The 260,566-nt window shown below is 40.4% G+C and overlaps 7 protein-coding genes and 2 long non-coding RNA genes across 57 annotated transcripts; 2 read left to right on the plus strand and 7 right to left on the minus strand.

Moving 5' to 3' along the window:
- Positions 1–246: 246 nt before the first annotated feature.
- FBXL22 (F-box and leucine rich repeat protein 22) lies at positions 247–4,456 on the minus strand. Its single transcript, XM_075100052.1, has 2 exons — positions 3,849–4,456; positions 247–1,000 (listed from the first exon to the last, which is right to left on the minus strand). The coding sequence occupies exons 1-2, from the start codon at positions 4,181–4,183 to the stop codon at positions 655–657; spliced, it is 681 nt and encodes a 226-aa protein (XP_074956153.1). The 5' UTR covers positions 4,184–4,456; the 3' UTR covers positions 247–654.
- Positions 4,457–7,932: 3,476 nt separating this feature from the next.
- USP3 (ubiquitin specific peptidase 3) lies at positions 7,933–84,341 on the minus strand. Of its 10 annotated transcripts, XM_075100046.1 has the most exons (16): positions 49,765–50,019; positions 47,788–47,826; positions 35,789–35,849; positions 33,319–33,450; positions 26,060–26,143; positions 24,367–24,448; positions 21,678–21,760; positions 20,680–20,793; positions 19,896–20,009; positions 15,518–15,664; positions 13,464–13,570; positions 13,217–13,297; positions 12,151–12,269; positions 11,863–11,976; positions 11,680–11,747; positions 7,933–10,096 (listed from the first exon to the last, which is right to left on the minus strand). In XM_075100046.1, exons 4-16 carry the CDS (start codon positions 33,399–33,401, stop codon positions 9,931–9,933), a joined length of 1,362 nt encoding a protein of 453 aa, XP_074956147.1. In that variant the 5' UTR covers positions 33,402–33,450; positions 35,789–35,849; positions 47,788–47,826; positions 49,765–50,019; the 3' UTR covers positions 7,933–9,930. The 10 variants fall into 10 exon arrangements, with proteins under 10 accessions (XP_074956147.1, XP_074956146.1, XP_074956139.1 ...); XM_075100045.1 differs by lacking the exons at positions 47,788–47,826; positions 49,765–50,019 and adding an exon at positions 84,189–84,341; XM_075100038.1 differs by lacking the exons at positions 47,788–47,826; positions 49,765–50,019 and adding an exon at positions 52,659–52,990.
- On the plus strand, positions 77,510–103,380 carry CA12 (carbonic anhydrase 12). Its single transcript, XM_075098379.1, has 11 exons — positions 77,510–77,539; positions 77,773–77,912; positions 80,685–80,710; positions 87,375–87,554; positions 91,580–91,722; positions 92,557–92,652; positions 94,362–94,425; positions 94,887–95,044; positions 96,151–96,277; positions 102,142–102,226; positions 103,211–103,380. The coding sequence occupies exons 1-11, from the start codon at positions 77,510–77,512 to the stop codon at positions 103,290–103,292; spliced, it is 1,131 nt and encodes a 376-aa protein (XP_074954480.1). The 3' UTR covers positions 103,293–103,380.
- Positions 103,381–115,681: 12,301 nt separating this feature from the next.
- LOC142060223 (uncharacterized) lies at positions 115,682–118,014 on the minus strand. Its single transcript, XR_012661662.1, has 2 exons — positions 117,924–118,014; positions 115,682–115,865 (listed from the first exon to the last, which is right to left on the minus strand). It is a non-coding gene; the product is annotated as an uncharacterized LOC142060223 (long non-coding RNA).
- A 189-nt stretch (positions 118,015–118,203) lies between these two features.
- On the minus strand, positions 118,204–153,591 carry RAB8B (RAB8B, member RAS oncogene family). The gene is made up of 8 exons (XM_075100049.1): positions 153,435–153,591; positions 129,869–129,929; positions 128,628–128,688; positions 127,198–127,275; positions 126,009–126,098; positions 125,177–125,242; positions 122,889–122,939; positions 118,204–122,395 (listed from the first exon to the last, which is right to left on the minus strand). Exons 1-8 carry the CDS (start codon positions 153,556–153,558, stop codon positions 122,303–122,305), a joined length of 624 nt encoding a protein of 207 aa, XP_074956150.1. The 5' UTR covers positions 153,559–153,591; the 3' UTR covers positions 118,204–122,302.
- A 6,651-nt stretch (positions 153,592–160,242) lies between these two features.
- On the plus strand, positions 160,243–164,671 carry RPS27L (ribosomal protein S27 like). 4 transcript variants are annotated; one of them, XM_075100051.1, is made up of 4 exons: positions 160,243–160,332; positions 160,918–161,026; positions 163,010–163,120; positions 164,167–164,671. In XM_075100051.1, the coding sequence occupies exons 1-4, from the start codon at positions 160,327–160,329 to the stop codon at positions 164,193–164,195; spliced, it is 255 nt and encodes an 84-aa protein (XP_074956152.1). In that variant the 5' UTR covers positions 160,243–160,326; the 3' UTR covers positions 164,196–164,671. The 4 variants fall into 4 exon arrangements, 2 of the variants coding, with proteins under 2 accessions (XP_074956152.1, XP_074956151.1); XR_012661660.1 differs by lacking the exon at positions 160,243–160,332 and adding an exon at positions 161,663–161,797 and having other exon boundaries at positions 160,600–161,026; XR_012661661.1 differs by lacking the exon at positions 160,243–160,332 and adding an exon at positions 161,663–161,797 and having other exon boundaries at positions 160,600–161,026; positions 163,067–163,120.
- Positions 164,672–165,216: 545 nt separating this feature from the next.
- On the minus strand, positions 165,217–175,946 carry LACTB (lactamase beta). The gene is made up of 6 exons (XM_075100037.1): positions 175,666–175,946; positions 174,798–174,864; positions 172,379–172,569; positions 171,667–172,012; positions 169,885–170,050; positions 165,217–168,657 (listed from the first exon to the last, which is right to left on the minus strand). Exons 1-6 carry the CDS (start codon positions 175,921–175,923, stop codon positions 168,114–168,116), a joined length of 1,572 nt encoding a protein of 523 aa, XP_074956138.1. The 5' UTR covers positions 175,924–175,946; the 3' UTR covers positions 165,217–168,113.
- Positions 175,947–183,751: 7,805 nt separating this feature from the next.
- Positions 183,752–186,046, minus strand: LOC142060224 (uncharacterized). The gene is made up of 3 exons (XR_012661663.1): positions 185,967–186,046; positions 185,489–185,567; positions 183,752–185,287 (listed from the first exon to the last, which is right to left on the minus strand). It is a non-coding gene; the product is annotated as an uncharacterized LOC142060224 (long non-coding RNA).
- Positions 186,047–192,933: 6,887 nt separating this feature from the next.
- Positions 192,934–213,526, minus strand: TPM1 (tropomyosin 1). 37 transcript variants are annotated; one of them, XM_075100060.1, is made up of 11 exons: positions 212,941–213,411; positions 211,866–211,991; positions 205,468–205,601; positions 204,086–204,203; positions 203,581–203,651; positions 203,254–203,329; positions 202,084–202,146; positions 201,759–201,828; positions 200,429–200,507; positions 200,263–200,337; positions 198,747–198,956 (listed from the first exon to the last, which is right to left on the minus strand). In XM_075100060.1, the coding sequence occupies exons 1-11, from the start codon at positions 213,052–213,054 to the stop codon at positions 198,953–198,955; spliced, it is 930 nt and encodes a 309-aa protein (XP_074956161.1). In that variant the 5' UTR covers positions 213,055–213,411; the 3' UTR covers positions 198,747–198,952. The 37 variants fall into 37 exon arrangements, with proteins under 37 accessions (XP_074956163.1, XP_074956167.1, XP_074956165.1 ...); XM_075100061.1 differs by lacking the exon at positions 203,254–203,329 and adding an exon at positions 202,690–202,765 and having other exon boundaries at positions 212,941–213,374; XM_075100067.1 differs by lacking the exons at positions 200,263–200,337; positions 203,254–203,329 and adding an exon at positions 202,690–202,765 and having other exon boundaries at positions 212,941–213,526.
- Positions 213,527–260,566: the final 47,040 nt, after the last annotated feature.

Here is a 260,566-nt window from a genome sequence, read left to right on the forward strand (position 1 = left end):
GTCAGAGACTAAGACTGGATCCAGCCGCCCCTACTCCATCGTTCCATACAAAGTTTAGAAAGCAAGGGGGTCCACTCTGAACCTCGTGACTCAATGGGACGGTCTTCCTTACTCTTTGCAGCTCCGGCCTATGTGTGAATCATTCTAGCTCAATTCTAACTCGATTTTCCTTTGTGTGTTTCTTCCATGCAGTAATTAATAAGGTGAACATTGCCATCAAATATACTGAACTTTGTCAACCCACTGTTAAACTTTGTTAAAAAATCCATCGAATTTATTGAACTGTCAAGTTATTTTACTGCCATAAAACATGGTGCTGCTTCTCTCTTCTGAGTGAGGTGCAGTCCACTCATCCATGACAAGAGGGTATAAAAATTGAAGTTTTCAGCCTTAATCAGTCAGGCTTAGCATTTTGTGACAGCAATGCAGGGTTTTCCAGTTTCAAGGAACAACCGACAGCAAACAGGTTTTTCTCCTTAAGAGAAATGCATGCCTTTTCCCAGTGCAGCCTTTACAAAACATAGCAACCATTTGTTTGGACTTAAACCAGAACGCATGAAAGTAGCCATGATTCACTGAAGCAATGCTACGCAGGAGGAGAGTGGAAGTAAAGTAAAACACCCATATTGACTGAGTTTATACAATTCATTGCACTTAAAGGTGACCCAATTTCCTTGATGCTTTTTCAAGCATCAACTTTTTTCCTGGTTTATTGTCTGGAATCATGTTAGCACTTCTCTCTGCTCTCAGCACTACCGAAGGACATTTTTCCCTGACTCTCTCTAGACCAGTTTGTGTTATGTTCCGGCAGAAATCCACGTGGAGCGTTTGCAGTGATCCTCCGTAGAGGGTCACTGCTTCTAGTGTCTGGTCAGTGATCCGCACACAGTTTTCCAGCTTAAGTGTCTTTAGCTTTGGGCAGTTCTTGAGAAGAAGCAAGATGCAATCATCTGTAACATGGCCGCATCCCGAGAGGGTCAGCGATAGCAGGTTTGGACATCTGAAAACATGATCATTACAGGTGAGATGAGGGGAAAAATAACAGAGCTTAGAGAAGCTAGTATTGTTAAGACTAAATATGAAAGTTAGGGAAATATCTATCTCCCCTTCCATCAGGAGGGCTAATTAAAAATGAGTAGGTGGGGGGTTATGTAGATCTTAATGCTCAGCTTTGCTAATTGCAAAACTTACCTTTTTTGCTTTTTCTATTGGTAGCAACATCTATAGCTCAGTTGGCATAGTGGAGAAGGGGACACAGATGTCTATTTAAGCTGCAGCTACATTGTTTTTCTTAAGGAGCTGCAAGGTGCTGCACTTCTCCAACCGCAGTGAATGAAGACCCAGTAGAGAAGAGATTTCAAGCCAGGATGAATCTGAGGGCAATTGAGTGAATAGGCTGCTGTGTAGACATGCTGAGCATGGGCGAGCAAGACACTTCCACCCTTGATTTTATGGGGATTAATGGGTGTATTTCAGCTCCTGGATTTACTGAATAGGTGCCCCCTACTACCTAAGCGTGTTCATGTTTGAACCCCACGCAACTCTTAAACCTTCCTACAAATCATTGAAACTGGTAAGAACTCTAATATTAAACAATGATGAAGCAAATTTTAAAAAGCTTTTGTTTTTGTTGCTTGGGTAGACCTGGGAAAGTACAGAAAAGGCCTGTTCTAAGTCAGTGTGTTGATGACTCATCCTAACTGTCCTTGCACAGAAAACTGGAGGAGACCAGCTATTACAAGCTGTTGTGCTGACCAGGCATGTTTGCAAGGACCCTTGTGCACCAACCTGCAAAGCTTTTCATAGAAAGTGATGGGCTTCTGGCTTATGCCTCTCCAAGGTGCACCAGTTCAGCTAGCTATTTAGCTAAATGCAGCTTCATGTTTCTCATGAGCACCAGCGTTCTTTAGGCTCTGTTGTTGCAGGGAAAAATAGTTACAGCAATGCCACTGTTGAGCTTGTGACACCTTTGGGCAGAACTATTAACTTGCCTCCATCCCATAAGAACTGCAAGGTGTCCATAAGCACTTCCATGTAAAGATTCGTGCTTACAGCCTGTATCAGCATTTTAGGTGTACAACAGCAGTGGAGGCAAACAAGGGGCACTGCCATGACTGCAGCATTTTCTTTTGTCCTTAAAAACTGGTACCCAGTAGACTCCTCTTTCTCTACACCCCACTCCATCCCCCTGCAGCTGCTGCTTGACTTCACCTTTTGAGCAGAGGTAATAAAGTGAGAGCATGTCAGCTACATGATCCTTTTTTCTACTCTTTTCCTTTACATATATGACCAGTTAGGAAACCAAATGTTTTAAAGCAGGCCTGGTCAAGAAGGGCTCCAACCTGCCATCTCTTACGCCTTCATTAACAGATTAAAAGTACTCTAAACTCGGGGAGAAAAGCTGTGTATCTGTTTAATTTGCATTTCATTTTGCACAGTATGCTAGGAATTTTGTTTGGATGGAAATGCTTTCAATGGCTTGCTGCAAAAAAAAAAAGGCAGGAACTTGTCTTAGGAAGGCTAAAATGGATGAAGTGCAGGGGAGGTAGCAATAAAAACTGTCATTTTTTTTGAGAGGTCAGTTGAACTTGTGGAAACAAATCCATGTAAGGCTGAATTTTTATGGACTTTGCAATTGCTTACTACCCAGGCTTTGCTTTGAATTTTGTCCAGCAACCAGTTTGATGTTACGGATTCTGCAGAGGAGAAAGGCACATAAACCATTTCTGCACAGCTGTGTCCTCTTTCGGAATCCTAATTTGTGATGGCAAAAAAAAATGGAAACAAGTGTGGCTTCATAGTAGACAGTCCAGTGCCAAAATGAGAGAATATTTCCTCCTGTGCCTTCCGTTGTAGGCACAGATGTGCCTCCTAATGATACTTTGCTAATTAATCCAAATTTTTATCAGTTGTTCTAAGAGTTACTTCTGAAATTTTGTACTTGCAACTTAATGTCCTGTTCCAAACCTACATTTCAGGCCTTTTTTTGAGGTTGCATTGTTGCTGGTTCTCAGCAAGACACTGTGTCCTGTCAGCATCCTGTAATTTCCTGGGTTTTTTAAATTGTTACTTCCAAAGAGAACTTTCTGCCTTCCATGTTGTGGCACAAAGCTGAGGGCTGGCTGCAGCACAAAGGTGTACCATTTCAGGATAGACACTGACTTGCCCCTTTCAGCTCTAATCTAGGACACCGCAGCCATCCTTGGTGTTACTAAAACAGTAGGCTTGGCTCTACCCCCTTTGCTATTAACTTTTTTTTTCTCTTAGAGCTGCTTTGCTTTGTAGCAGTGAAGCTGTTACAAGAAATGGTAACAGACCTGCTTTTCCATAGTGGTATTTCTTTTCCTTTACTGTAGTTTATGAAAAAGCTTTGATAAATTTCCGTATGAAAACAATACTTATTTCTTAGAATGAAACAAAGGTGGTGTTTAGTAACATGTTTAATGAACTTGGTTTTGTTATGACATATGGTCACTATTTGAAAGCACGTCTTTCCTCTAGCCCCTCCCCCCCCCCACCCCCTGACAATGCTTTGTACTGCCAGAAGGGTACATGTCAGTTAAGCAGCACCTCAGGAGGCAGCATTGCACTTTCCTCTCTTAATTATTAATTTAAATAATTTAAAAAAAAAAAAGACAGACATAGTCGTAAGGAACGTCAATATGAAGCATACACTATTGCCACTATAAAACCAACTTAACATGGTAGTAAAACTGTAGAGGCAAAACACTCACATACTTAATGCTCCATTTCAGGTAGGCTGGATGGAGTAAATAGCTCTCAATTGTCTCATTTCAAGGCATTTAACCTTTCCAGTCCCTGTAAAGTTTCACACCCAAAGAACATACCTGTTGCAAACGCCTAGTAAAAAATCATTGACAGTGTTTTCATGCCTGTTACAGAAGTCTTTCTGGAAATTGTTTTTCATCCAGTCCTCAATGTTACACACCTTCACTCTCTCTGAATACCAGCAGATGGATAAGTATTTTAAAGCAGGTCCCAGGAGAAAATTATCCTTCTTTAGTTCCGCTGGAGAATGAAAGTTCAACAAAGACCACAGTAAAGGATCCTGAAACACTTCTAGCAGCTTGTGACATGTTCTTGCTAGATTTTTCCTGCTATTTTTGTCCAGAAAAGAAAACAGATGTAAAAGACATTCCTGATTCAGCTGGGTTATATGCATTGTATGTCAGAGTGTGTCAGAAAGAAGACAGGCTCCTGGCCTTGTGGGGTAACAGCAGTCCTGGAGAGGGCTCAGAAGCACCAGAAGGCTGTTACACATATATGGTTGTGGAATGGTGTTTATTTTTGGCGACCAACTGGGGCAGAAGCTAAGAACAGGGAAAGGAAAAGAAACAGCTGTACATGAAACTTTTGTTGTTTCTACAAGGGAATGGAATGGGACTGTAGAATAGCAGCACTGGACTGTCACAAAACACTGCCTTAAAAGGGATTTCTTTCCTTTTAGTCACTTGTGAAGTTTAGCAAAGTTCTTGTGACACGTTGGGGGGGGGGGGGGGGGGCGGGTGCGGAGCAGGGCATAGTTACGGCTGCACAGAATAGTTTTGCCAGCTTCTCAAGTTCAGAGGATTTGGCTTGCTGAGCAGAAGTTTGCTTTTGCAGTATATCACAATTTTAGCCTTGATTTGGTCTTTGGGTTTTTTTTTTCCTAAGGTTGCACTCTTGCTTCATGTTGAAGGACTGGATAATGAACATTCACAACCAGCTTGTAAAATGAGTTTGGAAATTCCCTGGGCGCTTAGTGTTAGCGCATTTTGAAGTCTGCAGCTTCAATTTACAAGCCTCAGGCTTACGGGCAGTTTCCTGCACACTGTTATTTGACTAAACACTGCTAGCTGTTTCCCCACATATTGCATGAGGAACGTAATGATAAGCAGGAAGAGCCAGTCTACAGTTGGCGGCCTGTAGGCTTGTGCTTTTACTAGATGTTTTCTATTAGCTGATGTTTTACAAGTTTTCTTGTGGTGTTTAAATTTTTGTAGGTCTAGTTGTTACTGTAGATTTGGCACTCTTGGTAGGAAAATGAGATACAGAAGTGGTTTTAGGAATAAGTGTGTGTGTTTTCCAGTAATAAGAGAAACTTTAGCAAAACTTCTCTCCTAAAAGAAAAAATAAAGCTACAGCAAATGACAGGTTGGAAGTAAAAGCCACAATGAACAGCCCTGTAACTGATGCCGTGAAAAGACTCTCAGGTTTGTGAAATACAAATGCTTGACAGTAGTGTAATTCGTGCCTATCTTCTGGCTGGTGTTAATACAGGAAAATAATACATTTAACTAATGAGTAGATATTAACAGGAAAAAAGCCCTGCAGTAATTTCTGAAGTAGCTTGCACATTTTTACTAGCTGGGAGATTTTATGTACCTATGCATTTTATTTGGGTTTGTTTCAATATGTGATAAGGTTGAAAAGAACCAAAGTTCATCTTTTCCTTCTTACCCTGCGAATGTAGTTTGAAATGCAACTCTGAAAAATAAGATTTGAAACTCATTTGCAGTCTGCAACAATTATTTTAGCTTCTTATCTGTGCTTGAGTAACGTGCATGTCTACACAGAGTGACTCAAAAAAATGGCAAATGCAGATCTGTTTAATTCTTTAGAGTTAGCAATTTTCTATCATACACAGTAAACTGTGCTTAACAGTTGCCAGGCTTTTGGGTTTCATATCCTTGTCATTTAATATTTTCCTTGAAATGAGGAGATCTCTGCTCCCTACCCCTGCTCAGAAACAGGCTATGGACTATGGCATGAGTGCTTTCTGAAGCCATGAAAGGGATGAAAAGAATAGATGAATTCACATACCAGGTAAGGCAGTCACTGGAAAACAGCTTAAATGGTGTGCCAGCAGTGGTTGTTCTTCATTCTCAGACTAACATTTGCAACACCCGCTCTGTCCCTTCCTCTTTTTCAGATTTTACCTTCATTTTTGAGCAGGTTTAAATAGTCAAGACTGCTCAGACTTGTAATAAACACAGGAGTATTATTTACAAAAAAACCCAAACAACAAGCAAACTTGAATGACAAGGTTGGTTACCATTTTGAGGAGAGACACTAACCACACACAGGACACACACCACAATCTGACCTAAAAATTAACAGCTGTTGGGTGACAAAGCCCTTTAGAACTGAACAGCAGGGCCTCTTTGGGTTTAGATGCTGTTTTGGTAGAGGTGTTAAATAGTGGGAACACTTCAATTTCCTTTATTTTCTCCAGAACAAGCTAAAATACTCTGCCATCCATGTTCATAATATTTACACTAGTGATATTCTGCAAGCCTGTAGAAGGACAAGAGGAATTTCATTTTCTAAGGAAAGGAGACACTTTAATGGCACATTTTCCATAAGCACACTGTGTGAATGAGATATAATTCACATTCAACCTGGAAATGCTCCAGAAACACATAAGATGAGCACAGTCAGTAATCCTCACTGATAATTACACACTAGATTTTAATGGTAAAACAATTACAACTATGGCACTACAGTACTTGAGGTTATCCTAAAGCACACTGGAATCAGTTTTCAAGGTGCTGATGACCTCATCAGTAAGACACAGACATATCAGTAATGGAACGCTGTGGAAACCTTTGACCAGCACGTTATGCTTGCCATTGATTTAGCAAAATCCTTAGAATTGGCCTCCTGCTTTTGCTACAAGTCCACTGTCCCTGCCTGCCTGGAAGTTTTCAGCTCTCAGGCAGACACCTGTCACCACCTGGCAAGCACCTTCATAGAAGGAGCTCTCTTTGTCAGCGCCTTAGGGTTTTGCATAATGAGCACTTAACAGCTCCCTATACAACACACTAAAGCAGAAGTAGTCAGAGAGCTGGACGTCTTGCAGTTTTTTTTCTACATAGATCTCATCTCTAGTTGTATACCTGGCTAAACAATTACTAGCAAAAGGACAACCTTTGATCAGACAAATTTTGGTGAAAAATATGCAAGTCTCTTGAACTGTAGAGAGCAGTTGTTGCTTGCAGTGCAGTCACAAGCAAGAAAAAAAATTCTTGCCAGTTCATGTGTACTATGATCAGCAGTCAGTAGAAACGAAACATTTGGCTTAAATGAAATCAGATATTCCACACACACCCACACCCCCCCAAGCTAGTAGATAAATATAGGATATACAAGTAAGGTTAAAAATGTAATGCTAGACCAGGTGCAGTATATGTTACTGGTTCAGTGCTCAGTTTCTTTTTTTTTTTTTTTTTTTTTTTTGACACCACACTGACTAGAATACAGTGGATAAGCAAAGTTCTCCACCAGGAAGAGAAATACTTGTGTTGCCACAACAAACTGGCAGTTTTGGGTTTGCAGTTGGAGAAAGTTAAATTAGGAAAGGATTTACAATGTACTTGTTCCAGCAAAGCATATGGCTGAGTCCTTACCACCACCTGCTGCAAGAACAAGACTGACATGATTGCATTGTGATCCCATGGCCATGTCTCAAAGGGACCATGCTGGATACCATTGCCCAAGACCTTAATGTTACAGAGCGAATGCTACTGAAAGGAAATTGAGAAGTAGAAGCTGCTTGAAGTAAGCGAATGTTGCTGAAGATTACAAATTTAAGTTTCCAAAAAATACAAAAAGGCACATTTACATCACTGGTTTGCAAGAACACTGCGTGCACCTGACTAAGTTAAACTGCTTCTGGCCCATAGCTAGTTGCATATTTCAAGCTTTGTAGTCTCAAAAACTAAAATTCTAAAGCAATCCAATTCAAGTAGCATGCAGATGAAACGCAGCTAACCCGACCAACTGAGCAGGGTAAGATACTTGACCTGCCCCGCACACCAATGAAGTCTGTCAAATACCTTTTTCTGCCTGTGGAAATGATAAAAGTTACCTATTTGGATTGGAAAAAAGGCTCTCGCTGTGAGAAACAGAAATGGTAGGTGACAAACTATCTGCAAATCAAAGCAATGAATAGTTCTGTTTATTGTTCAACTTAAGTGAAAGAAGACATCCTTATATATGTTGCTTAATGTATCAAATAACAGTATCTTAACTAGTGTACAGTTTACATATTCATACACCATTAGCAATGCTGAATGCTTTCTGCAGTTTTATATTAAGCCAATTTCTGTCTTTCCTGGTTTAAGATGCTGTGAGAAAAGCTATGAAGAGTGACATTTTAAAAAACATCTGATTGTGATTTCTGTTTATACTTGTCAGCATACAGCTAACAGGTAACCCAGAGCAAAGAAACTGATGCGTACTCCATATGCGTCAGATTGAGCTATGGTACAATCCGTAGGGAAAATTTTTACTGTGTGGTACAATGTCTTTCAGAAGCATTAACTGAAACGAGTAATCACACCTTACTTGAGTTCTTGTGTGTTTTCAGACTCCTGTATTTTACTGTTATCACAACTTAAAAGGCCATGTTTGATTGTGTGACTCTACATGAAGCAAATTCTACTCTTACTGCCATGCTTTTGAGTCTTTAGGTGTGTGCAGTTCCTTGCTAGACACATGGGGCTAGGCAGAAAGGATTGGCTGGGGGAAGAGAACTGCAATGTAGCATTTGTCAAATTTGAGATTTTTTGGGGGACTCCTGGCTTCTGCAGTAGTGGTTTTCCTGTCCACCTTTTTTAAATCTCACTAGCTGAATTCCACTCTCCAGAACAGCAGTACAGCTAGAATTCAACTTTTTTTTTTTTTTTTTAACAGATTACATAGCCAAGTTTTAGAAATTGTGCCATACCTCCAGTATTAGTCTAGAGACCATAAATAAAGCTCCCCCACTGGCCAATGCGTAAATCTTACAACTACCCGAGTCTACTCCAGTCAACAAGCAGCCTTGGCTCATCAACTCCTATTGGGCAGGCTATGCTGTGAGACTGAGCATCCTCCCTTTAGTTCGCATCTGAACTGGTAAAAAAATTATCATGCGGAGCAACTGGAACACCAGTTCAGTTTTAAGTGAACTGCAGGCATTTAGTGGACAAAAGCTATATTTAGACCTACGACTCTTCTCACAAACCCCAAGCCTCAGGGCTGTACTCCCAATTCCCACCAGGAAGGAGGGCTGGGGTCCCACTGCCAGGAAATCTACAAGTTTTAAAGCAAGTAAGTGTTCATGATCAAATTTCAGGATGACTGTCTAAAACAAGAGATGTCTAAGGCAATTTGGGTTTGGTTAGAAAAACAAAATCTCAACACAATTTAGACAGGTATATATTGTAAAATATTTTTGAAAAAAAAAAAAATTGAAGGGGGAGGGCAGAGCATTGAGGAATACTTTAATTCAACTGCAGTATAGATACAATTGAACCAACCGTTTATTTACAATGATTCCTGAAAGTCAGCAGCCTGAACACACACTAATATAGCAGCAATTACCTGGTCTATTTAATGATGTCACATCTCCTGTCTTCTGCAGACAAGGAATGATTGTTCAGAGGTCACTGTTTAGGTTCTTGCACGAGGGAAAACAGCACGTGCGAACAATTCCTTGATTTAAAGAGATTAAATCATATCTACATAAGAGCTGTAAGAACAGCATGAAGTTGTATTGCTCTTCATAATCAGAAGCACATTTATCTTGCTTGTAAGGGTGACAGAAAGCTTCTCTGATGTAAATGTGCCTTTAGAAAGTGAGAACTGGAAACATTAATATAAAAAAGTCATATAAGTATTTCATGAAACTATATATATAAAAATTGAGTTATCACAACTAAAGCAGCAAATCAAAATCTGCTGAGGTTTTCTGGTATAACTAAAAAAAGTTAGTTTGTGTCCAAGTTCAATAAGTCAAATGCTACCATCGACACAACAAAACTAAAACCCACAAGAGGAAATTGGAAAGTGCACAATGAAATTAATAGTCTTGGATCAAGTATTTATGGAAAAATGGAAATGTTCTGTCTAGTGAACTTGATAAGTGAGAATTAAAAGGAGGTATTAAAGTTTATCTGATCCAGATTTGGCTTGCCGTTCCACATAGAAGAGGATATAGGCCTTGGCCTTTACCACAGTCTCCTCGTCGGTCAAAGTTACAGTACTGTCGTTGAAATGGAACCAACGGCCTTCGTGAGCTGCATAGGCGGTGTAATGTCCAGAGCCGACGCTGTCAGCAGGGGGAGACGAGGGAAAGAAAGGACAATCAGAAGACAACAGAGCACCTTGCTCTCTGATGCATTTTCTATTAGTGCTAAGAGACTGCCAGGAACCAGAGGGAGAAAGGAATTGAGCCTTCCACGACAGTTTGTAAGATGCTTCCCTTCTTAATCTGTGGGGCTCAAACGTTTATGTTAAGTAAAATATTCGCTTACTGGGGATGAGTCAAAAGACTTTTCTCTATGAACTTACTAGCATTCCATAGCTTTTGTGCAAGCAAGGCTTCTTGCAACACTGAACTTCCATTTGCCTACGTAAATATCATGCCTATTACCTCTTATTATTCAAGCAGTAGCATAAAAATTTATCTATGCTTTTCAGAGATCTTCCCCCTTTAGGTCTAGAGAGAGACTCACATAGTCTAAACACAATCAAAAGCACTCACAGAAAAACTAATCCCAGAATACCAAGAAGAAAATTTTTCAAGTTCATCTTAAACAGATCCACATCTTGGAGCCATATTTCTTTAATCTAACATACCAGAACTACACGCCCATCCACGTTCCTTACCCTGTCACCCCAAGATAAGGCCTGCTTTTGCTTGCTTACGTGTTATAACACACACTACATGTTTCCAACCATCTAATTCCATTCTAATCATGACAGGCTTTCCTTTGCTGTCCATACATTTTTCCTATGACTTTGAAGCACCAGTCAGATGGACTGTTGTGCTGCAAGGTCTACCTTTAGTAGTCAAATCTTTCTAAGAGTCCGGACTACTCCTCGAGAGAAAGCAAAAGGAGGGGCTTTCCAGACAGAACTCTTTTGGTTTGTGTCTTTGAATTAAATTCAGGTATCAGCAAGGTTTTGATTAAGAAAACTCCTTTCACTGTTCACACCCAGAGAGTGATTCCCTAAACAACAATACCAGGTTCCTCTCAGGATAAACAGTTGTCTCGTCCCTACTACTGTTACTCTCAACAGACTGTCCAGGGCTGGGGAAAGGAAAAAGCAAAACCACACCCAGCAACTTTACTTCACAATACCAACAGGAGCTAGCCTTGTGACATGCCTGTTAGCATTCACTTTGAAGTTCACTCCTGTAGGAAAGAAGTTAAATACAGGGTAATTACTTTCACTATGCCCATCTTAACACTACACTTGTTCCAAACAGGCACACGGTGCTCTTTTGGCATAAATGCACATGTGCCTTTCAAAGTGAATAAAAGGAAAAAAAAAAACCACTTTGGCTTTGTACTAAAAGTTTCAAAACAAGGCATTAACTTTGGGAAGGCCCCTTGATTCACTCTTGGCTTAGGGATTTCCATTCCTAGGAAACTGTACAGTTTTCATTCCGTCTCACACTCCTAGGCATTACCCCCAAAGACTGCCAGTCGGCATTCACAGGAATAACTGTATGGATCTATCTGAAGTTAATTCAGCTTTCTTCCACGTAAGCTTATAAGTTACTGCTTATTTCCATCAGTAAAAACACAGACATTCACTAGGGACTGAAAAACCTTAATTAACCCTGCATGTCCTTCAGTGGGGAGAAGGTGCCTGCTAAGAAGCAGGCTCGGTCCGGGTACTCACCCTGAACCATGATGCACAACAACAGCTGCAAGGTCATACAGGCAGCTTTCTGGGCCACTGTTTTCAGGCTGTGGGTAAAAAGATAGAAAACGCTTCAGATCCCAATAGCACCTACTACAATTTGTAACACAGACATATGTCATGGAACACATTTCTACAGAAAGTAGCAGTCAGTGTTCATACCTCTAACAAGTAGCATTTCATGTCTAGGCCTCGTAAGGGAAACTCAACATATGTATCAACCTTGTTTCTCAGATACGCTGTCCAGTGAAATCGTTTCAAGTGTAAGCATAGCACCTACCGGTTTTGAAAAAAAAAAAATAAAAATAAGATTTATTAGAGGAAAAGCTTGAACTTCATGCTAAACACCTGCAATAGCCTATGGGAGGGTTAAGTGTTAGTCTACTAATGGTGGCATCGTTACTTCCTTTGATATAGTGTCACCCTGTTACTTTTCATGCTTACACGAACCTTTGGTAGTTTCTGAATCCAGAATTTTTTGGTGGACTTCTGTTTCTTTTTGCATTTGTGACACATATACAGCTCTGTCTCATCAAGTTCTTCCAGGTCTGTAAAACTGCGAAGACAATCTAAAAAAGCAAAAGATAAAAAACCCAAAACACCCACACAAAGAAACCTGATTCAAGATGACATTGAGTGATTTTTATAACACGAAGTACAGCCATATAGAGAATGTGTGCACATCTGCTGCAGACGTTCTAGTGACTAAATACATTTGTGCAAAACACTGTGTAATAATGTTTTAATACAGTAACACTTGTAACATGCAGCATTCCCTGTTCCTGAAAACACAGCTATAAGCAGTTCAAGAAAAAAAAAGCATTCACAAAATTTCCATTTTTCAAACAAGATTCTGTCCAACATTCAACACAACTGTTTTCAACAGAAACTAAATGGCTTTCTGACATAGCATATTCAACTTTTAAAGGTGATTTGGTTTTAGGCGCAAAGAAAACAGGAAATAATGGGGTTTTGATTAGCATTTCATAATCTGCAGCAAGTATATGCATAAATCTCTAAGAATTAAAATCCTTTAAAACAAGGTCAACAACAGTACTACTACCCAACTGTGCAGGATGGATTTATGTTGTTTAAAAAGCAGAACCCCCAAGAGTCATCCTTACTCTGCACAAGGGGGTATCCTAGGCACAGAGCCTTAGCAAATGCCAGTAGGCACCACTACAGATCAGTGATGGTTGGAAAGACTGTAATACATTAGAAATACTCTGACCATGAAGTAAAACCTCTGCTGGAATCCTCGTTCATATTTAGCTGACAACCTGAAGCACTTCTCAGCCCCAGTTTATCATAGAGGCATGTGAATACACAGTGACTGGGGTAAAACCTGCGTAGAAAAATATTTTGGTGCTGCCTTCTACCACAGAATCCCATAGAATTAGGTGGCATGTGGTACCAAGTCACACCCTAGGTGAAAGCTTGGCTCCTCTGAAATAGCTACCCTGGAAAGTATATACTCCTAGTTCCAGCAATTATTTCATTATCCAAGCACTCTTACCTCGTAGTGTGCACATTGGTCCATTTTCTTGATTTTTAGTACGTTTATTTCTGAACTGACTTGGAATATCTAGTGAAAGGTCTAGAAAAAGAAAGATGATTTTTTTTAAAGTTAGGGCTGAATAAAACAATGCCTCATTATTTCACGCTAAAATGCTGGTTCAGTCATGTAACATCAATATATCAAGCTTCAGATTTATTTTTCTGCCTTAAGTCACCCAGTGTTCTGAAAGCAAGAGGCACCTTACCGAGGAATGGGTCAAACTTTCTAGATTCAGTCCCACATATTAGGCAGTTGACTTCATTTTGAAGAATGCCTCCAAAAATTGCTGTGACAACAGTAGATGCTCCATTTCTAGACAAACCACATCAGAAAGGTAAAGTCAGCCAGAATGTCTGAGCTTAACTTTCAATACCTGTTACATGTGTACTGCTACTAGGCAGAGTAGTTTTGTCCATGTGTAACAGTGACTGAGGTCAGCCACTGGGCATTCCATTCACCCCAGAACTGTACAGTGCATTTGTTCAGCTGCTATAATTCTTTTGCTTTATTTTGTACCTGAAGAAAGCGTGAACTGCATATGCTCTAAGCAGATGCTCAAAATTTTGGCACTGAAAGTATTCCACTCAACTGCATTTCTGTAGTGGAAAGCTGATGCTCACAGGGGTACAGTACTTTAACCCTGCAATTAAGGCTCTTCATGAAACAAAAAAATTCTTCCCTCTTAGGTAGGGTAAGCATTTTTTTTATTCTATACCCTTTGTTACAAGTAATTTTAATTTCATGTGTATTTCTGTGCTTCACTTCCAAAGACAGCTTAAGTTGCATTAAGATATAATAAACAATATGCATTGCCATCATCATTCCCTATGCTTTCGTTACTCTCAATCTTTTCAGCAGGTTATGTAATGGACTTACTTCTCATAGTCCAATTAAAAACCAAAAACCACCAACATTTTTAAGTTATAATACAACTTCTAAACTTGCTCATTTGTGCTTGCAGATCTGACACAAGTCTGCAGAAACCTGCGCTCCTTATCTGCACTCCACCTACATCTTTACAGTTAACTTGAATGCTTCTTGTTGAGCGGAAGGAAACGGCTACCCAATAAACCAGTGCTCAAGAAGAGAGCATTCACAGTGTATCTATTACTTTGCTGTAGGCAGTTAAGTGTACATGACCTTAATCTGCCCTTGACAGAAGGCTTACTCTACCTCACCATGCACTCGAACAGCCATTCTAAAACCCAATTTACTGTAGATATGTGAACAAAGTTTAAATGTTCCTTGGGCTTCAACAACCAAAACATTGACAAAACAAAAATTGTTTAGTTTTGAAATACATTTTAATTCTAAGAACATTTTAGTATTCTTTTGTGAGATTTTTTTAAGCATCAGCAAATCAACATAAATGTGGTAAGGAGCACATAAACTCTAGGCTTTCCCTAATGAAGCATCTATAAAATCCTGCACCTTTCAAGACCTGCTTACTATGTCCTAATTGGTACAGGATGGGAAAATTCACTCGACTCACACAGAGAATCCAAGGACTTACAGACCAAATGTGCAGGCTGAACTGCCTTAACATTCCTTCATGAAGCAAATGAAAATGTTTTCTCTCCGTGACAGTTTCAATCTGAGAGAAAACACACCTGGCACAGAATTCAGGAACAAAAGTATTTTGAGAAGTAAAGAAAGAAGAGTGAAACGCATGGATTTCCTCTGTTTCAAGACACACAGCAACATGGAAATTAAAATTACCAGCGAAAGAAAAAAGCAACAGCTTTAACTGTGTCAAGTGATATGCAGATATAGCAAGATCACTGGCAGGTAACTTGATTTCAAACTGTAACTGCATTGCTTACTCATTAATCCATAAGACCTGCTGACAATTGAAACCTACAAATACCCAGCTACCTTTTTTGCTCCTGTATGATTCAGGTCATCTGTCACCCTAAGACAATGCAATTGTCTGAACAAAGAATTCTATGTGGGTACAGGATAGAAAATAGAAGTTTGATCTTTTTATTTCTCAAATATTTATGAATTAAAATGTGTTTACAATTTTGCCTAGATGCTCACTCACCTATGAAAGATGTCCATCCTTTTGAAAGGAAGTATGTCCTATAGGATGCTAATCCTTTATAACCTGCAGCTTTGTAATTCCTAACATTACAGAGGCACTAAAGAGAACTTAAACAAGGAACCACGAATTTGAAATTTCAGATCCACCACACACAAAACAATACAAAGGCACCAAGGTTTTGAAAAAAATTAAAACAAAAAAACCCCACTTCTTACATGCAACATTTGTTGCTTGCAGACAGACTAGAATTTTCTTGCAAAATTACTGAACGTGAAACACCATTGAAGCCACCCTGGAGTTCCAGGTGTAGATGGTCCAAAAGGTAACGCATGAACTCGTGGGCATCCTGTTGCTGGTATCCCCTTAAGAGAAAAGGAAACAACAGCAACAAAATCACCAACTATACAGGTTGCTTTAGTGCCGACACACAGAGAGCACCAGGGTCACATGAAAGAACCTCTGCTTGTTTAATAATACTAAACAGACTTTACTGAGACATACATATTTGGTACCAAAAAAATTTGCCAAGTAGCCTTTGGAAACATACAGCTATGTCGAGACAAACTAAGCGACTTTGGTCCTTCACAGCTTGCACTGTCCCCTCTCTGTGTCTCTCTTATTGGGGGTGGAGAAATATTTAGGAATGCACATTTGGATAGGAAGAGACCTTTCAGAAAACAAAAGGGAGCAGCAGAGACGTAACATTTGCTCATGTACTTGGGTAATGTTAATTGGCCTCACCAAACTCAAGTCTGTGCTAGTAACATCCTAGGACTCACATACATGTTAAAAATACACAGTGGTAGCAGTGACTGCCCCTCACTCACACAAAGCATTTCTTTTTTGTTGTTGTTGACTATATTTGGTTAGTACTTCTGCAGAATTGTTAGGAATCAGATTCAGGCGGCACACTATTCATCCCTACTTTGAAACTACTATAAGTTATGGCCAATATATTGACATCTGAAACCTGGTAAGATTCAAAAGAAAGACACTGCAAAATGTATTGTTCACATGGGGTTCAGAGTCAGTATTTCCGAGTGGTTTTCATTCAGCTGCTGATCCCACTCACTTTGGCAGTTCCAGGCATTTGCTTGCCTGTTTGTTCCCCTCCCCACCAAAGCCAGGAATTTGATCTTTAGGTTTGTTTTCCACGCGGATCTTTCAGCAACAATATGAAGTGTGAAATAATTAGGATAAAAGAGAGATTTCTTTCCTCTTCTGGGATGAGAGCTATAGCCATGCTCAGAATGGCACGCCTCCCCTTCGTAACCAACACACCATTTGTTGGGAGAGGGAGGTAATGGTGGGGTATCTAGAGCACCTCTTGAGCATTTGGATTGGGCAGGATAGGGCTCCAGTCACAGATGTGTCACACCATCAGCAGCAATACTGCTCTAAGAGTCATCGTTATTATTTCACCACTAACAAACCTGATCAAAGGGCACAGTGAAGCCAACAGGGTAAAACATGCCTTTAAAGTTATTTAAACTAAATCATGCATCAAACTGAACAAACAACTGCTATTCACTTGCCATAAGATGTATACTGAGAAGTCGGAAAGCATATATAGTGAAACAGTGAAAGCTTTATACAACACTGACATAATTACCTGCAAGTCTTTGTAGGCCTAGTTACAAAAATCCCTACATAGCAGAGTTGGCTTTCACTCTTCCTCTTGTCCGTTCTTTTAAGCTGCTCTATCATGCCTCCCCTGCCCCTTTTCCTCCTCACTATTCCACCTAAGTATTGGCAGTAACTGTCACAGAGGAACAGCTGTCAAAGAATAACAGAGGTGTTTTTTACACTACTGCTCAGGGGAGGGAAAACATTTGTAAGGCTTACAGCACAGTACCAAGAGCTGGAGAGAAATGAGAACAGACTCGTGCAAAGGAAGTATGCAAGGTGAGGCTGATCTGCTTAGTGAAGAACATAGGTTCATCCTACAAAAGTATTGCTAGGAAGTAACAAAATAAAAAGGAAATAAAACCTTTTCATCTTGTAGAATTACAGTACTGGTTTCTTCCAAACTAGCAGCTTGAAAAGCAATCACCAAGTTTGTGTGTAGATCTTACAGCACTACCTACCTTTTACAACAGAAAAACTGGCACACAGAAACACTGCTGTGCTTCAAGAGGCCAGAGTCCTGTACAGCCGAAACTAGGATGACTTCTCCCAAAGTTGCAAAATATTATACATTAGTATGAAACATGGAAATATTATACATTAACATGGTAGGAAAACCTTCAAATGAAAAGGAAAAGCTTCAAAGCTTCATGTTAACTGTACACACTGTAGGATAATTTTGAAGTTGCTGAGATAACACAGGATTTGCTTCGTTTACTGAATATAGGTATCTTCAATTTAATAAACATATAGGCAATCATAATAAACAGCAGAAGATGAAATTTATGGAAAGTCTTTGCTTCAGACACGTTTTCAACATTAAATTCCTAATAAAAGAGCTCTAGAGTATATGGTACCCTTGCTCTGCAATAAATTTGATGAAATGACCTTTGGAATCATTCCACATTGTTGGTTGTGTTCCTGGTGCATGTGTTTATACTTGCATATAAATATGTTAATTATCAATGGAAGATTCTTTGGATTTGTTAAAAAGCCTAAGCATAGATACAGATCTTTAGAAGAACATGGTGATCTGGATGACACACTGTTTAAAATAAACTATGATCTAAAAGCCTGTCAGCAAAAAGCATAGTTTCTCTGATAGTCCGCTTGTGTAATAAAACTCATCTCCATCCACCTGAAGCAATTCAGTTCAAGCCTGCCTCTGACATTCCTTTTCCTACTGGCAACAAGAAAGGATACAAACAGGAACAATTACTAGGAAAACAAAGCATACTATTCATACAGCATTAAATCAGCAAAATACACATCTTGCAACTCAGCATGAGGCTACAGAACTATCTCGGCACGCAGCGGAACAGCAGCAGCAGACTATCCAACAGTCAAGGAGCAAGGCTTCCAGAGCAGCACTGGAGCTCAGAGGCACTCCAGCTGTGCTCACAGTAACTATAAATTATATTCTCTACTCCCTGCGTGCAATATGAGACAGAGGGCCACAGAGTGCATCTATAACCTTCTGTTAGAAGAGCACTTGGAGTCATTGGAGGCAGGCATGACATGCCTTTAACAACTAAAATCTCTTTGGGCTGAACCAATTAAACCATGTTCCCAACCATGAACATCACTTCAGGCTTCACAGCACAAGCCAAAGTGGATAGTTTGCTGTTAACATGCTACTAGCTCCAGCTTTCTTTCACCTGTATGTCCATCTACCTCCTCCCAGTTTCACAAGAAGCACACAAGGCAGAACTAGATTTGTAGCATCATTAGCTTCTACAGGGTACAATTAAGCACTGAACAAATTCAAATTTTCTTCCTGGATCACATGGGAGCAGGGATCTACTGAGCAGCTGACTCTATTCTCCATGCGATTTAATGAGTTCTCTTATCAATTAATCATAGACATGTCCCCAGCTAACAACAAAAAGGGGAGGAGGAAAACCCCAACAAACAGCACTTTTTCTTTTGAAAGCTGTGATAAGACCCACAGTGCTGAAAATTTGCTTGAGAAACTTTCATGAACTGGTTTCTTACTTAGTCTAACAAGATTTATAGGGAAGACTATAATAGGAAGACTGGTCAAGGACATTATGGACTATGTTCATTTGCCTATAATGTTTTGGTTGCTGCTTGCAACTACTGGTATTAAACTTCCTTGATTCTCATAATCCAAGTGAAACGTAGTTGGCAGTGTGAAGAACAGAATAAATAGATTTGTGTTATTCAGGTTACTCGTTAAGCGGGTGTGTTCACAGCATCTTTTCAGCACTGCTGGAAATGTAACAGATAACTTACTACCTGATAACATGGAGCAACTTACCTTCATCACAATAAATCCTAACAGGTTTCAGTGCTCCTTTGAAAGAGGTTCAGGGGCCAGGACAGGGAGACCTTGGAGAGGAATGATACTTCGATTTACTCGGGTAACCTTCTTTTCCTTTTCTTTTTATTGTCTTATTTGTCAGTATGGGCACAAACTGCCTATTATGTGCAGGATTTTTTTTCTTATAGCCCTTATTTCATGTCCAGCTGGTGACTACACTATTTTGAGAGAATCAAGGAAGTTTCAGCCAGTATGTTTGCATTTAGGACTGTAGGTGCTTAGGTGCTCCACCTTTTTTAATCTGACTACATCACTTTCTCATTGCAGCCAAGCTTGGGTTCTGTCAACACCACACACTTGGCACTTACCTACTAGTCATCACCTTGATTCTTCTGCCCTTTGGAGCACTGGCTCAAAGGTACAACTACTACTATTTTAGTATGTGAGATGTTTGTCCTCTCCAACAATGCTACATGTAGCATGTGGTAGAAGGGTGGGGAAAGAAAAGTACTACTCATGAACACAAAGCCGTCAATCAAAGCAAAGATCCTTTTCAAAGCATATCTGTGGGCATATGGGAAAGCTGCAGAGAGCACATCCGGCAGATTCAGCATGTTTTAGAGTAGGACACCAGCAACACAAGGTTGCAATCAAGAAGATTGTTCTTATTCTACAAAACTTACCTAAAATTTGGCATGATTTTCCAAACAACGTAAAATAAAGACTCTGGACTAAATGCAGTTTGGCTTCCTTGCCATAAAGCACAGAGTGTCTTTCTGAATTCTTCCACCAATGAACTGAAAAGAAAGTAAAAGCTGGTGATTAACGTGGGTTTGTGTTACAGCCCTTACAAGCTTACTAGCTCAGTGGTACAAATATCAGGCATTACTCTGATTAAGATTCTAATGATCGGGTAAATATCCTTTCCAGTACCTCAAAGATTTTTATGTCCAAAAATCTACCCTTAATGCTGGAGACACACAGGTTAGGAAAATTACATTTCAGATGTTGAGGACTCACCTGCAAATCTATCCACCTGCTGCCATTTTATGAAGACTCTGCTAACATCATCCCTTTAACACTTGCTCAAACAAGTGAATCGCTTACTCTGATATTTTTTTTTAATACATTCACTTACAGACATGGCCCCATGACCATATTTTAGCTGTAATTAAGTAACAAAGTCTGTAGTACATGTAACTAGCACTTCTTAACCTTACTTTAAATGCAGTTACACTCCAGTGCTTTCTGAGGTATCTGACTGCTTCCCCCTGCAGCACCAGGCCTATAAGCGAACTGCAAGTGATACAAGTTTCTTTTTTTGTATAGCCAATTGTTTTTCTATGACTTTTTCCTCCCCAAATCATTTTTCTATGATTTAACAACACTGAAAGCTTATAGTGGCTCTACTACCCAAACATTTGCTGTTTTCCGTAAAGATCAGTGCTAAAGGAACGTGCCGCTTACACATTGTTATCCCCCTGGCTCCTGGTATGGTAAGTTCGCCGGCCTGCCGTCTTCCCATTCCTCAGCTCCACAGCAGGCAACTCTTTGAAGTAACAACAAAACTGTTGAATGTTACTATGGAAAAAGGAAAAATGAATGAAGTCCTTAAAGGGCAAAGAACAAAGAGCCTGTTCTTTGAAATGCAAACACAACTTCATGCAGTGATAGAGGATGGCAATCATGAACAGTTCAAGATACAAAAAATACTGTAGCAAATACTCCTCTTCTGTAAACGACTGAGTAGATCTGTAAATACCAGCATCACCCCAGATACCTGAAATATAATTACGTTTTGACTCTGCTTTGACTAAGAGATACCATGACAGGCAGAGGTATCAGAAGGCATTCTCTAACAAATCAGACTGCATCTGCTGAGGAAGTTAACTCTGTCTGCTGCCACCTAGCAATCCTAACCTCCGCTACCACAGTCCCAGTAATGGAACGTAAGAAACATGTGCCTCAACTCCTGCCAGTGAACCCTGAACAATGGAGAAGAAAACTGAGACCTATTAGTCCTGCTATAAACTGACTCAGTATCCTCCCAGTGAAGCAGGCAAATTCAGAAATGCAAAAGGAAAACTACAGAGCAGTGGTGGTCTTGGCAGCAATGAAATGAGGTCTAACATCTCAGCACTGCAGAAACTGTTCTCCTACCCACTTCCACGAGACCCCATCCCTCAAAGCGCTGCCTCTGCTTTCACAGCGACCACAAGCATCAACATGTTTCTACATCCTTGGCAATGGAAGGGCTGTCTCCTTTTCCACTGAGGATACAGCAGCCTTCCTCTGGAATGCTGCATCACAGCAAGTCCCTCACGATGCAAAACACAACTTTACGGTACCTGCACACACCCATTCCTGCGAATCCCAATATGCTTCCTTACAGTGGTAAATTCCCTTGCCTAATGCTACCGCACACAACCACTCTCGCAGTGGCATGGGGAAAGCTTCAGAGGTACCTGAGCGACTGAAGGATTGCGTTCATGAAACATGTATTCCCCAGGTTCCGCAGGCCTGTGGCACAAAGGGCAGTGGTGCTTCCCTGGAAATGAGAATGGTTAAGTTAAAGACTTGCTCCCCCGCTTTCTCCCTACAGAGCTGCTACTGTTATATCAGCGTAGGCTTAAACAATAATATCTGTGCTGTTTGAGAAGTGCAGTTTCAAAGCCAAAGCAACCACCTCACCAGCACAAACTGCCTTAAAGCTCCATCATGTCATGAAACCTGTTTCTTACTCATTCCTGTCAACAGAAAACTATACAACACCTTTTCCTGTGCAAATAAATCTAGAATAGGCCAACCCAGAATTAATCACAGGCTTTTATTGCAAAGTATCTGTGTGTATGTATATATGTTAAATAGTCACACTCCAATAAAGGTCAGCGAAAACCAGACTGCAATTTCCCTAAAGTGCCTTCAAAAAATGAAAATACCAATCCTTATCCATCTGGTCCCATGTCTAACATGCACAGTGCGGCAGCCTGCAGGTTGATTTTAAGTCACCAGCAGTAGCCCGCTGTCTTGGTGGGGTTCTGTGATGGCCAGGAGGGTTTTTGAAAGACAGTCAACAGCATTTATTTGGGAAAGAAACAGTCAAGTTAGGCTGCGCAAAGAAAAAGCAATGTGTTGAATGAAGAGAAGCAAAATATACACCATTTATAGTCTAGGAGTTTCAACAGGTTAGAGCATGTTACCCACAGATTAGCTTCCTTTTTGCCAAATAATCTTCAGGGTGGGCCATAAGGACAGGGAAGAAAAATGTGGACAGTGCTGCATTTATGATTTCTGGAATCCGCAACACTTGCACACATTCCGTTGCCTACAAAATATCACACTGAGGGCTCATCAAATTTTGGGACATTCTTCATTGTTCTAACAGAATTTAAAAACTAGACTATCTTTTAGTAATAGTATCTCAAAATGAACATATTACATGAAAGACTGCATGCAAATCCAGGTTACCAAATACCTATTCAGAGTGTTCCAATAAAACTTTTTATCCTCCCCAAATCTACCACAAACATCATCTCTGTGAAGAACTAATGACAGCAGGATATTTGTGTATATGTTGTTAAAAAAAAGTATTATTTACATAAGCAATTTACCGACTCAGTAAGATTTGTTTAAAGAGAGACCTGTTTTCCAGTAAAGGAAGAAAACTTTTAAGTACAAACACCACAGTGTCCTTAGCGTATTCTTTTCCCACTCTTGCCCAGGGTGAGACAGCAGGGTATTAAGGCAAACAGCAGTGCCCTGTCTTCCAGATAAGGATCCAATGCACCAAAAATAAAAAGATCCTCTATTGCCATGGGCAATATTCAAGTATTAATAAAACTGAGAAAACAGCACAGACTAAGAAGAATAAAAGCAGCATTAAGTTCATGCTTTCTAATTCTATAATTCTGTCTTCTCTGTATCTAAATGCTGCCTAGTATTTTCCTTCTGGCTTCTACTGGCTTTGAGTTTTCCAGACAACGATGCTGTGTGTTGCCATAAAAACAAAAAACCAACCACCCACCCAAAACCTACTGTTTCTCCCAGACTTCCTCAATCACCCCAAGATTGGGACAGTACAGGAAGCATACACAGCACATTCAGAGGACCCTAAATTGACTGTAGGTAGTGCATTTTTAAAGTAACTAAACTCCTACAGGCTTCACAGAACAGCAACTGACTGCTTTGCTCTCACCCCACCCTCCGATTTCCATTCATACTCCTCTCAAGAACCTCTCTTCATAATCAGGTAATTGTTCCTCACAGTTGAAGACAGCCATTACTTCAGCTCCCCTTGACTACTACGCTGCTGTCCTGCAGCCCCAAGGTCTGAGGAGGAATAGCTCTGCTCTACCACTGCTCCTGGGCAGGGGTGGAAATGAAGCAGTTGCATACAGCTGGATCAGTATCTCCCCTCTCTCACCCTCCTTACAATCTGGGAGAAATTATGAAGATAAACTCCCTCAACCCAAACTGTGGAAAACAGAGACGTTTTGTTTGGGGCATTCTTTGTCTGGAAGAAACTATGTACCCCTTCAGCTATGTAGCAAGGGCCAGATCATCCTCTCCTGGGTGCTATTCTGTAGACGTGAACTTAAAATAGGAAGAAGATGAGAGTGAGAAAAGCTTTCAGAATAGTCCACAGTTCCTTTTGAAAGCAAGTTTCCCAAGCTGTTTTAAAACTTAAAATTTTTTTACTTTTTCTTGACAAATACTCTTATACCCCTAGAAAAAGACCACACATCTGCTTCTCTGTCTTCTCCACTGTTAAAAGATGAAAAAAAAGGACAAAAACCCCTTGTCTGCTTGGAAAAGTAGAGTCCTATGTCTACCCATGTTTTGATCCCAATAGGTACTAGCTCCTTCTGATTTCACTGATCCCACAAAGCTTAAAGTGCCCTAACGCTCCATCTTGACACAAAACCCTTCTTAAGCACAGGGAGGCTCAAAGTCTAGGTCAACAGCAACACAGCAGAGTATCAAACATTCTTTTGTGAGAAGGGGCTCAGCATGTGTGGTCAGCAGAGTACAAAGACAAAGCACACCAAGCCAAATTTGGGTAACTGAAAGTTATTTCACATCTAGGCCAACTGTAAGCTTCAACAGGTTTAGAAAGACCCCTTAAACTCACTGTACCAGATCCGTCATACTTACATTTACTTTTAATAACTTGCTGTTCAAAGATGAGTTTTCCAATAGTTTTCGTTTCCTATGTCTGTCTGATGTAAAGGCTGAACTGTTGGAAAGTAATTAAAAGAGGTTTCTTACTATAAAAACAAAATATTGTGTGAAACGGACAATAGATAATAATCCTAATGTTTAACATGGTGATTACATGTGCCATCAGTTGTCATTAAGACAGCAAAGAGCTTCCTGACTGCAACATACACTTTCCATAGTCTTAAAACAGACTGCATCTCCCCTATTTTCAACACTAATGTCCGAGTTAATTGCATTAAGTTATGCATGCTACCGTATGCGCCCGGAAGAGTGGGCCTTATTAGCATGCTACTTTTCATCTAAAGTATTGCTCTTTTTCCTTAATCAAAGGAATATTTAATACAGAATTTCCCATCCAGTACTTCTGTCAGAAGACTCACCTAAGCCTTTAGAAAGACAACTTCAAAAAAAGTCAGGACAAAGTAAAGTTGCCAAAAATGAAAAATATCTAAAGTGCTAGCACTTTAGTCTTACAGCTGACTTCTTATTTTGTGTAACACTACAAAGTTACAAGAACAATTGTTCTTTTCCACATCACTGGAAATTACTGGCCCCTCAATTCTACCAGTTTATAACTTCTTTCTAATCTAACAGCAAAACCATAACTTGTTCCAGATTTTAGGACTGGGTTGTTGGTTGGGGTTTTTTTTTTCCATTTTATTAATTAAAAAGCCCTCCAAACATTCAAAACCTATCATTACACACAACAGAAGCCTCCACAGTATCATTTACCTCCCAAAAAGCTAAATCTCCTGATATGCCCAAAATACTCATGTACTTCTCATGCTTAAACATCTTTACATCTCATTACATACCTGAGAAGCCCATCAAAAAGAGAAAACAATGAAAATGTTAACATTACCAGAGTGACACACTTAACTCAGGGAAGACTGACAGACGTCCCAAAATCACAACAATTTCTTAGCAGGGGTCCTATTTGAACCTGGGGCATTCAAATGTCTTTGGAAGCACTGTATGCACATGTACTTCTACTTAGTATTATACAAGATTTCCAAGCAAACTGTGAAAAGACTCTTTGCTACCCAGTACTGACCACAGCATCCGCATCACAAAGACTGTAATATCTATTTTTCAGTGGAACAGTGCCAGATAAAGGCAGAGGAAAAACATGTCTCTTCTGTACAATTCCAAGTTCAGAAGCCTTCTTTTTCTTTTTGTTTGGAAACCAAACTATGCATTAACACGAAGACTACTTGCACCTGCATTATTACTTCCCTTTCTCTTGTCCAGAAACTTATGCCAGCTTTGACAAAACTGTGATTCTGTTCTGAAAATTCTCTCCCATATATATGGAAAAAGGACATAATTATTGGCTAGGTAGCAAGACAGTTAATCGGTATCTAAAATCCTGTAACACCATACATACCTGCTTCTACAAGACTCACTGTATAAGAAACAAAACATACAAGATCAGCCAAATCCGTCCACTCTGCACCTCTGCTTCTCAGTGATGAAAAGGATATTTAAACATACACAGTATCACACACACAGATAGACTAAAATATAGATATTAAATACATATATACATATAAACCAGAAATACCGCTTAAATGATGCGATATTACAAGTCCACCCAAAGCAGTCTGGAAGTAAACAAGCTACTTACTTTTCCAAGTTCTGTAGGTGCTCTCTGACCTTCTGTACCAGGCCCAGCTTGGTATCATTGACTACAAAATCATCACAGCGATAACTGCAAGAAAAACATTTATCAGAACATGCAAAGGATTTCAATGAAGTACTCCAAAAGTCATGCAAGCCTACGTGCAGGAAGCACTGAAGTGATTCAGTGGAAGATTACGAGGGGAACAAGGGAGCAGAACACCTACACAGTGAGCTTGGTTCCCCCTGAAAACTACCCTATAAACAAGAGAAGGTACAGGCACTGTCTTATTACATGTTTTTCTTCTAGCTCAGTTTTGTTAGAAATCAGAAACATGATGTACTGCTTGCCTCAATGCAGAATCCCAGTTCAACAAAAATTCAAACATATGGTGTAACCAAAAGCAGCGTTAGTAGATAATCCACAGAATATTTATCAGAAAAGATCAACTGACATCAGATAGAGAATACAGAGGTTTTATTAATGTACAGCATAAATCTATTTGTTTTAATACTGTAAAGCTGTCATTAAAACCTGAGGTGCCAGACACACACATAATGTAAAAGTTTCTGCTATGAAAAAAGATAAACTAAGAGATTGTGATTTCTCCAAAGTCACACCAGAAGTCTGTGGCAACTCATATCTTGTGCTTTAACCACAAATATCCCTCAATCTCTCTGTATATATAAAAACTGTATGAAACTCTTATAATACTTAAGCTAGTATTTTGAGCTTTTTCAGGATAGGGTGCAAAAGTGAGCTGAAAAAGAGACAGCAGCTGATCCTCCCCCTGCCTCAAAGCAAATGTAAAGCCAGATCAAAATGGCCTCTCAGCAGAAGCAAAGGTTACGAAAGTCTACAATCCTATAACATTCTACAAAGATCTCACATTTCCCAAGAAGCAAAGATGTTCACTATAATTTAATATTCAAACTGTGGGCTTACAGTGCGCAAAGCCAAAGGTTACAGACCATTTCTAAAGGGGGGGGAGGGGAAGGGTCGTTTAGTGAATGCTGGGGAAAAAAAAACCAAACCCACACCTTGTTTCACTGTTTTCCTAAGCTCGTGTAAATCCACAGTGCACATGTCGATTTGAGGAAATGGAAGAGTTGCAAAGAAAGCTGTCACAAGGAGAACACCGTTGCAAGATGGCATTAGGTCTGCAGCTTTGCTGTATTTTAAGTCCCTTACATGTCTTGCCCTCACAAAAAGGGGAAATAGAGGTCCCAGATTGATGCGGACCCTCTTATTCACGCTCTTTTCTTCTGTTTGTGAAGGCAAGATGATGTCTGTATACAGGGGTGAGGTAGTGGAAAGGGGAGGGGAAGGAAGGACAAAAATCCCTTAAAACTAAGAAGTAGAAATGCTGCAGCCCCACAGAATCCACACCTGCACATCGGTAAACCAAGAACTCTGTGCAACCTCCTCAAGTCTCTCTCAGAGGAGGCAGTCAGCAGAGCAGCACCGTTACTGCTGTGCACAGGAGCTGCAGGTGACATTTCACAGTACTCTCACAGGGTTAGCCAAGAGCTAGCTCAAGAAATAGATAACCCATATTCTGGGCATGAGAAACAGGAAGGTAAGAAAAGACTTAACACCACTTGCACCAGGCCTTTTGAGAGCACTGCGACAGAAAGGGAGCAGAGACTTGTCACAACTTCCTGTCCCCCACATCCCTCAAAGGTAACTCATCTCTGAGCAGCATTTGTCAGTCCTGTGCTTACTGTGAAGCATCAGATTGCAGCTTTGAATTCTGGCAGGCAACTGAACACTTCCCATGAAGAAAATTAACTTACTTTGGGTATGTTTAATATCAGAACTGTAGCTATTTCTCTGCTTTTCCTTTGGCACAGGACTGACTCAAATGCAAAATACATCCTCATCGTCTCAAGTTACTCCTCTGTTGGAATAGATTCATACTTTGTAAGTTAATGAAGGTACCGACTTCAGGCAAATCTGGAATTTACAACATTCTTTATTGTGTAACTCTGAGATGTAGTTCAAAGGCAACAGTATTGCTAGTGTTAATTCAAACACTGAATGCTCGAAGAGACTACAGAGTTGAAAAAGCAAAAGCCCTGCTACTGAAAGGAGTCTGTAAGACCAGTCTGTCCAGGACCTCTGTTAATTTTTGGCTCTGAGAAATTAATACGACTCAAGGTTTCCAAACACTGAATACAGCTGAATACAGATACTCACACAAGGTCTAGAAAAGATAGCTATTGCAAGTGATAGATTTTTTTTTTTTAAAGGTTGCCACAGTCCTAGTTAGTTTGGAGGGGGAAGAAGTCTGTAAATGTGCTTATTTTTCAGCCATGTTTTAAGTAGTCCTGCTCAGCTTTATCAGCCACCTACAATTACCTAATGAAGTGTTCCTGCACTTGCCACTCTCACAGGACACCACACCTCAAGGACAGCCATCAGAGCAAACTACCCAGGTGAGCTTTGGTGTGAGGTAAATATGGTGCAGGTGGATACAGTAAACTCAGACTCCTCAATACCACTTGTGTCCGCACCCCCAGGTATACTAGCACAATTACACTGCTACCCCAGTTGTGTAGTTACTAACATTTATAAATGGGGAATGAAAGTGGATGCAAGCTCAATGAAAGCCTCTAAGCAATTTATTGCTGAAAGATGATTTAATCCTTGCTCCCATGCCCTAAAGATCATGTTAACCTTATTTTCAGCTTAATATCACACACCAGTTACATCTTTACATAAAATTGCAAGCTTGCACTTTCCCCAAGATGAAAGAATAAAACCAAATATATCATTAAATGTCAGGGTCCTTGCAACAGTGGAAAAGTTTTTAAGATTCACTTAAAAACAAGAGGAGCTGCTTCTGTTTCTCTTTTTAATGGGCAGGTTTCTTAAACCACCTCCCTTGCAACAGAGGATTCAGCACTACTACCAATCTATTTTGGATAAATGAAGTAAACAGAATAGGAAATAGTTTATGCTTTAATAGCTTAAAATTTGCTAAGCCCCCACACTGTAAAGGTAAACTGCTGAGACATTACTTCCTGTATGTGAAGCTGACATTCAAAACAGATTTTTAATTCCTGACCCTCAGGGTTATCACAAATGAACAATAAACCTTATTACATACAACAGTTCTACAGTGTGCTTTTAACAGCAATCATACAGAACAAATTCTGTACTGTGGGGAGGGTCCCTTATGTGGATTAGCATAATATTTTCCTCTCTTTACACTTACTATTTTCAGCACCTCTGCCACCTCCAAGGCCCTGTCTTTTCTGGCCTCCTTTGCTGTTAAAATGCCAGCAAGCCAGTGAATATATGCACTGCTCCGGGGAACACTTACGCTTAGCACTGGCTGTTTCTGTAGGCTGCAAAATTTCGTGCCATGTTTAAAAGCCCTGATTGGATTTGAAGAATTACAGGACAAGCAAAATTTTAAAAAATCCCAATCCAAGTTTCCTTAGTTGTGCTAACACTTTAAATGAGTAAACTAAGAACTCTAATTTTACTGTCTGGATAAAAGGCATCATAATGTTCCTAAGCAACCTCTTTTTTGTATGTACATGCACTAGCACAGTAAGTCTGTTTTTTAAACAGAACCACCAGCACAAAAAGAAAGACTAAGAATTTTTTTTTAAGTCCCTGGCACTTATTTATTTTTACATCAGCCCAGGGAGGGCAGCTGGGGGTGGACATGACAACATTAGCACAACCATTTCTCTAACAGATAACAAGGAGGCTAATGGGCCAGAAATCTGACCTGCAAATTGTGCCTGAGATTAAATGAACACGGGAAACATATTATGCAAATACATAAACAGGACAGCCTTTCTTCTTCTGTGCTAACAAACTGTCTGCGCACTAGCCCAGAGAAAACAAATTTTCAAGAGCCCTCTTTCCGGAAATGGTACTTCAGAAAGCAGGCTTCTTAAACAGATCATTTTACTTCTCGAGCACAGAAAAACAACCAGCAGAAGAAAGCATCGCATGATAGTTTGGCAAGAAAAAAAGAGATCTGTAGTTCTTGTAAACTCTTTGTGCTTAGTATTTTAGAACTAACTGAAAGGCTGATTACCTCCAAAAAGTGGAATTCAGGAGTCTGTTTTTCTCAGTGATTTAGTATTGCATCTACTGTCTCAAAAGCAACCAAAGAATCAAGAAGAGAGTCATACTCTCATAACAAATAAAAGATTAACACTCTCTCAACTTTTTCACTGTGAAGAGTGAACAGATGATAGGAGGACATAGAAGAAAGATCAAAACCCTCTGGAAAGCAAATCCCTGGCTGCCCAATACTTAATGATAACTCAAGCATGCCTGTATTTTTCAAAACATTACCAAACTCAAATACAATAAAAACCTCATCTCATAATTCAAAAAAAAAAAAACCACAACCACCGTCCCACCAGAACTGAAACATTTTCCTTTCAAAGCTACATTGAAAGCTTGTGATCACTTAAAAGAAAACATACACACCTGAAATGCAATTACAGGAGCCTGCTTGATCTGATTCTGGTTTACAGCAAGATTGCATGTGAACTAGAAATAAAATTCAATAAGCCATGGTAGCTTCAACAGTCACATAGTAGTTCTTCCCCTTGGACTGACAAGAATAGCTAAGGCAAACCCTGGTCTGGGCTCTCATGACTGCATGAAAGTTTACGTCACGGCCAAAGAAAAGCAAAGGATTAAATGCCTTCTGCTTAGAAAAGAGCCCATACAGGCCTGTTCACTGCTATTATGCAAGCTAAGCAACACGGTAAATTAGGATCCATAGAATAAATATGGAACAAGAGTTTTCTACTCAACTCTGTAGTAAACAAAACTGCAAATATAAAAGCCAGCACTGCATCAAAATATCTCCATTATTTTTACAATAGAAGTAGAATTCAATTAAGTCCTAGGATGGTATTTTAATCACTTTCGAATTATTGGTCACCCACATTGCTAGCATAAAATATTAACCTTTAAATAAATGTTCACTTAAAAGAAACATTATAGCATAAACATAGCACCGTCTACTGGATTCATGTCTACACTGAAGAAGCTAACAAATAACATTTCAAAAGTCTATCTCCACTGTAACTAGTTATGACTAATTCACCCAACTATTTGCTTTAACTGGCAAGCACTATTCAATAGCAGCCCCTACAGTACCTTCTGAAATAAAGGGGCAGAATTGGGTCTTTACACCTCTAATGCTTTTTGCTGCATCTTTACACATCTAAAATCATTTCCACTGGAAAAAAAAAGGGTGCAATAACAAATCCAGGTATCTTTTTCTGATTATCAGGTAGGAAAAACCTGAAATATCCTAAGTGACAGCAAAGATACACTGCTTTTGAAACTTGTTCAGCTTCACATTAGCACAGGATAGTTATAATTTGCTAGTGAATTATACACAACAGGAACACCCCAAGGCAAAGCTCTCTACCATTAGTTCCAATTCATCCATAGATGACTCAGCCTTCTACTTTGATTACAGCAAAGACATCACATGCTAAACTGCTTCTCATCTGTCCTACTACAAATACAAAGCTCACTGGTGTTTCACAGCATAAGTGCATGCCTTCCTGCTCCTCATAAGCATAGTTTCAGAAATAGAGCCCCCAGTCCTCAGTTTGGCTGTTGTCATTTTGCAATGCCCATATTGCATTTGGGATAAGGTCAGCAGGGTGCTCTGACTTGCCAGTATTACTCATCAAGCCTCAGCAAGTTGGGCACACTATTTGTCATAGTAAATGGAGATATAATCAAGACTTCAAATAAGCTGCTAGAATTCCTCCACACATTATTACCTTCAAAGTGACTAGAAGACAGGTCATACTTCAAACAAAACAAAAAGCCACAATGTAGAACTCAGTTGTTAACAGCATTAATTGGCAAAGTGGAATTAGCTTCCCACAGCTGTTCCAATGCTGGTAACCTGTGCATATGCATCACTTAGAAAAATTGTATGTCTTCACATAGAGGCAGATAAAAATGCTGGTTATTTAAATAAAACATAAATAGATGCAAAATCCCCATACATCACAAAGCTACTCAAACCTTTCTTCTACACTTAACATACGTACAGTTTTTGTCATTGCTGCACACGCCATCTGAATAATTTGAGTTCCTCCAAACAAAATTTCTTCAGGTGAGACCACTTAACTGTGATTTTACTAGCAGGGGATAAAACTGTTTGCTACAGAAGTATTCCTCATAAAACTGGATACCCAGACTTCAGAAAACAGCTTTTTCCCTGATGATGTATGCAAAAGAGATCCAATTATTTGACCAAAATACCCATCAGTGGAGCTATATACTCAGTAATTTTACAAGACTATAACACGCATTTCCCTGAGATTTGCACTGTTCAAATTCTGCACTGCCACACCACACAAGTAATGACACACATGGGAAACCATGAAGCTAACAGGAAATGGGGAAGCAGCTGTGAATAATTTTGCTTAGGGGTGAAGAGGACGGAAGATGCTGGACACACAAACATGTTGCTTTCAGCAGACTTCCAGTCTTAGCTCTCTGAGCAACAAGGAAGATCGGGAACCTGACATTATCAGCATAACTATTAAATCTCCCTAAACGATGCTCATATGTCACTCTAAGAGCCTGATAGAATAAATCAGCCCAGGCCACTCTTCTGTTAAAAGAATCACTTCTGTGATTCTGCTAATTAATCATGCCAGAGTGTTGATGCTGCTTCCTGACAGGATCCATCACTTTCCCAAACAGGTTGCCCCAAATCTCCAAAAGAAAGAAGCCTTTCTTTCAGTGTGAAGAAAACAATTAATGTTGGAAAAGAACCCAAACAAAATACACATACACACCTCAAGTTCTCATCTCTTGGGCAGGATCTATAGCATATTACTTTATTTTATATATTTATATATTTATATTCTGACAAATAAAGGATATGTGAAAGGCTCACCAATTTGATGGAAGGAGTAACTACAACCAAACAGCAGCTTTTGCAATTAAAAGGTTAGGTTCTCAAAATAACCCAAAGCAAACAGAAGCAACTCTAAACCACATAAATAGCATTTATTTCAAAAAGTTTCCTCTCAGCCATTTGAAATGCAGCAGTTTAGCTGCAATCAGTGCTACAATACACATGCAAAGGCAAGAGCGTTATTTCATTACTGTTTTTAAACAGCCAAGTCTGGAAATCAAGCGATAAAGTGCTCAGAAATGTGTGTAATATAATGCTTCACAAGAGTCTGAAGTTTTCACCTTCTAGTATATAAGGCGTTGTCAAATTACAGCATTTAAACCCTTACCAGTATGTACTGTAACTACTGCAATCCATACACACAGTATGCTGAACTTTCTCTTGTTTTTCTGTTTTCTTATGATTGGTCATAGGAATCTGTGCATCTTCATAATGCTTTTTTGCATGGCCATTCACATATCTAAAATAAATGAAAAAAAATTTTAAAAAAGTCTTACACTTTTGAACAGTTAATCTAACCAACATTCCCTGAAAATAAAAAGTAAAAAGGCAGCCTAATATGCATCCACTATTTATACAGGCATTAAAATAGGAAGTTCACCTGTGTGAAAACATTGGTTAAACTGTCTAACTTTTAACCCTTTTATTCTCTTACATTGTCCAAATTAATCTCTCCATATCCTTCACAGCAACCACAAACTGACATCCTTGTACCAAACCCCTGGATCTGGCACCTGAATAGGCCAATCCACCTTTGCAACTGAGAAAATCATTAGCTTCCTTTCTCCATACCTGTAATGTATATGGGAAAGCAATATGGAGAACTAACCACATTTTTTATAGCTCTATGTTTTTCTCCACCCAGCGCTCATCATGTTTGTTATTACTTTAACAGTGTGCTGACCCCCATATGAAAGCACATTCATTCTGCAGCACCATTTAATATTAGAGCATTCTACATTTTATGAATTTCATGAATTTGAGAGGCTCTAGGGCTTGGGGTCACACAACTTAAGAAGAAATCCAAAATCCTACAGCTCTTTTGCTGACACAATGAGCATTTTCACACTCAAAATTTAAGATCTAGAAAAGTAAGCACCTTTAATTAAAAAAAGTGTCATTACAAATGGAAGAACTCTTAAGTATGAGCTGAAAGTCATTAACACTTAGAACTGTGTGGCCAGACCTCAGGTGAATTATCTCCCCCCTTATTTCCTGCTTGTTGAATTCAGTAATGCTAACCAATGGGAACTCTGCACATGCTCACATGAACACTTGCTCTCACAAGCAGGTGTAAACAATTCTGATAACGTGGCTGTGCTAGTTAAGGCACTGTAGCCACACAGTTCCTGACATTGCTGTACTGGCAGAATCCTACAGCAATTACATCATAATACAAACAAGACTGTTGTTCTTGCAGGAGTTGACTTTCTGCTTAACAGTGCAAATGACAGGTTTATAAAGCCTTGCTCCCCCCCAGAAATGCTCTAGTCCTACAACGTGGTCAGTATGTTCCCAATGACTCTAACCTGTACATCCATACTTCAAGTGAAAATCTGAAAAGCTTTATTTCTCTTCCTTTAATTTCAAACATTATCTGAACAGAAGAATATGCTGTATGCTTTCGTGATCAAAAGTGCTCCCATTACAAGGTATATTACATTCTTCTCATTGTTGTTATTTTCCATTCTAAGGATGGGAACAGTTTGAAAAGTCAAAACAAACTGCATAAATAACCAACTCAATGGCTACTAACTGCCCACAAGAAAGGTCCTATGTGGACAGTAGTATTTTTTTAAATTGATAACAAAAATTCCAAACTATTTATTTCACACCATCACATAACATGAATTAGCTCCCCCTCTCCTAGCTCTCGGCAAGTATAAATTTATAAAATTAATGAAGAGAAAAAGGGGTTTGTGCTGAAAACTGACAGAGACATAATTAAAATTGTGGCACATACTGCTACACAGATTTAAGAAACAAAACCTAGAGTTTATTGAACCCACTTTAAAAGAGAAAGTCACTAAGTTTAATAATGCTTTTCCAGAACAAAACCATGCCAGCACAGCTGTTACCCTACAGATGAAAACATGTTCACATCTCAGATACAGTCTAAATGGCAATGCTAACTGCATTCTCATTAATACATGCATCTCAAACATTTATGTAGCAGTGAATTTTCCACAATTGTCCTGACATATAAATAACAGCACTGATTGTGTCATAGCTCTACAAATTATTTTGGTGTACTTCAACTAACACAGACAAAAACAAGGTGTACTCTGGAGGAATTGTGATGGTAGCTAGTCCTTCTACGTTACAGCAGTAACTTTGTTCCAAAACTATACTACAGTATACTTAAGGTATTTTCTGTCTAAGCTGGACAGTTGCTGTTTTCCCTCAAAATAAGCTGTGCCAACTTTGCATTTGTGGGTTTCCAAGAATTCTTATTGGTTTAATCTTATTATGATAAAAACATCTTTTACAGAATGGAACTTTACAATAATCCACTGATTTAGCAGTTCTCCAGGCACTTTTTGAGCTGAGCAATCACATTCGCGGTACACTTTTCTTTGAGAGAAAAAAAAGTTGAGTATAATCTATGGACTCTCATAAGGTAGCAAAGAAGTGTGTTCAGTATAAACATACAATGCTAAATGAGATCATGAAAGGTTTATTTCAGGGAATTATAAGGCATTCAGGAAAATTTTGAATGCACTGCCCCAGAGTTGAGCAACAAGAGAAAAAGACAAAGGTCTGATTAAAAAATTTGCGCACTAATGCTTTTTACCCACCTTCCACAATGGACACTTGAGCACGTCAGACAGACCCATGGACTTTTATTTGACCGGCACACTATAAAAGATTAAAAAAACAAAAACAAAAAAGCATCAAATGAATTGGCTCTAATATTACAGTTGTATAACACATCCTGAGCACTAGCAATAGCTCTGATGACTCCACCTTAGCAGCACAGTTATATGGTCATGTTCATTAACCTATATTAGGGACTAAACTAAGACTGAGGACCTACTTACACTAAAGCACATTAGCCGCCTTCTGGCTTGGGTTTTAGTTGCAGGCTACACATTTATGTGTTACTTTCCATGAATAATTTTTTTTTAATTACATCCACATGAGGTCTACTTGATTTTGAAATATAATACAGAAATAACAGAAGCACAAGTAGCAAACACACTGGTAAAGTTTAAAACCTTTTCTTTTGGCTTTTAGTAAGAAGTCCACCAAACACAGGAAAAAAAGCCACAGCACTTCACTTCTGTTTCGTAAAACTAGTTATACAGGAAGCCATTTTAAAGAAGATATTGCAAGAAAGCCTGGCAATCTGATAAGAAGTACACAGAATAGATTACTGTGCAATGCATGATACGCACCATCTATACAATACATATTTCTATGCTGCAGTGCTGGTAAAGGCTTTATCCATATAGATTTTACACTTTTAGTCATGCCCAAGAAGCTGAAAGGTTAAAATGTAACACAGTGCTGTGCTTCACAATCTATTCAAGACGCCAGAAGATGTTAGCTAATTCTTTAGCTGTCTTCTAAGTCTAGAAAACTTAACTTAAATAAACATGGATGTTTTTAAGCTACAGGGCTTAAAGGGATAAAACAGCAGATACTGGAAAATGATGAAACACCATCCCAGGGTAGAGTCATAGAAACAGGATATTCCAACTCCTACCCCAACCCAGTAACAAACTCTGCAAATTCAGATCAGAAACAAAATCTCAATAAATACCCCATGTAGACAGAATACAGTAAAACAGGCAAGCAGAGCAAAATTTCCATTAGTCAAGTCAAGAAAAAGTATATGCATCTTTATAAAGAATAGGAATTTTGGAACTACAACTAAATTGTTACTGAACCCTCAAATTTTGTGAGGAATTCCCATTTGGATCATGTCATTGAAGAAGGGATGCTGAGATATACAACACAAATTTGAACGAAGTAAAATTGTAAACAACTATCCGTTACCACAGTATTTACAGAAATAGGATCACACTTTCAAATACCCAAATAATGTCATGAGAAAAGAAAAATTAAATGCTAAGTGCACTTCTGCAAGGGCAGAAAACAATAAGACAGTGACTTCAATTATCCCAAAAACACAAAAGGCTATGATGCCACCTAATTTTTGTATGTGCTATAAATAACTGCTTCTTGGCGCAGCCAGTTAAGAGTAACAGAGGAAAAATAAAACATCAGAAACACAAGGGTTTGTGAGGCCAGAGGGAAGAAGGGACAAAGAGAAGAGGATTAAACCCTAGCATACATGTAAATCATTTATATTGCTGTTTATTGTGGAAAGCTTAAGAACAGCCTTCTCTATCTGGAGTCACACCTTAGAGAAAGGAACTGGGAAAAATAAAGCATGTGCAGAAGCTGCTCCAGGACTGGATCACCTGAGCAGGCTAATTCAGGACTTCTAGCAAAACTCAAAAATACATTCACCAAGCTACAAACCATGGTACATATCAAACTGTTAAGATCAGAGGATACCAGGAAAAACTAAGCTAACAATAATAAAAGAAGTTTCTTTACCAAATTAAAGGCTAATTAAAAAGAAAAAGCAAGGAGGGGGTCAATTTTTAACCAGGGTAAAAAAGCAACTAGCTTACCTGTATAATAGCTCTTTCAAACTTTTCCACCATTAGAATTTGCCTTTTTTATTTAAATCAGATGGAAAATTAAGCTAGCTAACACTGCTTCTTAAAGAATTCTTTTCTGGATTTGAATTCATTATTACAAATAGCTGTTGTATTTCAATTCACAGGCCCAACCCAAGGAATGTTTAACACTAGGAATTTTACTATGTTCACCAGGAAAAAAAGCACATTCCACAGAAATATTATTTGAAGTAACTACTTTAAACTCTTTAGTAAAGACTCCAGAATTGTTTTCTTCAGCTGCTGCAATTATTGCTTCACTTGAGAAACACATTTTCTCACATGATTCAGTTTTCTGGTTTTGGTTTTCCAAAACCAAATTTTCCTATTTCTAAAGTTGATAGGTTACCACAACTGTGATTGTAATCTTGCAATAGTCAAATGATAGCCAGGTAGAGCTGTTTTGGCCCTACATTTCTAGTTAGAAAAGTGGAAGAAGTTTGTCTCATTTGACCAAAATGTTAGTGAGAAAACCAATGCTTGGCACTGGCAAACAGAAGAGAAAGGGAAGACCTTAAATAGCCATCAGTTAAAAACAGGCTAAATGGACCACCAGTTTAACCTAATACAATTTTATTTTCCTGTATTACACAAACTGAAAGGTAAAAAATTAACCAGAAGGAAACAGAAGCCAAAACCATTCATGCGCTTAAACACAGATTAAGTGCTGCATGAACAAACTACTACCCTACACTTCCCTTGCCAGGAACATGTAACCACCTTCGTAGAATTAAAATCCCAGCAAAAATCTCCCACTTTGAAATAGCATTTTTTCCTTTCAATATGTTATCGTCTGTGTACAGAACTGGTTCTCAACCAGTAGGTCAAAGCATTACAATGTAAACTCTTATTTTTACCTTCCACCATGTACCATACAATTACAGTTTCACATTCAGGTGTTTTAAATGCCAGCACTACTTGCTTCTCAAGTGTTAAATTACACTGAAGCAGTGCTCACTCTGCAGAGTTCACACAAGGTTTAAGTGTTCTGCACAAAGCCAGCAAATGAGTCCACTAATTGCACAATGCCAAAAAGTTAGTGTCCACTAAAATGTTCCATCTCTCACATCAGGGAATAGGAAAAGATGGCTCATTTGTTTGCTTTAGCTTTTAGGAAGATTTTTGCTCCTATTGCATCACATTAGAAATGTGTAGTTTATATCTTCTGCACAAACATCTCCTCCCACAAAGAACTTGAATAACATGGAAGTGACTCCCACTAAGATTAAACACAGAAGCCAGTATTAAATTTGTGACCTGCAGCTGTTCTGTTCTGAGAGGATTACACAATTGATTTTTTTAAAGGTTGCTAAAGATTGCATTCTGTATTTCTCTGAGGTTGGCTCAGTAGATACCTGTATTAAAGCTTGGCTCTCTACGTATTCCTCAATTCAGATCTTGAAGCAGTTACCATCTGTTACTTGCTATTAATAAATTAGATTAGGCCAGGAGCTTCAGGCATTAGTCAGGACTCTAACAGAGGCAGGCACCATGGAGTGCACAGCGAAAGCAGAGTCACTGCCCTGAACTGCTGATAATTTAAGTTAAAGGTAGACACTTTGGCTTCATCTGTAAAGAAAGTCCACATTATTCCTTTCAGATGTGGTACTGACATGAAGGCACTAGGCTTAAAAGTAGACCAGAAACAAGAGAGACAGATCCACAGCAAATCCCTTCTCAATTCAAAGCACATTACACAGCCCTGGAACTTGGTCCTTAAAACAGACCTGGGCTTTCAGGTCTTTCAGGTCAGACAGTTACACAGAATCATGAGGAAAGACTCTCAAATCCATTTGTACAGGTACGTATGTCTTCCCTCAATAATCAGTATTCCAATTGGGATTTGGTGGGGTTTTTTAGTGATATTTAAAAAAAAAAAAAGGAGGAAGGGCGTACTTCCTACTTTGGAATAAAGTTATATTCAACAAACATCTTAACCATATTAAAAAATCTGAATTATCTGTGTTTGTTACACTTTATTTAGTGGTATACAGGCTAAGAAACACTGGCTGCTTTCTCAGCTTGAACTAAAGTGGCTACTGCAATGGTTACCAACTGCCTCATTTTGCTATACTTTTAGAATCACTTGAAGCAGTTAGGCAAAAATGATACTAGCATGGTCAAAAGAAAAGGGAAAGCAAATCTGCAATGCCACAGTGTTGCCTGAAACAGTAAGTCAATTGCCATTTTACATCAGTATCAGCTTATTCAGAAGCTTATAAACTTATTTTTTCATTATGTAACAGGAAGGAGGAATACAATCTTTTACAGAACTACTTCCCTAAGTGAAATCTGAATACTCCTTTGTTATACAGCCTACAAAGCCCTCTGTAAAGGAAGAGAAGTATCAATCCATTCCCAAGAGAACAAACAACCAAACACCACTATATACAGACTCGTACATAACTATGGGAACTTTCTGAGACAACCCTCTCCCCTCCAGGCTCCACTCGCTGTAAATCATCCTGATAAATAATTTTCATCGAGTTATGCCAAGAAGAATCAGTAAGATATGGCTAAGCAGTTTGGCACTCTCATCACATGGCCCTCACCCCATCTTACTGTCACAATCGCCGAGATGTGTACTACTTAATCTTGACTTTATTTTGCGTATTGAAAAGTGACTCCAAGTGCAGTCTTGTGAAGCATGAAAATGCCTGGCAAACACTGCATTCCTTACAGAACAAAACTTCAGATTTCCACTGTAGGAAAGTTACAACTATGTAAAAGTATACAGACAACCGCTGAAACAAATAGTTCTGTTTAAATAGCACACTGCATAATTTAGAAACTGGCAAAAGAAAAAAGAAGCAGGAAGAGGAGGAGACCAACAGGAAGCAGCTTCTGTAAGGCAGCCAAGTTAAGAAACCTGCAAGATATAGTGTCCACCAGATATCTGGCTGTAGCAAGCCATGTGATCAATGCAAAGCGGTGGCTTTGCCACTCACGGGAGCACTAGTGACCTGAGGCCATAGCTACTACAGAACTGTGCTTAAATCCAAGAGTTAAAATAGTCCTTTACTACATCGCTAAAGAAAAGTCCACAAAATATCAGCACAATAAGAGCAATACTTGGGTCCTTCTGTTAAGAGCACACTGAATGGAAACAAGATTAGGGTCATTAAAGTATTTCCAATCCTCTCCACAGCCTTTACACTTTGGACTTTGTTCTCAAAAGGAGCTGTACCAACACTACTATCTTACTTGTATAATTATATGGTTAAACTACAATAACATAATGACCTGCCCAGAAACACCCTTGGACTAAGTTACTTTATTCCAGTTCAGTTTATGTTGACATAGAAGGTCAGCTACACTGATACAAGCTAAACTGAAAAAGGCCGCTGTTACTCCACACAGCATCTGCACAAGGAACAATATTTATATAGTTGTGGCTCCACTGGTATACTGATGCTGCGCTGAGCAAGCTGTCCCACAAATGTAAGCACTTGGTGACAGAACACATATAAGTGCTACATATGTATAGCATACTGTATGTGCAGCATGTATACACATGCTATGTGTGTGTACACACACACACACAAGTGTATCAAAAAAAAAAGCAAGAATATCATTAAAGTATTCTAGAGAAATAGATTTACTTTTCCTTTCTCATACCTTTAACTTCATTTTGCCTAACAATCCCTCCATGCCCTGTTTAATTAAGATTTGGTAGCAGGGCAATGTTACTCTACAGTTTGCTCCTAAAAGAACCTGACAAATACAGCAAAAAAAAAAAAGAGCTGGGCAGTCTCCACTAACAACATTTGAAGAGAAAAGCAGCAACAAGCAGCATACCAAAATGTGAAACCCCTGCTTTGTGAAGCACAATTCTTCTGTCTGTGACACACCAGGCCTAAGGAATCAGACTGAAAGCTGCCTCCTCCAAAGACCTGGGAGTAAAGGTGAGAGAAACTTGCATGCAAAAAATTCTGGGAAATTATCACAAGTGGTAGGAATACAAAACTCTAAACATCTAAGCAAAATCATGCAAACCCCTTTAGTAGCAACATCTCAAATTCAGTTTTTCAGTCACAGGATTCAGAGCATTTCTCAGAGATCCGACTCCCATTTTACAGACTGACAAATGGAGAATGAGAGATCAAATAATTTACCAAAAGAATTTTATCAGCATAGACCAGAATCAAGCTTACTAGCCGTAATACCTTAGTCCTTTATGTCATTTTACTTGCAGGTAAGGATAAGGCACCCCAAAACTCTACACAAAACTTAAGGTCACTTGCCAAAACAGCTCTAAATTAAACACCTAGAAGTTCCCATATACAATATACAAGAAGTATCAGGCATCTGAGAGAGTCATCTATCAAAGCCAGTACTCTAAGTATGGAATTGCTCACATCATTAGCTTATGAGAAATACCAAGACGACAAACATGTTGCATGTTGTCGCTCCTCTGGGCTTACGTGTTGGGGTTGCAAAAAGGCTCTGCCCACCAGGGGAATTTACAGCTCTGGAACTCCCTCTGGATGCAGGCACAATGTCTTTTCAAAGCCTGAATAAATCAGCTGAAGAGCTTTCTCCATGCAATACCATTCATTCAAGACGTGAATGCCTCAGGTTTAATACGCACACCTCGTACCCTTGGAAGGCCTTCCTTCCAGACTACTACTAAATGCTGAGGGAGGACTGACAGTTCGCTTTTGTTAAAGATGGCACTTCCCATGAATAAATAGTTACTCAGGGCAACAGTGAGACAAAGCAAGAGAGTACAACTTTCACCACACCTAGCATTTACAGCTTTTACCTAGGCTGCAGTTTCTGCAGCAATGAATATCCATGCGTTCTATATTCAAAATCCACAAAACATTCAGTCATTAGAATTGAGACTGGAACGAAGGATTTTCCACTTACAATGAACTAGCCAAATCACAATATTACAGAGCCATGTGTACTCATTCCTTCTGGCCCATAAACTCAGTTAGAAACCCACACATACAATAAAACAGCTTCTCAGGGCAAAAACCAAGAAGTCTTTCTCATCACAAAACTTCAGTCAAGACTGCAGAACGTCTGGATATGTGCAGAATCTGACACTCTGGCACTGAAAAAAACCACTTTATTAGCAGAATCTAAGAAGCCTAAAAAAACATAGATGTCCTCCAAGGTAAGTCAGCATTTTTACAGGCATCATGTAAAAATTCATAACAGGCAACAAAAGTTACTTAATACTAAGTACACATGTATTAACACAACTGATCATGTTCCCAGTTTTTGACTTTGCATTCTTTCATGTATTTAGAACAGGCAGTTACTACAAGCATACATGCAGGCTTTATTATTTGACTCTATTGACTGTTTACATTCAGGAGAAATACAAAATACTGAAATTAGTATCTCAGCTAAACATATTGGTAAAAATCATAAGTCAGGGCAGGCATTAACATTCACAGAAGTGCACTAAGTCCAAGCAGAATGCTAACATTATTTTATAATCTAGAAGTAGGCTCCAGAACTCAAACACTGAGTTAAAAGTCTATGTTTGTTGATTATAGGGGGTTTTTTGTTTGGGGTTGAGTTTTTTGGGGGGGCTGGGGAATGGTGTGTTTAAACTGTATATGCATCTGCTAAAAGGATCTGCTCTACATTTTAAGAACTTAAGGCTAGTCAATTCCAGATGGGTAACTGTAATGAAAACCAGGTGACTGAAAAAGGAAGTAAATGTTAACAAGAGTGTTTTTTAAACCTTTGCACAGTTAGCCCCATTCTGGACAAAGAATGCAGGAGAAAGGAATGTTACAGGCTCTGAAAACTAGAGACTATGTTCTATACCTTACAAGCCAGCTGTTTTACTGTTTAGGTTTTAAAGAGTATTCCCATTTGTTTTCTAACTTTATTTCACATAAAGCACTTCTTTCTATATCCTATCGTCGGCCCCATTACAAGTGCATAAATGGACCGAATTTGTTCTAAACTGTCTGGTATTAGAAAAATATTCTATTTAACAATATTTTACATAAGTGTTTTTTGGTAGACATCTTTATTGCCCATTTTAGAAAAACAGCATTCTAGTAAAAATGAAACCAGACAGAAGGGGAAATGGTTTTTAATTATATTATTTAAAATGTTTTGTTTTTTTAAAAAAATGAGCTAACACCCACGTACTAGAGGAAAAGATACAAAAAGATGAAATTTAAATTACATTTAAACCAAAGCAAGAGAATTTACAAGGAAGTAAGTTTCTTGGTAAGCATTACTAACACCACAAAAATTTTAATCATTCTTTTGGTGTTTCATACCCTCATAACAGAGAGATGCACAAGGAACAGAAGTCTCAACAGCATCAAGTCTTAGCCTAACTCAAATCACATTCAAATGTAAGAGAATTCAAACAGACTCTGAAGAACATTTAAAGAAAGAAACAAACCCTCACCTTATAGCTATGGAAAAAAAAGCCAAACAGTTATTTTTTCTGCTATTATCTTTCAACCAAAACCAGAAAGATTAAGTTTTTTTTGTGAGAAAACAATGTCATTTTGTGATATTGAATAAACTTATGAAATCAAGTAATATTTGTGCTCATGTGTAACAGTGCATGTGGTTTCCTCCTTTTTGTCACTAAATAAAAGCATTGCTCAGTCTCACGTAAAAAATTTCACAGATGGTTACAGTGAACCACTCCATTGCAATGGAAAACCATATATAATTCAGACATACTGAACAACTGAGTAAGAATATAGAACACAGGTACGTGAACAATTTCTCATAGAATAAATAGGTCATCGAAGTCCCCAACACATTCCAAACACTGAAAAATATTTGTCAGAGAACAATGTGATTAGCTTCATCTGCATGTAATTCACCAACCACATTGGCTTACAGTTCAGTATTTTGATTATGCAATCAGAATTCCACACTGAAAAACTTGGAAGTTAAAAAATGCATGCTTTTTTGTCTGCCTATATTCTTAATTCAGTAGTGGAAAAAGCAGACAGATAGGTAAGAAACACTTCCTTCAACCAGTGTAAAGACATGTCAGTTCCCGAGGAAGTGGTTAAACAAACTGGGGGGAGGTGAGAGAGGGAAGAAAAAAAAGAGGAGGAAGAAAAAAAAGAAGGTGCAAAACCCAAGACAGATCACCTCTAGCAACAACATACAAACACACACAGCAGCAGCACAGCGTACTCTTTCGTTATGGTAAAGAAATACGGTCACTTAGCACTACCAATCACACACAGAGATGCTCAGCTCTCAGGCTACAGTAGTGCTATATTTTTTGATAATTTAGTCTTTATGTGTCAAGTCAAACTTTAGGTCAAGAAATGTACATGGGAAGATTAACTGCTGACACCACATAAATCACATCCTACCTGAAAGCAACAGTGAGAAAACATACATTATTTAGAAGGAAGAAAAAAAAAAAGGCAGTAACACATCAGGAACAGGCTTATTTTATGAATAATCACAGCCAAAAGCATTTGCTAAAAAATTATTGCCTCCATTTCTCCTTTACATTCTAAGAACAATTTCTAGTGGTTTGGCTACTTTGATAACTAGTTAGTATCTAAATTTAAATACATACATACACACACACTTCTATATTCTAAAATTAAATGCTTTCTAGCCCTCACTGATATTGTTCCTCATTCCAGTCGTAGCATGCCAAGAAAAAAAAAAATTATTCAATCTCTGTTAGAGCAAGACATAAATATTCATTTTCAGACAGCAGCCAGAAAAAGCACAGCAAAGCCAACAGTGTAACATAATTTCTAAACCCTTAAGGAAAGGAATCTTCTTGAGTCAGTTAGCAATCAATCTCCGGTCAAAAGAGTCAAGCTAGAAATAGGAGGGAGAAGAAAGCAAGAAGGATTCTTGCCTTCTTTATATAACCTAGTCATTAATTTACTTTTTGTAGTCCCCACTATTTCATTCCTACTTCCCCAATACTAGCAAAAGACACATTACTAACTATCCCTGTCAACAAAAAAAATAAAGAAATTAAATGCTCTGTGGACAAAAACATTACCAAATGAAAAACTTATGAACCAAATGTTAAAAAAAAAAGTTTTTAAAAGGGTTGTGGCTATCTTGAGAAAATGCACCTGTATTTTGACATGGACAAGCAGATGCCCACTGTCACACAGAATACTAAATGATGTTCTCATGAGTCAGCCCGTTTGGTATTGGTAAGGACCTCCAACCCCCACCCCCAAGCCTGAGTGTACCATGTGACTTTAAAGTTATAAAGCTGTCTGCCTGCAATATTTGGGAGGGGGGCTAACTTCCAGAAGAATCACCTTATTTTGCCAGGTTGCCTTTGGGTATTGCAATTAGATTCAAATGGGTAATCAAATCTGTCAATGAAATTTCATAGCTACATTTACAAGATATTCCAAAGGGGGGGGGAACCCCAACTACTAGAGGATTGCTTTCACATACCACTTAAGACTGCTGAAAGGTAAGTGTATTTATCACATCATGTACAGTTTACAACACCCTCTGATAATCAAGGAAATTAATCATTAAGGACACAAAATCTTACACTGCTCCCATAACAAGGACACCATAAAGCAATGAATATTTTCATCAGCTATTATTCTAATTCACTCTACAATAGAAACTGCTTCCTCCAATAACCTCAACGTAAAAGTCAGAAAAGCCTTAAATATTTTTCAGATCTAAACTTCTGATTAAGCTGCACTTTCTAACCTCCATGGATTATTTTAATTAATGGCCTTTAACCACTTTTCACCTAGTTAATGAATGTTTGTTAAAACAGAAAGGGAAGCATAAGCAGGTTACTAAATGAAGTGAATGGCAATGATCAAATGAGAAATGGCTCAAAGCTTAATTCCTTTCCAAACGTCAGGTATGAAACTTTCACTCTATGAACCTCAGACACAGATGCAACAAAAAAAATTAACTAGTCTCACTCTGTTGGCCTTAACACCTTGCAACAATTAGAAAAACAGAGTAGGAATAATGCAATGATCTTGTTTAACACCTGCACATCTTGAAGGGCTTGGGAAAGGTGGGTGAAAGTTATTATCCTGCTTACATTTAAACCAGCTATAATGTGACTTGCACTAATCTGTGGATAAATCAAGAGTCTCTCTCCTACACAGTTGTGTGTGGCTTATATATCCCACTTCCACAATGCCTCAGACTATCCTGTCTCCTTACCATATGGTACACTTCAAAGAGTCATTCCAAAACATTTTTTTTAATTAGACTATAAAATACTTCAAAACAGTGAGTAGTAAAATCTGTCCTTCAAAATTTATCTTCAAAATCATCATGAACATTAGATCTAGTTTCTAAGCAAAGGCTATGTATTGAATGTCTGACAACTACTTTCTGCTGAAGTAGTCTTTCTTCAGCTAACCTTCAAGTTTTGCGACAGCATGTGATCTGTTGAGTAAAGAGTATAAACAAATACTGGGAAAGAGAATCTAGAAAATATTAATCACCAGCAATTTATGTTTACTGACTTTTAAAAGATCTAAGTATTTGAAAAAAAAAAGACTCCCCTTTTCTGTAATTAAAAAGAAAATTAGGTCTAGCTTATGATACCAAAATTGAGACCCTCACCCCACCTCAGTAAACATGCACCTTCTAATAGAATCAGTTCCGAAGCACTACACTCTATCACACAGGCAAAGGTAACTACTGCCCCCATGGCTGGCTCATACATCAGTAACTGATTCAAATGGGGAAAAAAAATATTAACCGTTTTAAGGAAAACAAGACTGAGTCTAAAAACACGCCAAGTCTAACAAGCTTTAAATTCACTCCCTGGCTGTCTTTTTAAGTAAAGAGGTATAACAACCTATCAAGTCTGTAGAGTTACTAACAAGCATTCCTGCATTGCAGTGTCCCAGAGAAACAGCTGAAAGACTACCCAGCTTTGAAATTAAATTTAGGTGACTGAATAAAAAAGGTAAAAATTTTTACCTACTTATTTTGTGGTTTAAGATTCAGAATAAATATGGTAATTTCCAGGCAAAATGCATTTTCCAGATGTAGGGTGACAAATAGCCCTCCCACATACAGAACATTAGGCCCACACACTGTTTATGAGCTTACCCTGAGTCTACATGCAGCTGACTGAAAAGAATTTTTCACGGGAAGAAGGTCCTACCTACCCCTCTCCAGTTTCAGTGAGTTCCCGCTCCTCCTACAATCTAGTAAGAACAGAAGGAAAGAGGAAATGAGGACTCATAGTAATAAAAAGGAAAAAGCAAAAGGAGAGACAAATACTCACTGAGGTGGAAAAGAAACGCTAATAAGGAGCTAAGATGGTTAAAGTCTGTGTACCTGAGCTTTCACAGTGTATTTGTTTTGGCACTGACTGCAACAGTCCAAGGCCAAAAAACAGTGTGGCAGAATGCTGTTACCTACCCCATGAAAAGACAACAGTGTAACTCATTTAACTGAGAAAAAAATGGATGGGAGGGCAGGGAGGGGAGCAAACAAAACATCAAAAGCAGTGTAACCTAGTATAGTCATGTTCTTGAAAGTTCTGCTGGGCCCAAAACATTTGCTGTCACATATAAATAAAGCATTCAGTGATATTTGGGGTTAGTCTGAACTAACTGAATTTACCAAGTAATTTAGAAAATTACTTCAAACCCAGAAAAAATGTCGGAAATCCATATGCTGAATTAATATCATAATCATCATTCACTAGGTCTTAAACAGCTTCCTCATGCTAGCTCTCCTCTGTACTTTTCATGGTCCCAGGGTCATTTGCAAATGCCACAATGTATGTTTCTGGCCAACTGTGAAATTACAGCTCTTATTCAACAGAAGTCAGAATGCAAGAAACAGATGCTACACAAATATATTTCGCTTTTGCAGGAAATACCAGTCTACAGTCAGAATTGCTCTTCAATATCTAACAAAATTACATTATTTACGAAAAATATTTAGCCAACTGACAGCGAACTGAAAAGCAACAGTTTTAAGCATACTTCAGAAGTACAATTCCCCTTTAAAAAAAAAAATCACTAAATCCCCATTTTGGCAGGTACAGTCCTGTCTACAGGTGTTCTTCTAAAGAACGAACTTCAGATTCTACATTGAACCACCAATGAGTCCAGTGAGAACTAATGAAACCTCAACCATGCAGAAGAAAGAGTTGTAAAAACTCTTCAGACTTGCACAGGTATGCTTAGAAGATTGCAATCTCACTTAGGTGAGGCATGGCTCCCTGTGGTCTCATGAGTCTATGAAAAGTTGTGGATAAATACCACATCTGAGCAGTTCCAGAGTACTTTTCATAATTACAGGATTTGCACAACAGTGCTGAAGGTGCGGCACATCATACAAATTCAACTGATTCAGTCTGTGACACTGCCGTCTTGCCAACGCCTGTAACTACTCTGCTTCCAAATTCAGCAGAGGTTTCAGAAATTAAAGTGCATGGAAAGACTGCACTCTAATTGGAATTAGCAGACATCTGCGTGTAGTATTTCACATGGCAGCACTGATTAAAAGCCACTTTCGGTTTCTGTACAATTCCTACTCCTTATATTCATCTCGTCTCCTCTTAAATGCCCAATTACAACAACAAACTGCCTCTGGATCTGCAAAAAGGCATTCTGTGCTCTCTTTTCATAGTCTTAAAGCCCCTCAAAGCAAATGTGTGCTGCTTTCTGCATCGCTTACTGTACAGAGCACGCTTGACTAGATTAAATACTCTGGGAAAGCATACCATCTTCTAAACAGGAGTGCTTAAACTCTCAGACTTCCAAACTACACAACAGTGACATAACAGACATTCTAGAGACACTTAAAAACGAACATACACCATTACTCTTTAATTTGGAGCAAAAATATTCGTACCTGAGTCAACACATTTGTTGTCAATACTTCCTCTTACTGCTTTTTAAGAGTATTCCTTCATCACAAGACCTCTATAACAACTCTGTCAGGTAGCCTCAAGGGGAAGAGAATTAGTCCAAAAAAGCAATTCAGGCTGGTGCACATGCTCTCCTAATCAATTCCTGACCTCAGTAAAGCAACTTTCAAATATCAGTGTCAAATGCAACACCCCTCCATTATACACTGACACAACATTCAGTATCAAATAACAATATTCGAAAGTGCCTCCATATTACCTTGTGAAGTTATTGCTGCAGTCAGGAGTTTTTGCAGAGAGGCGAGGAAAAGGTACTTAACCAATATGGATCACTCAGTCATCGTGACAATTCCAGCTCCTCAAATAGCAGAAATGCAAGATAATGATGAAAATAGCCACTGGCAGGCTGAACTAAGAACTTGCTCTCCAACCTATTCTGCAGTGTTTTGCTACCACTGGCAGGTCACATGGCTGCCAGAAAGCTTCCTTTATCAGTATCTTACTCTCCTTTTCTGGAAAGGTCAGCAGCAACTCAGCACAGGACTGATGACAAGTTCTGAGTGATTTTAAGACAACATGCTTGATGAGAGATGCCTCGTTATTACAGACTGCAGATTGCCTTCTAAATATTTTTCTCCAACTGAGGCACCACCACCACCAAAAAGAACTGAGCTCACAGAACCTCAGCAAAGAGCATCAAAAGCAATAGAAAGTGCATTACATTTTGACAACATATTAATTTATATATGGCATGTTCTCATTTTAATTTTATATTACCAAGTTGCAGTAAAACCAGCAAATAAGAAACAGTATTTATTATGAATTGACAGAAACCAGTATCCCATCTCTTTAAAAAATTTATCTCACTAAAATGAGCACAAACAAGAAAAAGACAGTACTCTACATACCATTAGGGAGTTAATGTAACAATAATCACATATTACTAATACTGGAACTGAAAAGGGAGACACATTTTCCCATACTAGTAGGAATGCAAACTCCTTTTTAAAAAGAACAATTTTCATTTGCTTTAAATTAACAAGAGCCTGATTGTTGGAATGTTTTAAGTTCAATGTACATACTTTTTTCTCTAGCCACTTGTTAAGAATCCAATAGTTATCTATGTGAGTACTGTGTGTCTTATTACTTTAATTTTCTTAAAAAGCATAGCAAACAGAGACACTCCCCTAGACACAGTATCTTCAACAATCTATTGAAGTTCCTCAAAGTGTCCTGCACCTTCTTCCTGCCTCTCAGCTGTAATAAATCAGTTGATTGCCCAGAAAATGGCTCTCCCTGTAAGTGCTGGTTTGGGACAAACACCTCTGAACAACAAAGAAAAATTGGTTCTAATTGCTGAACTTCTTTATGGAGAAACAGCAGACCTAACAGGGTCCTGTAGCTGTACACCGGCTAATTTTTTGAGAAGTTACCTTAATATTTGAGCATATATTTTTAGTTTTGGCAATTTTATCTTTCTAAACGGTGGTTCCCTACTGCCGTATGCTTCTGGTTGACAACTTTGCTTACCCTTGATACTCTGAAGATAACAGCTGGACCTACAGAGTTAGACTTCTTGTCATTAATTTTTTTTTCAGCACAGAAACATTAGGGACAACAGATTTTCACGTACTCCTCCTTCCCTCTAATCATTCTCCACATTATTCCACTGTAAAGTGTACCCCCTCTAAAATCAAAAGCATTACAGAGTAAAATAACTGGTTTTGCCAAAGGAAGCAACAGCACTACCACACCTTGGCTCCAGGAAATTGCAATCAGGGAAGAACTCAAGTAAGCAGCAGCCTTCCCACACGAAAGCACAAATACTGCGAGACAAAGGACAATCATTTTCCCTTTAAAAAAAGGAACACCTTAAAAATGTATCTAGCGTTTCAGTGCTCCCTGATAGCCTCATTCAGGAAAGACCTTTCTCCAGTGCCCACGGGCATAAAAGTCACGCTGCTGCTCTAAGTGGAGCCTACTTCCTACTTTAAATGTACTTGGTTGCTTCTACTTTCAAACCGAGCATAACTAAACACATTACAGTTATAGCAAATAAAAACACGTACCAAAAATGACAGCAATCATTGGAGATTATCTGTGTAGAAGCATGCAATGATCTATTCAGAAGCTAAATTTAAAACACCTTGGGCACAGCACCTTTAAAGGGAAAGCCCCCCTGAACACGCAAAATCCTGCAAGGGACAGTACTGAAGACAGGATACGTTTCAAAGACAGTGATTTACATTATTAAATCGGTGAGCAAGTACTAAAAAAAGATGACCTCTACACTCCTACCGACCCACACAGCAGAGTGGGTGAGCGGGATTCCCAGACACCCCACAGACCGTTGCACGCAGCTGCTCCTTGGGTTTAAGAGGGGGCCCCAAGCGTCGCCTTTAGCCTCAGCAATCCAATTAAAACTCCATTCTCTAAAGTCCTTTCAAAAATGCACATTAAAAAAAATGTAATCTCAAACTGATTTAAAGAACACGCTGACACTGCAGCAGCCACCGGGTCCTCTCAGCCCCGGTCCCCGCGGCCAGGCTTCCCCTGGGCAGGGCTCAGCACGCCGCTCCTCCGGCAGACAAAAGGAGCAAGGAGCCGCGATCCCGCATTCCTTCGCGCCCGGCGGGGCTTGGGGAGCCGGCGCCCGACCGAGACAAAGTCTGCTGCCCGGCCCGGCCGGCAGCGCTCCCCCGCTGGACAAGGCTGCGCAGGCAAAACCGGGGCAGCGGCAGGAGTAGGGGCGGCCCCACGTCCCCCTCCCCGTCCCCCCCCCGCCTCCCAGACATGTGGCGGCCGCTCCGCGGCAAGCTGAGGGGGTGGAAGAAGCAGCGACACAGCACTGCCTGCCCGCCCCCTCCCCCCGCCCCGCTCCCCCGTGCCCCCGGAGCGGGGTCCCGCGGGGCGGCCCCCGGCGGGGTGGGGGACCGGAGCAGCCCCCCTTCCTCCCCCGTGCCCTCCCCCAGCCGTAGGGCGCCCTCCCGCCAAGGGGCTGCAACGCCCCGCGAAGCCGCGGCGGCCGCGGGGAACAAAGGAGCGGCCGGCGGCGGCGAGTAGCGGCCGCCCGCCGCGGGAGGGCCGCGGGTCGGCCGGGCCCCCTCAAGCCGGGCAGGCCGGCGCAGCCTAGGCCGCGCCGGGCGCACTCACCGCTGCAGCACCAGGAGGAGGGCGAGCCCTGCGGGAACTTGGCCGAGTCGGGTGCGATGCAGACGCTGGAGCCGAGGTGTGGGCACTCCATGGCGGGCGAAGTGGCGGATCGCGGGGCGGGCAGCTCCTCGCGGCACTACAGCAACGGCGCCCCGCGCACAACAGCCATCTTAGGGCCAACCGCGCGATCCGCCCGCCGGGTTTTGCAGGCAGCCGCCCTTCCCGTCCGCGCCCAACGACTCCCTCACCCCGCCTCCTGCCGGGCTTTCCGAGGAGCCGGCTTCCCGTCCAACGCCCCGCATGCCGGGCTTTCCGAGGAGCCGCTTTCCGTCGGGGCGGGGTGGTACCGCGCCGCGCCTTACGGCGGGGGCGCTTGGCTCCCCGCGGCACCGCCCCGGTCACCGCCTTAATGGGTAGGGCGGGCGCGAGAGGCCCTGCTCCGGCAAGGCCCGCCTGCCGCCGCGGGGACGGGCAGGTTGGAAGGGGCTGCAGGGCTGTTTATCGTCGTGGCAAAGGCCAGCGCTGTCCCCCCCATCTCCTCCTCCGAAGTGTTTCACACAGCTCTCTGCCGCAGGTTTCCGGTCCGACGTGCGGTGTCAGACCCAAATTCTGTCCTAGTTAGTCGGGGCGTGAATGGCAGGCCAGAGCTGCTGGATCTGCCTGCGACAGGCCTGTGCCACCCACCCGCGGGCAGCACCCACGGCCGCACGGGTCCCCTGCGCGCAAAACCGCCACAGCTCTCTGCATGTGAAGGGAGTCCAAGTGAAACTGGTATGTGGTCAGGCAGATGCTCTGTTCAAGCAATCTCTTCCGTAAGATGCACAGCCTACGACGCACACTTACTTCCCGAGCTCTGTCTTTAAAAGCTCCCTGGTTTAACTTCTCCCTACAGACGATGGGAAGCCATAGTAATCTCGTGTCTCTGCTGATTATTTGCACACTTTTTTAAAAGAGTTACCTGGCCTCAAATTTAGCTTGTTACTGAATTTCCTACTCTATGACTGTAACCTTTAAGTTAAGGGGTAATATAAGTACAGATGTTGTATTACATCTTTTCCAGACAACACAGAATATCAATCTTATGGCTCAGCAATTCACGTGCTTATGCTGATCAATACAAAGGTTCTGTTGAAAATACTCAGTTCCCTTTCAAATGTAGCAAATAAAGTCCACCACCATAATATCTGAAAAAGTGGGGATTTTTTAAATCTAAGGAACTGTGACTCCTGCATGTTAGGAGTTTTAGACCTTTTCTCTTGCTATAACTAATGTGACAAATACAGTTTTGCCACTGGTTTTGCCTGTCGTATGACCTGCATACAACATGAGAAGCATCTATCTCAATGTATTTTACATGGCACACCACTATTTGGTGGAAGATTATTTTATAAACTGACAGTTCTGTATGGATTTTCAGATTAGATACTTTAAATATTCATATCGCAGATGTCTTGGTGGTTACAAATCTCCTTCGCAGAACACTGTTCTTTACCTCCTTTGTTCTTTTTCACCCTGTTTACACTTGGGGATAAAACTCAGAGCAAGAAAGATCCAATTTTCCACAGCATCAGAAAGTACTTCGACTACAGTCAGTGTGGAGTTAGTTTGTATTTCTAGCTGCGTAGTTAGAAGCAGAAGTAGTTCATAGATACCAAACTGTGAATTAAATGGCTGCAAATGTTATCTTGACACAAAACCGTGGAGCTATCTCACATATCCTCCATCCTTCAAAACTGTCACATTTGACTGATCAAGTAACATTCCCAACATATATTTTACAGGTTCTACAGAAAGCATGTATTTATATAGTTTTCTAACAAATACTGTATAAATAGAGCAAAAACTAATTGCGAAGACAGAATTTCAAAAATTGTTTCATGCAACACAACTTGGATATACATGTAAGAATTACTCGTACAAGTTTAAGGAGCAAAAAGGTGGTCCTGTTAGCGTGTTTATATATTAGCCAAGGGGTCCTTTTGTTTCTTCACCCTCTGCCCTCCACCCTCTGCCGCAATGTATAATGAAGACATACATTAAATTAAAGCAGCAGTTTGACTGCAGTTGCCTTCTGTCTTTTCTAACCAATGCGTATGTTTAATTCTTTTGTTGTACCCCACCCATCCTTACACAAACAATGAGAAAGAAACCTCAGTTGGATCTGCCCTTCTCATTTTTCCCTCCATAGTGTTGTCACTCTGCCTTCTTACAGTAGCATTTTGCAACCAGAGCTTAACTAAAACAGCCCGTTGTTATCTCACTGTGTGGATTATTTTAGCAGTGTATTTATTCTTTCAGAAGTAAAGAACTGGTTAACAAGGATTAAATATGGTAAAATAAACATGTTTAAATACTGTTGTTTATCTACTTTCATTTTAGCACTCCGATTCATGACTTTACAGTTGATACCTGGAGAGGAGAACTGATTCCTAAGTAAACAAAACCAGGGTCTGTCTCAGTATGGCCTTGCACAGTCACTGAACTAAACCCCTGCCAATATGAACTATTACACCTCTACTAAAGGCAATGTACTTAAATCAGGAAAGCTACTATACTTTATATTAGAACAGTTTTTATAAGCATAGCGATGTTGGAAGAGTATCTCCTGGCAAGATACCAACAGATCCAAGTATAAGGTAAGAGTCAACAGGAGGCGGGCATCTTGTTTCCTCACACCCCTCATGGACTTAACAGAGTAACAGTCAGAACCGGGTAGCAGATGGGAATGAGTGTTACTATTTTGGGCAGTAGGGTGGCAGGGGATGTAGAAGGCTAGTCATATTTTTAAGAGAAGATGAAGATGAAAAGGCATGATCAATTGCAGCAAAACTGTAATGAACATAGCAGACTATGAAAGACATCCTCAGAAATGTCTAGAGATACAAGGCCTATGTACTGCTTTCTCTTAGAGTTCCTCTTTTTAGTCCGGAAGGCTGCAAACTTGCAGACTTCTCAGAGAAAAAATCCCATTACTTTGGTTTAATTTAAGAGGCCTTTGACCATCATCTATTACTTTTATTTTAAGATGCAACTATTCAACTTGCACTATTACACACAAAGAAAAATGTCCTCTCTCTATTGCTGTGGAGTTATTAAGATCCCCATAACAAAAGAACAAATGGTGCTTGGAACAGCAAGGAGGCTGGGAGAAACTGTGTAACTCTGCTAAGCACAGCACTTCCTACAATGACAGACACCAGCTATAACTTCTCTGAGCAGCATTTAGCTGTGAAAAACTACTAAATAAAAATGTGTCACCTTACCAAGATAGGCCCTTCATCTTCTATCCCTGATGTTTCCTGTTAGGAGCCAAAACCATCCACACTATGACACCTTGTTCCTTTGCAAGATAATAATGCTGTTTTATTCCTCCTTTCATTTGCAGGTTGACAGCCGTTCAGGGAAACTCTTTACAGTGTAATTTTGCCCAAATAGTTGCATGTTTCTTCATTTTAGTTGCCATGCCCACAGCAAATGTGGTAGCCTTCACATTTTTTATCTCTGGTTGCCAAGGTAAATACCTAAGTAAGGATGATTCAATCTGTTAGGGAGTCATGATACATAGCAGTTATCCCATATTTGAGGATGTATAAGGACAATTTAGAAGAGCCGTAAATGTATCCGTAATGCAGCCTCTTTGCCTACTGAAAAATAATTGATCAATAATGCAATTCTGTGAGCACTTGGATCGCAAAAGCACTACTACAACAAGGGTAGTTTTAAGTGGCTTGCAGTGAGGTATACATGTTGAATGCAGAGCAAAACTGGAGTAGAAGCTCTGGGTATAACCTTCAGTTTGCTTTTTCAGTAAGATTTCTTGAGTACTAATCACTTGATTTGGAACTGGAGTCCTACCTCTTGCTCCCATCCTTCCTCAGATCAGAATAATTTAGGTAAGACCTAAGAGAAATCCTAAGGCATGCTCATAATGGGTGCAGTCAGTCCCGAACAGAAGCCTGTGAATTAGCATTATAAATTAGAAATTTCTATGTAATACAGCACATCATTGTCTCTACTACAACAGAGAGATTCCACACAACACCCTCTTGTGGGACATATGTAGTCATCCACCTATGCTATAGGCTCCATCTGAGAGTATCTGAGCTTAGAATTTGGCCCTGAACTGGTATTTTGCATATATATTAACAATTGACAGAGGGGGAGTTTGCCTGGAGGGTTCTGCAGTTCTGCTGTATTTCTCAGAAATAAAATCTGTGGTCTTAAGTACTTGAAAACATTAACTTGCCTCCCTTTTTTATGTATTATGATATGGTCTAATGACACAGTAGCAGAATTTTCCATGGCTTCCTTCAAAATCACTAGATGAACATCACTCAGTGGATCAAGTGAAGCAGACTGATGCCTTAGATAACTTCCTTATTTGCTGTGGAAATTGGAGAGCTTGGAATGAAGAAGGGACGCTGGAGGAGTGGCATGAATGCTAACCTGAAGAACTAATTCGGTCTTTGCCAGACAATTCTTGCATGCCATCTGGCAAGTTATTTAAACCAATTTCTTTACTAAGTAGACCTCCTTCTCAACCACAGATGAGTAAAAGAGGCCAGCTCTGCTCAGAGCACACATTAGAGTCTTCCTGTCTCATGTTATATTATCTCTGTGCATAAAGATAGAAGGAATATTGTCTCCCACGGCACGTTTCTTCTTTTTAAGTGGTAAACTCAGAATGTGTGGAATGAGATTGGGAGATGCCCTGAATACTCAACTGAAAAGGATAAGCAAGCCTTTTGCTCTAAACCCATAAAGCAGTAAACACGCTGAAGACACTATGTGCCAATCCAGACCTAGTAGAAACTTGATAGGTTGGGCTTTAACCTCTTATTTCCCAAAGATGTAGAAGTGAAACATTTAGATACGATGGCGATAGCAATGGAGACTACACAGAAACCCACCACAAGGAAATTAGTTCTTTACTCAGTGCAGATGCAACTCTGAGGCAGACAACTGGCATAGAAAATATCAACAGAAAGCATCAGAATATAGGTAAGTTCTAATACAGGGTCTCGGCTTAATAAAACCTTTACTAGGGGCTGGCCAGCTTTGTGAGTTATATGCCATCTCTGCAGCTGACAGAAGCTTAGATGCACGCATCTGTGTATGAAAGTACGCTACAGCACATTAAATACCACAAGCACATTTCTGGCAGCACGTTGTCTCATTAACAAATCTATTTCCATTTCCTGCACATCCTATGAAAATAAAGGTCACACACTTTTTCAGTGTTTGATCATAACACCACAAGCAACTCCCTTTACAAGGTTCAAGATTCTTCTCTAAAAGGCAAGATGCCAAAGATGAAGGACAAAAATTTAAACTAGGCAAATGCCCAGAGCAAGCATCTGTGACAGTATTTAGAATGTAAGATTAAAGCATGTAAATAGGCATGACTCCCTTCAAAGCATGTCCACGACACTTCTGTACACATACCTTGAGGGGGCGGTGTGACACAAAGTATTGTGCAAAGGTACCGGGTAGTGCCAAAGAACAGAAGTGTTCTTCATTCTGCCCCTGCTTACACATCACTGTAAGAAATTACCTGAAATTCTGCTTCCATAGGATTAATGGCTTTCTCCAGTGCTAAGGAGGGGTCCCTCATTTCTTAATGGGTGCCTTCTTGTGGGGAATAATGTTGACTACAGCAGTACAATTGTATTAGGCTGACACAGATTCCATCAGAACAGAAGATTACTCTTTTTTCTTTTTAAGTCTAATTCAAGTATGTATCTGAGATATACAGAGCAGCTGTGTTCCCTAAAACACACAGAAAAGAAGGAAACTGGCCAAAGAAATTGTATGCTATCAATAGGATCCATGTGGGCTGGATTGTGTGCAAGCATGCACACACACACAGAGTTTTTCTTTGCCTTGTGTATTTCTCTGTGTGTGTGTGTATATGTTTCTCTAGAAGGATGTTCCTTCACAGCATCAGAACTATGGGTCAGATACCCCACGTGGTATACACTGGAATTGTTCTATTAACTTGAGTTCAGACTAGCTGAGAAGCTGCCTTTGTGTGTTTCTTTCAAATGAAATCAACAGGTTGTTTCACTCTCCTTTAAGCCCATGAGTCAGAATGGGCCAAAGGCACAATTTTTTAATTTGCTACGGTCAAAAAAGAACATGCAATTTTCCACAGTTTATGTTTGCCCAAAGAGATGGAGCATTTTCTGGGCCTTGACAACAACTTGGTATTCCATGAAGTCTGTTTTAACAGATTTGATTTTCCCATTGCTGAGCATGCCTCAAAATGGAAAATCCATTCAAATGAAAAAATCCAGTTCCTAGAAGTGGACACTTTGGAGAGGGTCCTTTAAGGTGATGCAGCCCTCTAGACTGGATACTCCTCTGCAGAAACCTAAGAGTACTTTAGTATTAAAAGCTGTCCAAAATAATCTTGTCATTTGCAACACAGTGTTAAGAGTGCTAAGTAGGAATGCAAAAAGTGGGAAATCTGCTGCAGCTTGATCTCCCAGATGAGTGGGTTGAAAACCTGAGGACATGGCTCTAGTTCACTGTATTCTGAGAGCTGTAGCTGGGGAAAAGAGAGCAGTAGTAGAACGAAGAGAGTAGTGCAACAGAGAAGCAAAGAGCTGTAGTTTTTTTACCAGCATTCCCATGATCTTCTAGTGCTTTGATTTCTGAGAGCCTATGCTAATTTTACATCACTTTTCCAAGGATTCCAGAAGCATCTTACTGAACAAAAGCAACGGGCAATGCTTTAATTCTCATCCAAACTTTGCCTTGTCTGCACTATCACAGCTTGGTTACAGTGCAAGATATAAATAAAGGTGCATGTGACTATTCTGTGTGGTTGGTTTTTTGAACAAACCAAGGGAGATGTGAAAAATTATACAAATAAAGTGCATGCTTTTTAAATTCTCCCCATTGTCTTCTTAAGGTATTATTTGTACAGACAAAGGCTTATTTTTAATTCATGCTTTAAACAAATGCCTGAAAGTTCTCTTATATCTGGCAGCTTTCAACACTAGCTTCATCAGTTGTGTCCTCCAGAGTCTGTCCAATAATGCAAGTGCATCAGGGCGACATCAAGCAGCATGATTTCATGTCACTGGCATTTAGCTTCTACTGTAATCAATTATGTAAATTTTGTATTCTGTTTTTTCCAAATGCAGTCTTGAAAATATAATAATGATTCTGTACTTGTGCTTAAGATACTTTTAAGATCAGCAGGCTTTATTTCATCCTATCTTAATCAAAATATAACATTTTATAGCCAACAAAACTAATTTCTCTTTACCACAACTGAACAAGGCTTACTTACTAATTTTTGACAAACAAGGGAACGGCAGGCATATCTTAAAAAAAAATAATAGGCAGATCAGTTTACATACTGTATCAGAGCACAGAGAAGAACCCCCAAGCATCCTGTTGAAAGAAAACATAGTAATACCTATTTGCCTGGAAAATGTGATAGCTGGCACCAGCCTATCCGCCTATCTGTTTGATCAAGGAAGGGAAAACTGCTCAAAAGCACTTGAGCAATTCCAGAACCTAAAACTCACCAGTACTATTTCTTATGTCACACAGGGCAAAACCATAGATGTTTTTAAGCCACAAACACTGCACGTTTAAATGACATGCAGGTTTTAAATTTCACCACTATGATTAGCTTATTAACAAATCTGAGGAAAATAGACAATAATCCAGCCACAAAAATTAAAAGAAGAATTGCTCTGATGCAAAAATTAAAAGAAGAATTGCTCTGATGATAGTCTGTGAGGATTGGGAAGAGAATGAGATGGTGCAGAATGATACTATTTCAGATAAAAATCAGGAATGAGAATGTGAAATCTATTTGCCTGTGTAAAGAACATGTAAAGAAAATATTGTAGAAGAAGTGTTTAAGTTAATTCCTAAAGCCCCATTTCAAACACTTAAAAATGGTATGATGGGAAAGTCCCAGGATGAACTGGATGAACTAATATGACCTTTTTCACCTCTAACATCTGTAATTTCTATGTAGAATATTACCACAGTAAAAGTATCATATGAATCTGTGAACTGTAACTGCACACAAACTATATCACTTTTCCCTCTACATTAAACAAGACTGTTGATAGACAAAATACCCTACAAGCTATTTTTGCTTCTTTGTTTGCTGTAAGCTACAAAGGCATCCCACCTGTCTCTCTGCTGCACGTACTTGCTTCTAGTTTTGTACAAAGAATTTTGTACTGTACTGTACACATATTCTATCCTGATCCTACTTTACTGACCCAAAGAACATAAATATTAACACAAAAGGTGGCAATGTCTCAGAGCATTTTGATTCTGAAGTGTTTTGACTACAAAGCAACGTATCCCTGGGAAAAACTTGCCATTGTACATGAAGACAGTATATACACTTCACTGATAACTGAGTTGAATGAGACTTGTGTTAGCACATAAACGACAGCATTTTATCCTGTTTGGAGATCAGCTCATTACCAGAGAAGCAGGAGTTCCTTGCCGTGTCACTAGGATTGTATTATTTGTTATTATGTTATTCTTCAGGCTCAGTTATTCACAATGTTGAGTAGCAATCTGAATTTGAAAACGCAGACCATTGGTTCAGATTTTTTTTCCTCACTCACTTTGTTTAACATCTGCTAATTCAAGGACTGAACAAGGCCAGCTGAAATTTTTCTGCTCTAGCTAAAACTTGAAACTGAGATGGCAAAATACAGTGAGAGAGAAAGATTCAGCTTATTCTGAAATAAGAAGCCACCAGGACACCCTATGAGTAGTACCAGATCTTTCAAAGCAGTGTTGCTAAGCTCCAAACACCAACTGATATACATATTATAGCAAAAGGTAAATGTGCCAACAGCTATTCAGTGCCATAATCAAAGAGCTTCCATGAACTGCTGACACATGTAGCCCTGAATTTTGAAGAACAGAGACGTAGCTGAGTTTTCTGGGATTTTTACTTGCTTCACACTAAAGGTCAGCACTCAAATATATCTTTAATCATTTAAATGCATGGCATTTTGTAGATGGGGAGGGTCAGGAAGTTAGTACGTAGTGTGATACAATTCACATTCAGGAAAACTATCTGAAAACCTTTTATAGAATTTTAAATATGCGATGCCTATTATTTCTTTCACTCAAGAGCCTTGTACAATTAGACTAAATACACCTAAGGCAACTATTTGAAAATATCTACAGGTCTACATTGCTACTGCTCTACCTGCTAGATTCTAGAATTTACCCAGGCTGATTTCTGTAATGCCTGTGTGGCCAGGAATTTATGGTGCACCACAAAAAATGATTTATTTGCACTCCCTCAGGAAGTGCAAAGTAACTCATCCACGCTCACGTAATGCAACCAGCCCCAATTCACTGTGACACTGTACCATGTTAACATGGACTTCTGTATGTTCTGAGATCTGTGTGTCTAAAAGAATCTAAGGTGACACGTAACTGCAGTAAAACCTTTCATTACTATGATTCCGTTTTGTTAAAAATGTGCTTTAATAGCAGGGACCAGAATAGATGTTCCAGTCAGTAAATGAGTAAGCTTGATAAGACCCGCTGCATTTTGTGGTCCCTCTCCTTGGCCCATCACTAGTCACTTAAAGATAGTTAAGCAGCAGCTGCATAACTATATTCTGATGTCTTTACTGATTCACATATCCTTACCAACATCATTCCATATTTCATTTGACCTACTTCCCATTGTTAAAACATGCAAGCAATGTAAAATAGGCTAAAACCAGTTGACTAATCACCATCTATCCCTACTGCATGTTAACACACTTTTGTAAAGTAGCGAGCAGCTGGAGAAATTATGCAGGGATCTCATCATAGTGATCCTTTCATTAAATTATTATTGTTTCAGTAGATCACACTGAATATTCTATCATGTCCTAAAAATTACTGAAACCTAAGCAATGTGAGACTTCATTCTGTACTGTCTCTACCCAAAGCATGGTATTCAAAGTAGGTAGAGACACACAGGCCTGCATTTAGAGCATAATGAGATTTCACTCTTGTAAACATGACCGAGTATCCAAGCCCAACAGATTATTAAACTTGTGTGGCATGTACTGTAGTTTAAAAAAAGGGCTTTTAATACAGGACACCCAGTTCTCATTTGTCTCACTTAATGCCACTTCATGCAAGCCCAAGGGAAAATGGCAGGCTGAACATCTTTCAGGTACACAAGGGCCAAAACTTTGAAGTACAGGTTAACCAAGACATGCTTGCCAAACTTAGGATAATTTTCTTTTGACGGGTAAATGTAACAGGTGCAGTCGATCAAAAGGTATAAAGGATAATAGCCAGAGCATTTAGGTACTCATCAGCATGGCATGTAAACATGAATCTTGCTCTCAGATTCAGGGCTTAAGCTGTACACCATTGCTATCAGTATTTCTGCATGAAGGTAAGCTTCTCATTACAGTCTTTCTCCAAGTAAACAGAGGTTAACAAGCCTGACTTCTCATTACAGCTTCTCAACCACATAGACAACACTGAATTTTGCCATTCTTAGCATAAAAGGCTGGGACGGAGCCACTCCCGCCATGAAGACAGGAAGGAAAGAAAACAACCTGAAAACAGCAACTTCAGTGGCTGGGCTGCTGATCAGTCTGACTCCAAATTTTGCCATCCTGTCTCCTTCTGCCTAAACACCCACCATAGCCGCAATCAGACTGGTTGTCTAGGGTTGTGGCATAGGCATTTCAGCATTTCTGCTGCCAGGAGGCTGCTATTCCAGGCAGCTATTTTGCTAAGGTCTACAGTCAACCCTGGCTGTTAGCTACAGAAAGAGAACTGGTACATCACCTTGTCATGTGGGAAAATGAGCAGATATTGTTGATAAACTGTAAACCCATTAGCAATATGAAACCACAATGTATGTACAAGGAAGGTATGACTTAGGACTATCTTCAGGCTTTACTTCTTCCTGCAACTATATGCATTGTGTACTCTTTGTATGTGTTGTTGGCACATGCTGCTTATATTGTTTGCAAATTATTCTGTTCTCAGAGAGACCTTCAAGCATGTCAAAGTTTTAGCAGCTTGAGGTTGTATTTACTTAGCTGGCTGCAAGTGGTCAGGGATTGTGAAGATGCATCACTAAGGGCTGAAATTAAGGGCTGAAATTAAAAAAACATCTGATTTACCATCATCTGGACAGATTTGTGCAGCTAATGTGGGAAAACTTTTCATGCATTGCCTGTCAGTGAGGAAGTCATTCCCATTCCCAGCAGCACCTCTATAAGCAAATGGTTTGAAGCAGTACACAGTTCTGTAATAGGAGAGGTCATTCAGAAATGCTTACATCTACAGTGACAGTGCTAGGTTATGCTGGTCCCCTTTTACCCTATTTGCTATGATAATGTGGTTATCGCTATGTATGAAATATCACATTGCAGCTCTGGACACAAGACTGCTGCAGTAGACAAGCTGGTGGAAGAACTCCAACAGCCCCATGTTCCATGGGCTGCATGAAAAATCCCCTTGTGGGGAGGTTTCAAGCCAGCAGCTGCACCACCGGTGCACTGCCCTCCCAAAGGGAGTACAGGCCAGGAGATGTGGACTCCCTGTGTTCCTGGATAACAGTTAATATTTTTAAAGATTTTTGGAACTTATTATTAAAATATAAGCAGAATACATTCCATTTTAAAAAAAAACATCTTTCATGCTTTCATGCAAAGAACTGGCACCCATTTCCCTCTCCTTCCCCCGCCCCTAACTCCCTGGCTTTTGTGGTCACTATTAAGAGATTTACAATTTTGGAAAACTACAACACTGAATTCTTTCACATTGGCTTTTAAAGCCAACATATGACTGGCAAAGTGTTTACCAGCAAGACAAGCTAATAAAATACTGCTTGGAGCACAGCTTGCCTTGAGTTTCTACATAAGCAGAGCTCATTCTGCAAGCCCAACATGAGGAGATGGCTATTTTAATCATCCTGTAGTTGCTTAAGCATAGGTTCTTCTGTTGATTTAGAACAGTGTCAAGCCAGAACACTAAGCCATAAATACATCTGGAGCTGAGGCTGAAGAAGAGTTAATATTCATCTCTCTAGTTTTATTTTAAAATATACCTTTAGCTCTCTTGATGTGTAGCAGACATCAGTGAGTCACTCCAGACAGCTTAAAGATATTTTGGAAAAAGCTGTAAAGTGAGTTTTTGAGTTTGTTTTTCTTTTTTGTTTTTTTTTTTGCCCCCCCCCAGTCACAAGCAGACTTGGCTTAGTTATTTGGGTTTGTTTTGTAACAGAAGGAGAACTAGAGTTGCAAAGAAGGTAATGAGCACATAACGTGCCTCAGCCACATAGACACTCCAAGAGAAACAAAAGGACTCCTAGTATGACTCTAGCCAGCTATCCTGCGTTGATGAAGCTAGTTGAGTGGTGACAAGGGGCCTTTGCATTCATCCTCTGTGCAGCAGCAGCATCCACTGTAGTGAACTTCTATGCTCAGAGCAAAGAGCACAACTCCACCAGTGGAAGGAGGAAACAGAGCAGTGAGGCCATTTTTCCAGACTTCCCCAGTTCATACTGCTTTATGGGTCTGGCTGGCTGCCATGTGGAAAGTATGCAGCATCTAGAGATAATTTACAAAGGTTTAGAGACAGAAATTAAGCAGAAGGAGGTCAGCCACAGTCAGAAACTGAAATCCAGACTGGGGACTCCTGGTACCCTCTCTAGATCACTCCCTTCTATCCTGCCAGCTTAGAACCTACACAAGGCCAGAACTGAAAATGTAAGCATCTGAATGTGTCTTCCCTATAGCAAGACTTTTGTCTGGCTACTCTTTCAGTGTCTCACATTTAAGGTCTTGAGTCAACACCATGACCATGTGTGGTGAATGAAGCAGACAGAGCAGAGGCCAGCAACAAAAATGATCCTGTTATTCTGAGGTGTATTTCTGGTAGGATCCAGGAGTGCAAAGAAATGAGGAGAAAGCTGTGTTCCATCTTTAGCAGAATGCCTCACTTTTCTGTACTCTGCTTCTTGACTTGTTTGCTTGAGTCTTTTTTTAACCACACTTTTGGGCTTCCCAGTGTGTGGAGACAGGACAAATATAGCGCCCCAAGTGTATACCTATCATTTAGTTGTTATATAAAGCCCACCTGAGAGCACTATTAATTCACATTTTAGGTTTGCTGGAAACTTTTGGTGGAAATTTGTTCTGGTCTGGTGCCACCTTGCAGGGGTCCCTTCTCATCCACTCCCACAAGCAAATCCTCAACATGTTTTTAAGGAAGTACAGAGAAACCCTGTTAGCCACAGCAGTGACCACAGAAAAGGTTTTGCCTTTAAGATTCTTTTGTTATTTCATACATCTTTACTAGGTAACCTTTCATAACATAGGATACCATTTGTGCTTTTCATGTGGTGGCAGGGGTCACCATCCAGGCAGGTGACAAGAAAATTTATTGGAGCCTATTTTAGATACCAATTCTTGTTGCACATCATTCACATAGTCATAATTCTCCTCCATTCCCCCATTCAGTGACTTAGGTCCTCAGCTCCACTCTAATGACAGGGAAAGATCTGAGTTCCTGATAAAGTGGAACCTAAGACAGGCTGATAAATGAAAGATTGTAATGAAAAGAAGCAACTGATCTTTCTCTAGAGGTGTAATGCTGTTATTTGGATAAACACAACAGATGAAGAGAGCTAACATTTAATGTTTCTCCTCTTTTTGCCTTACAAACCCCATTTTAACATGCTTCAGAACATAATCACAGTGCAATATTCTCAGCTTTATGCCCCATCATTATTGCTTAATCAGTACCGCAATACAGCACCTCAGAAGAGACAGTGCTCTGAGCCAAAGTCCAAATTCATGCATCTCCATGCATCAGGCTGGAAAAGCAGAGAGGTACCGTTGAGTGAGCTCCCCTCCCTTCTGCCCCCAGCCATGAGGTAAAGACAAGTTGCATAATATAAAAAGAACATCTCTGCTTTTTTTCCAAAAAGGAAACTAAATGGTCATGCCCAGCACTCCTCCCAGAATTTTCACATTAGTTTCTGGAAATTCTGCAAAGAACCTGGTGTCCTACTGAGGCATGCTGGGGAGGGGGAAAGGGCACCCTGGAGAATGCACTGATGCAGAAAATGGGAAGCAGGAAGGTGGGCACATGGTACCCCAGGCCTTAAGTTACCAACAGTTGGGATTGTAATGACTGGCTCAAGCTCATTAAAGGAGCTTATTGTTGAATCACTGGCAGTGAAGCAGGAAAACGCTCTGATGTGCAGAGTGTTGATTCCCTGGCCATGTCTTCAAAGCCCAGGATCCTCACCAGGCTGTCTGCCTTATTAGAGATGGGCTGCTTTTGGTTTAAGCTGACCAGTTCTGTCCTCAGTGTTCCCCACCTACATCTAGGCCTTCTGCAAATCTCAGGTCTTCCTGTTTTCTTTGCCAAACCCTAAAAAGGCAAACATTGCAACACTGCAGTGATGTAGCACAATATTAAAACATAGATTTCAATAGTAATGACTTAGGCTTAATGGCCTGTCTGCAGAGCTCATTTTTCTCCTGCCAGCTCCCTCTACCCCTGCAGTTCGCAGTTCCTAGAAGGCTGAATGGGTTTAGGAGCCAACAGTATATTTATAAAGGAATACTTTGACTACAAAAGGCTAGAGAGGCTATTATAATTATTTTCTCTTTTCAAGCAAAAGCCAATCCCAAATATTGTTTACTGAAGATAGTTTTCTACAATCTTTGGGAAACTTTCCACAGGCCCACTGCAGAATGTTGCTGTTCTAGGGAATGACACACCTAGGACCAGTGTCAGTCACTCCCCTGAAAGGTTCTGGAAACTCACTTGCATACAAGGTAATCCTAATGTCTGAAGGGTGATATAAAAGAAGCCATGCCCTTACAGAGCACGCAGCAACCATGGCCAGTCCCTACACCTACAGTTTATTATATATTCCCCACATGCAACTAAGTAGATACTTGACAGGTATTTTTCTCAGAAACTGAATGTAATGCCTTGAAATTAAGTGGCAATATATTTGGACTTTTGACTTGCATGCCAAGATTAGAAATACTTCTAACTGGTTATAGTTACAGCCACTGTAAATACAGCATTCAGTCTGCTTCTCTTATGGGTGCTGCTTAACCTATTCTAAGCATCACAGTTTAGTCTGCTTGTATTTACAAGTTGAGTTTTCCAACAGCTGGGACCTGAGGCCAAGCTGCTTTGCCATCATGTTTTACTGTAATAGATTAAATTCTACCCAGCACTTCAAGAGAAATGAATCCTTCTGAAAACAGTCTGAACAAACCAATATATGCACTTGGAGGGAGTTCCAGTTCTGTGCCTGATGTGATCTTACATGCTCCTGTAAATCTGTTTGAGAGCTGACTTCAGGGAAGACTAGTTTGAACAGAAAAAAAGGTTGGGGAAATTGATTTGAATTTGTACAAGTGGCCACACACAGTAGTGCCTGGCCTTCTCATATAGGAAATACTGGAGTGCTGCTCTGCTTAGTGTGCCAGTTCCCAGCCCATTTAGCATATACTTCAGAATATGCAAGAACCCTTGAATCTGGCTTCATTGGGATATTCTGCCATAGCAGAAATTTCTTCCATATAATACTTCTGGGAGGGCAGATGGAAAATCATTAACATAAAGGCAATTTCAGAGAGGTAGAATATAATTTAGAGGACACAGCATCGGATTTATGAATTCCTGCCCTAACTCTGTGGCTTGTAATGACCAGTGATCAGTATCTTGGTTTTGTGCGTCATCCCCAAGATGAAGGATTTTTTAAAAAGTAGTTCTTACCTTTCAAACTTGCTGATGTAATGAAAATGAGGCAAGAACAAATGAAAACACAGCAGAAAAATAATCTACCACTACACATTGTGCCTCAGGATGCACATTCAGTGCCTTTACCAAGAAAGAGGTTATCTACTATCCCCACAGTTTATCTCATAAAGCAAGGTTCACTTCAAAGCCTGATCTCTGCCAATAAGGAGCTAACATGCATTTATCTTTATTAGCTAGCTACCTAGTAATGATTTTACCTTGATGTAACCTTTTAAAAAATTAAATTAATATGTCCATCTCCTCCTACTTGTTTTATTACATATTTATTATAGATTCTTACTCTGAGACACCCAAAATATTATTAGCAGGTTGTTTTTTTAAGGGCTCCCTCTCATATACAAGTTTTCTGGGATCTCTTCATCCTCATCTATTGATTCCTAAGGTGAGAGGCCTAGTTCTACAGCCAAGAAGACTAAATACTAATTTCCAGGGATGAAATTACAGCTATCCCTAGTTCCCATTTTCCAAATGCCTTTTGAAGAGCCATCTGATGCCAGCAAGACCTAAGTTTTGGAAAAGAACAAAACAAGACATCTGCTGTTTCTGCAGGCTAATGGCTTGTCACTGGAAAACAAATGCAAGACTCAAAATGAATTTCTGGAACTTCCACTAAAATTCCTTTTTGTCCCCACTGGAGTGCTTCTGGGTTCATTTTTAAGTAAGAGTCACACTGAACTGCATATGCATGCCTGAACTGGAACATACATGCCTGCCTGAACTGGAACTGGACATACGCATGCCTGTGTGACGCTGAGCCATAGGATTAAAGCCACAAAAGTCCAACAGTAGAAACTATGGCACTTAAGTTTAGGAGGCAGAAAACAGACCTATGATCTAATCAGAGTAAGCTGTGGATTTCCAAGAAAGCTAACCCATGGCTGCTCCTGTGTCTCCAGTTCCTTCCTGCCTGGCTGGTTGTGCCACACCAACCAAGACCAGGATTCAGCTCCTGAAATTGAGATATGTAGATCCAGGGCTTTGGGTTAATATCTCCTGAATCTAATGGACCATAAGCCCCTTGAGCTCTCTTAGATATGCTCCTATGGCCAAACATAAGTGCGGTTCAGGTCTTCACACTGGAAGGCAGGCAGAACTGGGATGGCCATACGTGACAATTGACAGTGTACAGTCCAGAATTTCCATCTATTATTGTATCTACCAATTCTGCTGCTCTCCCTCCCCTCACTCTTTGGTAACCCTAAGCATATTAATTTGTACATCTAAACTGCTCACTAAAGAGTAACAAGTGGTTCAGCAGCTGTCTATGTTTCCATAAAGAAGAACTTGGCTATCACAAATTGCTTCTGCCAAACCTGTAGGAAGCACTTGTAACAATCCCAGTGACTGGAGCAAACTGGTGCCAGATAGTCCCATGGTTTTCACCTTGCCTGTGCACAACATTGTGAAGAAGGCATTCCTAGAACTAAGGTTTAGCTGTGAAAGGCAGACAGGCAATACCTAGTAGGGTTAACTATTCTCAGCTTCATCTGCTTGTCAAACAACTAACTGAAAGTATGTAACCTTTCAGTAAGGTAGAGATACAAGCAGAGGTACTGAACAGTTTACTGCATTGCATAGTAATTTACAGATGCAGTTCTGAGAGACTGAAAGGCCTGAAGGAAGATCATGTCAAGGAAACAAGGAACTTGCCTGAGATAAAAATATCACTCATCAAATCCCATAACATGGAAATAGCCAGTTTAACAATAGAGTGTCCTTTCTACGGGAGCTAGTGTCAAAAAGAAGACAACAAATATTAGAGCTCTGAACAACCTGTTTTATCTGTACAACTAGAGACTCCAAGAAGATGGACTTAATAATGGCAGTGTGCACTAACATGTCAAACAGAGACATCAAGGTTTATATTCCAGCATAGCTCAAGCATGAAAACAGGACTCAGTTTAAAGACTGCTGTCTTGGGTCAGTGATGCAAACTGCCTGACAGCCAAGACTCCTCAAGCATTATTAGGGTTTCTGAGACAACTAGACTACATCTGTCTGTCAGTGCTGTGCCCTTGGTCTCCAAAATTTCTCAGACAGTCCTGGGGTTAGGACTTTTGCTTACACACAGCAGGTTACCAGTAAACCAGCATGGGTTTGTATCATTTGTGCCACAGCAGGCTGCAACGGAGCCTTGCACCCACCCCCTCTCCCTGGGCCTCATTGCCAGTGATCACGCCAACACATGCCAGCCTCACAAACACGGTGGGGGCGGATGGGTGAGACCCCACTGAATGGCACTACAACCCAGACTGATTTTAGTTATTGCAGACATTGACTTAATTTCTTATTTTGGATCCAGCTGACCTTGTTTTCTTTCTGTTTAAAGTATGCATGATACTCCACAAAGAGTCTGTTTGTTCTGGCCACTTATCCATATGTCTGCTCAAATGTTTTTTAAAGAAAAGTACCCATGCAGTATCAGCACCTCCCCTGACCTTTGACGCTGCTCACATGAAAGCCTTCTTTTCCATTTCATTTCAGCTTCATCTTTGAAGCTAAACACAACAGGAAGAGCGAGCCAGGGTGGTCAGTCAAATAATGACAAAATTTGCAAGTGAAAACTCCAAATGTACTCCCTTATGAGAAGGCCTCATCTCATCCATTTAATGGGCAGGGAGTATCAAATATTTAATAGCATAACTTGTGCATACTGACTGATCAGCCTCCAGGCTTGCAATAAAATAGACAAAAAAACCATTCCCATTAACATTGCAGAGAGCTCTCATAGGCACTAGAAGTTAACTCTTATATACCTGCTCATCAACTCATGTGTTGACACTCCTTGAAGAACATCTCAAAGCCCACATTCCCAATCTGATTTCTTGCTAGAATAGATGACTTTTCATTTGATTCCTGCATAACTGGGATGTTACGGCCCTCTTCCATGCTCTAGCATGGGAAACACTTAAGGAATTAATTTGCAAAAAAAAAAAAAAAATCCAGAAGACATAACAAGGTCTATACAGTAATGGCCATACAGCATTTACTCTGCAGGAAAAACAAAATAGGGCAAAGCACAATGAAGACAGGAAAAACACAAAAGACATTTCAGCTGAGCATATGTCGGATGATGCTGACAAAACTGTGCAAGCAATGCCAAAGCAATCATAAAGATACAGGGAGTACTTCTAATTTCTTGCAATCTGGAATTGCTGGAAGTGTATCAGCTTTATTTCCTTTTTCCAAAACTCTTGAGTCCACCATTGTGAAATGTATCTGTTTGACAACAGCAGAATTTGATTTAGTAAATAAATTTGGCAAGTTGCATGTCAGAAATACAGATATTCCTGGCAGCCTTGAACCTCAAATGCAGAGCTACTTTGACTTTTTTCCATATAGTTTGGAAATATGGCTGTTCTGGCTCATTTATAATATGAACAGCTTTCATTAAAAGACCTACACAACATTTCATATATTGTGTAGTCATTAAAGGTCTATTGACATATTGCAAATGGTGACAGCATACTTGTTATCTACATTTTTCATTTCTTCTTCCTGTGTCTCATTCTTATACCTACTGTGATCATAGTAAAGGGCATTGCCATGATGAAGTAGTTCTTGCAATAACAAATACAAACAGACCATTTATTAATCCAGAAATGAAGGACAAATTAGAACACATGAGCTAAGAGGAAGTAGTTTCCCCGATATGGGAGCCAAGTGTCATTGTTATGCTTGTCAATCCATACCTGGAGTTTGGAGTTTGTTCTGCATGTGGTGTGTTACAGGCTGGACAAAATGAATAGATGGGAATGGGCTAATTTTGAGGAAAGGCCAGTGGGAACCCCAGAAGTCTTTGGGTTTGTAATCAGGTTAGCAGAACTCAAATGTAAGTGCAATAGAGCAGAATTTCCTCTGCTGATGAATCGCACAACATGTGCTGGACAACTAAATGTGCATAGCCCTTTTCAAAACAAGGATATTTACACATGAAGATGTTTACCCCTGTCTGTCTACTTGCAATACTCAGCCTGTGTGTCTACTACAACTGCTACCATACCGAAAGTACAAACATGAGCAAGGAGCTGCTCTTTCTAGCATACTTAAGCCTGAGCGCTGCACAAAGCAGCGGTAATAATCTTGGCTGGTGGTCATAACAGTCTCAGTGTACTACATTCAACAGAGCTCATGTACATATCTCCTGAAGGACAGCACATGTTCAGATGTATCATGGAAACAACAAAAGAGTAAATCTTCAAACTAAATTAGTATTTTCTTAATCTAAGTTACTCAGTAAGATGGTCCGCAGTGAGATTGCTTCATATCTCCTGAGGCACAGAAGAAACACATAGCTCTTGAACCAGATATATTAGAGGGCTGACTTGGTTATGGACTTGGTTATAGCACTGCCCAGCTCTAATCATAAATCTCTCCACGCAAGTGTGTTCTTTTCTAATTTTCCTTACCTAATGGCCATTTACCCTATTAATGTCTCATTTCTATAGCACTGTGCCCTGGGAAGCAATGTCCTGCCTTTTTTTCTGTTCCCAGTTCTACACAGAGAGACTGGGAAGAAAAGTCAGCACAGGAGAATTTGACTGAAAGTAACTGTGCTGATAACAATGCATCTTCTGCCCTTTGAAATATACCTCAGTAGAGGGAATTATCTGTTTTTAAAGCAGTTCTGTTCATACCCTGTGAGACTGAGGTAGTGTTTAATACTTCATTGTGTTTGTCATGTTGAGGTCCCATAGAAGCCAAAGTTGCAGTGTAATGCAGAGAAAATCAGCCTGTACAGCAAACTCCTGGTTAGCTAGATCACAGTTGGATGGTGATAATAATTTTGTACCACTGCTACAGGGAACTCTTGTAGCATAAGCCAGCCAAGCTCCACCTTCTCAGCTGTGAACAGCAGAACTTAGTTTTGCAATTAACTGCTCTAGACAAAAACAGGTAAAAAACCTGAGAAGCAGTAATAATGGAACTACTGAGCAAATCTATATTCAGGCCAGACAGCACCCTGCACTTGATCCTGCTTTTAAAAAGGATTCATGATCCTTAATCACATCAGGTGGGGAGTGCTGCCTGCTAACTGGGGCAGGGCATCAAACTCTGGGGACTGTATGCTCCATTTTTCTCCAACATTGGGACATTAGGCAACCTATCATTCATCCCTTGCATTCTTTTGTCCCAGCTTTAAAATGGGAAATCATGACTAGGAAAAAACAGGATATGGAATAATCTTATATTACAGTATAATTGCACTTCTGCAGTTCCATTCAGAAGGGACTCTCATAGCAACACTGAGTCTCTTCTGAAGCCCATGGTCCTGCTGGGTGGTCGTGTTTTGGTTTTTTTTCTCCATTATCCACATCATCTTTCACCTTCCCTGTTCTTAGCTCTATTTACTGCATACTGCATTGTAAACATGTATTTTAATATGGGAAACATCCACATTGAGGGAAGACATTTTTCAGCAATGAGTTGCCTTAAACTTGTCCTACGCACTTTCCAGGATGACTGTCACATTAGTCTGTATGTTACTGCTGCCTTGGTACCATAAACACCACTAAAGTTAAGAGATGGTGCAAGTTAAAGATTGATAAACCCACACAACAGAATTTCAACCTGACACTGAAACTGACACCACTTCCCCATTCACACTGGGCATCCACATCTACTACTTCTCATGAGCCCCACCAATCCATGAAAATCCTGCTCTGTCTCCACCTTGGACTGATGCTGACATGAAAACCAACCTAAAATTTCTTGAAGATAAAATAAAATGGCAAGGCCTGTGTGGTTTGTGCAGAATACAGGCAGGTAACTGCCACGGAGCTTTTTTTCTTCCTTTTTCTGTGGGTTGTGTTTTGCAAGCAAAGAAGATTCTATCCAGCTAGCATTGAAAGCACAAGCACTCCCACGGATGTGAAGCAAAACTATAGCAGAAACTGGGGAAGGAGAAGTGTAGACTGTGAAAATGCAAGAAAGAGCTGAGGGAGATTCTAAGAATCAGAGCATACTTCAGCCTTGTTAGGTTTTCAAGAACACTGGCATTAAAAAGGAGGGAAAAAGATATGAAAAAACAGTTTGGCAGATAGCTCAGTCCACACCCTCTTACACAACGGGGCCTTTTTGTAGAGGAGGTAATTTTCAACTGTATCTGGTACCAGCCTTAGCAGCTTGTCAGACAGGTTGCCAGTGATGTGAAGGCTGATGACAAAATAATTTCTTCTACAGAAACCTATAAAATTGTATTTCCAAATTTCTGGCACGTTAGGAAAACTCCTGTGTGCAGCAACAACTGTGTGCTGATAGCCTGCATCCTTCAACACACTCAGCATGCCCCTCTGTACAAACATGGTAGACAGCTTCCCTCTTTTTCAGACAATGGCACTTAAAAAGCCATGTTAAAAACATTTTCACTATAGCTCACATCCTCTCCCTCTAGATTACATCTGGCTGAACTAAAACAAGCAGAATGACAATCTAGGTTTACAAAATACTAAGAAGTATGAGAGAGGAACTGTACTCAACAACAACTGCTTTCTAAAAGGCTATAAGACATTAATTAGCTTCATTAGTTATTAATTAATTAGCTACTGCTCTCTGCAGCCTGCCACTGCGTAGCTTGGGAGGATAGGGCTACAGATGAACAGCAGCAAGAGGCCAGAATGTTGTTCTACAGCAGGTCTCTGGAATCCTCTGGCATATAGACAGAAGTGAGCCATGCTCCAGCCAATTTTCCTTTCCCTTTATCAGCCTCATAAATGATGGTAGGAAAAAGTTAGCATGTCTAGTAACACTGAGCAATTAAATAGCAGTTGATAAATAAAGATGCTGAAAATAAAGTTCGACCAATCAAAACTAATACATGCTACAAAGCTGCTACTGAGATGTAGTAAGCAGTTAATAACAATTATAAATAATAACGTACTCAACTAAAATAGCCTCTCCAATCCTGCCCTTCACTCCACAGCTATCCATAGTGCCCTCAGTTTAAGAGGTTATTCCTCAATAACTTTCAGAAGAGGGCATTAACTTATACCCTGTGCTCCTCTTTATGCCACTCCATACATGTCCTGAAAGTAATATTAGACTCTGGGTCTGTTTCTTCATTAATTTTCACTCCTTCCTGCTTCATGTGTTCTCCCAGTTCCAAGAGCTTTCAGCTTAAAAAAAAATCCTCTCCTGACAAGTTGAACAGTTTTCATGGCAAGTGTCCATGGTCCCTCTGAGTTATTAACAGTCACACACACAGCCTCACTTCCCTTCCCTCCAGTCCTCACAGTGGTCCATTATGCTAAATCACACTGATCCAAAAATGGGAGTTGAGGGAGACACTCTGAAATAGGCTAGAAAAACTCTACTGTGGTATGGCCCATAAGAGGACAGCTTTTTTAAGTGTTTGTCTCTCTACTAAATAATTGCGGAATTTCCACATTTAAATTCCCTCCCTAAGTGCTGGAGCCTGCCCTGTGAGGAGCTCACTAAAACTGAGGTAATGAAGGATATGATCAGTTTTCTGAGGGTGCTGTGACCTAGAGGCAGGTCTGATTACATCATTTGTTTAGGGTTGAGTCTCAGGAGCTTTATAAAAAGCAGTCCTAAAAGGAAGGAGAGCGCCAAGGGGACAGAAGGGCAGTAACTCATTAGCAGAAGCTCTATATGTGTGCATTCTGCTATTTGCCACATATCTACACAGGAGTTTCTTCAGAGTGCAGAGAAATCTGTGAACTGTCGGAATATTATAAGTCTTTCCTTGAGATGTCAGCCAAGAGCTTCAGTGTAGTCACAGTCGCTACTGTGCTTATTTTCTTCCTAAAGATACAACTCTCAATGCAAGCGCCGTTGAATGGTAAAGTCTTTCAGCTTTCTATTTTATTGTCATATGTAACTTAGGGCAGCTAATGTATGCAGAAAACTGGCATCTTTTATTTATTACTGTTTCAGTAGCATGCTCAAAGTTGTATATTTTTGCAGTCTGCTGTTTGGAGTTAGTATCCCTATTTCAATTTCTCAGAATAGATAACCTGATATATACAGAAAAAAAGAAATTTGTCCTCTGATTTAGTTTGTGTTACAGACTTCTTGCATGCTTAGTATGCCTCGCTTTGTGATGTTTTTGTTTCTCATAGAACGAAGCAGAAACTGGCTCTTCTCAGAGTCAGTAGAAGCATCACACCTTTCCCTCTGCCCTGTTTATTTTTAAACCAGAGGAAAAGAATACCTTCCCTGTGAAGTGCCCCATATACTAGACCTCATTCTCTTATATTTAAACATGACCAGTTTCAGGACATCAGTGCTCCTCACCCTCTTTTTAGCAGTTGATGTTCATCTGTTCAAGCTGATTATAACCAATTTTCATCCATTCAAGCTAATCATAATCATAATCCATCTACTGTGATTATAGGATATGAGGGAGAATCACTGTAAAGCGAGATGAATTACTCAGCACATATATTCATGGGATGAAAATCCTGAAGGCTCAAGCATAATCCAGAGCAGTCAGCTTCATATAGAGCTCTGCCAAGACAAGCATTTTACTCTATTTTTTGCATGAGCTACATAAGCGGTGGAATTCAAACTTTTAAGGTCACCACCTCATTTCAGGCATATATACTATGAAAAATGGCTATATTCTCTAACAGAATCTGCCACCTGAAGGGCAGAGGTTCCTAGAACTTGGTGCTTTCCCCAATAACAGAATAAAGCTTGGTGCTTTCCACATGCTTCCTCTGACAACACAGAAGGTTTGAAATTGAAAGGATGTGTTGAAAAGATATGTCTTACAATATGTCCTGAAGGGAATGCTGGAGAATTACTGTCTTAGAATTAGACACCCAGTACCAAGAAATGGCAAAAGCTACAGCATCTGCCTCTCACTGACACCTCCCAAGTCAGAGACACAACTAACATAGATTACCACAACTAAAACCATTCCCGCTTCCCCAGCTCCCAAGTGACACTGGAAACATACTTGTTCCCTGGATATCAATTTGTGAAACACAGGTACACTAGCTCTAGGAACCTCCTCTGCCATGCATGGGCATGTACCTGTGTTACTCATCAGCACTCATCCCAACATGAACAAAGAGGCAGGAGAGGGCTCACAGGTATGGAGCTGTTGATAGTTCCCTTCTAGATGTGAATCAGACACTGCATTGACCCTCCTCCAATTTTGGGAGACTGTGTGACAGTCTACCTCATCCTCACTTCATTATCATAGAATCATTAAGGTTGGAAAAGACCCTTAAGATCGAGTCCAACCACTAACCTATCACTGCCAAGCCCACCACTAAACCATATCCTCAAGCACCACGTCTACCCTTCTTTTAAATACCTCCAGGGATGGAGACTCAACCACTTCCCTGGGCAGCCTGTTCCAATGTTTGACAGCCCTTTCAGTTGCCCCTGGCGCAGCTTGAGGCCATTTCCTCTCGTCCTATTGATTGTTACTAGGGAGAAGAGACTGACCCCCGCCTTGCTACAACCTCCTTTCAGGTAGGGGCCAAGTACAGGGGCACGATCACCTCCCTGCTCCTGCTGGCCACACTATCCCTGACACATGCCAGGATGCCGTTGGCCTGGGCACACTGCTGGTTCATGTTCAGCTGGCTGTCGACCAACACCCCCAGGTCCTTTTCCTCCAGGCAGCTCTCCAGCCACTCCTCCCCAAGCCTGTAGCGTTGCATGGGGTTGTTGTGACCAAAGTGCAGCACCCAGCACTTGGCCTTGTTGAATCTCTTACCGTTGGCTCTGGCCCTACGATCCAGCCTGTCCAGGTCCCTCTGTAGGGCCTGCCTGCCCTCCAGCAGATCGACACTTCCACCCAGCTTGGTGTCATCTGCAAACTTACTGAGGGTGCACTCAAGCCCCTCATCCAGATCGTCAATGAAGATATTGAACAGGACCAGCCCCAGCACTGAGCCCTGAGGAACACCACTTGTGACCGGCCACCAACTGGATTTGACTCCATTCACACCACTCTCTGGGCTTGGCCGTCCAGCCAGTTTTTAACCCAGTGCAGAGTGCACTTGTCCAAGCCGTGAGCAGCCAGCTTCTTCAGAAGAATGCTGTGGGAGACAGTGTCAAAGGCCTTACTAAAGTCCAAGTAGACAACATCCACAGCCCTCCCCTCATCCACTAAGTGGGTCACCTTATCATAGAAGGAGACCAAGTTAGTGAGACAGGACCTCCCTTTCATAAACCCATGCTGGCTGAGCCCGATCCCCTGGTTGTCCCGCATGTGCTGCATAATAGCATTCAAGATAATCTGCTCCATGACCTTTCTCAGCACTGAGGTCAGGCTGACAGGCCTGTAGTTCCCCAGACCCTACTTCCAACCCTTCTTGTAGAGGGGCATCACATTCGCCCCTCTACAAGAGGGCACCACATTGTCAAGCAGATAAAGGGTAATAGCAACCTGTTCACAGTCTGAGGATGGCAGCAAATCACTTTTGCAGCTCCGTATGTTCATTCAGACAAAATCAAGAAGATTCTGCCATCTGGTCATCTATTCATCTCCTGATCTAAGTTAGATAAAATAAGTGTTAAATGTGCCTCAGCCCTGCCTACACAAGTTGCTCTTACTGTGCTCATCAGTAAAGTCAGAACGGTAGTGAATTGCAGATCATCGAAATGCTCACAGGCTAAGGAAGATTTCACTTGGCAAAAGACTTTAAGCTTTCATTTATTTTTGTTTCAATTGGAATAAATACCAAAAATTTTGAAAGTCTTTGACATTGGCTCTTTTAAGGTTGTTCTACATTATAAAAATCATAGTTTTGCCACTTCATACACATTTTAATGGGCATGAACAGAGAGTAGCTATTATAGTTAAGCCAATATTTCTTCAAACTCTGTTCAGATGAAGATGTGTTGATTTCTAAAACTTGTTGACAGTCACTCACTATCTTGATGCAAGTTCTACCTACGGAATGTGCTGACCAGAGGACACAAGCACCTCCAAAAAAAACTCAGTAAGAGATAATCCCCTGCAGAGAGAAGGAGAGAGGAGAATGATGTTTCTCATCTTGAGATCTAAGACAGTGCATGAATTCTTCTACATGAGGAACCTGGGGACTTCAGCCAGGGTGATTCCACAGACCTTGTTTTGAAAACTCCAGTGTAAAAGAACAAGGCACACTGGTCCCAGTGAACTGAGAGCAGAGCGCTTAGTGTTCCCAGCACACATCAATACAAAAGAGCTAAGTGCAGCTGTTTTGCACATCCCTACAAATTAATCCCAAACATTTCATTTGACATTCTTTGGAGGAGAGCTGTATCTGTGACCACGCTTCAGAGTACAGAAATGCAGCCAAGAATCATGTACTGAACAGACATGTGCATGTAAGGACAAATATTTGCCTGCATGAATGCATTCATACCCAGGCACACTGATTGTTTGCAAGACTTGTAATTCACTACTGTTTTCTAAGCAGAAATAAAATTAAATTTGTGGAGAGTAAAGATCTGCATTAGCCCCATAACCAAAACTCTTCAGGTCTGTCAGGACAAGCATCTCTAACTACAGAGCAAGCTGAATGACTGTAAGTAGGTTTCAGGACAAAAAAACCCCAAACTTAAAAAGAGCATTTAATAAGTAAAGACATTTCCAAAGACATGCAGAGACACTGTGCCCAGTTCAGTTCCTTAAGCAATGGATGAATATTGATCATTTTAACACTCACTCAACCCCCCAGGATTCCCTGAGTTATATGGGTTTGTGTATCATACTCCCTTTTTTTCAAAGTCCATCTATTCCCACCTGTTTCAGTTGGAAAAACCCAGAGCCACTGTACAGAAATGATTGTCCATCATTTCTCAGCATAGCAACTGGCAATCAACCAATGTTTTTCAAACTCCTCAACTAGGCATGAGGGGGTTCATTATAGCTATACCCCATTTATATTCCTTAGTTTCCTAACCAGAAAAAAATCAGGGATGCCCCTACGTACAAAGTCTGTGGCTATTCCACAAAAAAAAAAAAAAAGACAGACTGACAAAAGTTTCACTTCAGGATTTAAGTGACCACAAAAAAGTCAAGCCCTACGGGCAGGATCACAGGTATAATTATAGTTATAACCTAGGTGAGAAGGGATCATAATATTTGAAAGCATCTATGTTTTGCTCAACATCTGGGTTTAGAAACACAGGTAAAATTATTGCAAAATCCAGTACATGGGTTTAAGTGGCAATTTGTTTCTTTACAGAGGAGGATCAATTTCAAATATTCACAGTAATTTTCCTTTGTCTTTAAACAGGGTCAAAATGGTCTTATATTGGTAAGTACTAACTAATTTGTACATACTAAGTTGTGGCTTTGTTCTGTATTTTAAGGACAACATGCCAAATGTATTCTGGTGAGAACCTGCTGGGTTCACTATCTTTACCCAGGTTTGGATCTGGCCCACCATCATTGAAATCTGTTATTCATCTATCAGGTTTCATATCTGGGTGATTGAGAGTCAGTTATTGGGTTCTAAATTGCCTTGCAGAATTACAGGAACTTCAGCAGACTAAGATGGGCCCTACAACTGCAGAGATTCCCCAAAGCCCTCTGTTTCCTCACCAGTCATGTTTCAGCCTAGTTCTGCAAAGGGCGTACCTCTCCCTACCCACATGGGTCTTCATTTTTAAGTAGAGTCAGAGTTCAGCAAGTCACCCGTATCATGTTACTGGAGACTCAGCTCCCTGAAAATCCCAGCACTGACAAGGTAGAATAAATCATATTCAGGTAAGCAGTGTTATTTTGTACACTAGTCCTTTAAGTCAGCTATTAAATCTGATGGTTGCTCAGGAAGAATAATTATCTAGAGATTTTCTTGTAATTGATCAAATCTTCTGGCCAGTTATTTCCTCACTGAGTAGTGTTTTATATGCTACATGCCTACAGAGAAGCAGGCAGTACTGAGAATCTCAGCAAAAAATGCTTGTTCTTAAGCTTTTGGTGCTGCTCCAAGACAACACAAAGAATCTCTGAGATTGAACTTGCTGCTAGTAACTACTCCCTTTGGCTGTGCTCCAGTTTACCTGATTTGGTTCACAAAAGCAAACAGAAACTGTCAGCTGCATGTCTATAGGTATTAATCTAATTGCCAGTATGTGAACCTATACTTCACATTCTCATTAAGAAAAAAAGCACCGTTTGAATAACAAAAGCCTGGGTTTTCCACCTTGACAGAAGCCATCAGATGAACCTAACCCTGCTGGGAAGTAAGGAAAGCAAGACTTCTTTTACTACCATCGAAGAAGAAGTTTTGCCTTCCTTCCCAGGGTAATTCTTGTTTAGCTACTTCTCCCTTTCCGGGAATTTGGGTACCAGTGTTTATTTCAGGGTATGTTATTCTCAGTGCCCAACTTCATGAGTTCCTGTCAAGTGTTGCCATACTGCAGTCGATTTCAAACATGTACTGGAAGATAGAGGGAAGGTTCACAAAACAGATTCTTATTTTTTTCCTTCAACTACTGATTTTCAAATATATCTAGAAAAACATATAAAAGCAACTTCAAAAATTAAAGAGGCAACTGAACTTGTACAGAATAGTTCTTTTCATATACCTGGAAAAAAGCAGAGGTACAACACTGGTGTACACAGAGGAAAAACAGCAATTAGAGAGACTGCCATCAGCCAGAAAAGAGCCTCTCCATACTCTCCTACTGATCCTGGTTCCTTATAGCAGCCTACACCTTCCACCATTTACCTTTATCCCTGCAACACTTTGCAATATCTCCCACTAAAATTAAGTCAACGGGAAAGGAAAGGAAATTAAGCCATACGCTGCAGACTGATGTCAAGATGAACGTCAACGTAAAAGATTAAGGGTGGAGGAGAAATCCAGGTACGGATTCTCAATCAGAGTTTTATTTGTTCAGTATGACAACATGTAAAACCAAACGTTGGTATAGCACTAGCAGCTCAGGGCATGGTGGCAAAGCAAGATGACACTGCATGTGATCAGGCCTTGTTTTCAGCATAAGTTTTCCAAAGAAATGAGCATTTGGCTTGGCTATAATAGAAATGACTGCATTAGATATAATAAATAAAAAGGCTAAACCTCTCCTTTATTTGCCTCTTCCTTAGCCAAACTGCAGCAGTGGTATTTGTTCTTCCTGATCTTACTACTCTTGTATATAGCCCAAGAAAAGTGCCTGGAAGAAACAGCAGAGGCCAGTAAGCTGGGGCATGAGCCTTCAGACCCCTCTGACACAGGCTTGCTTTGTGTCCTCTGATGGGCTGCTCTACCTTCTGTAAAATGGACGAAGTACATTAAGTATATAATGAGAAAAGTGTTTTCAGTAAAAGAACTAGAAGAATTTTTCCGATGCCCATAGCTCATGACTGCACTTGCATGCAGCTTTTGGCCATGTTGCTCTGTGGGTGGAAGGTGGAAACCTGAAGTCCTCTGCCCCAGAAGAGAACTGGTAGAATTGGAGAGCTGGGCTTCAATTCTTTGGATTCTGGCTTTCTGCTTCTGTAATGTAAGAGGGCTGGAATGAAATCAAAGAACCAGAATCACACCTTGAGAGTGGACAAGCAGCTACAACAGAGAAAACCCGCTTTAGAGCCAAGTATAAAGTAATAGTGCCAACGGAATTATTAGTGTGCTTTAGCATGTGAGGAGATAACTTCATGTTACATAGACACAAGAACTGTTGTGCCTAATGTCTAACGCTAATTGAACTTGCAAACTCTTTCGTTTTACTGTTGCCAAATGCTCTATTTCATTTTAGTGAGGTGCTAACTACTTGTGCTAAGACCCCTCCACTTCCCCTTAGGAAATGCCAGCTTGAGTGAACACACTAGAACTTGCCCAAAATTTCTCATACAGCACTTGAATGGAGTAGCAGGGGAGCTACAGCCCTTGGCAATTCCTCTATGTTACAAGCTTCCCTCTAGACACATATGTGGAAGATGCACACATATTGGATATGTGTACACAGAATGGTATTACTGAGTTCTGCCTGTGCTCTGAGCCAAATGGAAACCATGTAGTCATGTTACTGCGGCCGGGAGCCTGGACTCTCAGCCTTCACTGCTAACTCAGCCCTGGGCTAACGGCAGCTGTGCCGCTTCCAGCTGGCTGAAAACAGGACAGAGCGCTGCCTGGCTGCAAAAACACTGCACATATTCCCTGTTACTGACCCAATGCATTTTACTACGTTAGTTTACTTCAGATCAAAAGAACTTGGATACCCTGTGAGAAGCTCAAGCAACATGAATATTAATTGGTCATCAGAGCAAAAGTCTGTTAGTAACACTGGTGTATCATAGGCCTGTTTTCTTCTTTTTTTAAGTCAGCAAATGTACATATCCTGGGAGCAGACACCACTGTTATTTCTAAAGAAACATCTGTCCTGCATCACCCAGCCACACCAGGGCTGTGGGCTGGCTGAAGGCTTAGGCATGGAAAGCTAAAAGCTGTCAAAGGATGTGACACAATGGACACATGCAGCTGTGGTGCTCAGGGTATTTTGCTCAGCTGACTGTGCAGCAGGGCAGCAACACTATCCAAAGAATTATTACTACTTTATTTACAGGCATCTCTTATAAAATAGCCATGAGGGCACAGCCAGGCTCAGGGTTATTTACAGTGTGGTAGGGGAACATGGCCCTGGAAACTCATGTAAAAGAAGGCAGCCCACCAGCTGGATATGAGCAACCTGAGTTTGTGCTCCCTACAGCAGGAAGTGTTCATGGCTGCACTGGGAGAGGTGGTAGCAGGAGGGGTCATGCTTCCATCCATAGCAACAGCTCCATACCTTAATTAGCTCACTCCAACAGCTGAGTAGTACTGTTCAGTGGGTAGGACAGGCCCATGGCACAATTATTGCTCTGCTGACAGAGTCCTGATGAGGTCCTCATAGCAGCAAACATCATCTGAGATGCCTGGGTCTTGCCCCTTGTCACAAAATCTGTCACAAAAGCAGAAAATTAACTACTAAGATATTTTTGCAATACTTCTTAAGTTAATACCTTTTGGGTCTTGTAGTACAGGCCAATCTTCATATATCCACATGCTATTCTTTATTCAGTAGGTATCAGAGAGAACCTTTGTAAACACAATGTGATTTCCACTGAATTTATCTGAATGTGCTGGCACAGAAAAAGGAAAATCTGGTTCACAATCAATCACTCATTTTCAACAGAGCTAGCTGAGAAATGCCTTCCAGCTGTGTGGTTTATCTACTGTGGAAATCTCAATTTCACATATGCAAACCCAAGATGCAGTGCAGGAGTTTTGAGGCACTGAAATTAGGAAGACTACGTGGCAGAATTTCTAGAAAAAACAGTTTTGTACCAAAAAAAGGTTTTTTGTTTGGTTGGGATTCTTTTAATTAAGCAGGAGTAAGACACAAGTGAAAGCTGCTGTAGCTTAGAGGCCTGTGAGTGGGGTTGCAGATTTATGTCAAGGAAAGAATAACTGCTAGTAAAGATCAAGGTACATAAAGGCTGCAGTAACTACAGCATTTTACAGAAAAAACAAAAACTTCCCTTCTGAAATGCTGATGTTGGGGTGGAGGTTCCCATACTCTGTGCCAACTCTTAAGGGCATTCAATTCATCCAAACATAGTACTGAAAGAGTGAGTGGTACTTCATGACATGGTTTCCACTGGCCGCGACTAGACTTCTATTTTATGCATCAATTAAAAATCACCTATTTAATTACCAAGTCTCCAAACCTATGATATGTAATATATTAAAGTCTTCTTGCAAATTCACTATCTTATCAGTGCACAGAAACCCCAAACCTTTTAAAATTACTGAAGTCTTTTTACAATAAAGGCTTCCTACCAATTTTTCTGACACTGCTGTAGTCTTGCTCCCTGGAAAGTGTTAAATTTCAGTGTCATTGTCTTGCACATCAAGTTCAACCTTGGGAAACTATCATGTCCTGGTATATCCTGATATATATTTTCCTGGGAAATATTTTTGTGTATGTATATCCCACAGTATGGAAATTATGCTCTTTCGGGTGGATTTATTATTTGCCAAAAAGATAGGTAAAGGGTAGTATACAGTCTTCCATAATGTCAGCATAACATTTATTAGCTTTTAAAAACAATTTCAATAACTTTAAGATAGTACCAGGAAGATCTAAGAGGAGAGAAATTAATGTGATTGGCAGTGAACTGGAGTCAACAATGTAAATTACAGCAACATCTATCTATAGATAGATATCTATCTATATCTATCTATAGATAGATAGATATCTATCTATCTATAGATAGATAGGCCTATCTATACTGAAAAGCACTGATCGAGCCTGAGTATCCACACTCCAAACAATGTCACGTCCTAACCTGTGTCTTGAATAATCTTAAAGAACTTTAACAAGGAAGTAAGGCTGTCTTTGGGCACTAGAATTGAACTTGACATTCTGTGACATGCACTATGTTTAAGTCAGACTCACCTTCACTATCCGTATCCTTAGAAACTGTCTTTCACATAAGTGAGCCTCTAATAATATTCTCCTGACTGTTAATTTTCCTTCAGAAAAGATCTGAACTTGCTTTGCCACTGATGACCCGATCTAACATTAGATTCTGGCATTCATGATTCACGGAAGATGTAAGCATACTGGAAAGACTTCAGAGAAACCACAAGGAATATTATAGGTTTGGAAAAGATGCTTTCTAACCAAAGGCTCAAAGAACGCAATCTATTTAGTTTAAGAGAAGTGAGAAACTATGTCCTTTATGTTACAAGTACTTCAGTGAGGAACAGAGGTATGCTAACAGGAGGCTCAATTTCTACACAAAGGATTAAAAGCAATCACTATCTAAAGGAAGCCAAAGCTAAACAAACTCACAGTGAAAAGAAAGTTGCCAAGGAGAGTAATTATCCATTCAGCACTGATGAAATATCTTTTACCTGCAGTGCTTAAAGGAAGAGTAGAAGTTTCTTCCCTTGTGAAAGATATGGCCTCTTTAGAGGTAGAAATTAATCCAGGGAGGTCCAATGGCCTGTGTGATACAGATCAGACTGGGTGATCCCAAAAGACCTTCCTGCCTTAGAAAGAATCATGATGAATCTTCAGAGTCAAGGAGAAACAAGTTTCAAGTACCTCTTTTGGTATTTAAATCCAAATTATCTCATCTTACAGCTTGTGGACATCTGTTAGATATTAATGTGTAATTAAATCAAAGACACAATTAAAAATCTCTTGATATTATCTATTCTTTGTAGATCCGACCTAGGGCAAATTACTTTGATGGCCTACCTAGGGCAAATGACTGTGATGAAGAAAAGTTTCACCAGAGTTTGAGCAAGTTATTACAGGTCAAATTATCATAACATCTTCCAATTTTGCAAGTTAGCTTTTCACTGTAAGTTATGCAATATTGCTAGATAGAACCAGATAGTTTGTATGACAACAAATAGTTTATAAGGGTCTGGCTTTCTGTGTACTGAAAAGTATGGAAGCTTTTCTCTGCCTACATGAAGTCACTTCTTTCAGCAATTCTCTTCAGAAGGCTAGAATAGCTGCATTGCTGTGCATATGCCTATTACTTCCATAAGGAAAAGTAATTCATGTTAGTAAATAATCCAAATACCGTTACAGATCCAAACTCTAGTTGTCACACTTGTGGGCTCTGAAGAGAGACAATACCATCACAAGAGGGTCAGAGGCAATGTGGCCGGCTGTGGTGCTGCTGCCTGCAGGCCTAACCTGGTGAGCTACCAGGCCTGCAGTGATTATAAAAAAATCAAGGGGTGGTAAAGTGTCTGTCTGTGAGATTTTTGTTGGCATTTGGCCCTTTTCCATCTAATGGCACACTGGAAAGATGAAATAAAGTTAAAAGAAAAAAAAAGTCTTAAAATTTCAGAAAAGGCTCCTTTCCCCTCCTTTTCCAAATTTTGGGTCAAGGCTGAAACAGGGGAGTTTTTATAATAATTGCAGAGTTAAGGCTTGACAAATGTGTGTCTCTGTTAATTTACACAGGTCCTGATGGAGAGAAGGCCTGGCCAAAGAAGTACCCATTTTGTGGAGGAGTATTCCAATCGCCAATAGATTTGCACAAAGATATTCTCCAGTATGATTCTAATCTCTTGCCTTTAGAATTCATAGGCTATAACGTGCCCTCCACTGACCAGTTTACATTAACCAATAATGGTCATTCAGGTAAGGGAGCTCAATAACAGCACGGGATTGTGAAGGAAATGGTTGCTGGAGCTTGTGATTTTTTTCATGAGTAAACTACTTTGGTTATCAGATAAAATTAAGCTGTGATGATGAAGTCTTCACATCAGCATACCTACATCTAGAGAACAGGCTAGGGAAACTTGGGAATGTACTAAGTACAAACAGACTCACGGTAAGCCAAATTGACTGTGGTTTTTAAATAAACTCTAGGCGTGTCAGAATTAATTCCTGAGCTTTTCTTATTACTTTGGTTGGAGTGCTCTGAAACAGAAACAGACTTTGTGATTCTGTTAAAAAGAGATAAATTGATAAAATATGGGTGCAATGGGTCTCTGACATTCCAGTCTAATCACAACAGCTCAGCTGAATTATTTGAGGGAAGAGGGGAAATAAAATAAAAAAAGATAGGAGCACCATTCTGTTCCTTTGGCTTGAGATAGAAACCTCTTCAGTGTATGACAAGACAGGTAGAGGAAAAGACAGAAAAATTAGAAATAGCATACAAACATGCCCTCCACTGTAGTACTAAATCAATGTGTCAGTACAGTAGGTAAAAGCAGAGAAGATGCAGTCTCATAAAGGTCTACTATATTGACACAGTATACAATACCAGTACACTAGTCCCACCATGTTTTGTTCCTTCCTGAAACATTTGACGACATAGAAATAAGAACAGCCCTCCTTCTTTGTATCCTGCCCTATTGCATAAGCATCAAAAGAACCTGTGTTATAAAATGGCCTCTGCTATTTTCTGGCATGCTTGGTTAAAAGATGCCCAACATGCAAACACCTCTTTTTTTCCTCACTCTTTCAGTGGGGTAAACCTGCTCTGTAGAACATCATAAGCCTATTCTTCAGAAAGGGCCAACCTCTGGCATGGTTCCTGGTTTTCCTCTTGACCAATTCCTCCATCAAAACCAGGCTGATTCCTTGTGAACCTTCTTTTCCTAAGAGCCTTTCTTGGTCCTGAGTGAAAGATTGTACTGTCACACTTGAATGCATTAGGCTGATGTAAGTGACAGGCAATTGGCAGAGAAGGAAACATTGTCATTGCGGACTTTACAGTGCCAGAGGGCAGGTGGAGACAATAGAACAACATTGAAAGCCTGTCCCTCACATAATAATCACACAGGTAAAAGCAAATTTGTGATAGAGCCTACATCATTAACATTGCCAGATCTTGGCCCTGAAACAAGAAGTTAAATGACTTCCTAATGAAAGCCAAGACAAAAACATACACACACCCCCCCAGTAAAAATGGGAATTCACTGCTAAGGTCAGTGCCCTCCTAGGAAGCAGAGGACATGAGACCCACTCTAGAAACCTCACTCAGATACAAACCTTAATTGCTCTGGGTAATGAAAAATTAGCCTCTGTTAGAATGATCATTACACCACTTGCTGCAATATTCTCTAATGGCTAGAGAGGAAATCAGTAGGATGCTTAGTATTGTGGTATGAGTCTTTCCTACATATAATTAATGTGCTTCACCGGCCAGTTAATCCAGATACAATTACCTACTTCAGCTAGACTGAAAACAGTAGAGCTCACAAAAAGCTTTTTAGCACTGGCATAAAATACCTAGGTTTACAGCTGTTCCTTCATTAAGGTTTTGAGCCTTCTTTCCCCTGCAAAACATGTCTGGGACACTCCAGAAACAAATTGTATTCACAGTGGAAAATAATAAATTGCAAAGGAATTTCTCTGTTCTTTACATAACCCATTGCTTTATGAAGTACCAAACTTCTCAAGTGAACAACTCAGTTTCGGCTGAGTTGAGAATTATTACTGTAATTTCTACACAAATAAAATAACCCAGACTCTCTTCCACACTGGAGAGTGTTAGTGAGCAAAAGGGAGGATAATGCATACGAAGGTCTCCCTCCAGCATGTCAGGAGAGGAAACACTAGTTCTTAAGGCCTGTGATTATCTTGCTGCTTGACAACAATGCTCTGGGTTTTGGGGGAGTAGGGAGAAGGGGAAGTTTGTTTGGTTTTCCCATATGCTCCTAAGAGAAGATTAAGAGGCAGAGAAGTTCAATATAACAAGAGTTTAAAAATACTGTGAAAAATATTACTTTATTAAGCCATTTTCAACCATTATAAGGGGATTGAAAGAAGGCACATGCACCTAATCACAGAATCACAGGTTGGAAGGGACCTCAGGGATCATCTAGTCCAACCTTTCTAGTAACAGCAGAGTCTAGACAAGATGGCCCAGCACCCTGTCCAGACAACTCTTAAAGGTGTCCAATGTGGCCAAGTCAACCACTTCCCTGGGGAGATTTTTCCAGTGGTTGACTGTCCTCACTGTGAAAAATTTTCCTCTCATGTCCAATCGGAATCTCCCCAAGGGCAACTTGTGTCCATTCCCCCTTGTCCTCTCCATGTGACTCCGTGTAAAAAGGGAGTCTCCATCTTCTTTGTAGCTACCCCTTAAGTACTGGTACATGGTGATGAGATCCCTTCTAAGCGTCCTTTTCTCAAGGCTGAACAAACCCACTTCTCCCAGCCTATCCTTGTACGGCAGGCTTCCCAGTCCTTTGATCATCTTCGTGGCCCTTCTCTGGACCCCTTCCAGCCTGTCCACATCCTTTTTGTATAGTGGGGACCAGAACTGTGCACAGTACTCCAGGTGTGGCCTGACAAGCACCGAGTAGAGTGGGATAATGACTTCTTTGTCTCTGCTGGCGATGCCCTTTTCGATGCAACCCAGCATCCTGTTGGCCTGTTCATTCACGTTGAGCTTTCTGTCCACCAGGACCCCCAGGTCCCTTTCCACAGAGCTGCTCTCCAGCCAGGTGGATCCCAGTCTGTGCTGCACTCCCAGATTATGTTTTCCCAGGTGCATGACCATACACTTCTCCTTGCTGAACCTCATAAGATTCTTGCTGGCCTACTCTTCCAGCCTATCCAGGTCTCCCTGCAGAGCAGCTCTCCCTTCTGGAGTGTCTACTTCCCCATTCAACTTGGTGTCATCAGCACACTTCATCAGGCTACACTTGATCCTGTTACCCAGATCACTTATAAAGATATTGAATAACATTGGGCCCAATATTGATCCCTGGGGACTCCACTAGTGACAGGTTGCCACTTGGAAAAGGAGCTATTTATCACCACCCTTTGGGTGAGGCCTGTCAGCCAGTTCCCCACCCACTGCACAGACCACTTGTCCAGGCCATAACACAATAATTTCTCCAGGAGGGTGTGGGGGACCATATCAAAGGCCTTGGAGAAGTCCAGGTAGACAATGTCCACCGCCCGCCCCATGTCAACCAGGCAAGTCACTTTGTCGTAGAAGGCCACGAGGTTTGTCAAGCACAATCTGCCTTTAGTGAAGCCATGCTGGCTTTTCCCAATCACATGCTTCATTTGACTCGTAGTGGGCGACTCTGTGTTGAAGGGTACTGGGGCACCCATCTGCCAACCTGACAGGGAGTCACAAGAGTTATGCTGCCTTCCAGGAGCCAAGGTCCAAGACATTGCTGAGAGGGTGCCACAACTCATCAGGAGAACAGACTACTATCCACTACTACTATTTCATGTAGGCATGAATGACACTGAGAGCCATAACCTGGGTAAAATCAGGAAGACTTTCGAGCCCTGGGGGAGCAAATAAAAAACATTTTGCGCCCAAGTGATCTTCTCTTCCATTTTGCCTAAGTTTTGCTTCAACACATCAATACCGTCTTGTCAATCAGACTGAGATAATTTTGCATTTTTCAGGGAGAAGAAAGATTTCCATTAGCAATAATTTTCACATTAAATATCTTTAGTTTAAGAAAAAAAGAAAAAGGATATATTCTAAATTCTCCTGAATTGTCTAGAATGGGTTAAAGACAACTAAGGTGTTTATCTCCCTCCACAGACTGACATGGATTTGAGTTAAGAATTTGCTTTGTTCATTCTCCACACATAATATACTTAGACACAATAGCTTTATTTGCCCTGTGCTTGAAAGCTGTGGTATCGTTTGCTCCCATCTGGTTTTGGTCTGCTTACAGTGAAAATGTATCTGTTGCCTACTATGTACATCAGAAACCTCCCATTTGAATACACTGCATCTCAACTTCACCTTCACTGGGGAAACAGAAACAAGTCAGAAGGCTCAGAACACACCGTCAGTGGGAAGCATTTTGCAGCAGAGGTAAGACAAGCTCAGATTCAGGAAAGAAACAAAGAAGGTTCGGCAGGTCCCATTGTTTCAAAGGGGGATCTTTACCTTGGGTACATGACTGTAAAAGGCTGCAGGGTTCTAACCCAAGTATTTATGATCTGAGTATACACTAAAAAAATGCATTATGCATGGCAGAAGGGATGGACTTGGATGTACTTTCAAGAATATGCCACAAGTCAGGGAGTTAGAATTTAGGTTCTAAACTCAGGGCTGGCACTGAGTCACTTGAGTAATTTCAAGCAAATTGCTAGGTATTTGACACCTTGGTTCTTCTCTGTAAAACAGGTATATCTCTTAGCTGCACAGCATTGCTTCTCTGTCTACCTTTACTCACCTTCCTCTATCCAGTAAAGAACTATTTGTTATCTTTGAAAAGCACTACCAATCAGATATTTACCCCAAAATGATTACAAAATAAATCAGTCAGAATAATTTGCTTGCATAACAGCACTTTAGGAATACATTTCTTCTCCGTTACATTCAACAGTGGGTTTTGCATTCTAAATATCAGAGAGCCCCAAGAGTGGTGAAATGTTACTTTTTTAAAAAAAAAATTTACTAGTACTACATTCAAGATGCCTTCAAGCTGAAGTGATCGATCCTCTTTTCCCCCCCGTTATGGAGACGAGGGGAAGTAACTCAGCTACAGCAGGGCTAGGAGTGGGAGTTCCAAGACCTTTTGCTTTTCTCTAAAAAGAATCTTGACCTTAGCCTGAGGTGGCTGAACTGGTCCTTTTTAGCTGTCAACAAGAAATGTGAGCATGCCCCAGATGTTACCATAACATAATATCTTCTTCTTTGTAGCTGCATATTGTACATTATAACTCTGAGAAATATCCAGATATAACAGCAGCAATGGACAAAGCGGATGGGCTGGCGGTTTTGGCTATTCTTCTTGAGGTAGGATGCAGTACGGGTTTTTTTTTTTGTTTAGAATATGGTTTCAATCATTAAGTCATCAGAGACCTTTAACGGACAAAATTACCTAGGTTATTTAACGATGCTGTGACTGAATAAAGGTTCTTCCTCTTCTCTTTCACAAAAAAGGGCCAGATTCCAGGAGCAAATACATAAACAGGCACAAAGTTTAAGAAAAGAGGAATTCTGAATATTTCCTCATGTTTTTCAGTAAATTAACTTAAGCTACGTTAAATCAATTTTTGCATTCACTTACTAACTAAGGATTGGTAGACTTTATCAAATAACAAGACAACAGTGAATTTCAAGATTAAAAGCTGCCTATTGGAGCATGAAGCAGTTTTAACATAGCAGAGAGGCATAGGAAAACACAACCCCGGCTTTGGCTGCTATATGAAATTGGGATTTGTACACAGTCTTCAGGTCACAAACTTCCTAGATTCTTTGAGTCACAGATTACAGTAAAGTAAATTCAGTGCCCTTTTTAAGATGACAGAAGGTCAGCTTTCCAATTTTCCCTTTAAAACATTACATACAAGCAATCAAAGATAATAATGATGTGAAAGAAAAATTTTTAGAAGCTTGTACATATAAAACTCTCCTTTTCTTGAAGATTAAAACTCCTCGATATGATAACTATAAAGATTACTTTTAAATGTGAGGATTTTCTGCAGCATAAGAAAACACAAACACCCACATTTTCACATTTCCATCAAAAAAGTGAAAATGTTCTAGTTTGCAGACAAAGCTCTAATTCTCATTACTATTATCCAACTTCACTTTGTAGCAGCTCTAAGACTTTGACAATAATTTTATATTAAATTTCAGTTCATTTGGAAGTTGCAGCTATGAAAAGTGTCAGAATATTGTATATTATGCTGGGGAACAAATCTGGGATTACAGTTATTTCTAAGCAATGGTGTTTAAAAATCAAATAAGGGAACAATGGAGGTTAGGTCTTTGAAAAACATTCAGCCAGCTGGTGGCTATTACAGTTGATCTAAGGACACCAGTTTACTATGTCTAGTTGTCAGAGGAGTTGCTAAGCACCAACTCTAAACAACTCATTAAAAAGGCACTGATTATTAGACTGAAAAGCTGCTTGTAGCAGTTGAAAAACATGGTCTTGTTTGATAGTTGAGTTATAGCCCTTGCCAGATAGTTGAGTTATAGCCCTTGGCAGTGGTCCTGTGGTACCCAATAGTGTCATTTTTTTCTTCCTGGACTGGGAGGAGCGGTAGGCCAAAAAATGTTTGTGGGTAGAAAAATGTGGCTTTGACTAGAAACCAGCAGATGATCTGAGAAGCCTGTCAGTTGAGAACTTATGCCTGCAATGTTCTCGGAGGAACTGGTTTATCTTCATTTGCATAGCACGCTGAACAGGCAAGGGCAATAAAGTCTTTCAAGTGAACACACGAGGTCTACACTGCAGTTTGTTAAGATAGCATTATGACAAAGCAGCTCTGATAGCTCTGGAGAGAGTAAGAGCATTACTGAGGTTCTGAGGAGAGAGTTAAATGTTTTGAGTAAAAAGAGTACTTATGCCATTCTAGTATATGAATATTTGGCCAATGAAGACACTCGTCTTATGACAGAGGCCATCAAATACTGCTGTCTGCTGTGTGCAGAAGCAAAGATTCATATTAAGACTGTGGTGATTTGCACAGCTGTTAATAGTATGCTCATTACAGATCGGGCCCTTCAACCCATCCTATGAAAAGATCTTCAGGCACTTCAAGAATGTGAAATACAAGGGTGAGTGGCTATAAGCCTACAGTGGATTCAGAATGGCTATGAGTATCAGATGTCACCCTGAGAGGGATTGAACCGGCTGAAGAAGCAGTCCAGAAATCCCAGACAAACCCATCACAAACTGTAAAAGGCTTACAAAGGCAGTGCATTTCTGTGAAGAGCGTATGGCTAGCACACACCACATGTTTCTGACTGGGCCTTCTTTCTTACACATAGTGTTTTTTGGTTAATATGGCCACAGCTTATCTTAAAGAATTCTGATTTGGTATCTAAGACAAGATTTGTACATAGGAAACCTAAAAAGCTGTATTCCTTATTAAACTGGGATCATCTCTGTTAAAATGTATTTTTCTTTTCCTAGTGATACGACTGAAAGCATCCTACTTACTGAAAAGAAAATTCACTTCACTGATAGGCTACCTGTGTAGTAATGATGCAGCATCTAACACGATATCCTATTTTAGATGAGATGGTCCAAGTCCCTGGTTTCAATATTCAAGAACTGCTTCCTGACAGACTGGATGAGTATTATCGCTATGAAGGATCACTGACAACTCCTCCTTGCTACCCCAGTGTTCTCTGGACAGTTTTCCGACACCCTGTTAAAATTTCACAAGAGCAGGCAAGTTTAAATACAGCATGTTTTCCTGATTGCTGTCTGCCAAAGAACAGTAAACACATATTCTCATTTCCCGGATTTCTGTTATGTTCCCGTAAAACTGAAAGATGACCATTGCTAAAATCCTTTAAGTGGGAAGAACAGCTCAGAACTGACATAAATCAATATCCTATTCTGTTTGTAGTTAGCACGTTTTCAGCTGACTAGAGTAAATAAAGGACAGACAACTGCATACGAATTGGTTTAGTATCAGTTTGAAAAATCACAGTCAAGTGAGATTAATTTCTGTTTTCACTATGAATTTATTCCCTGCTTTGAGACTTTCAGTAACCCACTTCCAGATCATTTTTGTTCAGGCTTCATGACTGAACCCTATTCACTGATTATTTTAGTGCTACTTTGATCCTGACTTACTTAGGTATGATAGATTGGGTAGATGTTAAGTTTCTGAAAAGCATGTAATGTGTTATTGGTAAATCTTGAATCCCCTGGCTTTTCTCCAACTTATATTTTTTTGTGCGCGACTAATCAACATTTTTTTGTTCTTAGGTGGCCACTTACATAGACTATAAACTCCCAATTACTATCTTCTGATTCACCTAATCATAAACACAGGGGGAAAATGTTATTAGCAAAATCCCTGATCAAATTACTGCATGCTCCTTCTCATGAAAGTCCATTCTTAACTTTGTCCGCTCTCCCAGACCATGCCTTTACAAAAGTAGAGAGTTCTTTCATAAAGCTGGAAAAGGAACATGTATAAATTTATATATGTTTGAAAAACAGCTTTTAGTACTTCTTAGAGGACTGTGCTAGGGAGAACACACTGCAAAGGGCCACCATGTTTCCTCCCATCTAGTTTTCCTGGTGGATAATTGATTAATTTTATCAGGGTGTAAAAAAATACAGGTATGGGTTTGGAGATGTCACACTGCACATTATTATGTATTTGGGCTCATAGGCCACACAAGACTTAAGTAATACTTAAGTAATATGTACACTCTTCCCTTTGACTACCCCTTTGATTTCTAAAACATGTTCTCAATGATCATACACTGGCATTGGTTTTTCTGTATTCTGGGAGTTGAACAGGGTGCCTCCCTTTATAGTTACTGGCACTGGAAACAGCCATGTACTGCACAGAGAGTGATGACCCAGAACCCCTGGAAATGGTCAATAACTTCCGAAATGTTCAGGAATTTCATGAAAGACTGGTTTTTATCTCCTTCCATGAAGGTAAGTTGTATGAATGCTTCTATGCAATGAAACAGTGCACAGTGATTTGTGTAAACTTGAAATACTGAAGTGGCACTGTACCACTACAAAAATACAGCAATCTCACTTTCCTGCAGTTCCCTTTGTTCCCTTTTCTTCTCTTACTGCATTGTTGCATGGGCAACTGTATGAGAATAAGGTATTCAGACAGCATATAACAAGGTTTTTTTCCACAATGGGTATCAGGCATGGCCCACAACCCTTCTGATCAAAGGCAAGGAGATAAAAGAAGGAAGACATGTTTGGCCTTGTCATGCCAGGCAGAAATATTTGCTGCCACTCCAAGCAATAAGCAGTTCTCTACAGCTGAGCTGTTTCAGTCAGCATAAGTGCTTGAGCTGGCCTTGTCTCCCTAGGGACATTTGCTGGTTCTCAGCAATATCAGGATTGGTTTTTATGCAGACCACACATTTAAAGGGAATCACAGCTTTGCCTTTCAGGGAGACTGTTTATGGGATATTACATAGAATCAGAAGAGGTCGCTGAAGAATTCAAACTTGACAAATAAATTCGTAACACTGGATTGTATGATCCAGTGTCACAAATGAAAAAAAAGGTAAAAATTGCCATCTTACGAGGAAGAACTGATTTAAAAGCTTGATTATGCAGCATTACACAATGACAGTGCATAGGGTTGGGGGGGGGGCCGGACGTTGCACAAAAACCTGCATCTGTGGTAAGAAGCTTAGCTGAGCCCCAAAGTAAGGAATTTGAGTATATTTTTTTGTGCAAAATGTATTGTTCCAATTTCTGTGTTCTCTTGCAAACAAATACTCAAGCATTTGTGAAGCTGGTACATACACTGAAGGCAGATGAATCTAGGCAAGCCACTATACTATTTGAAATCAGGAGTGAAAGTTTTTTAAAGAAAAAGCAGACTTCACAAAAAAACATTGGCCAAGCAGTAAACTTTCAAATTAATAAAACATGTCAGCACATCATTTCAACTTTGCCTGCTAGCTTCTCCACTGTTTAGATAAAAGAATGAATAACACAGAAGTCTATATTGGGAAATTTCACACAATAGTCACTGCAGGGAACAGTTCTCCCTGCTGGCATACTGCAGTAGCTGTTCTTGCCATTCCCTTCTGCAGACAGCCCCTTTCATAATAAATCTCTTCTAATATAAATCTATAAAGGAGAAAAGTAAAAATTAGCAATCAGCCAAAACAAATGCCAGGCAAAACACTTCTCTGAAATCAGAGATGGTTTAAATTTGTAACCAAAAGTTGGCTGGTCTCTTTGTCAGATTAGCTGTGCCAAAACTCCCAACCAGAGCAGCGTGGAGCATCAGCAGCATTTGGCTCTTACTTGAAGCAAATCTCCATCCTTAAGACAATTTCAGAAGTCATTCTGTGGCTGGGGACCATTTCAGTTCTCACAGAAACATTTTTAAATTGTTCTAAAAATTCCCACAAGAGGAACATAATTCTACCACAAAGTTTCTTTTGAGTGCCTTCTCTGGAATTATTGCACATAGCTTAGTAATTATTTAAGTAAGTATGTTGATGCTACAGTCCTTGCTACTTAAGGACATTTCTCTCATTGAGTTCTAATGATTTAGATATTAATTTATCTGCATTTTTATTGGAGTGAAAAATATTTAACAGTTCAAGCTGACCAACTATATGGCTTGACCCACAAGCCATGACTTCCCATTCTCCAGCTCTGCATTACATCTCTACATTTCATAAGCTCCAAAGCTCAAGGCTACATCTCCTTAACTGCTGCATCTCTTGTCTTTTTTTTTATTAACCATTCTATCTGCAGTTAACGTAGTGGATCCTCAGGAGAAGCCTTATGGACCAGGTGTATAAGGGCAAACTGTATAAGAAGGGCAAGGTGTAGAAGGGCAAAGTGTATAAGAAGGGCAATAGTTCTTTCCAGTCAAGTGGCTGAAGCACTTTTCTGCTTTCATTGTCATTTCTCCATTTATCTCCTTACTTATGTGCTGCCAAAGGTATCCTATTGTCTTTCCCATTACTAGCAGCAGAGCACTAAATATTTAAGTCTAAACTAGTTTAGTTTAGTTATATCTTTCTTCTATTTAAAGCTGCCATTTTCGGTCTTGAATTACTGCTGGGAGAAGTACTCTGATCAATTGCCTTTTTTCACATTTTAATTTGTTTATAGTTTGGAGCCCAGTTTCAAGATCTGACTGAAACAAAATACTGAGTACCACTGGCTACCAAAATTTTGCATCAGTCTGCACCAGCTGACATGTTAACAAAAAATAAGATTTTTCCCTTTTTGAAAGATCATTAATACCTTTCTGTTATGCATGATGAAGAGTCTCTGCAACCTCTGCTTATGTGTAGTTCTCTGCAGTAAGCAATAACCTTAATCTTAGTGCTTCAGAGTCAAGAGTAAGTAACAAAACAACCTCCCTATCAATTTATCAGCTAAGAAAACTGATTTGTTCGTATTATGTTGGTAACAAGTGGAAACCTTGACTGTAATATGACTCTGCTTTAGACAAAAGTTATTCCTGTGACTACATACAATTCACATACAGGGCATACACAAGTCACATTTGGGATTTTGCTGGTTCTGTTCCTTGATTTCTCATTGTATACTGTACAAAGCCATAGTCATAATATTCTATCTTCATGCTTCTTATCAAGTCGCGATGACACCACTTGCAGAGTATAATGGTTATAGAACAACACCTCAATTTAATCTAATTTTAAAATGAGAATTACACTAGTAGTTCTCTTGTTGCTAGATTCTACCAAAACGTATAAGAAAATTACAAGTTTACCAAATCATCAACAGTCCTTAATAGCCCCATGATTAATGTACAAACTGGTTATTAGTTGCACAAACAATATTTTGAGTAAACTAAAAGATGGCTAAATAGTGAAGAAGGAAAAGAACTAGAGTATGTCAGTCCTTCTGCTTTTGTGGATTAGCCAACTAGAAATATCCCTCTCCTCCACAGCATTCTTACATGACCAGGAAGAGGGTTAAAACTTTCTTCCCAAACCTCTAATCTCAAACACTGGCTGCCAACTAGAGAACTAGTTGGGTCTAGAATGGCTATTTTAGTAATCCCCTTCAAATTTCTGCTCAAGTCAGATTATGTATAATGATTTTAAACAACAGAATCAGGATTTGTAATACAGCTGCCAAGTTCCTGAGACTGTAAGGCTTCCTCTGCAGGTTCTGTCTTAAATCCATGCACAAACAATCTACTGTAGCAATGCCACTGCAGAAACACTTACTGAAGTAACAGAAGTTCTAGAGTGAGCAGCTACCTTACGTTTAAGACTGGTTCACTGTGGAATCCTAGAGATTGAACTTTTACTTTTTCTACCCTCTCAATTCATCAAGATTCAATACCTGGTGGACTTGGTGAGGGTATGCTGCTCATTGCTAGCCGCATCTTGAGCCAGTGATTTTCTGAGTCAGACTGGTCAGTCAGAAATTAGAAATGCAGTTTTCTGTCTGTTTCTAAAGCTGACCATTCGCACCTGAGTAGCTTCTCTCTGTAAATCACATTCAGTACTTACAAGTAGAAGGCAGAGAGTTACAATCCATGATCCCAGCAACTGAAAATCAGATACTATGCTTTTCATCCAGGAATCTCTAAACACTTCACAGAAATAGTGTAAGCATTATTATTTCCATCTATGGGGGAAAATTTGACCCAGATGTGACTTCCTCAAAATTGTTGCTGTGAACCAGTGCCAAACCCAAGAATAACATTTGGCTGTCCCTCTGCTAAGCCACATTATTTGGCTCCCATGCAGAGGTGACACGAGCTATAAATGCATTTTCAATGTATCTTTAAAGTTGGCATGACTTACCAGAGTTGAATTTTATGGGTTATTGCCCATCCTGCTGTTCTTACCCAAGAACTGGTCTCTATGGCTACGAAAGGCATTGCTCAGTGCTACTTTAATAGAACCCCCATTCAGCCTAAGTACATTTAATTACAAAAGCTCATTGACTTTATCAGTGAACCACAGAAAAATGTTCTACCCCTTTCAAAAAAGGTATTCATCACCACTGTAATCTCATATTCCAACTACTACAGTCACAAAGGCCCCCTCACAGGTGCAGCCTCTCACTTCAAGAAAGGGAAGAAAAAAAAAAAAGGAAGGAGAAGAAATAAAAAGGTTCCTGTCAAGCACAATTAAAATGCACCTGGCTGCTGGCTGCAATTGCCCAGCCTGATGAAGCCAACTGTACTGCAGGTAGGAACAGAGCACACTTATTAAGAAGGAAGAAGAGGCCATACACAGAATCATGGCTCGGGCCGGGTGACCAGAGATTTCTGAAAGAAATTCTGTTGTACATACCCTAGACCCCTACTAAAGCAGTTTTTCAGGGCAACTTTTCTGCCTTTTCAGAGTTAAGACAGAGGGCTGCTGTGTTCACCTGAGCACACATGCCACAAGATGGGTCTATTGAGCTATGTGTTGTATCAAAAATCCAAATGACTGATGTGTTTGGTCATCCACATTCTGATGCCAATAATTAAAATCTAAATTGATGCTCACTGTTAAGAAGTGCTACATTTCAAAATGTCTCTAATTTTAAAGGATTATTCCTCAAAAACCAAACATATTTATAACATATTTTGCCTGTGAGCAATCTATTCCAATAAAAACAGCTTCACATACATGCAGCTGAAATTTATTATGATGTTCAAACCTCCTACTGCCCACAAGTTAAATGGGAACTGGTGTCTAGTTTTTATTATAGCACCATGCTGAAATACTATCTAACTAAATTGTGCAAGGTCTTATCTTCAAACAGATATGCCCCTTACCCTTCCTCTTCAAAATACAAGCTTTTTCTACAATTATCTATTTGGTATTATATTTTGTTGTCCATTTGATGCACCTTTACTATAACAAAATATTTTTGTTATAGTAAGCATAAAGTAACATTTTGTTATATGTAAAAAATTTTTTAAAATACAGTTTTTCTTCAACTGCATGGATTGTAAGCTTCTTCTAGTCAGTTGGACTTAAAATTAATAAGGCATCTAATGGGTTAAATGGGATAAGGTTAAACCCCGAATTTTACATTTCTGCTTTCTCAACAGCTGATTTAATAAGAGAAAATATTTAGACAGAATACATGGAACCTGTCAGCTTCACTCTGGAAGGGTTCTGATGTTGCTTAGAGAGAATAATTTGATAAAATATAAAAAACAATATGTAAATTAATTATGAAAATGCAGTTAAGAAAAGAGTGCTCATCTTCATGATCTCTGGAAGGCCAAAATAAAATATTTTCATTGCCAAAAATATGTATGAATGTCATTATCAAAGGTGGCATTATAATGACAATGCTTAACAACTCAATGCAAACATGAGATCACTTAGTTCTTCATACTAATATCCTCAATTCATTCTTACTTTCTTAGATGCCTTTAAGCAATGTTTTCAGCAGCAAAGCTTATCAGTCCAGCTGTCCACATTTAGTGGTCGTTTTCTGCCTTGAAAAAACAAAAGGCATCAAATTTAACATCCTTAGTTGCCTGGGTTGAGTTCTTAAGTTTTGCTTATGCTCTCTTACACATTATGGCACTGAAATCCAGAGTTTCTGATCTGCTACGCCTGTGCCTGCATGTTGGCTTTGTGACTTCAGTAGGGTCTAAATTCACAGGATTGTGAACTGTGGATCCAGCTGTGGGATTAGGACCTTCCAGTATACTATGCAAAGTTATCCATTCCAAAATTGCAAAAGGGTATAAGCAGGCTGTAGGAAAGTTGCAGATGCAGAATGCAAACATTATGACAGATTAGAGACTAACCTTCTCTCAAGTAAATGAAATTAACTGGTTTGTACATTTTCCCCTCTTCTCCTAGGTTTTGTTGTTTCTGTTGTGATAGCCTGCATTGTGGGAGTTCTCATCATTCTTGCAGTAGCCTTCTGGCTACTGAAGAGGAAAAGGTAAGATTCTGGCTGTCACGTCACAGGAAAAGAAGTCAAACTAAATTTTTCTTCTGACACAAAGAAGTGCTTTTGTGTCCAAAACCTTGCGCATTTTTTGTAGCGGTAATGTTTGATCTGTTATAAGATACGATCTCTTCCTACAAGCTTTGATTAATCACTGTAGATGTTATTTTTCCTGTATCATATACTCCAAAGTTATTCTATTTTATTGCTAGCAAAATATGTTTATATGGCTAAAATGTCTCTACTTACTGTGACTTTGTGCCACAGTGGCCACCATTGTGCCACTGTAACCATATAAGGTTGTTTTTCCACAAAATAATAATTACTGGAACAGTGTGCTCATATAAACCCTTAAAAGATACAAGGACAGGAAATAGGGAATTTTATGTGAGTACCTGGGAGAACACAAACCCACTTTCCACTCTAGGTACTGACTGCTCCCACAAGCAGTAAGGAAATGAGACTCCTTTTCCAGACTAAGCAGGACAAGCAGGCTGGACTGATAACAGACTTATCCAGTTTTTCTCTTTCTCAGTTGTCATATGTTCTTTTTCTTGTTCTTTTTGCTAGCTTTACTCCTCCTAATTGTTTTTCGAATCCTTTAAATTTTTTTCATAGAACAGTAAGTGGAACAAGAGGGGAATGGAGTTTTAGAAAAAAACTCTCCCAGAGGTCACATAATTTAAGGGGAAGAAATCTATAGTTACAAGAGATCATTTAGCCAGACTGTTTGCCACCAAAGCCAAATTCCGGAAAAAGATTACAAACTTTCCTACAGGCTGACCCCTTTGCAATCAGCATTGACTCTGCAACACAGAACGTGCTCTCCTGAAATATTTGTAACAATAAGCTACTGTGACATTTGCACTGGTATGGAGAAAAATCATGTCATGCATGCATAATGAATAATTTTAAGTAACCAACGGTACTTTTCCTTCATTGGAATTACAATTATTTAATATATTTGTTTTATTTCAGCTGCAAAAAGGGAGGCGAAGACAAGAGGGGAGTCATCTACAAACCAGGCACGTACAAGGAAGAAAACATCTCCAAACTTTGACGCCTTGCTATGTCACAAAAGCCTCTTTTCACTCATAGCACTGATTTATTTTGCATTGGTGGAACATACCTCTTGTTCTTGGGTAATGATAAGCCTCAAGAGTGTTCTAAAAATGTACCAGCCAAGTTTTCTGTAGTCATTGTTCTCTTGTTTTCCAGGGAGATATGATCAGTGAATACTCCTGAGCTAAATTCCTCCCCACATTCTTTTACTGCTTGCTGCTTACTGAGTCTGGGTCTTTTAATTGATTTTACAGTTAATCCTAACTCCAATTTTATGGTTTGTTTAGCACAGATTTTCCCACAGGTACTCAAACCTGAAGACACTCATCAAGCTACAAGCACTCTTCCCTGCTAAATCAATTTATTGGTTTTAGCATCATGAATATAAATAAGATAAAGGGCAATGTGTATTTGAGATCAGAATTTGAACTAGGTTGCTCAGTTGATACAGTTTTTAAAATCACAGAAAATAATGCTAGTACATTCACCAGTGGCTCTGTAACAGAAATACTAGCAGAAAAGACAAGCGTAAACGCAACGAGCGCCACATGAATTGTTAATGGGGTTCAGAGCCAAGAACTCAGTGCTGAAATAACACCACTGCTAGAGGAACGTCTCACTTTCCAGTTATTACAGTGTCTCACGAATCTGTTATGGAGGTCAAGCTCTGTCTGTTATTTGAATTAGAGAAGCATCTTGTCTTATTATCCTGCTGTTATTTATAGTGTGTGTATGGATGATGTGAAGATAATGCAGTTGCTGCCGCTTTTAAGTGGACTTGCCATTTAATTATGAAATCTTGATTGATTTTACTGTATATATTACAACTGCAATTATACAGTAGATGTTTCACTGATTTAGTTCTCTGAATTTAGTAATTTAATTATTAGAAAGTAATCAAAATTATATTTTCAAATCTCATAAGCCAGATGCTCTTGAGTCTCATTATACATTTTTGAAAGTGAGAAGCATAAACCTAACTCTGTTTCCACTGAAGACAATGTGAAAAGTCATTGACTTCAGCAAGAACAAGGTTTAGCCAGCCTAGCCCCAGATGTGTACAGAATCCCTCTTGAATTTGATATCTAAAGTGAAGCTCTGAAATACTTACACTTCAGTATAGAGGCAGAAAGTGATTGAGCACAGGCTTCTACCTAAATAACTTCAGGTCTGAATGCTGCTAAACACTACTGGGGAAACTCCAGTCTGAACTTTACACTTAGATCCATTTTACATTCAGTAGCACCACCACCACATTTGTGATTTTAAATAAATAAGTTATTTTATGTGTTTTCGCCTTTAAAGATGGCAGATGCATACTTATTTTTTAGATTCTTCCCCTTCTACCCCCCAAGAAAATTGATGTCAAAAGCAAGCTTCTGAGTGAAAGGAGAAACAACTTATTAGTACTGACTGTACATTAAATTCAGGAGCATAATCTTACACCTAAGTACATGGCATTTGTCAGGATTTTTCTCTCACATAAACAAGCACAGAAAGATTACTTGCTGAAATGCTTGAAATTACTTAAAAAGCAGCATTTGTGTGCTATGGGGAACATTACTTACTCTTTGAATACAGGTGTTTAAAGACAAGAATAGATAATAAAGTTTTATTATGTTTCTTCAGTTTCTCTTATTTCTTCTTGAAAAGTAACATTTTAATTAGCATTGTAACCTTCAACTCAGCTGATTAGGAACTTTGATCAGTCACTCTCTTTTGCATGCAACATCCTTGGCATCTGTAAAAAGAAGCATAAAAACCTCAGCCAAGTACTATATGCTTACTGTGAGGAAAAGTCTCATATTACTAGCAAAGAAAACATGTTGCACATTAGGCAAAAAATATCTCCTTCAGAACTGTTTCTTAAGCAACGCAAAACAAACTGAAGAGGGATTCACACAAATCATATTCCTGCTACTCACACTTGTAACACTCTCTAATTGCATGGGGTCCTCCGATGAAATCCATGCTGCCTTTGAAAATGCAAATACAAAGGAATTTTTCTTTTTCCTTAATACCGTATAACCAGTTTGTACTGCCAGTGGTCCCTGAGCTGAAAGAATCTAAATGCACATGTTTTCTGGGCTCTTTAGCCACTACCATTTAATAAACCTATTGAAGTATCACATTAATTTAATACTTTCCAGGACATTTCTTTTATCATTCTTAATGCATAGCATTTCAGATGCCCAGAAAAAATGAAGCATGATCAGAAAGACTGATGCAGTTAACACACTACCATAATAAATTAAATCAAGTTACAAAAATCACAGTTCGATCCTTTTTAAATGGAATCACCCATTTTTTGAGGCTCCAGTAGCAGAAATGAAGCCTAAATAACTTAAGCCAGAAAAGAAATGAGAGAGTTAGATGCCACAAGGGGTGTAGAGCTTCCCTTCCATTTCCTTGTGATATCAGGAAACCATTCCTTTGTGTTACAACGCACCTAGAGCATGACTCTGTAATCTCAAGTCCGAACTCAAGAGTATTCACTTCCTGAAAGCAAATATGAATATCCTCACAGAGTTGCTTTAGTGACTGCCGTATTTCCTGGTTTAGTCAAGAACTTCTCCTCCCAGGAAGAGGTTATCTAAATAGCAGCTACCACGTTTTCTTTTTTCTTCAGAAAGGAGAACTTACTTTAGGACATCCTATCATGGTTTATATAACAAAGTTTGAAGTCAGCTTGGTACAACTTTGTCCAAACTACTCTGCTAAAAGGTGTGTACAGTGGGATCTTGATAAATAACTTATTTTTACATTTTCTCCACTGTGAACAGTGATGGGGTACAACACATCTTGCACAACTAAGTGTATTTCAAAATTTGCACAGGAAGCATTGAGTCACAAAAACTTCTGTGTGTACCACATGTAATGGACAAAGACAAACCCCAAAGGATTACTTTTAATATACATACCTATGCCCAACAAAAGTAACTTTTAACTTCTCAAAAAGTATGTTAAATACAGAAGCTTCAAAAAAAGGCTCTTGAATTCAGCTAAAGTGGTGGAAGAAAATGGAGTTGTTTTGCTATTGCAAAGCTTATTGTGTTGAAACAAAATGTTATTTTCATTAATTCTGTAGCAAGACCAATACATTAATTCCCATCTAAGTTTAAGACCTAGCCCTCAACTTTAAATCTGTATCCGTCATTAAACATATAAAGTTAATATTTAATCATTTGTGTTATTCTTGCAGAAAGCTACAGCTGAACTACTAAGTTCTCAGATGTGTGCATTTCAAACAGCTGTCTGACAAAAGCCAAGTTATAAAGTAAACAAATACAGATTTTTTCCTCCCCTAAATTCAAGAAGGCATCAGTTGCTCCAAATGTGTAGAGATTATAGAGGATATTAGACACTACCTGGGGCGCTGACGAGCTAAAAGGAAGTCACTGTCCCTCCATAACAAGCAGTGTTGCGGATTTTGCAGGGAGTCACCTGCAGTGAAGAAAGTCTAAGTCCCAGTGAGGATCAGGGTAGTAAAGGAGTGAGGATGCAGGAAAGTCTGCAAAAATAAAAGATAGTTCAACCAAGTAGCAGGAATATAAGTAACATCCAGAGTTCTTCACATGAGAAGAGATGGTGGTGTCAAACAGCTGGGGAGGTGAAATGAAAAGGTGTCATTTTAAAGAAACTAGAGCTTTTAAAAAACCCAGAGTCCTCTAATATGCAGTGTGTTAGCAGCAGCTGCCTGTTCCAGACTTTCATCCATTTCAGTGCTCAGGATCAGCACACCCAATAACCCCAAACTGAAGGAACACAGCAAACTACAAAGATACATGGGAAAATTAATTACATCCCACGGCTGCGTAGCTGGATACCCAGGACTGGACAATGATTGGGTAGAATATTCCTCTCAGCTTTCACACTACAAATAAATCAGTTTGTACCTCTGCTCATTTTATAGTGGCCTGATAATCTGCCCCACTTTCCACTTCTCCTGATGGCAATGAAATGAAACTGACAGGTGAACTCACGAGATGCAATGCCATCAAGTAGCTCAGAACAACCAGCACCACTGCCAACCATTGCTTTTTATTATTTCTAAGTAATCAAATTTTCTGAAATTCTAAAAGAAAACTGTAAACAGTTATTCTTACTCACGGAGTATATTTTGAAAAATCAGTTTATGACTTAATTGTGGTGTGGGGTTTTTTTTAACCACAAATACAGCTTGGGACTCAAAAATTCAAAAAGAGACTGAGGTTTCTATTATTACCTTGCAAGGAATATTTAAATCTTATTAACACTTTCACTCTATTTTATTTTCCTTGTTTTTCCTTCTACTTAAAAAAAGACAAACATTTTTCCTCATCACTAGAAAATGTAAACTGGACCTTAACCTACTCCACAGACCTCTTTAGAAGAAGGTGATATTTATATGTTCTACATTTCAAAAATGTGATAATCAGGAACCTTACAGAAAAGTAAAATCTGACACTTTTAGTTTTGGCAGCCTATTCAACAAGTAAATGGTTACAGACAGATTCCCTGTACTTTAATTAAGCCCAACAAAAGCAAACAAAAGACTTTGTAACATACACACACAAAACTTCCCACCATGTTCATCTTTTGGAGTCGATGAAAAAACACCAGTGACTGCTGGATGGCCTTACATGGCTGTAAAACACTTGGAGTGGAGCTATCCAACTGCTAAGAACAGTGCAGGCTGACACAACTAAGTATGCAGCACCAGGATATGCTGAAGTCTCAATTTCTTTAACATGAACTTTTAATAAGTGTTTGGCTCTTCACAAAATAAGTAAGAAGTGACAAAAAGATGGTGACTTGGAAGCCTTGGGGAACCAAGCAGCTCACACAACCAGTTAACTGTTTTGGTGGTACCGGTTTTAGATCATTTGATTACATTAAAAGCCTTTCTTGAGCGTCCCATGGTCCCTCTCACATGTTCTAACCTGGAATCATAACCCACCTACTACATAGCTTTAGACAACTTATGTATTCACTGTTTTTTCCAAAACTTATAAAGTTGTTCTATAACTAACCTGAATCATTGCACCTTGTCCACTCATAAAAAGACTTTCTACCACAATATGGCAGCTACAGTTTTAGCACACTGTTCCTCACTGAGAAAAGACTACTGTCCCACAAATCAACACCTAATATTAGGATCATTCAAAATAAGTAATTTTATTAATAAAAAGCATTCCTGTAAATGTTACTTTCTACTTTGCCGTTTTCTCAATTTGAGCTATTACAAAAAAGCATCAAAGCCATTTTCCAATAATGGTTTTGCAAGCCATCCTATTTCTGACCAGCTAAACAGAAAAGTAAGCGGTTAAACTTAGAAATAATACCTATCACTTGTACCTAACTCTTAATCAGTACACCAGTTGTGGGAATACACTAAAATACCGCGTAGTTTTTTAATGTGAAATTATGAAACAGAAGTTCCCTGGACAGCTTTTAGGCTGTTACACTGAACTGCACAAAGTTGCTTCTGTGGTATCCTAGGGCTACAGTAAGATATATAAATGAGCCACTGTTACCTCTCTTCTTAATTCTTAGTAGAGTCATAGAGAAATACAGAGCAATTGTCTGTGGATGAAAACCACTATACATCAACTGAAGTAATCCTTTTCATAATTCTCATTAGCTGCAGATACCTACCTAGACGTCAGGAAGAAAAGGAAAAAAGACCCTCAAACAATTCTACATTTAAAACGTGCACTTTTATCAAATCAGGTCTCATTATCAAAATCAGTAAAATATATGTAAACAATTGCAAAACTAAAAGTTTACAACAGTTTAAAAGAACAGAACTTGGAAATTTTTCACATTTTCATTAATACATTAGTTTTATTTGAGCAAAGTACATATATTGCATAGTCTCAAAGAACTCAGAAGTCCAATTATTTCATTTTCTTTTAAAAACATAATTAACAACTGCTACTGAAAATAATTTGCAAGACAGTTTCTGATTCCAGAGAAGTGAAATGGCACCATCTAGTGACTTAGAAAATCAAGTCAGGAAAGTTGTCACTTCCTCACAACACCATACATTCAAGTTTGGAAACAATAGCGAGAGGAAATGTAAAAATAAACATGAATGCTGGAACACTTATTCTGGAACAAGGAATTGAAAGTCAAGTGCTATTACTCAAGGATTATTTTTCTACCAAACTAGGTACCTATAGTCTTTAGTATATTAAAATGTTTTTGGAGACATACACAATATAAATTTAATAGTCACATACTACTACTGACTTAGATACGTGCCCAGAAAAGCCAAACACTTTTTAAGCAATGGAAACAATAGCTTATTAAGGAGTTTTCTATCAATTAATGATAAGACACATAGCCACAAAAATTTATGAAAAAAAAATCAAGTAACTTTGGATACATCTAACTTGTCACTGATGAAATCAAGTAAGTCAGCAGTCCCTTCTCTTCAGTTAATAGCAACACATCATATTTGCACAGGCACCATGATCCTATGTGTATATGTTCACTGATTCAATTTCCAGCAGATTGCCTAAAAACTGCCAGCATAGAACATTTCTAACCTATTTTTACAGAACTAAACTTTAACTGCTTCTGTACAGATTGTATACATTTTATAAAATCTTCTAGGGATCCATCCACTAGAAAAAATATACACAAAAGCAGAATGTTTGCTACTTTTTATATTTTTTCCTCTGTGCTTTTCTTAAAGGAATATATTGAAAAAAAACTTAGTCCCATTTTTCTCAACAAGAAGTCATATGCCCTCTGGAGGACTATGATGGAGGGCTTCTCCTTTAGGAATTGCTGTACAAAAAGTGAAAGAGTGAAGGAAGTTGCACAGTGAAGATTCTATACTCTTCAGACATTTGTGAAAAATGTTTCCTCTTTTGTTCTTTGTTTTCTGTGTGTATTTAATAAATACAAAGAACAGTTTCTTGCTTTGCTAGAAAAGTTAAGTCTCTAGCAACTCAAAAAAAACACCACCAAAACCCACCACTCAACTTTTAGGGTGTCCCACCCTAAAAAGTGGGACAGGCTGAAATTATAGCATCAGAGAATTATCTTTTTTTACACACCGAGAGACTGAAAATACTTTATGAAGAACAATACAGTGATGTGTAGCTCTGCTGGCTTCTTGCTTATCCATAGCTCTTTGGCAGAGCAAAGAATACTACTCATTCCTAATAAAAACAAGATAAATAAGGTTAACTGTTTATTGTAACAGGGTCAAAAGCCATTAAAAAAAGCAACAGAAAGGAGAGCTGGCATTGCTCCATACTGCTTCATATGTTCTTCAGCAAGAATAATTAAAAAAAAAAAAATCATCAGGGAAATCACAGAAAAGCAAGCTATTACCAGCTGTTACAGGTATGGACCATATTCCAAGAACATATGGACGAAATCCTTTCTGTTTAGAACAAACACTGGGTCAAACAACTTAATTTTATCCACTAACTTCGACATATGCAGCTGGCCCAGATCATATTATTTTTCTATTTCTATGAACCACTTCATCACACTGATACCTTTTTTAGCTTTAGCAGAGCACAGAAATGTGTATTTGAACAGACCAACCTCCCTCTTTCACAACTGATTTCAGTTCAAGCTCAGATTTCTGCCTGCAAGAATGGTTTTCAGCTGACACAGTAAAAATGGGACTTCTGAGACCACCTGCAGAGCTCACTTCAAAATTTACAAAAACCTGTATGATTTTCAAAACGTGACTTTTAAAAAGCTTTATTTGGAAATATGTGGCAGTATTATTTATAAAAATTGTCACTTGTTTTAACCATCCTGGAGACAAACATAGTGGAAGTCCACAGACTCCCATTTGAAATTATGGCTTTTCCAATCTCAGCTACAGATACCGTCATGGGACTGAAACAGCAAATGCTTCTGGTCACAAAAAGCAGTAAATAAGGAAAAGACACGCTAGAGTATCTTCTGATTCCAAAAATTTGTATGAGTACCCTGAAGGAAAAGGCATGCAAATAATTCAAAGAGAATACATGCCTTTCGAGAACTAGCTGTTACTGTATCTGTCTTTAATTTGGTTGCACTAACTTCTGATAACCTAATATTTACCCACTGAATTAGTTATACAATTAAAAAGAGATACATTAAAATGCTCCCTAAAATTAAAAGGAAAAAAGATAATTTCTACTACTTGAAGCCTAAAAATGAGGGACTTCACTAACATTTAAATTTTAGGACCCTGCACATCTCAAACTAGAAGTAGCAGAAAATTTCCAAGTAAAACTTGCTTGCACTCTAAACCTCGCTTTTGATACAGGTGAACCTCTGCAGGAGACACTGAGCTCACTTGTTGGAAACCACTGCTCTAGATCAGGATTGACAGACTTGCCGTGGAGCCTTTCAAGAGGCACTTAAGCACCTGACATCTCCTTTAAAAACAGAAGGAGCATGAACCTTTAGATCTCGAATTAGTGAAACTAGTGAGAGTGGTAGTATATTTATCAAGGTATGGGTGGGTGTTCAGTGACCAACTAAAAATTAGAAGCACAGACCAATTTTATTAAGAGATGGTATAACTTAAAATATTCTAACTACAGTAAACACAGAAAGATGATCAACACCTCTGTATGTTGACCTCAGCCACCTCTACAGCTGAATCTTTGATTATAAATGTAATCTAAGAATTGGCATAATTATCATAACACAGTCTTCATCTTGGTCACACAGGAAATGCTTAGGGCACTCTCACTGACTTCATACTTCTTTGCACGCTACAGACACAATCATGTCTCCACACAAGACATGTAATTAACCCACATGTGTCTGTCAAAAAGCTGTCAAAAGTCCAGTAGAACCAGGTATCTGATTCACAGAATCACAGAATGGTAGGGGTTGGAAGGGACCTCTAGAGATCATCTTGTCCAACCCCCCTGCTTGAGCCGGCACACCTAGAGCAGGGGGCACAGGAACACATCCAGGCAGATTTTGAATGTCTCCAAGGAAGGAGACTCCACAACCTTCCCGGGCAGCCTGTTCCACTGCTCTGTCACCCTCACAGTAAAGAAGTTTTTTCGTTGGTATGGAGAAACATACACTACTAAAAATCAGTGGTGGTCCCGTTTCCCCAAAGCAACAAGATTTTGGAAAGAATTTTAGAACATACGACACAGTTTACACTTGTTATTTAGAAACTGAAAATAAAAAAATATTTTTTCCTCTTGGTTTAACATAAGAAACCAACATCTTGAAAGATAACTGGCAAAAACAACCTCATTATTGTTTTGCAGATACCACCTCAATATAAGAAGCTACCCATAAAGGACATCTACTGTTTGGGTTATTAAAGATTACATTTCTGTCCTAAAATGGTAATTACAGGGTAAGGCAAGTATCAGAGAATGCTACGCAGGCAATTCCAAGTCAGTGAAGCAAGCTGTTGCTTTTGCACTCAACCATAGTCACTCATCTGACATTTTATATAGCAGTCACAAGACGATGTATCATGATATCAAAGGCTACCGTATAACACTGCAAGCAACTTCTCAGAAAACTTACCTGACTCTATCAATTTCATGTTCTCATTTAGACAGAATTTAAATAAAGGAAAAAAACACTTTTAAAGGTCTAATTAAATATTTCATTCTATATCCTTAAGCAAAAAGCAGGTTGGAAAGTTTATTATCGTTTAATCACTTTCATCTTTACAGAAGGAGCTGCAGTGTAATAAGTTGAAGAAAACTGGCAGGCAGTAATAACAATAACGCATTAAAACTTCCAAATCAATGGTTGAAAGGCAGTTTGCTCTCACTAATACTAACTTTTAATGAAAAGCCATGATAAATGAAATACAAGCTACTTTGTTTTAAATTCTTTTTTTTTTCCAAACAGGTGGTCCTTACTATGGAAGAAAGTTCACGGGTTAATTATAGGGTTAACCCTATTAGCGGTGTTTGATCTCCAATTTGCATCACAGACTCAAATTTAAAAATTAAAGTTCCTAAGTTTATTTGCTTTAAGGCTGCAATAATTTTATTTTCTATTATTAAATCTAACTCTTGAGAAAGTATGTTGCCACAAGAGAACTGCTGATATTGAATACTTTTAGCTATTTGTCCAATATGATTCCATGCTTAAGGAATCTCCAGTGAATGGGAAATATTATACAGCTTACTTCAAAAGTCTGTCATCAGTAAATCGTAATATCTCCTGGAGCAAAAAGAGAAAACACCACTCCAAAGACGTGCCCATTTTCCCATACTGATACTTAATGGCTACCAGCAATTTGCACAGCAATAAACCACACAAGGGAAGAAAGCAGCAGGGAGACCAGCCAGATGAAAGCCCTTGAATCAAAGAGCGGGGAAAAAACCCAAAGAACTGTTATTCATAGTGCATTTTCCACTAGCATCTGAAATTTCTAATAAGGATCTCCATGAGGCAAATAAATCGGTTAGAGTTGCAAAGTAAATACCACAAAAGAAATACATTCTAAAGAAGGGTGCATTTCCCATGACAATAAACCTTTTTTTAATTTTAAGAAATATTAAACTAGCAATTATGTCTCTGATGTGGAAAAGGCAGTTAAAAAACAGTTAAATAACTCTACCCATTTATGCAAACTACATTACCGCTGAAAGAGGAAGGACTAGCCTAATTACACTGTGTGAGAAAATACAGAAAAGCAGGACAAGCTTCTAAAAACACTTTTGATGAAGTCTGTTTCCTACTGTAGCTACAGTTCTTGGGAATACCTGCTAGGCACCAAAAATGAAACAGCAGTGAATTGAAGTTAATTTAAAAGTGCATATGAAAATGGAGAGCCTGCCTAAACTTCAGAGCTGGAACAGGCTCAAGCTGGCAGCACAGGGCTGTGTACAGTGGGAGCTTGGGGTCAGGTCTTCCCTGGGCAGATCACCCTGGGCACCACTGCAGGGCACACCAGCCCTCTGGGGCAGCTGGAGCAGGACAGAAACTGTACACCCCTGCACGCAGGGGGTCTCACATGCCCACTTACTGTAATAGAGTATTGGGAGCTGCCTCACAAGTGCCCCAGGAGTAACTGAACCTCAGCCACCACCATGTAGAGCTCCCTATTTTTTTACCCCCAAGCGCTGCAGGACAGCAGCGGGGTGTCCACACGGCACAGCTTGTACCTGGTAGCCATCCCCAGCGCTCTGGGTGTCTGAGGACATGGGGCACAGGTGTGACGCGGGGCTGGGCACATCCACTGCCAACGGGCGCAGGTGCTGTTGGGAGCCTGGGCCTGCGAGGCCATTCTCCGGGACCATGCGAGGGCTGGCTTTCTGGGCCAGATGTGCCCGGAGCCACCCGGCTGGTGGGCGTGGGGTACCCGAGGGGCGGCCCCAGAGAAACAGCTGAGGAGAGACCGAATGAACTGCCGTGGCCATCTCAGAAAACCGCTTCACCCACAGGGAGGGCCTCGCTGGGCGACAGTGAGACGGCGACACGGCCGCTACCCTGCCGCAGCCGGCTGCTCACGCCTCAGCCGGCCGGCAGCCAAAACGGGCCGGCTGCCGCCCAGGGCGGCCCCCGTCCCCGCCGCTGCGCCGCGCCCACCCGGCGAGGAGGGAGGCGGCGGACGGCTGCAGAGCACCGGCCCAAGGACGCTGAGCCCGCACCCGGGGAAGGCGGCCCCTCTTACAGCGCGGCGCCCGCCCCGACCCCAACAGCCCTTGAGGCGAAGGGCAGCTGCCGGCGGCTCGGCCTTGCCCGGCCCCGGGGAGAGCGCCCAGCGCCGCCCCCTTCCCCAGCAGCGCCGTGAGGCGGTCGGTGACTGACGACCGGCCCCACCGGGTCCACTGCCGCGACCCCCCTTTACAGGAAAGCCGTGCTGAGATCCCGACACCCGGCGTGTGCGCGGAAAGCACCGGGCTTTGTGCCAGAAAGGCGGACGTGCGGTGACAGCCCCGCCTGCGCTGCCAGGGCTGCGGCACTTGCCCCCCCTCACACCCTAGGGCGCGCCTGAAGACAGGTGATTCCCGCCGCCTCTGCCGGTACACCCACAGCTCGGGAGGCTCCCTTGCACCGGGTGAGTGCCTGCCCGCCGGGACCAACCTGCCGCCCCGGCCGCGAGGAGGGGGGGCGTCGGGGTCCCCAGGCTCCGCGGGATGGCGCCGCTCCCCTCAGGCGGCGCTGGGCAGGAAGTGCGGTCGCGCCACACCTACTCAGGGAGGCAGGGAGGGATAAGGGGTGCTGTTCTACCTTCCGCTTCACGGGCTTTTTCCTCCCTTCCCCTGAAAGAGGTAAAATAGCTGCAGAGTGATGTAGCAGGAGATAGGACATGGCACTCAAGGAATAGTTACTTAACTGAATAGTATTTTTAAAGGATTGCCCATCCTCACACTTACCCGTTTCTAAATATCAAGTACACTTACCCCGGCTCCTCTGGAAAATTACAAACAGTATTTAAGACACATGTGGTTGCCTTCTCCCTTTATTTTATTGGTTCAGAGCATAAATATGAGCTTTACAGAGTCATTTCAGGTGAATAAGCTCAGAAATAGTGTGCAGCAATGTAAGACACAAATCTCATGGACAGAACTTGCTCAGGCTTCTTGGAAAAATTCCATCCTTCATGTAGAATACATAGAAGAGATAGTAGCTACGTTGCGGGGGGGGGGGGAAGAAAAAGTAAAGTAACACTAAGGATATGCAAACAGCCTTGAAAATAAACATTTGACTTTCCTTAAAAAAAAAGGGGGGGCATTATTGATATAATTTGCACTTCACTTGTAGTTAATTGGGTAACTAAAGACTTCATGTTAGAGATAAGCACATTGCTAGTGGTCTAACAAAAGTATATATGTGGATGAAATAGTGCTGAAAGTATCACAAACTGGGAATGTAAGCAGTTGAGAAAGGTGCCAGCTCAGCAGTTCTAGAGCCTGCCATTTTCTATCCCAATGTAAGTACGTTCACAGTAGCATCATCTCTTTATGCTGTTCGGCAAAGGTATTAAACCAAGTCAGAAAGGTTAGTGAGCACAATGGTAACATTTCCCTGAGAAATCAGAAACCATTTTGAAACAAGTCCATCAATCTGAGAGACCACTGTGTAACACAAGGACTTGGAATACCAGTCATAACTGTGTATCATGGACATGCCTTTGGAGCAGTGGCATAAGCACAAAAAGTCACAACTACAGTATGTCATCTCAATCATCTACTCAAGGAAGGGGATTTAAGACTAAATAGTGTGAAATTCTTGACATTTAATATTTACAAAATCCTTGTTCACTTTGAATTCAGTACAATGTATTCAGCAGTGGAGTTCAAGTTACACATGCTTTCCACAATTCACTGAACATGTTAATTCCTCAGATGAGGAGAATGCTCGTATCCTGCTCAAAACTTAGAACTTTATTTCACAAATTGAAGGAACAATATGTACTGAATATGTGCTCAGAGGAATTTATGTAGCATTTGTTCACACCAAAAGCTTAGTGCTGATGTGCTCTGGAGAAGGCAGTACAAAGATTTTCAAGCAACTACAAAACATCCTAGAGCACTAAAAATTCCCTTCGGTATGTTTTGCATTCAATTCCATGCCTTTTCTTTAAACCTCTAGATGGCGAGAATAACATTATACAATATAAAATCTTCATTTATGTATCTCTTGAAGACTAGAATCTTTCTGAAGAAAAACTATTTTGAAACCTTACGTTAATATATTGATGCCTTCAGCATAGTTCAAGAATTCTCAAGAGCTGCTAGTCAACCAAGTTGGAAAAAGAATCATTTAGGAAAGAGAAAATCTACCAGATTGCAAAAGCTGGATACATTCTACACACATACCAACAACTTGCCTCTGGTCTACAAGTGTGCATTATTTGTACAGTAACGGGCTAGTCAGCAATCAAAAACAGATCCAGGAACTGTAATAAATCACCATTTTTATGCAGTGTAAGGATGCCTGCTATTTCCTTTTAACAAATGGAGAATGTAAATGTATTTTAAATGTTATTGAGATTCAGATGCATGCCACTAACTCCTGTGAGAACTGAAGGACGTGCAGAAGTGGTTTTAGGACTGCTGAGCATCTAGAGCCAGTTCAGATCAAGGGGATCTGCAAGATAGTGTTTAAACAGCTGGTCCTAAAGCAGCACACTTGTCTGCCAGAAGCAGTCCGAAAATAAACACACAACAAAACAAACTAACACCAACAAATATAAATAAGGTGTAACAAGAATGTAACCCTACCCTTCTGTTGCTTAAGGTAAAGAGACAATGCATCCTTTCAGCTAAATACAGTTTATTAGATGAACATGTAAAAATCACAGACCTCAGAAGCTACTTATGATGCATTTCCCATTTATTCCTTAGGGTACCCACTGGGGTGGCTCAGCCATTAATCTGCATTTCTCCTGCGCAGACAAAACCATTTTTTCCTTAGGTTTGCTAATTCTTATGTGAATTACTGCCAAATCACAATAATTTGGAAGTCAAGAACTATTGCTAATACAATAGCCAACAAATATTCCTGTCAAATCCCTCAATACTCAGTGTTGAAGGAAGCTGGAGCAACAATATTTGCTATATTAATTCATGGTATTTGTGCCTTGGGTTACTTAAGAGTCATACCTTTCACATAACGCTGATTTAAAACAACTAACAGCTTAAGTGAGTAGGTAATTCTAATAAAATTGGAGACTGTGTCTTACTTTTAGTGGCATTGCTCAGAAGTAACTTTGGAAGGCTATTTCACCACACGAAATGACTGGATAAATGGTTCCTTATGAAGCTGACAGTCACTGAAATAATAGATTTAAGCAATCACTAGAGGAATAGAGGGTGTTTCAAGGAGCTACCCAAGTAACAGTCAAGTAAAGCTTTAGAGATGCAACTCAGCTAGACACCTTTCCACAACAGATGCATCTTAATAGAGTGGAAATAACTACTGTATAAAAACTACATGGAATATTTCATACAAAATACTCCAAATACTTTTTGTTATATATCTTTTATTTGAGACACGCATTGTTGTAAAAAAGTTCACATGGAATAATAAAACCATTGCAGTATGAAGGTTCTTTTAGGGGTTGGATTTTTTGTCTCTACACATCAATACACAATTAATGATTAGGATTTACATGTTAACCACAGGACAAGTTCACTTATCTGCAGGAGCTTTTGACGTTACACCTTTGTATCAGTGAGAAAATGTGTTTAAACACAGAGAGTAGAACACTTCTATTTCAAAATTAAGCATTTTCTCAAGGACTATATTTTTTATTCTGAATTTAGTAGCTATATAGAATTAAAATAACTGTAATTGAAGTTTTATTTGCAAAAATGTTCGTAAGGCCATAGGAATGCACTAATACACTTAGGTTCACCAGAAACAAGAAAAATCAATGGAAATTCTGCTTTTGTGGAAGAAGGAAATATAAGTTTTATTTATAAGAATGAGAATGGCATAAGCAGTTCAGTGAATGGAAGAGAAGACAGACCTATTATCACCTACAGACCAATCCTTATGAAGTTTAACATTGCAAAATTTCAGTTACATTAATAACCAAATAACAGATGCATTTTCACAAATAACACATTTATGCATTTTACAAATTATTCATGTATTTTCAAATCATTATCCATTCACAATATTTTAATGTGATATGTATATTCAAGAGTCCTTTATTCACTTGTGAAAATGATCCACATAATTCACATGACTTCAGCAGACTAGTATGGTAAAGGTAATTACAATGGGAAATGCTTTCTGTAGAAAGAACTACAGGTCTGAAAAGGCAATTAACATCTTTGAGACTGCCCTCCAAACAGAAACGTGAGCTGCATGAAGTTTCATGAGCGGTTTAAGCTTCAGCAATAATAGAACTTCCAGACAGTAAGTAAATCAAATATTCTATATACACTCAACAAAAACTCCTTGTGCATGTTTTGCTGAGCACAGACTGAAAGCTAAAATTGCAAAGCACTGAGACTGGGGGGTGGGTGTGTGTGTTTTAAACCATTTAGAAAAATATTTGTCAAGATATAGTGCACAGACATGGGGTTGAGGGAAAGATTTCATAAAACTCAATAGCATAAGCAGCATTTTTGTTTTATCCAAATCCACCAAAAAATGTCTGCCTTTCCTGAAAGGTTAGTGGTAATTTCTGAAACAAAACAGAAATACATTTGCTGCTTAATGAATAATAATTATATGACTTTCATTCTAACGGACATTAGAATACTAACTAGTTGACTGAGGTATAGTTAAAAGTCCTTCAAAATTTAGATTATATAGTCTTGAGCAAAATAACAACAGAGACTGCACAAAACAATCATAGTGATATTAGGAAAGCCTGTAGTACCCAGCATGTGATGAGTAGGCAGAACCTACTATTTATCATCACCTGCCTGTCTAAAGGAAAATATAGCTAAAAAAAAATCCCAGTAAAACATACAGCTGATTTGCACGCTAAGATACAGCACATTTTTCAATGTCTGACAAGGCAGACTGTACACAGAAAGAGGTCTACACTGACCAAAAGTTAGCACACCGATAAAGTGCAGCCACTCAGCCATTTAATACTGCCAGAGAAGAGGGATGGGGGCAAAACAACAAAGAAAGAGATAAATCTGCATTTTACCTTATCCATAAGACCACATGAAATTAGAATTCTTCAGTTTCAGCAGAGGACAACAAAATTGCATTAAATTCTTCTACAAATAGAAAAAGATGAACTTTACATGAACATTAAGCAAAGTGAAATATTTACTGCATTTACTGTATTTACCATGCATAAAGTGAATTACCTATGGTCTTACCTCACATTTATGTACAGTTTAGCACAGCTAAATGTAAGAAAATAGCAAGGTTTTTTTTTCTCTCCCCCCTCCCCCCCATACAGAGCAGATACCCCAATTCGCTGCTGCTTCAAGAAGCACTTCACAGACTCTACTACTTACAGGCCCTTTCAAAGGGAAGATCATGGAGACTAATATTGAATGAATATCTAACCACACAGCAAAGACAGGAAAACCAATACAAAGCGTTCTGTAAACGGTGGCAAACACAGAACATGTCAGTTTTGGTTTGCAAACAACCCCTGAGATAAAAATCAAAGTATTACGACACCAAGTAAGTCAGAGGTAAATTACTGAAAATAAACAACTTTCATAACTGGTGTCACAACACTTTCTGTATAGAAGCACTTTTTTTAACCATACAGAAAACAACTGCTTTAGCTTGTCCGAGAAAAACATCAAGGGTAGACAACAGAGCAGTTAGGGTTGCTTTGTTTTTTCAGTAAACCTTGTTGCCATGAAGATTTTTCTATTTTAGTGCAGCAACAGCAATTTATGAGATTAATCATCTAGTTATGATAACTATTTCTATTAAACTACATGTGAGGACAGGTTGATAATAATTTAAAACTTTATGGAACCACCTACTAATGTTAAACCTTTTAAAATCAGAAGTCTTTAAATCTAACACTATTGGCCTGTTCACTTTCAAAATGTTTACAACAGACCCAGAGATGACAAATTCAGTACCTGACACCACAAAATGAAGTGGTTATCTGTGGTAAAAACAACTCACTGTTTACAACTCTAAACAAATGTAGTGAAGCAAAAGCAAGCACATCAGACATTAGCTTTGACAATGACAGAATGCACCTATCCCCTAATAACAAACATGCTGGACACAAACTTGTAGTTAAAGCTTACAATGGTCCACGTTTGGCACATCAACAGAACTAAAGCACCTCTTAATTGCTCATTGAGGAAATTTTTCAGAAGACAATAAAAGAGTAGTAGAACAAAGACTAGGTTATACAATGCTCAGTTGAGTAAAAAAGGCAACTACATTTCAACTCTGCTTCTAACAGTCTAGGTCACTATACCAGTTTTTGATGAAAAAAATATCTTAACTGCTTGAGCAGACGAAAGAGGGCTTCACACATTCAGCATGAACGGCGTAAGTAATAGTACATTATAGCCCTAATGTGACCAGTTCCTTAGTGCCAGAATTTGACAGATTTTAGCAACTGCACAGGAAGCTAGTTTTTGGACACCTCTGTTGACAAGGGTCGACGCTTACAGACATTAACAAACCATCCTTAGAATTACAGTAGAAATGGAAGTCACTTTTAGAAGCAGTCATTTCTGAACAAATGAATCCACAAAAAGAGGTTACTCAAAGCTCATGCATTCAGCTTCCACAAGCCACTTAAGTGATAGTGATGAGGCCAATTTGTGATGATGATTTCAACTCCAGAGTGTACTTCTTCATCAGAAACAAAAAAAATAGTGCAGGCAGTTTGAGCTAACAAAGAGAATTCAAGTGAGGAAAGACACTGTGTTTATTCAAATAACTGAAAGGTGCGTCTGTGAATCAGTGACTGGCAATTTGGAACACAACTTTGCTGAGTCTGGTAAAGAAAGAAAAGCAACATACTACATTCAGAATAGAAGCCATAGCTTCTGCATGAACAGATTTGTGCATCTAAGAAACAAAACCCATAGAAATTGTTAAATGCCAATTGTTACAGTAACTCTCATCACTAGACTGTCAACATCCATACTGCAGTCATGGCCACAAATATACAGCATAGAGAATAACTGACAAGACTTTTTTTTTTGCCTGGGCCTTCTGCTTGAAAATAAATTTGTTTAAAAGGAGAAAGAAAAACCTGCACAAATCTGTTAAGAATCTTACTTACAAGTCGAACTGTGCAAATACGAATGTAAGATTGTGCTGTAACAGGCAATAAGAGGCCAATATGGATGTGCAAAGTTAAAAGAAACATAGCAGCTTTTGCAACAGGCAATAAAACAGAAAGTAAAAAAGGAAAACAAGTTAACTCTTGCATTTGTGTCTCCACTTCATAGCTTCCATATCTGAGAAAGAAGAGCCTGACAGGTCAATAGGCTTAGTGAGCAAAATCCACTTGGTATTTTGTGTATTGCAGTCTACGTTCAATGGAGCTCTCAGCAGCAGCTTGGTGGTATTATTTCTGAGGCTTTGTGACCCTGTGCTTTCAAAGAAGCAGAAAAGGTTCTAAGTGTGCTGCAGTCTATCATTAGAAGTTCATCAAAGTAGCGTGCATCGAAAGAAGCTGCTCTTCTTAGATCGATTTTCTGTTATTTTTACTGGCCCACCTGCCCCTGATGAACTGTTGTCATTCTGAAAGAGAAGAGTATCAACATCATAAAATGCAGAAAAAAATAAGTCTGGATTTCCTAGTTTCCCTCCCTGCTTCCCCCCCTTGCAAAGCAATAACCAGGGCAGAGGTTTGTTGCAGCCTGAGCTCCTCAATTATCCAGACTCTGCTAATCACTCAGTAAAACTGCCTACTTTAAAAAGAAACATTTATCCAACTATCCAGATCTCAAGCATTAGCTGAAGGAGTGACTACGTAACCTGACAGTTAATAAAGCAAGGATCACACTGTTACATTTCAAAAGAACACACCAGTTTCAGGCTGCCCAATCTTAATGTTCATGTGAAATAAAGAACAATTACACTGATGGGTAATGAAGCGTGATAAAGCACTGTTTGCTCAAATTAGATCTAGCATCCACTGTAATCCCAAATTTTTTGGTAGGGCTACTACTCAGCCAGTTATCACAGCAGTCATTTCATGTATCTAGTTTGTATGCCAATTGAAAATACAAACCATTTTTCTGTTGAGCTTTGTCATAATGTCCCGTGCAAGTGTGAAAAATGCCTGGGGAGGAGCAGAAATAAAAAAGTTAGTCACAAGACACATTAAAGACAAGATAGATTTGGAGTAGCCAGACACATTAACAATACAGTACTCTGTAGGCCACTGCAGTTTGAGATGCAAGGCACTCTACATACAATAGCTGTTTACTTAATACTGCAATAAGCATGCTTTAGAAGAAAAACACTATTTTTAGACTCTATCCCTCCAATCTTTAAAGCAAACCAACAGACTTTCCCATCGCATACATCTTGGGGGGTGGGGTGGGGAATCTGCCAAAGAGAAGGCTGTATATTTTAATACTTTTTTTTTTTTTTTTGCCAAACAGTACTGTGCATCACAACTAGAAACCCACAGACAGGTTTGAGGATGGCATGCCTGGGAATTCACATTAAGGTTAGCTTGCTTTCTGCCCTCCAAACGTTTTGCTCCTGGACTATCTATAATGCCATTTTTGCTTCCAATATCCCTATTAAAAACAAAATTTAAAAAAAAAACCACAACCAAAATACAAAGTAAAACCACCACATAAAATACAAAATAAAACCACCAAATAAAAATTAAATTAAATTAAATTAAAAAAACCCCACTGGCAAATCTCAGCATCTCAGACTTTGATGTATGAAGGAGCAAAAGGAACTTCTGTAGCAGAAAAATTCTGCAGTTCTCCAGAAGCAAGAAAAAGCAAGATTTTAGGCTAGAGATATCAACAATCCAAGGACAGCTGCAGAATGTAAAAAAACTGTAAACATTTCCCCTCCCATTGTGTTTAGAATATATCCAAAAACAGAAACTCACTTAATGCAAATAAATCACAACAAATAAAATAAATTAATTCACTTCTGATCACAAGAATATCACAACTGTGTCACTTCCCACAAGTTAAGCATTTGGTGGAAAGAAGACTAAATAGTTACTTGCTGAATGCCTATACCAGCTGCTTTTTTTAAGGCTTTCTTCACTCATTCATGTGACAATTTAAAAAAAATATTCAGAGAGCCAAGTCGTTTGGAGTGAGCACAAACTAATGCTGTACATTTAGTGACCTAGAGGAGTTAAAATGAAATTGCAGGGCATGTCATGAAAGAGCAAGTCAGCCATCTGGAGGAACTAATGAAGAAGAATGGTACTTTTTATGAGGACACTATTGCTAACCACCATTGGTAATAGCTGCTAATGTTCACACTTCCATTGTCTGCTGTAAGAATCATAACAACACTGTGAAAATCAGGTCAAGCACTATTCCAGATGCAGCACAATGCAAGTAAGTCCACTCTAACTATATTGTATAACAATCACCCTGCAATCAGAAAAAAAAAATGCTTGGCTGGCACGGCATCAGTCATGTTATTTTAAAGTAACAATCTCTTTAGTTTCTAGTTAATTTGCTAGCTGCACGATCTGAATTAAGTACGTGGTTTGAGGACTTTTAAAAGGTATCCCATCAATACACATGGAAAGACTTTTAGATTATTAGGTACAGGAACAACATTTAAGAACAAGTCTGCCTTATCTGAATGAATGAATGAATCTTAATGTAACTGCCTTTTGGTATCATAGGATTTTCTTGTCCACACTTTTCATAGAGTTAAGATGATCTTCTCACTGACAAAAGCAAATCATGGTAAGACAGGCTGGAGTCAAGCCACTCTTCCTTCTGATTCTATTTCCTTATGCTCTCATAAATAGGGATCTTGTGTTTCTAGCATAAAATTTATTTGCAGGAAAACAGATTGCAAGTCTACAGATAGAGTATTATAGCCATCTTCCTCCTCTAACATCAGCTTATGACAGTCTAAGCTGATGTTCCAGGTTAACATCTTCATCTACACAGCACATATTTAGTAGTAACCTGAAGGCTCCTTGACACAGTAGCATGTTATTCTGAAAGTAAAGAACCTTGAATCCAACTTCCTGCACAAAGCATTGTTCTAAAATTGTACCTATTCCCTGTCCAAAAGTACTTGCAATTCAAGTAGCAAGGCATGGAAGTCAAAGGTAACTGCTATACTAATAGTAAACCATGCTGTTAACATCCATTTAAATAACTCTCCAGACATTACCAGAAAACTAGAAATGCTGGATTTTACAGTAGCTTTCTAAATATAACAAGATTGGCGACCCAGGAGCACAGTTGGGACTTCAGGTCCCAGATCAGGTCAGAAAGCCCCATAGATCATGAAATGTACCTCTGCAGTGTAGTCCAAGAAACACATGTAAGCTTAATACCCATCTCTTACCTCTTCCACATTTATGCTGGATTTTGCACTTGTCTCCAAAAATTTGATTCCGTAATCAATTGCTAACTGGAAGAGAGGTTAAAGTTTTTCACTGTTTTTGAAGCTCCTTTGTAAGAGAAATGTTTCACATAGGCTCACAACAAAACAGATGCTGTATGCTGCCACAAGCTTTAAAAACAAAACTAAACAAGCTTCATTTCTACTTCTCTCTTGAAAAACATTAAAGTTACTGGACAATTAGACAAAATATTAGAACAGGCCATACCCTCACGTAAATTCAAAACAACAAAGATATTAATTGCTCACAAAAAGACTTATTTAGGACCTAAAAGTATGTTGAGGTTGAATCTTAATTGACTTTGATTTATGGACCAGATAACTACATACAATCATCCCATAAGTTGTGTTACTAGCAACTACACTATTTTAGCTGTGCACATGATAAATTACATAGTATACTTATTTGCTTGTTTGTTCTGTGGAACAACTAATTACTTCAGCTTTAGTAACAGTGCTTACAACAAGAGCAAGTAACCACCATTGTGAATCGCTATATACGAAGCTTTATACTGAGATTTAGCAAAGGTCAACATTCCTTACGCCATCTTCCCCTCAAGATAACAGTACCATTAAGTTTATTCGACTTGAAGACAGTCAAGTACTATTTAGAAAACAAAAAACCCCAAACCTGGCATCCTATAATATAGAAAAGTTTCTGAAACAAGAGGTGTGAGGCCTATTATCTCTCACATGCCTAAAGCATACCGAATATCCAGCAGCTAAAATCCGAAGAAAAGTAGGCTTCTAAATAAGGTAAGTCACCAAAGCTCACCTTCTCCCCTTTTTCTTTTGAGACTTGTCTTTTTTCATTCATATCACATTTGTTACCCAGGATCATTCTTTCTACATCTGAAGAGGCATGCTGAAAGAAGGAAAAGTAATCTCTCAGAAACAAAGCACATCATTATTTAAAAGAAACTTATGTGGCAAACTCATCCACAAATGAATGTTTTATTTTTAAAAAGTTATCTAATGTGAAGGCATTACTGAGAAAGAGACTGACTTTTGAAACAGGCAATTTAATATTTAATTATTAAAATAGGTTGGAATAAATCCTCTAGATTAAATTTGCCTGAGTATTTTTACAGATCAAATACAGTATCACGAGCTTTGTACCAGGTTGTGCACGCATTTGGCTATTCTGGAAATGTAACAGTACACACTTTACTTCAAAGTGGTGCATGGACACCTGGGTATTTGTTTGGACTATCATTATGTGAAACGTTTATAAATAATGTATTTTAAAAATGCAAAAGACTTTTTAAGTAGCAATTACTTCAGCAATAGATCTTCAACAAGAGAACTTGTTTAGCCCAGTCGCTATTAGATCAAATTGGTCACTAACACAGGAATTTTGAGTAAGAGCCAAAGAACAATACTAAAGAAAAACCCATGGATTATGTGTTTAAGGAAAAAAAAAACCCAGTAAGATTCTGTTACCTAACTACAGTTTCACTAAAATTGAGGTTTATCCTCTTAACTTCATTATGGTCTATCCCTACTTGATAGCATGTCCCATTAAATAATTTACAAAATGTCAGCAGGAAGGAAGCTTACCCAAGACCAAATGAAAAGGTCAAAAATCTCTAATCTGACAAACACACAACACAGTAACAACTGAAATTAGGCAGATCTGTTATCATCTCAGCGAAAGGCAGACACCCTAAAGATCTTGCTCCTTCCCATTCCTTAGACACACACAAAAGCGAAAAAGAACAATAGAAGTCATACAGTAAGAGCAGTTTTGAAACACTTTATGATTACTTTTTAAACTTTTCTACCTTCTATCCCTAGATGAACAAGATAATATTGTCCCCATTAATAACCACTGTTGCATTCACTGCGCAGTCTAACTTGGCCATATATGCTGGCTATTGTAATGAAAGTGAATAATTATTTGATAATTATTTGTCCCAGAGAAATCATAAGATGGAACAAGAAGTATGTTCCAAAGCACCCACCTCCTCTATGTTTCTTATCCAGTTTTTTATGTTGTCAAAAGACTTTTCATTTGTGATGTCATACACCAGCATAATTCCCTGTATAAAATTAAGAAAATCTGGTTAGATGAGCTAGCACTATTGGTTGACTTTTGATATATGCACCTATAATTCTTTCTCAAAGCATTATGCCACTGCTGAGAATTTACCCAAAATATTACTATTTAACATATTTAACATATTTTGCCGCTGTTAGAGGTCAAAGACCCCGCCTACATGAAGTTTTAAATTATTAGCCTATAGTCAGCAAAAGTTTAGAGTTCTACTACAACAGCAACCAGGACTCAAATTTTGGAAGCAGCAGCTTTAAGAAAAGATGACAAACCTTTGAGATCCAATCTTCTGGGTCCAGCAGACACTTAGAGCAAAGCTAACACTACGTGCTCTCCCAAAAGCTTTAGGTCTTTCAGACAGTTATGTATGCATACTAGTGTGGGCTCCCAACAATTAGCAAGGCATGGGAAACCACACAACAGCTGCATTAAGCACAGATTTCCAGGTTCACCTCCGTTCCTTATTGGCTTTCCAATCATTCCTCATAGGACAAAGAAAAGTCTTTGGCCATGGACCAGGAGGTGTGGAGAAGACCATGTCACTGCCAAAACCTTTTTAAGTTCTAGAAAGCTCTAACACAGAGCCACAATCATTACCATTTCTCCCCATCTGTATTCTTTAACAAGAGGAGTTATTTGGACCCGCAGCCAGCCTATGAATGGAATGGACCTGTTCATACAGAGCAGTAAGAACATGTAGTAGCAGCATAGCTAGTAATCAGCAAGTTGAAATTAACAGCGTCCCAACATAAGGTATCTCAAATCATAGCATTAAGAACCATTAGAAGCAGTGGTACCACAAAGTATAGGCTCTAAGTCAGTTACTTGACCTCAAGTCATTCTCAGAGGAAAGAATAACAGTAGTTTTTGTAGGTGACTTTATTTCTAGCCCAGATTTTGCATTCTCTACTAGCTGAAGGAAAAACAATTCAGTGAAATACACTTTTAATATTAAAATCATTCATTACCTATTTTTCAAATATTTCAAATGTTTAAAGGAGCGGATTGCATTAAAAAAACCTTTGCCTGGTTAAAGCTTGGCAACTTAGCTTATTATAATCTGCAGAAATTGTAATCATATTCAAGACAACAAGAGGACTTGAAGTTTCATCACAAAAACAGGACTAGACAAAGTACCAGCAGGTTTAGAAAATGAAAACAAAACCCCCCCCAAAAACACCAAACAAAAAAAGCCCAACCAAACCACAAACTTAATTCCCTGCATCTCCAGCCACAATTATCCAATCCTCCAGTTGAAGGCTTATATGATAAAACCTTAAGAACAGCAAACCAGTTACACTAGTCGTGCCTATTTCTTTTTCAAGTGAGAGCACTCACCATGGCTCCTCTGTAGTAAGCTGTTGTGATTGTGCGGAATCTCTCCTGGCCTGCTGTATCCCTAGAATTCAGTGAAAACAAGTATTTGTTGGAAGTCATCTTTACACTCTTCTGAGAGTACAGAAGATTTTTTGTCTTTTTAAATAGAGTATCAATATATTGTTACTCATTAAGAAAAAAATACCACTTAGAAGTTGTTTGCACAAGTTTCTTCAGCCCTCAACATCTTCCTCACTCCCAAGCTACCCTATTTACATCAGTGGTTATAGCAGCACCATAAATATGGCACAAAAGCATTTAAATTTTCATGCAAGCAATAAAACTCAGCACTACACAGCCTTCCCTAGAATAATTTAAAAAGGCAGCTCTGATGCATCCAAGTCCTGCATTGAACAAAAATTAAAACATGCAGCAGTAAAACATTTTAGGATAGTGCATTTTCACATACAGTTAGCTATTAAAATCAGCCGCTATACCTTAGTGTGCTGATATTTTATCCTAGATGACTTCAAAGCAGTATCTGTCTGTGAGTGAACAAGAGGACCAAAGCGTTTGGCTATTAGTCACACCTAGGGGGAGCTGAACCCCAAAGGCCTGACAAAAACCAGCTTTTTGACTTACATTACAGACAAAATTTGTAGCAACCACTTCTGGCACTTTACTTCTCTAGTCACAAGAATTCTGGCTTTCATGCAAGTATCACAACTATCTCTTCTAGAACTTGAGAAATTAGCAAGAGCCCTACATTCACCAGTAGCATTTAAAGAGTTTTGCATGTGTAATAATGCTACTCCAGAAACACTCATCTGCTGCTGTCAGGAGGCTCAGTCTCTGCTAACCCACCATGCAAGGAATGGGAGCGTTATCACTCACCTGTGCCTCTGTGAGTACAGCTAGGTATCGAAGTATCAGAGGAGATTACATTTTATTAGGTCGCATATTTTACTTTACAGCTGTGGAATTAATACTTCTCTTCCACACTGAATAGCTAAAAGTGCATTTAAAAGGACAGCTTTTCATAAAATGGGAAGGCGCTATAATGTCCGCATGTGAACAGGCTATTTCCCGTGCTGCTGAAACAGAACCACTCCAAGAGCAAGCCAGAAGAAAGCATAAACCTTATGGAGAGTCAATGAATAAAAGGTATGAAACTTCTAGTACACCCAGGTTCAAAAGATATGAAGTATTCCTGCCCAAAGATTACGTCAATACTCACTGAAAACTTACTTTGGAATACTTACCATATTTGTAGTTTGATTTTCTTTCCCTCTAATTCTATTGTTCTGATCTTAAAGTCAATTCCTGCCAGAGAAAGAGATACTCTAAGTTTTGCAATAAATGAAAAGGAAATATTCTGTTTCCTTTTGACAATTTGGTAAGAGCAAACTTAGGCAAAAGAATTATTCTGAAGTTGTCATTTCTTCCAAACACTAGGAAGCGCTGAGGATGCACAAAGGTTTTGAAGGTTTTCAGCTGCATCCAACATGTCAAGGATAAACTCTCCTGCACAATGAAAACAGACCAAACTCAGACTCACTACTAGAGTTAGTCAAGATTATGAGAGGAAGAATTAATCCCAAAATTCTTCCACCTTACACCAATAAAGGTCACTAGTTTGAACGTACATTTTTCTCAACTTTTGACCAGCCCCTGCAGTTCACGTCAGTTCCCTAGAAACTCTGCTGGCTCTGAGGAAAAAAGTAGATGCTATGACCCCTTAGTTCCTTTCCAAAACTGGCATCTACTTTTGAAAACTGATGTTTAATGCAATCTAATCAGACACCACAGAAAATGGTAAAGATCACAAGAGATAAAAGCTATACAGATAGTTACTGAAGGAGCCTGAAGTAGATCACACATGGGACTTTTTCAAGAACACCAATTTAAGAGTAACTTAGATTTTCTAGGAAGCTCCAAAAGGTATCAAGAAAACGCTTCCCTCCTTCAGAGGGCTTCATAATGTCTTTTAAGGTTTAAAGGGATCAAATGAATGTATAAATCAAGGCCAAGATTTCCAAACAGACTAGCCTTTACCGTGGACTATATTAACTTTCGTGTCTCTCAACCTATACTATTACATAGCTCTAACTGAGACTGCTCAAGTCCCACTACGTGACTGCCAGATTTTTGAATCCCAGGACAGCCACTGCCATGTACCCCCGACTAATCTGTTCTGAAACTAATGGCCCATTTTTTCTTCACTGAATCTTAAATAGTTTGATATTTAGTTATAGTTTGTAAAAGATTGGGGGGGGGGGGGGGCTAGTAGGTTATTTTGTTTACTTAATTTCTTCTTTTCTCGGATGTAATTTAAGTGACAATTATCAAGAGTATCTTAATTGGGAAAATGCTGTTTCTAGCTTTAAGAATTCATCTATCACTTAAACAGGAAGCTACGTGATTTTTTAATATACTAAGTAGCATTTGAATATGAAATATGGACATTCATTAACTATTTGACTTTCATTCTTCTCGCATGTGATATTAATATTTTAATATACTGAAAATATCTAGTTTCATCCACTTAATCTTGATGTGCTATGGATACGTAGCTTAGCCCATTAGTTAGAATACAAGTTATGAGCAGAAATATCACATCAGTACTTTTAACAGCATATGAAATTAACTACATTAATTTAAAATGCTATGACTACTGCTACATTTGCAATTTCCCAGATTCACTAGTAGATTTACAGGCAGAAAGATACTGTCATTAATTTGCATTCTTCTAAAAATGACATAAGAATGTGTACCTTAAAAAAATCTTTATTATATGTAACAGAAGTTTGGCAAGTGTTTCCATTTTTCATTTGAGAGCATTTTGTGTCTCCCTTGTAAAGATTTTTCTCCTAACTAGGGGCAACACCTGCTGAAATCACAGGCAACTGTATTCAGGTCTGAGAACAAGTGACCTTTGATCTGAAAATATTTTCTTTTGGCCTTAAAGGTTATAAAGCACAAATACAGATTTTTCTGGAAAGGGTATTGCATCATAGACAATAGCAAATTAAATCAGTTTTAGAAGTTCCTTTGTGTCTAGGCCTGAAGTCGTAAAATTAAGTATAATAACTGTCGGGAAACCTAGGTTCAGAGACTACTGTAGTTTAATTCTGTGTGTACTGTCAACTACCGAAGCTAAGACACATCAGCATGAACAGTAGAAGACTCCAGCAGGCATGACTCCTGTAAGCAAGCTTACACTGTAGTTAGATATCTATGTGCACCAATCCATACCTTGCACAGACTGGTTTCCTGTGGTTAGTCATCTCCCTTGCAGCACCAAGATGATTTATATTATCATTCCTTTGATCACTTCTAAAACTCAGGATCTGCACAAAAAGTATCTTTTCAGAACTTAGGACTTCTAGTAGGAACTTCACCAAAATTCTCAAATAAAGATGAATTTCAAAGGTAAAAGAAGAATACAAAGGGGAAGGCCATAAATACTTCTGTTATGATACTAAGAAGTTTAACAAATGCAACTGCAACTTTTTACAGGCTAAAATGAACTAGAAACTGGTTTTTCTTTTGTTCTTTCACTTCAGTAACAGGAAGTGGTGAGCTGCAAACATTCGTAGAGCAAGCCTGGTGACATGTGCTACCACTTCCTGCAAAGTACACTTGCACGGATAAGTATGAGCATTGTTTTGGTTACTGATAAACTTTAATTACAGCATTTAAAACACTCCAGTGACTACAGCGTTTAAGGAGTAATTCTTGACAGAAAGTTTCCTTTATTAATTAATTCTTATTTTGTGAAGTCACACACTGGGATAGAAAAGTTTGAAGAGACACTTGGGTCTAATAAAGAGGAGTCATCTGTGAATCACACAGCTTTCCCAGTTTTAAAATGCAAGGTGCCATGTTGTTCTCCAGTAGGGAGAAAAAGCCCAGAAACATTGGATGTCCACCTAAGGTTAAGTTTTAGATGCTTTTAGAAAACACACAGCCAAATTAATTCTTGCAATGCAAAGGCTAATAGGGTAATTATTTTTAACTGCTAAAGCGGAGTTGCCGCACAAAAGTCTGACAGACTGCTGTACACCTATGAAGTCAGCATGTATTAGATATGGATACAAGAGCATCTGTTGCAGGAATCACACACTTTCAGTCCGCAAGGATGAAGTCCGAGCTGAGACCCAAACTATGTGTTGGTTAGGACTGTAATTGCTTGCATTTCCCTTGCAGCATAGGGTAAAAGTAGCTGAGGGCTTGTTGTTCTTCAAACCCCTTTTCAGATCCTTGCTACCTATAGGCCAGGGATGCATCCTCTCTCCTCACTTTACTGAGGCTATTTTCTCCCATAGCTTCCCACAAAACTCTGTCAAATAACACACCAAGCAGAGAAATCCACACACTAAGAAAAAGTCAGTGTCATTAGTGCCACACAAAGACTTACATAAAATGTGAGAGCTGCATGTTGCCATATTTACCTTGTATCACTACACAAAGCTAATAAAATTCACCAGCTAGGATATACCATTGTCCAGCACCATGTAGCCAAATATCAGAAGTCAGGGAGACTGGCCTCACCTAGGCCTCTTTTGGTTTAAGCCAAGAAGTCATGTTCATTTCACCCACCAAAATCTCTTCTGCCACTACTACTTCTTCCACCACTCCACTCCCTAGCTACATGTTCCTTCTTATTCCAGCCAACCTAGGCAGATTTTACTCATAATTAAGCTGTAATGCAATAATTTGAAAGAGACATGAGGAAATGTTCCAAAGAGCTGCATTATAATACTAAATATACAGGACTGCCTGGCAGTTAATATTGAGAGGTTCCTTTTCCCGCTTTAGTACCAATGGCTTTCTACTATAAACCTTAACAAAATTAGTCGGACACAATTCTTACAGGAATGTAATGACAAACAGAGCAGAGATACTGAAACAGTTCATTTTGCTACTTTAGTTTTCAGAACAGTAGCTTACTCTCAAGGCATCACTGTTACTCTTTTGCTCTCCCCTCATCTGTGGTTTTAAGTCTGTAGTTAGAGCTAGTATCTCAGGTTTTTCAGTGCTACAGAATCAGTTTCAGCTAGGTCTCCTCTACAACTTTTCCCTACACAGCACCACTGTTGGGACTTGCAAATAGTCCTGCTCCTTCTTTTAAACAAAATCTGTCCCAGAAAATGTTACAGCACAAAGAAACCAAACGAAAGTATTCTGGCTGGAGCAAGTAAAATGTTACAACATTACCAGCAAATACTTCCTGAAGGTAAAGGTTTCTCTGGTCTTCACTCTACTTAGGGAAAGGTACTGAAGGGGATGTGTTCTTCAGTAATATAAGCAGTGAAAGACAGACAGAAAAGAAGCACCTACAAATTAATGCAAAAAAAAAAAAATCAATTAGTAGCCACTGGCAATCAAACATTAGAATTCTTAATATTTACTTTTATTACACAGTTAACCAGTATTTTAAGTTAATTTTTCATGTAGCTCAACATTAGTTTCTCGCAGCTGGACCTTACGTGTGAGAAAGCTGTATGATAAAATGACAATTCCTCTTGACTTTAACTCAAGGTGATTTAATAGGTTTCCCATTTCACTAAGTTCATAGACTCTGTATATTTAATAACATATTTCTGGTGAAGCTGTACCACGAAATCAGTCAGGAAATCAACCCCTTTCAGAATGCAAATAAATGTCAATCTCTGGTAGTGTACACTAGCCTGTCTATCTACCACAGTAGAATATTTCTCCATCTCTGGCAAAGCAATACTTTATTAAAAAAAAAAAAATACTCAATGTACTAGCATTTTAGATGGTTTAATTTAGTTTTGTTTGGGTTTTTTTTCAATATACAAGCCAAGGAAATCTAAAAAAAATATTAAACACCAAACATCGGCAAAGAACTTATGAAAAAGTTAATACCCAATTTGCTTGCTATCGAAATAAAATATTTTTCCAGTAGAATTACCTGATAAAAAGAAACTTTGTGGCACTTAGCACCATTGGACATAGATCACAATAAAAAGGGATTTATTACAAAACAGGGAAAGGAGTCAAAGTACAAAGTCTCGTTACACTTTTCAGAGATTCACAGAATCACAGGTTGGAAGGGACCTCAGGGATCATCTAGTCCAACCTTTCTAGTAACAGCAGAGTCTAAACAAGATGGCCCAGCACCCTGTCCAGACAACTCTTAAAGGTGTCCAATGTGGCCAAGTCAACCACTTCCCTGGGGAGATTTTTCCAGTGGTTGGCTGTCCTCACTGTGAAAAATTTTCCTCTTGTGTCCAATCGGAATCTCCCCAAGAGCAATTTGTGTCCATTCCCCCTTGTCCTCTCCATGTGACTCCGTGTAAAAAGGGAGTCTCCATCTTCTTTGTAGCTACCCCTTAAGTACTGGTACATGGTGATGAGATCCCTTCTAAGCGTCCTTTTCTCAAGGCTGAACAAACCCACTTCTCCCAGCCTATCCTTGTACGGCAGCTTCCCAGTCCTTTGATCATCTTCGTGGCCCTTCTCTGGACCCCTTCCAGCCTGTCCACATCCTTTTTGTATAGTGGGGACCAGAATTGTGCACAGTACTCCAGGTGTGGCCTGACAAGCACCGAGTAGAGTGGGATAATGACTTCTTTGTCTCTGCTGGCGATGCCCTTTTCGATGCAACCCAGCATCCTGTCAGCCTGTTCACCAGGACCCCCAGGTCCCTTTCCACAGAGCTGCTCTCCAGCCAGGTGGATCCCAGTCTGTACTGCACTCCCAGATTATGTTTTCCCAGGTGCATGACCATACACTTCTTGCTGAGCCTCATAAGATTCTTGCTGGCCTACTCTTCCAGCCTATCCAGGTCTTCCTGCAGAGCAGCTCTCCTTCTGGAGTGTCTACTTCCCCACTCAACTTGGTGTCATCAGCACACTTCATCAGGCTACACTTGATCCGGTTACCCAGATCACTTATAAAGATATTGAATAACATTGGGCCCAATATTGATCCCTGGGGACTCCACTAGTGACAGGTTGCCACTTGGAAAAGGAGCTATTTATCACCACCCTTTGGGTGCGGCCTGTCAGCCAGTTCCCCACCCACTGCACAGACCACTTGTCCAGGCCATAACACATTAATTTCTTCAGGAGGAGGGTGTGGGGGACCATATCAAAGGCCTTGGAGAAGTCCAGGTAGACAATATCCACCGCCTGCCCCATGTCAACCAGGCAAGTCACTTTGTCGTAGAAGGCCACCAGGTTTGTCAAGCACAATCTGCCCTTAGTGAAGCCATGTTGGCTTTTCCCAATCACGTGCTTCATTTGACTTGTGAGGGCCCCCAGAAGGATTCGTTCCATAACTTTCCCAGGGATTGAAGGAAGGCTGATGGGCCTATAGTTACCCGGATCCTCCCTTGAGCCTTCTTGTAGATAGGGGAACATTTGCCTTCCTCCAGTCCTCTGGGACATCCCCTGTTCTCCATGACTTCTCAAAGATTATGGAGAGTGGCCTTGCAATGATGTCAGCCAGCTCTCTCAACACCCTTGGGTGGATGGTGTTCAGGGCCCAATGATTTGTAAGGGTCAAGATCCTGTAATAATTCACGTACTAACTCTTCCTTCACTGATGATGGGTCGGTGTTTGGATCAACCGGCAATTTCTTTCCTAAAGCCTGGGACCCAACAGTGTTGGCAAAGACAGAGGTGAAGAAGGCGTTGAGGACCTCTGCCTTTTCAGCATCGTTGGTGATTGACTCTCCTTTTCTGTTTAACAGTGGGCCTATGTTTTCCTTCTTTTTCTGCTTGTGGTTGACATGTCTGAAGAAACCTTTCTTGCTATTTTTCACATCTACAGCCAGTTTCAATTGAAGTCAGGCTTTTGCTTTTCTAACTACATCTCTGCACGCTCCGGCAATGCCCTTGCAGTTTTCGGCAGATAATCCTCCACTCCTCCATCTCTAGTATGCTTCCCTTTTGGATTTCAGTAGACCCAGGAGGTTGTGGTTGAGCCATGGGGGCCTCTTGCTCTGCTTACTTCCCTTTCCTTTGTAGGGGATAAATTGGCTTTGTGCTTCCAAGAGAGAGTTCTTGAAGAACTCCCAGCACTCACTAGCTCCTTTGTCTTCCATGGAAGCTTCCCATCGAATCCCTCCCAACAGAGCCCCGAGTGCACTGAAGTTTGCTCTTCTAAAATCCAGAACCCTTGTCTTAGAGCTGGCCTTCAGCACACTCAGCAGGATCCTGAACTCCACAATATTGTGGTCACTGCAACCAAGGCTATCACTAACTGAGATATTACAAAGCACGCTTTCTCGGTCCAGCAGCGCCTCCTTCCTGGTTGGCACGTCTAACATTTGTATGAGGAAGCAGTCCTCTATGCATTCATTCTAGGCACTTGGTGGATGACATGTGTGCTGCCATATGGTTCTTCCAGCAGATGTCTGGGTAGTTGAAGTCACCCACCAGGACCAGGTTCTGTTGGCCAGAAGCTTGCTTTAGCGCCCAAATATCGCTTTGTCAGCTTCGTCATCGTGGTTAGGAGGTCAACAGCAGATGCCCACTGTGAGGTCCTGCTTGAAGATGACCCTTTTGACTTTAACCCAGAGACATTCGATAGAGCAGTCGCAATCACCATAGTTGACTTTGATACATTCAAGGTGTTCCTTGATGTAGAGTGCAACTCCTCCACCTCTTCTACCTTGCCTGTCCTTACAAAAGAGCCTGCAACCATCCATTGCGATCCCCCAGTCATTTCAGTTGTCCCACCATGTTTCAGTTACTCCTATGATGTCATACCCTTCTGAGTGGGCATGGAACTCCAGTTCCTCCTGTTTGTTACCTAGACTGCGTGCATTTGTATACACACACTTGAGGTGATTCCTCTTCTGTTTCACCTCTTGGGAGACAGCTAAGGAACCTTTATCACCACAGTGCTTGGCCTGACATGCTGGCGTGAGCGTTTTCGCAATGGATCCCACCCCCTAAGTCCTTCAGTTTAAAGCCCGCCTCGCCAGATTAGCCAGTCTACTGCTGAAGATTCCCTTACCCCTTTTAGACAGATGGATTCCATCCCTCCCTAGCATGTTGTCATCATTGAAGAACACCCCATTGTCATAAAAGACAAACCCCTCACAGTGGCACCAGCCACGTAGCCAGGAGTTGATACACATTATGCACCTGTTTCTGGCTGCTCCCTTCCCTCGAACTGGCAAAATGGAAGAGAAGATCACCTGGGCACCAACGTTTTTCACTTGCTCCCCCAGGGCTCGAAAGTCTTCCTTGATTTTACCCAGGTTGTGGCTCTCAATGTCGTTCATGCCTACATGAAATAGTAACAGCGGATAGTAGTCTGTTTTCCTGATCAGTTGTGGCACCCTCTCGGCCATGTCTTGAACCTTGGCTCCTGGAAGGCAGCATAACTCTTGTGACTCCCTGTCAGGTCGGCAGATGGGTGCCTCAGTACCCTTCAACAGAGAGTCACCCACCACAAGCACTCGTCGTTTCTTTTTACGATGTCCACTGTGTGTTGCTGGTACAGTTTCCCCTTGCAGGGGACTTCGCAGACCTTGCTCATGGGTGTCCTCAGTCGTTAAGGCTTCATATCTGTTTCTGATTGTGATGGTGGAGGGTGCAGGCTGATGTGGAATCCTGCTCCTGTGAGTCACCAGGGTCCACGGTGCCTCATTCTTGGCGGTGTCTGCCACAGGAACATGATTCTGAAACCACCTGTCTATCTCTGCCTCAGCTCTTCTAATACTGCGCAGCCTCTTAACTGTTTCCTGCAGTTCAGCCTCCTGATGTAACAAGTCATCAACCTGTGCACACCTCGTGCAGGTACTTACCTTATCATCAGGAGAGGGGTTTGGGCAGTTGCCGCAACCCACTGCCTGTACTGATGTGTCCTTTCTTACCAGACCCGTCTGGGTGGATGAATCTGACATCTCGGGGGCTTTTGCTGAACAAACAGTGGTTTTAGCTCTGAGGCAAGTGCCCACCATTCCGCCTGAGACCAAAGCACTTGCCTGAGCTGTGGACCTACAAGCGGGCTGTGGCGTCCCTCCTGCTCGCCCTGCCTGTGCAAACTGCCACGCAAACTGCCGTGCCACGCCCTTCTGCCGCGTCATGCCCTGTTTGCCCATCCTGTTCACCGTGCTCCCTAGGGGCCGTTTAAATCTCCCGCCGTTGCTTCTGGCAGCGCCCCACCCCGCAGCAGCTGCACGTCAGCCTCACTCGTGAGAGCTGCCTGCTCCTGACGGGTCCCTCTGCTCACCCTCGGGCTTCTCGGGTACAAGGAACAACCTTGCCTGCCCCGATCTAGCGCTGAGCCACGGGACTTGCCCTTGCTGCTGCTGTGCTCCTCACTGAGTGCTGTTCAGAGTTAGGCCGTGTTTGGTCAGCATCATCATTCAGAATTAGATGGGGTAGACAAATGCAGCATCAGAACAGCTGGAATTTATGCATTAACTTTCAAGCTGGGCTTGCTCCAGCTTCACAGCATTAGTCCTTCCTATCCTACTGTGTTTATATGTGGGGTTGTGGGGGCTTTCATTTTTTTCAATGGGCAGAGCTGGAGAGGGAGAAAATTTTGCAATTTCTCTACTGCAAGACACAACACACAAGACTTCAAAATACACAGAAGGACAGGAAATATTTTCCTGCAGTCACTTGGAGTTAAGGCTGAATTAAAACCACCTCAGAAATGAGCAAGCAGGTTTGTAATTTACCTTCAAAAAAAAGGAAGTGAGAAGAGGGGCATAACTGAAAATCAATATGCTTCACCTTCAGTTTGTTGAATTCTGGGAGAGGATTACTTGGAAAGTACTCCTCCCTATAGGCTTTGCTTCTTGTGAACTGGAAATGACTAAGTTGCATAGATGAACATCAGAACTCGCAAGCGGTAGTACTTCTATAGCATAGCTATAACAGCTGGTATTGTTCTGCTGTTTCTCCCAAGCATGGGTCTGAATTTGAGAGCGCTGTCACAAGCCTGTAATCGCCAAGATACTGCAGCACTAAGTGTTTCAGAATCAACTGCTGCCAGTGCATTTGCTCTTCATTATACTTTGAAGAGTTGTAAGCAATAGGTACTGAAGGACACCAAAGCACTCTTTTACACACCTTGCTCACTGTAAAATGACAAACATGCAGATATCAGCACTGATCACACACACAGGCTTTGCATGGACACAAGTGAACTGAGCTGAAGAGTTTTAACATCTTCCGTGCAGATTCCAAGCATGGAAAGACCTATAGAACAACACTCTTCCAGAAACTTGTTCTTTTCCATACACATCCAACAGCTGAGGGACTTCAATTTGTTCCCATAGATTTTCCCCACAAGCTTACCCAGGGATCACTTTTTTTTTTTTTTTTGCTCTCAGCAATAGGTATTGCAGGATTTGGATTAAATACACAATTATTTTTTAGTGGTGTTTTTAAGCAAATATTTTCTTGTGTTACATCAGTATAATGTCTCAATCTGCAAAGGCAGATAAATGAAGCCTCAGAAATTTGCTTTTCTATTAGATCTTTCTTGAAGGGTTTCAGTAAACATAAATTACCAAGTAGTAAGCAAAATCAGTGCAAAAGGCAGGGTGGGGAACACTTGCAACACACCAGTGTGTCATACAGCCTCACGTAAAAGAACAAAGTCTAACCATTTTGAATGTGAAAGTTTGGCTTTAGCCTCTAGTAACATCTGCAAGGCATTTTCAGACAATCTCAGCAATGTATCGCTATGTAAATTAAAGATGCAGTAGCCTTTTATTGTGACCATTCAAAATACAGCAGATTAACAGGAAGAAACACACCAGTGTGAAGGTCAGCATTTTTAAAGTGTTGCAAGATAAAATTTATTTTAGAGCTATACACAAGTGCAACCAGATTTATTCATCCTTCCACAACTTAAAGGGACAAAGCTGTATTCTATTCCTTCCGGACAGCCCAAAAGAATCCATGAAACACTACTAAATTCAGAGTGGGCTGAATAGGCTCCTTCCAGTTATCTGCCCTTTCTTTATCTTACTATTCACCCATACAAAGAATCTAATACAAGTATCATATACAATGATAGACAGTGTCTTGCACCTTGAAAGATATTAATACAGTAAGGTTCTTCAGGTTTAAACACACTACACTGACAAAATAAATATATACAAATGGCTAATGTAGGTAAGTCAATAAAGAATGCAGGTGCCACATGTATACATATGTCCTGGTTTCAGCTGGGGTAGAGTTAAATTTCTTCATAGCAGCTAGTATGGGGCTATGTTTTGGATTTTTGCTGGAAACAGTGGTGATAATGTGGAGATGTTTTGGCTGTTGCTAAGTAGCACATACACTGGTCAAGGACTTTTTCAGCTCCCCATGCTCTGCCTGGTGCACAAGAAGCTGGGAGGGGACACAGCCAGCACAGCTGACCCAAACTGACCAACAGGATATTCCATACCATATGACGTCATGCTCAGTATATAAAGCTGGGGCAAGAAGAAGGAAGGGAGGATGTTTGGAGTAACGGTGTTTGTCTTCCCAAGTAACTGTTACGCATGATGGAGCCCTGCTTTCCTGGAGATGGCTGAGCACCTGCCTGCCCATGGGAAGTAGTGAATTAATTCCTTGTTTTGCTTTGCTTCCGCACGCAGCTTTTGCTTTACCTGTTAAACTGTCTTTATCTCAAACCATGAGTTGCCTCACTTTTACTCTTCCGATTCTCTCCCCTGTCCCACCAGGGGGAGTGAGCAAGCAGCTGCGTGGTGCTTGGTTGCTGACTGGGCTAACCACAACAGTCCATTTTGGTGCCCAACGTGGGGCCTGAAGTGTTTGATATAACGACAGATTTGATTGGAATGTGCTAGATGGAATGTATAGTGGTTATTGCTGTTTAGCTATTAATTGGCAGGCTTCTGTGCTTGCTATGGGGCTTGCCTGACTTACTGTATGCCTTAAAATCTAGTGCTCATTAGTGGTGCTTTTTGCTTTCACTGCTTGCTGTACTGCTTATCACCTTACCCTGCTGGGCCTTGGGAACATTCCGATAATACCCATGGCAATGCGCCTGGGCTGGCAGATGGCCAGGGCCCCGCTGCTGTGTGCGTGCTGCTATACTGGACAGGCTGGAACTCCAGTGTGAACTCAAGTCCAAGTCAAGGGGACTGTGACCTGTGGATGAGTCCATGTGGGAGCAGGACACCCCAAAGCATCTGTGTCTCTGTATAAGCCCATGCCAGAGCAGGTATATCTCAAAGCATCTGTGGCCTTGGTTATGTCTGTGCCACAGCAGGTACACCTCTGAGGCAATTGTGGCCCAAGGATAAATCCATCTTGGAGAAGGTACACCTCAAAGTGTCTGTGGCTGTAGATAAGTCTGTGCTGCAGCAGGTACACCTTGAAGCATCAGTGGTGTGCATGAGTTCATGCCAGAGCACCTCAAAGTACATGGCCATGGATAAGCCCACAACAGAGCAGGCTTACTTCTCGAGGGACTGCAGCCATGGGGCAAAGCCATGTTGGAGCAGGTTTACTTCTGGAGGGACTGCAGCTGTGGGTAAGGCCATGCTGGAGCAGGTATAGCTCTGAAAGCATTGAGGCCCATGCAGAAGGCCATGCTGGAACAGGCATACCTCAGAGCGACTGTGGCTCTAGATAAGTCTATGCTGCAGCAGGTGTGCCCCTGGAGAGACTGTGGCTCCCGGGTAAGGCTCCACTTGGAGCAGGTACAACCCTAAAGGACTACAGTCTGTGGATAAGTCCAAACTGGAGCAGGGGCAAGGGGAGGAGTTCATTACAAAGTTAAACCTGATGGTCTGATCCAAATGGACCAGGAGCAGAGACTGTAATGGAAATACCTTTAAATTGTTCTAACCCAGGATTTGAGTTACATATTATGGAAATTACTATAGCAGAAACCCCTTGTTGTTAGCCAGGCTGGGAGCAAGGGCAGGAGTTCATGGCAATGTTAAAACCTATAACCTGGCCCAAAGGGGTCAGGGGTGGAAATTGTAATGGATATACTTTTAAATTGTTGTAACCTGTGATATGAGTTGCATGTTATAGGAATTACCACAGCAGGAACCACCCGAACCAATGGAGGACAAGCCTTTCAAGAAGCAGTGCAAGTGCAGCAGTGACCCGACCTGAGCTGGTTTTGGTGCCCAGTAACTCCACACAAGATACCACCTCTCCTATCCTGCGTGACCACAAGAACAGATGGAGACCAAAGCCATGGACTAAATGATATCCATGTATTTTGTCAAAGGATGGGAAGGGGGGTGGAGGTTAATGAGGTTGTACTGGATAGTGTGGAACCTGAGCATGATGTAAATGGTATGGAATAAGGGGCCACGTGTATACATATGTCCTGGTTTCAGCTGGGGTAGAGTTAAATTTCTTCATAGCAGCTAGTATGGGGCTATGTTTTGGATTTTTGCTGGAAACAGTGGTGATAATGTGGAGATGTTTTGGCTGTTGCTAAGTAGCACATACACTGGTCAAGGACTTTTTCAGCTCCCCATGCTCTGCCTGGTGCACAAGAAGCTGGGAGGGGACACAGCCAGCACAGCTGACCCAAACTGACCAACAGGATATTCCATACCATATGACGTCATGCTCAGTATATAAAGCTGGGGCAAGAAGAAGGAAGGGAGGATGTTTGGAGTAACGGTGTTTGTCTTCCCAAGTAACTGTTACGCATGATGGAGCCCTGCTTTCCTGGAGATGGCTGAGCACCTGCCTGCCCATGGGAAGTAGTGAATTAATTCCTTGTTTTGCTTTGCTTCCGCACGCAGCTTTTGCTTTACCTGTTATCTCAAACCATGAGTTGCCTCACTTTTACTCTTCCGATTCTCTCCCCTGTCCCACCAGGGGGGAGTGAGCGAGCAGCTGCATGGTGCTTGGTTGCTGACTGGGGCTAAACCACTACAACATAACATAGGGCAGTTTCCTGGTCATAAGACTTTGGAACTTACTACCAAGATCAGATCAATGCTCATATGCGAAGCAAACTGCCGCTTCCTTCAGCATGTGTCTCCTCAGCTACGGCACAGCTGCAACTATAAGCTTCCTTTCTTGAGATAAACTACTTTCTATTTAAAAAGAGAACAACAGATTCAGAGTACAACTTATAATCATCAGAATTAGACCAACCTACGCTTTGAAACATTGTTTTGACAGCTCAGTAACCTATAGAGTAATACGATTATCATGCTAAGATTTGAATCCAATGCTCTTCAGCCACTTGTTCATAAGAGTGCTCCTCTGAGTTCTGCCACCACAACTGTACATTACAGTCCTTCAGTGCCAACAGTGTACTACATCCAGCTCTGGACCCCTCAGCACAAGAAGGACATGGAACTGTCAGAGCAGGTTCAGAGGAGGGCCACAAAAATGATCTGAGAGCTGGAGCATCTCTCCTATGAAGAAAGGCTGAGAGAGTTGGGTTGCTTCAGCCTGGAGAACAGAAGGCTGTGGGGAGACCTTATTGCAGCCTTCCAGTACTTAAAGAGGGCCTATAGGAAGGATGGGGCAACCTCTTTAGCAAAGCCTGTTTTGAGAGGACAAGGGATAATGGTTTTAAACTAAAGGAGGGTAGATTTACACTGGATAAGAATTTTTACAATGGGGGTGGTGAAACACTGGAACAGGTTGGCCAGAGAGGCCATGTAGGCCCTAAAAACATTCAAGGTCAGGTTAGATGGGGCTCTGATCAACCTGATCAAACTAAAGATGTCCCTGCTCACTGCAGGGGGGTCGGACTAGGTGACCTCTAAAGGTCCCCTCCAACCCAAACCATTCTACAGTTCTATGATTCTATGAACACTAGAAAATCCTGCAAAGTGAAATTCTCTTTTCAGCATTCTGAATTCAGAATTTACAGATTGCTTTCAGCAGCCTTTGAATTACATGATTTTGAACACCAAATACACTCAATCCAAATTTAAAGACTATAAAACAACACAATAGTAGAAACTTATTACTGCTTGACATGAGTAAAATTACCACCTGTCACAACAGCCCAACTTTAAAATGGCTGGGTCCCTGCAGAACATCTTTTTGAGTTTACAACCTCAGTACTGCAGCTCTGTGAAATTGCACAGGTATTAACCTATGTCTACCCCTTGTTCTATTTTGAATGTACAATTACACTTGGTGGTAACTCAGTTTCATGTACAGTAATTTTGAAATAGATTAAAATTGCACTACTGATACAGAGAGCAAAGTTTGTTTATTTTAAGGATTATTTATAGACTGACTATCTCTAAGAGGAATGCACTAACTTAGCTGCTTTGAGAATATATTCCTTTCAAGCCAACGTGCAACTGGTGAGCAGCAAATGTTAAAATCAGCCAACAGACTTGAGTTAAGGCTACAGTTTCACAGCTAGCTGAAACTAGGGTAGGTGCTGCCACTGAAGAGTCATGAGCAAATCCTCTTCTCTTTTGATCATGTTAGTTTTCATCTGGGCGAGTTCCATAATTCAGCTTACCATCATCTGTAATGACAACTGATGGCATAGCTTAGAGAACATGTACACACAGTCACAGCTCTTCTCCCTTTGAGCAGCAGAACACAGACTCTGTTGAATCAATCATTAAAGCCCCAGTTAATACAAACCAAAAGGTGGCCCACAAATAGCTGCCACAAGCAGCTCCAGCGTGGATCCTACACCAGGATATCACCTGACCAGCTGCAGCTCCATGCTAGTACAAGAATTACTCTGTATTTCACACTCCAACTATGGTTAAATATGGAACAGAAACAGCTGTAGCAATATCCCAAGGACCCAGCCCCATACTCACTTAACCTGTAATGAGATTTGTGCACCTGTCATCTACTTTGAAGCTCCTCTTTTCCTCAAGTCTCTGTGATGTGCAGCATATGGCTTTCTACTGCACGAGAAACAAAAACTTTGCCACGTGCTTTAATGGCTAAGGACACCAGACTTTCCCATTTAGGAGGTGCTTTATACGAGATGACATGATTAGTCTTTATTAAAATCATCATTTGATAGGTAAGACCAAAAAAAATTGAAAGTGGAACCCCCCCGAAAAGATGATCCTGAATCTCCTGCCTGTAAAGCAGATATGTTTGTAGATGTAGAAAACACAGAAAATGCTGTCTTTAACCAAGATTACTACTTTGCCACAATGATTTAAAGTTTATTGTTCAGTATTCGTATACTACACTTCAGTTGTGATGTAGGTTTGGTTTTGTTCAGTAATTTTTGGTCCAAATGAACCTATATGACTGTCCAGCAAGAAAAGGAGATGCCACTTCTTTTTTAAAAAGCCTCTTGAAGTTTTCGGGCTCCCACTTGATCTGCATGTCTATACTGAACCGGTTATTCAGAGCGAAGAAATAAAGACTTTTGGGGGCATACTATTGTCTGTTTAGAACAGAAAAGCTGCTACATGAAAAGCAAGCATACAGAGCGTCCCAGAATTCACAAAGCAAAGGAAGAATTGGTAAGTTACTGACACTTAGAGATAAAACACCCTTGCACGGTACAAACAATCACTTTGTACCTTTTATTCCAGCAGTACCTATGATAGGTACTGCATACATATCCCATCAGCTGCAGATTTAAGACAGGTATGGAAGACTTGATGGGAACAGTTAGTATGTACATTATACACTTCTATAGCCCAACAACTTGGACTACCAAGCACCTCCTTGAGAGATTCAGGAATATCAAGACTGGGTCAGAGGCAGAGGAAAAAAATAAAGTTAAATTGAATAATGTTAGACAGAGCAGGTATAAATTATGCATGACCACTATAAAGATAGAAATTATTTAAAAAATGAGCAGTGATGAAATTTTTCTAAGTTTTACAGGAACATCCCACTCATTAAACAGATGAGACTTCAGAAGACACAGACCTCCTAAAACTGGAAGGAAAATGGGTATTACCAGCAACATAAACAGAGATAAAAATGAAAAAAAAGCACGCGTCAACAATAGTAAGACAGTTCATAGCTTTGTAACTGATACTCTGGCTGAAAGGATCTTGGTTATCTATGAAGATCAAAATGTCTCATCCAGTAAGAATTATCTTTGTTAAGATAAAACATCTGATCTAGGAATTTCAGTTAGAGTCTGAAATATGGTCATGTTTTAGAAGCAAGTGTGTAAAGTACCAAGTGAGGCAGCAAAATCAGGCCAAAAGTCAAAGCAGAAAGTTTGAAGTTGCCGAAGTTAAACATGGAACTTTCAACAGACTTTGGGAATATCATTTTTATCAGAGGCTTTTTTAAACCCATGTTTTTACACAGGGGTAAGTATGTGGGGATTTTTTTGTTTGGGAAGCAAAGGGAATGAGGGAAGAAGGCCTTCTCTGAAAGACTCTTACTATCTAAATTAACAGGCAAATCCAAAAAATTTATTAACAAAGGCCATACTTTTATTTCTTGCCCATAACAGTTTTCCTACATTATGCCAGGTTCTTTTAATGGCCACTTAATCTCTTTTTCCTGCATTCCATATTCTAAGTACTCCTCTCTAGTCACTTGGGCTAAACCGGAGAAGTTCTCCCAGCCAGCAGTTACGCTGACTTACTGTATCTTCCTCCTTTCTTCCACACTTGCATTAACACAGATACCTTATTTCATCTTTCATCCCATCAGAAGTCACACCATACAGACCAGAAATTTTGTTTCGGTAAAGGAAAGTTATTTCCCTCTGGCAGATGAAACAAAGAAAGGGGGGGGGGGGCGGGCAGGAAGCCGTGTATGCGTTCGCTTGCTGGCAGCCACTCTAGCTTTGCCCAATTTCTTAAACTCAACCTGTTCTTCCTGAGTTCCAGATTTGTTGCCAGACTCCTATTAGTGACCAGTCTGCTTTACACATTCTTAGATGTTGCCATACATATAAGAGAAGGTCACTGATATTCAGCATCAGTTTTCTTTCCACTGGTGCCCAAAACAATAGCGTCTGCACAGTAGCAGCAAAACTAATACAGATCATCTTAAATTTCATCAACTGTTTGCTCTCCCTTGCAGAAGAGAAGTGTTCTGAAACATGCGGTAGTTCAGTTGCCTTTCAAACTACGTACAGTCTAATCAAAAGTGTCATAGCTTACATTTCAGAGGAAATCTTATTATAAACCACAAGATTAAACTGATATTACATGCAATTATTGGTCAAAAACCCTTTAAGAGGCACTAAATTACATCCCACTGTTGGGACAAGAAGTGGCTGCCTTAAGTTTTGAGTTGCAAGTCCAGCAACTAAAAGCCTCTGGATCAACTCTGCTTGTACAAGAGTCTTACACAGTGCAACTCCATTCAAGTTACTATTATTCATAGTTCATTCACATTAGAAAAGGATCAGATCTATTTTATATCTCTACAGTCAGCTTGATGGACTTGGTACGTAAGCTACCATAACATCTGGTTAAAGCTAAAAAGCAATACTATCCTTTGAATGACAAACACCTGATTTCTATCACAAAACATGAAATAAAGCACTTCTATAAATACTGCATGTATTCTACATCACCTATTATGAATTTCTGTTAAATTCTGAAATAAGTCAGTTCAAGATCTATTTCTACTAAAAGGATTCCCTATTGCAGAAGGACTAGGAAATCCTTCCCAAAAAGTAAATTAAAAATTCCCAGACAAAAGCTATGTCTTCAATACCTCTCTCAAAGCCTGTATCAACCAATCAATATATTTGTTCCTCCATTCATTCCATGTTAGTCTGTGTTCTTAACTTCGCATTCAAACTAAGTCACAAGAACAGCTCTAAGCTGCCCTCCTGTCACTCAAATAACCAGATGACACATAACCAAGACAGACCTCCATCTGCCAGTTAGGAATAAGCATAAAACAGTGAGACATCTGTCACGCTGTTTCAGAGTAGCATGCAGAAAGAAAGCTCAAACAACATTTTTAATAAAAGCCAAACAATTTCAATTACATTGTTGGCCTGTTGCAGAATACAGTAGGGTAACACAATCTCATCAGGAGATGAAAATCAAAGTCTAAGATGTCTTGTTACTAGCTAGGTGTTAGCATCAAATTCAAGGTCACCAAAGACAAACTTTAATGCTTTTAACCTACGATGTCTCCAACTACAATGCTTTCTGATCAGCATCAGGATAACATCTTGCTGACCTCCCATCACGTACCTTGAAAACAGAATCATTCTTCCAGTTTCATATTTACCTCCATAACGCTGTCTGCCCCTATTCCCATGTAAACCCTTGGCCTCCTTCTCGCACTGCACTGAAGAAATACCTGTGCCTTGGATCCTACAAACCTTGACCATGCACTTCCATATTGTCCCTATGAATAATGGTGCCACCTGAGACACTAGCCTCAGTCACTTTAAAGTCTTACTTACAACTCATTTATTACAACAACCATTAATAAAGTACTACCGACAACACCTTCCTTACTCTTCCCTCCCTTTGCTCATCTGTCATTGACATGTGTTGTCTTCTACAGCTCCTACCATTTGGAGAAGCCCAAAAGAAATTGACTGAATGAGGATAAGGAATGCTGAAGTTTAATGGGAGGGTGAAAAAAAAACCCAACAAACCAACAACCAATCTTTTGTCTTCCCTACGTTTACTGTATGACAGAAGAGTAGAAACATTCAGTGAGGCATAATTTGACTTGAGTATACTAAACCAATTTCCATTATACATTATAGACATGGAAACTTCACTGCCAAAGGGAAGTTGATAATTTTACTTTTCAAAGGATTTTCATCGAAGTGTTCAAAGGTCAGCATACATGTGCTTGATTGCCAGAGTGGTATCCTATTTTGCAAGATGTAGGCTAAGGAAAAGTTAGTTCTGTAAAATCAACAAATTGTTTCAGCTCTCAGATACAACGCTATCTTGTGTGGGCAACTTCCTCCCAAATGCTGATAACATCTTGGACTGAAAAAATAAATACGACAAATTTTGTTTCAGAGTCAGCAAGCCTTCGTACCAAGTCAGAAATGCTATCAGCTACAAGATATTACTTTACTCTCCTAGCAACCAGTTTAAACAAAAAGTTGAAAGGAATGCAAAGAATAAACCTTATTATTATTTAGAATTATAAACCCAATTCAGTTTTACCAGACAGCACTAGTTAAACAGCAGGTTAGAAACTGCTAAATTAATGCCTCTTATTCTTGTACACTGCACTGAAACTACCAGCAAAATGCACAAGAGATACTCCAAGGTAAGTTTTGCTTTAGGTGCTGCTGAAATGTGAAGATGAGCTGACTCAACTGCATTTTACTTCCCATGCAGAGCTGTGCAAAAGCAGAAGTTTCCACTCAGGAAGCAAACTACACAACATAACCTTACGTAACACATTGCCATTTTAAAAAGGTTTTATCCCATGTTAACAGTGTTAACTGGTTCTCACTAGGGACCACAGCAGTATTATGACTTGCCAACCCTTTTAGAAATTTTCCAGAGCTACAGAGCTCTACATAAAAAATTTAAAGTCGCTGAAGGCAAAGGCCCTGCCTTGCCTAAAGTAGCTGAAGGCCAATCTGTGTTTTCACAGACTGAAAACACATCGCTTATAATAATCAAAAGGATCATCTTAGAGAAAGATTCCTGGTTCACTTCTCGTAACAGGTAGCAAAGTTTCCTGAAAGTATTAGTTACACCAGCTAGTCAAGACAAAGACAGAAAGACTCTTGCACCAAGAGTCGCCCAAAAAAAGAATAAAAAAAATATGATAAGTATATATGCAGTGTAATTTTATCCTACTTCTTCAGCAACTGTTGGCCACAGGACACCAGTTACTTACTGTCTGAATCAGTACAGCCATCGTTACAGCTTGACCAAAGTCTTGAGGAAAAAGGTCAAGGGACCATTTGCAAACCTCCAAGCAATCTACAAGGATATAGCCTTACAGGCATGTTTTGCATGACAGCAGAAGAGAAGGGAATCTATAAAGTACAACACAAGTATATCTTGCAAGATGACAAAGGAGCTACAATTAACTATTGACTCACTTCTATAGTATGAACACTGAGGCTATGTAAAACAAATATTCTACAATAAAGCAATATTTCCATATCCCCTTCCTACGTTCTTTTTTCCCTTTTGGAAAGCGTTTCCATAGCTCTGGTGACTGAAGGGCTGCAGTTTAACCTACTAAACAACAACAGGAGTGGGAAATTATAAGAAAGATATTTGGTGCTTAGACACGATGTGGGCCCTTTCATCATGGCAACAGAGTTTGCTTTATTTTCTGGATGTAGAATCTAAGAAGGAGTTTAATCAGTTAAAAGTGTAACCCCATGTAGTTAAGAAGAACCTCTAAATTACTCGCCTCACTCACAAATAGCATTTACATATATAAGATTAAACAATAAAATTTGATGTCAACGTATCTCAAGCCTTCTCAGACTTCTACAGTTAAACCAATTCTGATCTCGTTAGCAGGGAGACAGACCAGAGGAGAATTAGGGCACCACTAAGGGCACATGATATTGTGCGTGCTAATTAAAATCACTGTGAATTGAACACACATTGTAAAAGTACCATCACACTGCAGAATCCACTTTTTGCAGAATGTGTAAACAAAACAGCCTGGCAGTTTATACCTCAGGAAGACTCAGTGTACTCAGTTGGGAACGCTAATCTGGAAACCTTAAAACTTCAGCTGGCAGAGGGCCTGTTTTAGGAAAAGCATTGCAACCCCGTGTCTCCCTCCACACAATGATCGGCTGTACTTTATTGGTCAAGGAAAAAAATCAGAATTGTTAAAAGTGGAATGCCCCATAGCTCATCAGACCTATCAGTTATGATTGTAAAACCAAGTAGTAATAAGCAGTCAGCATGCACTCACAAAGAAAAAAGCAAGCGTGTGCATCTTCAAAAGCAAACAGATGAGATTTACGTGATTGACCTAAAAAGTAATATAAGCAATACATGAGGAAGACTTAAAAAAAAACAAGTATTTTTATTTAAGCATACATCAGCACTTTATGAACAGTGTCACTATCTCCTGCATTGTCAACTTTCCTGTTTGTAGGTCTTCTGCTAAAAAAATAAAAGGGTTTGGAAGAAACAAATTTTAAGAAGGAAAACGTAACTGTGAAATCACAAATACTAGCTATGGAATCAGAAGTATGCCTCAATTATTCATAAGTTTCTTCAAGTTTAACAGTGTTGAAAATAAGACACTTGTGAAAGCAAATATAAAGGAAGGAAATTAGAGCAAATCTATATTTACTGAATAAGGTAAGAGAAAACAGCATCGCATTCACAATCCTCAGGACTTCAAAGTGAATCAGGGAGAAAAAGAAATATTGAGGGACTAAGCAGTTCAAGAAACTCTAAGAAAATGGTTGGAAGACAGATGCGTCCATTTGTGTTAGCTATGGCTTTAAAAGTAAAGAGATGTTTTGTATTTAGCACAGTACCAATGTAGGCTTTAAATAAAAAAACCAAACCCTATACAGCATTTATTAAAGTTTATTAAGCCTTTAAGCAGAAAAATACCTTTTTAGGTAAAAATGCTACTCAGGCCTTGATTAGCTGGTGTTACTAATACAGCATTTTGAAATTGGCTGCAGAGAGAAAAGGAATGTGCCATTTTAATTCTTCTGAAATGTTTTTCTGAAATGCAGAAAATCGGTTCCTAAAGCATTAGAAACACTAGCCATACTTCATTTAGTCAACCACACCTGCACCAAGTTCAGCACAATAAAATGTCTGAAGAGGATACAGCATTTCAGATTTCAATTCAGCAATATCTCAGTGAAGACCTTCAAAATTTTTCTTATGTTTAGCTCAGCAGAAAGTATTTTAAGACTGACAAATCCTACAGAAATATAAGCCATGGTAGTCTGTTTTGATATATCATACCTCATTGTCATTAACAGAGGTTAGCTGAGCTTTAGAATCCCTCTTCGCCACCAAATTTTATAACCAAACTCAACTTTTGCCAAGGAGGTTCCTCTATCTAGTTGCTAAGGAGCTTCTAACTCTAGTCGACTAAGGAGCTTGAACTACTCCAAATCCCAGAAGCGTGAGCTACACGTATACGAACACACGGACACATTCAAAAGAGTTGTGGAAAGAAGAGTTAAATTATCTGCCGAGCGCGGTTAAGTCGCTATGGCTACGCGGCTGAGTACGAGCCACAGTCAGCTTCAGCAGCCCGAGCCCTCTTCCACTTTCTGAAAATCTACATCTAAACATGAAACGACCGATAATAAAAGAGCGAGAAAAACTGTCAGAAAGATCATCCCGCAACTCGGAGAGCGCAACATGCCGGACTTCGCGCAGGACCCGTTACGGGCGCAGCCCTGGACACGCCATCTCTCACACAGCCCCACAGGAACACCGCTTCCACCTCCAGCAGGAACAACAGGCGGGCGGCCCCGACGCTGCGCCCCGCCGGGGCCGAGACAACTGTTGCTGCCGCTGGGGCGCGCATAAAGCAATAGCTCTTCGCTGTCATTTTAAAGTGTTTCAGTAATGCAATTTATTTTTATAGTGCAGCAGGCCGCACCCTTGTGCTGCGGGTCCCTGGCAGGGGCCGCGCCGCCGAGCCGGCCCCGGGGACAAGCCGCCCCCCGCCCCAGCGCGGCCTGCCCACCCCGGGGCCCTCGCCAGGTCCTCCACCGCCTCTGGGAGTGGGGCGTCCCGGGTCGGGCGGGCTGGGCTCCCGCTCCCCCCCGCGGCGGCCGCGTAACGGCGGCGGGGCTCCCGCCCACTCCCCCGCAGCGGCCAGGCACAGGCCGCCGAGCGCGGCCCCAGCCCCGGCGGGCGGCGCCCCCCAGCCCTGCCCCCCATCCAATCCCCTCCACTCCCCTCCTTCCCGCCCGCCCGGCGACTCCTCTCCCGGCGGGAGGGCACGGCCAGGACCCCTCTCGCCCCCGGGATGGCAGCGGCGGCCGGCCCCAGCCTCTCACCGATGGTGGAGATGAACGTGGTGTTGAAGGCGTCCTCGCTGAAGCGGAAGAGCAGGCAGGTCTTGCCCACGCCCGAGTCCCCGATCAGCAGCAGCTTGAACAGGTAGTCGTAAGTCTTCGCCATCTTCCCTCGGCCTCAGACTCGCCGCCGCCGCCGCAGCAGGAGGAGGAGGAGGAGGAGGCGGCGACCGAGGGAGGGAACGAGGCAGCGCCGCGCCGGAAGCGCCCCGGCCCGACGGGACGTGTAGTCTGCGGGCAGAGGCGGTGAGCGGGGCCCCGGGCGGCCCTGCGGCGCCTCCGCCCCCACCGCCGGCTGCAGCCCCCGCGGGGAGTGGGGCGGCACAGTCTCAAGCAGCACTGAAAAGGGGAGCATTCTAGAACAACATGGCTATTCTAGAGCACACCAATAAATACTTTTCCCCATCTTTTTCCACTGATAATTATCGCTTGGTGTGAAGCAACCTTATTATATATTCATTGTGCTGCGTTCCTCACAGGATGTCACAAGGCACTATAAAAATAAATAGCATTACTGAAACACTTTAAAATGACAGCGAAGAGCTATTGCTTCAGTTTAAAAATCGTAGCCTTTAGACAAACTATATAAACAGAAATCTCTAACACTATGTATCACGACAACAGTTCTCACTTCCCTCTCAGGAAAATAAAAGAAAAAGAACCGTTTCCCCCAAATCGCTTATTAAGGGATTATCATCCTGCAAGGCCTGAGCCACCAGCACCCTTTGCAGCTCCCTCCAGGCTTCCCCCCAGCTCCGTGCAGGAATGGTCCGTGGCAATCGCTGACCAGGGCACCGCTCCTGCCGGTCACCCAGCGGGGCACGGTGCTCAACACCCGCCTGGAGTAAGGCAGGAATCAGGTGCACCCTTAGGAGGCCCTGAGGGCCCCTGTGATTTCTCCTTAGCCGCAAGTGTTTCAAGCACCTTCTAGATGGGATTGGGGGTGCAAATGTCATTCAACCACCCCTAACAGCAGTCCACAGATACCTGCACATAAGTACCTCCCACCTACAGCCAGATCTGTTAGTTATAACCTAGCCTACAACTGTAAAAGGTCCTTTCTCACTTTTTTTTTTTTGTTAAATAGGCAAATATATATGCTGAGTTTTATACAAAATGCGTTTTGAATATTAAAGCTGTGTCAAACATGGTTAGCCTCCATATTCCAAGCACACAAAAAAAATCACTCCATGACAATAACGTACAATTTGGTGGGGTGAAATAGGGCTAAACTGGCTTAACGCCTGGCTACTGCTGTATTTGTGCAAAGTATTCTGAGGAATCTCTCCAAACAAATACCTTCAGGCATTATAAACCTTGGAAAAGCAAAAGCTGTTCTGCTCCAAATTATTAATTATTCCAAATCTTCCTTATTAAGGGTCTTAATTTGGTGGTGTTCCTGTCCAATATATGGTTGTGACAACAAACCATCAAAAATCCAGTGACGGATCTGATGTGAAATTCTGTACAGGGTGAATTCAGTAAGAGCTTGTCATGAATGCAAATCTAACTTCCAGCTAATTTTATCAAAATCTAATTTTATATCATAGATACTGTGCTGTGATTCAAGTAAAAATTTTCATTGTTTGATTGAGACCTCTGGGAGACTAAGATATCATCTGACAGAGCAGAATCAAGGCAGTAAAACAAGGATGGGGCATAAATTGCCAGTTCATTTCTTTTTTTTTTTTTTTAACACACTTGGAGACCGCTGCCCAGTTCAGGGTAGAATTTGGAAACATGGCCGATTGGTTCATTCTTGTACTGTATAATTAGCAGTTGGGCTGTTCAGCTGTTAAGATGGGTTGTTACAATACTTATTACAAGATTTAAACTTATAAGTGATAATGGCAACCTGGCACTGAAGCAGTCAAACCAAACCAAATTGGTTAATTATTATAGCATGAGTAATCGGATTATAGGAAACTGCAAATGAAAAACTAATCTCTAAAACATTTCCCTGTATCTGTATATTCAGAGACATGAGTTGCTATGTAGTGTAATTATGGCCATACTGAAGATTACTACACAATCGTATTTCAGCATTGAAGAGAGTAATTTTGGGGTTAATATTTATTCTTGAGTTTTATGGAACAAATAGGCTTCCATATGTCTCTGGAGCAATATGTTTGTGATTGCCATCTGTTACACAAGAGTAAGTTTCATACAAAAAATAATGCAAATTACTTCCCTCTTTAATTACACCGCTGCTTTGCAATACTGTGTTCTGTTCTGATTTGGAAAAGAGCCAGTTTGCCAGATTCAAGGGACAGATGTTTACTTAACCATCAACTTTAAAAACAAGATATAAAAATTAAGAGTTATATTTTTTTATTTTCTACAGTATGGAAAAACTGTAATTGTACAATTGTATACCTTGCAATATGTTAGTAAAACTTTGAGGAGTACTGTCAAAGCTGTTAAGGCTCAATAACCAAGCCACTAGGATACCTGTTCCATGGAAATACTTTGAAGCCAGTCTTTGTTATTGTACTAAATTGGAAAAGGTAACATTTGTTTTATATTGCATTACAGTCAAATAGATCAACTGGAGTTAAACATTTCCTTTTTTTCTGACATGGGAGAACCACTGAGGGGAACACTGAACCGGTAGGAAATAGAAAATGTTTGATTCTATGGTTTACCTTTTGTCACTATATAAAAGCAGGTAGCACTGTAGCAGTGTGCTGCTGATTAGTACATTTCAAAAAAGCAGAATTTTAAAACCCCTTACTACCCCTACATGACTGCTCTAACAGTTTTGCCCAAATATCACAGTTGAAGCTCACCAAATAAACAGATATTGAGTCCCAACCAAGATACGGCAGAACTGCATTAGTCACTCAGGTGATTGTTAAATCACTCAGTTTAAGAAAGGCACTAATATGAATAGTTAAATGCAATTACTCCCTCTATTCATATGCAATAAATGAAATAATCTTTACATACAAATTAAAAAAAAAAAAAAACCAACAGAAATACTTGTGACTAGTTTACCAACACCTACATTTTTAAGAAAAAAAAACACATTACATTGCTACTTCATTCTCACTCTCATTTTTACTTTTTCGAATGATAGACATCATTACTTCTGGCTTTCAAAAATGCTTTTTTTCCCCTCAGTTCAAAGGTGAGACTGGTTAAGTAAAATGAGAACTGTGTGAAAATCTCTCTTTAATCAAGCTCTTCTGTTCAATGCATACAAAATTGTAGGAACTTCTACATCTTAATTTTTTATGTACAGGGTTTCAAAGAAGCAATAGAATTTAAAACATGTCGGTAGAACCAGGAACCTGTTATTTTGGCACTAATTGGAATCCACAGGTCCAAGTCCTACAAAAGATCATGTTATGAGGCAGTCTTGTTCTGAATGCCACCTAACCGCAAATCATTAACTTGAGTTTTGCTTCTCAGCTTTTGGACTCTACTACCTAATGTGATAATATTTTGATGCATATCTTTAACAACTCTGATTTTGGCAGATGCCCCTGTTATTTATTACTGTTTGATGACCATCATGTGACACTCCTTTAAAAAAAATTCACTTGTTCCCCAGTTCCAGTAAATAGGTCTTTTACTGCAGAGAGATATTTCTACGTTCATTCTACACTTTGTCTTACTGCATGTGCTATGTCACTATGTCCTGCTTTAAGTCCTAGTTTTAAGAAGATCAATGCATAGGTTTAATTTTTTTGGTCTTTACAAAGAACAGTACTTTCCCTTACGCTAGTGATCTGAATGTATGAATTTTCCGTATGTATATGCTGTAGAACTTTATGTAGAAGAGGTTAAATCAAGTCATTACTGGAAAGAAATTGCTTAAAATATGTACAGTTCAATAACAGAAGGGAAAAGCACTCTAAGTCTCTTTCCTATAAGTTCCATTAATTTAAAGATTTGCTATTATGGTAGTGCTAAAAGTGGACCTTCTTCAAGTTCCAGTGCTAATCTAAACTACCTCAGCACAAGCATATTTAAACCGAACAACTACACGCCATGGTTTACACCATTAATTTATAATTAATTAGAATTATAATACTTAATTCTGCAAAACAAGCAAAACAAGCAAAGCCACAGGCAGACTGTGTTCCAGATCAAACATACCACTTGAAGCAAACCTATTTGTTTCAGTGCAGCTTAGAGCTGGTATGGAAATCTAATGGTGTTAATGATAGTACTACAGATACACCCATCCACATTTTACTACAAACATTGTTAGGGTGAACTTGTTTTTTTAAAATCCGTCAGTACTCACTTCCTCAGTGACCACAATCAGTTTAAACAAGGTTTTGTAGTAAAACCCCCAAAAAGCCTGTATTCTCACACCATCAGATAGCAAGTCCTAAGCACCCACCCAAACCCAGCTGCAGAAGGCTACAAGTGGAGCAGAACAGAGTAGCACTGGGTGTCAGCAGGTGCTCTGCTGCTACCTCCCTGATCGCAGGGAGGGCTTGCTGTCTGTACCAGCCCAGCAGGAGACCACCACAATGCACATCATCAGAGACAGAGATTCTGCTTTTCAATAGCAAGAGACTGCCACTTGCAATGTAGAAAAAAAAACCCAACTGTCATTATGTTGGTATTAAACATCTCCTGATCAGCTTTTGGAAATTTTCTGTTGTCATTCTAGCAGACAAATAATGTTTCTTGCTCTTTTATCTAAAATGAGATCAAAGTCTTCATTTGCTGGGAGAAGGCTAGAAAGGGGAAGTCATTCTCTTAGACCTGAATCTATCTCTGCGTCTAGGCCACACCACTGCAGTACAGACTGCATTTCTCTCCTCATTAACTTGAAACTTAAACTCAGTGCTGCATTTCTGTTTTCTAAAGAGTATACTTCAAAAAAAGCTTCAATCATAAGACTGAAAGTAATGCATTAGACTTGACTGATTCAGCAGGTCACTGACCTACAAGCGGTCATGAAAAGGAAATGAATCTCCAAGTAAAACCAAAATAGAGAACCAAACAGAGGAATGTTTCCAAAACACATCCTGTTTTCAAACCATCCTGTGTGCCCCTCCTTCCACAGAAACCAATTTTTAATGTAAACCATGACTCTAAAGTCTTTTTTCAAGCACCAGAAGCTCCTCACAGGAAAGACATTCAAGAAGGAAAAGCTAGGGGCAAGAGGTGAAGGAGGATGGCACTACAGAGGTTCTGGGTTTTTGTTGTTGGTGCTTTATACACTGTGAATTTCTTTTCTTAAAGAAAGACATAATTCGCCTTCAGATTCTGAATCAACTGGCTTAACAGATTCTCCCGTTTTCCTTCTGCTTGCAGATAAATAACATACATTTGAAAAAGACTGAAAGCTAGTAGGAACAGCTAAGACTCAAGAACTGACTACGCTGATAACCGGTTTATGTTCCTGGCTTCACAGGACAGCATGCAGAGGAAAGTATGAGTCAGAGCTTTCCACATTGAATTCCCCATGATATAACAAGAAATACTTCCAAAATACCTCTATCTCTGTGTCATTGCCACTCCAGCGCATAAGGGAAGAATGCTAACATAGATTACAATGTTAAAGACAATGGTTGTGATTTTGAGAAGAGGAAAACCAATATAATGGCTTGGAGTACTACAACGCATGGGTCTATTCTTGCAGAATAATGTAGGGTTTTGGGGTGGGAAGAAAGTATTTTGAAAGTTGTGTACAGTGTCAGCACTGGAGAGGCCATCCCAGCTTTGAGAGTATTGTTGTCAGAAAGATACACCTCTACAAAGCTCACAGCTTCACTTGTGCTCTTAGCAAACTTTAAAAATAATTTTTGCTAAATGCATCAGTTCTTGCTTCAAAAAGGACCTGGCTCAACATGCTGCCCTTTGTATCTTTTGGAAGACTTTTCATACTAAGCAATTTCCATGAGGTCTGTTTGTGCCACTTAGTGGACTTCTAGTGAATTACACTTTTAAATGTTCCAGGCTTGATGAAATAAACTCCAAGAATCTTTACAGATTATATTTGTGATTATTTTTATTGACTTATGGAAAAAAACACTGAACATCTTACTAAAAAAGTTAAGGAAAAATTTTTTTTTCATTCCCACTCTCAGCAATATTTTTGTTTCTCGTAGGTTCTCAAATTGGTTTAAACACATAAATGATAACTGAAATTCTTCTGCATTTTTCTTTCAGACTGGGGTGGGAAACCGCAAAAGAATATGCACATAGGTATGGCTTCACGTAATGTGCCATTTAGTATGAAATGACATATGAGGGACAATTTAGTCAGCACCTGATGTAAAAGCAGATGGGTCTTCTAGATTCCATTTATTACCTGAAAATACCTGTGATGTGTATTAATCTGTTAGAGGGAAAAATGAACAGGTTTGCTGAAACGAGAACTGCAATCATATTAAGACTCTGTCTTTCTCTGTGCTTAATCCGTTTTGGAATGCCCGTGAGAGACTGCATCGTGGTGCTGCCCTACCATAAACACTGTAACGGCCATTATAAAAGGCCTCACGCTGCTTGTTCCTGGAAGTGCCATTTTGTCTATGAGAAAGCAGCAGGCGCGTCGCTGCCGGCTCGTGCAGAAACCGTCTCCAGGAAGGTGACTGAAGGCACACATGCTCTCCGCACCAATTTCCTCATCAACTAGAGCTAAACAAATGAAGCGACATGCGGGGAAAAGGTACGATGGCATTTTTGCAAGTACCGCAAAGAAGGTGACGATGAGGATGGGGCTCCCGCCCGGTTTCTGGCAGCCCGTGAGACACCGCCAGCGGCGCCGCAGCAGCCTCCGGCCCGAGCGTCCGGGTGTCCCGCCGGCTAGCCACCGCCCCCCCTCCAAGCCCTTCCTCCCGGCGGAAGCGGGCGGGGAAGGGGCGGGCCGGCGGCGCAGCGCGGGGCCGGCAGGTCCGCGGCAGACATGCCTGTGAGTTGTTTACCAGCGGCGGCCGGGCCTTTCGGCGGGGCAGGGACTGGGTCGGTGGCCTAAAGTCCCTCCCAGGGGGGCCGCTGCCGGCCTGCCCTCGGGCCTCCTCCCGTGCGGGGGCACGGCGTGAGGGGAGCCGTCCCGGCACCGCGGCCTTCGGGGCGGCGGGGGGACCGGAGCTGAGCGGGGCCGGCCCGGGCCGGCCCGGGCCGGCCCGGGCCGGGCGGAGGGGGCGGTGTGGGGTGGGGCGGGGCGCGCCCGCCTGCGGCCGCCGCCCTCTGAGGGACCTGGGGGCGCTGCGTCTCGTGCCCGGCGGGGATGGGCGGACGAGCTGCCGCTGGAGGAGGGGGCGGCGGCGGCTGGTGCTCAGGTTTCCCGCGGCCTCCGCCTCCCGGGCACGCTGCCGGTGCAGCGTGGCCCGAGGTGGGGGTCTCGCCGCCCCCGCCAACCTCACCCCGCCGGAGGCTGGTTCCAGCGCCGCGGCCCTGCGCGGGAGCAGGCTGCGGGCGGCTTGGCGGCATCCGCTTTGCCCGCCGAGAGCGAGCGGTCTTTAACACGCAGTGCCTTTTTCCTCGTCCTACGCAGCTGGCTAAAGACCTAGTGCATCCCTCCCTGGAGGATGAGAAGAGAAAACACAAAAAGAAGCGACTCGTGCAGAGCCCAAACTCCTATTTTATGGATGTGAAATGTCCAGGTAAATATTTAAAATGCATCTTACAGAAGGAACAGAATGAATCTTTTATGAGGGTCTGCTTCATAAAAGGTCTGATTTTGTTTTGTGTTGGTTTTTTTTTAAATCTAAATGTCGTTTATCTGTTCTGTAGGGAAAAAATGTGTATTGGTTTGGGTATTTTTAACAATAAAAGTGTTTTCAACCTTTTTCAAAAGTTAAACAATAGGCTTTTTGTTTTCTTTTCTGGAGGTCTGGCATGAGACTTTTTTTCCTTTATGAAATCCTGGCAAGTAGGGGAAAAAAACCAAACCCCCAGAAGTGCACATATGAGAAGTGAGATTAAATGGATGCCTTAAAGTATCCATGGCATCACTTTCAATTAGAAGACAACATTGTTTTCCCCCTTTTGTAAGTCGGTTAATTCCATAAGAACAACCAGAAAAATTTTCACAAGGATATATGCATGCATGCTGGGACTTAAGACAGTAAAACATGAACAACTGCCTTTTTCACGTGTTGCTGTTTAGCTCACATATAAAGGAGTTATATTTAAGGTGTTGCCTGTGTCCGCTTTTCACAGATTTTTCCATTACTTTGGTCATACAGATGTTTCAGCACCAACTTCTCTTTTATAAACTAAAACATGGGATTTTCTAGCACAATTACAGGAGCATGCTCTACCAGTGAACAGCTTCTTCAATCAGCACAGCTACATCCGCATCGAGGCACAGAAATTGTCAAGTGTGGTAACTTATCTCCTAGAAACTACTGCCCTATAAGAAGATCATAGCAGTAAGAAAATGCACAGGCTTACTTACAATAGCAATTATCCTGACTAGAAGCAGGGAATGGTTGCTGTATTTGGGTTTTCTTGTTATGTTATTCCTTCTTAGTAGCTTAGATTTCTAAGAAGCTCTGAGACATTTTTCCCCATCTGAAAGTGAGGTAAATTAATTAAAACTGAAAGTAGAGTATGGTTACTTAAAAAAAAACATGGCTGAAGGCTAAGCCAGTGGTTTTTTTCTTTTTATTTTCTTCAAACCAGTGTCCATGCATGCATATACTAAGATACAGTTAATGTGAACATAGGCCCATAGGTCATTGGCTATCTTCATTAGTGTTGGATTAATTGGTTACTGAGTTTGAGGGATATATAGAACAAAGCAGGAGAGCTTCAATAATGAGAGGGTCCTAAGCACGAGGCGCTGAAAAGATCAGATGGCTTTATGCATGGTTCAGCGTTGGAAGTTGCTGCCTAGTTACTGAAATGGATTGGGCTCCTTTCCCTGCAAAATCCACAAAATGAAAAAACTCATCAGTGTAGAAGTTCACATTCATGGGGGAAAACAACATTTGCTATGGTTACATTTTAGCTGCTGGCAGTTTTTTGCAAACAAAGAGTTGTGCAGTTACTATTTGTGATTTAAACAAAGCAGAAAACTGTTATTCCGTCTAACAGGAGTTCTCTTTACCAACCAGTTCTCTTGTGAGAGAGCTTTCTGAGGACCATCCTCACAACGAACATTCTATCTTATCTTTCTGGTCCACACATGCTGAAAATGGAATCTATGCTCACTTTTATCTATTTGCCTAGTTCCTATATCCATATCTAGATTAAGTCTTTCACAAGTTTTCTCTCTTCAAAAATTCCTCTTGACTAATTAAAAATACTTTACAAGGAAAAGAATGAAAGCAGTGAAAATCCCTTTCTCTAAGCCATTTATGAGAATGATTTCTTGGCAGCCATCAGGCTGTGCTGATTTTCATATGAGGAGTCATAACAGTTTCAGTTAACTAACTTGCTTTCATATGCATGTTAGTAAAAGCAAGTACTTCAGACCACAGTTACAGTGTTTTGCTTTGTCTTACTTGGTATGCTGTGTAATGAGTTAGAGATCCATTTTTGGACAAGTGTATTTAGAGGATCTGATTCAATTACACAGACAACTAAAAAAAGTAATGCTAGAAATACTCAATGGAAAGCTTAATAATGCTGTTTTCCAGGATGTTACAAGATAACCACTGTATTCAGCCATGCTCAGACAGTTGTTCTGTGTGTAGGGTGCTCAACTGTCCTGTGTCAGCCTACTGGGGGGAAAGCCAGGCTCACAGAAGGTAAGGGGCAATGTTTAGCAGTCTAAATATTCCATTTAGATAAAGGCATCTATGTATTTATAGCCTGAAAATATCTTAGCTTTGATTTTGAAAACTGTTGGAATGCTTGTTTTACAAATTGCTTAGAGCTGGCTAGTAAAAGCAGTGTCAATGGGCCCTGAATTGCATTTTTTGTTCATATTCTTGTTTTTAAATGGCTATACAAATATGCCAGGCAGGTAAGCTAAGCTACATCTTGACCACACACACTTGATTTTAGGTGCTTTGACTTGTTGTTTTCTTTAGCCTATCTGTAATAAATACTGCCTATTTGATTCTGAGCTAAGTTTAGACCTTTAAAAGAGTAGGGTGCTTTTGCGAGGCTAAAGAGATTCTGTGCCGCTCCTAGTCAGCGGTGGCTTGCCTGTTTGTTTTTAAACAGTAGTAAAGCAAAGCAGTTCCCTGGCTCATGTTACTTAATCAAAATTTGTTTTGTATAAATTATAAGGGAACAAATAACTAATGGTAATTATATACAGATAACTGGTGTAGCACCAGTATCTTGAAACACAACACAGTGTCTGGGGTATGTGAAAAACATTGGAAACACTTGAGGGTTTAAAAAAGAATTAAAAACCAAATTCAGATTTTATTAATGTAAATTCAGGACAAAAAGTAAATAATATATGCAAGTGACATATTAGTGCTTATACAATATGCTACTGTACGGGATGTAGTTTATGTGAGGACAGAACACCTGAAGTAAGGCTGTTGAGTAATTGAAAAAGTATCAACACTCCTAGCAGCTGTTTCAGTTTGGGCTTTGTATCACTAAAGGATTGAGCAGTAGACTGAAATTTTAAGACATCTGGAGGAAAGAAATAGTAAATCTTGTATGACAGCCATGTTATTCTGGTTGAGTTAGAGAAGACTCAAAGTGCTACATGTTCACCTCTTGTGGTAAATTTATTGCATGGGTTTTTCTCCTTAAGTTGGGTGGGCAATTTCCAAGGCAGTCTAACAATTTAAGGACTATTCATATCTATAATCATGTGATTTCTTTACAGGCTGTTCATTTAGAAGAAAGCAACACTGAACACTTCAGCATGTGGTTCTGGATCTGTGTTCCTGAAAGCCTTACCCATTTAAAAATGCCTGTTAATACAACATGTAATTACAATTAATTTCGTAAAAATTATGTGCTACTGGTGACTAACGAGCTGCAATCTCTTTTTCAATAAACAAAGTACAAGTTTCTCCTGCAAGTTTGCAGACAGCTGAGCTTTACCTTTATAATTTTAAACTGCCTTGTTAATTGAGTGGTGTCATTTAATGTAAAAACCTTGGACTGGCTGTGTTCTTCCCCTTGATACTCACCAGCTACAGAAGTGTAATGCGTATAGTGACAGCAACTGCTATAAGAATGTATTTTGTATACCTTACTACTGCAGCTACCCTAACTGTAAGGATTGCAAAATCTAGACAGATTTAATACTGCTCATTTGCTTTCAACATTGCTTTAGTCCCTTTACCATGTTGAGTAATGTAGCGATAAATAAAAATATAAAGTTACTCACTGATGTCAGTTGTTGTTCTGGAATGCATGGTTTTTTTCCTCCCTCTACTCTGGTCTCAGAACTCCATTTGATACTCTATACTGACATTTCTATTAAAAAAAAAAAAAAAGTCCCTTGGAAAACACTGAAAGCATTCAGTATAAAGAAGGCATATGGTACATAAGCAACCCTAAGTCAGCAAACTATATTAACAGCTGTAAATGGTATCCAGTTTTTAAAAAGCAAGTACAGCAAAAGCATGCATGTTTTCAGTAATACTTACTTTTTTTGCAATGAGAAAGCAGGGCTTTTGTTTGGCTTTTAAAAGCCATCCTTTTCTAACTGGCTGTTAAAAAGTGGATTTTTTTTTTTAAACCATGAGAAAACATTCAGTCTTACAAGTAATTTTGCTCAATAATATCTTCAGTTATGTATCAATGTCTCTCAAAGTATCAGGTGTCTTGGTGAGTTAATTACTGTTGGGAATTTCTATTTAACCTGTATTCTTTTTATGACTTTTAAATGTTTGTCAAGAAAAAAAACCCCAAACCTGAAATTAACAGTTTGTTGCATTTACAAGCTTTATTTCAGTTAAGTCAAACAGTGAACACTTAAAATTACCATATGCAAAAAGTAGGTGTTCAAAACAAAAATAGACACACCAATTTAGTATAGATGTCTTTTAAGAAAAGTACAGTTTTTATGTCCGTGCCATACTGTGTTTTCACAATAAAGGTTAATTTAAGAGCAAGTTTATCATGAAAGCTGCTCTTAATTGACAAGACAGTTTCCCACACTTAATGCCAGTCCATCAAATAACTTGTTTCAGAACAAAGATCAAAGTAGCAATATTAATTCAGTTGTGACCATGTGTATTCAGGTGAGGCCAGACTAATTCCTCTGCCTTCTCCCACCCTAAAAGATAAGAACTCATGATTAAGTGAATATCAAATCAGAGAAAGTCAGTGACCCATTTTGTTCCATGTACTGGAAGATGAAATTTAGATATCATAGCATCTTCAATACTGTCCATGTGACAGAGGGGTTGGGTTGTTTTGGTATTTTTAAAGCCTGAAGTTACAGAAGATACCGTATAAATAACATGGTATGCACATAAAAAGTTGGTGACTAAACATTCTATGAGGGGAGTGAGACACTATCATTAATATCTTGGTGTTAAGAAATGCCTTAGGCACTTCATTATTCACTTTCACACATACTACAATTATTTACATTTATTAGTGTTTGGTCATATGCAGACAAGCATAATGGTAAACCTATACCTTCTACATTCTCTCTCTTTGCCTAAATCCAAACACAATAGTCAGTGAGTGAAGCCTGCTTTGTCTCAAGTATGCAAAATGGTTTTCAGGAATAAATATCGTTTGTAAAACATGCGTCATACAAGAAAAGTATGTTATAAATCCTAAAATAAGTGTTACTTTTCACGTTTTCTATGTTTAAAACATTGTATTTGGTCTATTGTTATTCATGTATTCTTCAACAAGAAAACAACTCAGAACTAATTACTCTTGTTACCTGTGTAAAACAGGCAATGACTTCTGCTGCTGCATGTTTACCCAGATAGCAGGTGCTCAAGACTGGAAAAAAAATTGCTGCTATTGTAGAAGACACTCACCTCCAGTACTTTAGTATTGGAACTGTCAAACAATATCAAAGACTTCAGTGGAAGAGTAGGTAATTTATTTCCTGACCAAATCAAACTTTGTTCAGAAAGGTTCTCTCTGTTGTCTCTACTGATTTGCTATTACTGCGATAAAGACAGCCCATTATTAATGATTTTAAAAAGTGAGGTTTTGGTGAGTGGGCTTGAAAACCTAAGCAAATAGTTTAGGTGTGAGCTTTTACTGTTTTAAGGCACAAGAATGGTTATAATTATGACGAGTACTAAACCAGTCCTGCTAGCGTCAATTAAAAATGTAGGTAAAATACTGACACCTCAAAACATGAAATTTTCTGGTTTGTCACTCTTAGGTAATAAGTGTTATTATAGGCAAACTGGTAACAGACATGATAGGATGTCGTTTCCTCACAGGGCAGGTAACAACTATGAAGTTAATACTAAAAGCACTAACTTGGGAAAGAGGCAGGTAAGGCTATCTTCTGCTAGCTGTTATATAAGACGTCTTGCTCCTTAAATTCAGAGAAGCAGAGCTGCTGAAGAGTGCAGGGATACAAGTATTCAAACCTTTGCTGAACGGTATTTTGTTCTGCCTCAGCCTGGAAATACTGTCTGATGTAACTGCACAGGAAAGTGGGCTGGGGTTAAATCTTGGCAATCATAGAGATCTTCCGTGCCATTATGGAATATACAAAATCAGCAAATTCAGATGTTAATGTATTCTTATAGTAAAATTGAAGATTAGAAAATGCTTCTTTGGAACTCTTATCACAATTTCTTGTTCAACCTTGTGCAAAACTAACTCCTTGAGGCAGGTCTCCAAGTGGAAAAAAGGATAGTTTTCAAAACAACCTCTCAAAAGTCTGCAAGACTTCTGCTGCTGGCTTCAAGAATGGGCTTTAAACGTTACTGCATTGAGTTCATATATTCTGTATCTAAAGCAATATCCACATTACAGAATACAGTGCCATTTCTGTCTACCAAAGTTAGCACGTGTATCTCTCAAAACCAATGAGACAGTTTGACAGCTCACCGTGTTGTGCTGTTCAGGCACGTACACTGCGGAAATAATACCCTTATTTCACAGTGAACTAGTTTCACACGTTCTCTGTGTCCCAATAAAAATGGAAGAGAGGACATCTAAATAACAAAAAGAATTTTACTTACATTACTTTAGCTTCATTCTTTCTAGTAATTAACAATCCACAGCTCTGACAAAAACATACTTCCGGTATAAATCTGCATTCTGGAGGTAGCTTCAAGATTTGGGTTTTGTTGTTTGTTTTTTTTTTTTGCTTTTTAAGCAAATAAGAAAAGCACTATGTGAAAATATAAAAATCAACAAAATTATTTTTCTTTAAAAAGTAATACCGAACAGTTTTGGCAGACTGGAACTGTGAGAATAACGAATTATGTCTTTGTGTGCTCAAGTCAAGATGTAACATTTTTCAAAAATTTAATATTTAAGGTAAATAATTCTGTTGTTATACTTCTCAGTGCAAGAAAACAATGTTAATTTTTTTAATCTTGGCCAAGTGCTTGACTGGATGAGAAAAAAACCCAGCTAATATAATTTACACACGTACTACAGGAAGTCAAATTTGACTGTTACATTCTCCTTTCCTGTAAGTTAGGGACTTCCCTGAGGGATGAATTCCAGTTACACGTAAGTTTAGCACCACTAGCAGAAGTTAATAAGTGACTTTTTGATGCTTTTTGTTCACATGTTCTTAGTGATCTTAGACTCCAATTACACCCTTCTCCATTTGTTTTTCATGTTTCAGTACAGTGAGTTTAGTTACATGTATCTTTTTTTTTAATCTATATATTGTGCCCGTTTTTCTTTATCAAATTCTCTTGCAATCTTTAAGGCAGTGCTGTTGAGTGACACTGATTGCATATTACAGATAATACTAACAATTACTCCTCTAGGTGGTGCCACTAGTCCAGTATCTATAGCTTCAGAGTCCTGCTCTTCAGGAAGAATTAGGAGGACACTACTTGCCCCCACTGCACCACCTGTATGAGATGCATAGTGTCTCTGCTGTCTGCAACAGCCATATTGTTGTTTTTTCTCTACTACAGCCCAAGCCATTGCGTATTTACCATCCCTGTCCCATGATACTTCCGTTTTTGGCACTGGGGTCCACATCATTGCAACTGTGTCTGGTTTGAGGTACCCAGGAAGAAGTTTGCCATCAGAGCTTTTAAATCGTCCGGCTTGATAACTGTATAACAAGGCATTTCCAAATTTCAGAAGATCACCTACTGATGACACAAAGCCACCACCAGCCCACTTGTAAGAGTTGTCCACGTACGGTGCGTTTACCAGCCGTCCCTTTTTGTTGTAAACATAACACCTAGAATTCAAGAAAATTCAACTTGTCATTCTCAGATACTATGCACAACTGTTTTAGGCTGCCATACATTAGAAGAGCAAACTGAACACGCGTTAGCTTGTTCTCATGAAACATTGGAATTTTTAAAAATCTATTTTTTTAAGTATATTTCTTGCAGAAAAATCAACAAGAATTTCAGATGGGAAAACAAAAATTAAGGTGACTTCTGAGGTTTGAAGCTTAGTTTCAATAAAAGTACTAATCACTCTACTTATTCTTCAGATATACTAAGAGTAAAGGCAATATACAAATGTGACAGAAATCTATAGATCAGCTAGCACCAGATTTTTCTTGAATTGCCGTACTAGATCTAAAGTGTTTTAAGAAAGAGGAATCCTACTACTACCCTATGTTTAACAGGCACTGAGCTGAAATTTCACTGAAGTCTTAGGTGACTGCTCTGAGACAGCAGTTTCCATTTATGATTGATTTACCCCCAGTGCCCCATTTCAGTTGCCATATACTATGACAACTGAATATTCTGGAACTACCAAGAAAGTGAGAAGCATGAGAGTCTTGCAAAACCTATTATTAAAATACAAATTAGAAACTACCAATCAGAATTGCAGAATGAACTATCAGGAACAACACAGCAGGACTGCAGACTGCATTAAGCTTTTGAAAGAAGCAGTCCAATCATGACTGGATTCCTTTTCATATGTTGCATGAAATTTATGTTGAGTAAGTATATAATCTGATGAATTTCAACCTTTGGCCTTTAGACCACAAAAGGTCCATGTACTACTTGGAGAGCTGTGAAAAGGAACCATAAATTAAAAAGGGGGGGGGGGGGGGGGGCGGGGGGAGGCGCAGCATGCAGGCAGGGCAAGCCTACTATCAAACGGTACAGAGATCCATTCCCTATCTACTCTGCACTTATACTGGAAAACTTTTAGGGAACTTCTGAAAGCCATAATGCCAAAAATCAGAAGTTGGCGCAAAGGAAGAGAGCCAAATGGTCCATATCACCATCAGCTCTGCTAGTGACTCAATTTTCTCAGTGTCCCTACAGTCAGTTCTTTTGATCACAATAAAACCTGTTATGACACTAAAATGCTTGGCTTATACCTCTAGAAGATCTAGAACATGAATTTTTAAACATTTTCACATCAGTGAAATATAGTATAACCAGACCATTAAACGAACCACAACATGTCAATATGTTCTAATTTGAGGCACCAAGTTTACCTTGCTCTGTTATAGATCATTGCTTCATTGTCATCTAGTACAGTCGATAGCATATCCAAATCACGAAACATTTTTAGCATATAATCTGTAAATTTTTGTCCCGAAGCTCTCTCCACAACGGCACTTAAAAGAGTAAAGCCATAAGTTGAATACAAGAACTGACTACCTTGAAAAAACACAAGAAAGAAGGGGGGAAGAAAAAAAGTTAGACACGTGAGGCTTAAATGGAATCTGAAGAATAAAATATAAGTAATCACATGTGCAAATAAAACTATATATAGCAATGAATAATCAATTAAAGGACTCCCCCCTCTATCCCCATTTTAATATGATGTGAATCACAAGCTTATGATACTGGGCCCTAGGAATTTCTGTTCTGCAGCAGACACGGATGCTTCCTAAGTGCAGATAGCTCTGAGAACAGCGCTAAAAAATTTTCAGGGATCTCTATGTACAGCCAGGTTTCAAGCCAAGATGTGAAGACTGACATTTAACATCCTTTCCACAAGGTTTACTGTACCAGTTCTAACAAGAATGTCTAGATTTGGAAAGCTGAAGCAACCATACCATTACTTCTTAAAAGATGCTCACCTACCGTGACTTGTTTGTGTGCCTATATGCTAGAGATGGAATGAGAAGGGTAGTACTCACTCAAGGTTGGCAAAAATCTTGATCACTTTTATCAGTGTTTCTAGTTCTAGTTTTCTAGTTCTAGAATATCCTGAAAGATTATATGAGCACTAACATGCGTATTATTTAAGATAATTTATAAAACAATGTTTCTTTTTAAAAAAAAAATCTCATTCTTGTGCTAACACCTCTCATGAAACATGCTGAACTGCCTCCAGTTGAGACATCGCTTACTTGAAATGGTTCCTAGAACATTACAAGACTATGTAATTAACTTCTCCCCCTTCCTACCCTTTTCCCCCTTAAATGCACATTATTTACTCTCTATTAGCAGTGTGCATCATTTGCCTGTTAACCTAACTCATATAGAACTTAGACATGAAGCTCCTCAAAGTCCTCTCCAGAATTAATTTAAATAATTCCAAGAATAAATAACCTCAACAATTCTGTGATTCTATGGTCTTTCTGTAGAATTCTTTTAACGAAAAATTCTGCTTGTGGTTTGTATCTGGAAGGCCCAGAGCATGAATACAGCAAGTTGGTATCTGCTTACAAAATACTTTGTAGACACAGATTTGTTACCAAAATCATAATCTGCTTTAGCATTTATAAATTCAGTAACTGGTATGTTTCATAGCATTTATTGCATTACCTAGAGCTTATGGACAAAAAGTCTTATTTCTACCTGAGTCCCACTTTCTCTTCTCCCCTGCATTATCTGGGATTCTTTGTATTACTTTAAGTCTTGGTTACATCACATTTTGAACCTGGTGGATTATGGTGCAGGTACAGCATTAGAAAGTATCTATATAAGCATAATTCTTTTAAGTCAATAGATTGGTAGAGATATCTGTACAACACTGTTATCTAAAATTGAACTGATAAAATCCTGATCAGTTCAGTCTTCAAAAGTTACATCAGTTTTAAGACAATTACATAACCAGATGGTTTGTACAGAACAGCCCAAATACTTCTCCATTGAGCTTTTCAAGGGGCACAAGAAGACAAAAAGCGGGGGAGGAAAGTAGAACAAAACAAATACCCACACAAACACTCTTTACTGGGCTCTACTTTCCTTGCTGCACGTAAAACAATTTGAAACAAAAATTTCACTAGAAGAGCACATTTTGGTCTAAATTAATAGAAACTCACCTGGTTTAAAGAATAAAGGATCATTTTTAAATATCTTCAGTGATTCAACCACGCTTTCAAATTTTTCCTTCAAATAATACTCCTCTTGCTCAAATTCCTTGTCTCTCCTGCCAGGTTTTAAATTTAGGCTTTTTACCTCACCTTCATGTTCTTCACTTGGTTTGACAGAATCCATCTTTTCAACCCCTTTGCCTTCTTTTTCTTTTTGTTCTTTATCCTGATAGGGTTTTGTTAGTTTAAATGCTCTGTTTGCCTTTTCCTTTTCTTCCTTTACTTTTGTAATATCTTTTTCATAGTGACGAATCCCACTTAAGTGTGAAACTAACTGTCTGGTAGTAATAGCGACCTAGGTAGAAAGGACAATATTTAAACGTGAGCTCTTTCACTAAAGATCTGATGCACACTAGATCACGAGAAAAGTAAAATTCAACATGACATGGAACAAAGATATAAGACCTTTTATATATCATGTATTAAACCTACTTAAAATATATACACATGTATGCACACACTACACACTTGATATAAAACTCCGATATAAAAAGATCCAAATTTCCAGCATTGATTTTTCGAGCAACAAATAACAATACTTGTCTAAATGATTTGTGATGTTTTACAGGAATAGGTCCAGATACAGGCACCTGTACACACATGGCTATGCAATGACAGGAACAAAAATCCAAAAAAGTGTTACCAGTAAACAACTACATACCTTTTCACCCTCGTACACTTTTTCTGGAAATTCAGGGACATATTTCTGCACTGGGGCATCTAAATCCAGTTTCCCCTCTTCCCACAATTTAGCAACAGCCATCATTGTAAGACACTTGCTAATACTAGCAATTCGCATGATCGTCTCTGGCTTACATACTACGCGATTCTCTATGTCAGCATAACCCAAACCTTTAAGAAAATTAAAAAAACTGTGGTAAATATTTTGCAAAGAGACATGCTGAATTAATTATGTGCAATTAACTTGATTTTCTGGCTCTTTAAAATGTTTTTCCTCTAGCTAAGCTGGGACGTGAAGCATTGGATTATCCCTGCTCCTGCTTCAACTAAGTTAATAACATTTTAATGTAGTAGGAACAGTTAATCAAAGCCCATTGTCTTGGCCAATGGCATCCCAAGTTACTGATTAAGGCTAAAAAACAAATCTAATGATAAATGAAATTGAAGATTAAGTCAAAATTTACACTCCTGAGGTCAAATATTCAATCTAGAAAAACAAGAGACCAATATCTAGACTGTAAAATAACGGACCAAGAGTCATAAATACTCCTTTTACCATTCTGAATTAATGGTTGAAACAGTAAAGGGTCTTATTTTATCAATACAGAAATTGAGAATGGAAATCACTCACAAACTCATAGGAATTACCTAAGCCGTAAAGTTTCACAGACCAGTTATGTTTCAACATCACTCATCATGACTTCAATTAAAAGACAGCCTAATGGCCTCCATACCAGTGTTTTCCTGTGTGACCAACTCACAAGTCTGGTAGTAATAATCAGAATTAATAAGGCATTATGAAGTTCCCACACTAGTCTTCAGTTTGAGCTAGGTTTGAAGAAACTGTGCAATTGATGTTGCAGCACAAAAAGTAATGGAATGAAATAATGACATATTTGCAGTTTTCAGTACAAGCAAGGCCAGCAAATAATGCATGTCTGGCTATATGAAACTGTAGTCTCAGTTATGAACTAGTCAGCAAAAAAAAACCTTGCCAAAACACAAGAAATAAAATAGATGATATGTCAGTTGCCCATGACACTTTATTTTATGTAAAGTTGCTTCTCAAGTGCTTGCATGATGCTTGTGAATGCAGAAGCTGTACCCCTCAGTGAAAATACCTTCCAAATCTCAAATCACTCCCACCAGTTTAGCAAGAAAGCAGGTTTAGTACTGTGGTCACAGAATGCATGCAACTTACAAGTGTTCCTATTTTTTTCCCCCCCATGAAAAAGGGAGGAAGACAACAAAATGAGCCAGAAGTCTGCTAGAGCAGTGTTACCCATCTCCCAGCTGCTTTACTCAAGGCAGTGTTGTTCTCTGTATCCATATGCAGCAGGGTACAGAAAGTTCTGCCATACCTATGCTCCCACATGTAGTTGTCTTGCTACTGGATCTGGCAGTCCTGGTGATAAACCACAACCCTGGCACTAGTTCCCTCAGGCACTTTCCTGCATGTCAAGGAAGGGATTCTGCAGAAGTCTTATAAAAACTTCTGCTTTCATGGCTAGGTAATTTGAGACCAGAAAAAGCTGTCTGATTTGAGAAAGTTTGTGATTAAGTTTCTAGCACGATTTTCTTATTAGGTCACATTACTAAAGGTACCAGAGGCTATCCAACTCACTTCTCTCATGACGAAAGAGAAATGAAAACCTATAATCAGAGTTATATATACACAAAAGTTAATGGAACAACAGGCTGTGTCAGAAGAAAGTCAGAAACAATCTTACAAAGATTTATTTTTTCAAATTCTATGAAGTATGTTGCCATTTACTACTACTACTTACGTTGTCCAAAAAACCCAAACCAGATTATGAAAATGTTTCTGAAAAAAGACACACAGGTTGGATGTTTTTCTAAATAAACAGCAAATCTCTACATGATACGAGCAGTACTAACGGGCTCTCTGAACTGTGTAACCAGAAAAATCACTTCCAATTTCTGGAAGGATAACACCTGTTAAATCTCAGCACCTTCCCAATAAAAATCTACACCTCAGTCCACAAATGGCAGACAGATGACCAAATGTGAGCCATTATTACTTTGACTATTAAGCAAGTTCCTGTGGGGAGAACAGTTTTATACCTTGCGTATACCATTCCACCTGACCACTGTACAGCTGTATGCCTAGAGTGTAAGTATATTCAAAGACCAATCTGACAAATTAATGGAAGAAAGGTTCTTAAACATAACTGTGGAGATATACTAGCACATTCAGGAAGTTAGTAAATTACCGATCCCTGGAAATTATTGAAGTTTAGCAACGAAAGTATCACTTCATACTCCCCAGGCACCTGTTTCTGGCCACTGTCTGGAGATGGGACATCCGATCGGTGTGTCAAAATCGTTCGTTCATTGCTTCCAAACAGCATGCACAACTACTACTCCCACATACTAACCTTCTGACCAGACTTCCTTTCCATCTACAGAAACTCCAACTAGTATACCTGGGATTCCTGCTTCATCCTGTCAAAAAATGGACATCAGACATTAAGAAGGATCTTCACAGTTAAAAAACATCTTCTCCCAAACCCTAAAAATGCAAAAGCAATCCTACAAAATACACCTGCATATTGTTGTCACATTACAATTTAAATTTTGTTAAATACTAGTTGGGTTGAACTGATATATACTGCTTTCGAAAAGCAGACATTTTAATCCAGCAACTGGGAAAAATACAACAATTTAAATAAAGTAATTTATTTAATGGCGCAATTATATTAGCAATCAGGACATGTAAGGAAAACTGCATAGAAACAAAACATTATGAAGTTAATATGCAACACACAAACTGCATCATCTATAAGCAAGTAGAATTTCAAAGGACCTGCAGTTAGATTTTTAAGGCAACTATAACGTGCTTTTTAAGCACTCCTCTTGCCTCTCTCTCCTTCCTACAGCCTTTAAGGCCTTCCCCGTTCCCCGGTGCCCCGGCACTGCACCCCACTTCCACCAGCTCCCGCACCAAGCTCCGCCTGGCCTACGCACCCCAACACCGCCGGCCCTCGCTGACCCTACGTTAAGAAGAAAAACATGGATATATTCTGTAAGACAGCTCCCGTGACACCCTGCGATCCATCTGCGACCGCTCAGCGGGAACCCAAGGAGCACCCGCCAGAGCGGGTTTTGGGGGTTTTCCCCCCAAAAAACGTTCCCTTCAGATAACGCTTGACCGAAATCTCCCGCAGCCGCCGCGTGGGAAGGGGACACAAGCCCCCGCCTCTGAGAGGTGAGGGCTGGCTCCCCGCCAGCCCCCCGGCTCAGCACCTTAACCCTCCGCAGCAGATCCCGGCTCCTCTCGATGGCGGCGCCGAAGTTCCGAGGGGGCAGCCGCGGATCCGCCTCCGCCTCCTGCCCGCCGCCAGCCCCGCAGCCCGCCGTCGGCGGCACCTTCACCCCCAGCGCCAGCCCCAGCGTCAGCCCCCAGCCCCAGGACCGCGCCCCGCCACCGCCGCCCCCTCGCCGTGGCGCCGTGGGCCGCCCAGCCGCCGCCGCCCGCCGCAGAGTCCGCGCCAGGCCTTGCATGGCCGCGCAGCGCCTCCCGCCGCCGCCGCCGCACCGGAGTCCTGCCAGGCAGCTGCAGCCGCTCCCGAGCGCTCGCTCCACCCGAGCTCCGAGCGCATCGAGCCAGGGCGGCCGCTCACCTTAGAGCGAAATCCCGAATCGGTCAAATCCCTGCGAAACCTTTCCAAACCCTTAAAAAGAAAGAATCCTTAAAAGGAAAGATGTTAAAGCACGACTCCTCCCCTCGGCCGGGTAACTGGAGCCCCAGCGATCCCAGCACCGCCCGCCCCACCTCCTGATGGGAGCGCGTTTGTAACTGCCGCCAGCACGGAGGCGGCGCCGAGGGAGCCAGCGGGTTTTGACCAGCACTTTCATTGTACTGATGTATATACAAGAAGGATAGAGGGAAGATGAAGGATACTTCAAGCCACGACATAATTTCTGATCTTAGCTCTGCGCTCCACAGCAGATGACTGCGGGATCAAATTTAAAAAGCCTGTTGCTAAATGTGTGCCAGGCAGAAGTAAAGCAGGGCAAGAGAGGCTAACACCAAGATAAAACCTTTTAACTGCAAGATGAGCATATTTGATCTAGATTAGTGAGGAATTACTTACAAACGTTGAATTCTCCAATGCTGCTTTATAGTCAAGTTCCAACCTAGAACAGTGCTGAGGACACAGCATGCATTTGCTCACAGAAATAATTTTTCCATGTAGTTGCTCTCTTTAGCCCTAGACCACAGAGAGATGACAATGCCATCCAATCGATACTTTTAAAATATCTCAAAACCTTCCACATATTTGGTTTCCAATAAACTTTTAATACCTCTCTCTAATGGTTTGAATGTTGACCGAGCAGCAAGCTAAAGAGACTGAAGAGGGACCAAATAGTGATAATATTAGGAAGGCAGAAGGAAAGAAGGATTTTCAGTGCATCAGCAGATTCAGACTGACACGTAGGCAGCATGTCAGCTAGGTCCAAGTCCCATCCAACAACACGTCCAATAACCAGGACTCTTGTGAGCTTTGCCAAGCGGAGGATTCTGCAGATTTGGGATCCTCATATCAGCCTTCAATGACAAAGAGATCATATGTGCCTAATGCAAAGGCAAATCCAGAGCCACTCCATGCTGTCAGCAGAATTGTTAGTCCACATGTCTAACTGGAGCATCAAAATATCTTCATTAGTATGAAGATACTCGGTGATCCCCTTCCTATATGTCATTGCTGTGAAATCACTAATTGCTGTAATGCTAGAGCAGACGGTTAGGTCCAAAGAAAGTAAAAAAAAAACCCTCAATAACAGTTAATTTCAGGGGGTTTTTAGCACTCTCGTTACTCTTCTTTTGGATTTCAGATTACCTAGTCCAATTGTCCAAGTGCAAGAGGGGAGAGCAGGGAGGGACTAGTTTATATGAACTAAGCAGGCCATGGTCCAAGACGAGTAGAAAATTCTAGAGGCAATACCAAAAGCACCAGAGCCCTTGGCATACTATGGAGAATGCAGTGGCACCCAAACAGTTGAGAAATGTTTATAGTAGTCTTTCTTTTTAACTGTTCAAAGTCAGACCTCTCAAGGGAATGCCTTAGACTGGACTGTTCTAAGGACCTTAAACCCTGCAAATTACAAATAGATTGTTTAGCATGTAGCATTACTTAGCAATGCAGAAATCTCCCTGTGCAGAAAGCTCAGAGTGTCCAGTTTGATGGATTGTGCAGGGGTCTGCCATTTCATTCTTGGAGATTTTTCTGGGGTATTTAGCAAATGGCTTAAAACCCAATGTACACATGTTGAAGGATTTTTGAACAACAGCTAACAGCCTTGAATAATGTCGACTCCATAAATGTTATAGATGTTGACAGAGAATACAACAGCTTAAAAGAATGCAAAAAAATGAGCCATACTTGTAAGCAAAAGTGGGAGTCTGTCTTTTTAGAACTCCACATATGCTCTGCTAGGAGAAAATTTTGAGATGCTAACCTAGGGAGTTCAATCTCCTTCATATCTGATGAGCTAAAAAACTGCAGGATTTGGCAGGAAGTCAGGCCAAATAGCTTTCATGCATGAAGTCAAATGCAGACCAGATGCTACACTTTTCACTGCAGGCATTTATTTCTCATTAGTATTTTCTCAATAAAACTCCATTGCTTATCACAGTACAACTTCATACTCAGCTGGTACAAGAGGCTGTATTTACTTTCTCGTAACTCACTTTCACTGTGTTAAACTGCCTCTGGAAGCATTTTGCAGAAGGATTCTCTGCATTCTTACATTAACCTACTTAGTAGGAACACTCTTTGACATCACACTTTTGAATGGGCCTAATCTAGAAATGGATCTTACAATTTTTCTCTGATTGCCTTAATGGAGAGCTTTGCATTATACCCAGTAGCATACCATGGCCTGCTGTTATCTCTTCTAACTTCCTCTAAGCTGCTGGTTTTGTTAACTTTGAGTTGAGATATCAGGCTTATATGGTTTTGAGAATTTTCTGCTCCCACTGACAGCAACAGAAAATGAGGACAGCAAGCACTAGGCTAATACAACTCTAAATTTAAGAAACCCCCCCAATGTTTTTCTTCTGTCCTTATCCATCGGTCACTTAGAAGTACAGGCACAGACTCTCAGCTATAATCCATCTTCCTTATGTAACACAGCCAGAAAAGTCCATCTGGCATGGTGGAAAAACTCCACACGGTTTAGCACTAAACAAACTGACTTTTCCTCTGGTCTGCCTCCTTGCCGAGTTGTACTTACCACATTTGAAGAGCCTGTTGTCGTGGTTTAGCCGGCAGCTCAGCCCCACACTGTCGCTCGCTCACTCCCCACCGGTAGATGGGGGAGAGAATCAGAAGGGTAACGCTCGGGGGTTGGGATAAGAACAGTTTAATAATTAAAATTAAAAGAAACAACAACAGAAACGCAATGTAAAGGAGAACAACGACAGGCGCAAAACCCCGGTGGGGGTGGGGGGGGGAAGGGGGACGAGCCGCCGAAACAAACCGCCCGCGCCGCAGCCGCCCGCCGACCCGACGCCGCGCCGCTCCCGAGCCGCAACCTGCCCCCCCTCAATATACTGGCCATGGTGTCACATGGTATGGCATGAACCTGCCATTGGCCAGTCGGGGTCAGCCGCCCCCACCACGGCCCTGCCCCTCCCAGCGCCCCCCCACCACGCGGCAGAGCGCGGGAAGATGGAAAGGTAGCCGACCCCCACAGGCACTACAGTGAAGAGAATTAACCCCTTCTCAGCCAAAACCAGCACATTCTCCACCCCTTATTCCATACCATTTACACCATGCCCAGGTCCCATACTATCCAATACAACCGTACCAACCACCACCCCTCCCCTTCTCATCCTTTAACATCATTCACAGACATCATTCCCTTCATTCACATCATTATGGGCTGTAGCTGTACGCTTCTACGGGAGAACTTATCTTGGGCCGCATATCTCCAGGACACAGGGCTCTACCCACCCTGGGGACAGTGATGCACAGACATCAATATGGATACAAAAAGTCCGTTTATTTAGCTGCGTCACACGCTTATATAGCTCTTGCGCTTCCTGTTCCTGCCACTCCTATGGGGAGAAGTCTGTCTTTCCGTCACAGCCCGTGATCTTCCGGTCGCCGATCCCTGTCTATTCCCCTACATCGGGCCTTCCCTGTAAAATGTCCATTGAGTTCACCCAGTCCGTGACTCTGGGCTCCATCTGTCGTATCAGTCTTTCAGGTTGGGAGAGATGGTGTGTGGCGTTGGGTTGCTGCATACCGAGTCAGTCATCGTTCCATCACTGCTGCACTTTGCTTGTTTCATAGCTGATTTTCCATGGGTTGTGAGGCTCGTACTCTGATATCATTGATACAACACAGAGGTGACACACAATATTATATAGCAGTTCGCATTGTGCCATTCAGTTCATTGACTGTTTTCACCCAAAATCAAATCCCCTTGAGGCACACATCGGATTTCTCCATCCTCCCGCATCACCCACCAAGTGCACCCAGGTCCTCGAGCAAAAGCAATCCCACGAATGGGTTTGCCTTTGCCGGAGGCAGGAAGAACCCAGACTCTTTTGCCCAGCATACTTTTTGTGTGCACTACAGGGACTCTATCCCCTTCCACAGTATGTAGGATTTCTGACTGGGCAGGGCCAGCTCAGTTGGCAGAACCCCTCGTGTTGACTAACCACGTGGCTTTTGCTAAATGTGTATCCCAGTGCTTGAATGGTCTACCCCCATCGCTCTCAGTGTAGTGTTTAACAGTCCATTGTACTGTCCAATTTTCCCAGAGGCTGGTGCGTGATAGGGGATGTGATACACCCACTCAATACCGTGCTCTTTGGCCCAGCTGTCTATGAGGTTATTTCGGAAATGAGTCCCGTTGTCTGACTCAGTTTTCTCTGGGGTCACATGTCGCCACAGGACTTGTTTCTCAAGACCCAGGATAGTGTGCCGGGCAGTGGCGTGGGGGACAGGATATGTTTCCAGCCAGCCAGTCGTTGTTTCTACCATTGTAAGCACATGGCGCTTGCCTTGGCAGGTCTGTGGGAGTGTGATATAGTCAATTTGCCAGGCCTCCCCATATTTATATTTCAGCCATCGTCCCCCGTACCACAGAGGCTTTACCCGCTTCGCTTGCTTGATTGCGGCGTGTGTTTCACATTCGTGGATAGCCTGTGCAATAATATCCATGGTCAAGTCCACCCCTCGATCATGAGCCCACCTGTATGATGCATCTCTCCCTTGATGACCTGAGGTGTCATGGGCCCACCGAGCTAGAAATAGTTCACCCTTATATTGCCAGTCCAGATCCACCTCAGCCACTTCAATCTTGGCAGCCTAATCTACCCGCTGGTTGTTCCGATGTTCTTCAGTGGCCCGACTCTTGGGGACGTGAGCATCCACACGACGTACCTTTACAACCAGTTTCTCTACCTGGGCAGCAATACCTTGCCACAATGTGGCGGCCCAGATGGGTTTGCCTCTGCGCTGCCAGTTGCTTTGCTTCCACTGCTGTAACCAGCCCCACAGGGCATTTGCCACCATCCAGGAGTCAGTACAGAGATAGAGCACTGGCCACTTTTCCCATTCAGCAATGTCTAAGGCCAGCTGGATGGCCTTTACCTCTGCAAACTGGCTCAATTCACCTTCTCCTTCAGCAGTTTCTGTGACTTGTCGTGTAGGACTCCATACAGCAGCCTACCATCTCCAGTGCTTTCCCACAAGGTGACAGGACCCATCAGTGAACAGGGCACACTGCTTTTCATCTTCTGACAGTTTGTTGTACAGTGGGGCTTCTTCAGCACGTGTCACCTCCTCCTCTGGTGATATTTCAAAATCTTTGCCTTCTGGCCAGTCCATAATCACTTCCAAGATTCCTGGGCAACTGGGGTTTCCTACTTAAGCCCGCTGGGTAATCAGTGCAACCCATTTACTCCGTGTAGCGTCAGTTGCATCGTGTGTAGAGGGGATGTTTCCTTTGAACATCCAGCCCAGCACTGGCAGTTGGGGTGCCAGGAGCAACTGTGCCTCAGTACCAACCACTTCTGAAGCAGCTCGAACCCCTTCATATGCTGCCAATATCTCTTTTTCAGTTGGAGTATAGCGGGCTTCGGACCCTCTGTATCCCCCACTCCAAAACCCTAGGGGTTGACCTCTGGTCTCCCCTGGTGCTTTCTGCCAGAGGCTCCAGGTAGGGCCGTTCTCCCCAGCTCCAGGGCAGAGCACATTTTTTACATCTTGTCCTGCCCAGACTGGCCCAAGGCCTACTGCATGAGCTATTTCTTGTTTAATCTGTTCAAACGCTTGTCGTTGCTCAGGGCCCCGTTTGAAAACATTCTTCTTCCGGGTCACTTGATAGTGGAATGAACCTGCCATTGGCCAGTCGGGGTCAGCCGCCCCCGCCATGGCCCCGCCCCTCCCAGCCTCCCGCCACGCGGCAGAGCTCGGGAAGATGGAAAGGTAGCCGACCCCCCACGGTGTGGAGAATTAACCCCTTCTCAGCCAAAACCAGCACACCTGTGTGAAGAGATATGCCTTATTCAGATGATAAAGAATGGAGTGACACAATGGGTCTCAATAAAGCAGGGCTGCGCTCACTCATCTCAATGAGGGCCAGCTTTAGAGTCTCACCATAAAGAATCCTTTAAGGCTTTATAGCCTTTGAGTAAGACAAACACTAAAGGTTCAGTAACACCAGACCTTAAAACAAAGTGCTTATGTATCGTCCTAGTCATCTTGCTCTTGCAGTTGTATGCTAACTGCTTTCAATGGTTTTTTCAGAATACTATTACTGAGTGAGCTGGGGAACAAAACAAGGTAAGCAGTAGCTTTTATACTGTTCTGCAGTGGTGTAGTCCACTATCAAGAGGTATAATATGCTCATTTTGCTGCTGGTGATCAGCAGGATGTGGAAACATCAGGTATTTGCAAATCATAGAATCATAGAATCATTAGGGTTGGAAAAGTCCCTTAAGATCATCGAGTCCAACCGCTAACCTATCACTGCCAAGTCCACCACTAAACCATATCCTCAAGCACCACATCTACCCTTCTTTTAAATACCTCCAGGGATGGAGACTCAACCACTTCCCTGGGCAGCCTATTCCAATGCTTGAAATCATGAGGCTCCATCAGTATATCCTAAAACATGACTCTCTAAAAAATTAAATGTACAGGCATTTAGAAAAAAAAATTTAATCACTTCTGTCAGTCCTCCTCCATTTCTGCAAGTGCTTTTGTGGATCCTGATGTCTCAGCAATGTTTAACATGTTATTATGGCCACCTCTGCATGTAGGTCTGGACTTTGCTGCCAGTATTTTTGCTGTGATGATCTTGTTTGCTTTTCTAGCTCACCAATGCAGCAAAATTCTACAGTTACATGCCCCCAGATTTAACATTTCAATTGAAATTGAGAAGATGGGTAATGTTTTTAACAAACATCAGCTAAGGTTTGAATAATAGGAAACAAGCAATGCCTATTGGTATTCCCCTGATAAAGGGTTGGTCCATTCTGAAATCGTGAGCCCAGCTCTGCGCTTTCATCCTATTAAGTACCATTTAGAACTGCCACAGACCATAACCAAAGCTCGCGGGTTGAGTTTATAGGAAGGGGCCTTTAAAAATTTAGGAAGTAGCAGTGTAAGGAAAACCCTTTGTTTTCTTTGTTTGGATTTATTGTGAAACAAATAAATGTTCCGTTAATCCAATGGACTCCAATTATTCCAACTGGATTCCAATAATTAAAGATTGTAACTTTTGTAAAGACTTCTGGATCTAAAAATATTGAATCTAATGCAAAATAACTAACAGTCAAAAGCTAAAATTGTCAAAAGGACTGATTTGTATTTATGCTAGATAAAATGAAGAAAAATAGGAAAGTAGCAATTAAAAATATTATCTATGTTTGTATGCATAGATATAGGTGAAAGTGACATTGATGGAAAATGCAAAGAGTAAAGGGATAATGATTCCCTTGATCACACCTGATGTTTCTACTCTCAGTACAGGAAAGATTTAAAAAAAACCCCAACAAACATATTCTTTCTGAATTTGAAAAGACGAAAAACAAAGCGAATGTTAGATGTAGAGAGAAATCAAGCTCTGCTTTTTCTCTCTCAGAAGCAATTTCATTTATTTGAGAACCAAGAGAGAGAATTTTTATTCTCCTTCAGCTTGAGGCATTCTTACAGTAGATGGCAGTAAGAAACCTTACCGGTTTAGCCCGTTGATAGCAAAAGGGGTGGTTCCACTGCAGTGGAGTATCTCTTGGTTGTCACAGTCTTACTGAACTGTGTTGTTATTACAGATTCCTCACCCACGTACATTTTTTTGTTTGGTCTTTGTCAGTATAGTGGTTCTCAGAGTATTATTATTTGCTTATCAAGTAAGGTAACACCTGCATGATTACAGCGTCTGTACCATTTCAGTAACAGTGCTAACCCTACCAATGTGCACCGATAATGTTCTATGTTAGGACAGTTAGACCCAGCCAAAACCCAGGCATCCCTTCCCCGAAAGGTACATAAATAGGTGCATACTCAAAGCTTTAAGAGTAAAATCTTCCCTGAGTTGTTTTGTTTTTCCTAAACTAAGGTCACGCAGGGGTGAATTCTCCAACAACTTAGCTGAGAGATATTACTTAGGAACAAATCTCTAAACATGTAAGGTGTTTGGACCAGGAGAAAAAGGTAGCATTAAAAACAGTAGGTCGTTAGACACTGACATCAATGTTTTCATCATCAGCTCTGCTTTTTCATTTCAACAAATTCAGATATTTGTTAATTTTAGCTTCTTGAGGAGCTTAGTTAAACATGATTTACTTTTTCTACACTACACAGGAACACTGATCTTGTGGTCACACCAGCAGCACAGTCATGCCATGTCCCTGTCCCCATCACAAGTTAACAGACACGGCAGCAGCGGTGGTCCTCAAGCTCAACTAGGAGCCCAGCAGGGCTGGCCCTGCCCTCCAAGCAGCAGCTCATACCTGGAGACTTGTGCAGCACCACAGGCTGGTGGCTTTATAATCCTCCCCCCCAACACACACCCCATACAATGAACATGACTCTCCTTAAATTACTCAACTTTCTGTGTACTTGGAATGTGTCGCCTGCCAATTGTTTACTTTCAATAAAATAGAAAGGGTTTTATAGTGCCACATTGTTACAGTCTTAGTTTCACAAGTTGCATACAGTCTGACACAGATCCTAGAAACAACAGGATGGGAGTTTGGGAAATACTTTGCACGTCAGGGAAAGGAATGCTGAGAAGAGCATGCTGTGGTTACAGACCAGCCAAAGGGCGCACACATTTCTTCTTCTTCTTTGCAAAACATTAGTTTTGAAACTCCAGTTTCTCAGTGGTGATTTCCTCATGCTTTTAATTCAGGGCCCACTCAACCTCTCGGGACTCAGAGGAAGAATAATTGTCACCAACTGAAAGTAAGTACTGAAGGAACATTTGTGAAATATATGAGTGTAGAATAAAGAAAACCACCACCCCCACCAATAAAAAAAAAAGAAAGAAAAAACCCACCCATACAGAATTATTTCCTGTTTTTCCAGAAGTTATTCTCCAGAGAACAATCTCTTCTGGTAGAAAACTGAGCACAGAGAGGACTGAACAATTTTGTCCCTGAGAATGGCTTCACATTTACCATTAGAATTCAGTTGCTGTGTATTACCCTCTCCGGCTTTTCTCCCCACTCAGTACATAGAAGTAAAATATGCCACGGAAAATGATGGCTTGCATAACCGCTACTCACAAAATGCTATAGGTACCAGGCAGCATCACTGTCTTTGACTTTTCCAAGTGTATCTTTTCAGACTGAAGTATGTTGCTTCAAAACAAGTAACAAATCATGGAAGGTGTAAAACATCTAAAAGATTAAACATATTAACCAGAAGGTATCATTCTAAAGCTCATATGCCCAAAGATACAATTATGAAAAGCAGAGGTTTCTCTTTCCACCCTTTCTCCCCAAAATATAAAATGCAACAAAATTAAGAAGTCCCAGATAAGTATGCATGAAGAAATGTGGCAGTGAGAACTCTGACTGCCTGACACAGACTTAACTTACTTGGGAAAGAAGCAGACCAAACAACTGCATTCAGTCATCCTGAAGTGCCAGGGTGGAGTGGCACCTCCACAGCAGGTGTCTACAAGTCAGGAGGAAAAACAACAAGCATGTTTCTTTGACAGATTCAGCAGCAGGAGGAAGAATGTGTTTCCAAATTTTGTATGTGAATCAGCCAGCACATCCCTGTGTGAAGAATACAGTCCTGATTTGCATTTACTGTCTTATCTGTTCTTCTAGATAGGACACTGGAGATCCTTCCCAGTATCTATTCTTCTAGCAGTTTTTCCAAAACATTTAACAGTATTTGAATAATAATATTTTGTCCAGCATGTGTTTTTACTGATAACTACTGTCATAAGCAAATGCTTCTCTGCAGTTCACACCAAATACTCACCCAGCTATATGTGCATGCTGATTGCCAGCCCCTTTTCCACACATTCACTGCTATGACTATCTGTTCTAGTGTGGTTTCACGTACCTGTGCTGCAATTACACCTTCATTTTGCTCTGCAGACATGTTGTGTGCCACTAAAAGTTCTCTTTGTGAGAACTGAGCACAGAGAGCTTGAGAAACTGCACAGGCTAGTAAAAAAAAACAGCAGGAAAAGGCCTCTTATCAAATTAGTAACATCTCGGACATTTGGGTGGAGGCGTTTGGCACTGGGTTTGTGTATTCTTATGGGAGCGAGCCCATGCATACTACAAACTCCATTCCTTTGCTTCATATTGCTGTTCCCAAGTTGAGGCATGTTTCTGACGAGCCTCTCTAAAGATGTGTAAGTGCACAATTACCATATGCGACACAGAGCAGTAAAAGGGATTTTACTCTATCCCCTTTCCACACATGTAAAATCAAGTTAATGACATTTACAGAGATTTGTGCTGCAATAGGATCATTGCAAAAAGTAAGATAGGTATTTCTTTTGTACCTTTGCATGCAGAGCCTCTGGAAACAACTAAGAAAATTTGAAAAAGTTCACTACTGAGGGAAGATGACTGCCTGGGATACCTGAATTCTGCAGTAAGCACTAGTGTGAGACAGTTTGTCCCTCCTGCTGCTTGGAGTAACCCACCAACAGCTTGAGTTGGAAATACTATCATTTATTTTTTTGACCTTGAACCAAACTAAGACCATCTTCATGTTTTAGATGCTATGCATACTTTCTGGTGTATAGCAGTGTTTATCAGGTACACATACACACACTTGCAGTTATACTTTAGCATGATTAACATTACTCAGTAGAACAGTTTTACTACCTGCATACTCAATGTCTGCCACTCAGCTTGGATTCTTTTCATCCCTTCATCTCCCATAAAAACAAACTTGTAGTGAGATGCTAAGCAAGCTGTTGATGCATGAATCAGAAGAGCATCAAGCTCAAGGTGTACTGATGCTGGAGGGGAAGCTGTGCTCTACTTAATGGATGATGACATTTTTTCCAAGTGGTGTAATGAAAGCTAACAAGTTCCTATTCGACTCGGTGCCTGTCAAATTTAAACAACAGGTGTGAGTAAAAAGCATTTTCTATAGACATCTGGTGTTCTTGTAAATTGTCAAACCGGAAAATGAAATATAAACTAAGAGAAATCCTCATGTCATCTGAGAAACATATCTGTAATTGAAACAAAGTGACACAGTTTTGCTGTTCATACTGCAGTGGAGAGAGTAGTTTCTTCACTATTGCTGCAAAGGCAAAACAGACATGGGGAAAAGAGGAATGGGTAAAACAAATTTCTGAGCTTTCTGATTTTACAGTAGGTTATATAGGGATTCTGCAATATCACCTTTAATACAGTACTCAGGTGTCTTACTCAGATCAAAAAGAACTGCTCAGCACCTTTGAACATCAGTTTCTTTAGAAACTGAAATAAAGCATTTCAATCCGTACTGGGAACAGCCATTTGTTTTTTAAACCTACATACCAAATGTCATAGCAGCTAAAGACCCAGCAGCTTTGACGCAAGAGAACTCCTCATTGTGCAATGACTCTATAAAGCTCGATTCTACAACACTGAGGCTTTGCTCTAATGGAACTGTTTGTTTGACTAAGGCTTAGTCAAACTGGCAGGCCTTAGTTGTATATACTCCATATACGTGTATGACCATAGTTGTATATGCACTTGTGTGGTTTGGTAAAATGATAATCTTTAAAACAACTTAGCTAAAATGACACAAACCCTATACAATCTGCACTCAATTTAAACTTGGATTTTTTTGATTTCCCTTAATTAAATCCAAACTGTAAATAGCAAGTGATTTATTAAAATAATGGATCCAGAGTAAACCCTTCATATTAGTTCTTTTGCTAGCTGCAGTGTTCCTAGTGCTAGCAGCACATACACTGACGGGGAAGCAGAGGGAGGAGTCAATAACTTAATTGCTCAAAATGGCAATAATTTCTGCTGCACCTCCACAGACAGAGGAACATATGCCTGTGTACTTTTCATTTCAGTTTACAACAGTAAGTCTCAGCAGAACACCTCCCATGGATTAACAACCAGTTTGGGTCCTTTGGGCTGCCTCTTGTATCCACAATCCTTCCCACCCAGCTGTTAATCTCCAGGAAATGCCTTGCACTCAGACAGGGCTGCATGTGAATGGAATAAAAGCACACGCACATTTGCTACATGTTTGCTAACCGACGAAAAGCAGCAAAAAGTGGTGGATTTGTCTTTTTTTTTTATTTGTCATAATTTCCTGGTTAAGGTAATCGATAATAAAGTCATAGCATAGAGAAGTTTCACCCAGATTCTGTCGGTGTGGCAAGAACCACCGAGAGAAAGAATTTTTATGGGAAAAGCTCCTGCATATTGTACTTTAAACCCAGATAAGGAGTGACAAAGAATCCGCTGCTACCTGGACTTTGCCAGTCACCTTTCTCTGTGGCAGAGGAATGTGGTGGCTGCAGGAACACAAGTGGAGGCTACAGGAACAGGACAAAGCGTAACTACATGGTAGCATTTAGAGGAGGAGAATTCACTATTCTGTAGATCACCTTCGTGCTGTCTATACCCTCCTGACTGGCCATTAGCCTCCGTGCACAAGCATATCTTATTGTTTCCCTTTTAGCTGCTTTCTCACTTAGTTGTTCTTCTACATACTTTTTTTTTCTGGACGGCCTACACAAGTTACCTCATCCCTTTTGCCTATTTTATAGTCTATGTGTGTACAATAAACAAATAATCTGGATTGCTATACTACTTCCTTAAGTGGGAAAAAGTCTGGTACGCTCCTTCTTGCTGGCTACAGAAAACCATAATCCAGAAAAGATTTTGAAGCATTTTCCCAGGCTCTTTCTCCAACCAGTATTCTTGTCAAGAAAAACATGCAAACTACTGGTGGACCTGCAAAGAAATGCTATATTTTAAAACTGGAAACTACACAGATCTCCATGTTAATATCAATACCAATGTGTCCTAAGCAAGTTAGAATTTACCAGAGCTTTGCAGTTGCACCTTCCTGATTATTCTTTCACAAATTCTACTGTAGAGACACCAGACCTGCATCATCTTCCTTGGTGGCATGGACAACTATCACTAGGTGTTAGGCCTTCGCAGGTTTTACTCAAATAAACACTGACTGCCATGAGCTTTGGCTGAGACAGATCACACAGACACTTCCTTGTAATTTCTGCTTCCATCTCAGGGCAAAAAAATGAAAACTACATTGATTAAAGGAATAATCCTGAGAAGTAGATCATGGTCAGGCCCTGGAATAGATGGCATTCAAAATACTTTCCAGAATCACAGCCCCAAACATATTTAATCCTTTTATACCCATGATCCATATATGCTTGCTGCACACAAGTAAGAAATGTTCCACAGTCATGCATGCCAGCATGTTATGACATGTGGTACTGTCAGTGGCACCTAGGTCTGCAGGAACTGTTCTTTTTTTGCTGTCGGCTCTGGTTTGTTTTTTGTTTTTTTTTTAATTAAAAAGATGCTGTTTAATCTTTATCCAGCCATTCCTCAAACCAACAAAGAGATAGGAAGAAGCCAGTGCTGAGGTGCCCTTAAAGGCCACAATATAAAAATCTTAAATATTTTGTAATGCCTCTTCATTTCAGCACATTATGAGTCAAGAAATAACAAATGGGAAGGAATAGTTTTTTTATGTGTCTGTAAGACCTCTCTCTGCTTCTGTTTCCCATTGTTTCTACTCTCATGTAAATTAACTAAGTGGGATATCTAGATTGCTCACTAAGCTGCTGTCATTGTGAGGGGTATTCTGCATTTATGCAATTCTCAGCAACAGCTTACAAATTGGCAAGGCTGACTTACAGAAAACCAGATAGGTTCAGAACTGAAGCCAAGATGATTATGCAAACTTGCACAGATTTTCCATACCTTGGAAAGAATACAACACACACTGAAGAAAGTAAGTTACACAGCTTCCCTCTATTAAAAGGAACTATCCCTTTGTGCATTTAAAAAAAAACTCCATGAAAATAAAAAGCATTATTCTTGTTTTCTCTACTGCCTTGACCATTTTGCTGTAATTCCCTCTTAATCTTTTTACTGATGCTCCTGTTTTATTATTAAAAAACTCAGAAATTAAAAAAAAAACAAACAAAAAAAAAACAAACCACCAACCACCAACATGAACTCCTGAAGAAAAAAATACTCTATTTTCCCAAGTGCTGAGCCGTGTAAAAAGTATTTCCCCACTCTTTGTTTTTAAATGTTTTAGCTGGCTAATCACTTTCTTCTTCTGCTGCCACTAACAGACATTACAGCAGTCACAGACAGCCCAGTGTAACAGATATTCCTACAATATTAACAGTATAGTGAAGTTTGCCAACTTAATGCAGATTTTGAGTAGCATCAGTGACAGCAGAAATTGGTTAATATGCATAATACCTTCCAGATTCTGACTTCTCATTCAGGTGTTAGAGCTCTGAGAGAGAGTGCTCTATAGATGCAGGCTACTGCTTTAGCCTTGTTTCTTAAAGAAAAGGGACTTACATGTCATTTTTATCTCTATCTTGCATCCCATTCAACAACTCTTGAACTGAATGACTAGCTTTGACCACATAACTCTAAAAGGAAAATGACATTTCTGCAAGTTTTGCAAATGTAAGGAACCATTAAGATAGAAAGCATGCCTATGAGTGTCCTGACGGAAGGAAAAGCACACCCTGCAGCATGCCTTGCATATTGTTAGACATCAGAGAAATCCCATGAGGGAGCAAGAGACAACACAAATGTCTTGGTATCTGTAAAAATCTTCATTGCAAGTTACAACCAACCACGAGACATGAATCTGCAAGAAGGCAGGTTTTGTTAGTTCTGGTGCTCTCAGAACTACTCATTTCATTGAGAGAGAACAACTCAAAAAACAACCAAGACAGTTACATAGCATGGCTGCACAATAATGGTGTATTTCAAACTGCCAAAAATATTTTTGCATTGAAGAAAAGGGTGAATAACTCTCCAAACCAGGACACACATCTCAAGGAATGCTGAATGACGCAGGGTTCTGTAATTTAACAAGTTTTTAGAGTTAACATTACAGGCAAAGTAGCTGCAAGAGGGAAAAATTCTGATTTGTTTAGAATAGAGTTAAATCAGAGCCCAATTTATTTTTACAAGCCAATGCTTTCTAGCTCTACTGAGTTTTGTCCAGCTAGGCATTACATGCAAAGAAGGCATTATGGGTAGTGGCTTATTATATATGGTAGAAACAGATTTTCCTGCTTCAGCAAATACATCATATGCCTATTTCTGTCTGTTGCTAGTCAGCAAAAAAAGCCACTTGGTGTGATTCACCATTATGTTCACTGCTCCCTTCAGCTCAAGGAAATGGAAAGCCTTTATTTACCTATTATGAAGCTTTATGGATTCATTTCCAACAGTGTACTTTGGGGAAATCTATTCTACAAGTTGGTTTTTTTTTCAGATTAATTCTTATCTTCTTGCTTGCATATGCTTGCCCTATTAATGGTGACATGATCTCATTACGAGACTTTAAAACCACAGCCTCCTCCTTACCCTTACACGCAGTAAGAGGTGAATTCAGATTCCCCAAACCACAAAGCAGTTTGTGGTCTCCTGGAAAGCAAGCAATTTTAAGCAGCAAACAAAGGGTCTGAACTCACTCAGACACATTGTTTAGGAATCCAAGCACAGACCATGGGACCATACAAGCAATTCAGTGGAGCAGGCAGCACACTCAGCTGTGTAAGGCTCATGGCCAAGTGCCAGGAACTCCTCTGTTTGGCTCTCAGCACAGCCTCCAACTCTCTGGGTGGCCTCTTGGACCCTATCCTACAAACCATAACTCAGTACAGCACTTCTTACTGGAAGCAGTCCTACTGATTCCAGCAGCACCATTCAAACCCCTGAGTACATGGAGGCTTGAAGTCTTGGAACCCAATTTCCTAACATTTAATTCTTGTGCTAAGGAAGGAGAAATATATTAGAATAACTTACCTCTGCACAACTTAATCGGAGCTTTAGACTGTCACCCTCCAGTACCAGCTTAACGTACTGTAGCAGCCTTGTAACATACATTTTGCTTCCCAAAAACACTTAAAGGGAAACATGAAGCCAGGGATCACCATGATGACTTGGCAGCAAGCAAAGAACCATGCAAAAGCTTGCAATGTTACTAAGTTCTCCCCTTCATAACACAATTAAAAAAGCCAGGGACTCATACCAGTACATCTTCAGTCTTTGACTCCCATTTAACCTGAAATTATTATGTATTACTTTACCCTTTCACCACTACACCAGCTATTGAGAAAGTCACTTGTTTTCAGTTGCTTGCTAAGGGTCCACTAGTAGAGACTCTTTGGTGATCTGGAAGGTTATCTATACCTGTCTCCTACCAAGCTCCTTGCTGCTAGAAGGATGGAATAAGAATAATTTTTGAAGTTCTGAACTTGCTCATTGACAGACATTGTAATCCAATAAAGATACATACACATGTAGAAATTAGCAACCAGTAGTGAAAATTGGTCGAAAGGATCTCTCATGAACTTGACACATCATTTTGGAAGGTTCATCACTGTATTGAAGTAAATTAGCAGGTTTATTAACAGGTAAGATACACAAATACATGGTAGCATTTCCGAGAGCACGGCCTTTAGGGCTCATTCCTACAGAAGTCTATGGGAGTTCTGCAACGATCTTACTGAAAACAGTTTTAGTCAACAATGAATAATTTTGGAAAGCTCCATTGCCCTTTAGAAGATGATTGTATTCCCAGATGGGTGCAGAATGCAACTAAGTAATGGGGACAGGTTCCTGCAATATGGCCACATCAGTCCGAACCACTGCCTTTCACTGCATTTTTATACATCAGCCTAACAGCATGGAAGAGACTGAAAGCCAATGTGTTAATAGTGTATCCCAATGAGAGACACTGCACACGTGCATATTTTACACAGCAGTAACACAGAAAGCTAATGTGATGAAAAACAAATCACAGGAGAGCAAAATTTAAAAAATGTCCTAAAATGTGCATTTTATTCCATATCATTATACAATGTTTACATACAGGTATACTTTTAAAACTGCTCAAAGAAAGTGTGAAAAAAAAGTGAGGCAAATATTGATTTATAAATTCCTCCCCCTGCCCAAAATCCACACAAATAAAATACATTTTAAAACAATCTCTTCCAAATTTGTTTTCTCCTGAATTTATTGAATCTTTCATTTCAACATGAAAAATACAATCAAATGAATACTCAAGGTGAAATGCTGACCTACACTTCTGTATTGAGTTGCAAGAACACAATTTAAAACCTCCAGAAGCCTTCACTTTTCTCTGTTGCTTACATACCTTTGTTTTATTGAATTAGAAGGCACAGAGAAGCCAAATCCTCACAGATCAATAAAATTCTGATAAAAATAAATTACTGTGCTTGACAGCTCCTGACTTGTCTGATATCAAACAAAAGACTTCAGTAGAATGTTTTGTTCAAAATAGCACCATTTCACCCGATCTCTCTTGAACATGAATTATTCTTCTTGTTAAAAATTGCAGTTGGCACTTGAGGTGGGACACTTTCTGCCACAGCCAGGGTTCTTGACTAAGCATACTGAACTCCTGAACTCTCTACAAAGTGTAGGTAACATTTTTGTTGGGCAATGGCACATTTAAACCATAATGTAGCTTAACCCGCATATGGCTTGCCCTTTTTGGTGTTTCCCTGACCCCTGCCTGATAATTTAGCAGATGTTCTTGTGCATGTGGTGAAACTAAAATAAAGACAAGTTTATGGGGTTTCATGGCAAGCAGGTGTAAAAATAATAAAACAAATAATGTGGTTGCTGCTAAGAAGGTTTTCACATGTTGTTTAACTCCAGTAAAGTTTGATCCAGCATCTGATGCATACTAAGGTTTTCTTCTTTGGCATGCGCCACTTTCTCTGTTGTGGAATTAGAAAATTAAAACATCAATAGCAGTTCTTTGGAGGCACTGATTCTCAGAACGTAAAGGCATGCAATCATCATTTCTATTGGAGGGTTTAGAAAGTTAAGAAATGTACATGCTCATAAATACTGATGTCCCCAGATAACACAACTAGAGAGAATTCCAAATTAATAAAACAAACAGCAAGTAATATAAGTTTAGAACTGTTTACAGCTGCATTTGTTAAAAAAAATGCACTGCCATCAGAGGTGCAATTCTTGCATGTTTTGGAAGCTCTTTGCTTATAGGAATGTGGGATGGTGATTTTTTTTTAAAGTAGGGCAATAAAGAAAATAATGAAGTTCTTTGCAGATTCATACTTTTAAGATTCATGTAATCCAGAATTTGCAAAGAACAAAAAAATTACAACCAATCTCTTCTTCAGTGAAATGACCTTTAAGAAATCTATTTCTTCTAGAAAATAAATAAAACCGAAGTTGTTAGCATTATGTGGCATGCGCACTTTTATAGGACAGTCATTTAACACACTTATTTGATACAATAAATCAGCACAATGTTTTAGAGCTGCATCTACCAGAATCCAGTAATAGTAACTTCATACTAATGCAAGCATACCTTTAAACTGACCAGGTATTTTCAGATGGAGCTCCCAGTCCTAGCTTTTTTTTTTTTTTTTTTTGTAAGTCAAATACAAGCCCAGTTCATAGTAACACAAAATTAATGCATTAAAGTCTCCAGAAAACAAAGCAGCTGTAAGTATTCTTTATGTTGGTTTTGAAATAAGGAAATATGAATCCTGGTGAACATTTTTCTCTCATCCACATTCCAATAAAAATCTCAGGGCCAGTTCATGATGTCATGTAAACTGTCTCACTTCAAGACAGGCTGTTACTGTTTGGATACTGTTAGCTAAATGCTGTAGCTGTTTACTGAAGAGGAAAGGAGCTATTGCATAGCCAAAGAGCTTACTGCTCCTCCAAAGTAGGTCTGCATACAGATAATGAAAAGCCTCATCCAGAAGAAGCATTTTCATATTTTTCCAATGGAAACTGAGAATCTCATCCATTAATTTGCCACAGAATAAACAGCCTGAAAAAAATAAATTTCTAGGTTTCTTGCTTACTTCTACATTTACTCATTCTTAAGGAAATTTGGAAGAAGCAGTTTTTAAACAAGGTAGCAACATAATCACACTCTAAGTTTAATCCTCATTCAATGCCAGCTTTAGTTCATTAGTTAGGCGACTGTTTTGCTCAAGTTGCTGGTAGAGTTGGTCTGTACGGGCAGCAAGCAGGTTAGAAGGGAAAAAAAAAAGAGGCAGAATGAAGACAGATTAGACAGAGAAAACAGTTAGGTAAGAGTTAATAAAGAAACTGGTCACACCACAGACAGTTCAGTAACATACAGAGAAACATTTTACCTTTGTTTCTAGAACTCTAGTAATTAAATAACTACTCCAAGGAACAGCTATTATAACCTATGAGGAACAGGCTGAGACTCCTGTTGCGGGGAACAGCTGTGAGACAGGTAAGTGGGAATAGAAATGGAAGAACTGCAGCTATATTCCTGGAAGAACAAAGTCCTGCTTCAATCTTTATGTACGTGTGGAAGATGTTTTGAGAGCCATTTTAATTTGTAAGCTATTTTAAGATGTGGTAGAATGTCATCTGTCAGTGGAGGGAAAGCAACTGCATCACAACCAGGGTAAGTAACAGCAGGGGAGATGCTGGTAGCTAATTACTAGTAGGTCTGACTCAGTCTGCACTTATTTCCAGGGGAATCTGACAGCTGAAATGGTATTTTTGGCAGGGAAACATATTTTTGTTACTGGCATCAACATACTTCGATACCTTTAAATTGTCCAGTTGTACTTCATAAGAAAGCAAACCCAAACATTCAGTGAAAATGAAATGGAAGCATGAAAACCCATGTTGCTCAGACACAGCAAACAGGATGGTTCACATTCACAGCCAAAGATAACAGCCAACAGCTATGTTGTGCCAGTGCATTTAGTTGAGAGTTGTTCTGCGGAGTGAAAGAACATTCCGTGATAGTCTTTGACTGTCTTGTTTCTCAATTTGCCCATATTCTTCTCAATAGCCTAGATTCAAACTGCACTCCTGACCTCTTGACCCCAGATTATTCTCCTACAGGAAATGACTGTTTCTGACTCTTTTCCACGAGCTTCTTAACAGCTTCCACAGAAATCCTCTTCCCCTGCAGGCTCTGCACACAGCAACGGCAAAGCTATGCAGAGATGGTCTGTAGGACATACTTGTCCGGTAAGCAGCAACTCCTCACAGCTTCCTCCCCAGCCCAAACTCCAACAGCCAGCTCAGTAAAACCAGGGCACATTTCAGAACTCATCCTGGACCAGTAACAACTGGGTCTTTTCTCTCTTATCAGGATAATGTCACATATACATGGAAGCAATATTGAAATCTTAGAGTAACTAAAAATGTCACTTTGTTTGGCAAATTGTATTTAGTTGTTATTCAAACATGACAACATAATTTGAACTAAGAACTTGATGCTTACCTTCACCACAAAAATCTTCTCTTTAATTGAAGCAAATATTTACAGTATTTCTCAACATCCAAAATGAGACTAAAACCCCCAGGTAAAGCATGGAAAGCACTTACCAAGTGTATAGCCAGCTCCTGATTACCCACAGGCAGTCTGTTTAAGTCGCGATTTACCACAGAGGTAAAGCTAAGGGCTGGCTCTGTAGGCAGCCACGTTAGGCTAAGCAGGGAGCTCAAGCTCTGGTACAGACCCAGTGAGGCTCAGCCTTAGCACAGCAGAGCACTCAGGCACATGAAACATCAGAGCCAGCCTTGCACTCCTGTCAACAAGCCTCACGTACATGACTACCCACACAAGGCCAGACCTTGTGGGATGTACAACATAATGCAGAGGTCAGGCCCAGAGATAACAAGAACACTGAAATATGCTGCTGTGGAAACCACAACAGCTCAGTGTATAGGAATTCTGTACAGATACCTGGGTATCTGCATTGCATTGCCCATTTCCAGTAGTCAGTCCAGCAATTCATCCCCCTACAGTGCAGAGCGCCAATTAGGTGTGTTTGAAGGAAAAGGGAAGATTTAAATACTGATGTTCAAAATTACTGTGTTAAAAGTTACCAGGTTCCTGCATTGGATTTTGCTTTAAACTTCTCTTAAGAAACAACAGTATTGCAAGGAATTGAGGGGAAAAACAACAGTGCTGACACAATAAACCAAAACACACAATACATTAAGGGGTTGGAGTTGCTGCAGTGCAAGTTACTCTGGCTCAGCTGACAACTGACAGCTGACCACGTGCCCCATAACTCTTGCATTTGTGAAGTTAAACATGTTAGCTTCAGTCATTTTACAGATGCTCATCCCATTATATTTGGTTAATCTTCACCCTAAAAATTTTACTTTTCAGTTGCAATACACACAGCGTATAAACCCACTTACTGTATCTCAACTGATGAATAGTAAGTTATTGAACTTTATTATCTGGACTACCTGTGACTGCTGAAACATATCCTGTCCTTGGCTTCTCCCCATAGTGGGTAACATTAGGACATGTGTCATGGGATAAAAACTAGGAGGAGACAAAATTATCTGAGGACAGCAGGGGGGAAGATGATGCATCCATTTGCAAGCCTCATTTGGAAACCAGGTTTTGAAGAGGGGAGGAAATCTAGCCTGGACTCTACTGCTGAATAATCCTGAGGTTGAACAAGAAAGCCACGTTTACATTATTCTACAAGCAAAACACTAAAACTCAGCTACACTATGATGAGCTTATTTAGCTGTGGTGACTTCAGAACTTCAGCAATATACACAGTAACAGGCATAATCAGAAATCCATCCAGTTAAAACTGATTCACTTTAATATGAACTGGGAAAGAACTTCTTTCACTGTGAAGCAAATGAAGTTAAAATAATGCAATAAACTCTCTAGTTGCAGATAGCAGTACAAAAAAGCAAGGTGACAGTATTTAATGCTTCCTCCTTAATTAGGTACAACCAAACCAGCTGAAAGCAATGTTTAGGCTTTCAAACCTGAAATCTGTAAGTTCTCCTTTGTAGCACAATCATTTTATTACTAGTGTAATGATGAATTTCCCAACTCCAGTTCTGAAACATTTCTTATGAGTCTGCAATTCACACTCACAAGTCTGAGTTAAGCACGAGAGTGGAAAGCTACTGAAATTTCCCTACTGAACTTCCAATCCTACCATGCCACTCAAGAGAATTATATTACAAAAAGTTATCAAGCAACATCTTTGCTAAGTAATCGAGGTGCGAAGGAGGGGAAAACTTTTTTGCAAGACATTTAGAAGACTGGTTTTGGGTGAAAAAAGAATTCAAAGTTTTTGATATTGCTTCTTTAAATCTGTCTCAAATATTCAAGTTAACACACACATTTGTGTGAAGACAGGAAGTTTGCATCATCAAGCTAGGAGAAAATTTCAAACTTTAAAGTGAAAAATCTGGTGTCAGGGACTTAACCGCTCTCTCGGCCATGCTCCCACAACCAAGTGACCCCAAGGAAGTGGTGTCTTTGCCAATTTTGGCCTAACAATGACAACTGAAAAAATTCCCATTACGTCTATTTGTCATTTTATCTGCATCAGCTTTTGAGAAAGGCTAAGATTGTAACTGTCAGTTTTGAACTCAAAATACCAAGAGTATTATTCTCATCCCATAGACTGCTATCACTGGCTTTGCGTTGTCAACATTCAGGCAAAAGTGTTTGCAGAAACAAATAGAAACGCCAAAAAAATTTAAATCCCTAATGGCAAAAAAAGCAATTTTTATTAATAACTGAAATAGTTATTTGAATAAATAAAAGGCAAGGGAATAGCAAAAGGGATACAGCTGGGATGTTTATTTTACATTGAGAGATGTAGAGTTTCTGTACAGCAGAGCACAAACAGAGCATGTTCTGAGACAGGTGCCAGAGGAATAGAATCAACTAAGCTAGGAGACAGGACAATGAACCCATGAAACATCCAAAGCTTGGAAAGATGTTTTATCCAACCTGATGAAGATGTCTTTGGAGAAGTGAAGCAAAGAAAATTATCTGCATGAAAAGAAAAAGTGAGATAAGGTAGGAAATAAAAAAGGTGCAGTAAAGACTTCCAAAAAAGCAGCAACAGCACAGCAGAGCCTAGCATGCCAAGATGACTACTAGAGAAACACCACACCATGCTGGGACTGGAATGCTACAGTAATGTCCTCATGTACCAGTAGAGTACATTTTGAAATGTTTTCCATTTAGAAATATCCCCAATTGAAGAAATACTGTAATGTCTGTACACAGAGGAGGGAAAAAAAAAATCCATTTGCTTGATAAGCTACTGAGCAAGAACATATGTTGGGGGGATGGTGGGAATAATGATTAAAAAAATATTAAAATATACAAAGCAGACATTAGACCCCTACTAAAAAGTTGGGGGAGAGAGAGAGAGGGAGGGAAGTAATGAACAGATATAGGGCTGAAAAAAAGCAATGAAAAAACATTTAAAATACCAGTGCATGCAAAACACATTTCAAGCTCTGAGCAAAGCTTATGCCTTGCTGAAAGCATGCTAGCTTCCAAAAAGAAATGCTGGGACTACACATCACACTTCATAAGCACCTGAGAGCCACAACTCTTCCTCTTTCCCATGTCAACCCTACAGGGTTCATGCAAGTGAAAGGTGTGAGCATGGGAAGGTAGATTTAGCATAGCTGACCTCTGTTCAGGGTTTTAAGTTGATGGAATAAGAGTCAGTTTGCATCAAACACTAGTCACACCTTACAATTGATCACACTCGTGCTTTCCTGCTGCCTAATACACTCTTTATTTTTCTCCTTATTACTGAAGTTGATAGTACCACATTTCTGGCCTATGCAAATTAAATTACTACTACCCTCCACAAAAAAAAATGCAGAAGCAACCTACAATTCAGTTGTCACTTTTATGGCTTTAAATGACAAAATATTTTAAATCAATTTAACTTAATTTAGTGATAAAAGATGAAGTTATCAGAGCAGTTGAGAAAATTTAGATAAACACTTTCCACTGTCATTAGTAGAAAATATAGCTAAATCTAAACTTCTTTGAAACTTTTGTGGGAACTTTGTCGAAGAAAAACTGTGACAGCAGAAGAATATGCTCTGAATGCAACACGCACTGAGGCAATTTTCTTCGGTAAACTGAACATGATATGCCTAGTAGACAATGCTTTAACAGAGGTGAACTGAAAGGATAAACACAGAGCTACAAACAAAGGGCAGCCACAAGACACAAGGATTGCAGATACAGAATGAAAGAGTAAACACAAGCTCATTAGGCAGCTTACAAAATCACCATGAGTATTTACCAGGCTAGGCACAACACTCACCCACACTCTGCCACGGTAAAGAAATTGTTCATGGTATTTTGTACACCTAGTCTCACTAAAGGAATGCGTCTCCCGCTACAGAGGGAGTATAATTTCACAAGGCTGGAACCGTGCAATCAATGAGGGCAGGGAAGCAGGTGCAGGCACAGGCTGAGGAGACATTTACATGGAAGTCATATCGTTGAGAGCGTGGTCCAGCTCCTCACTGATGGCTTTGTACTTCAGTTTCTGAGCATAAAGCTCATCTAACATTCCCCCAAGGGAAGGCAGAGGTGTAGCAAGGAAATTGAATATGATCACGGGATGGAAGGTGAAGGTGGTGGCATGGGATACCATCCAAAAGCCGTAGGAAAGGGGAAGAGCACACAGAAAGGTGGTGTTGTGACAGACAAAAACAAACAAATAAACAAAATCAACAGTCAATAGTTTTATGTGGCAAGTTCATTAACTGCGCTGCCAGTGGGCCAACCTCTAATATAGGCAAAATGAAGGAAAGAGAGCGTACAAGAGAAGTAAAATCCATGTTTCGCTGCCCTGGATTTTTGTTTTAACACACATTGGGAGGGCACAAAGGAGCTAGGAAGAAAAGATCTAAAAATATGGCTCAAGGAGGATGCTACCATTTCTTTTCTACCACTTTTTTTTTTTTTTAAACACCACTCTGGTTTTTGTGACGTCATAAACTCAGTTTCTTACAGCAATTTTTGTTCCTTCTAAACACTTATCTTCCTTCTTTGTTTCCTTCCTGAGTCAGTGATCATAAATTTTCAGCAACTGCCTAGATATTTCATACCATTTATGCAGAAGTCAGCATGCCATGCCAAGCAATCAAGCTTCTTAAAACCCTAACTTAGTGTAATGCATCTAAATAATAAACTCCATATAACTTTTAATTACAAAGCACTACTGAATTATTTCTCTGGAGGGAGAAAGCACATTCTATGATTCTACTGCAGTTCTGAAAGATTTATCAAAACCTTAAAAAACTCTCAGAAGTTAAATAAGCTGTCCTGATTATGTATACAATCCATTAGCTCTACTGAAAACCAGCAACTAGTCTATGTCACAGAATGCCTGCCTTGACCCACACTTATCACAGTAACAAATTAGGTTAGCCTACTACATTCCTATTATCACAAACATAACACAGCTCTTCAGCTTTTTAGTAGAATAGTACTTATCATCTAATAATTTACCCTATACACTTATGTACCTCCAAGTCGAAGAATATAAAGAAGAAAGTGAAAGGAAGCTTGAGAATGTGAGAGAAAAAGGAACAGGCAAGAGCAAAATACTGTTCACCTGAAGAATTTAAGTTATCAACACATTTCAACCAGAAAACGTTTTGCCTATTTTACTCTTTAGGCAGACCCATTTATATAAGCAGGACAAATCAGGTGAGTAGAACTGGTACTGAAAAAAAGGAATTCCAAACCCCAACAGGGGAATAAAAGATCTGTATTTGTACAGTAAGTGAGAAAAACAAAACCCCATACCTTCTAGGTCATCAATGCTCTTCTCCAGCTTGGTAACTGACCTCTCAGCAAATTCAGCACGGGTCTCAGCCTGAAGTTGAGACAAATACAGCCTACTTTAGGAAACACACACATAGTACTTACAAATACAGGAGCAACAATTCCAACGAGGAGAGAAGTATAACGAGAAGAGGCAAATAAGGCAATACTATTTTTCAGGAGAGACATTTAACACTAAACCATCTTCAAAATCACATGTTCATCCTTAAAGCATCAAAATAGTGTTTGTATTAAAAGAATCAAAGTTGCATTGAAGATCCATTGTAAAGAGCAGCTCTAATTTTACCTCCTTCAGTTTGTCAGTCAAGACTTTAATCTCCTCTTCATATTTGTCTTCTTTCTGTGAGTACTGTAATTAGAGGATCAGTCATATTAGACAAGGTATTCTAAATATACCAAAAATACCACATTTGAGACTCTAATAGATCAACTGTATACAAGAAATTAATATGTGTATAACTGAATTAATTCCACTTACCAGACTGTAGAAATACACAGTTTATAACAAGGGCCAAACTTCCCTTGAGTTACATTCCAGTGCTACATGGTAGGAACTTTGAGTAGAAATTAGTACTACAGTTTTAAAGAGGAGTGGCATTTGGAGAATTTTAATGTTAGCATACAAGTGCCATTTTGAGGGACATTCTATAAATAATATTTAATCCTGTCAGACTGCTTACAGAACATGTGTTCAGATAATACTGACCTATTTGGAACTAGAAGGAATGCTAGGTTCTGATAAGAGCCAAATACAAGTTGAGCAGTAAGTCCAAATGCTTCTACTGAAAACGGCCTTGCTGAAATGCTGCAAAGTGATCAGCATATAAAAAAAACCCAGAGGCCAATCCGGATGACAGTGTAAGGGACACATTCTCACATGTCTCTAGCCTACCTTCTCAGCCTGAGCCTCCAGCGACTTCAGGTTGTTGGTCACAGTTTTCAACTCCTCTTCAAGCTCAGCACATTTGCTGTTATTTCGGAAGGAAGGCAGGAAAGGGGCGGATGGAAGATTCAGTCAAGCAAAAGAAACAGGAGTAAATAGGGGGAAAAGATAGAGAAAAATGAAAACAATTACAGAGCAAAAGAATGGCCTCAAAAGCAGCTGAATCCATCACAGATTGAAAGCAACTCTTTACAATGCCCAATTTCATTTCAAGTGTACATTAAGACGATGACCAGACAGAAATTACCTACAGCCCTTGGCTTACACAGAAATATTTACATAGCCTTTACATGTGAGACAGTTCAGCTTCTTTTTGGCCACACAAGAGAAGTTTTAAAGGTAAAAAAGGATAAATAAACAAAAAAGACCAAAGAGAACCATTGAAGCAAGACGCAAAGACAGTAAAGAGCATAGTGAGGGCATACTTGTTACGACTGAGTGAGCTAACTGGCTATGGAAGCTGAAAGACTTGCGTTGCAGTTAAACCTAAAAACTGTTTATTAGTATCAGTACCTTATCCTCTGCAGCCATTAATGCTTTCAAGGTTTGATCCATTATTCTTAACTGTTCTTCCAGCTGTCGGACTTGGCTGTTAGTGAACACATGAAATGCACAAAAGCCATTCACAAAATCAGTGTGCTGGTACAGCATGCAGTGACAAAACACACGCGCACACACGTATGAACACATTTACTTCGGCATTGACCATTTACTTCAACCATTAGAGTAAATGAGCAAAACATAGCTTTGAGCTGAACAGACAGTGTACTGCCAATGTTTCATGCTGTTATAGTTGTCTCGTAGCACCTCACACACATCTTGGGGCAGTCCAACACTTACCTTTCTGAAAGTTCAGCACGTTCCTCAGCCCGCTCCAGGTCACTCTCAATGATCACAAGCTTACGAGCCACCTATCAGAAAGGGCAAATGACAGTCAGGGATATTCTGTTGCTGCAGCACACATCACGTTTCTAGAACCTACAAAGCAGGGAGTTGGGCCTCTCTCCATTTTTTGGTCAATGTGCCAGTTTTGATTATGTGACATCTTCATTATTCATTTGAGTCTTTGTTATCTGACATTTTTCATTCACCAGAAGGCAACCTAAAAATCTTTTTGTCCCTAAGAGACCAGGGAATACTCTCAACCATTTTAGTGCAAAGATCTGAGCACAGATCTCCTGCCACCTTGTCCCCTGAGGTATACAGGTGCCCATTTTTCCTTCCACAGCTGAGAAGAGTGGTGTTTATGATCTTTTGAACTTAAAAGGCAAAGGAGAAGAAACAAAAAATTACAGGCACAGCCTAAAGGGCTTTAGAAACAGATGACCTGCACTCAAGAACTGACCTCTTCATACTTGCGGTCAGCCTCTTCAGCAATGTGCTTAGCTTCTTTAAGCTGGATCTCTTGGATTTCCATCTTCTCTTCATCCTTCTGGGCTCTATTTTCAATGACTTTCATTCCTCTGAAAGATGTGAAAAACAGCAAATTCAAGGATCAGGGCTTGTCATTTATCTCCAGCTCTGCTGCTACTGGAGTGCGACTTTCAGACAGGTGTATTAAGGTGAATGAAGCACGTCAGATACTTGATTCTTCATACCACAGATCTAGTCCTGTGCATTCACGCTTCAGAAGTTCAAAGGAAAGAAGCGTGTCTTAGGAAGAAAGAAAATTTGATTTGTTTAGCTCTTAGCAGAGTTCAGTTGTACTATTCTTTTTCATTTTAAATTGAAAGAAAACTGATCTTGTAGAAAGGTAACTAAAGGGTCTTGCTTCTGAAGACCTAGTAAGATGACTAAAGACATCTGTTTTTTTACACTCATTGTGAAACAGCATGTTACAACCCCTGCAGGACTGACAGGCGTTATGTTTATGGGCCAAACAGATACCTGTGAGTTTTGTCATGTCAGAACCCTAGGGCACTGAAGCTCTCTGTGCTCTGCAAACACAAAATTTAACTCCTTCATAACAGGAAACATTGCATATTGACACTTCTATGCATGTTTGACCCAAATTCTCTTCACTAGTTCACAATGCACGGTGAGTCTCAAGCGCTTTTCTTTTGAACAGGCTGCATCGTTAGCAAGGTAGAAATACATACGCAGAATATGTAGGATTCTTTCCCAGTAAAAGATAATCATCACAGATATAAAATACAATTCATAGAAGTAAAAAGATAATATCTTCCAAAGCCACGAACCTTGAGTTCCTAATTTACATTAGGAGGACTTCTGGAAATCCCAGCCTAAATCTGAAGGGATTATCATGCTCTCTCTTCCTTTGCTCACCTTCATGTACTAATCTCGCCAACAGAAGAACCAAAGCCTTTTCCAGCACTTTGCTATTCTCCAGGTGATATTTTCTACCCACAACGAAATCAAGAATCACCAGACAGTACGAGAGTGCACATCACCCTCAAAAAGTTGTCATCCAAATAGAGAAGCCTGGGCTGAGCTAAGCAGTTTTCCCAAGATGTGGCATGATACATCAAAAACCCTATCCCACTTAAATCTTATCTTTGCAACTGAGATATGAAAAAGAATTCAAGCGTACACATTTTGGACATCTCTATAGAAAAGCTGTAACTGAAGTCCATGTAGGTAAAGGAAGAATGGATTACACATGTTCAGAGACATAGGAGTGGTTTAATTTATTTCCCTAACCCACACCCTGGCAATTATCATCTTTGTCATACGGGTAAAGATCCATTCAAGAGTAGCCCCACCCACCTTTCGCTCTCATCTGCAGCCTTCTCTGCCTCCTCCAGCTTCTGCAGAGCAGTAGCCAAGCGCTCCTGAGCCCGATCCAACTCCTCCTCAACCAGCTGGATGCGTCTGTTCAGAGAAGCTACTTCGCTCTCAGCCTAGGCACAGGAAGTACAGAAATTAATTCATAATAAGGCACACACCAGCTCTTGTATAAGATTATCCCATGTACCTGCTAGTGCCATTTAACAGCATTTCAGTAATCATCCACTAAAAAGCCCATACACAGAGATATACATGTCCTTATTAAATTGTGAAGTTATTGCTTAAACAGAGGAAAAGCTATTAATGATTCCTTTAAACAAAGCACATTAGGGACTGTACAATTTGTACTAGGAAGAACTGCGCTGGAAGAATTATGCATCATTCCCCAAATATTTTCTGTTATTGTATTTGCAGACAATAACCAGGCATAGTCCCCCCACTTTTTAAAAATCAAACTAATTACCCAATTCTATGTTATCCCAAATCCTTTATTTATGACCGTCTGCACTCTTTTGATAAGAATTGTCCCAACTTGAGTTCCATAAGAAGGGTTCAGCATAAACATGCAAAAATACACCTAGATCAGCATTTGCAATGAGACAGCTGACAGAGAGAGAGCATGAGAACATTTAAGAAATGCCCGAATACTCAAAGTTTTGTTTACAGGCAAGCTATGCGAGAGCTGACAAAGGCGGCACCAGCAGAGGCTACATGTCAGAAGGGCCCTGGTACAGGCAACAATCATTTAGAACAGCTGATTCTTCCCCCCCCATACTGCCATCCTTAAACTTCCCCCAGATTTACCCCTCTTGCATTACCTGTTCAATTAATCTTCCGTGTAACTCTTGCAACAAATCTGCCTCTTATCATTACAAGCTTTTACTTCTGACATTCTCAAATCTACCCTTGCTTAACATGCAGAGTAACCTCTAAAACACCCTTCTCATAGTAACCTCATTATTAAACTTTTTCTTTCAAAAGAATATTAAGTGCAAAATATATATAAAAAGGTCATTATTCTAAAAAATTAATTAATTCCAAGAAGAACAGTTACTCTTAATTAGTACCGAAAACAATCTTACTATATATGAGGAAGTAGACATCTGAATTTCCTATGATGCCTAGTGGGGGGCAGGGTGGAAACCAACTCTCTATCAAAAGCAGAAATCAAAACTATCCGTCTGGTACTTTAATTAAAAATTTCAGGGATTGTTATCTGTTGCTTTTACTAACCAGAGGCAGCTGGATACAGTTGGGCACAGCTAAAATTTTGTTGTACATAACACAAGTAAGAATAACTTACACACCAGGCAAGTAAACCAACCTTTGACATAACAGTAACATTGCCCCACTAGAATGATTGAATGTAACACAAACAGGGAAGCAAATATGTATTTGGACATTAATGAGCATTGGCAGTGAACATGTAGAACCAGGAGTACAAGAGACTTCATCCTTAGAAATCCACATTAACCCAAATATAAAATCTTTAGCTATGTAATCAAGCAGTAGTACTCCAAACCTGTACTTTCAGACTTCTAGCTTTAAACAGTAAGAAGTTGAACATTCTGATTTGAGAAAGAAAGCAACCTTTCATAAATGTTACCCTTGGGAAATCTGTAATGTTACAAGTTAATTATTATCATGTCAAGACTCCTCATCATGATAACAGCATACAATATGCTTCAAAAACACAGGGTGACTGAAGTTCAAGTTTTCACTTCCTGCTCTGGTAACTCAATAAGGGTTTACCAAGCAGCCTTATATAGCCCAAGTTATTCTTCTGCGGAGCAGGACTTCTCTCCTTATATGGTAAGGAAGGAAAAAACCCCAGTGACATTAAGGGGCACTCCCACAGCTAACAGACAAACATAGCCTTCTACGTTTTTGCCACACCACTTATATGCCACATATTTTTACAATGAGCAATGACATGGATAAGTTACCATTGGGTGTTAATCATTACTGTTGTAAGAGAGATTCTGTTTTCCAGAAGAAGGAAGAAAAGTGCATTCTGAAAATGTGATTACCCACAGCCCCTGAGATGCATGCACTCAAAACAGAAGAGATTCTTTTTTAAGGCAATGGCTGCTAGTTAGTCTTGAAACTTTTAACAATCTGGTTTAACAATCAAGAGCTGTTTGCTGTGGTATGTTTTGGCCACAGCTTTAGCTTTTTCATTGTTTGCATATCTGTACCTTCCACAGGAAGAAAAAAAAAACCCAAAACAACCCTAGCTGGTCAGATGCTATACATGTAAGGCATTACACTAGGAGAAAGGTCAGATTCACACCTCAGCTTGTTTGTGGCAATGTTCTCAAAGCCTCCCTCCTCAAGTATGCAGAAATACAGCTGCATCAATTAAAAAATTCCATACATAGCTAGCATTATAGAAGAGGCACAGGTCTACATGTGCCTGTGAGTTCAGTTTTCTGCCTCTATTCACCCCAATGCTGAACCATCCAAACACAAACTTAAATACCATTAAATGTACTCTGCAAAATTCCACATCATCCACATAAGCAAACTTCAGGAAAGAGACAAATGTTAACCTTTAGAATCATGAGCCTTATAGCAATGTGGATGAGCTCTAATGGGAAGACTTCACCAGCAAGCTGTAATCACTCTTCCAGCACTACTCCTTCTGCCACAAAAGGTAACAACAAAGCTTCCCATTTTAACAGGAATCCCTTAATACATTGTTTAGAACAATATATGTTACTGAAAGTAGGAAAATTGGTGTCCTTTACTACACAAAGCTTAGAAAATGAGTAAATTTTTTTCTAAAAACAGAAACCCTTATGAAACAAGTTACTGACTGTGACATGATCCCTCACTGAAAAAAAATGGATAAATGATTTGCAAGAATGCAGTAGTTACACAAGCAGCCATATTTTGCTCCTTGGGAAGATCACCTGCAAGTAATCAGAAGGCTCTTCCTTTGAACTTGCTGCCCAGAATACGCACAAAGCCCCTTATTATAAGGAAATGCAATAATCGGCATTTTTTCTACAGTAATAAACTACATGAATACGAATTTGTTGTTTTGCGTCACTTCTATGCAACCAGTGAAGACACTAAAACTGCCACAAAGGACACTATATGTTTTATAGCAGGAAACATTAAGTTACAGCTGCTAGAATTCCCCAACGTCAGTGGTGAGGCAAACAACAGCCCTATCAGTTTTTTGCTGTAGCTGCCACCCATAACCACATCTCTCCACCACATAAGTCTGTGCTGCTCACACCTGATCTTGCGTCTGCCTAAAACCATGCCTACTGTTCTTTTCCCATCTTGCCTAGGAGTTTTGACACACTGAGCGTACTACAGATGTAAAGCGACTGGGGCCATATAATCACATTAATGTGATATTTCCAGGTACTGTGGATAAGTGCTCAGACATGGCCATCTCAGGTTCAGTCCCAAGTTCATAACCTCTTAACAGTCAGCATGCTGACTACCGAGAGTTGAACTGCGTTGGATAGGATAAGCAAACAACTAGCACTTGCAAAAAAAAAAAAAAAAAAATCACAAAAGCTTGCTCAGAACCTAATACAAAGCACCTAATCTCAAACATCTCACCCAAGTTCAACCTCATTCCAGCTCAGCATTTTGCTGTTGGCCAGCAGACCTAGTGCGATTCACTTACACGCTGCAGCTCCGTCTGCCCCACGCCCCGGTTGGGCACTGAGTCTGAGAACACAGCACTCCAGGCCGAAGACCGCAGTGACCCCCTCTTCACCTGCAGCCACGGGCCTGCCCGCCGGGAAGAGCGGCCTCTGCCCGCAGCCCCGGGAGGGCGGTGCCGCAGCGGCCGGCAGGTAACCATTTTGTGGGAGGGCGCCGAAGGAAGCAGCCGCCCGACCCGCCGGCCGAGGAGCGGCAAGGGTCAGCCGTCCCCCGGGGCCCATGTGCGGCGCCCCTGCCCGCTCCCACCGGGTCACAGCCCCCGAGCCAAGCCGGGCCCGTCCGGGCCGAGCCGGCGGCCCTACCTCCTCCCGCAGGCCCCGCTCCTGGTCCACCTCCCGCTGCAGCCGGCCTGCCCGCTCCTCCGCAGCATCCGCCTGCTCCTGCAGGCTCCGGATCTTCCTCCGCACAGCCTCCAGCGAGCTCATCGCCGCCATACCCGCGCCTCTGCCGGGCTGCACCGCCTCCCTCCGCCCGCCTCAGCCCCGGAAGTCCCCCCGCGCCGCAACGCACCGCGCACCGGGGCGGGGCTGCCGGCACCGGACTGGGAGCGGCGCGGCGCACCGGCGGGGCGGGCGGGGAGGCTGGCCGCGGGTAGATGCCGGCCGCAGCCGGGAGAGGGCTCTGCGGCGGGGCCGGGCCGTGGGGACCAGCGGCCGTGGCCAGGTGGGCGCGCTGGGGCAGGAGCGTCCCCTGGCGGCACAGTTCCCGCAGGGAACTGCGCCGCCTCCCCCCAAAAAAAACCGCCCCGGTATGAGCGTAGTAAAGCGACACCGAGCAACCTGCCCCCACCAGCTGCTGCTGCACATGGCCTAGCTCCTGAGACACGGGGAGGGGAGAGGGAGCTACGGCTCCCTCCTCCCGCGGCGTGGTTCTAGGGCTCCGGGGATGCGCCGCCCGGCTTTTGTGAACTAAGTAATATTGGCGAGGTAACGACTCCTCATCCCCTTGTGTGAGATGAGTCCACCCCAGGGAGCCGGCACTCCCATCCTGCCCATGCCTTTTATCCTAAGGCTTGGAACTATCCAAACTAGTAGAGCAAATACTGGGTCAACTGCAATGCCCCCAAGATAACTCCACATCGCCAAAAAAATAAAGACATCCTTAAGATGTCAGACATGTTCCTTGCATACCATTAAATACAGCATTTACCTTGATGAGAACAAGCCAGACACTTGCCTACCCTCCGCCCGAGGGATGACTGCAAATAAAATTGCCCTCAACTAGCTTCCAAATGCTGTTTTCCAGCACAGGAAAATGGCATGGGGATTGCTTAGGAAGATCTTTCATTTCAAAAGGGAATCTAGCAGCATTTCTTCTGCCTTCATCCTAGGCAAGCTATTTCCAAATAGTCTGCATACTTTTCCTTATAAGGAATATCTCCCCTGGATCTATATGCAGTTCCTTTGAACAAGTTAAATACACGTCCTGCTAGGAAGCTGCCTCTCATCTACGCAGCCATGCACAGAAGACAACAGACATCTGATCCACATTATACACAAAACCCCTCTCTCCTGTTCCTATGCACATTTATGTTTGTTGAGTTCTCTTTCAAAGCTATACAACTTAATTGCCATATTGAAGTTAAACCTTCTTTATGCTTTGTTAATTTTAGAAGTAAAATAAGATAAAAGCACATTGTCCTTCATGCAAACTTCGTTTTTGTAACATTTCCCCTTCTAAAAATATCCTTCCTCCCCCTGAAATACTTTGCTTGCTTCATCCATGGCAACTCCTCTTTTTATTATGACTTTGGGGTTAATTTTTAAAGCTGAGTTGTAGGGAAAGGATGCTCATTGCTTCAGAAATACTGGGGTTTCACCTAATCCTGTAATTCAGACCTAGGATTCACTCAGAGAGAATTGGATTGTACAGCAGCAGCCATAGAGAGCTGAATCTTAACTGCAGAGACAGTAAACTCGCATAGTTCCATGCATGCAATACATGAAATGCATGTCAGGGGCAGACAGGTGGGTGGGATGTGGGCTTGGGAGAGGCACAAGCTCTTGCATTATTACCATATAAAGTGCTGAGCTATATATATCTCCCAGCTTGCTCCCAGGATCCCTGTCCTCTGAACTGCAACCCTAGCGAGTATCACCTTCCAGACAATTTTCTCTCACATGAGACAGAACTCTTTGACAAGTGAAACAGTTCCAGTGATTTCCAGGAAAAAAAATAACCTAGGAGAGGATCTTTTATCTCAGGGACCAAAGAGTGAGCCAAACTACTATCTAGCAGCAGTTCTAATGCATGCATGCCTAGGAACAGCTCTCTTGAAGACAGAGCTAGCAGCCCTTGCTCTTCTGGATCTCCCTCTCCTGGATCTACTTGCTATTAACTCTCTAATTCTGCTTCACTATCAATATAGCGTTGTTCCAACCTGAGCCATTTTCCCCATAACCTGAACAGACAATCCACCCTTTCTTTACTTCCACATCTAGAGAGCAAAGTATACATGAAAAGCATGTGTCAAGTGAGCAGAAACCCAATCAAAGGCCTCTGATAGTGTGCAAACCTCATGCAAGGAGGTAGTGCTGTGCTTCCCACCTCCCTGCCCAGGAGGTGCCTGGACCCTGCCCTCAGCAAAGCTTTGGAACGCTGCTTGGTAGGAGTCCTGGCTGTCCTGTGCAGAGGGAGTGTGTGGTTTCTGTACTGGGGTGGTGGCAAAAGGGATGGGGGTAACTTACATCTGTGGCCTTTTTGTCAGCCAGTTCCAACTTTTCCTGTGCATCTTTAAGGGACTCGGAGTATTTGTCCAGTTCATCCTCAGTGCCCTTCAGCTTCTTTTGTAGAGCCACCAGCTCGTCCTCCAGCTGTGATATGGGTGGAAAGTGGTGGAGAGGGGAGGGCGGGCAGGAAAAGGTGCAGCAGGCAACGTGATCGTGCAAATGGAGAAGTGTGAGTGCAGAAGAGACAGAAAAGGACAGACGGACAGAGAGAGAGAAGGAGAGACAGTTAGATTCTCTTTGCTTGTGGCAAGGGCACGATACCTTGGCAGCATTCTCCTCTGCGGAGAGGAGGCTATCCTCAGACTTGTGAAGCTCTTCCAGCACTTGGTCCCTTGCATCCTCTGTTACATGCAATTGCTTTTCCAATTGCACAATGTCATCCTCTAACTAGGTGCACAAGAGGAAATAGAATGCACAAATATGTTTCTCCCTGGGCTTAGAAAAGTGGGAAGTTAATTTTTAAATCCCTCTCCCTTCCACCCTCCTCCTTCAGGATCTCCCAGAAACGTGCAACCAATGTGCCCCCCTCCCCCAAACGAATAAAGCCTTAGGTGTAAAGGAGGGGCGTTAGAGAAGGCCAGGAAAATGGGACACATCTGGAAGGGGAGGTGGGGGCAGATAGAATCGGACAAGTCTGCTGGGTGGTGCTGGTGGGGGTGAACACAGCTTCAAGTGGCCTTTACCAAATCACAGCACGTGTACCTATTGCTAACCAGATGCTCGAGGCAGCCTCTCCCAGCCATGCCCCTATGACAAAGACACAGAGGCTGTGCGGCTGTCCCAGGTCCCCGCTCCCCAGCGGGGGTGCTTGGGGGAACGACCTCCTGCCGGGCCCCTTGGAACCTCCTGCCAGGGGCTGCCAGGGTGAAGCTCTGCTTTAGGAAAAGTTCAACTAGTTCTGCGGGTGGAGGCGGGGAACGGTGGGTAATACAACAAGGTACAACAAAGAGGGGGGGAAGGAAAGAGAGAGACAGGAGTCGTCTAGAAAGACGTGCGCCCCGGCGCTGGCCGCGCCCGGGTCCTCGGTGCAGACCTGCTTGCTTCTCTCCTCCGCTGCCTTCTTGTCTGCTTCGGCTTGCTCAGCTCTGTCCAAGGCGTTCTCCTTGTCCAGCTTCAGCATCTGCATCTTCTTCTTGATGGCATCCATGGCGGCGGTGGGCTAGGGCGCGTCCCCGCGCGAATTACAACCGAAAGCAACAGTTGAAAAGCTGCGGGACAGCCCCGAGTCCGAGACCCAGCCGCGGCCCCCGAGGGAGCGGAGCGGAGCTGCCGGGCGGCGGGGCTGATCTGTGCGGGACGGGGCGCCGGCGGAGTGCAAGCAGCGGGCAGGCAGCGCCTCACAGATATGTACTTTCTCAGGGGGCTGACTGCATTCCTCAAGACATCCAATACTTTTTTGGAAAGGGCTTTTTTTTTTCTCCCTCCCTCCTCCGTTCGTCCCTACCCCTTTCCCTCTCTCACTCCCCCGTCTTTCTTCGGAGGTTCAGCGCTCCCATTCGCTGCTGCCTGCCATTTGACCGTACATATGACTATATATGGGATGCGATGGGCGAGGTAAGGCGGGGGAGCAATTTGTTCCCATTTCTAAATAGGCAGGACGGGACGTTTCGCTGCTACTCCTGGGAAGAAAAAAAAAAAAAAAAAAAGAGGCAGCAAGGAGGAGCCGGGGGGAGCGGAGGGGGCGGCCGTGCAGGCTGCTTGGGGCGGGAAGGGACTCGGGGTGGCACCAGCCCCGTGCTGGAGCCGTCCCCACCCGTGGAAATCAATCCGTTTTAAAGAAGGATGGTGGCGGAGCCGGCCGCGCTACGCGGCAGGGGAACACGTGGGGCTGCTGGAGGGGCACTAAGGCGTTAACTGCATGCACGTACGGAACGAATGCATTTTAAGACCTTCCCCCACGGCAGCCAGAGGCAGGAGAGGAGGAGGGGGCATCTCTACAGAACGGTCAGGCTGCAGCAAGTGCGGGCGGCGGGGTGCTGGGCTGACTTCTACAGCGCCGAGCACGAAGACCAGCCTTCGCGGCGAGGCCGTGGCCAGGCTGCGCGCAGGGCAGGGCTTCCGCCGGGACCCACACCGAAGGGGAAGGGGCTGAGGTGCGACCCAGATCCCCGGGGACGCAGGAGGGCTCTCCACTCCTCCCCAGGCAGTGCCGGGGCAGAACAGAGCTACCAGCGGCTGTCAGTGCTTCCCAGGTCTACCGACCTCCTCTGCAGCACAGCGCTGGGGCTTCCGGCTCTGCAGGGAGACGTGTCCCATTGCTGCACATGCATGGGGTGCAAACACTGAACTGGAAAGGGAAGTTGGAGGAGAGTTAACAGTGCCCCTCAACTGGGGCAGAGGCAGGGCAGCTGCCCTCCTGGGGGTAGCCAGAGCTCAGAGGGACGGCGCCCAGGAGAAGCTGGGACAGAGAAATTGGCTAGAGAGCCACCCTCAACCTGCAACACCAGCGAGAGACAGGCAGCAGAGAGAGACAATTAATAACATATAATTAAGTGGAGACCTGTTTTCACTTCTGGCGGGTCTCTCCCAGTCTCATCAGCAGAACCAGCAAGACACAACATGTTGTGCCCCGTGATGCACGCTCCCTTGTACAGTGCAGAAAGTACAGATGTGCACAAGTGCCACATGATTTGGGTTGCACAAAGAGAAAATTAAGCAGCCTCTTTGCACTTGTTACTTGCAGCAGAAAATTCCTCCCTAGTGTTGTCACTGGATCAGATGAACTGATGTTACTTTGCAGCAGAAGGGAATGTCCTACAGCTTCCGCCTCCTGTACTTGCCAGGGCAATAGGGGCTGGATTTGCAAAGCAGCCTTGGAGGCTAGCTCCTGGAGAGCTTAAGCTGCAGCATGAAGCTTCAGCTCTACAAGATAGCAAAGTCCTCTGACCAGAGTACAGACCAACAGTCATCTTCCCCTACTCCTGAGAAAGGCCATACTCTGGATTCAGTTAGGAACTGTATGAAGTTCAGGCAGGCTCACAACTAGGTGCAGGGTTTCACGTGCATTGCTACTAAAGAGCATGGAAGACCACTGGGAAAGCAGAAGTTTTCCTTACACCTACTTAAAGTGTAGAGTATCATGGCTGGGAATTCACTGAGGTAGCTCTTCTGGCTTTGGGAAAAGCAAATGTCTTGCGAAATTAAATAAACAGTATCCTCTCTGGCTAATCTGGGAGTGGTGCTGGTAGGCTCTTAAAGAATTCATGCGCAGCTCCATTTTTCTAAAAGAATGTTAGTCACAACATGGGAGCCTCTGGGATACATGAGAAAGTATGAGATCTAGGGAGAAGGAAAGAAACTCAAAAGTTTTTTAAAAAAATACCTGGAGGATGCTATCACCTCCATAGAAAAATAAAATCTTGAGGTTCCACTTACACGAAAATGTTCACTTAATAAGCTTTGTTTATATCCAGATGAGCATGTACCCATGGGGCTGAACTGGCTGATGGTGATTTAATTTTTTTTTCCTTGTAGAGAGAATATGAAAAGTACAGACACGTGTGAACATGCTTGCTATAACTTTCATTAATTATTTCAATTGCTTGGAAATTTCTGTTCCAGCTGGCTAAGAAAGATAGGCTTGGAAATCAAATAGCTTGTATAGTCTCTCCCTCTTTAATTGATATGTGAAGAAAGATTGTATACAAATTATTTTTGCATACTGAGAAAAGTAGGCAGCACCAATTTTTCTTTTCTGACATAATACCAATTCTGTAATGTCACTTGTTACCTTTACCTTTTTTTGTTTTTCACCACAGCAGCTATCTCATCTCCCATTGACAAATGGTGCAGGAACTCCCTAGCAGCAGTTTTACTTGCTTCTGGGGAGTATCTACTGCACTCATTTTGAATTCTGTTAATTTTATCAGGCTTTTTAGAAAATCAAGACAGCCAACACAAAGAACCAGAGAACAATATCCTGTTTTTGAGATCCACTACTTCTCCTGTGAGTAGGTGATGTTGCACTTCAGGCTTACTGGCAATATGGTATTGTTTCCCAGAGTAAGGCTGGAACACATTTATATCATGATGTTTCTGTCATGTCATATATCCCTTGACATAGGCAGAAATTTGCCTTGAGAAGGACCTGCTTTTTCGTGCATGGTCTGGTCTGGTCAAAGGGGTTCACACTGTTGATTCTGGTAACAGACAAAAGGGTAGGTGGATACATTCATTTGGAAAAACTTCAAACATACCCTTGGAGTTACTTTTCAATTTTTTTTCTGCTGCTTTTTTTTCTCTCTAAAGGAATATGCAGGAAATGACACCTAACTTTATACTACATGTAACTGGTTCTGCCAGTTCTACGAAGACATGCCTCTTAAAAGGTGATTAAGGATTCAAATTAGGTCAGTCAGCATGAACTCATAGGCCTGTATGTGTAATCTGAAAAGTGGAGTGTTCCCCTCATAAGGAGGCAAATATAAATAAAATACAAACTAATTTCTCAGAGGTCTCTGAGACTTCTGCAGCCCTGGTAAAACTGGAAGGTCCATTTTGGACAAAGGTAGCAGCAACATGAATGTGGCATATCATCAAAATATAGAAAATTGAAAACATCTGTATTTACCTGAAAAACAATTAAAACAATAGATACTGATGAAATTAGGCAGGTTTTACCACTACAGTTAGAGTATTTTATCCTGTAAGGATCTCTGAGAGCTTTCCACTAAGGGAGCTGAAGGACAATATTTCTGAGAAGTGTATAAATGGCAAAACTTCCCCTGAGGGAATTGGTCATATGTGCTCCAGCCATAATGCAAAAGAAGGCACTAAAATAGAAGGTAGGAATCCTGATGGTCAGTTCTCTGCACAGCTCAGTAGACAGCAGATGAGTACAGAAATACCCCTGAACATGCCAGTCATGCTTAATAAATACATGCTGTAACTCTGTAGAAGGTTTTCCATAACATTTCTAAGGTAAGTATGAAGAACATTTTAGCTTTTGTGATTAAGAACTATGGGATGACTTGTTGGAAAATAAAGCTTTAAATTCTTCTAAAATTATTTTAATAATTTTCCTCGTCAGAACTACTATGTTTGTGTCTGGTTTGTCATTCAAGAAATTTGTGAACTCCTTAGGGGAAAAGTATTTATAGTACAGTCTTCTGCACCTGCCCTGATCTATAATCCAAGGGTCTACTCAGATACCACACCAAATGCTAAGAAGCTCATGACCTACTAACTCATGACCTAAGATCTTATAATAGCTCTGAGACGGTCTTTTTTTCTTTTTTTTTTGCCAAGACTCCTTTCACCCTAATTACACTACTGTTATTCACTACTTTTCAAACATGACTTCCAAGGTTTTATATTGTGTTTCTTTTTTAAAGCAGATTTGCTTTAGCTGGTAGTTATGAATCACTAATGTACTTCTCTGAAAAAATAATAAAAAAAAAAACTAATGGAAAGACAAAAAAAATTTACTTTTAGTAAAATGTTTTCCCACCTCCTTCTTTTTATAGCTTCAGAGAGTTGTAGGCCAAAAAATATATATAGATAATTTAAAACTGTTTGCTTGTATTTATGCATTGTTGTATTCATGTTCCATTCAGTGAAGTCTCTACTGAAGTCACTTACTTGAATTTGACTACAGTAATCTGGTCTTTAAAATAAGTCTTGCAAAAAACCACCCAGTCCAAAAGCATGCTATCATGAAAAGAGAAAAGAAGAGGACAAGTAACAGGAAAGGGCAAGTAATATGTAATGTGGGGGAAAGAAAAAAGGAAAACTAAAATCAAGTGTACCCAAACACCAAACTGAAAAGAACCATGAGTCAACAAACCCAAAAGGAAGTGACCTCTCCTTGTGAAAGAGCCCAGTCATAACCTTACACTGGTGCAGAAATTGCATTAAATTTTGTGGATGTCCTTTGATTTACACTATGCCAAATGATATCAGACCCAGTTCTACTGAATGCAAGGATAGAAAAAAGTTGTAGAAAGACCCACCAACCTGGACAACAAGAAGCCCTATACCTTCAAAAGACATAGCTCCATCCTTGTTAAGCAGTTCGTTTGCCAGTGCTTTGAACTATATATAGACAAATACACTACCGTTGTAACATCTACTGCCACATCCACACAATTACAAGCTGTACTGAAGTATAGCTTGGCAGTTTTGTTGGGGATTCTTTTTTTTTGCCTGGCAGAACAAGGAACAGTTACCATTACTTATCCGTAACAGATTTATGTTACTGATCTTACTGGCACAGCAACATATGATGACAGTAGATAGTGGAGCAGAGCAGGAATATGAAAAAGGAGACAAGAGATGTAATGATATTTCTGATGCCTACCCCTTCACACAACAGTACAGAGGGAGATGCTGTAGAGACATGTCTGAGCAGACAGCTATTTCCCTTCTCTTGGCTGCAACAGAGGAAACTGAAAGTGTTTTAGGAATGTCATGAAATCATATAGCAGGAAAAGTACAGCAGTAGCTACTCCTGCAGTACAGAAGGCTAGAAAAGAAAAAGCTGCTCTATTAAGTGAATCGGCAAGAGGCTGTACATGTGAGCACTCCTTTCCTGCCAGGAATTAGTATTTGGTTTGTGGAGGTTCTCAGTTGTCACACAAGGCATTAGTCTGAATTTGGACAGGATGTAGGAAAATATGTCCTCATTCATGCAGTCTAAATTCAACCTACCTGCCTAAGACCGATGACCTAGGGAACTAGATAGAAGTCTTCAGGGATTCCTAGCCAAGAAGAAATACCAGCATGGGGAATATCTGCTGTGTGAGTCTGGCTCTGGGAAAAGCAAATTTTCTGATAGCAAATAGAGCTATCGTTACACTTGCTATTCAGCAGTTATTCCATTTCAAACAAATGTGTGTATAGCTCAAGAAAATAAGCGAGTAATTAAATTGTCAAAATGCATTATATAAGCCTACAAGGTAAAGAGGTTCCTTCTGGAAGACAGTAAACTTCCTTATCTGATCTGAATATTCACCGTTCTGGTGGAATGGTCCTGACAGCCTAACTGACTGTGCCTTTAAACTGTAATTTTTGTCAACAGCTAACCCCACCAGATCTGGCCAAAGTTTTCTTATTGCCATCAAGATTACACCCACTGTGGAAAAAAAAAAATTAAAAAATGAAAGGAAAATTCTCTGCTGAAACCTAGAGAAGTTTCTTTTTTTTTTTTTTCTCTGATCTCTTCTGAGTCTTTTTTCTGGGAGGGAAGAAAGATGCGTTCAGCCTTATTTTATAAACAGTCATTCATCATATAGCAGAACAAATAATACTTTATTCCTTTAATTTTAGACCTTATATTTGTACAGCCTGAAACTTGCTGCCACAGCAAGAGAACTGTGAAAGTGTTTAGTCTCACTTCAGGAAATGAGTGTAGCCCAGGTGCTAACTCTATCCTTCCCACATCTATCTCCATGCATCCCACAACCGTAGCTTGTTCTTTCCTTTCTTCCATGATGGCAAACATGCATTTCGTATCACCAAGGTCTTTGAGCTGGCAATCTGACATGTTATTAACATGACAGATGAGATTCTGCAGTAGTAAACACAATAAATCCAATCCACTGGAATAACAAATACATATTAATCTGTCCTCTCATTAGTTCCTTATCCTTTTTCTTTGTGACTCTGAAACCTTTCACTAATTACTTGGTAGTTAATGCTTTTCTAATTAAACTTACTTGATGTTCCCATTAGTCTTCATTCTGTTTTTGCTATGGAAAGCTGTCTGGACAGACTTCATGGGTCTGTATAATTTACATATATACACTCCTCCTTACCCCAATGAAATAGAAAAAATAAATTCCCAGATCATTTTCCTGGAATGAATCCCGATTTGAATGTAATTCCTCAAACCTCAGAAGACATTTATGTCCCAATGTAAGAACCAAATTACCAGATGCTGAGGGAGTATCTGAAATAACAAGTGGTCAAATTCAATGAAGAATACCATTTTTCTTCATGTAAAAATTATTTTTTAGTTAATTAAAATTATCTCACGTACCATGATGGCAAAATGAATGGCTTACCTTTACTTGGGAAAGATACACAAGAATGTTGGATACAAGACTGCCATGGGATTGCCATACAACAGCCCCTGGGTAATAGCAGATCAGAGCAGAAGTGCCTCTGCATGCCCATCGCAAAGGTACTGGAATAGTTAATACAGTATATCACATTATTAGAGCTCACAGCTCCTTTTCATTCTGAGGGTAAAATAGCCTCCATATTTCAAACCTCCAGATCAATCCTACTGAGCAACACATTGCTTTGAAATCTGTCTAGACCCTGGTGTCACACCTCTTCCAACTCATCAGTGGCACTGTAACAACAGTTAGCCAAACAGCAGCTTGCAGGTGTCAACAATAAAACCATCTGAAGTGGTAATCCTCTGCATGTCCATGTGTTTAACATCCATCTCAACCATCCCATGGTCTGCATGAATTGTTAATCAAGTAGAGTTGAAAACTGGCACTCAAAGGGCATAGCTGCTACAGCTGGGTAACAGGCTAGGAGCCAGCCAGAAGCTGAAGTTTCATTAGAAGCTATTTTAACATTAGTCTACAGGGACAACAGGCTTAGCAAACAATGCACTTTTACTAGAGCCCTCTACCAGAGTGACTCTTGAAAGTTCATGGCTGAAGTTAACATTTTACAAAGAATCAACTACATGCTTTTCCAGTGCAGCCAACAGTGAGCTTAAACAGAGGCAGAATTCCCCAGTTGCCTTTTTGCAAAAGTTTTACTTTGTTGATTACAATTTCACTTCAGCTGTTTATGAGAAAGGATGATAATTTCTAACAGAGGCTGCATGGCTTTATGTTCTACTTCTGACACCAGCATATCAAACACAAATCCTGTAGAAGCTGAAGGCTGCTCACAGCTTTTCTTCTTTAGCATGCAGCTGAAGAGTAAAGGCTTCAAAAATACAACTGCTGAGAGTTAGTGAGGTTTAAATATTCTGCACTTATTCATCTGGGCTGTAGAGATGAGTGGGACTGCACATTCTGTCTCATTTCATCACTAACAGAATGAGGTTCTGCATGCCAACAGCTATTCCTTCTAAAGACCTTGTTGAAAACTGACAACTGCTGTAAGTCTAAGCTGTGTAAAACAAGATGCAGTTTTTGGGTCCCTGACAAGTTGCCAGTTCAACTTTTGTATAGACAGATTTTAGTTTTTGCTATTGCCTCTGATAGCCTGAACAGTCCTCGAGGAAAGATCTGGCCAGCATTCACTCACCTGCTCCCACTTGTATTAATGAACCTGGTAGCACAGCAGATATGTAACATGTGCACACTGATGCCAAGTAAACACTAAGGAAAAAAGGGTCAGTTTTTAAACATTTTACTACTATATTTGAATTTGAGCATATAACAAGTAAGTTGCATTTTAAGATCTGATGGTTTGCTGAAATAAATCCTGTGTCAGAAGCTGGGGTTCATGGTGAGTAGCTAAACCTTAACTTGTACTAGAAAAACAATCTGCCACGCTTTTGTAAGGGCTGTTGGACAAAACAGAATTGTTTCACATTATTATCCTTGCAAAAGCAGAGCACTGATTTAATTCTGTTTTTCTCCATGACCACTTGAATCAGGAAAGTACAGTGTACACATCATACATGAGTCCTTCTTGTTCACTCTAAGTACTTTCCAAATTACTTTGCTGTAAAGCAAGATAGAGCTGCCTGTTTCTATAATACTCCAGGGTATACATGCATTTCCTACTCAAGACAATGATATATTTAAAACTTACTAGTATTGTTATTATTTTTTTTCCCTTCCCACAGCATCACTTATTACCATGTTCACTTTGCAGATCCTTTGGGCATATACTTATCTCATAATGAGCACCTTGTAAAAATCCCCAAGCAAGTGTTAAACAAGTTAGTGTCAGAACTGAAGGAAGTTTAGCTGCATTAGTACACAAAGGTATATAGGCTAATTAGCACTTAGAGCACTGCCAGGACAAAACTATGCTTAGTATCTGTGTTTTCGCTAATTAAACAGGGTATCTGCAGGACCTCCTCTGTTCTGCAAAATACAACCTCAGGATGGATGTAGAGGAAAAATGCCTAGCTCTGTCTGTTGAGTGCTCTACAAACAGGGAAGATAATATACTTCTGTACCATATGTTAAAAATAGAAATAATAAAAGATAACTTGGTCTGAAGTGTTACGTATGTATGTTTCATTTTAGTGAAAAATATATTTTAAAATAGAAACAGTGGGATCCTTCTGCCTCCAATCTGAGGTGAGGTAATTCTTAGTATTAGTGTAGGATCTTGGCATTGAGAATAAGTTCTCTGTATTTCTTTTTATCCTTTTTGAACTTTGTATGACTTTCAATTTCACTCTTCCCTGCACATAGTTTATTTTAACAACTGGTTTTCAAAGCATGAAGACCTTAAGCTTTCAAGAATTCTGACAGAATTGTTGGGGCAGAATGTGTGTGTGGGTTTCCCCTAAATAAACAATGTATTCAATAAATGACAATGTCAGTATTTGTAAGAGCTTTGAATCTTGTTCTTTAAATTTAAATATGGTAAACTAAGGTCAAATGTAACTGTTTTGATGGGTTGGATTCTAAAAATATTACATAATTTTCTTAAGTGAAAGAGAAGTTTTATAAAAGCTCATGTAACATTGCAGGGATCAGAAGGAAGGAAGGAACCCTATTCTAAGTCAGAGCTTGTACTGATACCCAGTTGGTGGCTTTGCAGCGTCACTTATCTGCTTTATGCCTCTGGTTCTGAGTCTGTGTACTGTGAAAAGGTTTGAAACTGGTCAAAGAATGGCTATTTGTGAAGCACTGTGGGAACTGTACACAAAATAAATATATTGCTATCTTCCACTACACTGCTTGTTATGAAGGATATATCCTAACTATGTCTAGCAATCTATAGAGCACATCTTAGCATCAGTATCAAGAGGGAGAAAATTGTACTAAAAATTAAAAACATCAACATGAAGTATCATTAAAATAACTGGAACTAGAAACCATATGGAATCACACCAGTTCCTTTAACAGAGTCTTGTCTTTGAGGTAATACATCTGGTGACAAGAGGCTTGGACTAACAAGGCATTAGACTACAAGGCCAGACCCTGGTCAGCTTTGCCACAGACTAGCCGAGCAATCACTGACAAAGCAAACATACTCACTCTGGGTCTCAGTAAAACAGGGAATACAGTACCGCTCTTTCTCTTTTATGATTCAAATATGATCACACATCCCTCAGTGCATTTATTTCCCCAGATCTAAGGGCAATAGAGCCCCATGTTGCACCAAAGACAGCAAAAGAGTAATAAGTAATACTGTGAGTTCAGAGGCAATGTACAAAGCAAAACTCAGACCCAGAATAGCGGATTCTTTGTTACCTCATGGCACATTTTTTGTTTGAACTTACAAAAAAGTCTTAGGGTTTATGTTACTCAGTACTGGAATTCTGCATAGAACCTACACTGCTTGTTTTTAAAGCAAAACTACACACTCAAGATAAAAAGAAAAATTAACAAGTCACTGAGTGATTTTTCCCTGCCAGTTGAGCATTTTGCAGCTCACAAGATCTTGAGTGAATTCTCCATTTGGGGATTCTTAATTTATAATTAAGAAAATTTCCTAATTTTCTTTTTATTAATCTCTCTCTAAATTAAGAAGATATTTTCTTAACATTCTAAAGATTCTACCTCTTCCTCTTCTGAGTTCCCTTGTTATTTTCAATTAAGTCATGAAGTATTTGCTCTGTAAAAGCTAAATTCTTCTTCCCCAGTCTTGCAGAAATTTGGCCGTAGATACATGGCTATAAGAGCATTGGGATTAGACACATTTCTGCTGCTACTGTCTTCACAATAGGTTGTTTACTCCTGAAATAGCTGAAAACCTATCTATTGGAAAGCAGTTATGATGACTGGGGAAAGACAATTACTTTCATGACATCGTGGGGTGCTTAATTTATCTTACAGGTGAGCATAGAAAGCACTCACTGAGGACACAACAGATAACCAAGATGTAATTTTCCAGACGTTCCCAAAGAAACCCTCCTCAACTGCTATCAAAAGTCAACAGGCATAACCAGTCATGGGCTTTTGCCAAATACCTAATTGAATGAAAGAAAAAAATGAGGAAGAATAAACCTACAACTACACTTTCATCTGTCCCTATCATAGGCTGTGATAAAGTGCAAAAACATAACAACAAGAAATAGGTTTGCTGAAGAGAGGCAGAATGGGGGCAAGGTAGGAGGCAGAGAGCCGTGGCCCCTGTTAGCTCCATAAATATTCCCTCTGAAACCAGAACTATGTTAGGAATCTCTACCTTCAAAAACACAAAGTGTTTTTCCTACTTAAAAAAGGCCAAATGTATTAAATTCAAATTTAAGGAAAAAAAAAAAATCCTGGACTGCATCTTTTAATGCCAAGTTTCTGCCTGGAACAAATTTTTGTGGTTACATATTAATCCCCTAAAAACAGCATAGAAATGCTGACAGCTGTAATAATTATTCATACTGGTCTTTTACTTCCACAAAGTTGGCAGAATCTTATATTTAATTATCCATGCCCACTTATCATGCCAAAATTAAAAAAACCCGAAAATTCCCACTCCATTAATTTTCAAGAAAAACACTCAGTATCTGTCTATTACACCAACATGCATGATCTTTGGCCACAGACCCCCAAGCTCTTAATCAGTGAAATGCAAAAATGCAGGACTGGGTTCAGGGATGCTGGTGGCACAAAGACATCTTGTTCCACTGGGAGCCAGCTGCTCCCAGTGGAAAAGGGGCCTCACTGCTCTATTTCTGCCTTTGAAAATTTGCACATGACCTAATTCAGCATCCAGGTGATGACTGCATAGAAGCTTGTGGTATATGAATTAGCCTAAAATACTGCTGAAAACAACGGTTCAGCAGAATAAAGGATTCAAGACACTACAAATTTTTGATATGAAAAACCCAATGTAAGTCGATTTTAGCCTGTAGGTGATGGGGCCAGATTACATTTGATTACCAGCAGGGAGTTCTCCAAGTTGCTGACATCCCCCTCGAGAATAGCTGATTCAGAGTTCTTCTTAGATAAGGTTTTGGTGTACATCACTAGAACTGCTTTAACATATGCAACTTATCTGCTATGTTGCCATTTAACTACACAGACTGGTAAAACAAAGTATTTCTTTACTTATCATATGTGGCTTAAGGTTAGAAACAGGAAAATGAGTGTACAGTGTTAAAGCTGTTATGCAAGCAAGTTTAATAAAACAATGTGGAGGGCCAGGAGTCTTCCGTTCTTTATTATTAACTCATTTCAAAGCACACCCAAAGGAGCAGGGGATACAGAGCTTACACAGAGAAACTGCATCAGTGTCCATTAGTTATGGGGATAGGAATTTCCAGATTTCAGTCTAAGCTGATACGAGAAAGCAGGAGCAGGATGGGGTAGGGATACACCTACTGGAAACAGTCTGGGATGTTAATGGATAGTTTGAGCAAACCACATTAAACAGCTTCCAGCAGAAATCCAGTAATGGTAAGTTAATTTTTTTCTGAACATAAGCTACAGACGATGCAGTGAGGGTTGACAATTCAAAACCTTAGATGTTATAATTCCTAATTGTAGAGTACAACAGAATATACACTGTTTTAACTTGTCTTTGTTAACACAGAGCAGTTAGAGTAAAACAAAACCAAACCAAAAATTAAGCAGCCCTCTCTTGGTGGAATTGTAACCAAACTTTTTGCAGAGGAGGTTACCACAAGATAGTGCAACTGAAATCTGAAAGGTCTGCAGGAATATATAAATTATTAAAAAATAAAACTATTTTCTTCCTGTTTTCCATTGTTATTTTAATACCACCAATATTTTACAATATTATGAAAGATCATCACTATTTCTTTTCATTCTGCTGGAAATTTCAAAATCCCTTTTTTTTTTGTCCAATTTGATTATTCTTTTTACTTTGAAACTTTTCTACAGAACAAAAAATTCTATAACAGCATTTCTGTTTACAAACAGACTAACAATGGTTCCAGTTTGACTGTGAAGGGAGAAATCCTATTAAAACAGAATTTCAGAAAACAGATTAAAAAATTAGGGAGCTGATAATCAAAGAATACTGATTCTGAAAAATATGAAATTATTGTGACTCATAATCCTAAATTCAGAATGATTAAAAGCCTTTAGATTCAGCTGCTTCTACAATGACAACTTATTCACATAAATCATCAGAAATTATTAAAGATATCCCAGCTAAAGGTTCCATCCTGTAATTTTAACTGGGTAGAAATGAGAAAAGTGGACAGATTAACATTCTTTACTTTTCAGAGAGAAGTTATGGGCTTTGGAAAAAATGTTCTGGATTTCACCTATTAGTAACCAAGTATAACTGCTCATAGGGGCTAATGTTGACAGTTCTGTTAAAATTTCTGTTCATTGGGCTGATGAGGTTCGAAAGGTTAACAGTCAAGTGGAAAAGAAAATAATTACAATATTAAAGGGCTATTTGACAGTGAAAGGGGTACCTTCACCTGTATTAGTGGCTTCAGTTCTGGTAAGCAAGCGGGCAATAGCAAAGCTGAGAAGAGAGACTGGTGAAGGAACTAGATGAAGAAAAGGAAAGACTTCTCTTTGGAAAAAAGCATGGATGAAAGGAATATAAGTTTATTTTAGGAAGGAGACTAACAATAATTAGGCTATATAAAAATAATAAATGTTGCAGGAAAAATTTCAGGAATTTCTTTTTGGCTACTCTCATGTTAAAAGAAAAATGAGACATTCAGTAAGCAACTGGAAGACAGAAAATTTAAAATGGATGAAAAGAAACCTTGGATAAAATGTGGTTAATCCATGAAACTTACTGCTGCAGATAAAATTGAGGCTAATACTTCAGCAGATACAAGTTAAGACAAGTTATGAGATCATCAGGAATCCAAACACCATGGGAATTCTGCACAGCACAGTTTTTTAGCCCTCCAGTCTGCCCCTTTCCCCTCTTCAAAGAAACAAAATCAAACAAAACCCAAACCAAACGGAATATAAAGTCCCATGCTTCAGGAAGGAAAACCAATAATTAAAAAGAAATCTAAGGTTATGTCAGAATTGTACTTTACAGATTTTAGGTATTCTCTTTGAAACATCTGGCTCAGGCTATTGAGACAGACTTCTGGACTACATTCCTCTGAGCTAGCATGGCAAGTTTAGCTTTTGCCTTTATATTGTGTGTATTTTGCTTTCCTGTCTCCCTATCTGTTAGAGACACAGTCAAAGCTTCCTGTGTTTATGGAATGTCTGCAAAACTACTAGTTTTTTGGGTGAGGAAAACTGACCACAAGTGCTAAATGTTCAGAGCTTGTCTCAAAATTCATCTGATGATTAAAAACAGGCTTTTGGAACAGAAATCTCTCTCCCTTCCTTCCCCCAAATCAGTGTGCTTATTTAAATGCATACATTTTTTTGAAAGGAAGATGAGTGTTTGGTGGTGTGTTTTTTTGTTGTTTGTTTTTTTTAAATAAAGGAAAAACAGAGGAACTTTTTTTGCCTAGTAGCAAGAACTTGGATTGTGTCAGCTTTGAACTTTGCAAGTTCTGTTTCATTTGTGTTTGGATCTCAGTTGGGCATCTTCTTCTCCCACTGTGCACATACATGCAAATAATCTTCAGCGTTTTTTGTGGAGAAGGAGAAATAGCAAGCAAAAACCCAAACACCCTCCCACTCTGTCCAAAATACTCACCAACTCTTTGACCAGTCCTCTGAAAAAGAACCACCTCACCAGCTCGGGTCTCTCCCTTTCTTAAACTCTCTGACCAGAAAAGTGAGAATTGAGTGAAGTCTGGAATAGCATTTGCTACAACCACAGTCCAACATCCTCAGCAAAAAAAGAGGAGCACTGGTGCTGCAATGATTCCTACCGAGTGGATATCCCCTTGAAATCAGAGTGAGCTGGTATTCACTATAACAAGCTCTAGCAAGGCAATGCTGTTAGTAAGACTGAGTAAGGCTAACTGTAAAACTGAGGAGTTGAGGTGCAGAAAAGTAAAACCACTTGCCTACTATAGAAATTCCCCTGAGAGAAGGGACTTCTGCTCAGGTGTTCTAAACATGAAAATAGTGATCCAGTTGCTGGAACATCTCTTACTGGAAATTCTATTCACTCCCTACCTTGCTTTCATGACTTCTTTATTTAGCTGAAGACTCCAGCCACATACAGAAAACCTTCATGTAACAGAATCACAGAAGCACAGAAGCACAGAATGGTAGGGGTGGGAAGGGACCTCTGAAGATCATCTTATCCACCCCCCCTGCCTAAGCAGAGACACCTACAGCAGGGTGCACAGGAACACATCCTGGCAGGTTTTGAATGTCTCCAGGGAAGGAGACTCCACAATCTCCCTGGGCAGCCTGTTCCACTGCTCTGTCACCCTCAAGCATTGAAAAAATAACCATTCCTCTTTCCTTTGTACTATTTTTTTATGTAGTGGCAAAAAAAGAAAAAAGAGAGAAGCCATTTTCCTTTGTAAGCATTTGACAATACAAAGCTCAGCACAGAAGTGCTGTAGGACAAATTCTGATGAGGCAGTGAGTCCAGTAGCTTTCTTTCCTCATGACAGTTGATCACAAAACAAACCTGAACTAGATGCTGCCCAATGTATTTCTTTCTCATTGCAATGATGTTGTCTATTAGACTCTATACAGAGCCATAGGGAATAGCACTACAAACTAAATTTATAGGGACAAATATTGTCCAGGTTGGATGGGGCTGTGAGCTATCTGGTCTAGTGGAATGTGTCCCTGGCCATGGCAGGGGGGTTAGAACTAGATGACCTTTAAGTTCCCTTCCAATCCAAACTGTTCTATGATTCCCTCTCTCCTCTTTCTCAGAGAGGTTTGCTCATCCAAACAGAGCTAAGAGTTGGCACTTGCCATTTGGCAATTTATGGGCTGTACAATTTAACTTGGGAAGTGAAGAACATGTTCAAAGAAAACTATAGTGGAATTTTAGGTGGGAAGAATATAGTTACAGTGGACTTCAGCTAGAAGACTGGAGTTATCAGCACTTGCTGATAGAAGGTAGTAGTAGTAAGTAGCTTATAAAGAGATATTGTATGTGACATGAAACAGAAGTCTTTCAGAGTCTTCAGTAATGACATGCCAAAGAAGGAAGACACAGGAATTTCAGCTTCACATTTGTTGTTGGCTCAATTTTCCAACTCTTGCTATTACTGTCTTTGTTTCTATAAAAAAACCCAAACCCAAACTTTAAAAGTGGTGGAGTACAATCAACAAAGTACACAAAATCAGCAGCAACAGTAAAAACTCTGGAGCCGAAGTAGTCTAGTTCAACTGCTCAAAAACAGAAGAGGGCTTTGGCACATAAAGCTTACCCTGAGGGTAAAGTAATTTGTGTAGGGCCCTCCTGCTAGGATGGTTCCATATTCCCTTTAACAGCTTTGAAAAAAAGGTTGCAGAAGCCAAAAGTATAATTTGTTAGAAGCTAAGGCGAAAGCAACTTTGATTATTAAAGGGTGGAGTTAGGGGGGGCAGGGGGGGAAACAATCCTTCCATTTTCCAAGTACTGCTTTTTAAAAAATCAGTTTTACTAAACTCCAGGCATTGCTCCCTTAGCAGACTGCCTGTGGAGCCATTCACTAACCAAGAGTATTTTGGAGCAGCTGGTTTCCTTTAATATGTGCATGTGCAAGAAATTGGTGTTACTCCCTTCCTTTCTCACTGCGACTTGTCTTTGAGCTATTCCCAAGTGCCTCAGCCAATTTAATTAGTCCAGTCAGTCCAGGCTCATTTCTCTGGCACCAGCATTTAATAGCTCTGGTCAGCAGACAGATATCTGGGGGTAGGTTTCATGTGGCTTAATTTTGAAACAATGAGAGAGGGAGATTAAAAAAAAAAAAAAAAAAGCCGGCCTAGCCTGTGGAGGTGGTGCCATCCATCCATTTGAGACGTAAGCAGAATACACAGTGACTTGATCCAATACTTCACACTTTCACTCCCATAATGCTAGAGCTAATGTGACAACTGACAACAGTAAGGGTTGTGTTTTCTGCAATAACAAACTGCAGAATAGCAGTTTAGTTGGAGATGTGGAAAGAGACGACAGTCATGGAACAGTGTTCTTAGGCTATGGCATGCCAGTAGATGCAATGCTGTTTTTTAAAAGGCATGAGCTCAGTAGAATAATTCTTCAACTGCATGACCTACCAATTTATTACATTAATTTTATTTCCCATTTATAATTATGTGAAAGGACAAGACAGAACACACCCTGAAGATCACAGATACTCCACAATTGCCATGCTATTTTACATGGAATATGTTCACATTCTGTGGTGATGGGCAGCAGCATAGGCCTCTAATAACTTAATATTTTTTAACACCTTCCAGCCTTTGTTCTTACAAACATATTTTTTAGAATACAGGCATTCTTTCAAACACTTGTGCTTCTGGAAAGTATAAGGAAAGAATAACAGAATTAGATCTTTAAACTGATAGGCCTTCACAATGGGAAGACAGATTAAAATAATGAGAGGTTATACTTCCGGAACAATCACCAAGGGTAAGAAAGAGAAACCCATGAAAGAAGCAGTAATGAAGAAGGGCTAGGAAACCAACAATAGGATATATTTGTGGTGATGAATTTTTTAGACACTTCAGTTAGATTATTCCCAAAGAAAAACTGTCTGGTAAACAAAATTATGAGTAATTAGATTATCTCATGATAAATTCCTGTTGAAAGAAACCAGTTCTGTAACTCAATTAGCAATGAAAAGACAAGAATGATCCTCCCACCTGTGAACCAGACAGGTTCCACTGAATTTGTCTTCCAAACACAAAACTCTTTCCTTTTAGCTGTTCTGAGGGCGATGCTATGTTTTCAAGCAGTACAAGTAATTTATTGAAATAGCAATGGGATTTTGTGCCAGACAGCTTTTAGTAACTGATGGCTTGAGCAATACAAGGTGGGAAATTATGAAGCCACAATATACTAAAGACCTAATTGGAACATTTCTCTTCTTCAAATATTCAAGTGCAAAATTCTCTTTTGGGATTCAGAGATTTTTATGCCATACTGTTGACCTTAATGACAGAATATAGAAGGCAGAATTATTTCAGAAGTTTTCTCATTATTCTTTGCATATATAAGGATAGTGCAGAGCAAATACAATCAAAAGTTCTTTGCTCTGACATTGACTGCAGTACTGTCAGCCACTGGGAGACATAACAGGTGAGTCAGAAAGAACACCGACAAAGGAGACAGAAGTGGAGAATTTTTCTAGTAATCTGAAAGCACTCAGAAGCCTTCAGGCACAGAGGTCTCTATAAAATAACAGGGTATTACATTCAAACTAGAAGCTACAAGAATGTGTATATTTAAAATCCTGCTAGAACTGTTAAAAGGTTTTACCCCTAGTGTCTTTTGGATATGGACTGCGTGATACGGTGTTTTATCAAAACGTAAGCCAGTTCAGATCTTGGAAGTGATAAAACTTGCATTGTCCTGAACCACACCAGCTAATAAACTGTTTTTCTCACCACAGCTAATATGCTTGGAGGAGCGCAGCCTTCTTGTGGCTATATTGCATCATCATGCTGTGTGGGTGCATCCTTTACCTCAGACAGGCTGAACTTATGAAGGAGAGAACAGGAGTTTTTGCACCCAGCTCACAGAGCAAAGTGGACAATGCCAGAGCTGGGACTCAGAGCTGTGCCCCAGGAGAATCTCATTTCCACTGCACTGATTTCTCTCAAGCCAAACCCACACTTTGATATTGCTTTTTAACACCAGTAGGTTGAATGAAGTGACTTTTAGGCACATGAATGTGGTAGCTAGTTAATTAATGCAGGCTTTAGGACAGATAGCAAATTATAAGGCAAGCTACTCTTCCTTTAAATCTTGTGATCCAGATAACCATAAATGAAGTTTCACGTGAGCAAGAACAGTGAGAGGAAGGCTGGGGAAAAAAGTGTGTAACGTTTCTCTCTTCCTCCCTCCACCCCAAATCTAAAGTTAAGATTATAGAAATCACTTGAAAAAAGCACAGCAAATGTGCCAATTCTCTATGAATAAGGTACCTTAAATCAAAGTGCTATAAAACAGCATCTCCTGTAGAAATGTCACAGCTGGATAAGAAAGATATATCTTGCCTGAGGCTCTTCCTGGCTTAAGACTTTCTAGCAATCCCAGCACTTGATGCAGTGATCCTGTGAGTTTCCCACAGCAGGCAGTGGGAATGACAAACATTCTTTTCAAGGCTATCTCCAGCAGTGGACCCCTCGTACAGACTGCTAAAAACAATCCCTTAATCCCCTCCACTCAATGCTGACCTAAAGGAACAGAGGATCAAAACCTCTGGAATGTCCTTAGCTTGCTCTGTAACACCTCACCAAGGGCCAGAGATGCCAAACAGCTCCCCGCGGGCCCTTGCTGTTCTCTAAGGAATGTGCTTTTTATCAGATAATCAAGAAAGCTCCTTTATAAATATGTAACTCACACACATAAGGACTAATGGACATCTTCTTTATGAGATCTACATGCAAAGCAGAAGGCAAAAATTACATGTATACAACCAACTTAACAAGGCCACAGTTATTCAATGCTTACTGCCTAAACATTCCTCAGATAATTTCTGTAATTTCTCAATTTCCCAAAATGTAGCAGAATACACTGAAAAAACACCTGCACAAATCTGGAGTTGAAAAAAGAAAACATCTCACATTTGCAGCAGCAGCAGCAGACTGCTTAAATGTACTGTTCTCCATTTTTAAGCCTTAAAGACATGGAATAATGCCTAGAACACAAGTGCAGAGGACTCTATTTCTGTATAGTTGTATCATATGAATGACAATATGTATCATTCTATACCCAGAAGACAACAGAGAGAGATGCAGATTTCCTCCTGTTCCTTCATGCATGGGGTCAGAAGAGAGGGAGTTAATTTAAGCAGTTTGGTAAATATAACTAAAATGGCTCTGGCAAAAACCTCTGTTCAACTTGGTTGTCTTGAAGCTAAACAAAGTTGATTCACTTTTAGGAAAACTACGAAGTAGCTGCTTGATTAATTATCCCATTAATTATGTCTCTCTCTAAATTCAGTGACAGCAACAGAGGCACATGAATGTGGTGGCAAAAATGCTTTACTTACTCCCTTTGAGGTATTTAAGTTAACTTACTAGGTATTTATGGCTTTGAAGATAATCACTTATCTTTTGGCATAATTTTCTGTTACATTGTCGGGTTCTCTAGCAAGAGATTTTTTTTACTAAAGACATAAAAGAGAAAACCTGGATCTTTTAAATCAATTATCAAGATTTTGATCTGTTTCAGATAGTTTATCGCATACAGAGCCTGTGACAAAGCTCAGGTAAATGAGCAACTACTGCACTAAAAAAATCCCATACCTGCGTGTGGAAGAACTCCTCAGTATTCAGACTCCATTCCAAAATGGAATTTGTAGGTAGCTAGAGGGACTCAGGGAGACAGACAGAAAAACAGAAGTTAATTCTGAAAAAAAAGAAGAGGAATGGGACTAACATCACTGAAAAAAAAAAATCTCAGGAGCTTATCACTGCTCTATTACTTATCAGGTTTCTTTTGTTTATCACAGAAGCACACTTTTACACCAGTGCTTTTTAACCCATATTCTCCAGACCACTGGCAGTCTAGGGTAGACAGGAGAAGAAAATCTGCAAAACAACGGGAAGAAAAAAACCCACAAAACAGAATATGCACATGCTCATTGCCATGCCTCCTTACTTGAGGGAGGCACCAAACAAAATCAAGAGCACTATAAATTACAGAAGAACAGTTCAAATTTAGCCTCATTTTTAACATGGTGACAGTGTGTTTGTTGTGTGAGATGGTCCTTCTGTTGTTTTCAAAACAAATTGGCGGTCTTTGGACAAACAGAAAAACCTGCTCTAGAGCGCTGTTATGTTCTAGGATTTGCCAGCACGGTGGGGAGATGCAGCTGAGTGTACCAGGTACTCTTTGTATATAGTGTATGTACTGCCAGAGCACATGGCTTGTTTTGTCAGTTCAAGGGAGTGTAGAGCCATGCTGACTCTGCTGCACCCCTGCAGAGGCACCAGTCATCTACCTGCTTGATGTCAGTCTTTACTCCAGCCCTACAGGCAAAAGACAACAATTTCCACCTGGATCTGTCTGCTGATTGCCAGAGGACAGATAGGCTGTAGTATTCCTTTCTCCAGCAAGTGTCTCAGTGTGACCAAGGAGATTAAAGCAAATTCACCATGATGCAAACTAAAGCTTTGGAGACAGAAGATCACAGAGGGGTCTTGTATATTTTTCATGGCTTACATATTCAGGAAACATGGAGATGCAGTGTGGAAGTCATTTCCACACAGTTTGCAGAGCAAACCTTTAAGGGTTCGAAAGCAACTAGGCAAACTCATAGGAAAAAAACCCTGCTGTTACTGAACACAAAAAGCACTGTCTTTGATTAAGGTGATCTTTACACCACAAATTACTGGAGACTGGGGAAACACCTGGGAAATGATCTCTACAATTGTATCTTGTTCTTCTATTTTCTCCCAGGTATCCACTATTATGGAGAGGACCTTAGGCTCAAGGTTGGAAGAGTGTGGCCACTCTTCCATCATTATTACAGCAAACCACAACTGCTGACCAGAAAAGCATTTCTAGACAAAGGACAACCTTGGTGGAATGTAGAGAAAGCAGGGAATGTCAGTATCTTTTGAAAGGAATTTCCTTTGCTACTTCCACAAAGAGTAAGGATAAAGGAAGCTGTTAGTGGATTTGGAATCCTGCTGGGATATTTTTATATCTTTATTAAAACAAGTACAGAGCCTCTTTAAAAATGGGAGGGGGTTATATAAGCACATTGAGCAAATGGTCATAGAACCCACCTTGGAATTAAGATATTTATATCATCTAGAGAAGATTATTTCAGATTAAATCCAGAATATGAACTGGCAATAAAGAATGGAAGCCCAATGCAGCTTGGCATCTAATTATCTGCCATAAACCCAAAATTCACAAAAGGTCAAAGCAGGGGGAAAAAAAAAGGCATAATTCTAAACTACAATACTAATCATCCCAAAATTTGCCCTGGTAAGCCACCATTCTGTTATTTACCCTGCCTGCATCTTTGGCTACTGTTCCAATAAACCTGAGGAAGAGCTGTTATATAGCCCATACAGGAGAGTCTTCTCCTTGGCCAGTTCCTGGGCATCACTCTTATCCAGATTAGAGGAATAACTGAACACTTCATTTTGGCGTGACGACACTTTATAAACTGTTTCCATAAATAACCAATGATGATGTAATGCAGCACAAGCACTGCTAGATACAAACTTCAGCATCAGATAAAGAACAAAATGCTGCAACAGCTCTATGAATGTGATCAAATATTACATTATTGCACAAAAAAAAGGATACCCCAGCCTTCCTGCTAATACTGGGAGAGAATGCTTAAGGCTCCAGTTCTACCTGTTAAGTTGAAGGAGAATAATTTTTTTACTGTCTCAGGATATGGGATGAGGTGGACAATTCTGATTCTAGTCCATAAGGAACAACAAAGCACAATATATCATTATGCTACAGAATGATTGAATGAATGAATAACAAAATCTGAAAGTTTTTCTTTCTTCTCAGCTCACTAGCAGCTAAGCAATACACAAAATCTTCTCAGTACAAAATGTTTGGATCTCTTGAACTCTATTCAAAGGACAGGAGATTCACATAGTAGAAAGGGCAAACATGCTGTATTGGACACCTAGAGCTGTGAGGTTCACCACTAAAACAAAGAGATCAAGGGGAAGTTTCTGCCTGTAGGATTTTACTGCTCTTCCACTGGGGTTTCTAGTAAAACAAACCAATCACAAAGACCCCAGCAAAGCCTACAGCCTAGGACTTGTTCCGTGCTCTTACTATCCCTATCATGTTTTCTAGAATAAAACTAGTTGAGATGAACTATATAAAAACTATATTAAAAAAAGGGTAGCATTAGGTTTGTGTCACTGCTCTCTTCCACAAGAGGCACATCCTGCTCTCTTCCAAGTATGGATATATTTGCATTGACCCAAGAAGCAGAAGTCAAGGAATGCTAACCTTGACCCTGGAAAGCTTTCAAGGCTTCCAGAGCAATTCCCTTTTCTATCACACTTTGGTGTCAGAAGGAATTTAAAAACAGATCACCATGTCCACTGGACTTAGGGTCTCCACTGGCAGAGTAGCAAATAGCATAATCTACCTCCAAAAATCAACTTCTGGATCAGCTGACAGAACACCATGGGGAGCTGCTGCTTTAGATACTGTTGCTTCTGGAGATGCTGCAAAGCTCTGCAGTCAGGCTGGGCCTGCATATCTGAAGTGTTTGATAAGATCAAAGTCCAGAAGAGTAAGGTAAAGAACATTCCAAGTGCAATATCAACTTATCACAAAACTCAGCAATCTGAGATGATCTGACTGCTGATCATAAGCCACTGGAATAAATATTCCTGTGTTGCTCCTTCCTACCTGATTATATGCCAGTCTGAATTTATTGGAAGTCCTAATTTAAGATCACATTTGCATCATAGCATTTTTCTCAAGTCAGGTTACTTGTTTCTGAAAGAGGCAGTTGCCACTAGACTCAAGAGCTGCTACTTTCTTCCCTTAGTCATGCCAACTCACAACAAACAGAAGAAATTAAAATCTAGATCTTCCTCAGCAGCTCCCACATGCCTTATCTTTCTGATGTCCATCTAAGTCCAAAACCAGCTGGCTTATTCGCTCACTGACTGTGTTTTGAAGTGCTGAGTGGCCTCAGAAATATTCAGGCCATTTCTTGGGATGTCTTGTTTGATTCACTGAAAGGACACTGCCTGTCTGGCAGGGAGGAAGCCTGTGGGCTATGTTGCCATCATTCCTGTGGCATCAGTTCCCACAAATACATCTGAGCTAGCTTGGTAGTGCTGTTGCCATGGTGGTATGAACCTAACTGAAGACCATGGCGTATGTATTTAGCCAGCTTCTTAAATGGATTTTACAGCCTATTTTGCCTTAGCTATAGTACTCCCAGTGGTGAAAGAGCCTGTTTAAGGACAGAAGTATTAAACCTTCAGGCACTGCCTTCCATTCTAATTATATTTTCTGCTCTAATCTAGTCTCTGGAAGGAAATGTCTCCAAGAAGGCCATTTTCTATGCATTTTCTTTTTAAAATATAGAAAGCAGAGATGGAGAAGCAGAATCATGCTTAAAGCAGCTTAGCAGGAAATTCTGGGATCCACAGAGGGGCTGGGAAACATGTGGGTTTGGGATGAAAAGAACAAAGCCAAGAGCTTGCTGGCTACTTCCAGCTTTCACACCATAAATTGTTACATTCCTTAATGGCCAGCCAGGTTTTACATATAGAAGGAAACTGAAAGAAACTGAATACAGTAGGATGTATCAGACAAGATACAGCTTAGTCAAGGGCACACTGTATCACGGGTCCTTTCATACTCTAGCAGCCGCATAAGGAAAAAACTGGCACAAGGCCCAGCATTTCTGTAAATCAATACAGCTGTTTATTTAAACCAAATGCCTGGCAAGGATATCAAACTTTGATTGTTGTAGCCGTTTCCAAAAGGAAATTAATAACATTTCAGGAGATGACAGCAAACCCATGTAAGAACAAAAGAATTCTTTCCAACTAAGTTTTCATTCATTATAGGGCATGCTTTCTGTTCACTGCTTGAAGCCCAGTAACAGACAGCACCCATTATTAGCAGAACTGATTATCGTAAAACCCAACAGAAGGCCAGACAGATATTCCTCTCCAGGTGTTCCTGACAGCAGAAAGTTTCTAAATGTATTTGTAGTAATGAATGGCATGGGTTTAAGCTTCTTGGTAATGTGTGGGAATCAAATCCCTAGATTTAACTGCTGAGTGTATTAAAGACTGGCATAGACATATGCTGCTGCAATGATACATAATCCATTGGGTGAGAAGCCAGACTTGGCATGACTTTAGCCCAATGTTCTTTCTGTGTACAGGGGTAACTGCAGCAAGAACACTAATTTTCTGCAATGTGATATCTTGCTCTAATCCATTTTTTCCCCTTTGTGGCCACAGCAGCATATACATAAATCTCTCTGTTACAAAAAAGTAGGAAAAAAATGAGAGAGGAGAATTTGCATCTTTAACTTCCCCTCCCACCCTATCCTGGATCACACAAATGTTGGGTTTTTTGTTGTTGTTATTTTTTAAAGAGATTGCTTTTCATTGTACAGGTTCTCCCTTTCTATCTGTTTTCAAGATTGTTATTAATTTTTTTTAATAACCTAAGAGATGGAAATAAATGCTCTTAAAAAAGCTATGACCTTTGACATTTTTAAGCTATGTTGTCACACTTCACTGGAAAGAATTTAAGATGACAGGGCAGGATAAATTTGACAACTTCAAGTGAGCACTGGGAACATGAGACTAAAGTCTCTTCTTTTTTACAGTGTACACTCCTTGACCATTGATAATTAAGTGCTAGAGGATTTCTAGTTTGAGAAGCACTGAAAGAGTGAGAAAGCATGTATAAATTTTTCTTTAGCCTGCATTTTGTCATAGCTGTCGCAGAAGTCACAAATTCCAACATATTCATATAATTTTTAAAAAAATCTGTAATTCTGACACACAGGATGCTTTGCCTATGAATAAGGCAGCAGAACTGAGGTATTTTCACAAGAGGCCTCATGAGCTGAAAGCAGGCAACATTAGGAAGTTAAGAACAATTACTATAATAGCAAGGGCCAATAATCAGCTCTACAGAGACAGGATTCCTTTCATGCAGTGCTAGCCCACTTGATCAAGAACCATGAGCACAATTTTACTAATTTTAAGTCTGGTTTTGCAGAGAAATAAAACCTATGTGGCTGAGGATTGCAGACTGCTAAAAGATGGCAGAAGAAAAGCTCTTTGACACTGTATTGTGGAGATTTGTAGGGCATAACAGCCAACGGGCAGAGTTAGGAAGTTAAGTGTTTGGTAGTTCTGTAATTCGCTCCTGCACTTTCATATATTGCTGGAGCTTCTTGGACACAGTGATGATCCTACATTTGGTCCTTCAATTCTCAGTAGAAGATACTTACAACTTAGATGCAACTCAGAGACTTATGGTGAGAGGTGCCAGAGAAGCAGTATTTTGCTCTGCATTTTTTTCCATTACTGTAATGTTATTGGTAGAAATATTGGACAATCAGTACAAACATCTTTCTTTGGCATTTTAAGCTCGATTACAGCCAGGGTAATCTAAGAGAGAAGGAGCACTGAAGACTTTCCCATAGGTGAGAGTGCTCCAGCTAGCAGCCTGCAGGACTCTCTCTAACCTGTCCCTTTCCCTTGCAGGAGCTTCTGCATCCATACTGATGGGCAGATGCCCTACTGCACCTGTGCACAGCTAAGAACATTGAACCATCAACCACTGTCTCACACAGGCTGTAACTGAGGTCTGAATTCCATCAGTAAATGATTGTTCTGCCCTACATAACACACAGTCCGCAAACATATGCACTCTGTACCACAAAATCTTATGTTACATCTTGCCTTCTCTAATGCTTCAGTCACGGATTAATCTTTGTCTGTTTCAAGAAAAGAAGCCGGAACAGGAAATAAGCCCTATGTTGCTTCAGGCACTACCTGAGCTTGTACTCAAAATCACAGTGCTTACTTAAGTAAAGCCAAAACTGTATCAACAAAAAGAGATCAGAATATTAAGCGATTAAGAACAGAGATTCAGAATCTGATTTCAGAGACCACACCATCAATCTGGAAATGAGTGAGATTACTCCCTTACTTGGCTCACAATAATAGTAATGCTAGGCAACGCAAACCTTGTCGAGCTTCATGGTAGAGATTGTAATACCTTCCCTGCCCAATACAGTAATGCATAATTAAGTACAATAGTGCATAATTATGTTTTGTATTATAGACAGGAAAGCAGTCTATATCTCTTCTGGGTTAGAAGTTATATCCTGAAGAATCTGACTATTGCTTTCAGAAGTCTACTCCCTCAGAAAAAATGTGCTTGTTCTGGTCTTTGGTGGGGCTGTTGCAGTACTCTTAACCCTATAATCAACAATGAAGTACAGACATAACCTTACTGCTCGTCTGAAGGTATGGACTCATGATACTGTACATATGATAAAGCACATGCAAAATTCTGCTTCTCAGTATCCTGAAAAGTACTTACAATCAACAAGAACAGAAATTATATATATAGTACCAGGAATATTGAGTGATCTTGGCCACTAAAACACTGAGTAGGTCCTCACATTTAACTTTTTCAACTCCTTTCCTAACAATGATTTTCAGAACATGTCACATCTACCATGCAAGGGTACTTCAATTACAACACAACAACTTGGGAAAGATCACATCACTCCAACAACTTCAGTCTCTGAAGTCTAAATCTCAGGATCTGACTAGCATGGTCAAAACCATACTGTGATTACAAATCAACAGCATAAGGGTAATTCACAGATGAAGGACATTCATCTTTCAGTGTTTAGACAGCGCAGGGGGAAAGATGGCAGGAAATGTTACCCACGCATCTTCGCATCGAAGCAAGCACATTGCTTCCACTCAAACAGGAGAGAAAAAGAGGAGGCCTGGAACATTTCAATATACATATTCTTTAACAAAGGGACCATAGGAAATTTTAGCCCAACTCTTCAGAAATCCAGTTCTAAAAGTAGCATGAGTATCTGACTTGCTGTACATGTGTGTCTTTTACACTCAAATTTCTCCTGATGTTTATGCTAAGGATATGATATAATCCCTGCAAGACATCTTGTAAGGATTGTTACAAAAATAAGAGCAAAGAAGACTCTTAGTTCAATTCTAACATGTTTTCAATGGAAACAAGCTCATTCTTACACCCATTGGGCAGCTGAAGTTAAGTACTGTAGCCAAGAGCAAAAGGATGCTATCTGCTTTTTAACTGTACAAAACGCTTCAGGGTTTGGCAAGCTCTCTGTTCCTATTTCTATCACACCTCTGTATGCTTTCTCAGTCTTTCATCACTTTAAAGCTGAATGCCAAGAGTTACAATGTGAAACTCAGAAGTCGTCAAACATGGGTACTCAGAGGCATGGGCTGTGCACACTATGCAAATAGTTATTTTCATAAGAAACATCAAGTAGGGGCCCTGCCTCCCATCCCAGACAAAACAAGACAGCATTTTCAAAGGCAACAGGTAGTAATTTGGGTTTCAACAGCATGACTTTTTCAAGTTCTACAGAACACATGGAAGACGTATAATGTTGCTCTGCCTTCAGGAAATTCCACCAGTGACAAATGGCATGCTGCTTCGAGAAGGGGGGAGGGGAGGAGGGGAAGAGTCAGAGGATAAAAGAAAAGAAGAACAGGAGCTGGCTTCGCAAAATACTGTTTCTGGATTCTACACTAACAGATGCATTAGAACCGCACAACTGTACTGGAGATGTGCGCATCTGAACACACTCTAGCTTGAGAGACGTGTGGGAAGCGTACAGAAACTGTAAAGCTTGATTTTGAAAAAAATGGAAAAAATAGCTCATGTCATATTTACATAGTATAACAAATAACAACATCTGTCATCATTTATCTAGAAGGTTGTTTAGATTTCCTAAACTTTAGTAAGAATCATAGAATCATTAAGGTTGGAAAAGACCTGTAGGATCACCAAGTCCAACCGTCAACCCAAAGCTACCGTGTCTCCTAAACCGTACCCTGAAGTGCTGCGTCTCTTAAATACCTCCAGGGATGGCAACTCCACCACCTCTATGGGCAGCCTGTTCCAATGCCTGACCACTCTTTCAGTAAAGAAATTTTTCATAATATCCAATCTAAACCTCCCCTGATACAGCTTGAAGCCGTTTCCTCTCATTCTATCACTAGTGACCTGGGAGAAGAGATCAACACCCACCTCACTACAACCTCCTTTCAGGTAGTTGTAGAGAGCAATAATGTGTCCCCCCAGCCTCCTCTTCTCCAGGCTAAACAACCCCAGCTCCCTCAGCCTCTCCTCATAAGACCTGCTCTCCAGACCCTTCACCAGCTTTGTTGTCCTTTTATGGACATGCTCTAGCAACTCAATGTCCTTCTTGTACTGAAGGGCCCAAAACTGCATGCAGTATTCAAGGTGTGGCCTCACCAGTGTTGAGTACAGGGGCATGATCACTTCCCTACTCCTGCTGCCCACACTATTCCTGATACAAGCCAGGATGCTGTTGGCCTTCCTGTCCACCTGGGCACACTGCTGGCTCATATTCAGCCATCTGTCAACCAATGCCCCCAGGTCCTTCGCCTCCGTGCAGCTTTCCAGCCCCTCCTCCCCAAGCTTGTAGCTTTGCATGGGTTTTTTGTGACCGAAGTGCAGGACCCAGCACTTGGCCTTGTTAAACCTCATACAATTGGCCTCGGCTCATCTATCCAGCCAGTCCAGGTCCCTCTGTAGACCCTTCTTACCCTCGAGCAGATCAACACTCCCGCCCAGCTTGGTGCCGTCTGGAAACTTACTGAGGGTGCACTCGATCCCTCATCCAGATCATTGATAAAGATATTAAATAAGGCTGGCCCCAACACTGAGCCCTGGGGAACCCTGCTTGTGACCAGCCACCAACTGGATTTAGCTCCATTCACCACAACTCTCTGGGCTTGGCCATCCAGCCAGTTTTTTAACCAGCAAAGAGTACACCTGTCCAAGCCATGAGCCGCCAGCTTCTCTAGGAGGATGCTGTGGGAGAGAATATCAAAGGCTTTGCTAAAGTCCAGGCAGACAACATGCACAGCCTTTCCCTCATCCACTACACAGGTCACCCTGTCATAGAAAGAGATCAGGTTGGTCAGGCAGGACCTGCCTTTCATGAAGCCATGCTGGCTGGGCCTGATCCCCTGTTGTCCTGCAGATGCATGTTGAGCTCACTCAAGATGAACCACTCCATAACCTTCCTCAGTACCGAAGTCAAGCTGACAGGCCTGTAGTTCCCTGGATCCTCCTTCTGGCCCTTGTAGATGGGCTTCACATTGGCAAGCCTCCAGTCATCTGGGACCTGCCCTGTTAACCAGGACTGCTGGTAAATGATGGACAGTGGCCTGACAAGCTCCTCTGCCAGTTCCCTCAGTACTCTCTGGTGGATCCCATCCAGCTCCATAGACTTAGTGGAACAATTCATTGTAGTTATGAAAAACAGATTTCCTTGCTTATGAAACTAGTGTTTCTCAACAGGAAGATTTTCAAATCTGGAGTTAGTTCTTGCATTGGCAACTGTGCTTTCTTTTTGTATTTCCTGTAGCTGAAAAAAGAAAGCAGCATTCTCTAGACCAGGGCACTCCCGTGCACTAGTGTATTAGGGCAAAGTTTCTTGCAAAAACTGGATTTTTTCTTGAATTAAACATTTGCACCATGCTTTTTGAAAAAGCTGTTGATTTAAAAACAAAACAAAACACCATTGTTTATCCCTTTATCTCCTGCCCAACGCCTTTTACACATGGCTACTCCCTAGCCTATTTACTTGTATTTCCCTTCATAAATCCAGGAAACAGAAAGACTCATGTTGAGCTAATGATCAACTAGTCTGATGCTTATCCCCCAAGCTCCCTAACGGTTAAGCAATGATCAATACAAATGGTTGCATTATTGCCCAGTGTCGTGGTTCAGCCTCAGCTGGCAACTAAACACCACACAGCCGCTTGCTCACTCCCCCCTACCCCTGTGGGATGGGGAAGAGAATCGAAAGAGCAAAAGAACCTGTGGGTTGAGATAAGCACAGTTTAATAATTACAATAAAATAATAATTATAATAATGATTATGATAATAATGACAATAATGTTAATATAATAAAATGGAAAAGGAAGGGAAAGAAAAAAGCTGGAAAAAACCTACAGAAACAAGAACGATACAACTGCTCACCGCCTGCCGACTGATGATGCCCGTCCCCGAGCTGCGATTGCTGCCTCCCTCCCCTGGCCAGCTCCTCCCAGTTAACATACTGGGCATGATGTTACATGATATGGAATATCCCTTTGGTCAGTTTGAATCTGCTCTCTTAGCTGTGCCCCCTCCCCTCCCGGCTTCTTGTGCACCCGGCAGAGCATGGGAAGCTGGAAATGTCCTTGACTAGTACAAGCACTACCCAGGAACAGCCAAAACATCTGTGTGTTATCTCAACATTTTTTTTTAATGCTAAGTTCAAAGCACAGCTTGAGTGAAGAAAATTAACTCTATCCCAGCTAAAACCACGACACCGCTAGTTACAGGTTTCCAACCAGACCCTGCGCTGTTGATCACAACCCTCTAAGCTCTGCCCTTCAGCCAGTTCTCTATGCACCCACACTTGATGAACTTACCTCTGAGGATGTTATGGGAGACAGTGTCAAAAGCCTTGCTGAAGTTGAAGTAAACAATGTCCACTGCTCTCCCTTCACCTACACAGCCAGTCATGCCATCATAGAAGGCTATCATGTTGGTCAAGCATGATCTCCCCTTGGTGAATCCATGTTGATTGCTGCTGATCACGTTCTTTTCCTCTACATGCCTAGAGATGACCTCCAGGATGAACTGCTCCATCACCTTTCTGGGGATGGAGGTGAGGCTGACTGGCCTGTAGTTTCTTGCCCTTTTTAAGGCTGGAGCGACACTGGCTACCCTCCAGCCCTTGGGCACCTCTCCTCTCCATTATGACCTCTCAAAGATGATGGAGAGTGGCTCAGCAAGAACATCCACCACCTTCCTCAGCACTCATGGGTGCATCCCATCAGGGCCTGTGGATTTGTGAGGATGCAGTTTGCATAGGAGATCTCTGTCCCAATCCTCCTCAACCAAGGGCAAGTTTTCTTTTCTCCAGATTTTCTCTCTCACCTCTGGGGGCTGAGGTGTCTGAGAGCCAGCCTTAGCAGTAAAGACTGAAGCAAAGAAGGCATTCAGTAACTCTGCCTTCTCTGCATCCTGCATCACCAGGGCACCCACCTCGTTCAGCAGTGGGTCCACCGTATCCCCAGTCTTTCTTTTACTGCTGGCGTATTTGAGGAAGCCCTTCTTGTTATCTTTGACATCTCTTGCCAGATTTAGCTCCAAGCAGGCCTCCGCCTCCCTTGTTGCATCACTGCATACCCTGACAGCATCCCTACATTTGTCCCAAGTGGCCAGTCCCTTTTGCCACATACTGTGAACCTCCTTCTTCCATTTGAGTTTTTCTAGAAGCTCTTTGCTCATCCGTGTGGGTCTCCTGGCTCCTTTGCCGGGATCCACCGGTCCTGAGCTTGGAGGAAGTGGTACATGAATATTGACCAGCTCTCTTGGACCCCCAAGCAGGTCTTTGAAAAGGCCAAAGTTAGCTATCCTAATAATACTGTCATCTTTCCAGTCATTGCAAAATTTAAGGGTGGATAGCCTAAGCAACCTCCATTTATATGGCACACACACACATCACAGGACTCCACCTGAGTGTGAAGCAGCACTGAGAGCAGTCACTAACACATGGTAATAGTCTAGGTTTTATGAAACACTGTGTAGTGTTAAAAGCATTTCCTTTGTCCACAGTGAACAACAATCTGCAAGGTTATCACCTCTGGATATGAAACGCATGGAGGCTTTTAGCCCTGGAGACCAAAGCTCCTATGACAGTGTAGCCATCTGTCTACCAACAAAGGAGGCCATTAGAATTGTGTGCACAATTTTCCATCAAACTGTCTGGCAAGAGCTTAAAGTTTTAACCCCCTCTGTGGACACCATGTATATGTCAAGGAACCAAGTATTCCTTATGTGACCAAAACAGTGCCAAAGAGTGACAAAGTAGGGAACAAAAGAAAAAAAAACAATCAAAAACTGTCCTAGGGGAGAAAAAGGAGAAAGACCCTATCAGCCAACAGAAATCTGCTGAGTTGCAGCCCAAGTGGCTTTCAATTACAGCAAAGCAGGGCTTTTTAAGAACTCACGTCCCAAGTTCCTTTCTTTCAAGAACATGTTGTCTTTTGATAAAAATATTATGAATGTCATATCTGAAGCAGTTGAGAGGATTGATTTTTCTGAAAAATTTCATGTTTATATTTCAGAGCTTTATAGAGCTTTATATTTCAGAGTTTATATTTCAACAACTAAATTTCTGATTATACTACATCGTAATCAACAGCCAGTCTCTATAAAGACCTGTAAAGAAGTCTTTTGTGTAAAACAACCTGCTAATTTTATTAAACTACTTTTGCTCTAGTAATATTGATCGTTCTGGAAAGTGGACTTAATTTCTTGGGGACATGCTAGCTGTCCAGAGGGACCTGGACAAGATCAAGAAGTGGGCCCATATGAATCTCATGAGGTTCAATAAGGCCAAGTGCAAGGCCCTGCACCTGGGTCAGGGCAACCCCCGGTGTCAATACAGGCTGGGGAATTAAGGGATTGAAAGCAGCCCTGTGGAGGAGGACTTGGGGCCACTGATGGACAAAAAGCTGGACATAAGCCAACAATGTAAGGTCACAGCCCAGAAAGTTAACCGGGCTGCCCCAAAAGAAGCGTGGCCAGCAGGTTGAGGGAGGTGATTCTGCCCTTCTACTCTGCTCTGGTGAGACCCCAGCTGGAGTGCTGCATCCAGCTCTGGAGCCCTCAGCACAAGAAGGACATGGAACTGTTGGAGCGGGTCCAGAGGAGAGCCACAAAAATGATCTAAGGGATGGAACACCTCTCTTATGAGGAAAGGCTGGGAAAGTTGGTGGTGTTCAGCCTGGAGAAGAGAAGGCTGCGGGGAGACCTTATTGCAGCTTTTCAGTACGTAAAGGGGCTTATAAAAAACATAAGTACAGGCTTTTTAGTAAGGCCTGTTGTGAGAGGACAAGGAGTAATGGTTTTAAGCTAGAAGATGGTAGATTCAGACTAGATATAAGGAAGAAATATTTTACAGTGAGGGTGGTGAAACACTGGAGCAGGTTGCCCAGAATGGTTGTGGAGGCCCATCCCTGGAAACATTCAAGGTCAGGCTGCACAGGGCTCTAAGCAACCTGATTTAGTTGAAGATATGCCTGCCCACTGCAGGGGGTTTAGACTAGATGACCTTTAGAAGTCCCTTTCAACCTAAACTATTCTATGATATTATGCTGAACTTAAACTGTTGTGTGAGCTTAAACTGTTGTAGTAGCAAACATATAATGAATTAAAGGAAACACTTCACAGATTCTCCACTGAGGAGTTACCTTGTTAAAGGCTGGAGGGAAGACACAATGGGGAAAAGACAGATATAAGTCTTGTGTCCTTCTGTCCCTGGACACATCCACCTTTTATTCAGAGGTAGGAGGCCACTCTGTTTGATAGGCCTTTTGTTTCTGACACAGTAGTCATGCTGGCTGGCACTCTGCATATTGAACTTCAAGTCTCCCAAACTAAACACACGAGCTACCACAACCTGAATGAAGGAGCTAACACTTTCTGGCTGGGGCAACAGCTGACTAATAACATTTTGTGGGTTGGGCACAGAGGGAGACTTACACCACAGCCTCACTGACAAGTTTCATTTGTACAGTTTTTGAGTTTACTGCTGGTAAATCTACATAAAAAGAATGTGCTGAGGAAAATTTCTGCCAAGTTGCTGTCGGTAAAACCAGAGCCCTTGCAATAAAACCTGAAGCTGGAGCAGGCAATGTATATTCCAGTCTGAAAGCCCAGTGAATTTTCTCTGTCATCCTTCCAGCTCAGTCATACTACAGGCATTTATTTTAACATGCAGCTTGAGATATACATTTAAAACACGTATTTGCCTCAATCAAAAATTATGGGATCAAGGCTTCTCATTTAATGCTGGGGAATGACTCATTGTGCCTTAAATGTTTGACCTATTGAGGCATTATTTACTAAAGAGTTGTAACTAGTAACACTATATAAATACACATATGAATTACAAGAAGTGTGTGCTCTGCAAATGCAGGGAGGGGTCTCAGATTTCCGGTAATTCCCCTCCACCCAGTTCTACATGCTCACCAGGTCTTTATTATTACAGCTCCAGGGATTCCACACATTCAGACCCTGATAACAAGAGGATGGGTTAGTGATGAGACCAAAGAGAGGTGGAAGCCAGTGTTCCAACATGCTTCTCTGCTTGGGGCTAACATTAATTCTAAAGACTTGGTATCAACTAAATCACGTTTTTAAACACATAGGTAGCAGCATGCTAGTTATTCCCCTCCAGAAAGCTCTTCTGCAGTCTGCCTGCTGGTCACAAATGCATTAATTGACAGGCAATATATTGATTGCCTCTGATGCTTTTCCATCCTACTGGAGAACTCTAGGTCTATGAAGGGGGTGCTCTATGTGTGTTATTTGGAAGCTGCTCTCCTCTAATGGTTTGCTAGATCTTCAGCCTGATGAACTTAGCTCTAAACACAATTGTTTTCAAGGTTTTAATCAATTGATTAGTATTTCCATAGGCTCTGTCAAAGCAGTATGGCAGGGATCCTGCCCTAGAAGCAGTAATGCGTTTTGTCTCTGGGAAGATCTCCAGATGCCAGTGCTATAGATAACAGTAGTAGGGTTTTAGAAAAGGATCTTCCCCTTGGGTATCAATATGTGCTTATTGAAGGCCAGATCAACCTGAAATAATTTGCTTTGGTAGTCTGAATATGTTTGCACAATGCCTATCTACATTATACCTGGCTCATACCAACACAATGAGCTACTTAGTTTCATTATCACTAAATACATTACCAAGCTTGAAAGAATGTAACTGTTGGAAATCAAGGAGGATCCCATAGTGCTCTTCTGTCAAGAGCAATACATTTTCCTCTGCAAAGCACCTCTACTTTTTTTAAACCTCAAAACCCAGAGCCAGCCTGAACTGCGATAGGGGAAAGGGGATGTACAACACGAAGCCAATACAGTTAGGCATTAGCAAACACCATTCACACAGGCTTGTGAAATGGAAGGCTGCATTCATTCTACCTGCCAACTCAAGCTTCCTAGCTTGCTTCCACAAAACCTAAAACTCATCTGCCGAAATCTTCTGCAAGGGTTATGTCATCTCCATCCAAACATCACCTATTTCCCATATTGAGCTTACAAAATTCCAAGAATACCTGAACATTTCAAAGGCAAGTACCTATTTCAACACAAGTAATTAATGAAAGTACAGGTTCTAGACAAATAAGTTGAGAGTTATATATTCAATCTGTTTTGTAATTAGTGTTTCCCCATTAACAACTGGCCTATGGTTTACTTGGTCCTCAATATATTTAAAAGGTTTGCCACCCAAACATCTTAAGGTAAGTTAAGTCTATGACATGTTTTTAACAAATAGTTATTTGTGATGAGGTCAGAAAGTGTACTTAATTCCTGAGTCTTTCTGTACATGGAGAAAGACACAGTATATGATATGGCATCTATTGTATCTGGCACTGAACTGGCCTGATGAAGATCTGGACTCCCTTCCTTACTTGACTGCATGCCTACAGACTGCATCACGTCAGTTCTTCTGCCTATTAAGTAAGTTAAGTTTACTGGTGTTTGCATAAGCTCCTCTAAACTCAGTGTTTCTACAGCCCTGAAGTGAAGGGTTCTCTTCCTTTGTAATTGGTTCCTCTGCATGTAACCATAAAGTAAGTAATGTATGACTAGTGACCTTGCAAAAACAGATCGAGGCAAGACTTGTAGAGTGTATTTCGTCCTCTCATCTGTTTTTGAATGACTTCACGTACCTGAAGAACAGATTCAGTGATGGACATACATTCTAAGGCTTTCTAAAGAATGGAAGGAAGTTAACTCAGTTCTGATTTTCTAGATTGTGGACTAGCTGTGCACATGCGCCTTTCCCTTCTACATCAGTCTCATGACAGATTTGTTTAACATGATTTCTATGTTTTACATTATCTGGGTTTTTATTTGTGTGAACCTATATGCATCCTAAATAAGAGTGGGCTGGATATATGGAAAAGAATTAATTGCATGAGATTATGGAGATATTGTTGATCCTCCTAAATCATGACCCAAAGAGGTGAATATTCTAATTTCTAATTTCTACAGTTTCACAGAAATAATAAATTGATGTTGGGTTTCTTTCCAGATTCTGAATTTACACAACACTTCCAAGCCTTAATTTAAACAAACAATCTTACGCTTTCCCTGCCAAATCTGAGATTCTCACACACTCACATTAGCTAACCTAGAAGCTGGGTCTTATATTCTCTAGCAATTGGGTCTCACTGAAAATCATCCTGTAATGCATGACTCATGCTCAAACTGAGCAAGCTGGGAGACCTGGTACAATAGGGGGAAACGGTCTATGTTTCAGCTGTGCTCTTTATTGCTTACTGGTCACAACAGTCTATGAATCTCTCAACACGGGTTTATTACATACTGAAGAAATAGGAGTGTTGCACTGCTATTTCCACGGGTTGTGAATGGGACCTAGACAAAAAATTGGCATCCCAGAAACAAGCAGATCGCACGTTTCCATGTCAGAGAGGAGTCCTCTGACATATTCACAGCATGCAAGTGCATTATCCAACATACCAGTTTATTTTGTGCACTGTAATTATTTGGGAGATTTCACTCATGGGAATTCTGTTGTTTGTCATTCCAGGCATAATGGGTATTAAACAAAATAAACAACCGAATGAGCTCAGAAATACAGGATGCTTTATCACATCAAAACCACATATTGCTGTAATTATCTCTCTCAGAAACAACAAAAGTTTGTCTGTGAACATTGCAGGTGAAATACCAGTGGAGTGAAGATTACGTTTTAAAAATTCTTGGACAGAGATCTGATAGGAATGTTTCTGTTTGTTATATTTATTTTTTTCATTTGTTATACAATTATTTTACCTTTTTTTAATAGAAGGTGCTACAAGGGTTCATCTGTTTGCTCACTGTTCACTGGGGTCATGGACACAAACACTGGTTAGACTTCAAAAGCAGTAAAGCAGCACTGACTTTATTTCCTTTGAATACGTCCGGAAATATATGGAGCAATTTCTATTTCCTCTGCAAGTGTGAGATCTTGCAATTTTGCCACTCTGAGCAAAACACAGGGTTTTTTTTACCATCGCTCAACGCAGACAAGAAGTCAAGTAGAGCAGAGATCATGTGCCAGAAGGACAAGAAGCAACATACTTAAATACCTTATCCACTATAGTCACAGTGGTGTTCATGAATACATGATCACTAGCTAGCTTAAACTTACAACTGCCTGGTTTGCTATCAACTCAGTTGTTCTTGAACTAAGAAGAACAGGTGTGGAACAGCGGAAGCCTACTCACTTAAAGAAAAAGGGGTGGAAAAAAGGTAACTTTCAAAGGTGTGAAAGGGAAGCTTAAACCCCCATATTCATATTTATTCTTATCTCTAAGCAGTGCTATTAGCTCATTTTACTAAGCACCTTGCTTGAAGCAATGTAAATAAACAAGATCCTCAAACTGCATTAAGGCCAAATTTTCATTAAACAATTTTTTTGGTCCTTATTTAACATCCTGTTCTGCGGGGTATAGGTGTGGCTGCCTTCCCTCACAAAAAATATTGTCACCACATTCTTCATTTTTCTGCAGTCCTTGCATCATTACTCTGGGGTCTGCTAGCATTAACTAATTATGAGTGTTACTGACTGTGATTTTTGTAATTACAGCCCTCAGCGTTTAAATTTTTAACCTGAGCTCCAGTGTCTGAATCAATCTTAATTCCTACTGTATGAAACAATTGCGGCTTTGTAGCATACTGCAGGACACGGTGCCCATTTTGTTGAGATTAATAAAACCAGGTATGCTTTCCTGGTTATCTTCATTCACCTGCAGGAATTACCACTTTCTACTACAATTCTAAGAGCCTTCCTGACTGCAGTGACTAGCTCTACTCAGCGCTGAAAGAGCCCCATAAATGTGATTCCATGAAATAAATCAATACCTATTCCTAAAATATTTGCTCAACAAATTTAAAAAAAAGACCTTAGCAAAAGCAGTCCTCTAGACTTAGATGGAAAAATTAAAAACTGTTGAGAATTGGGAAAGTCAGGGCCTCCCTCACTAAGTCTATATTTTGCTGCCCTTACTCAGATACATGATCAAACTACATCAACTCTGTAACTTTTTGCTCATCAGCTGAACCATGGAGACTGTCTGTAGTATCTGGTTTTAGCCTATAGTACACAATTTAAACTTAACATCATACATTGGCCAGGTTTGGTGTTGACCAAGTCAGCAGCTGCAGGGCAGCTTGTTAACTTGCTGCAGCTTGATTGTGGAGCTAAGCCTTACATATAGCAATTGCGTATGGGAGAGTTATCTATCTGCCAATGAATTCTCTGAACTCTGCAGAAATGGGCCTTAAATCAGCTTTAATAACAGTAATGAAATAACATTAATAAAAACCAAGAATGGGAAGAGCAGCAGCTAGCACTTATGTTTAGAGTAGCTTAGACAAAGCTTAATCAACAAAGCAATATACTCCAAACCAAAGAACAGTTTGCTGTCATAAAGTGATCACAGTACAGGACCGAATTCATTAAACCAGCTATCCATGGAATTGTGCTGACACTGCTCCTTATGACTGTAGCATTTTATCCTCCAACTGATACTACCAGCATCTATCTCACAAGGTTCATTCTCTTACTCTGCCAGGTACCCTTATCACTCTGGAACTCACACACCCAGACTCCACTGGTAACTAACTTGATGCCCGCTGCTCCACAATTCTGGCCTCCTTAAGAACTTTTGTAAATAGCATTTAAACTGTAAATGTATTGTTTCTAGTGTCTTCTCTCTTGTAAAAACAAACACACAACGGAAAAGCAAAAAAACCAAACCCCACAAACCCCCAAACAAAAACCTCAAAAAAGCCTTGTCACAATATCTGAAAAAGCCGTACTTATTTTAACAACTATCATCCTGAATCAAAGTTTGTCTTACTGCATCTACTCAGTGCTAAATTGTACCTCTGTGTTCAGAAAAGCAACTCCTATAACTGACCAAGATGATACAGATGGCAGCACTGGGTACCAGCAGCATACAATTTACATGTCAAATCCCTATGGAAGGGGGCTGTGAAGGGTAGAGACACACTCGTCCCTCCTTATCTCTGACTACCTTTAAATTCAGAATTTGTAACTGAAATATCACAAGAACAGCTAGAGCTAGTAATTTACTAGTGTTTCATTATTTCCAGCTGAGTTCCTCAACTGCATAGCATGAGCAGAAAGCTTCCACAAATTACCTGAAAAGTGAGAGTGTGCAGATTTTCATCTCATACATATTGTACAGAGAGGTGTACCTAAGTATCGTACTTTTCTTGTGTATAACTGATGATTCTGTGAGTTTTTGTATTTTGAAGAGCAGAAGGAAGAAATACTAAACATGCAAGAGGGTCAGATTCTTCTTCCTGTCATGCAGAATAAGGATCCCAATCCCTTCAGCATTTTTTGAAGGGTGACAAGGAAACTCACACCCAGCTCCTAAAACTCTTTCTGGATCTAGTTTCCAGCCTGAAAAGAACATTTTATATAGCTTTATTTTGCCTGTCTCTAAAGATCTTTAAGTACTGTTTCTACCACAATAGAACCAAAGTGACAGAAATTTCATAGCCCCATCTCATTTTCTGTTTGGGAATGGAGTCTCAAAACTATATCTGAATTTGTAGGGTCATCAGATCTGCCATAACTAGCTCCCACCTTTGACATCATCAGCTACTCAAATTCCTGTCTGAACACTTTCTGGATAGTTTGCATGCATGTGTAGAACTTTGTTTCCTGTTAAGTACAACACAGAATGCAACTCCCTCTTATATTTGATTAGTCAGAGAGCTGCACGCATGATCACAAAACAAGAAGAAAAAAAACCAAAACAAAACACCAAAAAACCAAGTACAAGTGATACTACAGCCCTTTAGTCTTGAACAGAGTGCTGTTCACCAGTCTTATCTGCAGCTATACTAACTGGATTTAGTTCCCCACACTGTGAGATTTAGAAACACTTATTTCCTTTGTCATTGTTGAAGGACTGTCACTGTCTGCAATTCATAAATGCCAAAAGCCAAGCTCATCTTGCTTCTAACCTGCCCCATGGCATTGAAATTTGCTCCTCAAACTTCTGAAGAAAGGGAAGCTCCCAAAAAGTCACTCAAGTCCTGGAAGATGAGTGTCTCTGATCCCTTCTCCTGTTCCTCATCTCAGAAAGCTTGTTCATATGGCACTGCTCTGAAAGACATGAAGCACGTACTCTACATGGTCTCTCACATTTGGCTAAGGCTGGTAGGACCCTGTAGAGGCTTCTGTTCCCAGTGACTTTCATGCTTTTCTGGATCAGGAAGTTAGAAGAATTGACTCCCTCACTCTTCCCCTTGGTTCCATCAGCCCTGGAACCAACTTTTTTGCAGATATTTAGAAAAACTGATGTGTTGCTTTTACGTGACACTCCAATGCAGAGTCACTGTGAATCACATTTCATCGGAGTAAAAAGCTATTGCAAAATCCAATGCACAGCATTGCACTGAATTCTTTTGATTAAATGTTAATGATATTGAACTATTGCAATGAAATGCTCTGGTATTTCTTGTTTCAAAACCAGCATTCTGCACTAGGGGTTACTGGAATACACAATCTAAAAAAAATGAGATTGAACACAGTGTTTCAATATGTTCATAAGGATCCTTCATCATCTTCTCTCTCTAGCTTCTCAACAAAGCATTGTGGGGACAACACTACTGGATTAGCCTAAATCCCTAGATAGAAATGTGTCTTCATATTTCAAATGATAAATAGAGGGTCACAAACATATGAAAAAAAATGTATTGTCACTTCAACTGCCTGTCTGCAGTTGCAGGTATAGAATGTCAATTTTTCACTCAGCAGTGTTTCAGACATCCTCCTTGCAACATCACACTTGTTTTCTGACCACTGCAAGAGTATGTTTACTTTATAATGCTCTGACATCTAAATTGTGAGCTACCCTGGAGCACAAAATGCTCTCTGAATTACTCAATCCTGTTCAGGTTTTCCTAGCATGACTACAACAGCAGTTCAGGAACCAAAATGTCAAAGCATATAGAAGTCTTACTTCTAGGGAAGGAAGTTACTACACCAGAATAATACGCATTTCTTATTGCATTCCTGGACAGGAAGCTAATCTGTTGCTGAACACGAGATACATTGAACACAACATGACTTGAAAAAAATCCTGTTTTCAAAGGTGAAAAAAAAGAAGCAGGGCAAATTCTGGCAGATTCTGTAAGACTTTAAAATCTGTCATGCCCTGCAACTTTCTGCATCTTCTACAGGGGAAAGGCAAGAACGGAGAATATTTCAAACTTTGTCCAAGTTACCTCTGTGTTTTCAGCCTTTTTAACTTCACTGATGCAGAAGCTGTAAAACGTCATAATTTCTTCTGGGAACCTGTGCCTACTTCATGTTGACGCTAGCAGATAGAAATAGCTGTGAGCTGTATCGATAGCTATTTTCAGAATGGATAGAGTCAGGCATAGTGGTATTAATTCATGAAAGCAGGAAAGGGAGGCAGCATAATTAGCCCAAATGAAATATGATAAATCCTTCATGTAAGAAAGGCTGGACAATGTCTTGTAAGGAAAAGCTGATCCATGCAACTTCTCATAGTGAGGCAAGATCAACAATTCTGTCTTGAATCCCAGGTCTCTGACATCACCAGCTCTTTAAATCACAGCGAGCTGAGAGAAAGTAAAATGCTGGCAATGCTTTCATGACATCCTTGAATATGGTTTCCTCTTGTGACTTGCCTTCCCTAAAGCATATAGAGGACAAGAGTCATTCCATTTTAAAAGAAGAATGCTACATTCCTATCCACGTCCTACATTTTTGCTTTCTCCCTTGAGAGCAGGCATATATATAACGACTCCTGCTTGATGCATTGCTGAAACAAACTCCCAAGTTCTGGTTCAGCAGTAGTTAGTATAAAGGCTGAATCTTCAACAGAAAGCCGTGTGCTCCTTCCTCACATTTCCCCTAATTTCTGTCTTCTTTCAGACTAGCAATACCTGATTATGGTTCTGTACCTCCTAGTCAGAATTTGGGAGGACACAGAATTAAAAGGTCCTGAAAGATGAAAGCTAACTGAATGTGGCTGACTTGAGGTTTTACTTATGGTTTCTGAATAGTTTTTGTTTCAATTATACTCCATTGTTTGTTGCACAGTGATGCCTACAAATGCCAGTTCAGAAGTCAAAATCCCACATCATGGCTGGTGTTGCCTCAGCATATATGAGTTTCTGCTCAATACTCTTTTAGTTAAAAATGAAAGAATCAAGCAGAGATTTAGTGATATTAGCATGCAAACACTAACATTCTCATGCTATTCTCTACTTCTGCCTTGCTGCAGCAGAAACAAGATTGAAGGAGGTAATTAGAAAGGTAAATCAAAAGGGAAAAGTATGCCTGACATACTGCTGCTTCTGAAGCCTGAGAAGCAGAGTACTATTTTGGCACAAATGATGTTAACCCAACAGACTGGTGTTCATTGCTGTGTTCCGCCTCTGCTTGCGGTGTTGGGAAGGGCAATAGGATGGATGTGGCAGGGAGGCAAGAACAAATTCCCAGTCCTAAACCCAGTTTTATATCAGCCTCAGTAGCCCTGAGAGCAGCCTGATGATGCTAACTCCCCAAGGGCTGTAATCACAGGGGTAGTTAGATTGGAGATACTGTCCACCTCTCTCACTTTTCTCCCTAGACAGCAAATACAAAGGCATAGGACCAACTGTGCTGAATCTACGTCCACTAAGTATCTCTGGCATGTGGTAAGTTTGTGCTTTGAGATGTTTTCAAAATATATAGCTGGAGGAGAGGTGTGGTTTGTACATCATCGAAAGTGGTCTACATATCGTTTGTGCTGACAGATATTGGACCTAAGGAATTCAAACTTGTTTACCCCTCTACATTAACAAATTTCCTAAATTTTCTATGGATACCTCTACTTTTATATCCACCTTCTACATTCTGCTTTACTCAGTTTTTCAGTTTTTCAGCTGAACGCTGAAAAACTGTTCTGTAATTCCCTGTGTATTCCAGGAGCTTGCTCTTTAATCTGCAGAAGCAACAAAAGATGCAATACATTTTTCTCTAAGGCCATCCCCAGAAAGCTGGAACAATTATAGAGCCATCTCTTCAGTCTGTTTTATACAGCATTTAGCACTACATAGAGGTCTCTCTAACCCCGTTCATGCAAATTAATGACTGTAGGAGAGCTAAAAAAGATGTAGGATACATTCCATGCAGCCTCTATGTAGAAAATAGATATAGTATTTATGAAGTTTTCTGTATCTACCCAGCAAACCTAACAGAAGGTCACAAAATAGTTGAAAGTTTCTGTCAGGCATAAATTTTTCTGTGCATCTGTTACTATGTTCTGCTTCAGCAAAATCATTGTAAATGAACTCCGCAAAAGCTAAGTACAGACAAAGCAATAAAAGCATGTAGCAGAAAAATCAGGTCAGTAGCTTCTTTCATCAATACTTTCAGGGATACTGTGGAAAATCAGCATCTCATAACACCATCCCCCATCAGCCTAAAAAGGAATCCCCAAACAAGCTGGCTGAGAGCAAAATAACAAGAGGCTATGCAATTTAGACCTTCCAAACATCCTGGAGAACTACTTGACAGAAAAATGTTACAAATGTCATTGCCACTGAGCTTGTCCGCTTTTATGTTTTTCACTGCAGTAAAGTGGAACTCCCAGTGAGTTCCTGAAGATTTATGCTCTGTTTGGGACAAAGCAGGTTAATTGCTTGAACTACTCAACTCAGATGCCCAGAAAACAATAGCAACTTGTGCAAACAGTTACCAGGAAACAGGTGCAAACTGTGAATATCTGGAGATCTGTGATGGTCCAAAAAAATACAGATTAGATTTCTAACATGTACCCACAATGGAGGCCCAGAAATAAAAATCATACAAGACACCAAAAATTATTACTGTCATACGATTTACAGACAACCTTACAGGACATTGTCTTTACTCAAGTAATATTGACTGCTTCCCTATGTTTCCTTTCCATTAGTGTTTACTGTCTATATATTATAGAGATCAATGTCTTGATGCTGTTTGTGCTGATAAATAAATTACACGTGGTTCCTCTCTGATGACCTACATCATACAGGGTAACAGTGTTATGCTGCACTTCAGAGATATACAGAGAAATAAAAAAAATCCTGTAAGAGTCAAAACGGACTGTGAAACTGGAAGTCATTCCACATTATCCCTGTAGTTACATGCTATCCTAACCTATTTAGCTGTACCAAGGGTTCCTTTCACTGAAGTAAAGGAAAAGCAGCACAGCACCTATCATCGTCTGGCTGAACTTAACAGTTCAGTCACAGAAATCAGAAGCTTTGTTCTGTTCTATACCAGTGATATATACAGGATATATTCTACATTCTATTCAAATATACTGCACAGAATATTCTATTCTCTACCATATTCTATGGCAGTGGTCTAGTCAAGTTGTCAGTTCTGTTCCCTCATGGCTGCACAGCTGAGCTCAGGGAACTCCTCCTTACTTCCACATTCATCCATAACTTGAAAAGACATAGCAAGGAGGCCATTCAAAAGGTTCACTAGCCAGGGCAGGGAAAAGAAAAATCCTAACTACAAACCATTTCCCAACCCTTTCCTCAGGGTCTACTTCCAAACTCCATATTCAAATCTAAACCAAGCCAATTCAGAGGGCAGAGCAACAAATTCCCTCACCAACCCTTCCTGCCTAGTGATCTGGAAGGAAAGGGGAACACCCTTTTGATAACCTCAGCTCCAGCTTCCCCTCTGGCCTTACAGCTGGGCCCAGATCTGCCAGGCCACCAGCAAGAATGGTAACTGCTTACTTGCCAAAACGCCTTTAACTTGACTATGACATACAGCACACTGACTATTGGCTGTGAAGCCACTGGCTCAGGTCCTGAGCAGGAATACAAATGCGTGAATAATATCTAGGATCTTTAGCTTAATCATTCAGCCATGTAGACACAGCATCCTTACAAGCAAACTGTTCTGGACAGAGTAAGAGAGGAGACTTAATACTCTTCTTTCCTACAAACACAACTAGAGATGTTTCCTCTAGAAAAATGAACATTCTTGCCTATAACTAGAACATAATACAGTAATTTTTATTTTTGAAATTAATTTGTATGGTCAAGCTATAGCTTTGAAAGGAAACCTAATCCATATAAGGTTAGGAAAAATGTGAAACATAACATAAGAAATTTTTCCAAAACAGAGGCTAGATCAAAAGAGAAATTCTCCAGAACAGAAAAAGCCTGTGAGGAATCAGTGGTGATCCATGAAGCAGCTCAGTTTGATTCATTATGTACATATCATAACAATACTTTGCAATTCTGGCACAAGGATGAAATAGCATTTTGCAAATTCTGACTAATAAGTTTGAAAATACTTAACAACAACACAGGCATGTAACAAACTGGGGGTCTGAAGTTTGTTTTGTTTTGAAATAAACTTCTCCAAACTAAACAAGGAATCTCTGGAAGGGAACTTGGGAAATCTGCTTTGGTGGCCCCAGTTTGAGATGGCCAGCATGACCTCTGCATTGTTTACATTTCATATAAAATTATGCATTTGAAAAGAAATTAAAGCTCTACCTGAAGAAAAAAAGAGAAGTGAGAGAACTGCTTAATTACAAGACATGATGAAAGAGTTAATTAATCCTGCTATGTAGCTCTGAAGAAATTTCAGTATGATTACTATCCTAATTTACAGATATATCTCAATATATGATCCAAAACAAACCATTAATAACTAAACAAAAAGTATTCCAAGCGAAACTCTCTGAAAAGAACTAAAATTCTTAGAGCCAAAGTAAAGAAGTGTCTCTGGAATTTGAGGTTTAATTTATGAGTCTATTACCATGTTATGAATTATTGCGTATGCCTCCTGAAAAGAGGGTAGACCTGTTACACCCCTAGTGATAGGACAGAAGCATAGCACATTAGTAGTCATTCAAACAGAGACTTGTCATTAACTACACACAAACAGAAGCAGCTAAGCTAACACTGACACACCTTAAGAAAAATCTGTGATTCACAGATGAACTATGATGCAACGCCAGCTGCTCTGCTCCCAGTTCATAATGACAGTCTCAGGTATACTGCACAAAAATGAAGTCTAGTATCTTGTTCCACTGTTACTTTTTCAACTCACCATGGTTTGTAATGGTAGTCCTGGAACAGCCTCAGGGCTGAAGAACAGGCTGTTACAGATGATGCTCTGTCTACAACAGGCTTTCTAGGATTTACAATAATTTTGTCTTGTCTGTCTGAGGAAATCACTGGAATAGATATTTGAAAAGAGCTGACTGACTGTGAACTGATGAGTATCCTACATAGACATTAAAATAGCTCAATTATCTTATCCTAGGATTTGAAGAACAGGAAGAATATCAGTCCAAAGAAGACTGAGAGGAGGTTAACCAGGCATGAAGAATTGGTAGCAAGGGGGCTAAAAATTTTTTTGCTGTGTAGTTTTGCCTGACAGTTTTCATTTAAGATTCTTTTTCCCAGGAAATCCAAATACACATACCTTACCTCCTCTATAAGTGTCAGCAATTCGAGTTGCTTGCATGATTTCTGAAAGCCTCCCCCTTTATCCTTCTCAACTTCCACAATACAGTATTGATGTAGTTTGAATTAAACCTTCTAGATAGCATTTAAAGTTCTCTTTGATGCAGAGCAAGTCTTGCTGATTATATTTTAATGACATCTTGTAATTTCTCTA

Source organism: Phalacrocorax aristotelis, chromosome 7, assembly GCF_949628215.1.
Source record: "Phalacrocorax aristotelis chromosome 7, bGulAri2.1, whole genome shotgun sequence".
Lineage (NCBI taxonomy): Eukaryota > Metazoa > Chordata > Aves > Suliformes > Phalacrocoracidae > Phalacrocorax > Phalacrocorax aristotelis.

Coding starts and splice junctions, on each gene's coding strand:
- CA12 (XM_075098379.1), top strand. CDS start 77,510: ATGAACAAAGAGGCAGGAGAGGGCTCACAG. Junction 77,913..80,684: donor AGACTGACCCCCGCCTTGCT/ACAACCTCCTTT, acceptor CCTTTGTCTTTA/AACAGGGTCAAAATGGTCTT. Junction 91,723..92,556: donor GGAAGCATTTTGCAGCAGAG/GTAAGACAAGCT, acceptor TCTTCTTTGTAG/CTGCATATTGTACATTATAA.
- RPS27L (XM_075100050.1), top strand. CDS start 160,651: ATGGGCGGACGAGCTGCCGCTGGAGGAGGGGGCGGCGGCGGCTGGTGC. Junction 161,027..163,009: donor TATGGATGTGAAATGTCCAG/GTAAATATTTAA, acceptor GCTGTTTTCCAG/GATGTTACAAGATAACCACT. Junction 163,121..164,166: donor GAAAGCCAGGCTCACAGAAG/GTAAGGGGCAAT, acceptor ATTTCTTTACAG/GCTGTTCATTTAGAAGAAAG.
- RAB8B (XM_075100049.1), bottom strand. CDS start 153,558: ATGGCGAAGACTTACGACTACCTGTTCAAGCTGCTGCTGATCGGGGAC. Junction 129,930..153,434: donor CACGTTCATCTCCACCATCG/GTGAGAGGCTGG, acceptor TTTCTCTGGCAG/GAATTGACTTTAAGATCAGA. Junction 126,099..127,197: donor GGATAAGAAACATAGAGGAG/GTGGGTGCTTTG, acceptor TCCTTCTTTCAG/CATGCCTCTTCAGATGTAGA.
- LACTB (XM_075100037.1), bottom strand. CDS start 175,923: ATGCAAGGCCTGGCGCGGACTCTGCGGCGGGCGGCGGCGGCTGGGCGG. Junction 172,570..174,797: donor AAAGGAAGTCTGGTCAGAAG/GTTAGTATGTGG, acceptor ATTTTCTTAAAG/GTTTGGGTTATGCTGACATA. Junction 172,013..172,378: donor AAGTGTACGAGGGTGAAAAG/GTATGTAGTTGT, acceptor CTTTCTACCTAG/GTCGCTATTACTACCAGACA.
- TPM1 (XM_075100053.1), bottom strand. CDS start 213,054: ATGGATGCCATCAAGAAGAAGATGCAGATGCTGAAGCTGGACAAGGAG. Junction 203,652..204,085: donor CTGACCGCAAGTATGAAGAG/GTCAGTTCTTGA, acceptor CCTTTCTGATAG/GTGGCTCGTAAGCTTGTGAT. Junction 203,330..203,580: donor CGTGCTGAACTTTCAGAAAG/GTAAGTGTTGGA, acceptor GTTCACTAACAG/CCAAGTCCGACAGCTGGAAG.
- USP3 (XM_075100038.1), bottom strand. CDS start 52,749: ATGGAGTGCCCACACCTCGGCTCCAGCGTCTGCATCGCACCCGACTCG. Junction 35,850..52,658: donor CTCCTCCTGGTGCTGCAGCG/GTGAGTGCGCCC, acceptor AATCTTTTATAG/TGTGCCGGTCAAATAAAAGT. Junction 11,748..11,862: donor TGAAATGCTACTTGTTAGAG/GTATGAACACTG, acceptor TTTTACCCACAG/CCTGAAAACAGTGGCCCAGA.
- FBXL22 (XM_075100052.1), bottom strand. CDS start 4,183: ATGCATATAACCCAGCTGAATCAGGAATGTCTTTTACATCTGTTTTCT. Junction 1,001..3,848: donor TTACTAGGCGTTTGCAACAG/GTATGTTCTTTG, acceptor TCATGTTTTCAG/ATGTCCAAACCTGCTATCGC.